The sequence below is a fragment of the Eretmochelys imbricata genome, chromosome 10 (assembly GCF_965152235.1).
Source record: "Eretmochelys imbricata isolate rEreImb1 chromosome 10, rEreImb1.hap1, whole genome shotgun sequence".
NCBI classification, from domain to species: Eukaryota; Metazoa; Chordata; order Testudines; family Cheloniidae; genus Eretmochelys; species Eretmochelys imbricata.
The window spans coordinates 80,538,164-80,826,521 of record NC_135581.1 but is presented as its reverse complement, the minus strand read 5'-3'; the positions used below and the strand labels follow the sequence as shown (position 1 = coordinate 80,826,521).

The following is a 288,358-nucleotide window of genomic DNA, read 5'->3' as shown; positions in this document are numbered from 1 at the left end:
ACTGATTCTTGAGATATTTGGCTATACATGTAAGAGCATTTTCTGCTCTGCCTGGATAGAATCCAGCTTTTGTCAACAAAAATGCAGCTTCACTGGGCTGCAAATGTCTCAATGTTATTTTTTTCATTACTTTATTATCAAGTCTCATACCACAGATGTAATGCAAGAAAAAAAGGGGGAAGATAAACGTGAAACAATTGCAATGGGCCATAACCAATTTACAATGAAATTTAAGATGAACAGTGGAGTATGAGTTTCAAAGCTCAATATAAAACTAGGGGACTGGATGGCTCAGAGGACTGGAATTGTCCCGGAACAAGCAAGAAGTTGCAAGGAAGAGCATGGAAAACTGCAGGACGTTTCCTCTGATTTTAGCTGAAACATTGAGGGAATTGTCTTAGTTTGGGAAGTTATGTTGTAATGCTTCCCAGGGGTACCCAGGTCTGTGAGGCACCTTGCTACCACCTGCCCTTAGTGTGAGGAAGCTTGTCTGTACCTGCTAGACATCTGCTCTCAAACTCCACTGGCCAAGGGAAACGTAAGCGCTCCCCATTAGGTCTACACAGGCCGTTTCTTCTCTACAGGTTAGCAACAGGCCCATTCCAATAGTCTCCCTGTAGCATCCAACCTCTGGTCCACTGGATACTCACAGTATTCCCAGATTCACTGCTTTCCAAAGAAACAGCACAGTCCAACTTATCAGTTCCACTTCAAAACACACAGCATTTAGATAGGTTTATAGTGAAATCAAGTATAAGGCTATTTATCAAAGTGCAGAGATTCAAGTAACAGCAAGTAGAAGTATTGGAAACAAAATGGTTACACATAAAACAAAATCATAACATTCTATAGCCTAGACTTAATTACCTCGATATTCTCATGGCTTGTAGGGTATTGCTTACCCAAAGTCCTTGCAGCGTTTTGCAACTAGACTTGAGACAGACATGCTGACAGCTTATCTCCTAGGTGAAGGACACAGTGCATTCCTTTACCTCCCAAGATATACAAAAGTCTCATCTATTGTCTTTATTCATAAATAGGACACTCCCCCATTCTGTTTTGTTTCTTTCTGTAGATTTTATTTCTTGTAGCTATATCAGCATTTTGACTGGCACTTGACTCAGTCTCCAAATACCCCTCCAGGATGAGGTAGACCATACTTCTGTGTCTGGTTAAATGTGTAAGTGTCTGTTGGCTCCTGCCTCAAAGAAACCTGCCCCAGACATGTCACTTCCTGGTGACCTGCCTTAACTCCAAGACCTTAAGAACACAGTTTTCATTATAGATAGAGAGCTTCTTAAATATTATCCATTTTGCAATGATTATGATGACCAGCAGGCTACTGGCTCTCCCTAGAGACCTCACATGCCACCCTTTTGTGAACTACTATATACACATATATGTACTAGGTACTATGAACTACTCTATCTGACCAAGGGGATCCCTGTAAAATCCCTATACAACCTCTGTATCTTCTGGCACCAGAGATCCCTGGGTCATACTGTGGTCCTGATTCATCATTGCTCAGCACCTTGTGCTGTCATTTAAACCAATGCAAACTCAGTACTATTCTGCCAGGACAGCATTTTATATTCACTTTGCACAGGGAAAAACAACTGTACAAGATGACGGAGAGTCAGGTCCTGTAACAAGTCTTTTCTTCTTTTAAGAGTCTATATTAGCCTTTTCCCCTACAATTCCCCACTGTTGCTGTTATCCATACCGATCCACTGAAAACAATGTTAGGAGCATGAGGGTAGATACAGCGCTGTCAGCCACCAGTATTTTAACCACCATGTTGTCTAGACCTGCTCATAGAGTTAGATGACACACTCTGGTTTAAGTGCCAGCAGCCAGCCCGTGGAAGCTATCTTTAAAAAGCACTGACATTCTCAATTGTTAGGATATTCCTGTTTTAAAAGAATTGCTTTACCCTAAAGAGCACTGCAAATGAAGCTGAGTTACAGTAGCAAGAAGGGTTGATTTCAAACAGCTTATATAAAAGCAGAGCTAATTATACTGTAGTAATTACCTGAAAAGGATATGTATGTTGTTTTTCCACCAGTCAGTACTATTTTTGAACTTTGCTTTGTTCTCCTGGATTGTTGGAGTCATGCTATCGCCAAATGTCCTTCCAATCTCACCATTAATATGCAGCGTCCCAAATACAGCCATTTCCTGACGAAGTTCAGTTGCAGATTCTGCTGGTTTATTCAAAATCTTTCGTGCTTAATTTCACTTCCCTCTTCAGCATATCCTCAGCACCTCACGTTTGGAAAATGTTTGTGTAAATAAAATATTTCTAACAAACATTTTAGTCCAGACTATATAAGATGGTAACTTTGCTACTAGATTCTAGAAATAGCACCCAATGGGGATTTACTCCTGTCTGTCAGAAGATACATTTGTATACCCTTCAATTATGTTCTTCTGTTAATTGCCCCTTTCCTGCCAGCATTTTTCTGGATAATAGAGAGGTCTCACCATCCTCTTCTAATTTCAATGAGAAAAGAATTTTAAACAAGATTAGACAATGCAGAATATCTAGTCATAAGAATCTTGATCAAACTTGCTTGGTATGACCCTGATCCTACCTCCAATAAAATTGCCTCCATGAAGAGCAGGAATAATTGTGATTTATAAGAGTTTTCTTCTCTCTCATTCTCATTTTAGGTATGTGTTATTGATGTCTGTGATTTTTCAGTAGCAGCCAGTAAAAGCAACCAACCAATGAAAGCAAGCACTGCAAACACAGTCATCACAACGCTCCCAAGAGGGGAATGTTGTCCAGTGGCAAGAACAGCGAAGTGGGAGTCAAATCTTTGACTCTTTCCTAATTGTCCCACTGACTCGCTATCCAACTTTGAACAAGGCATGCCTCACATTACTATTTTGTAAAATGGGGATAATCATGTTTATCTCATTGAGATGTTGAGATCAATAATTAACATCTGAAAAATGCTTTGAGGTTCTTGGATGAAAAGTGGTCGAGTTGGAATGCCTGCAACATTCAAATAATTAGCAATAACATGTATTGCATCTAGTGCCTTCATCTTCAAAGTTCTTTACAAATGTTAATGAATTAACAAAGAGAAAAATATCAATAAAGATCATATTTACCCATTAAAATTATTCTCCCAAAGCATAAATAACTACATCTGCCTCCAAGGCAAAAATAATTTAAAGAAAACCTAAATGCCAACTCTAGTATCAAAGTGTAAATCCCCAGTGGCACCATCCATGGAAAATCTACTTTGAACTAAGGATTATTAGTTTATACTTTTAATTAAGATAATTGGACACTGGGCCCAATCCTGCAACCACCTAGATCAGTGGGAGTTTTTATAATTGACTTCAGGGAGAGCAAGATTAGGCTGTCAGTAGGAAAACAAAGAACATCAGGCTGGCCCAGTGGTCTGGTATGTTGGTGCCCTGCACTATAGAGTTTCGTTATATTGAAGTGTGCCAGAATAAGGCTGCTTGCCTGCTAGCCCTCTCCATCAGGGACCCTACCAAAGAGGAGATAACTATTCTCAGGAGCCTGACACAGTGAGCAAAATTGTAAATAAACACATATGCTTGTTGTGTCTATGGAATAACGAATCAGAAAGCTGAGGAAACACTGCATGAGAGACATTCTAGAGCCAACATTCAGACACTGTATTCTTAAAAATTCCCCAGTCTGAGTGTCGAACAAAAGAGGTAAGAAATCATAACGCACAAGACTAACATTAAAACCGTTCTTGTAAAGAGCTGCACATTGCGGGGGATTTTCTTCTGAAATTCCATATTCTAGCTGGCACTAAATGAAATATGCTGTCATTGCAGGAGAACAAAAATCTGTCAATTTACTGAAGAGTTCATAGGAAACTAGACCGTCAAAATGTATGTTCAGCAATTTTAAACCAATACTTAAAGAAGGTGTTTCCTTATATTTTCCCTGCTGTGCCCTTCATCTCTGTCTGAGCCTCCTTACTCATAGATTTCAATTGCCACCTTTAAATAAAAACAGAAAAACTCTGTGGTCATTATTTTCTTTGCTCAGAATTTAACACATTTCTATAGATCTCCTTTACTACAGAGATTACAACATGTCAATGAGATTCCCTATGACCGTGCTCCCTAACATACATTCCAGAATGTAATGGACTATAACAGATTTTATAAAAATCTGTTTTACTCCATATACTGTGCAAGTCATTTTGGGCAGCACATCAGTGTTCAAGAGAAATACTTCCTTTTAGCGTATTCTCAATGATTGGTAATATGAATTTGCCAGAGGTGTCCCCCACAAAACCTAAGCTGCTCTCTAACCTTTTCTGCCTTTCTGTGAAGAAAAGTCATCTGAAAATGCATTTTGTAGTCTAGTCTTGTTAATTTCATATGGTTGTTTCTCCAGAATGGGCTGAAGGCTCTACAAAGACTCAGGGATTAAAATGTCCCAGTTAATCAATTGCACAATGGCAAGCAGGCAAAGCTTCAAGTGTGTTTGGTTTTCGGATAGAAATCACATATTACCTTTGGGAAATACTCCTATTGCTTCTGTTAACCATAGTTTTTGATCTCCTTTTGTTGAACTGGGAGGCAGGAATGAGGTTTTTTGGTTGTTTTTGTTTTTTACATCACATACTCGTGTCACTGTTGCACTAACCTTGCAGTTACTATATATAATGCTACATATTATTACTGAAAGTATTTTACAAACTTTAATTAATCCTCAACATCCCTAGATGGAAGGCAAGGACCCAATTAATTGTATATCATTATTGTCATGGCCCCAAAAGGCTGGCACATTTAAACTTGGGTAATTCCTTGTAGGACAGACATTGTGTGGACTGAAGACAAAACTTCTGTTAATAAATATGCCATTGCTACAGAATGTTTCAGATCGGAATGCATTTTAACAGCACAAACCAGACTTGGATCTCAGGACAAACAGCCAAGAGATCTCTCTCTCATCATGTGCTCTTAGAATAATCTTCTGCCTCTCTTCTAGCTCCACAGTTCCTCTGTTTGCAATCCTCAGCTCCTAACACAAAGGACTCTTTGTCTGTAACTGTGCCCCAAACACATAAGTAGTGTCTGTTCTTGGCCATATGCTTTCAGATGGACTGATGGGATTCCCAGCTATATTTCCACAGTATGCATCCGATGAAGTGAGCTGCAGCTCACGAAAGCTTATGCTCAAATAAATTGGTTAGTCTCTAAGGTGCCACAAGTCCTCCTTTTCTTTTTGTGACTACAGACTAACACGGCTGTTACTCTGAAACCCATCTTAAAAACAGTCGTTCCTCAAACTGACTCAATAGTGCTAGTGCACACTACAGTTAAAACCATGCGAGCAGCATCCCAGGAAACGCAGAGTGGTTAACTCACAGCTCCAGCATGGTTTCCTTGATTAACATAGTTCTAGTAAAAATAAGAATACTCTTGTATATTGCACTTTCCATTGTTAGAGATCAAAGCACTTGAACAATGGTGATCGCAGTGTCATTGTCCCCATTTCACAGAGAGGGAAACTGAGGCAGAGGGGAAGTCGTTTGCCCAAGGTCACCCAGCAGGCCAGGGGCAGAGCTAGTTAATTGAGCCCTGGCTTCCTGAATCCAGTGCTCCAGCCACCAGATAATATTGCCTATCATGTCTCAAACTACCTAGCTGAGTAGATCATAGTGGGATATCCACAATGGTCAGGGAAGCCCTGTTTGAATCAAACTAGCAGTTGAAGTGTTTGAACCCAGCATCCTACTAACATGGTGGACAGAGCTTAAATTCTTAAAATTTGTGCTCCACTGAAGTCAAGCTTGTTCCTCACTCTTGTCAGAGTGCCCTTTGTTTTCCAGCAGAAATGGACGCTGGATTCTGGGATGGCTCCAGGCCCAAATTCTTCCTTATCTTTGATTATTTCTTTCCCCATTTTACCTCACCATACTGCACAATGCAGCTTGGCTCAAAGTAAAGCATGGGATTGGTTTAACCAGTATAGATCTCCAGCTGGTGTCTTCCAACCTACCAAAGTGGAAGGAAGGGAGAAAAAAAATACAAACAGTTAGTAGCCTTCGCTAAATTTTCACTTTGCTATTGGAGGCTCTTTTCATAAATATTTGTATGCTTGTTTTAAAACATTGCAGACATTTGTGAATGATTTCATTTCACCATCACTGCCCAAACTGTTGAACCCGGAGTTGCTGTGGGAGTTTGCAAGTTGAACCTGAGCATTTAGTGGTGCTCCAGATGGGGGGGGATGTGAGGGGAAAGAGTTTCTTATCTGCCAGGCAGCATGTTATCTAAGTCAGCCAGCTGTGCTGGCAGAGAGAGGGCTGGGGGATGGACAATGTTAGTGTAAGTGAAGACACAGCATTCCAGGAGGAGAATGGGCAGAAAAGGGACTTTCCAAACAGTATGTTGCTGTTATCTGTGTCTACAAGCTGCACTGATCATGGGCATGAGGGGAAGAGGGTCTAAGCTGAGCATTGTCACTCCATCCAAAGTCACCAGCAACTCCTGAAACTCCAACAATTTATCACCTTATTTTTAAATGACACAGTCAAAGCAAGCCCAATCCTGCAGTCTCACATAAACCTTCCAATTAAAGTCAATGGGATTGCTCATAGAATTGTAGGACTGGAAGGGACCTCGAGAGATCATCTAGTCCAGTCCCCTACACTCAAGGCAGGACTAAGTTCTAGACCATTCCTGACAGGTGTTTGTCTAACCAGCTCTTAAAAATCTCCAGTGACGGGGATTCCACAACCTAAGTTCCCTCTAAGCTGCACGGCCGCGCAGCTGCCTATTAAGCCCTGCACAGGGGCTCAGGGCTGCGGTGGGGAGAGGAGCCCCTCCCCGCCAGCCCAGCACGGACCTGCCTGACTTGCTGCAGCCAGGGGAGAGAAGCTTCTGCCTTGGCCCAGCCCAGCCCCACCGGAGCTGCCGTGGTGAGGTGCCTCTCCCCAGGCCCCGAGCTGCTGTGGTGAGAGTCCTCCCTCCTGACTGCAGCCTCGGGGCAGCCTGCATCCTAAACCCCACATCCCTGGCCCCTGCTCCAGAGCCCACCCCAACCCTCTGCTCCAGCCCCTCCCACACTCCAAACCCTTTGGCCCCACCCCCACTATATGAATTTTGTTATGTGCACCAAAATTAAGGCAATGCGTCACACATCACCTCCATATTGGTGGACATAACAAAATTCATTCCACACATGGGCATAAAACATGAGAGGGAACACTGTCCACAACCTCCCTGGGCAATTTATTCCAGCACTTAACCACCCTGACAGGAAGTTTTTCCTCCTGTCCAACCTAAACCACCCTTGCTGCAATTTAAGCCCATTGCTTCTTGTCCTGTCCTCAGTGGTGAAGGCAATATGAGACCAGACCTGTGTAAAGAGCTCTGGAACACACTCAAGCATTGGTGTGCTTGACTACCAACACAGGAAGGACCACGTTCAGGTTTCTTTGAAAAGGCAGAAATAGGCGTGCCCCTCACACTCTACAGGTATATCCACCATTGTATGGGGAAGACCCTTCTGCCCCTGCTGAGTCACCAGCGTCCATCAGAAAGGATCCTGTCTGCCAGCTTATCGATTCCACCAACTTAGTCCTTAATGCGCAGCTTCAGCTCCTGAGGAAGGTAGTTCTTCAACAAATGCCAAACCAGCTCCACAGGGTTTGAGTTCTGGAAATGGCTATAGGATGGCAAGTTGATTAAAATCCCCCTAGTCCGTGTTCTAACACACTGCTTTGGAAGAGGGGTCTTTTAGTCTCCATGAATGTTGCAGAATCAACAAGCCTGTTTGCAGTGGGCAAATTTCCCCCCAAAATTCTATCCCAGAGGCTGGTTGGAGCTATAGTGTAGATCAGGCTAATGGCAGCTTGAATCCAATTTTTGTAGAACCAGTTTTGAAGCCAGTATTATATATGCACCACCTTCTTTCAGCTGTTACCATAACTCTGGTGTGTTGCTTCTAACTGTGGTAGATACACAGTTTTCAAAAAGATATGTGATGACAGTGGATCTTATAAATCCTGATCCCTGAAGTGACGTCCCTGTGGCAAAGCAAGGGAGCCACTGAAAGAATTAGGATTTGTCCCCCCCAAGAGCAGAGTTGGGTGAATTCCTCCCTGAAAATGTCTCTTCAATCAAAAGAAAAATGATTTCTTTTGTTTGAAGTGTTCTGGTTTGAAAAAAGTCAGAAACATTTTAAAATGAAAAGTGAACATTTTTTCCAATCAAAAATGGATTTCAAAAACCCCAAATGTCTGTTTTTCAGAGGAAACTATTTGCAGCACGTTTAGAAAAGGAAAAAAAGCCACCATTAAAAATCCCTGCAACAAACAATTGGCACTTTTAGGCTGGTTGCACTCTGGGATTCCTGAACATCCCGTCCCGTGTTCCCCTCTGAGCTCCCTCTAACAACACACACAAATATTCTTGTGGCAATGGTGACACTATGGAGAACACGATCAACCAAATTTTGCCCTCACCAGTATAGATATTACATATCTGTTAATATAAATGGGAGCGTGGTATGTGAATTTGAGGACAGAATTTGGGCCTTTGCCTACTGAACCCCTCTGTGGGAAGAAGGCAATTAGGTAAAATTGACACCATGAAAAGCTAAGGACCAGGAAACAAACAAAAAGAAATCTTTGTTACTCCTGCCACATTCAACACTAATATAATAGTGTCTCATGATATAATGCTTTAGGTCTTGATTTAAGTACCCTATGCCTAACCTCACAGTGTTCAGCACACTATGTTCCACAACAAATGGAAGTGAGTTGTTATCGGTTAATTAGAGTCTGTTCTTTATCAGTTCTGTGCAGTTACAGAACTTACATTTATGTACAGATTCTGCTTTTATTAGAGCCAGTCAACAGTGAAAGTCTAACCAGCACTGGAGCTGTACTACGGCACAGTAAAAGACATAAACCCCGAAGCCTGAGACTCATGCACGGTACAGGGCATATTAACAAATCTCCCTCCATATCATGTACCCTAGAAGAATCTGTGGAGGATGAAATGATGGAGATTATGGCCACATGACCATACTTCTCTTCAACACTCAGTTCTCAATTTTTGCCACCACTGTGCCACACATCATTTGGATGAGTCCTTTCCTTCTAGCGTTTTAGTAAGATGATGGAGGTTCCCCCGTCAGTGAGGTAGCACCATCCATAAAATTAGAAAGAGAAAAGGCCAATGCAGTTGTCCAGTTCATATCCCCACCTACATTTTCAATAATTCCGCAACCCTTCCTCACACTGAGTAGGTTTTACTCACGCAAGCAAGCAGTCCCACTGCAGGATCATGTAAATACAGCCACTAAACTGAAATTTGATCTTTTTATAGTCCCTTTACCTTCTGCTGCAACCTCTTCCATCTTGCCGAGTTGATGACGTGCGATTTCATCCCATTGAAGCTGTAACTCTTTGCTTATCTTATAGGAGGTCTTCCAGCAGCAATGATAACTGGGTGTAACTGATTCAAAAGGCATCCATTGAGCTCAGGCAGGCCACATGGTCCCACAAGAAAATGACAAATGCTATTACTTGGGTTCACAACACCGTCGCAGACACATTCAGAGATTCGGGGTGAAGTCTCATGGACTTTGGGGGGGGGGGGGGAGAGGGAGGGAGACAAGATTTCACACACCATTCACAATCACAATCCTTCATGCTCTCTCTGTACCAGGCCCTTCAGATTTTGTTACAATTTTGGGGCCACAGTCTACTTGTCCAATAGTCCCATTAACTTCCTTGGGACTATCAGTATGAGTAACATGAGACATGTCTGGCCTGACATTCCTTTTCATGAACTTTGTTCTGCTGCTCTTGAGTTAATAGCTGCTCAGAGTTCTTTATGAGGCTCTGGGCTTTTAGCCATTCTCGTTGCTCAGAGCGGCCTTTGCCTATGGACATTATTTTAGCCAACTCCACTGGTTTTTCTAAAACTGAGCTCCAGAAACATCTCAGAATGTGGTTCTGATTTGCCACATCTGTTATTTTTATGTATTGTTTTAGTCCACACAGATTTATAAGAGGTGTTACGTAACTTCGCATTGTGTCACATCATTCAACATATTTCCACAATTAGAAGCCCACATGTACATTCAAGCATGAGCCTGCCCCAGGTTTGTACATCTTTTAGCCCAGCCAGCCTGGGATACAAAGATGAGCTGTGACTGTGGTTTTCCCCCAGGAACTAGACTCATTTACTAATGGCCAAGTGCAACTGTGATATGTGCCTCATGGATCACTTTTGCATTTGTATTAAAAAAAAAAAAACCACAAACACAAACACCCATCTATTGCTTGAATCATGCACTGTTGAACAAGAAACATTTTGCGATGCAGGCACAAGTAGACATTTATCCATGGGATTGAACTCTCTCTTTTATGTACACTAATGAGCTCATGTTACAGAAATATTTTAACATTATAAATATTAATCTTGTGAGAAAAAAATATATTTGCACTCAAAATCTATTTAAGGGATGGTATAAATAATGAACAAGTCCTGTTTTACAGAAATGAACTGTAACATTCTTGTTGGCATTCACTAGTAGCAGCATGTTGTATGGTCGTTCTCATAAGTGTTTTTCATCTTCAGAACGCTGCGCAAACATTAACGAATCAATCCACACAACCCTGTGAGGTAGCTGCAGATATCTAAAGTTTTGCTTATAAATGCAAGAATACATTCACAATCTGGGAAACAAGCTGTGATGAGTCGGAGGCAGTCCAGAGAGCAAGACTGTCTGATCTGAGTGGGAGTTTGGTGCCAAATCTGATGAACTGACATAGCGACTGGCAGAAGAAGTTGATGAATATGGATCCTTCTAAAAGCCTAGCAGTGAAGGGGCTATGGTAAATAGGCTAGATCTCTGAGTAGTGGAGCCCCTGGACCAAGTAAGGAGGGATCTTGAAGAATCAGTGGCAGCGTCTATAAAGAATCCCATGTAGAATGATTGTGGAGAGTTCTGCATGTTCTAGTTTACGATGAAGACAAAGAGAGCTATATTTGCATGTGGTCCGTTTAGCCTTCATGACCAAAATAGGCATTCTGCCTTTTGCAAGAGAGTAGAGGGCCAGACTTGGAGCTCAAAGGTGGTGATCAATAATCCAACCACTGATCAAGGGGACAAACTCTGAAAGGAAGCCAAAAACAAAGACAATAAATGGCCTAATCTGTGACTACATTAGGTAATACGGACTGAGAGAGCGAAAGCCCAAATCAAGAAGACAGGATGGTGCACTGCCTCCAATGCCCCAGGTGAAAGGGTAAGTTGGGCATTCTCACTCATTGTACTAATGTAGGAACAAATGACATGAGTGCAGGAAGAGTCTGTAGAAAACATGGACCTGAATGGAGAGCTCAGAACAGAAGCAATGGAGAGATCTCCTCAGTGAAGCTTCCAGTGCAAAGCATGAGTGTAGAAAAGCAAAGAATGATACAGGAGACCAGTCAACGGGTACACCCATGCTGTAGAATGGAGGGTTTGGGATGCACTGTACGTTGCCTTTGGCAACGAAAGGCCACCTTTTAGATTAGATGGAATCTATTAAACAGATTGCAGCATTCTGGTCTATCTTGCCACCCAGGCAAGGTGGACTATGTGATAGACGGTCACATTACACCAAAAATCACAACAATATTCAGGTTACTCCCAGTCCCAAAGGATAGTCACTTACACCAGGTCAATTGAACTCAGATCTCAAACCAAAGAAAGTTGTAGCCAACCTTGTAATCAGCTAACTAAAGAAAAGAAATGAAAGTTGTTTTCAAGGTTAAAAACAGGAAACACACGCAAATGACTTACAGTCAGATTTAAAAAGATAATATAAGCTTCTATGATAAGCAGCTCTATACCTCATTTAGGGCTGACCCAGGCCAAGCAACATGAGGATCTCTTTATTATGTTTAGGAATCTTTGCCCCTCAGAGTCCAGACAGCAAAAAGATCCTAGTTTCTCTGTGCCATGGATTTTAACCCACCCCCCACCCCAGAATTCAAGATGATGGGATGAGATTATGTGCAGGTTGCCCCTTCCTGGAGGGAGTGGGAAAAGGAAACAACAATGTCTCTGTCCTTTGATGCTACACAATGTCTTGTTTGCCTTCAATGAAGAATCTTGTGTGAAGGACAAGCACTTTGTCTGAATTAATGCTTCTTCTCCTGTTTGGTGACTTACACAATTACAGAGGTTTACAATACAAACACTGAATATAACTTTATACCATGGTTACAGAAGTTTTAAGTGAGATCAGTATATGCAGCATCCTACACTATTCATAAGATCTAGACACCAAACACATTCTTACAACTGTAATATTTATCTTACCTGTGGGTTAGTGTTGTTAAGGCCAGACTGGTTTCCAGCTATGCGCTTTTCAGTGTTCAGTGAGGGCCTGGGCCTTGGCATGAGCTGGCACCTGGTCTGCCTGCATCAAAGGAACAAGCAGCTGAGCTGCTAACTGCAATCGCTCTTTAAAAATCAGCTGTGCTACCAGAGGGGAGAAGGTTAGTAAAGGTCATACCTATATTTTTGAAAAGGGCACTTGAGTGATCTGGGGAATGTAAGACTATTGAGCTTTGCTTCTGTACCCAGTTAACTCATTGAAAAGACCACACAAAACAGAATTATAAAATACCTAGATAGCCATAATATGAGATATGATCTAACCGACATCATGGCTTCTGTGAAAAAAGAAATCATGCCTCACTAATCTAGTCACATTCTTTGAACAGGTCATCAAAATAGTGGGTAAAAACTGGTTGATTTGGATTGTCAAAAAGCCTCTGATAAAGTCCTTAACAAGAGGTTAATCAGGAAACTAAGTAGTCATGGGGTGAGAGAAAGCACTGTCACAGATCAGAAACTGGCTAAGAGGCAGAGAACAAAAGTAGGAATAAGCAATCTGTTTTTCCATGGCAAAAACTTAACAGCAAAGTGCCACAAGGTTCCATTCCAGAATCAGTGTTGATTAATATATTTTTAATTATCTGCAAAATGAGTCATTTATGTTAGAGAGGATACAAATAAGAATGGATAAGATACACTAAATAATGAAGTTAGATTTTCACTCCTTTATAATGCAAAAACAAAGGGACATTAAATGAAATTGAGAGGTGGCAAACTGAAAACTGATAAGAGGAAACTTTTTCACAGAGAACAATTAACCTGTGGAACTCATTGCCACATGATGTAATTGAGGCCAAGAGCTTAACAGACTTGAGGAAAGGATTGGACATTTCTATGGATAATAAAAATATCCAGAATTATAATAGTAAGGATTAAAAGTAACCAAGAGTTTTGGGAGTAGAAACCCTCATGCTTCAGGCATCAGTCAGCCACTAACTAATAGAGGTCAGGAAGAAACCTTCCTTGTAGGCAGGCTATGCCACAGCTGCCTTCCACATATATTATTGCGCCTCCAAAGCAGGTACTGGACACTGTCAGAGACAGGATAACTGACTAGATGGACTGCTGGTCTGGTGAAGTCTGGCAATCCCTTGTTTGAGAAGTACTAACATGGGCACAAGCTTTATAGTGGCCCAGGCCTGTCTTATAAATAAGAAGTAGCTCTTGTTAGCTGAGAAGGTAGTTTCGTTTCATAGAACACGTCTCTTCTTTCCCCCCTCATTTGCTCTTTTTTCCCCTTCCAGCCCCCGTTAAACTAGAGGCCTATCAAAGGACTTTTCTTTACAAGTCTGTGGGGTTGGGGTATTTTAAGTGACTCCCCCCACACCACCCCCATTGCTGGAAAAGAATTCCCAAAGGAGACCATGTTGCTTTGCAACAGGAGACAGTTTGAATTTGATTACATCTTAGTAAGTGAGAGTCTTCTACTGTAAAGCTTAATCTGACTTTCCCCTATACGTGAACCACTGCAATCCCTGGAAGTTTCCAGGCGGGGCACTTCTCTAATGAAAAAAGTCAGGCTTGTTCTCTTAGGTCAAATATCCTGCATACAGTTTCTAATTTGGACCCCTGCTCTGGAAAACTTGATTAGGGCTGTGAAAATGAGTTTTTATTAGGGAGGACAGAGTTATTGCCAAGGGTTATTTTTCAAGGGAGTAGACCTAGTCCCAGCACTGTGCTATTCTGGATGCCCTGGCAATGGTTTATGGCAAATATGCAACCAAAGTCTGGCATGACTCATAATGTTTGCTTTGGATGAGTTGCCATGGGATTACAAACAAAGGGCTTGCTAACTTGGTGCATATATCAGTCCGCCTGGATTTTCTTTAATCTTTTTGCATAGTTTTACACATTCATTTATTGCAAATGTCTCTATTCCAAAAAAAGTCTCAGTACTAAAACACTGAAAGACAACCACTAACCAAATAGGAGCACATTGGATCTGCTCACAGACACAGAGTACTCACCTATGGGTGCCAGGTTTGTATAATTTTTGGTGGTGCCCAGAATGGGTCCAAGCAGAACCATCCCATTCATAGGACAGACCAGAGCAACCACATGAAGCCCCACACTTTGGGGGGGTGGGGGGGGAAACAGGTTCCAGGACAGCTTAAGGAGTTAGCAGGGGCCTGGCACTGGCAGCAGTGAGCAGCCCAGCCCCTGCTCTGCCCCCTTCCTGCCCTCATTCTACCCCAACCCCACCTCTTTCCAGCTTCTGCCCCCTGAGCAACACCAGGAGCTAGCAGGGCAGGACGGAGCGGGGTGAGCCAACTCAATCACTGCTACTAGCACCAGGCTGCCCTGGATCCCACATCCCCCTGAAGCACTGCCCCCCCCCCCAAGCATGGTAAGCCCAAACATTGGTGGAGCTGGGCCCATATTCCTAAATATTGATGGAGCATGGGCACCATGGGCCCATATAACTCACCAACTATGTACTCACCCACTCTTAAAAGTGGAAATAAAACTCCTCAACAGATGCTTTTTCATGGAACTGGTGGTCAGCTCTCTCAGGGGAGTCTAGTTTATGCTGTTTGGTGACCATCTCAAGAGGGTGTGATGGGGTGTCCACTCCCACCCAAGGCAGAGCAAGTTAAGTTAGGTCAATTAACCTTATAGGCTGCACCTGGAGGAGAACCAGGGCTCAATAAAGCCTGATGGAAGATGACATTCAGCTGGGAAGGAGCATATTAGGTCTGCATAAAGGGATAAAGCTGAGACCAGAAGGGAGTTACAGTGGAAGGAGTGTGTGGTTATTTCCTGTGCTGGGTGATAGGTGGTTTGTGTGGGGGTTAGGGAATTTGCCAAGAAGTGAGAGAGAGGATGCCAGTCTACAGTTACTCCCTAGGAGGAGGGAGTATGGGGTGCAGAAAATAGGGAAGGAAGTGGGAAGGAGTCTAGGGAAATATCATGGGATCTGGAAGTGAGCAGATCATAGCTGCTGAACATAAGGTCCTTGGGCTGAAACCCAGAGTAATGGGCAGGCCTCGGTTCCTCTACCAGCCACTGGAAAAGTAGCTCAGGACCTGGCCTTGGATGGAATACTGTCTGGAATAGCATGTGGGCAGCTGATCTCATGGAATTTTAATACCCCAGAGGCGGAGGACTGTACAGTGCCCTGGCCGGAGGGCTGAGTCACAGAGCACTGAGAGTCCCAGGGAGCAAGGGGAGATGTGGTGTGAGTGACTGTCAGAAGGAGGGTCAGATCTGACTGGTGCTAATCCCAAGATGTGGCCACAACGAGGCACCCCACTGGGGAGCAAACTCAGTGACAGGGGCTTTATGTCTACATAGCGAGTAGTCACAGATTAAAATAAGCCAGGAATGTATGGGGGAAATGTGCAACTCTTGGCAGGCTTGTCAGTAAATGTAGTGCTCAGCAAAGGGGATGGACTGACGGTCCTAGGGACTGAAGGCTTCCATTTATCCCAGAGCATAGGCAGGAATGGTGAAAGCTTCCCCACGCTCCCCCATCATTGTATCTCAGCCCTGTCCTAGAGAGACCACCCTGAGGATCAGGATCCTGCTGACAGCCTGCAGGGGCCAGCTAGTGCCAACAAAAACCCAGTTTCCCCATCTACAGCCTCAGCCGAAAGAGACCCCCACCAGAGTGGAGTCACCAGAGAGAGACCTGTGGGATGGGGATTAACGAGACCATTCCTGCCCTCAGACGGTGCAAGGTGCTGGCTGCACAAGCATCCTTCTTGGTGCTACCAGGTGAGCAAACGTTAAGCATCTTCAGCTCAGAGACAACCACCGCTGGAAGAAAGGCACAGCCGAGAGCTGGACTGCAAGTAACAACGCACCAATTAACCTTTTCAAGCAATCTTCTGTCCTCACCACCCAAGATCTGGGCAAGCACCTGTTTGAAGCGGCAGCCCCTAGAACATGGTATGACTGGGGGCAGGTCCTAGCAATTAAAAAAAAAAAATTGCTCCACGGGTTTCTTGTGGCAGGGGAGCTGGGAGTCTGCTTGTATTTTAGCAGTGATAGACCAAAGCAGGGGGGTTAGATCCAGGTTAGGGTTTGATGCTGCGGTTTGGTCCAAGGCTGAATCAGGGTTTGGAGTGAGAATGGACAGTGCGGGGCCTTCTCCAGACTCCCCACTCTGACAGGCTGCTTTGGGGTTGGCTCCCAGCTGGAACCTACTCCTGCCTGTAATCTGTGACCCCTCCCGTCCTCTCCTGTCCCAGCAGCACCCTCCCCCAGCAAAGTCATGCTATTCCCCACCTGCTCTTCTCTGCCCTGTCATGCAGTCTATTGCTGGCTGTCCCCGATTCCCCTCTCAGCCTCCCTGACGTCTGCCACTCTCACACCTACCTAATCCCTTTTCACCCTCCCTCTCAAAATCTGTTGACCCTGCTCTCCCTCCCTGACTCCAAGCCAGGTCTGCCTGGAAATATCAGGGAACCAGACGTTGCCATTTGATTGGTTTCATGCACACAGCAGACATTGCTAAGTGAGAATGTACAGGCCCGTAGGAGGGGAGTGACAATCCGCTCATCATTCAATCCATACGTATCTGGGGGGACCCCTGCAGGCCCCTGTGATTGGCGAGAAATAGGTCTGCAGACAATGAGCAAAGCCTGTTAGATGCATGATTGCGGAATAGACTGTAAACAGAAATACATTCCACATGGCACTCATCCTTTATCGACTGCGTGAGCACAAGCCTGGTCTGGTTTGACAAGCAGAAAGAAGATGCATTTCTCCATTCAGTTTGGGAGGAAAGGCATCTAGTGGCTGACCTGAAAGATACACACAGCCTGCCACCATGGGGCCAGCAGCTGCTCCTTCTTTAAATGCCCCAAATTTACTTTCCAGTGTCATAAACTTGCTGAGGGGAGTCTGAACTTGTTCACTTAGCTTTTCTTTATGCCCAGTGTCTTCACTAGCACAGGAACCATCAGGCTTCTCTTTATAGCTATACTGTAAAGCCCCGAGATGCTCTGATTTCACACCTTATATGGCTATGGCTTTTTTCCAATATTGGTAATTAATGTGTGTCCATCCGTTTGCAATGCAGGATCAAGGTGGCTGTTCAGGGGGAGGGAGGCCTAGCAGTTAGAGCAAGTCAACCCCTTGCCCTAGCCTTTAAAAACAAAAAACAAAAGCTATTTTTAAAGCAAGTGATTTGTTTGGGTACAGAAATGTACCCAATTCCATATGCTGTGCAGTTATATGCATTTACATAGCCAGTTGTGCAATCAAGTCCTTACCTGCCATGAGCCTATCCACACACAGACTTGCACCAATTTTACTAACCCAATGCAAAGATATGTATGGACGCTCTTGTTTCAGTTTAAATGCAGGTTGAGTTGAAACCTACTCCAAATCAGTTTAAGCTAAACTGAAGCAAGGGTGGCCATGTGGCCTTCTGCATAAATTTAACTCAACTGGTTTAAAGCGACAACTTAAATTAAGCCAGTATAACTCTGCATATAGATTAGCCCTACATATACTCAGTCTTCTACGAACCCTAGATGGGTTATATCTTAGGAAGGTCCAAATGCTGAGGGACTAGTCACTGGCATTTCTGCCTGAGTAAGGACCTCAAAACTTGACATAATGATCAATTAACTCAAAAGATTCTTGTACCTCTCTGTCAGAGCTGGAAGCTCTGGTCAAGTTGCCAATTGCTGTTCTCTACACCACATCAGGTTTACTTGAACCCACTGAAGTAAAGGTGAGTCTCAGAATAAAGCTAGCCAGTCTCAAGCTTTCTGGATCACAGTAGTTTTACCTGAGTGCGTGGGACCGGAAGATCTTGTATGGGACCAGCTGTTACAAGTTTCATTAGGAAACTAAACCCAAGCTACACAACTCCATCCGGTGAGAGACAGCAAGTAGTTACACTGCACAGAAAGTTCTGCAGAAATGCTCTGCTGATCTCATTTCTACATTGAAACCCAAAGCTGGCTGAGTTGCATAAAATATTTTCATTTGCAAAAGTTGGCACAGCTAGTTGGAAACTTTAAAGAGGAGGGGAGGAGTGTAGTGGTAGCCATGTTGGTCCCAGGATATTAGAGAGACAAGATGGGTGAGGTAATCTTTTTATTAGACCAACTTCTGTTAGAGAGAGAGAGAGAGAGAGAGACAGACAAATTTTTGAGCCAAGAAGAGCTCTGTGGGGCTCAAAAACTTCTCTTTCATCAACAGAAGTTAGTCCAATAAAATACATTAACTCACCCTGTGTGTGTGGTTCTGTACACCACAGACTGGGCCCACAATTCAAGACATGCAAATCCAAATAGACATGGTTCCAGCTAAACTGGTTTCTAATGTCTACTTAGGCTGTAAGCTCCTTGGGGTTGGGACCATCCTTTTGTTCTGTTCGTACAACACCTAGCACAATGGGATCCTGGTGATGGCTGGGGCTTCTAGCTGCTACTGTCATACAAATAAATAATAAACCCACCACCACCATGTGGCTGCCCTACTGAGGAACATGGTCTCTTATCTTCTGGTCTTCTGTGAAGAGGGTCTAAGTGTCCTACAGTTTGTCCTGCATGTAAGAATAGGGGATTGCTCTTGCTGCACAGAGTATGGGACACGGCCCAGGATTGCTGCCATGCTGAATAAGGGGGGCAATCCCTGCACAACATCCCTGTTCTACTGCAAACTGAATAAACTGTCACAAAACCCACAGCACTTCCTTTTCCTGAGCTGGTTTCCTTTGTTTCTAGTATTAGTCTTGGTTTACACAGAGTGCAAGATATTCAGTGGAGGGAACATGGCTCTGTGTTTGTAAAGCACTGTATAAAAAGAATAGTGACCAATTGCCTTCAGCGGTCAGTGCCACTCCAGGAAATGGGGTCCCTTTGTCCTGCAGACTCAGGGAGAGTGAAACTGGATTATTCTCTCATGGAAAATGCAGCCCTTCAGCCCCAGTATCCTATTCATGTTCAGGCTGAGGCCTTTAGCCACCAGTGGCTTAGTGCCAAGATCACATTCCCCTGCCTGGACACTTACATATAACTCAAGAATCAGAGCACTGTTGAAGTCTATTTTAAAACAGAAACTCCAAATATCTAATCTAGCATTTACTGTATTTGTGACTGTCCAGGCTCCACGTCCTAACCAATCCTCATTACAGCTCCATGCCCTTTGCAAACAAATGAGAAAGTCTTCTTTCTGGCTAACACCACGGTATAATTTTGGCTGACTGAATTTTGCTCTTTCCTCTGCCTTCCCAGAGTGCCACCAAAATCCCATTCTAACAGTTAAATTTTCAAAAGTTCCTGTGTAACTTAGGAACCCAAGATCTACTTTCAAAGTGACTTAGGTGCCTAACTTCCATTGACTTTCACTGAGGCTCCTATGTGCCTAAATCCCATTTTCAAAACCAACTTAGGAGCCTAAGTGACTTTGGGACTCTTGAGCTAGTGTAAAAATTGCTCCAATATCTAATTCCTAAAGTGATTGACAAGTGTTGACTCAGTAACCTGCATCCAAACTGGACAGATCCATTCAGTGACTCAACAAAAGCAAAAATACCAAACAAAAAATGTTTATTATGTTTTTTTTTTTTTAAAGAAAAGTTTTCTTGGGATACTTTTGTCTTTAATCCCTTGGACTTTCCAAAGAATTTGTTTCTTGACGACACAGCAGGTGGGATCTGAAGAATTCCTGTAACAGAAAAGGAGGCTATTAAAATATTTTATTCATACCTCCCTAGCATGCACCTCATATACAAATGTGTCAAATAAATAGTGCTCTAGGGCCTTTGGGTAACTATGGTAGATGCTGTTTGATTTCTTTAGCAAACTTATCAGGCTTCTTCAGTTACTGAGAAGTTATTGGCAAAAGTATAAATTAATTGTTTAACAAGCCCAAAAACATTTGAGCTCTATCTCCTGTTAGTGCAAGCCCCAAAACTAAGCTACATATGCCAGGGAAACCTCCCCCAGCCCATTGAGCAACTGGTCTACCAGCCTTGGGAGGTAGCCAGGGCCTCCTTGGGGCCGGAAGGTAGAACTAAGAACTCTAAGCAGCTTACTGGGAAGGCAAATGCTGATGTGGGCCAGGCCTCCGAGGCCACATCCACATGCCAGCACTGCTCCGGCGTTGCTGCTGTGACGCTGCAGTGCCACAGTGTGGACGCATCCAACATTGATGGAAAGGGCTTTTCCTGCCAACATAGTTAATCCACCTCCCGCAGGAGGTGGTGAAGTTGATGGAAGACTCCTTCCATCAACATAAGCTTTTGTGAGCTACAGCTCACGGAGTGATGCTCAAATAAATTGGTTCGTCTCTAAGGTGCCACAAGTACTCCTTTTCTTCTTGCGAAGACGGACTAACACGGCTGCTCCTCTGAAACCTGTCAGTGTGGGTTAGGATTGGCTTACTAGTCTTACACAGGGCATGCAATTTTCACAGCCCTGAGTGATCTAGCTAGATCAAGCTAGTTTTTACGTGTACCAGCCCTGAGTGCAAAGTTACCTACCAATAATGGTTAGTGGGGTCAGCTGTGGTTAATAATTGCCCCCCGAACATGGCCAGTATCTCGGGCATTCTAAACATGGGGTATGCCTCTGACCCGGTAATAGTACTGAGCTTTCTGTAATCCACACGGACTCTAACTGACCCATCCTCCTTAGGTACCCCTACTACAGGGAATGCTCATGGACCATTTAGCTGTTGGATCCCCCCTAATTCCAGCATATCAGCAATTTCTTACTCTGGGTTGTTTTCCTGGGAACCCTGACGGGTGAGCTTTTAATCGGAGCTTTAGGTCCCATCTCCACCAGGTGGACAGCAAGTGAGGTGCATCCAGCCCTACTGGAAAACACCTGTTGAGGACCCTCGGCTTGCTGTGTCGGGATTCAGTGATCAGAGGCCAGGGCGGGAGGGCTGGTCCCCGTTTCTGCTGTCAGATCGATCTACGGATCCTGTCCTTCATCCTCCCAGTGCCTGCACTAGCTAGAGTCATTCACAGGATACGCTCAGTGCCTGTCGAGCAATTAAACAGCTCCACCACATTGTTCCCCTCGTCAAGCTGAGGATTTGAAAGGGCCCTTCCCAGGCAGCTGGGAGTTTACTCCTTCGCACTGGAAGGAGCGCCAGCACTCGGTCCCCCATACCATATGTCGGGGTGATCAGACCAGATTTCTTGTTTCCCCTGAGCTCTAGCTAAATTCTCTCAGGCAAACCCAGGAGCTCAGTGAGTTTACCCAAACACTCCCCTATGGGCTCTTCTTCAGGAGAGGTTATCCCTTCTTGCATTAGGTCCAGGGAGGCCCTGTGTGCTCCACCCCCAGAGCAGTTCAAAAAGGGAGACTTTGTGGATTCCTAAGGAACCTTCCAGTTGGCAAACAGCAGATCTGGTAAATGTTTATCCCAGTCACTAGGGTGTTGGTCCCCAAAAGCTTTCAACCTTGTTTTAAGTGTTCTATTAAATTGCTCAGCGGGCCCATTTGTGGGGGGTGGGAGGTAGAAAGACAATAGGAAGTGTTGAACCCCCATGTTTCTCCTATAGTCCCTCATGAAGAGCAGACAGGGTCTGACCCCCTGATCAATCAAAACCTCACAGGAAAACCCTACCCAGCTGACCAGGCTAGTAAGGTGCTGGCCACCTTGTGTGCCTCTATAAAAGAGGGAGCCACTGCTCGTGGGCATCGTGTGTTGTAGTCTACCACCACTAGAAAACACTTGTCCCTGTTTGTGGGGTCCTTTAGCAAAGTTACCCAATGTCCACAGTGACCCTCTGAAAGGAAAAGGAGGACTTGTGGCACCTTAGAGACTAACCAATTTATTTGAGCATAAGCTTTCGTGAGCTACAGCTCACTTCATCGGATGCATACTGTGGAAAGTACAGAAGATCTTTTTATACACACAAAGCATGAAAAAAAATGGGTGTTTACCACTACAAAAGGTTCTCTCCCCCACCCCACTCTCCTGCTGGTAATAGCTTATCTAAAGTGACCACTCTCCTTACAATGTGTATGATAATCAAGTTAAAAGGCTTCCTCTATGATGGGAAAGGGATAGGGGCAGCCTTGCCCTATCCCAGCCCTTTCCCATCCTCTGACAGGAATCAGAGGATTTTCTCACGGCCTCAAAATCCTGAGGCCTGTAGACATTCTGGAGTAAGCGCTATATTCCCATGGGTCCTGAGAAGGGTAGAGCAGGGGTCAGGTTTAGTAGCCTAAGACAGTACTTTTATGGTACTACCACTTGTCTCCATGTGCCCAATGGCTCAACTTTCCCAGAGAAGCCTCTCCAAGCCCCTCCTATCAGGGGGCTGCCAGGGGGTCTGCCGCAGCCCTAGGTTTTTCCAGAAAGGGATCATCCAGTTGCTCAAGTCTGAATTCCAAAAAAGGAGCTGGGGGTGGGGGGGTCTCAGCTGAGCCTGGTCACAAGGGCCCACTTCCCCCAGCCGCTATCAGCGGGGACTTCTCTATACAGTCCACGGGAGCAAGCCACCCAGAGTGTTGACATGCTGGGGTGCAGCTAGCACCCTAAAAAGAGCTGTGCAGGCAGCATGTTGAAGTTGTGGCTGAGGCTGGAGCTCAGGCTCTGAAGTGGGCCCAAACAAGGAAGCTGGGGAGCCAATATAGCCAGTGTTTTTATTGACACAAGGCAACACACTGCCCCGTGCTAGAAGGTCAGGTCCAGGTGGCAGTGACCTGCACTCCCAACACCAGAACCTGGTGGTCCAGTCAATAACCCTGACTGTGTCAGATCCCAAAAGGGAATCAGTTAAACACTGGTGGATAGGGAAAAGGCCCACGGATGGAGGGACACAGAGGCCCAAGTAATGCTGGTGTGCCCAAGGTAAGTGGACTCCTTGAGGATCATCCCTGACAGATTGACCCATTCAGAGAATAATGGGACCCCCTTTCTAAGTCCCGCTGGCTCAAGTCCATCTGAAATGGGATGACCATCAGGGGTCTGTGGGTTTTGGGAGTGGACCCCAATGACGTCCCACTGTCTTGCTGGGACATGACCTAGCGTCCTGCACACAGGACACTTTCTCGAAATCAAAAAAACAAACAGCTTCTGCCCTTGGCTGTGACCCTAAACTGCAAGCAGCCAGGCTGCAAAGCAGCTGGGAGGGGCTGCCTGACAGCAAGTGCACAGCTGGGGGCCATGTGGAGCCTAGACACATCTGGACAGCCCACAGGCAGCCTGGAGCTTGCAGAACTCACACGGGCATGCAATAAAGAGCTCGTTTGCCATTTGTAAAAACAAAACATGGTGATTTTCTTCATTCCAAGTTTCCTTTAACTGTATTTTAAAAATATAAATGTTTTTAAATGGACTAATCAAAACAAAAATGTTTCTATTTTATCAAATACAAAAATGTTCCATTTATCTCCTTTAAGCCTTTAGTTCTCCAAAGGAATTCCAAAAAGTTTTGGTTTGACCTGAAATGGATTCTCCTCCCACCCCCATTTTTCAGACTAACCAGTGAACCAAAATAATAATAATAATCCATTAATCACACATCTCTAGTTCTAGGGATGGTGTCTGAGCACCAGCAGCTGAGGACATGGCTCATGTGATCACAAATTAGCAGCAAGGTGAAGTCTTGAGACATTTGCTATTAAGCTGTGAAAGGGTTTGGGAACTCCTGACCTCCAGGCATTAAACTGATACATAAGTTCCCAAGTCAAAAGCTCCTCCAAAACAAACACACCATAGAAAGTTGAAAAGCAATCTAGGAGACCTCCAAAAAGGAGTGTCCAGGAGGGGTATTGGTGATGCTTCTCTGGCTACCCAGGACTGTGAGTGATCTTGTTCCCCCCTTCCTCCAGTGGAGGGAGTTTTGCTCATGGTAACTGGTGGTAGGTCCCCAACACCAGCAGCCTTTCAGGCACTCAAACAGTCTCCTCCAGGCTACGCCAGCCATGTCTTTGCCTTGCTGATTCAGAAGCAGTGCACCTCAGTCCCCTTGAAACAGTCCCCTATGATAACCTGCCCCTGACAAAAAGAAAAGGAGTACTTGTGGCACCTTAGAGACTAACCAATTTATTTGAGCATGAGCTTTCGTGAGCTACAGCTCACTTCATCAGATGCATACCGTGGAAACTGCAGCAGACTTTATATATACACAGAGAATATCAGTTTGGATGAGCTATTACCAGCAGGAGAGTGAGTTTGTGTGTGTATGGGGGTGGGTTTTTGGAGGGGGGTGAGGGAGTGAGAGAACCTGGATTTGTGCAGGAAATGGCCTAACTTCATTATCATGCACATTGTGTAAAGAGTTGTCACTTTGGATGGGCTATCACCAGCAGGAGAGTGAATTTGTGTGGGGGGGTGGAGGGTGAGAAAACCTGGATTTGTGCTGGAAATGGCCTAACCTGAAGATTACTTTAGATAAGCTATTACCAGCAGGACAGTGGGGTGGGAGGAGGTATTGTTTCATATTCTCTGTGTATATATAAAGTCTGCTGCAGTTTCCACGGTATGCATCTGATGAAGTGAGCTGTAGCTCACGAAAGCTCATGCTCAAATAAATTGGTTAGTCTCTAAGGTGCCACAAGTACTCCTTTTCTTTTTGCGAATACAGACTAACACGGCTGTTACTCTGAAACCTGCCCCTGACACTGGCTACTCACAGAAATCCCAGATCCCCTGCCCCAGAGGAGCAGTGTACCCCAGTTTCACCTTAAATCGCCACCCCTGTGTAACATACAGAACTTGTAATAAAACAAGAGAAGGGTTATTTAAAACAGAGCAGAAATTCACCTAAAAATAAGAGTGGTGGAAACAAATAGTTTCCCAACAAAATTAAATGTAAACTAGGGGCTACACTTTCCTAACTGATCAAGTAAGTTTTCCCCCCAAAATTCAGTCTGTTGCAAAGTTGGCTGGATTCACAGGAAACAGAATCTAAACTTCTATGAAGCCACCACAAGACGTTTCCTCAGCAAATGGATCCAGAGTGCATCGCATCGCTCTGCGTTATACTGAAATGGTCTTTTTGCCTTATTCATAGGCAGGGTGACTCCCTGTCTACTGTAATGTTTCAAGGGGGTTTGATTGTTGCAGTTCTCTGGTGATTTTCCATGGCTAGTCTTGGGATCTAGCAAAGCTGGACAATTGAGCCCTGCATTACAACAGCAGCTAACTAGGGATGGGTGACAACTCCCTCCTCCTGGAATGGGCCATCACAGACATCATCCCCTGGTTACTAACTTTTACTCCAAGACCATAAAACATACTTTCAGTAGAATTTCATTATTCCTTAAATATCACTCGTATACACACCTTGCAATGATTGAATCTCGATAAGCCATGAGCTTTCTGTAGATATCTATAATGGGTAACATGAGGTAAGTACCCTGCAAGGCACATTTGGTGTAGCGAGTTTGTCAGGCCTGAGACCAGAGTGGCTTGAAAAGAACCAAGGACCCCTTGCCAAGGGGTCTCTGTCACAGTGTTGTAAATCATTCTACTCACTGCCATAGTATTCACTGGCATCAGGACATCTCTAGTGCCCCAGGTAGCTCACTCCTTTGGCCCTCTAATCAGTGTTTAATTTGTGCCAGGGCTTGCCAGGGCTGAGCCCTGGCTTCTCTAGGTTTGGCAATTCATAGCCCTGACACCTCTAGGCTTGGCCCATCAGTTATGAAAGTAAAAAATTTGCTTAAGCCCCAGCCCCTCTTCCATTACAAATTAAGCACTGCCTGGTCACAATCTAAATTCAATCCTTTTCCAGGGTGACCAGAGTCCAACTGAATCTAAACATCTAAACCAATTGGTCTTCTGCCCCTCTTCAGCTACACCAGCGTTCCTTCTTCCCAGCAGGACCCCAACTACCTCCCCATCCCAAGGGCCCCCAACAGCTTCTCCCAGGGGTCTCCCTGCTTCTTACAGGCCCTATCTCAGCACCTACTCCCTGAAGGTCCTCTTCAGCCTACCTTCACCAGACTCCTCCCAGACAGAGAGAACTCTCTGTCCCCTCCCTGAGGGCATTCTCTTCTCTCCCTGTGTAGGCCTCTCTGAGCCTCCCCCAGCTGAGGTCACTAATAGTAATTGAGCCACCAGATCAGGATCAGCTGGGCATAGCTGCTGCTCACCTTAGAGGGCTAGCCAACCTGTGATGTGTTCTGGGGAAGGCAGGCCTTAGGACTAGTGAGACTGTGGTAAGAGAAGAGAACACAGCCTTAGCACAAGGACACCCAAGTTACCCAGCAATTTGCCAGGAACCTGACGGTTACATCTAATGGAGTAGATCGCCACTGGTCTTTATCCTTAAACTGGAGCTGCTGCCCACAGACCCCTTCAGCATGCAAAGCTAAGTCTTGATCTGAGCAGAGAGAGATCGGTCCAGCTCTGCAAAGGAATTTAGGTCCCTAACTTCCATTGAGAGCACGGGAAGTCTGGAGCCTTAATAGTTTTGTGGGTCCGGGCCCTAGTCCCATTTCGTCTCTTCATTTCATTCATTCCAGGTAGAAAACACTGGGCGAAGCGTTGTGCGCTGCCCCCTCCACGGGCCACCTGCACCCCATGTGAAACACAAGCAGGCCCACTGGGTGCCCCCACATTCAGCCCAGATTAGGCCACCCCGACCCTAACCAAACTATTTCCTTCCTTTCACTAGCTGCTGAAGTGTTGAGGTTGAGCCCCCTGAGTTAAACTCCCAAAAATTTCTCAAAGGTCCTAGGGTGTGGAACTCCCTGTCACTGGAAATCAGGACAGGGCCCAGCTGTGCAGATACACAATGGCCTGAAATCACCAGAGTGATCTGAGGATGCAGAAGGAGCCACAAAAATGATTCAAGGACTGGAGGAAATGCCTTATAGTGAGACTTAAGCGAGCTCAATCCATTTAGCATATCCAAAAGCAAACAGAGAGGACTTTATTTCAGTGTGTGTCCACTGACCTTCATGGGGAGACATGGTATTAAAGGGCTCTCCAGTCTAGCAGAGAAAGGCATAACCACCACCTACTCAAAGCTGAAGCCAGACCAATTCAAATGAGAAATTAGGGCAGAAATTGTTCACAGCCAGGGTGATTAGTTCTTGGAACCAGCTACCAGCAGTGCAAGTAAGTTGGTACAGTCAGGTACGCCATACCATTACGACATTTATTGACGGTACGCCGTACCTGAAAGGCACATTTTCAAGAATGAATTGTAGAGCCCTGCGCGGATACAATTTTATACCCATGGATGGGGACAGCCACAAATGGAAATCTGTATCCACTGAACCCCAGGGCTCTCCCAGGAACTGCAGCGGTGTAAAGAGCAGAACATGGGGCTGCTGCCCCCAGCCCTGTCCCCCCGTGGGGCTGTTCAGACTGCAGCCAGGAGATGCAGATGCGTGGAAGGGCAAGGGGTGGCCGGTACAGCTGTGGGGGAGGAGCTGCTGATGCTGGCTCCTGGGAGTGGTGGCCCCACATTCTGCTCCTTTCACCGCTGCGGTTCCTGGGAGAGCCCTCAGCTCAGCAGATCGTTTTTATCTGCTGATATCCTCATCCTCAGGTACAGGGTTGTATCCATGCAGGGCTCTAGTCAGAGAACTTTTTTGGGGTGGGGGTGGGGAGGGTTGGTACCATACTGGTAAGAGTTAAAATCCACTTGCTCCACTGCCAGCTACTCAGGGGGGTGGTGGATTCTCCAGCTCTTGTATTTGGCTAAAGCATCTCTTCTATGAAGGCATCCAAGTTTCAGGAATTTAGACTAGATGATCTAATAGTCCCTTCTGGCATTAAGACTATGCATCCACTCAGCCCACCTGGCACAGAAACCAGAACAAGAGAAGGGGAGGTGTTTATGTCCTAATCTTGTCAAAGCTCAGTGTGATCTTCACATGTATTAGTGCTGAATTGCTGTGGGGACAGGCACCTTAGAAAGAGGGGTGGGTCCTGGTATTTAAAGGGCATATGCCTGGCCTCTGATCTTGTCACTACCTTGGTGCCTGTGAATAATTGCAGGCATAATTCAAAGCATTTAAATATCCATCGACCTGACTGCACCCACAACAAGCAGTTCAGAGGAGGGTGTCTATTTGATGTTGTCAGCAGTAAGAAGTAAGCTAAAAAGTCGTTTTACAGTTAAAGTCCAAAGCAGTCTCAGCCCTGTCGCTGGGAACAATCACATATACTTCCCACAAACCAACAGCCATGCATGCTATAGAGAAATGGCACTTAAGAAGTCTGGGCAAGACTGGAGGTGCAGTGTTCAGCTCATTGAAATGGTCCACCATTGGCTTAAAAGAACAACTCCATCGCTAAAGCTAACAGGCCTTCTGCTTTCCATAATCTAGACTTCGCCACAGAGTCCAATACAGACACTCCAGGCTGTTTCTGTTTTAATTATTTCAAAACCCTAACTGGCTGTTTATTTTCAGGGACTATTTTCTGCATTCAACTATTTTAAGAGTCAAAAAAAATTGAAGCCTTTCCTTCATTCTGCTGCTAAAGTTTAATTCACTCTAATTATTTCGTATTACATAGACTAGAATAGTTTCATAATTTCTAGTATATTAAGCACTTAATATGTTGTGTCATTTGAAGTCGCATATTAAATTCAGCAAAGTACATTTTAATGAGAGTTAAGTGGTGTGAAAGTATTAATACCACATAATAGTTCATTTTTGAGCTCATATATTTGTTAAGTCTTACCACTATATACAACTACAGTTTAAACAGGTGACTATGTTTATTCTCCGGTCATATCACTTTCAAGAGGGCCTGCTGTGGTGAATGTAGAACGCAGTCCTGTGGAAGAGGTTTGTGAAGGATTCATTGCTGACGGCTGGAAGGTAGAGTTGCTTGAGAAAGCTTAGTTCCAGCCAAGACAATCATGGTGTTTCCGCCTTTTCATTTCTTTCACTCGTGGCCTACTTAGACCAAAAACCTTCAGGCAGCGAGATCTTAATAAAACGTTAGTATTTAGAACTCTCCATCCACTGATCTCACACTGTGCAAAGGTGGTGAAGGATTCTCATCCACCTTTGATTTTGCAGAGGAGATAAGGGAGGCTCAGAGAGATCTGCTGACTTGCCTTAGGCCAGTGGTAGGAACAGACCCAGTTTCTCCCAGCTCCAGACTCAAATCAGTTAGGCCTCAGCTCATGTCTAAGCTGCCTCCCTATAGCATTAGAGCTCACCTCTCCCCAGGATCAGGGCAGGCTGGTATCCGGGTGGAAGACCGCATCCAAGGACACCTCAGTGCTGCAGGAAGTGGTGCTGGTGACTCAGTGGCAGATTTTCCCAGCACAGTGCTGCTGAGCCAAAGCCCCGGCATGGTGCGAGGGGGCAGTGTGCTGATGCAGGTGCTCTCTGCTGCCAGACACATCAAAAGCCAAGGCTTTCGGCATTCAACATCCCAAAGCACTTTTCATGCCCGAGTACGGGTGTCAGCCCCAGCCTTCTGACCCAGCTCCAATTCCGTTAATTACATTCTGCCTAGTGGAGGGCCAGTCCGAAGGACAATAGCCAATGGCTTCCAGGCAAAGCAAGCCCCAGGAGGTCTGAGATGCTCGCTGCCCAGCAAGCCGATCTATCCAGATGCTACAAGGCGGGGGAGGGAGAGAAGGAGGAGATGAAACTCCAGTTGCTCCATCTCTCCCCTCAGGATGAGAGTTCACCTGACTGAGCTCCCTGTCCCCATGCCCGGCCTTTCCCAGTACCAGACTCAGCCCAATTGCTCACCACTTCACTGGAGAGGCAAAGCCCACAGGAATTTCTACAGGCCCAAGGTTGGAGTGACGACCCTGGGTAACCCACACACCTCCTGGGTGTGGTGTTCTGTCCCATCTAGTGGCACCAAGACCGCTTAGAGAGAGATAAGTGAGTCTGCTCTAAAGCTTAGCTAAGAGCCAGTTGGCTTTTAGCTCATGCAGTAGAGGCTCATGCACTAAGCTCCAGAGGTTCCAGGTTCGATCCCACCCACTGATGACAGGGTCTGTCAGCGTCACACCTGCACAGCCCCCAGTGCAAAGTGCCCCAGTGCATAGGGCCACACCTTGAAGGTATGATGCTCCTGCCCCCTCCCCACACCATTCCTGCTCACAGGAAGAGAAATGCTGGCAGCAAAGTGAGGGAGGGAGTCCCTGAGAATCACAGGCTGCAACTTCTCCCTTCAGCACTTAGGCCCTGGAGGGAGGCTCCTTCCAGCATGTGGGGGTCAGAGAAACTTCACACAGGCCCACCCACTGCTTCTAGAAGGCAGGGGAATTGGGGAGGGCCACTGTCACAGGGGCATGAGGGGGCTGCATGTCAAGTAGGCCACCTTCACTGGCCCAGTGCGGCATTGGTACACCCCATCAGACAATCAGCAGGACTCCCTTTTGGATCAAGCAATTACAGTTAGGGGAACAGGGCTCCTGGCAGGGCCCAATAAACACTCTGTCTAGGCTGGAGCCTCCTGGCTGGGGCAAACAATTGCAGCTGGACTTTGAGCCTCTGGGCAGGGTAAAGCCAACAAGTAGTCTACAATCCCTGGGCAGGGCAAAGCAGACAAACAGACATGGTCCCTGAGCCTCCTGGCTAGGGCAGACAATAGCAGTTGGGGATTCAGACGCTCTAGGTAGGGCAGGGCAAATAATCAGTCTATGGCTGTAGCCCCCCGCAATAGCCACATCTAGTGGCAAGTTCCATGGGGGGGTGTTAAGGGAAACCCTGGCCCACCCTACTCCACCAGGTTCTAACCCAGGACCCTATGAAGCCAGGAAATTCCCAGTTAAGCGTTCAAGAATCAGCTTCTGATACATTTCCTGGGTCACTTCCTACCACACAGCCCATCTCGGGCATCTCCTCGGCTGGTAGCAGCTCAGCATCCCACTCAGTGTCTCCGGGATCACCTGGTCATCCGCAGCATGGTCCATCTCTCCCGGTGCCTTTGCAACACATCCTTCCTCCTCCTCAGCCAGCCCAGACTGGCCTGGGCTGCCTCCTTTTACCTGTCCCTTCCACCTGGAGCATGAGCAGCAGGGCTGAGGGGGCGTGGTCTCCTGGGCCCACAGGGATTGGTCAGGCCCCATTGGCCGAGTGTGCGGTTAGCACACCCTGTAAGAGGCACCAACAACTACCTGCAGTTTCATCTCACGCTCACTGCAGCGTTCACAGGGCCACTGCCCAAAGTGCCTGGACTACGGGCCAGAGCAGGGCTACCACCACAGTCCGCCAGCCAGGAATGAGCCAGCCTCCTTGCATTTCACACAGACACGGTGGCTTCACGGACGCAAGATACCTGACCATCAATGCCTGCTGCTGCCCTGCCCCCTCCCTGCCCCCCAAAAACGCAGCTGTTCACACTGCTGGGTTCTCCACACCCACCCCCCAAGCCATGGAAGCAGAAAAGGCCTCCTTGGTGGGGAAGGGTGGGTTCACCAACAGCTTCTGAGCAAATGGCTTAGATAATGGTATTGTCCGAATGCCGAACAAAACTATCCGTAGTACACCAGCAGCATCGGGGCTGGTGAGTACTTGGATGGGAAACCCACTCAGAGAGGAGCTGGTGATGGAGTCGTTAGCTGGAAGTTGTGGCGTTTCCCTGCAGGTCACTAAAGCACAATATTGCCAGCCCCAGCATTCAGAAATCATGACTCAGCCCCCGCCGCCCCCCACCCCCCAGAACCTCAGAACTTTAAAAAAATAATAAGTTTGGGGTTCTTTTTCTTTCCCTTCTGGTTTTTGCGCTTTTCAGCCCCACTCCGGTTACATTTGCAAGTTTCCCTCCACAACCACAAGGGCAAGAAACTTTTTTTTTTTTTAATGAAAGCTGAGATTCTTATCCAGTCACTGGACTCCTAGAACTGGCGCTTGAAGTAAAACATCACTATTTTGCATTTTTATTTAAATCATATTTTGCCAGCTATTACAACACCTTACAAATGCGAAACCCATTTTGAAGGCTTCCAAAGTGCTTCGCAAATCAGGAGGTTCTTTAAAAGCCACTGAAATGTTGCCACCTCTCAGGTGGAGTGCAATAGCTTGTTCAGAGCAAGCACACGGTAACATTGCAAACCATTAAACCAGGGAGATGAAGCATGCATGCCAGATGGTATTAAGCTAAAATTTCAGGGGCAATCTAGGTAGGCAGGACATAATTTCCAAGCTGAACTTGCGTGAGGAGTCTTGAGCTAACACCTCTACTCCTGTGAAAACCGTCATGGGCTCTTTGACCATCAGAAGTGATCAAGGTCTCTGGTTTACAGCACATCTGAAAGCTGGTACCTGTAACAGCGCATTGGTCCCAATACCAGGCTGAGGCAATGGTGTCTTTTACCCTGTGTGCTCATCTCCCCCTGTGCGCAGTGTATATAAACTACTACCTAGTCACCCTTTCAAGCTCCTCAGAGGAGCCGTGATATGAAAGCTTTGGTGCATTTTATTCCCAGAGCAATGTCTACCTGTCCCCCTTCTTACAAGGGCAAAGAATCCCTTCAAATACTTCAGGCCTGATTCTCTGTTGCCCTTACCTTGAGCCTGGCGTCACCTACCCCTGTGACAAATGAGTGTAAAAGGCGACCAGGTAAGATCAAGTGTTTGCACAGATGTAAATGAATACACACGGTACAAGGCAATGGAGAGTCCGGTCCTGATACTGCAGTTTACCTGGACAAAGCAGTTCCCTTTGATATACTGCTCCTTCTTTTGCTGACCCAAGAAATTTTGAAACAGCAACTGCGTCTCCTTCAACCTTCATAATCTCCCATATATAATGGAGACTCTGGATTTTACCTGGCTATTTAGGAGCCAATGAGAAAGCACAGCCTAGAGGTCACAACCGTGTATTTCCATAGATGGGCACTTAATTTGGGATTGCATCCCTGCAGCATTATTGTGGTGCTTCCAGTTAATTTGTACCTCTACTTGAAGGTGAAATAAAGGGAAATAGGCTTATGGAGGCTGGAATAGAAGTCCATTTGGCCATCTGCTGCTCAACCTCATGGCAATTCAGCAGCAACTCCAAAGTTGCCAAACGTTAACTGCCAGGTGTGTCTGCCAAGGAGCAAGGTGCCACAATGGGGGTGCACGGTGATCACCTGGGGCCTATGAAAAGAGAGACAATGAGCTGGAGGAGTATAGGTTGGCAGAAATGAAGCCTATGAGCCACACAATTGCTTTTAAAACTGTCATTTAATTAGGGCTATGGAGATATTGATGGCCCCAAAAGACAAAATGAAGACATGTTTATCACATAACACATCACTCTTTAGCATATAAAATAACACATTTAATATAACGAAGAGAATGGTTAGTATATAAAAATGCTGTATGATTTTAAATGGAATGATATCACATGTCATTTGGGTTGAAATGTGCCTCTGTTATGTGCACTGAAGTCATCACACCAGTAGTGGGACAAACCTGAAAACTCTGGGGTTGGAATTAAAGTGTTTTTGGCTTACAGTGAAATTTAATTTGAAATGCAAATAGTCACTGGCGGCAAATCTGGCACTTTTTTGCCTTCAACCAAAACTGTGCTCTTTGGAAACGTTGTAGGGCTGGTAACAGCTCATTCAAAACCCTGCCTAGTCTCCCCTTCTCCAGAAGAAATAGTCTGACACCTGCATTTTGACATGCCAACGTTGTTTTCTTCCACAATACTAAGACGACTGCAATAGTTGTAAGGTGCAGCCTTGAAATGAGTCTGAGCTTCTTTTGCAGTCAAGCCTTTCTCACAAAGAAGAGGTAAGGCTAATTGCGCTTGTGTATAATAAAAATGGACTAAAGAAGTCGTATGCAACTGGTTTTCCCAGCAACTTTGAATGCCTTGAAATTTGAAGTCTGGGGGTGACAGGACTAGAATTACCTGCCGTTCCTATTTAGCGTCGCACGGTGGCAGCCTTAGGATAAGAAATATATTTATGAACTCCAGTAGGCTCGGGTGGGGGGAGGGAGGGGTGGTTGTTAATAACACCATATTCCCCCTATTAATGTTTCATTTAATTTAATTAGCATCTGAGAAACTAATTAAAATAGATACCAGCTCCCCACAATCAGCAATAAATTGTATCATTATCAATAATTGTGCGCAGAGCAATCATTCAGCTATTCACGCTGGTTTTTAACACGCATGCCACTGCGCCAAGCCGGGCGAGCTCCAGAAGGCGTGTGGCCGCCGGTTCGCGGCCAGGCCTCGCCGACGGTTCCGCTCAAAAGCCTCGCGTCGCCGTCAGGTGCGCGGCTCTTGCTTCAAGTAACGGGGCCCGGGCAAGAAATCCCAAAGCTGGGGCCAGGGGCTTTCCACCCGCTCGGCTCTTTGGCTGAATCAATGAACCCTCAGTCGCGCCCCGATGGAGCAGCGATTCTGGGGGGCAGCGGCCCAGGTCAGCTCCTGCCCCCCCCGCCCCCCCAGGGCAGGGCCACTTTAAAGCGATCTGAGCCAGGCAGACCTGGGAGCGGGGGTTTCAGAAGATAAACTGGGGGCTGGGGGGGGGGAACAGAGAGATCTTATTTGGAACAAGAAACTGACCAAACAAATGCTGCGTATGGCTCCCAGGGTAACAGCCTGGACCTTTTCATAGAGCAATTTCAGGGCGAATTCGGCATCTATTTACCGATGGATACATCATATATACAAACCCAGTTAGTAAGTAACCTACAGCCCTGTTCATCAGGGACGGGGAGGCGCAACGTAGCCCCCAAGATCTGAGCAGCTGATGAAAGGATGCTGGGGTGTCCCACTGAACAAATCCCGCTCCCTCCGTGGGAGCCCGGCCACGTGCAGGGGTGTCCGGGGCCTCGCCAAAAGATTGGCAGCTTGGCCTGGAGATCAGCTGACCAGAGGACCCCCTGCCTGTCATGTTACCCCCCCCCCCCCAGTTGCTTCTATTTAATGTGGCAATGCTGCCCCACTGGCTAGGCCAGGAGAGCCTCCCACATCCTGCCTGGGGCAGGCCAGGGGGCGCCCCCCCCCCACGTGGAGTCCGCCGTCCCTCCTTCATCTGCAGCTGTTTCTGGCTCGGTGCATCCCGGGCTGAACGCAGGTATTCGGGGCGAAGGGGTGCGCCAGCCACTCAGCACCGGAGTCCCCTGGGTGACACCAGCCTAGAAATGCGCCTTAGTGAGTTCCCGGGCGGCTCCACAGAGGAGGAAACTTTGCAAAGAAACGCTTCACCCCCCCGCCCCCATTTACCTCTCCCACCCCCCATGCCCCTTGCAGCGGAACGCTCGGGCCAGGTGAGGCCCGCGACACCCCCAGCTGGCCCATGCGGAGAGAAAGAGGCTCAGGGCCGCTCTGTCTGTCCTCCGGGTCTCACTCCGATTCGGGGAGGGGGGCTGGGAAGGTGCGAGCAGGTGGCAAACGCTGGGCGTTGTTTGGGCCTTTGCACCAAGGGCGGGAGATGCCCCAGCTCCGGGCTGGGAGCGGGCCAAGGAGCCAGCCAACTCCCAGGCAGTCTCGGGCCAGGGTCGGGGGGCTCTAGGAAGCCCGCAAGAGGGCCGGCTCCTGGCCCCCTGGCAGCAGCAGCGGGTCCCGGCCAGAGGAAATGGGGCCTGAACAGCTGATCTCGCCTCCAGCCTCTGCTTTGAGCGGCTGGCTCTGGGGATGGGGGAGCGGCGGCGGTAATGAACCAAAACCGGGGCGCGCCAGAGGCTGCCCGGCTGACTGCCGGGGAGATGGCCCCGGGCTCCTAAGCTGCTGCCGGGACTCCTGCATGTCCCTTCGCCGTCCCCAGCCGGCTGGGGCCGATACCGCGCCTCGGCTCCTCCGGCTGCAGCTGGGGCGGTCAGGCCCTGGGGGCTAATTGAATAAGAGCCTCCTGGTCCCATGGGGGAAGAGCCTTTGCCCCCTGCCCAGGCGGGGGGAGAGAACCTGAGATGGGGGAGGCGGCAGAGGGAGGGGCTGGGTATTTCCCTGGTGCTCTCTCGCTGGGAAGCAGGACGGCCCCCCTCCCAGCCCTGGCTAGCCCGGCAGAGGGAGAGGCAGCGCCGGGTCTCTAGGATTCTGCTCGGAACTGGATTGTGGACACCCTGCTCTGGGCATTGCCCTGGGCCTCCCCCGGTCATCTCTGTTGGGCCCTTTCCCCCGTTTTCGCCAGTAAGGACCGCTACCCGTGCTTGGACGCCGGCCTGAGCTCATTCGGAGTCAGCTCGAGCCAGTCCCTTTCACACTTCGATTGAGCCGAATCGCTTCGAACACAGTTCGGTACCCGACTTCCTCGTCTCCAGGCTGGCCAATAACTCAGCCGCCACCCCGCTGTGCTTAAAGGGTGCTTTTATTAAAGAACAAAAATCGCGTACAGAGGTTTCTCCCCCCACAACAGGGGGGAGGGGTTTTTTATTAATTATTATTATTATTTCTCCTTTCCTTGTGTGTACCGTGAGTCGCAAACCGCCCGATAAAGTGCTGTGACATCCATCATTTACAAGGGATCGTCGAGGGGAAATAAATATACATCATAAATCAATAAAAATTCAACAAATACTGGACCAAGAGAAATCACAGTACATTTATATCCATTGCACATAGCCACTGTTCCCAGTCTAGACGAGGGTTTCAAGAAGTGGACAGACAGGTAGGCATGGAGCGGGGCAGACAGTGAGCAAGGAGAAAGTCTCTGGCAGAATTCCTGGGATCGATTCGATTCACAGCGGACCTCGTCTGTGGGCATTTTGTTTTGCTAATTCGCTTTTGGTCCGTTTACACCTTGGCGGTCAGCTGCCCGGATTCCCAGACTTTATGAGCTGCATTTACACTCCTAGGAACCCTGAGCCCGAGAGCTCCACACAGTCCTTTATTTACACGTGTCTCCTTAGAAATGGCTTGTGGCTGCGTTTTCCCTTTCGCGGCGCAAGGGGCTGCCGGCTATTTACACTCCGAAATCGCATGGCTTTGGCGGGGAGGGCGGGGGGGCTCATTGGGGCAGCAGGGGCGGCTTGAAGGAGCAGTTCCCCGTGCAGTGGCGAGGCGTGAGCATTTTGCAGGAGAAGTGGTGGAGCGCGTCGTGGGCCTCTGCAAAGGGACAGACACAAAGCAAACTCGTTACTCCTGGTCCCCCGCACGCGTTCACACCGGGCTCGGTTCGGATCCCCATCGCCCGGGGGAAGCAGCTAGGCTTCCCCTGACAGCTGTACAATCTAATGTGCATCCTTCTTCAAGGACAATGGTTTGAGGCGATTTCCAGATCTGCCGCCCCCCTGCACACCTGGTTCAACATTTCCCCCTTTTATCGACACGCGTTGGTTTCCCCGTTTGGTTTCAACCCCAAGTGGCCTGCGTTTTATTTCGCATTCGTGTACCCCTTCCCCGCCCCCCCGCGGAAAATGATTTTCCAGGTGGGCATTTCCCCATCTCCTCCCCTGCTTTGGAGAGATACCTTTTAACTTCTGCTGGATGGCGTAGCGAGCTTTCCTCTCCTGGTCCAGTTCGTTACACAAGGTATCTGGGAAGAGGGGGGAAACGGATCAGAGATGTGATGCCTTCAGAGTGAAGGGCATAAATCATCACACAACACAGCCACTTCGAGGTTGAATGAAGCCAGGCTCTGGAGTTCGGGGTTTAAAACCAAACCAACCAAGGAGCGCGCTGGCTTAGGATTGCAGTCTGGCATTGGAAAGCAACGGTGAGAATTGCGCTTTAAGGCAGATGGATACAGTCAAAATTCAAGCAAACTTAGGCATTACTTCCCAGGTAATTTTACGCCTCGGTTTTTAATTTAGAAGCCCTGGAAATTGCTGCGATAAGAAGTTCAATCACTCCTGTGTAATGATGCCTCCGAGCCGTGTGCTGGGCTGGCTGGCAATTCGGGGGCTAATCAGAGTATACAGAAGGATATTCAATAAAAAAAATAATTGTTAAATTACCTCCCATTTACATGTAAATGACTGAGCTCACACGGCAAGCGCCCTACCAGGGCGTCTACGCGCAGGCTCTCACCGGAGTCGGGCCTTACCTCTGACAATTTGTAGCTGCTGAACCATTTCTTCCCTGTACGCCAGCTCCCTCTTCATCTGATCCTGAAAATTATCTGTGCGGATGGCAGGCAGCCGTCAGTGAGAACGGTAACGCAGCTCTCCCCCCTCGGCCCGAGCATGCATCTAGTGGGGAGGTGTAAAGCAGGCCTGCGGGTGGGAGACAGGTCCTACCTTTTCGGATGGGGCTTGCTCAAAATAGTGCGAAGCTACAAGGCCCCAGTGGGACAGGTTAAAGTGGATTTTAAGTCATTTTAAAAACTGGAGTCGTTGATGCGTGAAACGTCGGGCGGGGGTGGGGGGGGGAAGGACGCGGGTACCTTTTAGACTTTGGAATTCCCGTTCTAATTTCTTCCTGAGCTCCACTTGCTCCAGGAGCAGTTTTTGCAACTCGTCTGTGGAAAGAGAAAGAGAACACACACTTTCCATATGGAGAAACGTCGGCGTCTGCTTTAATCGCATTACATTAATCACAGGAGTTAATCACTCCCGGGGAAAAAAATACCTACAGCCAACAGAAAATTATAAACGGGGCGCTCTGCCTGGGAACGAAAGGCACCTGAAATCGGTGGGGTCCATCCTAAGGGACGGGGCTGGGAGCTGCGTCCGTTTTAAGGAGCCCACAAGCACCCTCGAAGACCGGAGGATAAAACCCTGTGACGCTTTCTGTGATAGGAGAGAGGTTGCAAGAACGGCGGGTCGGTGGTTTTAAGGCCAATCTGAATTCAGCATCGAGTCATGAATCATTCCTCGGGATTTCCGATCGCCCGCGTTTGGAACATTTCAGCTCTTCGCGCTGAATCAAGGGGACGCGCCAAACCCCTGCCCATTAAGGACAATGCAAATCACCCCCCTTCCTTCAGCTTCCTCACTGATTTATGGAAAGTGACAACGGAAGGTGGAGGTGAAGTAACTCTCTCAGGCAGCAGCCTGGCCCCCTTTCACGGTTTCTCTAAATGCTGACGGGGTTAGTTGCAGTTTGGGACCCCTGGCCAGGCCTCGACAGCTCTCCAGCCAGCCAAAAGAAAAACGAGCCCTTCTCGGAGAGTTTATGCCCCTTTATTGGCAGACAGGCCACCATCGCTGCGCGCTTGTCTCTACCCGGCCTGTTTCAACGCGCCCAGCATCTCTGCTAGGTGCGCGATTCGATCCGCTTCCACTCCGTTCCAGATTAGGATTCGGTCCTTTGGACAGGACGGAGGAGTAGATCCCATTTACCCAAATCTCTCTAGCTCACTATCCATCTATCCCACTTGTTCAAAACCCAACAGGGAGAGGAAATGGCGTACAAAGCCCACGGTGCCCTTGGGTTGCTCTGGTAGCATTTCCCCGCCTCAGGAGTTTCACACACATTTCTTGGGGCCGCGCCACTCTGCGGCAGAGATGGCATCGTTTCTCCTGGCGAGAAGGCAAAAGCCTGCGCTTTCCAAACCCTTCTGGGTGGATCCCGCCTTCCAAGGTCTTTGTGTAAGAGCTTAAAATCCCAGTTCATTGGATTGCAGGGCCCATTACATACCAAGAACTGAAACTCCAAGTAAAGCCCCAGAGATTCCTCCCCCACCACACACGCACCCGGTCGGGACCTGAGGTTACTGAGCTGACAAAACAGATTGTGGGAGGACGCAGCTGAGAAGCTAATGGAAAAATCCCCCTGCCCCAGGGTCACCAGAGCCCCGGAACCTCACCTCTTGCCAGATTTTCAATGTCTTTTTCAACTAGTTGGGTCCCCATAAAGTCAATGCTGAGACCTTCCTCACCTGCAGTGCAGAACATGCATAGCGTTAGATTGCGTCTAGAGGAGACCTGAGGGGCAGAGAGACAGTGAGAAGCAAGCACTGGTTTGCGTTCATCTCTGGTACTGGCGCGAGGGACTGTGTCGCTCGTGCAAGAGCCAGACTGTCCATAAACAGTGCCCCGGCCCGGGCCAGGAAGTTTACTAACAAGCTGTGAAAGACACAACCGCTAAGTCTTCTAATCGTTGGGCTGGAGATCAGCGAGTCCTGTCCGCATTAAACACAGTTTGACTGTAAGCTCCTTGGAGCAGCGACCTTGTCTTGCTAACTGCGGCACCCCTCAAACCAGTGGAGTATTAAACAATGAAAGTGGGGTGGGGGTTAAAGCTAAAACCGGATCCTACTTCTCATGTGTGTAAGTGACAAAACCCTGAAAGGGAAAAAATCAAGGCCATAGCAACCTAGGAAAAGTGACTTGTAATTCACTGAGTTATTTAAATATTTATTTGCCTAAAGCTGTAGGGGACAGCTTTTTACTGGTGATTTAAACGAGCTCCTTTCAGGGGAGAACAAGTCCTGTCAAAAATATCTATTATTTCGGCGGAAGATAAGGAGCGCAGGAGTTGTGATTTATTGGTCCTTTGCACGCACTCCGGTTTCCACCGCAGTTTTGCGTCTGAAAGGTCACAGACCGGGTTACAAAACAAAAGCCTCCTTTGGAGCAGAAGGGCAATCCTGTGCCCGCCGCTTACCTCTGTCGGTATTTACAGGACTTGGATGCGAGACATTCCTTTGGTCTTGATAGGATTTGCTGGTCTCTAAATCCTCTGCTGTCGAGTGATTGTCGTCTTTATCTTGCTCTTAAAGTTAATAAACCGATTTTCAACCATAAGCAAAGAAAGTATTATCCTAATATATCCTTAATTACATAATTAAGGACAAAGCCCCTATTAAAGCCTTCTAATCCTAATCGCTTTGCAAGTGGACAGGAGTTTGCTCTCCTGGAGGTTTACTGAAAGGTGCCTTCAAGCTCCCCTAGAGCGCACACGCGCTCCTAAACAGGAGGGACCAAGAGAGAGGCTGAACCGAGTTGAAAATAGAGTCAAAAATCACAGGCTTCTCCGTTACAAATTCAGCAGCTGCTTCGAAGTTTTCGCTACCAAACCTTTTGCAAGCGGTGACTCCACCAGATACAGGGAGAGGAAAATACTTGCCTTTGAAGGGCAGTTTACACCCAGCAAACACGTGCCCCTAAATAAATCCGACTTAAAAAAAAAAGCAGTCACCCGAAATGACACCCGAGGTTTGGATTATTTGCACGAAAGACCTTCCCTGAAAACAGCTAAATTTGTTTGAAGGTCCTGCCAAAAATGGAAATGACATGTAAAGATTCATATAGTCTATTAGCAGGCTTGGAATAAGAATTATTCCAAAGGAGGTGGTGATGGGCGGGGGCGTGAGTGTTGTCTCTCTTTTCTCTCCCCCTCCCCCGTTTAAAATTTCAAGCCACCGGAGACAATGGCTAGCAAAGAGGGCAATTTTACCATTTGCCTCGGGGTTGCAAAGGTAAGTGGCTGCGGGCCCCAGTGAAGCAGCGTTCTTCAGAGCCTGCAGATGGTCTTCTCTTTCCTGGGTGTAGACCTTCAAAATAAAGGGAAAAATTAAACGGAATTAGTTGGGCGGGGGGGGGGGTCACACCAGCGAGGATCCCCAGCCAGCCCCAGAAGCCCCGGAGTTCGGGGCACTTACTGCTGCGGGGGGTTGCCAGAGAGTGACTTCCCCGCGGCAGAAGGCGACGATCGTTTTATTAAGCGTAATTATTAGCGCTCCGGAGAAAATTACCCCCATTAAAATCCAACCGCAGAGTACAAGAGCTTTTCAAAGCCTGGAGCCCCCACAGACCCAGCAGACACCTAATTTTAGGCAATTTCCCCCCTAAGCATGAAAGCAATCCTTCTAATCAGGTTAATTAGCTGTGGTTTAATGCGGCTGCATGTAAATTTACAGGTGCGCCGAATAACCCCTTTTAAAATAATAACTGGGGGGGGGGGCTGAATCAAATCCCCCCCCCCCAGATGCGCCCTGGCATTCATAGCGTGCGGGGTTGAATGTCCTGCCGGCTGCGGACAGTGCAGGTCCCCTGCCAGCTTCCCCCCAGAGTCAGGCACGGCTCCTGTGTCTCGGCTAAAGCCACGCAGGCCCCTGGCGATCGGAGCCGTGTCCGCTTCCTCCCACGTCTGCCCCCCTCCCCAGGGCCGGGTCTCCATCACCTGCCCCGACACGGCGTGCTCCCGCCTGCACCGCGGCCAGGCCTGGCCTCTCCCGGGGGCTGGGCCTTGCACCCACGCCCGGGGCTCCAGGGGCCTGTGGGCCCAGCGCCCGAGCTCGGGAAGGGCCCGGCTTGGAGCTGGGGGCCCGGCGGAGCCTCCCACCTCGTAGCCGCCCCTGCTGCCGCTCCTCTGCGGGCTCCCCTCGGGCGGCGGCCGGTTCCCTTCCTCCGACCCCTGCTCCCCGGCTTTCTCCTCGGCCAGAGGCGGCGGCGGCGGCTCCTCCGCCCTGGGCAGCAGCTGCGGCTCCTCCGCCGCCGCCTCCTCCTCCTCCTCCTCGTCCTCGGGGAAGCGGTTGGACTCCACGTCCACCTCGGGCTCGTCGGCCGTGTCGGCGCCGGGCGAGAGGGAGCGGTAGCTGGAGCTGCCCTCGCTGAGGAAGTCCGGGGACAGGTAGCCGGCCGCGCCCCGGCCCGCCCCGCCGTAGGCCTCCCGGGTGCCGTACAGCTTGGCGATGCTCTCCGCGTCCTTCACCACGGGGCGGAAGGCGGAGAGGTAGCTGCCCTTGCGGGGCAGGGGCAGCGGGGGCAGCAGCGCCTCGTCCCCGGACCGCTCCTCCTCGGCGGCCGCCCTGGAGAGGGCGCTGGAGCAGCGCTCGCCGTCCGCCCCGGAGCCCTCCTGCGGGGTGGCGCTGCTGCGCCCGCTGCCCGACGGCTCCGAGCCCTCCAGCTCGCTGTGGCGGCCGCCCAGGCCCGGGGGGTCGGCGGCGGCCGCGGCGGCGGCGGCCGCCACCACCACCGCGGTGGCGGCCGCTTTGGCCTGGCTCTGGGCCGGGTAGGGCGGCACGGGCAGGCTGCCGGCGGCCGGCCAGAACATGGGGAAGGGCGGGTAGACGCCGCCGTCCTTGCCCGCCCCGGCCTGGTGCGGCGGCGGCGGCTGCTGCTGCTGGGGTTGGTGGGGGTGCGGGTGGCCCCAGAACATGCCCGGCGGCAGGGCGCCCCCCTTGCCGGGCTCGCCCCCGCCGGCTCCGCCGAGCGAGTCCTCCTGCTTCTTGGGGCAGAGCCCGAAGGCGGCGGCCGGGAAGCCGTAGGGGTGCGGGAAGAGCGGCGGCGGCAGCTTCTGCAGCATGCCGAAGCCTTTGCTGGGCACCGGGATGACCGGGTAGCTGCGCACCGCGCCGGCCCCGCCGTGCGCCCCGGCCAGGCTCAGCGCGCCGCGCTCCCCGGGCGCCTCCTCTCCGCTGCAGCGCAGGCTCTTGTGCGCCGGGGCCAGGTCGGCTCCGCCGGGCGGCGGCGGGTGCAGGGCGGCCTTGGCGGCCGGGGAGGCGCCGGCGGCGGCCGCCCCGTGCAGGGAGAAGGTCCGCTTGCGGGTGCCGCCGTTGAACATGGCCTTGACATCCTCCCAGGCGTGGCTCAGCTCGTCCGTGGCCGTCTTGTCGCCCAGCTTGAGGTGGCGGCGCCAGGAGTTGAAGTTGGCGGCGTCGGGCTGGGTGTACTTGGAGTCCGGCGTGCGGTGGGAGTGGAAGATGAACTTGTTGGGCGAGAAGTACATGCTGCAGTAGCCGCACTTGATGCACTTGGCCCGGGAGCTGTTGTAGCGGGCCGGGATGAAGCTGCCCCGCGAGCCCCAGGCGCACTCGTGCACCACGTCGAAGGCGAAGTTCTCCGGCAGCTTGGGCGGCTTGTGCTCGCCCAGGAAGGACTTGCAGAGCCGCTCCGCCTCCCGCTTGGTGATCATGCCGCAGCGCCGGGAGGAGATGGGCATGGCCCCGGCCCGCCGCAGGATCTCCAGCTGCACCGGGGTGCACTGCACGCAGGTGATGCCCAGCGCCACCCGCCGGTTGTGGATCTCATTGTAGCTGTAGTTCTTGAGCAGGGTGTTGGAGATCTGCGCCAGGCACAGGCGCTCCTGCCCGTCGATGACCAGGGACACTATGGGCACGCCGTACAGGGAGGTCTCACCCACTTGGTTGGGCTTGAGGGGATTGGAGCCCGAGTAGGGCTGCAGCTCTTGCTTTGAATTCGGGGAGGAGCTTGCGTCTCTCCCCGTTCCCATCTGACTGGCAATCGCCTCCATCCCCCCCAGAACAATCCTGCAACACAAAAACACAACAAAAGGCAGAGATTAGCCACGCACCCCCGCGGCCCTGACTGCTCGGCTCTGGCGTGCAACCCGAACCCTTACTCCTGGGGGAAAGCAGCCAGCCAGGAAGCCAGGCAAACTCCAGCGGCCAACCCTGCCCGGGCACCGGGTGGCCTTTTGTGTCGCAGCCGATCTTCCCCTACCTGGTAAAATTGTCTTAGCAGCCGCACTGCATCCGTCTCTACACCGCGGCAGGGGCATTGCACAGGCAGAAAATCCCCTGGGCGCTGGATGGTACAAGGAGGCGTTTGGAGAGGCTGCCGCTATTCTTTGTGGCTTGAAAGGTTTTGCTGTGTGTTAAGTAAGACCTGTTCCCCCTTATCCTCCCTCCCCCGGTCACCTATTATTCCAGGATCTGTCTGCCGTTCCAGACCCATGCAGACCTGAGAAGGAGGGCCAAAATGTCACTTTAAATCTACCACAATTACTGCATTCCGTGGGCACACGCAGAGGAAGAGAATCTCGAATATAAAATATTAACGATCGACACAATGCACCTCTGTGTGTCGCAAAGGAATCGCTCGGGGTATTTAGTTACAAATGAAAATAGCACAGCCAGAAATGAAAACACAAACCGACCCCGTTTGTTGTCAGATTTCGCCTTTGGATCGCAAGCCTGCCTGGTCACTTGGCCATTTCTGAGCAGAAGTGGGGGGCATTAAACGCAACAGCCCGACATCCCTTCGTGAAGCATTTGGGATTTTTTTGGGGAGGGGGGGTTCCCCTCTTTCCCTCTATTTTTAATCTCCCACGTTTCAGACGCTCGGTTTCTCACTCTAACCTATTCCCTGTTTGTTTGTTTGTTTGTTTGTGTTAAATAGCACCTAGGCTAGGTAAGTGCTGGAGGAAAGGAAAACAGACTTTAATGAGCGCTGCGTGCAATTGTATTTACACATTAGAGAAGCTACTCAGTAAATAACTAGCTAACCTGACTGCTCCACTTTAGATAACCGTGAGGGGATTTACACAAACCGCGGTTTTAAATAAACTCACTGTCTTTCTTAGCCTCCCAGTAATCCTGCGGCGACACGGGGCCACATGCATTTAATCAAAACCACTGCGCTCATGCTTTAAAGGGTTCCCATTTGTCAGCCCGAAAGAGTACCCCAAAACGAGAGAAGATTCAGGAAATGCTCTGCGGCCGAAAGCTGTCGGGTTTCCTCAGCGACTTTGGGCCCCGTGTTATTTTTAAATGCGCTGGACCAACAATTCTACTTGAAACAAGTTGAGCATGCAGGGAAATTCTCCCTTGTCGAATGCCATTGCAGGGGATTAGGAGCGAGGAAGATTACTGACCTGCCCCATAAGGCTCCCAACTCGCCCAGAGAGCAGAAGGAATCGTGAGCCAAGCAAATTAGCTTATCTAAAAGGGATCGCCGCATTAAGCAGCTTTCATTGTAATTACACAAAATAGCTGGAGTAGTGTCCTCCTCGAGATCAGACTAAAACTTCACCCCACCTCTGTCTAAACGCTGCCATGTTCCAGACAAAGGGGCTTCACTGTCTTGGCTGCAGCCAAAATATTCCTAGCTGGGATCCAATATTGGGAACACGTATTTATTTAGATTTATGGGGGGTGGGGTGTGATTTTTTGTTTATTTTTAAGTGACTAATTCAGGACAGCAAGTTATTCACCCCTCACACCAGCACTCACATCCCAACGCCTAATTGGACGTGAAACAGGCAGAATGTGGCCGAATGTCATGGAATTAAAAGGAATTACTTTGAGATCAACAGAAACGAAGGAGGCGCCAGCCAGGGAAGGAGCAGAGAGGCAGGCGGCAGACGGGAAAGCCCGAAATGTCGCTGAGCCACGTATTGTTTCAACGACTCCCAGGGTCTGCTTGGATTTTCGGGTGTCGGGTTCGAAGCAGGGTTGCAAAATAAATTCAAGGAAAGCTGTGGAGTGCGGGCGCAGGTTGGCAGGGAGGGGAAGGGCTTACCTTGTGCGGAGCAATCCCTGGAGCGACGGGCAAGGTCGGAAGCAGTTGTCAAAATAGCCCAGCGCCCCAAAACCAATCCACCCGCAGCTCGCTAGGTTCCGTTCTTGCCAGGCTGCAGCGGCATCCACAACCCAATGAAGGTGCGGAGTTTCATGGGAGCGCCCGGGCTCCTGCCCTCCGCCCGTGTCCTCCCGCGCGGAGATGCAACAAGAAAAGTGACCACATGGCAGGTCCAAGGGAGGATCCTGATCCTTAGCTGAAGACGCTGCACATTGATCCAGTGACAGCTAAAATAATAGGAAGGCACACCCACTTAGCACCCGCGTATTTACATTAACTGCCTTCGGGACCCGGGCGCGCGTCAATCACGGTTGCGCTCCAGTCAATCAAAACGTAGCCCGGGCTGCTTTAAGGGGGGGGGGCACAAAAATTGCTGGGGGGAGGAGAAAGGGGGGGGAGGAAAGGAAAAGCGCTTAGAAAAATCCACGCGATCTGGCAAAGGTAAGCGCTTGGATTTGTCCACCTTTCACCTGCCGCTGGGCCATCTCCCCGCGCTGCAAGCGGAGGGAAACTCGGGCTGGGGGAGGAAGGGGCTAAGAGAAAGGGGAGCCGCGGGGGCGGCCCGTCCTGACACACCTTTCTGTCTTTCTCTCTTTCTCCTGCCCGCCAGCCTTAGAGCGATGGAGGCTGGCCAACGGGCGAGGCGTCAGTCCCGGGGGGTCACCGAGCGGCTCCTCTCTGGGAGCCGCGTCCGCAGGGTGGGCGCCTGCCGTGTGGAGAAGGACTGGAACCAAACCGCTGTGGTTGGAGTTTTATTTTTTTAGCCAAGCTGGGTCCAAAGTTGGCGCGTTGGGAGAGCGGCTGGGGCTGCAAACCCTGAGCACAAAAGCGGTTCAGGAAAGTTTGCAGCCCAGGGTGCATTCGGGGGCACCCTGGGGCTTCCCCCGCCGCCCCACACGGGGTCCGGAGTTAGCCTTACCTCGATTAGCGGGCGCGAGAAGGGCAGGCCAATGTGGCACTCAGCTGCCCAGCAGAGGAACCGCTGGGAGAGGGAGAGAAGCGGCGAAAACCTGGAGGGGCCGGAGCCAGGTGTTTTCTCAGCCTCCCAAAGCAGCCCCGAGAAGCCCCAGCCCGGGCTGGCTGGGGGGCCTGGCGGTGCTCAACGCGGTAACAAACGGGAGCAAAAGGGGAGGGGGGAATCGATGGCTGGAGAAATTGAGGAATTTATTATTTATCACGTTAAGGGGGCATCCAAAGAGGCCTCCGAGAGAGGCCAATCAATTCTTGTTTGAAAGTAAAGACGCCATGAAATGCGACAGAAAGTCATCCCGGCCTCTGGCTAACGATCTCTTCGGCGGGGTAATTAGAAGGCGCAGTAAAAAGGGAAGGCGCTGATTGTTTTTTAAACTTTGCATTCAGAGATAGCCGCAGGCTGGGTCCCCTCCCCAGCCCGCTGCCTGCGAGCCCCGAGGCGAGCCGCCTGCCTCGGCTCCAACCCCCCTCCCTGCGAGCCCGCTGATCTATTTGTGCAATACTCGCCGGTAACGAAATCCTGGTGAGATTAACTATTTATAAGCTGATCAATAACCATCCTTCAGCTCTCTGGGGACCCTGGCAGCTCCCTGGCCTCGCTCAGGAACCGCAGGGATGAGGAGCAGGGAATCTCTGTCTCTAAATCCACCCAGGAGCTCGGCTGTCTGAACCCAGAGAGCCACCGGGAACATCAGCCCCAAAGTCCCCGAAAGAACCATTATTGCTCGCCCAGGACTAACCCGGTCACTCGCCTGCGTGTGGGGGCTCTACGGGCCAGGCACGAAGTCGGGCTGGTGGCGTGACTTGAATGGGGAAAGCTGGACCGTGTTATTCGTTAGTTAAACTCCCCGCAACGGGGCTCCGGGGTACTGGGTCATTCGGGGATTGTGATGAATTAGGCAGAGGGATTTTTTTTTGGGGGGGGGGTAAGGCCATTACTGCGCTACCTGTCCAAAGGAAAACCCCCAGCCTCCGTGTCCAAAACTCCCCCGTAAATCTCAGTCCTCTTTGCGGCTCCTGCACAAATGAGAACTGCTTAAAATCAAACCATCTTAACTAAAGGAAGCGAGTCTCTCCCGGGGCTATCGAACTGGCGGCTGATCCGCTGCGTGGGCCGCTGGGTTTGACGGGGGAGATTTTTAAAAGCGCGCGTTATCGTTTACAAAAATGATCAACCCTAAAAAGGCATTTCCACAACCAAACAACCCCGGCCTTTCCCTGCAGCTCCGCTCCGCTCCTCGGGCTGTTTCTAAAGCATTGTGGCATTAAGTGCTCTTAATGGCCACGTTAATTAAACTGTAATTAATCATACTGTCCGGCCCAAATTTGAGCAATTACACTAATCAAACAGAAGTTAATAACGGGCCTCGAATCGCCCCCAGCTATTACTTTTGTTAAGCAGCCTCCCGTTCAGCTAGAACCGCTTTTGCCCTCCGCCGACATATGTGTTACATATTAAAGCAAGTATTGTTATGAAAATCATATTGCCTGCCTGGGATTTAATGTGTCATTAAACGTATTTGTCCTTGAAAGCAGATTTAGGGCCATAAATCTCTTCCTCGGAATACGAGTCAAGTCCAGCCTTTCAGGGCTGGGGCCGGCCCAGTCCTTTTCAAACACACCAGAATTAATCACAGCTCGGGGGGGCTTTCAAAGCCAGGGAGCTGGGAAGCGGTGGGTGCCCCACCCTGGAGCTTGGGGCACAGGCTCCTGTCCGCATAAAAGTGCCCTTAAAGCAGCCACTTTAAGCCCCTGTCCCCAGCGCTTCCCGCCGTCAGATTGAAATTCCCCGTGTTCGCCCCGCCCGGGTTACCTAGCCCGGCTGGGGGGCGGGTTGGATGCAACATTTACACAGACTCTAGGTAACCCTGCCCCAGCCGCCTTCCCCGCAATAATTACACTCGGCTGCGGTAATTATTCCTCGCCTTTTAATTATTTAAAGCAACCACTGAAGGCTGCGTCGTGCCCAACGATTGCGCCGCGCTGTCGGGGCCGAGGAGCTCGCCGACCCGCGGAAGGGATGGGCCCCGGGCCCCTTGCAAGGGGCCCAGCGCACTCTGGCTGCCGCCTTCATTCCACTTTCCAGGCGTCATTTTAGCGGGGTCCCTTTGCGGCGCAGCCCGCCTGTGAACTCGGCAGCCCGGGCGCGGAGCCCTCTAAACAAATGCGTAGCTAAATATTCATTAGGCGTTATTACTGCACGAGCAAAGCAGGCGGTGCCACCCGGCCTGGCTGCGGCGGACCTGCATGGCCCTTGAAAAGACAAACCCCTTTCGTAAGCCAGAGGGAAGGGTGTTTCTGGAGGCAGATAGCACCCCCCCCACCCCGTGCGCCAGCCTTTAGACGTTATTTTCATAGAGTTTGTAAATGACAAGAGTTACGGGTTCGATATTAATTAGGCGGGACGTTTATTTTTGTGATTTGCTCCCTTCCGAAGCAGTCCGGGTTCGGGCTGGTTTTGGGAGGGGCGCTGAGCGGCACCTTTGCCGGTCGCCGTGTAAACGCGCGGCGAGGAGGCGAAGTATCCCTGTAACTGCTCCGGGGGACGCGCAGGGCACCGCGTTTAACAGCGCCTTTGGCGTCAGAGCGGCCGGGGCTCAGCGGAGTTTCTAGGTGCACCGGAATAGCCCCGTCCCGCGCAAACTCCGCGGGTTCGGGGGGGGGGTCTGGGACGCGCGGCTTCGCCCCGGGCTCCCAGCCCCTGCCAGCCCAGGGAACAGGAGGCGGCGCCAGGCTCAGGTGGCCTCCTCCAATACGAGACCAGCCCCGCTTCTCCTGCCCGGGGCAGGCGGGACCCGTCCGCGGCTCCTGCCCTATAGCCCCCGGGAGGCGGTGGGGCCCGGGGCCCCTGGGCGGGTCAGGCCCTGCTCCCTGCCAGGGGCCGGGCTCAACCCCCAGGACAAGGCCATGCCCAGGGAGCATGGTCCCCTCGCCCGTGGGACCCGGGCCCGCTCCTGTCCACGGGGGCAGAGTTCGGGCTCCCCCGGGAGAGGCGACAGGTGTGGCGAATGCCCCCTATGGCCCCGGCCCCTGCTGGGGCAGCCTCCCCCCCTCGCCCGCCATGCAGGTGGGGTGGTGAGAAGGGGCTGTTTGCTCTGCTGGACGAGCCACACACAGCGGTGTGTAAACACACACACACACTGGGTGGTGCGTACGCATAGACCTTTTCTGAGCGGTGCAAAGAGGTACACACACTAGGTGGTGTGTATCTATCTACCCAGACACGCACACAGGCTGGTGAACCGATCTATACCCCCCGCCCTCTCGGGAGGCTTTTCCCAGCCAGCCCCAGGTAAAACCGCTGCAGGGGCCCTGGCCCCTACGGCGCGCCCCTGCGTTTGGCGGCCCCGGGCCGTGCTGGGGGCGGGGGGAGCAGCCCTGGGTACGTGCCCCCAGCTGGGGGAAACTCTCCGCGGGGCTCCCCAGGGGGGCTCCGGCTGGCAGGGCCCCGGGCTGCTGCGCAAACCCTGCGCCGGCGCCGTGTGAACAGAAGGGAAGGAGGTGGATCGCTCCCGAGGCTGCCCCCAGACACACAGCCCTGCCAGGGCGAGAGAAGGAGGCCGAGTCCGCCTGCTCAGGGCCACCGCTGCCTCCAGCCCCTCGGCTCTTCCTTGTGCCCCAGCGCTGGGCTGGGGGTCGAGCTACAGGCCCTGCCCAGCTGGGGAATTCCGGCAAGGGGCCCTCCCCTGGAGCAAGCCCCTCCCCAAACGCCGGGGGAGCCGCCGGGGAAGTCGGGGCTCAAGGGGGCCGGGCCAGGATCGAACCTGTGACCCGTCGGAGAGGAGCCCGACCTGGTCCAGCTGCCATGGCCGGTTCGCTGAGAGGGCCCGACCAGATCCATTCCCCCCTGGGGTGGCCCCCCTCTCCCCCCAGCCCTGCCCGCACCCTGGCCCCGCGCTTGCAGGGGGCCCCGGGGGGGGGGAACGATTCACCCCGGCAGCGGGGAAAGGGTTCGCGGCCGCCCAGGCCCCACGGGCCTTGTCCCTGACCCCGGAGGAAGCCGGGACCGGTTCCGCGGGGCCGGGGAAAGGTGCCCGGCCTCCCAGCCCGTCCCCGCTTCCTTGCTTCCTTCGCAGGAGCGCCTCGCAAGCCCACATCTTTTAACAGTTGAATTAACTGCAGTTTTTGTCAGTTAATTAGGTTTAATTTACATAATTAGTACAGTATAAAGAGTATTGGGGATAATCAGGAGGTACGTCTCGCTTACTGTGTAAACACGGATTCGGAATTAAAAATCAGCTGTAATTAAGGCGTGTGCGCGCCGGTTTTAATTGTAACGAATTTCTAATTAACGCTCAATGATCACCCAGTGCAAAGAGCTGGAACATTTGAGGGGGCTTTTTAAAAACCCCATTTGTACTTTACTGACTATTTGGCGAGGTGCTGGGCCCGGCAGGCAAACCCCGCAGCCTGCAGCACCGAGCTCCTGTCAGACGTAACCTGCAGGGGACCAGCAGCGGCTGAGCCCGGCTCCTCTGCACACCGGGCCTGCTAATGGGAGTGGGCCCATTACAACCGTCTCTTGGCTTTGATCTAGCGAGTCCATCACAGCCTGGGACTGCACAAGCCAGTCTAAGCTGGATTGTTTTATGATAACCACGGAGTATGTGCAAGGATGAATGAGCTGAAAAGGGGGGTAATCAGTGAGGTGGCAAATGTTGCAGCCCAAACAAAATTACTCAGGATAGTTACATCCAAAGGAGGCTGGGAAGAGCTACAAACGGATTTCACAAACCGGGGTGACCGGGCAACAAAATGGCAGCTGAAATTCAATGTTGATCAATGCAAAGTAATGCAGGGTGGAAAACAATCCCAGCAATGCATACAAGATGATGAGGGTCTAAATTAGCTGTTACCACTCAAGAAAGAAATCTTGGAGTCCTTGTGGATAGTTTTCTGAAAACACCCATTCAGTGTGCAGGGGCAGTCAAAAAAGCTAACCCAGTGTTGGGAATCATTAGGAAAGGGCGAGATAATGAGGCAAAAAATAAGTAAGACCTCTATATAAATCCATGATAGGCCCACACCTTGAATACTGCTTGCAGTTCTGGTTGCCCCATCTGTCTATCTATCCTAGAATTGGAAAAGGTACAGCAATGGGCAACAAAAAATGATTAGGGAACAGCTCCCATATGAGGGGAGAGTTAAAAAGACTGAGACTTTTCATCTTGGAAAAGAGAAGACTAAGGGGGGAATCTGTGCTAGAGGTCTACACAAGTGTGAAAAACCAGGGGTCACCCAATGAAATTAACAGGCAGCAGGTTTAAAACAAACAAAAGGAAGCATTTCTTCACACAAAGCACAGCCAACCTGTGGAACTCATTGCCAGGGGATGTTGTGAAGGTCAAAACTATAAGGGGGTTCAAAAAAGAACTGGATAAGTTCATGGCAATAGGTCTATCAATGGCTATTAGCCAATGTGGTCAGAGAGACAACCCCATGTTCTGGGAGTCCCTAAACCTCTGACTGCCAGAAGGTGGGGGCGGACAACAGGGGCTGGATCGCTGCCTGTTCTGGTCGTTCCCTCTGGGACACCTGGCCTTGGCCGCTGTCAGAGACAGGACACTGGCTATGGACCATTGGTCTGACCCAGAACTGCTCTTCCTATGAATTAGCTTCCTGACATAGGGCCCTCTGAGCCCGGTCTAGGGCCCCTGAGAAGCAGAGGAGAAGAGGCGTCCGCCCGAAAGGGCTACACAATGTCCCGGCGCGGCTGCAGGTCCTTTCACCCCCCCGGCTCGAACTGTTCTCGGGGTACTGGGACAAGGCACCGTGTGCTGCAATACCTGGGTGCCTGCCACCAGGCAGCGCCTGGCTGTAACTGCCCCTCTGGGGGGGCAGCAGAGACCCCCCCGCACGGAGAGCGCCCGGCCCTGGCTTTGCCTTTCCCCTGGCAGCGACACTGGGTTACTGGCCCTGAGGAGCAGGAATCCCCTCAGCCTGGCCAATCCCAGCGAGACTCTCCGGGGGTCGCTACCCTTCGCCCCCATCTCAGGCCTCCTGGCCACCCCCGCGGGGCCGCCCAGACCCCAGAGCCCTGGCAGGAGAAGCAGCTCAGGAGCGGGTCCCAACGCCCAGTGCGGGTGCGAAGGCGGCGACTCTGAATCCCCCCCACCCCTTCTGCGCGCCCAGAGGGGCCGGGGAAGAAGCGCAGCAGCTGCGCGCACAAGGGAAAGCAAAGCCCGGGCGCTAAACACATCAGACGAGGCCAGCGTCCCCATGCTGGGGAGCCTCCTTCTGCCCCGCGCCGCTCGCTGACACAGGCCGGCGGCCCCCGCAGGCAGCCCGGCTGCAGGGGGGACCGGGAACGCGCCGGGCCAGGGGGACGTGGAGACAAATGCGTCGGATTTTGGTGTGCGGGCTTCCTCTCGCCTTCACGGTGTGCAGCTCCCGGCCCAGCCTCCCCGCCCTGGAGCTGTCACCAGCCGCCGTGGGGCAAATGTCTCGGTTCCTGCATGGGAGCAAGGGTGCCAGTCAGCGCGGGGGGGGGGGGCTCCTGACCCTGCCTGTGCAAGCGGGGCGGATGAAAGAAAGATGCAGCTTGGGAAGCAGGAAGGTGGGGGCTTAAAACAGGGTTATTTTTTTGGGGGGGGGGAGAGTGGTTTTGAAATATCCTCCGAGCTTCCAGCGCCCCCCAGATCGCAGGCCGCACGGTCCCCCCCAGACACAGCTCTGCGACGGGGCAGGGCCATTCAAACCGACCTTTGCTTGCTGGCTTTTCCACCCGGGTGAAACTGGCCTACCAGAGCCAGGGCTAGTGCCAGGCTCCCGGGGCTGGCTTCTCTCTCCACCCCACCGCAGGTTCAAGCCCCGAGAGGTTGGGGACCCAGGATCGCTGGCTTAGAACAAGCCAAGGCAGGAACTTAGGGAAACGAACTATGCCGGGCGGCCAGGAGCAAGGCTCGGTTTGGGGGTCAGCCTCCACCAGGGAGGGCCGCTACCTGGCTGCGTCCATTTTAACCTTCCCCCCAAACACACACCGGCCGAGAAAGGCTTCTCTCCGGCTGGTGCAAAGTGGCGTGTGAATTCCCCAGCGCCTGCCCCGGAGTCGCTCACCTTTACTTCTGAAGCAGGCTGGCGACTAATTTTGTAGGTTAAAACTTACAGAGCCGTGTCCTAGGAGGAGAGAAGAAAAGGCCTCCCAGGCCCCTCTCTCCTGGAGGGGCTGGGGGCAGATTGCCCCATAAATCAAGGCGGTCTAATTCAGTGGAAGTTTAATAAACGCCTCCTATTGGAAATGAATGTTCCCCATTTAACAGTTGTATCAGCACCATATAAAACCGTGACCCCCATAAATTTAATTTTAGAGGCAGATCAATCCGGGCTTCTCTCTATCGATCCGCGCCGGCTCGCTACATTGAGATCCTCTTCTGCAGCCATTTTCCGGGGGAAAATAGCATTTCGATTAGACTCTTTATTAGGAAAAGATTGCTCGGAGAGGCCTGAAAATTAAACGGTGACATTTTAATTACTGGACATTGATAAAAGAATCCAGGTAATGGCTGTTTACAGGCTTGGCACACTTTGTCTGACCTGACGTGCTAATCAACTTGGATGGGGTTGGCAAAGGTCAGCGGCTCAGGCAAATAGACTGGAGCGACGCTCCGGGCCCGGGCGAGCCGGGGTCAGGCGTTTTCCAGAGGGGCTGCTCAGAGACAGCGCCCGCCAGCCGGGACCGGGCGAAGGAGCCCCGCTCTCCCCTGGCCCGCCGCAGCCGCCGGACCCCCGGGACGCAGGAGCCGGGCCCCACGCTGGCTCCTGGATTTTACAGCCGGCTCGCCAGGGAAGCCAAGCGCAGCCCCCGCCCCCGCCCATTAACTCCCCTGCTTATTAGTCATCCCCACGTAATAAACCATCACCCCCCCGGCAGCCACCCAGCGCCAGCCTGCATTTCCCCGAAGCCGGCGACGCCTGGAGAAACTGACCGCAGCGCGGCGCGGCGGCTGTTTAATCTCCGGCTCCCCGGGGCCCAGATGGATTTACCGCCCTCGCGGAGCACGACAGAGCTGCTTGCCGGCCCCAGCCACGTCCTTCCCCGAGAAACCTCAGCCCGGCCGCAGGGGACGGGGCGGCAGCCCGCGTAGCGTTCTGCTAAACGCCGGGGCTCCCCACCGGCTCCCAGCCTGCCCCCCTTCTCGCCGCCGAAGACGCCGGGTGGCGGTAAGCGATGTAGCAAAACGAAATTTACGCGCTCCATAGACCAGCCTTTATTGATCAGGGTAAACCAGCGCCTTCGAGACCTCACCCGCCAGCCTGAGCGGAAAGAAGCTAACGGGAGCAATTAAGCCTTGGTTCGCCCCCTGTCTGCGCCGGCGTAGGGGAGAGGCTAAGCGACCAGACTGAAAGGGCAAGAAGCCGACCGAGCTACTGAAAGCAGCCGCGGAGAGCAGGGAGACAAACCTCCCGCCGGGCTCCAAAAGCTTCTGAGCTGCGCCTGAAAGGCAGGCTTGAAAGAGAAGCCTGGGATTTCTCTCCTCCCCTCCGCCCCCCATCCAGGGTAAAAGGACTCTGGATTTCCAGAAAATTTCACTCACCTGCCCCTGGAACGGGCCCAGCTGGTCTCTCTCAGCTCAGCCCGGAGTGTTTGTCTCAACCGCTGAGAAGTTTGTCTCCTTACAGCTTTTAAAAGCCCCCGAACATCCATTTTCCATTAAAAATCTCTTGGGCTCACCAGGTACTTCTAAACCTTGAACTTTCACTGCAGGATTCCCCAGCCAGCTCAGCTGCCATAGGAAGGGGCTGAGGTGAAACAGAAGCGCCTGTCCTAGCCAGTAAGGCTCAATCTATAAATCCTGTCCTCCCTGCACACTTGTAGTTTATGGCTAGCCGCTTTACTGAAGGTAACCCCCCCCCCCCAGTCAGTACAAATCTTCAGCAATTGTAAAGCAAGAGTCCAGCTGAATGTTTCTAGGAATAAAGATGGGGATTGCTTACCCTGGGTGGTTTGTCATTTTAAAAGCACACCACCCTATTTTGGCCCATCCAAAGATTTCCTTCAAAATAATTGTCATAACTAAAGAACTGCCACCGGTTTGTACTTCCTTAGCAGCAGGCCAACACACTGAGCGAATTAAACTCAGAAGAAGAGGCCCCGGGATGAATGAACTCATAGTTTCACATTCTTAGGGGGCAGGGGTAATTGGTCCATAGTTAAAGTTGTGACTGAGTTCCCATTACAGGCCTGATTTGGGCTCCCACTCTGCTATCTGCAGAGACATCTCTGGGCGCAGATAGAATTGCCCTACAATCACTGAAGTGATTCCAAGAAAGGGGTCCGCTTTCCCTACAAATTTGGCTTGGAAACATAGTCTCTGTATTTTTGTTGTTGGTTCTGGTGCCACTTTCTAGCAAAAATATGTCGTCGTCCTCCCCCTGGACTTCCCTAACAGAGCTCTAATGTCCCCCTCGCTGCTAGAGGATAGCTGTCATTTACTAATGTCCCCAAGGAAGGTCAGTGTGGGCCATGTACTCTCATAGGGATGAAATACTAGGCGGGTGCAGGAGCAGTGGCTCAGTCAAGGATGTGTTGAGATTTGCACTTAAGGCAGGCTTAAAAATCCCTTTGTTTCATCCTTTTCTGACTGTGCGTATCCTAGGATGGCAGAAGGACCAGAGACAAGCAGAATGCATGGGGTTTGAGGAATTAGGGGTAGAAGTTAGGATGGGTGGAAAAGGAGACGGTTGGTATGCAGGAGGAATGGGGCACAGAGGCATCTCTGCATGTAGGGCTCAACGCACCGTTGGCTTTCCAAGACACTTAACTTTCTATGAGCAGGGCCTTAACTTCAGCTGAGTGTTTCTGCTGGTATTTTTAGCAAGGAAAGGTCACTCAGCAGGGAACTTCGGACAATCCTCAGAGACTCCCTCCCTCCCTCTCAGGTGGTCCAAGTCTGGCTGTGATGGAGAAAGGCCTGGTGTGGTGGGCTTCGGTTGGAATTTCCTCTTCGTGTTTATTTTAAACCATAGGAATATCGGGAAAATCAAGTCTGGTCTCCTTTGGTTCTGCTAGAGAACTTGCTGGAGGTCTTGGATTGCACCTATGGGGATCTCGCACATCTCCATGGAAGGGGCAAGGATGCTGAGTCATTAACAAAAATACCCCTCCTCCCAAATGTTCATTACTCACTGAAGTTAATAAGTGTTAACAAAAACCAAACTATGAAATGCTCTCCCACACTCAAAGGCTCCACTTCCACTCTTCTGCCTCTCAATGCTGTCATTTGAAACTACTGCAGCCAGGGGGCGTGTCTACACTAGCAACTACTGGGTCTGTACAGTGCAGACTTGGGAGTAATAGTGAAAGCTGCCATGTAGACAGGGTTCAGGCATTCCAGTCACCATGTTTTCTAACCCTGCTCTGACACTATCTGAGCCCTGACTACATGAGTGCTTCCACCATTGCCTATGATCAATGGAGACAAGGCCATTGCTGAGTGTGGACAAGGCCCAAATCCCTAATGTATAAAGCCAAGCAGATTTTGTTTCAAACATTCCAGGTCTCCTTTTCCCATCATAAAGAAGTAAAAGGTCCCAAGATCAATTTCTCTTCCTTTGTGGGTTTACAGGTTACCTCGCCCTGGAGGAAGGCTATGCAACAGCGTTCAGAAAATAGATACTTTAATACCAGACTCAGTTTTCCAGTTTTTTAAACCTCTTAATGTCAGAGACTGCATGCTAAGGCTGAAAAGCTCGGCAGTGACTTTTTTTTAGTGACTGGTCGGTTATTAATGCTAGCACATTATTGGTGGTTACTTGTCACTTAAGAATAAGTGAGCATAGGAACTAGAAGAGGGGCATTTCTCTGGCAGGTGGAGATCCTGCACTTGTGAAACCACGGCTTGGTGTATTTCCCCAATTCTGTTTTCTTTGCCAGTAAACACACGCACAAAGAGCCTTGCAAGCTATTAGTGAGCAAACAAAGAATGACACTTTGCCTTTGGAAAACTGACAGCAGGACAGAGTTTGTTAAGGAATACAAGAAACAAAAGTATTTTCTAATTCTGTACTGCAAATATCAATGCATTTAAGATAAAACTAATGCTGGTTCCCCTCAGAGGATTAGCTCTGACTGGTGATGACTGCAGCTGGTATGAAAAAAACATAACATTTGAAAATCTGATTAAAAAAGAGTAAAAACTTCTACTACTGTCTTTTTTCCTGGAGATAGATAGGTGGAATATATTATATATGTGGAATTAGCTATATTATATAGATGAAATTTTTTCTCTCACTTTCAACTGGTTCTAACAGCAACAAGCTATGGATGGAATGGTATGTTTGGGTTGATATTCTAGGGATATGAGGTATATATACCTGAATGAAACTGATGCAGGTTTTCTGTTGAAATCCTGATTAAGTCATTTGTGGGATAAGCACCTTGATGCCATTTCCTTTTTTCCTATGGTTGTGTGGGAAACCGGTGCACACACGTGCCATAGGAGTTCTCTTAATTCTTTAGATTACTTCTGATGGACTATCTTGGTACCTTCTGAGAAGAGGGATGAACTGCTGGAGGCTGTGATGGTGTCGAACTTGTTCCAAGCGTTTCTGCTTTCAGATGTCTGATCTCTTTTAATTTGGAACTCATGGCACAATCCAGGTTTCATAAAGTTATGGCAGGAATGAAAAGGTGCAGAACTGGAGTCTCAGAACTCCTAGATTTACATGCTTAATGCCATTAAGCCTTAACCCTTAGAATGGGGGTTCTCAAACTGGGGGTCAGGACCCCTCGGGGGTCATGACGTTCTTACATGGGGGGTCAGGAGCTGCCAGCCTCCACCCCAAACCCTGCTTCACCTCCAGCATTTATAATGGCGTTAAATATATTAAAAAGTGTTTTTAATTTATAAGGGGGGGGGGTCACAGTCAGAGGCTTGCTGTGTGAAAAGGGTCACCAGTACAAAAGTTTGAGAATCACTGCCTTAGAACATCCAACATTTTGAGCCCACCTGACAGGGATGAGAGCAGGGAAAGCTAATTGCATGTTCGTCATCTCCTTTTCATAAGAGTGGAGGGAGAGATGAAGTTAAATAGAAGTTTTGAAGGCGTTGCTGCTTTGGGCTAATTTGCTTAGCAGCAGGAATATCAAAGTAATTTCTAATTATGTATTGTGAGAAGTGCCAGAGACTGGATTTCATTCTCAGTTTAACAGAACAAATATAGCAGCAGCCCAAATTTCCCTCAGTGCTGAGAACGTGCCTCGTTCCTTCTGTCTAGGCGAGTTACATGGTGCTGTAGTACCTGAGTGCCTCACCGTGGTTAATGGATATATCTTCACAACAGGAACAGGGAAGCACTGTTCTCCCCCTTTTTACTGACGGGGAACCGAGGCACAGAGACACTCAGGCCTGGTCTACACCTAAGACTTAGAGCAGCCTAACTACATTGCTCAAGGCTGTGAAAAATGTTGCATTCTGAGCGCCATCGTTAGATTGACCTAACACCCGGCATAGATGCTGCTCAGTTGATGGAAGGATTCTTCTGGTGATCTAGCTACTGCCTCTCGCAGAGATCGATTAACTACATCAACAGAAACCCCCCACTCTATTGATGTAGGAAGCATCTACATTAGAGCCCTACAGCTACAGAGGTTGTAGTGTAGACATGGCTTACGTACTTGCCCAGTCTCACAAAGTCTGAGGTAGAGCAGGGAATAGAACCCAGGTCATTGGAGTTCTAGCTAACACCATAACCACTAGGCCATACTTTCTCTGTCGTAATCTAGAGGGCCCATCATTAAGGTGAGAGGGGAATCAAGTCCCTATGCCTATTCAATCCTGGGTATCTCTACAGAGATCAGTTGTGGTGGTACTTTGTGAAGTGGACGTGTCTCTCTGAGGACTTTACTCCTTTCCTATAGGCCACTCCACAGCCACTGGATGGGGACAGCTTTCAGCCACTGCCCAGAGTGGGTCAGACAGGAAGTAGTGTCTCATAAGTGAGTGGTTTCATATACTCTTACCAATTCCTTGCATCGATTTCAGTCCCCCATGTTATTGTAGAAACAATGAATTCAAGGATCTGGAGAGGGAAAGACGACCATGATCCAAAACTTCCACAATTATTGTCAGGTTGATTAAGTATACTCAGAAAGACTGCAAGGCTAATGACAAATCTCAAAGAAACATAACACTATCTGTCAGGGTTAAGGATGAGACTCTTCAAAGTTACATCAGTTAATATCAGAAGTATGAATGTGCAGGTTGAAATCCTCCCCACTCCCAGACGAAAGCAAGAGAAAAAGCCTTGTTTTTACTGACTTTTTAACTAAATCTGAGAGAGACTTTTTATCCAGAGCAAGCTCATGTAAACTGTTGGGAGATAAATAAACGAAAGAGCTGCCTACAGGCTGGTTGGCTTAAAGGAAAGGAATTTGTCTCACTTTAGAAAAGGGACCTGAAGGTATTGGTCACATTGACTCATTCATTGTGCTGTTATCTGCCAGGGAGGTTGTGACACCGGAGCAATTAAGACAAACTTTAGTCTATAAGTTCATGCCTGCAATCTCTATACTTCAAAACAAGATAAATGACACCTCCAAGGAAGGAAACAAAGTATTTTCCAGACTACCTCCAAAGTAACATTTAGGATTTGCAATTGTTCAGCAGAAATTTTTCACTACAAGGGGCTTCATCTATTATTATCCACTTCAGTTCCTTTAGTGACATTTTAGTTTTAACACAAGAAAACGCCAGCTTACATGCTTAATTTATTATAATAAAACACTCCGCGTCCTTCTTTTAAGAGCCTTCTCTATGCATTAATGTGAACGGAGTGTGTGTGTGTGTGTGTTTTTATAACTAGCATTTTAATATAAAGATTGATTAAAGATGAGGCAATCTGTTGTGAAAATGTAAACTGGAACCCTAGTCATAAGAAGCCCACACTATATGTACTGTAATTATTCAGCTTTCCTTTGAGGTAACAGTCAGCTTGATAGCTTTTGTTCTTTAAATAGTAGTAATGAAAAAGTAGGGCATAATATACCATATTTGTACTAGGTCTATAAAAAGACCGACTGCTGCCTGATGTCTACAGAACATTTCATGTAACAATGAACTTTCCCATTTGACAACGGACAGTCATGTGGCAATCTGAGGATACGGCATATTATTGGGGTTGAAAAGATTAGATTATCATTGGTAAATGTTAACAAACATCCAATGCACTGTACACACACAGACCTACGAAAATACATTTCCACCAACCATAGAAATTTACCCCTAGGCAAAGAAAGAAAAAAGCTGCTGGAGAAGTCAGTGGAGTGTGAGGTCAGGCCATTTCCTTTGTACATTTTGACACGTGATGCTGACAATTTGTGATTTAATGGTTATAAAACTTTAACAACGTTTTGAATCTCAGCATCTACTGTCATTTAGTAACTATTGTCAGATCCCCACCAGAGTCTGACAACTCATAATATACTGCAATGTGAAAATTTAAATAGAAAAAAAAATGCTTAAAAAGCTCATGCTCAAATAAATTGGTTAGTCTCTAAGGTGCCACAAGTACTCCTTTTCTTTTTAAAAAGATCAGTGTCTGTCAAAATTATAAAAAATAAAAATAGAATTCTACCAAGCCTATATTATTATGCAAAACTCTGAGGTGCTAAATTTTAATATCTTGTCCACCCAACCCACACAGTGCTGTTGGATCTTGTCAGAAACCCAGGTTGTCAGCTCGCTGTGGCAGGGCCTGTGTTTTCATCACTTTTTTGTATAGCGCCTAACACAGCAGGATCCAGCCTGGGTCTGCTAGGAGCTACTAGGATACTAGAATAACAATATTCAAATGTTGCCGTCTAGGAAAGGGATGAAGAAAGGAAAAGAGGAGTTAATTACCATTTCTGTACATTTTCAGGAATGCCAAGAAATGCTTTTAAAGCAAAATGGCAGGACAGGAGACACCTGAATGGTGCTGAATGCCTCAAGTTTACGTCTATCAGCAAGCAGCTTGTGTGTTGTCAATTACACCAAAGAGTTTATGCCGGATTCCCAGCTTATCCTGTGCTTTACAGGATTTCTACACACCACCAACGCTCATGAAATAGTCTATTTGCTTATATTATTTATTCAAAAGATCTCCCAGTAACCTTATAATACATTAAAGTGGACTAAAGGCAATTTTTTTTTTGGTTTCCCAATTTTTAACCTGTTAGAACAATGCCAATATATCCATGACCAGTCTAATACAAACAAAACACTTCATGTTCATATGTTTGGTAAGAGGGCGACACAAGGCTCTTAGAACTCCTTGGTTTTTCTCCAGCCCGCTAGGGCCCGGTGAGGGATTGTTCAGGACATTTCCCAGTGGTTTGATCAGCCTCCTGTTAAATGTCCCAAGTGATGGGGTGTCCATTACTAGGAGTCAGTGCTGCAAGGGGACTCCACCTCCCTCAGCACAAGACTTCTTCAGGCGCCCACTCCGCCAAAACTTCCTGTCCCAATCAAAACACGCTCCAGCAGGCTCTGCCCTACCTTCCCAGACCACAACACTGACCCTTTCTTCTAGCCCTTGCAAACTCCCTCTCATAGAATCATAGAATATCAGGGTTGGAAGGGACCCCTGAAGGTCATCTAGTCCAACCCCCTGCTCGAAGCAGGACCAATTCCCAGTTAAATCATCCCAGCCAGGGCTTTGTCAAGCCTGACCTTAAAAACTTCCAAGGAAGGAGATTCCACCACCTCCCTAGGCAACGCATTCCAGTGTTTCACCACCCTCTTAGTGAAAAAGTTTTTCCTAATATCCAATCTAAACCTCCCCCACTGCAACTTGAGACCATTACTCCTCGTTCTGTCATCTGCTACCATTGAGAACAGTCTAGAGCCATCCTCTTTGGAACCCCCTTTCAGGTAGTTGAAAGCAGCTATCAAATCCCCCCTCATTCTTCTCTTCTGCAGGCTAAACAATCCCAGCTCCCTCAGCCTCTCCTCATAAGTCATGTGTTCTAGACCCCTAATCATTTTTGTTGCCCTTCGCTGGACTCTCTCCAATTTATCCACATCCTTCTTGTAGTGTGGGGCCCAAATTTCTCTCAATTTCTGGAGAGAGACTGCAGTTGCTGGGTTTGGGGACACTGTTCTGGTGGGGATGGGGCAGAGCGGGCTGGGGTATCAGGAAACGGGGAAGGAGCTGACCTGGGGTGTGGAGAAGACAGTGTTTGGATTATGGCTTGCAACAGGATCTACACCGAGGAATAAACTTTAGGTTAGGATACAATTTCCCAGGGGAGGTGATTGAAGCCTTATGACTTGGGACATTTAAGACTAGAGGGGGCCGATTACTGGAAACCCCGTAGAGATACAGCGTGTTAATCGTATAAAAAACCCTAACAGCTCAAGCTGCCCAGGGATACAAGTATGGTTCCAAGTACCTTCAAAGGCAGGATTTGATCCCATGTCGGAGTTTTTACCCTGCAATAGCCACAAATAAAATCCATGACATTTTCATGGCCCCACTGTTGATAAACTTGTGGTATTTTTATTCTTCCAAGATGACACCTTCACCTGTCATAAGGATGGCGAATGCCAGCTTCGTGTTTTATTAAACAAATACAATTAAACGCCCCCGCCCCCCCGAACACATCCTTGATGTCTGCGGCCAAAGACAGTCTACACTTGCGTAGAAACTTCTTTGTACAGTCAACGTGTCATTTTTACAACAGCAAAAGATTAAGGGTTAAAAAATAGCCTGGAGCCAAGAAATATACAGTACACTCAATAACAAAAAATATATATATACACACTATAGATGCTTTAAGGCCGTGTACAGTTTGACTGAAGACAATTTGAGGACATTAAACCAGTCAGCAACAAAGGAAATGTGTGGAGAAAATGCCCTGAAGTCAGAAAAAGCAGCAGCAAATATCCCGAAAGGTTTTGTTGATGCTTCTAAAAATATTTTTTCTGTGGAATATGCCATCTCTCTTGACAGTGGGACGTGGGGCTGGTTTTCCTTTTGCTAGTCCCGGTTCTCTTTCACTTCACCCCTGTTGTGATTCATTGCTGCTCACTGAGGGCCCTGGTGAGACCGCCTCTCCTCCAGCATCCTGCACACCCACATGGAGACAACTTCAGCATTCCCATCATTGTACTGCATGATGAATGGGTGACCCTGGGAAATGGGAGAGAAACAGATTTAGCTGCACTAGTCGAGTCTCTTTGCTTTTCCAAGTAAACTTTTTTCTTTTAAATTTCCTGAAAAATAAATCAGAATCTTGTTAGTTTCGTAGTTTTGGAAATGTTCCTAGAACAATATAAACACACCATGGGAACAGCTTTTTCCAGTCAAATCTAATAACGAAACACTGCTAATGAATGTCCCATCTTTTCTCCCAGTGTCTGAGTAGGTCTGCATGTAAGCACTGCCTGATTATTTTTCTTTGCTCTTACAGCCTCTCGTCTTGCTGTGGTACAGGATATACATTCTTGTAGTAGGGAGAGAGATTTTTAGTTTATTATTTTTTTAATATTTATACTGTGGGAGTGCCTAGTGGCCTCAGCCAGGTTGGGCCCCATTGTGCTAGGCATGAGTTAAATGAGTCTCTGCCCCAAAGAGCTTATAATCTAAAAGACAAGACTGCCTAGGAAGGAGTACTGCGGAAAGGGATCTGGGGGTCACAGTGGATCATAAGCTAAATATGAATCAACAGCGTAATGCTGTTGCAAAAAAAGCGAACATCATTCTGGGATGTATTAGCGGGAGTGTCATAAGCAAGAAACGAGAAGTCATTCTTCCGCTCTACTCTGTGCTGATTAGGCCTCAACCAGAGTATTGTGTCCAGTTCTGGGCACCACATTTCAGGAAAGATGTGGACAAATTGGAGCGAGTCCAGAGAAGAGCAACAAAAATTAATAAAGGTCTGGAAAACATGACCTATGAGGGAAGATTGAAAATATTGGGTTTGTTTAGTCTGGAGAAGAGAAGACAGATGGGACATGATCACAGTTTTTGGGTACGTAAAAGGTTGTTACAAGGAGGAGGGAGAAGAATTGTTCTTAACCTCTGAGGATAGGACAAGAAGCAATGGGCTTAAATTGCAGCAAGGGAGATTTAGGTTGGACATTAGGAAAAACTTCCTGTCAGGATGGTTAAGCACTGGAGTAAATTGCCTAAGGAGGTTGTGGAATCTCCATCATTGGGGATTTTTAAGAGCAGGTTGGACAAACACCTGTCAGGGACGGTCTAGAGAATACTTAGTCCTGCCTGGAGTGGAGGGGACTGGACTAGATGACCTCTCAGGATCCCCTCCAGTCCTATGATTCTATGATTTACACATGTCCTTGCTCTATAGACATGGAAGGGGTGCCTTAACTCACTGTGTGACCTAGCCCCTGGAACATGCATTAGCTCTGGGTGCTGTGCAAATTCCCTATAAAATCTAAATATAAAATAGTAAGTTTTCATTCTGACTTGGTCATTGAGTCCCAAGTTCTAACACACATGAGAACAAATGCCACTGGACACAAAGGAAGACAGTTTGCAGAACACAATGTATAAGCTGAGGTCTGAACACACATACAATGGATTCAAGTCATTTGGAGGTTGAATGAAGGGGAGCGACCTGTTGCCAAAGGAATGAAAAGCTCATATAAGTATAACAAAGAAAACCCTAAAATATCAACCCCCAGCTTTATCAGAAGCTACTGAAGGGGGTGATGGAAGAACTTACATCCACAGTGCAGTCTAACCTGTGAAGTCGGTAGCTGCTGCAGACACTGAAGAATTGTATCCAGGGGAGCCGCAAATAAACTGCAAGAGCACTTCAGGATGAAAGACAAACGTGGACTAAGGGTTCAGCTGCCAGCCTAGGCTGCTCAGGTCTCAATCCGGTGACATTTCTGGAGGTGGTAGCTAACAATCTTACTGTGCCTCTCAAATGAATACAAATCCACAGAAATCCAGTATCCCACATGCACAAATGAAAGAGAGAATAACTGCCAGACAAAACCACCAAAATGAAAACCTCTGCACTAAATCAATCAAGAGCAGCTCAGTTTTACACCATATTAATCCAAGAAACCTTGAAAACAACAACTGTCTAATCCAGAGATACCTATCATGAAATCTGCAGGGAGTGAGAAGTACTTGTGGAGGCCATCAGTGTACACAGGACAGTGCCAAGCACAGACATGAACAGTTTTGCTTAATGGCAGGAGGCACACTGAGAACAAGAAAGGGTCTAATAGGGTGTTTGGGGAAACCGGGGAGTAACTTGGGCTACGATGGATCATGAGGAAGCCCTGGGATAAACCGTATGCTGCTGATGCTAACAGCACCAGGCAAAAGCAATAAAACACTCCAAAGGTCAGGGCCAACAACGTCAAAAGCTACAAGAATAAAATATGCCCAGTCTCGACAGACAATACGGAGGATAAGCAATATGCTGCTGCTCGTCAGAGCAGTTTCAAGGCTATGAGCCGATCAGAAGCTAGGCTAAACTTAATAAAAGAATGAAATGTGCCGAGAGCCCTTCTGGCAGTTCCCGCGTACCAGCCGCTCCGATCTCAACCACCTTCCCAATGTAACCATTTTGGATGGGACGGAAGCAGCCTCTTTGCTCAAGGAATTGGGCACTTCAGGAAAGTGAGTGACGACACGGAGCACGACAGAACCTGGCCTTGGGGATGGGGACACGGACGGCGATGTCAACAACTAACCCCAGAAGTACGCAAAGCTTGTTTCCCTGAAGTGAATTTTTAGTGCTGGGGAGAGGTGTCCAACTGACAGCCCCGGAGACGGAGCTTCTTTGATCCTATATAGCATGGGCCAGATGCAGATTCGGGCCAGATGCAGAAGAGAAAGAAAACACAGCAGCTCCAGTTAGACCCACCAGCCATCTGGAAACTGCGGCCAACGGGCCACGTTCCAGCAGCTCCACATATTTTCTGGAAACTCAGGCGGGTCCTAGGAAAAAGGGGCAGAAGAACAGCTGGCATGACCCAAGCTCTGACCGTGAAGAGCAGCTCTCCCTACACGGAGTGTGATATTCCCGTTCACAGCTGGTACCAGTCCTCTGGGGACTGTCGGAGGGAGGCAGGAGACATACCAGGAGGAGGGCAGCATGGCTCACCTTGGGCATACTGCCACTTTGCGGTCAGGGTCAGGTCAGGTTCTGCTGAACTCAGGGACCTTTGAACCAGCTTCACATGCTGGCTGAGGAAAATCTATCAGGAGCACAGAGGCCACGGCTGGTGGTGGGGAACAGACAGAGTTCATAGCTCAATCCCCCTGAGTTGTGCACATGGCCAGATACAGGCTCCTAAAGGGTAGGAAGCCAACACCCTGCTGGGCCTGAATTTCTGAGGAGTGTGCTCGCAGTTTGAGCTTTGCTATACGCTTCTGGGGAAAGTGTGAAACAACAGAGCAAGAAGACAGACAAAGACATTGCATAATCAAGCTAATTTCATCAATAGTCAGTGGGAGCCAGCTCTCATTTCCTTCATTCTCAGAGGGCCAATTTCCACAATTAAAATGGCGAGGGCTGAGGCAACATGGTCCACAAACTCCTCAAGAGAAGATGGAGGTGTAATCGGTAAAGGGGAAAGGACATGACTAGCAGGAGCAGGTGGATACAAAAGTGGGACAAGCAGGTAGGGGCCAGGAGAGAGCAAGTGTGCCCACCCTCTAACAATGATCAGATGAGGAGGTAGGAGAACATTAATAAAAGGGAAATGTAAAGTCAATACCCCGCAGGCATGAAAATGCAGCACATTTTGGAACTAGTTAAGAGAGACGTTTACCTGTTCACTTAACAGCATCAACATCAGTTTCTGCAGACTGATACGCTATGCCTTCTTGTCTATATCCCTATACCTAGAGAGACCAGACCTAGCAGGTAGTTTTACCATTGACAACCCTACTCAGGTCACTTTTCATGGCCAAGCTGCTACTGAATCTCAAATAGCTTTATGAATGGTTTCAACAAAGTTATCTCCCATACTCATCAGCTGGCCTAACTTTGCTAGCAAAAACCAGTAGTTAGGAAGGTCTTAGACACAGCCTCCTAGCACAAGGACTATGTCACATAGGCCAAGCACAGTGCTGCTTACAAGGCAATGAATGCCTCTTCTAGATTATACAGCCCAGGTGCACCCTTCTAAGGCATTTTCCCCCATGATTTAACTGCATTCCACAGCAACTATCCCAGGGAAGAATTTTGTCCTTTAGTCTGAATAAACTAGAAGTTGCACTCCCAATGCGAATCACCATTGTAAACCTAACTGTTCATGAAAGTAGTGTCCACACCCTTGTTTTTGTATTTCTTTATTTATCAGGTGCCTACAATATACTGCCTGTTAAAAAGCCTCCAGATTTGTCTTGGAGACTGGCTATCACTTGATGGCAGGTCTGCAGGTTGTGGAGATCAGTTCAAACCTTTCATTACGCTTTCAAGCCATGGCACCGTTGCTAGGCCAAAGGGGAGCACTGCGCATTGGTAGTGGGTGGTCCCACCTATGAAACGTAGGAACCTTCTGTGTCCACGACAGATTGATATTTGAAGGTAAGTGTCTTTAAGGTCGAGGGCGGAGTACCAGTCTCCAGGATCCAGGGAAGGAATGATGGAGGGCAGGGAGACCATGCGGAATTTTAACTTCTTGAGATACTTATTAAGGCTCCGCAGGTAGCCCCCCCTTTGGCCTGTGGGATCAAAAAATAACAGGAGTAAAATCCTTCCCGCCTCAAGTGCAGAGGGACTTCCTCCACAGCTCCCACTCGCAGAAGGCCCTACACCTCCTGAGTGAGCAGATGCTCGTGAGAAAGGTCCCTGAAGAGGGACGGGGGAGCGTGCGAGAGGGAGGGGTAGAAATAAACTGGAGGGTGTTCCCCCCTGCTACCATGCTGAGGACCCACTGGTCTGGTGTTATAGAGGCCCAGGCAGGGAGCAAGGGAGACAGACGATTGGAAAAAACCAGGGGTACTGGATCCAGGACACAGGCTGGAACGTCGCCCTCAAGCATACCCTCAAAATGCCTGCTTACTACCCCGATGGTTGCTGGTAGAGCTCGAGGGAGCTGAGGCGGCTGGCTATTGGCCTTGCTGGCGCTTGTAGCTCCTACCCTTTCTGTGGAAGGGCTCTGCTCAGGATTGGCCCCCGAACCTGTGGGAGTGCTGCAGTTTGAACCGCTTTCTCGCGGGAGCTGGCATGTAGAGGCCCAGTGAGCACAAGGTAGCCCTAGAGTCTTTCCGGCCATGTAACTTGCTGTCTGTCTGTTCTGTGAAGAGCGCCAGGCCATCAAAAGGGAGGTCTTGGATGGACTGCTGGACCTCCACTGACAGGCCCGATGACTGCAGCCAGGATTCATGCCTCATGGAAATGGTCGAAGCCATGGTCCGAGCCACGGAGTCCATCACATCTGAGGCCACTTAGAGGACTGCCCTGGCCACAGCTCTGCCCTCATTCAGAATAGCCAGGAACTCCTGCCTGGGCTCATCTGGCAGCAAGTGTGCAAACTTGGCCATGGACTGCCAGATGTTAAAGTCATAGCTCCCTAGGAGGGCCTGATTGTTGGCCACTCTTAACTGTAGGCTGGTCATTGAATAAAATTTTCTGCCAAAGAGATCGAGCCTCTTCACCTCCTTATTCTTAAGGGTTGATCCTGGTTGGCCCTTCCTATCATGCTCATTGGCTGCCGATACCACCAGTGAGCTAGGAGCAGGGTGTGTATATAGGTATTCAAATCCCTTAGCAGGCACGTAATCCCGTCTCTCCACCTGCTTGGAAATGGGGGGCAGGGAAGAGGGAGTTTGCCACAAGGCTTTGCTCAGCTTTACCACTCCCTCATGGACAGGTAATGCCACTATGGAGGGAGCTGCTGCGCTCAAAATATCAAACAGGGAGTCGGCAGGTTCTGCCAACTCCTCGGCCTCTAACCCCAGGTTCTAAGCCACCCTCTTAAGAAGTTCCTGGGGGGCTTTTATATCATCCTGGGGGACCGTGTGGGAAGGTCCCGCTATCACCTTATCGGGTGAAGAGGATAAGGAGATGTGTGATGGTGGGTCTGCCACCTCCGTGGCCTCTGCCAGGGGAGCCACAGCCAGGACTGGCTGACCCTAAGGACCTTGATCAGACTCTGCTTCCTAGTCCAGGGGCTGGCGGGAGACTATTGCCGACTGTTTCGCAGATGTCCCTGACACTGATCGGTGCCCCTGTGATGGTTGGGGAAAACCCCAGCGGTTCCATAGCTGCCAGGAAGCTGGCCATTGACTTTGGGGACATGTGGGCACTTGTGCTCCTGATGGGAATGTCGATGCTCCCAGTGGGTGGCCCTGCCTGCTGGTAGATCTTCCTTCTCATTTTCTGCACCTGGGGATGCGGAGACAGGTCTGGGGGACCAGGACGGTGCCAATGCTGCCTGTCTACCGGAATCCTGTTGGCCCTCTCCATGGGTCTCTGCCGGTGACCTGTACCAGGAAGACAAATCCCAGTGCCACACCTCTGGTGACCCGGCTATCGACACCTCACGCTTTGAGAGCTGTGCCGCTCCGTGGATTGGGAGCAAGAGGATCGACGTCCCAGTACAGGGGATCGACACTTTGCCCGTGGGGATCCATATTGGCGAGCGGGTGACGGGACTCTGGGGACCAGTGTCTGGACTCTCTGGAGCGGTGCCGTGCGCTTGGAGATCTATCCCGCCACTCCAGGAACCAGTGCCAGGACTCCGGGGACTGGCAATGCACCTCCATAGGTGTGCGCCAGACAGCTGGCGAACGATGCTGGGATCCTAAGGAACGCTGCCTAGAAACTGGGGAACGACACCGGGAACTCCGACAGATAAGATGGTGGCACTGCTCTGGTGAGCGCTGGCGGGGCACTCCTGGGGATTGCTGGAAAGGTCCCAGAGCAGGTTTACCCCTCGAATGGAGCACCTCGCTGGCTGGCATGGGTGGCACTGGAAGGGACAATATGTCCTTAGTGGCCTGAAAGGCCTCTGGTATGGACGGCACTGCCAGGTGCCGAGTACCTCTTCCGCTTCCTGGGGTGGTGGGCAGGTCACAAAGGGTGCTCAACAGCTCAACCGGTGTGGAAGCCTGGCCACCGTTCAGAGGGGAAGAGCTGTCCCATGCAGGTCTTTGCTCTCCTCTGGCTCTCTCCTTCCCGGAGAATGCCCTTTCCTGGCCTCTCTCTGCCGGTACTGGGGATGGGGATTGGTGCCGGTCGGAGGCCAGCGCTGGCGGTGTGCTCTGCACCGAAGCTGCGGTGCTTGGAGTGGAGTCCGATCTGGCCGGCTCCGAGGCAGGTGCCAGGGCCGACTCCATAAGGAGCGCTCTTAGTCGAATGTCCCACTCCTCTTTGGTTTGCGACTTGAAACTCTTACAAATGTGACACTTGTTGCTCATGTGGGTCTCCCCCAAACACTTAAGACAGCTTTGGTGGGGATGACTGACTGGCATAGATTTTTTGCAGCAGTCACAAGGCTTAAAGCCTGGGGACTGGGGCATGCCCCGTCCCTAGGCTGTCCCGCAGAGGACTAACTAACTATTTCTAACTCATATGCTAGGGGAACTAATACACTATTCAAACGTTCTAAGAACTATCTACAAGAGAATTCACAGCTAGGCACAGTTGAGAAGGAAAGCTTGCCACGGCAAGGAGACGTTCCTGCACCATCACTGGCAGTAGGAAGGAACAGAGGGAGGGGGGAGCCGCTGGCGCCCCCTATGCCGGCACATACATGCGCCATTCCAGATGGTGCCAGAGCTGGTCCCCTGTGGATACCACTGAGGGAAAAACTTCTGGCACGTGGCGAGCACACACACCTCCAATGGAATGGACGTGAGCAAGCACTCGAAGAAGAATCATTAAATCACACAAACTGGACTTGCTCTGAGGTTGTGCTCAGAGATGGACGGGAAGGAATATTTGAAATGGCAGGTTCTTGGAGGGCTGGCAGAAAGGCAGCCAAGTGTGCTGGGCTCTTGCAGATGCCATTTTTAAGGAGGGTTGATGTAGGAGCCAAGTGTGTGACTACTGCTGGATGGCCATAAACTGTGTGTAGTTTCAAGTGCTGAGGAAAAGAGCAGCTGCTGTATTCCTAACCGCTGCCATCTGTAAAGGACTTTTTCTCTTAACCAGTTTTTCAAAGTTCGAGTCCTCCTTGCTGAACGCATAGTTCACTACATCCAGGCCAAGTCAGAACTTTTAAATCCACGTTGCTTTTAAGTGAGCAGAGCAGAGTTTTCTCAAGGTGCGAAAATCTCATCTTCCTGCCCGCTCCTCATGGGTGGATAATGGCTAAAATGGCGGAAGGAATTTTCTTCAAACTTCTGAAGCTGCGATTAAACTTCCACCATTTCAGCCTACAAAGGTACTTTGGGGAAAATAAAACAGTGGGAATACTTCACACGTCTATGGCATTTTCTGAGAATCTCAAAGTACTTTACAAACATTAAGTAACTGAATGTTTTCCTGCGAACCAGGGACTCATTCTGCATAGGCCGCAGCACAGCGATTGGCCCAAAGTAAACAGAGTGAAATTCATCCGTGTGCAAAGGGCAAGCACAATGCCTAGGCAGCACTTAAATCCCATTTCCCCTGCAGCGAAGCAGAGGTGAAACAGAACCCAGGTATCCTGGTCCATCCCCTTCTCTACTTATTAGTCAATATTCTCTTTTACACAGAGACTTTAGATTGAGAGTGCCTTCAACTAAAACTGTGGAACTGCTGTAACTGTCTGAAACTGAAGGCCGGATCTCCAGCTGGTGTAATTCCACACCTCAGTTGAGGATCTGCTCCTTAATGACCACAGTGGCTTCAAACCAGAGACTTAAACATGACTCCTGTGTGATTTCAGGTTTCAAATTTAAATTAATCAGTTCAAATAACTTGCTTTCCATGCCTCAGATTTTCAGTGCTTTGCACAAGGGTTCATATTGCAAGCCCTTAATTTAAGGCCTTGGAAATGGTGTGCAGCTGCTATCTGCCCTTTCAATCACTCTTCCTGAGTTTATTCTTCACAATTGCTGCAGAAATAGATGTTCTCCCCAAATATTCCATTATTATCCCTAAACTGCTTACCTCTAGCCATTCTAGACTGTATCCAGCAACCTACACTGGTCAAGGAGCTCTCAACCTTTCATCTGTGCAGATGCATGTGTTCTTCTGTACAGTAATTGGTCAGAAAATGGCCCACTGAGAGAAGAGAATGTGACTAGATTTTTTCGGTGATTTGATTCTAGATCTTTCAGTTACATCTTTTGGTCATAGTGGCTCACAGTTTAAAGCTACGGAAAGTCTAGAGAAAGAGAGGACAACATGTAAGCACACAGATGCGTAAGGCACAGTTCGTACGGATGATGTCTTTTCTTTCAACCCTCCCAGGCTGTTAGAAATACATTTGCTCTGGTTTTGACAATATAAGATCGGAACGGAGGTAAAGGGAGTGTGCATCCCTCTCCCTGTGTTACATGCTGCTTCTAAACAGTGAACATGTCTTGTATACTTGGGCTTTGAATTTTGACCTGAACATTTTCAGAACTATTTAAAAATAACTAATTTTTCCTTCTTGGTTTTTAATTGTGGGGCTAATCAGGGAAGGGCAAGAGACTTGGCTTCTGGCTTCCATTCCCAACTCTGTTGTGTCCACTCCTGTGTGACCTTTGCAAAGTCACTTAACCTTTCTGTGCCTTATGTGTAAAATGGGGATAGTTATTCGGCCCTATCTCACAGGCATGCTGCGACATAGAATTCATTAATGTTTGTAAAACACTTTGAGATCCTTGGATAGAAGGTGCGAGAAAGGGGTGAAGTCTCATTATACACAATTTAACCTAAATCCACCTAACCTGCCTTTTAAACAAGCCAACCACAAACAAAGTAACAAAACACAGGTCAAGGACACAAGTGAGACCTAGCGGGGGAAAAACCAAGAACCCATAGCCAAGGAAGAGCACACACACTGGTGCAATAAAAAAGAAGCTATTAAGCAAAGAGTCAGCTTCTCCCATGAATCTCTTTTATGAGAGACAGGCTCCCTGCAGAGGAAGACATCTCAAATCCGGGATACCCTTGCAGTTAAGCGACTTTCACTGTGCAGTGGAAGCCAGCATGGTAGGCAGGGTTTAAAATATCAGCTGTGATGTGTCTCAGAGACATGGAGGTTGTTCCACATTGCGGGAGCTCAGTGTATTTCGACTGCAGTAGATCAAAGCACTCTACGGAACTTTTAGTGCACCGCAGTAGGGTCCATACAGACACTTAGCGTGTGGTTGGCTAGCTAGAACACAGTAGACTGACACCCATCTTGCCGTGCACTAACTCACCATATAGATCAGCCCTCAAACCCTACATTTTCATGCTCCTTTCCACCCAAAGAGTAACCTTAATTTGAAATGACTGAGCTTTCAATGTTTAGGGTTTTTTTAAACTACAACATTCTATCAGGGATTTTCCGTAAACTGTAGGGATGTTTCTGCCATTAACTCCCTCTTAATTTTATTGGGTGTGGGAATTTCTTCTATTTTGGGCTCTTATACGTTTTTTAATGTCACTTACTGACACTTTTATTTACAGCATAGCCTTGGAAACTCTGCACCGGTGGGTCCAGAGCCTGGAAACTTTATGCTGGTCAGTCCCAGCTGTGCTACCTTCCAGTGAGACAAAAATTGAAGTGCCAGCAAGCCCTCCCAACTTGATCAGATCCACTTTGTCTGGGCTGGGGAGAAAGGGAGGGATGGATTTGAGCCATTGAGAGAGATTCAACTATATATAAACAGTAACACAGTACAATAATCCATCAAAGACAGCCTCTGCCTACTCAGGATCATGCATGGAGTGCAGGTGAAATACAAAATATGTAAAGGTACCTGAATTTAACTAATCAGCCAAAGACACATCAGGGCAAACATTTAAAAGCTCCTAAAAACCCCAGAGGTTACAGAGGCAGCATTCTAATATACTATTAACAATAATCCTTTTATAAAACCACCCTGACACATCTTCAGCATTTTGCTGCTACTCAGCTATCTAACCTCCTGTTTCCTTGTCTTTAGGTATCCAGGGTCCGAAGATGACTAATTCTCATAATCCAAAATGGATGGCCCTGGGATTATCGAGTGAGTCAATTAGGCCCTGATTCAGGAAAGCATTTAAGCATGTACTGACGTCCTATCGGTACCCTGTCCTGAACTGGGGCCTTCAACAGGAGACCATGTTTTTTTAAATTGGGGGTAGAAACTAGGCATGGGTTGAATAAAGTTAAACTCAAAGCTACTAGTTCAGAACTGTAGCTATGGTGCTGGCGGTCTACGTAGTTCTGAGAGCGCTCCAGGCTGTTAGAAAGAGAGGAGTTTCCTTTGTTCCTGTTCACGATCATTTCAAGAAAAACTAAAAACAACCACAGAAAGGACACCAACTATTAAAGAATTCTGGTCACTGTGCATTTCAGCAACAAATAAAAACCACCCGCATCAACAGAAACCACTTTAGCATTGAGCAATATGTTCCAAAAAAACAAACACAACCTGCTGTACTTAAATATTCTGTTATTGGTTTACTTTGTTTTACAAGGTAACACTGAAGAAAATTAAATGTACAGAAGCTTGAAATGTATTTTCAGTTGCAGTGAACAGTTTTGCAGTCACAGGACGACCTGGAGTTATCTGCTTGGGGGCTGTGATGGGGCGGACTGGCCCCGCACTGGGACTGAGAGAGTTAACCATTCCCTGCTGGCAGAGGAAGCCACGCCCCTGAGGCTCTCCTGGGCATGCTCCAACAGGGAGTCAAGTATAAAAGCCTGCAGAGCTCCTCAGTCAGGGCTGGTGGCTGAGGAAGGAGGACGCTCAGCGGAGGCTCCAGCCCAGGAGCAGTGGTGACTCGTAAGGGAGGGAGCCGAGTGGCCAAGAAGTGGGACCAGAGACTGGCAGCTGTGGGAGCGCCGGGAGCTGAAGACCTTGATGCCACAGGGACTGCTACGTTTGGAGAACTGGTAGGAAGTGATCCAGGAAAGGGAAGGGAGTGGTATCTCCCACCACTCTGAGGGCAGCATCTTGCGGTACGATTCCCCGCTGACCCGGGGTGGATCACGCTGTCAATGACAGGGTCAATGACAGGGTGGGCCCGGGCTCCTCTACTGGGGTCACTAAACCCCCCCTTTTTTTATGACGACATAGTTCACCGACCCCTCTCTTACCTCAAAGGAGATAGATGAACTCCGGCCGCTAGGCCAAACTATCCTACGAAGGGAAGAGGACTTAGAGGGACTCTGGCCCTTGGGCCACACTGCTTTAGGAGCGCACTATAGAGACTCCAGCCGCTAGACCGCGCTATCCCACCAGGGAAGAGAGTTTCGGGAGACTCAGGCCATTGGACCATGCTGCTTTAGGAGTGGATAGTAGGGACTCCACCCGCTAGACCACGCTATCCCACCAAGGGAAGAGAGTTTCGGGAGACTCAGGCCATTGGACCATGCTGCTTTAGGAGTGGATAGTAGGGACTCCACCCGCTAGACCGCGCTATCCCACCAAGGGAAGAAGATTTAGAGAGACTCTGGCCATTGGGCCATACAGCCCTGACTACCAGGGAGGTGGCAGAACCAGCGTAGAAGCTGGGAGGCAGGGTTAACCTTGCCCCCCCCGGAATCAAAGGGGTTGACGAGGTACAAAACCCTCCACAGGGGTGTTTGGTAACTCTTTTGCCACAACTGTTCTGTTTATGACACCAGGAAGTCAGCCTTGGTACACTAGTTACAAGGCCTCCATTCTGCAATTGGATTCACATAGAGAAACAGTTGTGCCTGCAAGGTCATGGTCATGTGTCAGAATAGTCTAGGCTATAATTCTCCAGCAACATGATAATATGGGCATAGAACAGAACCTGGTTCATTTGCACTAATGTCTGAGACTACCCACCCATTGGGAATCAGCAAATAAGGGACCAATATAACACCTGCACACCCCTGCAAGGAGAATGCTTTATAAGCATACTTTGTTTATGTATGGTCAATGGTAGATTAGCTAACATTTGTGACACTAGGCATTGTCCAGAGTAATCCTTTCTTAAAGGAAAAATGGGGGTGGGGCAGGGAGTCTTGTACCATGAGACCTTACTGCAACACTGAAGGAACTAATCAAGAGTATGTCCAGTAGGAGGTGCTTGGAGGATGTGGCCCTAAGGTATCATGATACAGTTTCATAATGGGTCTGATCCTGTTCTCACTTCATTATTTTTAGGTTTCTATACACATCCATTAAAAATGAGAACGATCTCCTTACCAATTCTTAAATACGCAACCATAAAATAGACCACTCCTGTAAGCCCCTTTCAACCCGTGATCAATATATCTACAACAGACAAGCAGCAAAATATATACTTAAGAACATATCCCATCAGCACCTTCCCATTTGCCCCCAGCTAAGGAAAATAATTAGACCTTGCATTTGCCAGGGAGTTTTTGCCTCTGATTTAAATTGGGATCAGACTCTGGCCCAATAGGATATAATCTGTGGCAAAGCAACTTAAACATTCAATGGGAAGTTGGATGTTTTTGAGCACAGAGCATTCTGCACTAGAAAAGGTCAGGCAAGGCAGGCCAGGGCTGGCCGGAGAGTGAGTGTCAGCCAGTCTAATTTTCTGTGTCAACTCTGAAAATGAGATAAGCAATGACAAACCAGGATTTTTAAATGAACTTGTCACATCTTATTTTCTTGATAAAGGGTTCATTTTTCTCTGTCCCAAGAGATAGGTTAACTCTTTAAGAGGTAACTACCTATTAGACGGTGCCGTAAATGGTTTACACATCTAAAATGAAAACAAAAGGGCATGGAGAGTCCAAATGCAGAACCTTGACAATTAGAGAGAATTGTCCTTGAAACGTCAATAATTTAGCCTGACCAATTAAACAGCTATTATGCAAGGGGAACAGTTCCATAACTGTATTAATCTTGAAAATTACAGATTTGCTTTCACACGGTTGTCCTCATGTCTGAAAATATCCTTCCTAACACGAACTCCCTTCCTCTGCCCATTACAACAGATTTTAAATTATATTCCTCAGCAGGTTTACAAACAGACTGGTTCTTTCCAAACATGCAGCGCTTTCCCATAAGGTGTTTACATGCTTCACTGTTAAAGGCATGCAGCACACAGGATGGACACTGGCAAGACCGCTACTCCATGGGGATAAAATTAACCCTTTGGAGAGGTCTAGCCTGAAGCCTTTGCACCCTCAAAATAGGGCTCAAGCAGGTCTCAAATGGTGCGTAGGCTTTGTACTGGCCCTCTGCACAAGGATGAATTTCACCCCCTGGACCACCTCCAAACACGTAAGCTAAGACATCGCTGCTGTTGTTATATGTACTGAAGTAGCTCCTAGAGGCCCCAGTCAAGGATGAGGGCTCCACTTTACTACGTGCTAGAGTACACGCATACAACGCAAGGATGGCTGTTGTGTAAATAATCTGTCTTGCCCAGCCAGACACTGTTCCTTTAACTGTCACGCATTGGGGCAGAGACCGTCTTTTTGTTCGTTGTTCGCACACGCTTAGCACAAAGGGGTTCTGGGCCATGGCTTGGTCCAGATATATAACACATAACAAGGATATGAACAGTTTGGTGAAACGTCTTTAACTCCAGAGAACTTAAACCATATAACAGAGAGTATTTACTGTATTACCTTGAACGGTCAAATTATGACAGGGAAGTATTGCATGGATCAAGACATCTGAGTTTACTGCTTTGGGTGGAGAAACTAAAAGATGGCTAATTATCAACAAATGTGAGTTACATTTCCTTCCACATCCTGACATCTTGTGCTAACATCTTTAAAACAGTCTTCCATTCAGAGCGGTACCAGGCACAGACAAATGGGAAGTAAGACATTAATCTAATCCTAATACATAAAAAAAGAATACCTGTTATTCGGGGGATTATGCTTTTATGTTCATGACTGGCTGATAAGAAGCAGAACAGGAATAGCCTGACAAATTAGAAATGGCCATCGAAGGAGCTGTGCACTTCTGCCAGGCATTTGTTGGCAAATAACCAGGACCGGCTCTAGGCACCAGCACAGCAAGTGCATGCTTGGGGGCGGCACATTTCCAGGGGTGGCATTCCGGCCACCCTTTTTTTCCCCCCGGCCCCGCTCAGTCAACCAATGAGCCCCTGCGTGGGGCAGGGCAGTGGGCTCAGAGCAGGGGTCCCAGCCCAGGGACGGTCCCTGCCCTGGCCTCCCGCTGCCGGTGGAGCAGGGCAATGCGGCTCCTCCGCCCCTACCGCAAATCTCACAAGCAGCAGAGGAGCCGGACCTGAGCAGAGCCCGGGATTGGGGCAGGACCCGCTGCCCCGGGCGGCTCGGTGCTGGGAGGACGCCCCGGGTCCGCCCCCCTCCCTGCAGCTGACCCACCCCCCCAGCCCCTCTGTCAGTTACTGTCCCCTCTGTAGGGGTGGGGCCGGGTCTGAGATCGGGCTGGGGGCCCACGGGCGGGATGTACAGCCCCGAGCACCTCACTCCAAACACTGCTATAGCATTACACATTCTTTTAACATTACCAGTATCAGTGGCCTCTGGTGAGCACAGTTTCTCAAAACTGAAATTATTAAAAAAATTATTTGAGGTCCACCAGGTCTCAAAATCGTTTGTCAGGACTCGCATTCATTTCAATTGAAAGTACCATTGCAAAAATTTTAGATTTCACTACATTATTAAAAGACGATGCAAGTATAAAAACCAGAAAAATTCAGTTCATATAAATTCTTTTAATTTATGAAAAACTGGGTGCACCGGAAGACACTAATGTTTTTCATTACAGTGTCTAGTTGAACCCAAATTGTTTGTAATTGTGATTTTGTTAAAATTAAAGGAGTACACTAATAGGAAATTGTTTTATTTCACTAACTACAAATTCTGTTTTCATTTTTAAAAAATTTTAAACAGTCAAAAAAACCCCAAACAAACCAACCTGCAAATTTATGTGTAAAAGCCAAAAAAAAAAAAAAAGGGGGGGGGGGAGATGGTGGCCAAAAATTTTTTTGCTTGGAGCGGCAAAAAACCTAGAGACGGCCCTGCAAATAACCACTGCTGCTATTGTTTACAACAGTGTCACTTCTCTAAAACCCTCTTGCAAGACTGGGCTGGGCTCAGTTTCTTATCAACACACACTGTCAAATTACATATTTTCATTTAAAAGTCTGAATTCAGCATAACAAAAAATATCATAAAAAGATCCCAACTGTTGCACTGGGACACAGACTACGAAGATGACAGCAGTGCCTTTAGACAGCATTTCAAATACAGTTTATTAGTGTGTGAATCGAAAAGGGTATTTTTATTGCATGATATAATGCAATGGGACCGTGGGCGCTCTGCAGAAAGACCTTGCACTCAGAAGTGTAATGAACCCCTAGTCCAAAAAACATTATACTGTACATTAACCTATCATTAATGGCACATTAGGGCTAGGGGCATTGCACGCTTGCTGGTCAGGGCTCCATCAGGACAGTATAGAGAAAACTACACTGTCTTCACAGGGCTTAAAACAAACAGAGAGAATAAATATTACTGATAGCTACAGGCTGCTTTAAAGGAAGTTCACTCCCCACCTAGCATGCAATTTTGATAGCCCATTCTTTTTTTAAAAAGGGAAAGAAAAGACTATGGTGCAGCCGTTTCCTGAGGATTAGAAATGGCATTTAAACCCTTTAAACCAATGAGTGAAAGTCCCCATGAGGCTTCAACAGGGAGATTTCCATGAACAGAACACACAAAAAGCCATAGCATCTTTAAAAACAAACACACAAACAGAATCCTGAAACCCTCTCCTCTTCAGCTCATCCTTTATTCACTTTATAAACTGCCACCTGGTATGTCTGGGGATTCAGTCAGTACCACCTTTTTCTTCACGTATCAGTAAGTGCACTTTGATTTAAACATCACAAAGCCACTATGACATCTGTTATATTCTTCAAATGGTCTTTGACACTCAGGATTTTTCAGTTGTTTCTCCAACCTATGAAGCCCATCCTACCCCAATGACAACCACCCTCAGGCAAAGGCCGACGAGATCAGCCACCCCACAACCCTTTGGCCGGATCCCAAGAAAGCCTGGACAATCCTTCCTTAATCGGCTTGAAGAGTGAGACAGACACTCCTCCAGCAACATCCTATAGCTTAAGGAAACATGCACTGAGCGAAAAGACCATGAGTACAAAGGCCCTAGCTCTTCTTCTGACTGCTGTTAGTATTTCTGTTCCCTTTGTAACGCTCATTATTAATCAACGCCTCAGACCGTAGGGGAGGTAACTACCATTCAGACCTTTTGCAGACAGAGCACCAGAGATTGCACAAGGCACTTCAGACACAGCTGGGAACAGAACTCAGATCTCTAACATAAGTGATGCAAGTCAACTATCCGGGCACATGGCTTTTCAGAAGGTACCTGCAAAATCAGGTGCTTGTGTAACACACATTAACACAGCCTGGCTCTGTGTCACCCTCTAGTGGCAAGGCCACATACAGAAGTTTTGAGTTTGCTACCACCTCCACTGGTAAAGGCTGTTAGATCCTGAGACCCCAGATTCAGTTCCTATGGACAACCCAAACAGGGAAATTGTTCAACTTGGTTGTGACAATGTTCTGCTCTCTCAGCCAGGAGGAGCCACCAGGAATCCTGATGTCTAACATTCTATTGTTGTATCGCAACAGCTGTGTAATTCACTGGCAAAGTGTGTATTTTGTCTTCCTCGATAGGCTGGTCCACACAGATGTTAACAGCATGTTTCCCTCCACCAATGACTTCTGTGGCTGAAGTGGTATAAAGCTGTAAAAGTCATGGGTTCAAACGCTGCTGACGACCCATGTGGACCATGGAGTATATAAATTAGTGCAAAGACTTTGGAGTAATTGTTGGAATTATTTTATGTTGCAAAAATTTGTACTTAGAAGTGAATTTAGATGTTGTGTTAATATCGAACGTGTATGCCTACCCATATTACAATCACACATTCACTTGCAGTGTAGACATATCCTATAGATCTAGATCAGTAGTTTTCAAACTGCAGGTCGCGATCCAGTACTGGGTAGTGGTGGCTCTGGTCAGCATCGCTGACCGGGCTGTTAAAAGTCCCGTCAGCGGTGCTGTCAGGCTAAGGCAGGATAGTCTCTTCCTATTCCGACACCGCGCTGCGCCCCAGAAGCAGCCAGCAGCAGACCCAGCTCCTAGGCGGGGGGGCCACTGGGCTCCACATGCTGCTCCCGCCCCAAGCACTGGCCAATGGGAGCTGCAGGAGGGAGGGGTGGTGCCTGCAGGCGAGAGCCATGCGGAACAGCTTGCGTGCCTCCGCCTAAGAGCTGGACCTGCTGCTGGCTGCTTCTCGGGCGCAGCGCGGTCCGCGATGCCGGGACAGGCAGGAAGCCTGCCTTAACAGCCCCGCTGCACTGCTGGCCAGGAGCTGCCCGAGGTAAGCCCACACCCCAATCCCCTGCCCCAGCCCTGAGCCCCCTCCAAACCCGGAGCCCCTTCCTGTACCCCAAACCCCTCATCCCCAACTCCGGTGGGTTGCGGGCATCAACAACTTTTTTCAACTGGGTTGTCAGAAAAAAAAGTTTGAAAACCACTGCTCTAGATGAACCCCAGTTTGTGTAAGCTTCAAAAAGATCAGCACTTGATTTAACAGACATCCCTTTCCAGAAAGGAAACCTCATTCTTTAAAGAATAACATTAGCACTGATGACACAATGTTAGAGCCTCGCTAATGAGCTCCGGTGCCTTTCATCTATAGGTCACCAGTTTGAATCCAGCCAAGTTTAGTACAGATTAAAAGGGTTCCTCTGTAATGGCTGTTTGGTGATTCCTATACGAGATCAGTTTGGTGTGCCCCACTTCTCAGGTCCTACCTCAGAATCTCAGCACCATGCTGTGCACTAGACTTGGAGCAGGGACTGTGTGTTCACACAGTATTAACACAATGGTGCTCCAATCTCAATTGGGTGCTATAGCAAAAGGCAACGTTAGGTTATGATAAATGTGCGAAAGTTGCCAACACTATAATTGTCACACACTAATTAAGGGGAATGGGAGAGTTCAAAAATCAGGAGAAAAACAACCCCCCCCCTCCACCTACCATCAACCAAAAATAATAATCTTTTGCAAAACAAAGAAACAAACAAAACCTAAGACTTCTTGCCCCATAGCACCTGTAGCCTGTGCTGGCTTGGAGAGTAAATAAGGACTTAAATTTTATTCAGAGCCTTGTATGTATAGGGAGAGTTATAACACGGCACAGATCAGTGGTATTTCCTGGACACATGATAAAGCAGGTACGTGAGCATATCTATAAGCAAAATCAAATGTTAAAGTTTCCATTCTGCTTCTGCATTAGCTTATTTTGAACAGTTAAAAGAACAGCCCCACTGTGAGGATACACTTCCAGGTGTCTGTTAAAATGCTGAATTTGTTTGTCGCATGGCCTCCCTAACATACACTGTAATTAAAATGTTGATTACTAAACGGTTTAAATATATGACAGACAATGCAGTTAAAGCCTACAGTTAGGTCAATATGTGATTTAGATTTGCCATTTATAAACCCTCATTTAAATTTTGCATACATTAATCACTACCATACTTCAATGTTCTGATATCCACCTGACTACACTATTCAAATAAAACTTGCTGCCCCAGGGAAATCCTACTTATTCTTAATTGTTTCGAGGCTTTGATGGGCTTTTAATCTAAGATTAATTTATGCAATTTTAAATAACTCTTCTTATGATTAATAAGCTTGAAAATTAAAAAGAGTCTAAAGCAATTATAATGAGCATTTGGTCATAACCTCATTAGGAGAAGGAGTGAAGGATACAGCTCTGAAATTCTTACAAGACTACAATTTAAGGTTACTTTCAGAGAAGTCAAACATAATCCTTGAAATTGCAAAGGCAGATTAGCCTAGGTCAGTGTCAGAACTATGGTCATCTAGATTACCATACTAATGATTTTATCTCAATGGTGACAGATAAGATGTTGAAAAGAGGTACAAAAAATACTGGCAAATGAACAATGCTGCAAAGTACTTAAGCCCTTGGAGCGGTTTTCCATTATCTGTGTTTAGGTATCACATGGGATTTCAGAAGTGCCCTGGTCATTTTTTGGTATTTGTATCTTTATCTATGAATCAACTTCTTGCAAGGCCGTTTCACTTTTCATATGGTATAATTAAGGTGTCACTAATTTTCCGCTGCCCTACTCTTGTCCAGGCTCCAAACTAGAGAGATTGCTCCAGTTGAGAGAGTTCATCTTTAGACAATGGAACTGCATCAGCACAATGGATGGACCTAAGAGGGAAAACTTCTTACCTGGTAATTCTGCTTTTCAGAAGATCATCATCATGCAGGATGCTCCTCAGTCTCATGTCTCCAGTGAAAATCGTATGAAAACCTCCCCTGGCTCCTAGCATTTTTGATCCTCATCTAGACTGCAAAACCTACCCCACGCGGCAGCAAGTCTCAGAGCCTGGGTCAGCTGACTAGATTCACCCTGCAGGGCTAAAAATAGCAGCACAGATGTTCTCACAGGGGCCGAAGCCTGAGCTCTGAAACCCAGCGAGGGGGTTGGGGGGGAGAAGCCCTCAGAGTCTGGCTCCTGCCCGAGTGGGAATGTTCACACTGCTATTTTTAGCCCCGTAGCGTGAACCCCATAAGCCCAAGTCAATTGACCCAACCTCTGAGACTTGCTGCCGCATGCTTCTTTTTGGCAGGGTATATGGACCAGAGACAGGATTAGGCCACTGCAGAGGCCTCTGAGATTGAGGCAGGGCTAAAAGCACATTGCTCTCCAGCTGACCTATACCTGCCTCAGAGGGTCAACTACAGTGAGTTAAAGGAGTTTCTTGCATGACTTTCTCAAGACAGAAAATCCAGCAGCAAAATCTGTGTATTGATGGTATCTTTGAAGAATGAGTTCATCATCCATTTTGATGGGTGAAAATCTGGTTACTTTCACAAAGGAGAAAAACTTTTATAGTAATGTCGATCTTCTGTTATGCTTTTTAATATACATTATTTACACCTGGTTGACACCTTATTTAAGAATGGATTTAGGCAGCCATTTTTGATACTGCAACAGTATAAATTAGAAAGACCCAACGTTTATTTGGCAACCTGCAGACCATGCTTTCCACAGCAATTGCACTTTGATAATTTGTTGAAACATCAACTGCCTTCAGCATCCCCTTTGGTGCTTAACTAACAAGCCAGGTGTTAATTGCAGGTAATGACATTTTTCCAGGGTTTATTGCTTCTTAAAAGACCAATGCAACAGAACTACAAGGAGATTAATATGCCTACTGTTGATCTGAGCCTTTGCAGCCAGTGCTGAGGCTATAAAGAATAGTATATAGGAAAAAGGAGAGTGGCATGTAATCCCATATAAGGCCCTGATTCAGGAAGCATGCATTGTACTTCAAGCATCTGTCTAACCCCAAGGGAACTACTTAGGTAAGTAAAGTTAGGCATGTGCTTTAGTACGGTCTTGAAGAGGGCCTATATTTTTCTACTGATTTCAGTGAACTTTGGATCAGGTCTTAGAAAGAAAGTCAAAGTCTACTGTTAATAGATATATTTTCATGAAAAAGAGAAAAACACCCCCCCCCCTTTATAATTAGACAGTTTGACTGGATTTAAAAATTCCTTCTGCAATCTTTGCCACCCAAACACTACAGTAGCAAATGCAACATGAGAATCAGAAAACTGACTGGAAACAAAAGTTAAATTAGTCTATTTTCATCTTCCACAGTGAGTGTAATGCAAATAGTAAATAAGTCAGGTCAATGAAGTCAGCTTTTGTCGACCTAACTCTGTAAGCATGGGTGGTGGGTATCACAGGCAGGGGTAGGCTGTGCCTTCCCAAACAGCCTAGCCCGGCCCAGCCCATGCTCTGTCCCCAGGCCAGGCCCCTTCCCGCAGTTCCCAGCACTCTGCCCTGGCTGGCCTGCTTCCCGCAGGGACTCAGAGCGGCTAGCGCTGGGGCCGCACTGCCTGGCGCTGGGGCTGCTCTGGGTTCCTGCAGGAGAGGGGGGCAGAAGAGGAGAGGGAGAGAGGGGCAGAATGGGAGGGGCGGGGCCTGGAGCACAAGGGGAGGGGCCAGGGGCTAGCCTCCCCCAACGGCAAGATCACCGGCCGCCCATGTCTGTAAACGTCTACGCTACAGCATTGCTCCCACCGAGGTAAGTGTCGACCTAATATCTCCACCTCCATGAGAGGCATAGCGTTTAGGTCCATGTAGTTAGGGTGACGCAGTTTAGACCCTGGGTTACTTATGTCACCTGTCAGCACCATGTACAGTTAGCAGTTCGGAGCCCGGCACTGAGAGCCCAAGTTCTCAGCGCCATGCAGCCGGGCTCCCAGCATGGAGTTCCATGCGGAGCTGACAGCCCAGGCTCTCAGCCCCCGACACTGCCCCACTTAAGTCGGCACAAGCGCTTCTGGTGAGGACGCGCACTACCGGCAGAAAGACGGTAGTGTGGACATGAAACACCACAGTCATTACTGCAGTGGCTGTAAGTCGACCTAACATAGGTCGACTTAATTGTGTACTTTAGACCAGGCCAAAGTCTTTCCATTCTAATAATATAGAGTAAAATTAATAAGAAGAAAGAATGTTTTTAAAAACAGATTTCAGAGTAGCAGCCTTGTTAGTCTGTATTTGCAAAAAGAAAAGGAGGACTTGTGACCCCTTAGAGACTAACCAATTTATTTGAGCATAAAAACAGACACACTCTTTAACGTGACACCGTCTCTGTAATGTATATACATATTTGTGAGAGGTATAAAATAACACAAACAAGCATTAAATGACCCAAAGTGAAAACAATGACAAATCATATCCATCTTGTACAATATATGCACAATGTGTAACTCAGATGAATTGAGGTAAAACTGCATATAAATGAGTGTAGTCTTAGAAGACACAGATAGCAATGCTACGAACAAAATATCACCACTAGCTACACAAAATGCAAATTTTCCTTTAAAACCATGCAAGGCCATTGAAATGGCCATTCAGATACTCCTGCGATAACAAATGATCAAGGTCATCAAAACGACTTCCATTTTCAGCCCTGCACTTTCGCAGCACGCTTTTCAAACGAGGCTGCTTACACAAGAAGAAACTCACTCTTTAAAGTTAGCGGGCCAGATCGTCAGTTGGTGTAAACAGACGTCAGTGGAGCTCTGCTAATTTACAGGAGCCGAGGATTTATCTGCACAGTGCCAATTAAATTGTAAATAGGCAGATGCACATTTATGAGACAATGAACTTTTCCGTAGAAGTACTTTGCTATTACTGTCTGGATAAACCTGCACATTCTAGTGCTGAAGCATCTGCCTTCATTGGGAGTTAAAGCAGAGAGTTCTAGAGGAGAGGCACAGCGCTTAAAAAATCATGTTTAATTTAAAAATTAGAAACTGGAGCAGGCTGTGAGCACAGAGGTTGATTGAAACAAAATTTAAATTCCTGTCAAGCCCATTTAAACACAGGGGCCCTTCATAGACAATTAGCTGCTCCCTGTGAATGCTGAATAAACTCGGGCCTGGTCACTGTTAGAAGAGAGTAGGCCTACTGTGAGGACTGGGAAAAAAATTAACTAAAATCAGACTGTATGAAATATTTAGCCTCTCAGTTTATCACAGGGGTTTGAAAGTGTAAACAAGACAAAAATCGATTCCTCGGTGCCCTCAAATCAATCCCCCAAAATGGTTAGGGCATCTGTTTCTTCTAAATTTTGTTTACTCTGGCAGATTTGCCTTAATTGCAGTTGTTTATCTCCCATTGTCCCCGGGGCCCTAATCTCCCGATTACTAATACTTAACACTCATTTCACATCTAAAGCTACTTCTAATCCTCAACAGGTTTCTGGGGCTCTTAAAATTATTGAAACCGTGGAGACAGGAGACACAGCCTCTTTGTGAAAGGAACATTTTCTTATCTACTACCAGCTGGGTCCAATCATCACCAGGGATGGCTACAACAAAGGTGCTAAAAGGCTCTTTCACAATCACTGCTACTCTACAGGGAATTCAGTGGATAAAAAAGAGCTTTGATGGAAAAAATCTGAACAAGAGGGCTATAACAGTCCAGCCAAATAAAGTTACTGTCATAATCAAATGCTGTCAATCACAATGAAAATCCAATTAAAAATGTTTCAGAGCAGCCCTCTTAAGTAGAAAAATAGCCCCTATTTATATGCATTTTTGCACAAATTAAAAAAGTAGTATTAACTGATTTTTTTTCTTTTTTTTTTCTAAACAATTTCAGGCCCTGATCCTGCAACTGGATTTGTGCACAAGAATCTGCTGGCATGCATCCCATTGCAAAATTGGAGTCAAAGCATACAGGTCACCAAAAGTCTTCAGAAAGTCTTCAGAGGCACAGCCCTCTCTTTTGCTTTGTGTATACTGCACTGATAGGCAGCTGTTGTTATTATTTAATATTTACACTGAAGCTGTACCTACGTGCTCCAATCACGATTCAGGCCTCACTGTGGCAAGCACTGCACAGAGATATGAAGATCCACTCTTTTATCCTAAAAGAAAAGGAGTACTTGTGGCACCTTAGAGACTAACCAATTTATTTAAATTGGTTAGTCTCTAAGGTGCCACAAGTACTCCTTTTCTTTTTGCGAATACAGACTAACACGGCTGTTATTCTGAAACCTGTCTTTTATCCTAAAAAGCTTAAAATCTATGCAGTGACTGAGTCCATTTGCAATTCCATTTTTATTTGGATTAAATAAATTATCAGATTAACAAATCAGTGTTGCGTGCCAACCCTGCTGTAGGACTGGCAGAAATGACATGATTTTGAACAGACAAGATGGGGGAGGTAATATCTTTTAGCGGACCAACTTTTACTGATGAGTGAGACAAGCTTTCGAGCTTACAAAGAGACCCAAAGAAGAGACCTGCGTAGCTGAGAGCTTGTCTCTCTCATCCACAGAAATTGGGCCAATAAGAGATATTACCTCATCACTGTCTCTCTCTAATATCCTGGGACCAACACGGCTCCAAGAACACGGCACACATGATTTTGAACAGACATACAGGAAAGACAAAGCATGGGAAACAACAGATATGACTGTTGTTGTAAACTGTGAATTGAAATTCTTCTAAACATAGGGAAAAACAAAAAGTAGTTGACATAAAAAAAAAAAAAACAGACCCCACTACAAACAAACAAACCTTTAATGAAGCCGAATTGATAGATTTGCAATTTCAGTACCAAAATATGAGGCTTCAAATAATTTTGATGGGACTGGAAAAACCGCAGAAAAACTTAGTAAGAATTCCAGTTAGGTCTGGTCTACTTTGAAAATTTAGATGAACCTAGCCACGCTGCTTAGAGGTCTGAAAAAAATTCACACCCCTGAACACCATTGTTAAGATGACATAATCCTGGCTACAGACACAGCTATGTAAATGGAAGAATTCTTCCGCAGACCGAGCTATGGCCACTCAGGGAGGTGGATTACCCACATGGATGGGAAAAACTCTTCCGTCAATGTAGGAAGCATCTATAGCACGGTGGAGCAGCTGTGCTGCTGTAGTTTAGACATAGCCTTATTCTTAAATTCCTGTACAAGACACTTGCCCCTCAAATTAAACAAACTCTCAAGTCCAGTAGATTCTTGGTTGGGAGTTGTCAGATTCATTTTACCACAAACATTCACGGTGTCATTCTTGCTTATTGCCAATTCATTTCTCTTGGTTTCTTAGATTTTTATACACCTTAAAGTCTCATACAAGCTATTTCTTTCCACATTCCATTGAAAAGTACTAGGATATTCTGAAGCTCTAGGGCATGTTAGATTCTCACATTTTCTGCAAAAAGTGACTGGTTATACAAACAATGGGACTGTGGAAGCTACCAAACAAATCTAATGCAGTCATGCTAATAATGCTGGCAAGTTAACATTCCCACAAGCTTAGCTCTTCTAAAATTGCTGGATTCACTGACACTCATGGAATACATTTCTGGATTTTAACAGGTGATTTCTCAAGTGATTAGAAATAAACTATATCCCATGAATAGCGACAGATTTATTTATTTATTTATTGAAGTGGACTAGGGAATTGGTTGGCCTATACAACTACCTGAAATAATACACAGTTCCCCCACTATATGAGCTACACTGATCAATGAAAATGATGACTAATGTACAATGAATGGTTAAAAAAAAGACACTAAAGACAGAGGATGAAATCCTGAAGTTTTGCCATTGACTTAAGAGCCAGGTTTTCATCCAGAACCTCTTGTCCACAAAAGATGAAGCCTGATAGCTTGAAAGTTTCTCATATTTGTGTCAGCTACAATGCCTGGGTCTGTCTCATTTCCTTAGGAAACCCGAAGACAGACCTATCACATCTTAAATATGCTTAGTGTCTACCAGAGTTTCTCCTTGTCATGGTCTGAACTAGGATCATTGTGACAGAGGACAGACTAAATGCTTGCAAACGAAGGCATTCATCAGGAGTTCAAGCATAGACAATTTGACACAGGACAAATCTTCTATGATAGGAGATTCCTGTACTGACTGATTTCCCAGTAAAATAAGTTGTATGTAAGTGGTTAAGAATTGAAAACTCTTGACTCACTGTGATCAGGGAATGGCAGGTAAATTTTATCTATCTGTAATATTCTCTTAAAAAGATTTACTAGACACGTTTGTGGAAAACAAAGCTTGTTTCCCAAGGTTAGACAGCCCTCTGTTCTTTCACAAGTGTTAATGTCATAAAAAAAAAATTACAACTGTCTCAAGCGTTCAGTCAATGCTTCCATTGTTGTATTTCTGTGCAATTAAAGAGCTCAAGTAAAATTACTTGCTGGTGGATTCCTGTTTATAAATACACACAATTGGTTCCTGTTTTGGCTTTTACTCAGAGATGTTTTAACAGGAAAGCCATATACGATTATATTATTTCCTCCCTCAATTTTTAAGGTGCAGTTAAAATCTTCACTGTATGTCACATGCAATAGGCAAATTCAGTGAGCAGAAACCAAGTTCAGAATAATATGTTTATTATTATTACTATTTTATATGGTCCATGCTTTGTATACTTATATTTTCAATCTACTGTATTTGGGGAAATATAAGCAAAGCAGCATCTGTTCCAGGGAGTTCACATTTCGATGACCTTAAGAAAACTTAATAAAATATAGAAACAAATTATCAATCTGAAAATTATTAACTGCACCTAAGGAGACCAGAGAGCCGGTTCTGGTTATTACCCTGAAATTGTGATTGAGGGACTGTTTGTTAAACTTAAGACTGTGATAGGAAAAACATGATTTTCAGTAGTTAATATTTTTCTTTATACAAACTATATAATTTACGATTAATCCCTACTAAGCAATAAAGTAGCAGCAAAAATAAATAAACAAACAAACAAAAATGATCCTAAAATATATATTGCTTGGACTGTTTTTTTTAAAAAAGCTACAAGTGAGAATTTTAACTAAAAGACCAAAACAAAAATTAACATACTTATGTAAAGTTAATTCAATGTAAAAGTTTAAATTGATTTTGCTGCAACGGCTGATCGGCTCCTGGCCAAAAGCTCTGCACCTATCTACCAGACCCTTCTTTGAGAAATCTGAACTCCATCACCATGGATGTGCCCTTTTATGCACCCAAAGTAAAATGCAAAGAAACAACTGCTACCTACATGGCTTTTGGTGTCTCAAATCCCATTCTATTCAGTAAAATCACTTACATTAAAAAATAATCACAGGAGGCATAGCATAATTCCATCGTGCGTTAGTTGTAAACCCGACAAGGAAATTCTACAGTTCTGCTTACACGCTCTGAAAAGTGCATGGAATCTGCAAAACACAAGGCCACCCTTACACCCAAAGAAGAGAAGGGTTTTAAACAATCACTAAGGCAGAATAGGGAATATCATGAAGACAATTTCTGCGCTAGCTTGTTTTCTGAAACTCTCTTTGCCACTGAGCAGCTAGAACAGATAATAACTATTAGTAAATCAAACTCCTGCAATATCCAGCTGTGTCTCACACATTTACATACAGATAGAATGGGTATATGTTTTTAATATGTATGCGATACGTACTTTTACCACAGCTGAAGTGCATGCTACAAAGGAGGAGGAGAATGGGAATGGAATCAGCATGAGATAATAAAGTGGCCTAGATAAAGTATTAGCCAGCGATTGATCTCAAACAGGGGATGCTGCTTCTCTCTGACCTGATTACTTACTATGCATAGATTCCATTAAATAGAGCTTAGAAATGGAAAGCTTCTGAAAAATACCGTAAATGCACAGACAGCATCCTGAGCTAAATCAGTGAGTGAATACATACCCGCATGTACAGTACATGTGTGCGGTTCAAACTGTACCTGCATAACCTCATCCGACTATCTTATTAGATAAACATGTACCCATTCCAGGCAGAGTCAGCCTTGAAACCCTAGATAGATTTATTTTTTAAATGAAAAAAAGCAAGCAAATCCACCATTTTATTAAAACTAGGCTCTCTTTTTCTCCCTTGCACAGAATAATTGTTTGTTAGGGGTATTCCAATATCTTGTGCAGGCTTCTGCTATGTTGAAGCAGCATATTGTGTTTTATTTAATCTGACTCCATGTCTGTATCTGTATATGGACTCACACAACACTCAAAGAAAGAGCATGTTAGAGATAAAAGAACAGCCACAGTAAGAATACCGCTGAGAGTCTCCACTGGTGAATTATGAAGATCATTTTTCTCCTAGGAAGGAAGACTTTTCTCATAGCTCACTAAAATGACTTTTTTTTTCCTCCATGAGAAGTTGGTTAATTTCAAATACTTTAAAATAATTAAATCACTGCATATGTTCCTGTATAAACTGAGAAACTGATGCCATAACTTCAAGGCAAAAAAGTGGGTTTTTTTTTGGTGGGTGGGCCAAAGAAAAGGCACACTCACTGAGCTTAACCATAGGTAGAGCCCTACCAAATTCACAGTCCATTTTGGTCAATTTCACAGTCATAGGACTTTAAAAATCATACATTTCATGATTTCAGCTACTTAAATCTGAAATTTCAGGGTGTTGTCATTGTAGGGGTCCTGACCCAAAAAGGAGTTGTTGGGGGGGGGGGGCGCAAGGTTACTGTAGGGGGGGTTGCGGTGCAGCTACCCTTACTGCTGCGCTGCTGGGGGTGGCGGTGGTGCTGCCTTCCGAGCTGGGCAGCTGGAGAGCGGCCGCTGCTGGCCGGGAGCCCAGCTCTGAAGGCAGAACTGATGCCAGCAGCAGCACAGAAGGAAGGAAGGATGGCGTGGTGTGGTATTGCCACCCTTACTTCTGCGCTGCTGCCTGCAGAGCTGGGCCCTCAGTCAGCAGCCGCCGCTCTCCGGCCACCAGCTCTGAAGGCAGCACAGAATCAAGGGTGGCAATGCTGCAACCCCACAAAAATAACCTTGTGACCCCCCCCTGCAACTCCCTTTTGGGTCAGGACCCCAATTTGAGAAACATTGGTCTCCCCTGTGAAATCTGTATAGTATAGGGTAAAAGCACACAGAAGACCAGATTTCACATGGGGAGACCAGATTTCACAGCCTGGGACGCATTTTTCGTAGCTGTGAATTTGGTAGGGCCCTAACCATAGGGCATTAATTTACGTTAGTTGTTTGTGAGGGAAATTCAGTGTTCGCTTATACAAGAGCATACGTGGTACTGAAGAGTTTGACTTTGTATAGGAATTTCATGCAGCCTCTACTTTGGCTTGACGTTTTCCAAGAAATCTGAAAAATAAAGTGCTCCAGCAACCTGACAAGATAGGTCAAATCCATCCTCGGTGTAACTCCACTGACTTCAACGGAGTTAAACCGGGTTGAATCTGGTATACCAGATATTGTTAGTTGGCTTTTGAAATGCATTTAACAATTTAGGGATCAGAAGAGGATCTCATTTTGCATCCAGACTTTAATTATATGAAATTGGCTGCAAAATGCTGACATCCAGCACAACTAATGTGTATATAGTACAAAATATCAGCTCATATTTTGCTTGGTGCTATGGACGATTACATGTTACTTCTTTCATCCTGGTGAGTACATTTCACCTCAAAACATTTTTGTAGGTTGAAATCCTGGCCCCATTGATGTTAACTGGGTCAAAATTTCACCCATACTCTGTGTATCACTTACCCCACCACTGTGGTGTAACACAAAAACTGTATTAACAGTGCAAACCACCACTACAATTTAGGTGAGGAAGTGAAGATTAGCAACAGACCCTACAATGGGAATTCAGGGAGGCAGAATAATGGGAATTTGGAGAGGCTATCAGGAACCAACACCTCTTCAACTCTAGTGAAAACCGTCACGGGATATTTAATGAGCATATATTGTCAGAACTTTAGGATTGAGGTTTCATATAAAAAGGGTTCACTTTAAAGTCATAACTGAATTAACAGTAGCTTTATGAACCAGGATTATTAAGTACAGTTATGACAGAACAATTTTGTTCTAGTGCTAAACTCATCTTCTCCTAGGAAAGCACCCACTGAACTGCCAGAATTAAGCTACCCATCTGGAGTTCTAGACTATTGGACTGGGTTGGCCCACAACAGAAGGTGAAGCAGCTGCTCTGGTAAGTTCTTGATTGGCACCAAGACATCTCAAGAGGAGCTATGTTAACCACATAGCTTTCCAAACTCCCAAAGCTTAAGTGCATCCGCTCTGTAAATCACAATGCACACAGAACAAGAAAGCAGGAAAGGGAATGGAGTCTTCAGCCTGTTGGTACATTCTTAGGAGATGGCCAATTTACAGGTAGGAAAAAAAGTGCCATTCTCCAATGGAGAACATCCAACAATCTGCAGTCCTAAGAGGAGAACAATGGTAGTATAAAGAGAAAGAAAACAGAACATTGTTTTCAAGAAAAGATACAAAATTTGAAGGTTGCATTGGTAAAAGATTGCATACATGGTATATAAAGGTGGGAGGGTCCCAGGGGCCAGCCAAATGTCTGCGGGTCTGAGTCAGCTGACATGGGAGAGCAGTGGTGTTTAATTGCAGTGTAGATTTATCCAGTAAGGCATTATTGCTTGGCATGATATCTTTGTGATGGTGGTTCTTTTCTCAGTCTTCTTCTGTCAGCATCAAGGAGTTAAAAGCATGCTGGAGCTGGGGAGCCCTAGTTTACAGTGTTTGATACTACAGTGATGAAGTCTATTTATGTACTTAGATAGATAGATAGTATATTATAGGACACTCTTGATTCCTCTGGCTGATAAGAAACATGATGGGGCAACCATACAGCACCCCCAACTGGCAGGATCTCTGGTTGCTATGGTGACATGGGTTCCCACATGCAATAATAACTAGTCAACCTGATTTTGAGGATGGACCATGCAAAACAAGGCAGAAAAGACAATTACAAAAAAAAAAAAAAAGGTCTCAGTGCCCCTAATAGGAGAAAAATTGAGGAAAAAGCAGAGAGATCATGCAAAATTTCTTCCAGTTCTGTTTGGTAGATGCCATTAAATGGAATTATATGGCTTCTTTTGGGATATCCATGCCAGAGCGATGGAAGGTCCCTAAAAGGGGGTGGCCTGGAGCCTGAACTGTGGCCCTTGCACTGTCCCCTTCCCTGAGACCCCACCCCCTCCCACTCCTCTCCGCCCCCTCCCCTCATCACTCATCCATACGGCTGGTGAAAAGCAACGGGGCAATGGCCCCCTCCGTTTTGGTGCCCATGGTCCGTGCATTACTTGAGAACTTTCGAGAGTCACTGCTATATATTCAGTTGTGCATAGAGGGAACCCTCTAGTGCACCACTTTGGACTGGCAGAGGCTCTGCCTTGGAGAATTTCTTTGCACATGGATTATGGTTTAAAGAAGCAATCTGACTCAGGACCAGCAGTTCCCAGCCACATGTATAAAACCTTATGATCACAACATCCAGAATTACTTATCACCATGAGCTTGATTTTCAGAAGCAGTTTTTGGTTTGCCCCCATAAATCATTACAGGCACCAGCTGGGCTTTGTTGATGCAATCAGTTGGTAGCTAAAAGAAAAGGAGTACTAGTGACACCTTAGAGACGAACAAATTTATTTGAGCATAAGCTTTCGTGAGCTACAGCTCACTTCATTGGATGCCTTCAGGGATGCATTCGGCCAATGGGGGCTGCGGGAAGCGGCGTGGGCCGAGGGACGTACTGGCCGCCACTTCCCGCAGCCCCCATTGGCCGGGCACAGCGAACTGCAGCCAGTGGGAGCCGCGATTGGCCAAACCTGCGGAAGCGGCAGGTAAACAAACTGGCCCAGCCCGCCAGGGGCTTTCCTTGAACAAGGGGCGTCCCAAGTTTGGGAAACACTGTACTACAGGATTCACATGATCAGCTGACCTACCATTTGAACCCAACACTCTTTGGATACATCTACACCATAAATGAAGGTGTGATTATAGCCTGGGTAGTTATACCCATGCTGGCTTTAATTTAGCTGGTACGGCAGTGAGGACATGGCAGTGTGGGCTAGCCACCCCAGTACAATCCCAGTGGGGATCCTGGGAACATATTTTGATTGCAGACCTGTGCTAGGGTCTGCCAGTGCTACGCACGTAGCTAGATTAAAGGTAGGTAGCCTACCCACGCAGCAATCACACCTTCATCTGCAGTATAGACATACCCTTTTTGTCTACACCAATAGACTGCAGCATGTTACTCTGCCCCAGAGAGATGTGATTTTTTTTTTGGTGAAACCTTAAAAACCTCCCTGAAAACCGATGCCTTTCTCACAAAGCTACCTTCTCACCAACCCAACCCAAGATACTTCACAGTTATGTGGGGAGTTTGTATACTTCAGGACCAGTGGAAAGAGCCATTATACTGAAGGCAATCTGAAGATTTGGGGTCAAATGCTACTCACTTTATTCTATCAAACAGTCCTAATGACTTCACTTCCTTAATCTTAATGGGATTATTCTCTTGTGTAGGGCAAGAAGGATGTGGTCCTTAATCTCTAAATTTTATGTTATTTTCCCCCCATCTCACTCTCTCTCCTCTGTACCCCTACATCTTTCCTACTTCTATTTTCCCGTCAACAGCCCTCCAAAACTTTGCACTGCGCTAGACTGTCTTTCAGCCCAAAGGCTGGCTGTGACTTGCTCTGGAGAGCGGTCCCTGAGCTGGAGTCAGAGTTTGCTGCAGAACAGCGTGGGGCGGCTCTCAGCCCTGTCAGGCTAAGAGTGGGGAAGCAAGCTGAGTCACAAATTCCATTTTCCGTGTGTGTGTGTGGGGGGGGAAGAGTGTGTGCTGCTCTTTCATTTAACCATCAGGCCAGCTCTGTGTGTAGTGTATTTAACAGCTGTATGTCCATTTCTAATTAAAAGGAAAGCACTACGAGGGGGAAATGTTGAGTACTAAAATATTTTTTCTTTAAAATAGTAAGTTATTTTCCCCAATAGCTACTCTTCTAAAATTATTTTAAAAATACCATTTTAAAAGAGGAACAACATACTCCAGGGCATGTAGTTGTAGAGATATATATTTGCACTTCCCCAGTACGATAGGCACTCACCCTTTGGCCTCATTTTTATGACTCTACACCCTGGAGTGGTGTTATTGCTTACAAGTACATACATATATACTTATGGGTGTACGCGAGATCTGCAGATGTTTTATTTATAAGTGGCAGGCCTTACTGCATCATTGAAACATGCATTTACAAACAGATATAGGTTTTATGAACCCCTATTCCGTTGTTTTAATAGCTAAGCTATCCAGCCATAGCATAATAATGCACAAGGTAAATGTGTCTCCATTTCTAGAACCTGTTCCAAGTTTTCTCAGATGTGACTAACTGCAAGAATTTTCCAACCATCAAAAGTTAATAAAAAAAAAGACAAAATAAGGCTGTGTAAATCCTTGGTAACAAACACACACTGATGCAAAGTGGAGGGGTTTTTGGTGAACTTTAAGGCCCTAATTGAGCAAGGGTGCGCCTAACTTAAGCACGTGAGTAGATCCATTGAAGTTAATATGGTTAAAAATTAGGTACACAGTTAAATGCTTTGTTGAGCAGGGCCTACACTGAGACAAGTCTGAATTCTGAGATATCTGCCTCAAAGGGTAATTTTAGAGGTAAGTCTCTAACTGGAGAACAGCTGCAATGCCCCCAGTTCACAGCATGTAAGTAAGAAAGGAGGTAAGTTACACGTATATTTCGTTATCTTGTTACTGTCGCTTAAAGTTATCCTTAAGTATGCAATGCAAAGAATGAAAAAACATCATCATTTATATAAAACTGCAAAGTACATCTGGCAGTGATAAGCAACATAATATCACTTTAAAGACAGGGAATGGTGTGTGAAACATTAGTAGGAGTGGACTATAATTATTGTTTACTAATGCTAGATACTACCATTATTCTAACAGCTTGTGCATTGTCAAATCAACATTCTGCATTAAACAAATGACCACTTGGGAATTGTTTGGGAACAGCTCTCCTTCTATTACTGCTTGACTAAAAAATGCCATTTACAAGCAAAGAAAACTGCCTCTGAGCCGAGAACAAGACACTGGAAGCCTTTCTGAGGAAAGATACGTACGCACTTGATCCTCTACAGCCAATCTAATTTCATTCTAGAATATAAACGAAAACAGTGACAACAGGAACTTCCTTGAAGGATTTCATTAACAGTGTAATACATTGAACATATCCTCTGTTTTCAATCTTCAGGTTTTGAAAGGTTCTGAGTGGTAAATGATGACAAAGAATGACTGACATTAAATTGTAATCCCTGAACAGGCAAACTGAAAGATCTTTGCATTTAGTTTCAAAACGGTTTGACTGAAATTGATACCTGCATGAAAGTCCCAAGAAAAGATCAGGTGAATTCCTGATTCCATGGGAGTTTTGCCACTGATGTCAATGGAGCCAAGATTCCACCCCCCAAATGCAGTAAACTTGGTAACCTTGGGGTGAAATCCTGGCCCCACACAAGAGAGTGGCAAAACTCCGATTGACTTCAGTGGAGCCAGGATTTCACTCTTGGTTTCTGTGTGGGCTTTGCAAATGTATTTTTGCTGCACAACGTAGAAACAAAGTTTATATTTAACTTTGCAAGTATTGGTGAGAAAAACATATATATTTCAAGATACATTACGGAGTTCCACTTACCATTAAGTCTTCAGGTGCTGGCCTTTCCTTTGGTTGCTTTCTCATGCTATGTATCATAAAAGTGAAATGGTTATATATAAACAACTATTCATTTATTTCACATGCTTAAATACTGAAGACTTCTTCCTTTAACACAGGCAGATCGCCTAGAATTTCAATGTACTTCTTAACTTTATCAAGTACAAACTGAAGACATGACTCCTAATAGTGCCCAAAATGTTAATCAATTTCTCTCTTCTTTTTTCAGCTTTTGATTCCATACAGTGTTGCTGCATCCTTAATAAAACTGTTATGTATTCAACTGCTGATGAGAAGATTCTGTAGAATATGACGGATTTTCTACTTGTCTTGCTGTGTGTGTCTGAGCATTTCAAGCCTGAAATGCGATGGGTCACTTTTATCACTTTTAGAAGGTGGTCAGATCTACCACAAACTTCCAAAGAATGTTCTCTTACCATGTCTAGAACCACTTATTTTCTAAATTAATTTGGGGATCCTTGTTACCGGGGATTCCTTTAAAGATAGTGATCAGTATAAACAAATCAACTGAGAAATCATGGTAAATTTTTTCTTATTTTGACATTATGATATAGCTGGACAGACGTAGAATACACACAGGTGGAAAGTTTAATTTTTAACACTAAACAGCTATAGGGTAGCACGCAGTACCCTCGAGTGTCTCCCTTAATTTTTTCACACTTATTTCCACTGCTCTGCAGGCTGACAGTTCATTACGGAGCATTAAGCGGTTTATAAGATCATGTTTCTCATCCAAATAGTCCTAGTTTTGTGTGCAACAGGTGCAATTAGCTTTTGTAGACGGAGTTTAGCTGCTTGAAGGAGCAGTATAACATGGCACTGAGGTGACCATCAGGAGCTGCCTACTGACTAATTGGATTACGTCCAAACAGCCAGAGTTTATGGTGTAACTGGCATAAAGTCAAAGTCTGATGTGCTCTTCACTTGATGTGCCTAATACTTATCGGAGTCAATTGCTAACATGGTATACAAAGTAATTTTTTTGGACAATAATGCCTCGTGCTAAAGTAAGCTGCATACTGTGCAGGTTAATATTAAATTATATCTAAAAAAAGATAAATATTCTTGTAGTAAATAGGGGCCATAGTACTATTAATGATTCAAAGGACAATTTGCCTTTCTTATAACCACATGTACCTCAAATAATGCACAGATTAGCAAGTAATGCAAGCTGTCTGAATAGTGGGTGGGTAACAGTCCTAATCTGATATTCCAAAGTAGCTGTATCTCTTGGGAAAACCAGGCTATTATCCACCATCATTCAAGTTTCTTGACATCTGTGGAAATTTTAACACAGGTTAACCCTCCTTCTTTCTCAATAACATTTTTTATGCAACATCTAATTAATTTTTTTGGAAGGGATAAGAAGGTGCAGTCTCCTGCACATCAGTTAGTTATGCTGTAAAATCACTGAACATTGGGGCCTGCTGTAAGTTTTAGCCATCGAAAAGGAGGCCTGTAGTATATAAACACAAACTGCGTATTTATTATTTTAATTAACTGATAAATCATACTGTATATTCTTCATTTTCAATACCATTTGCCACACACGATGGGAATCTTGAGAGAGAGAGTTTCTTGGAATGGTTTCATACATAATATATTAAAATATCTGAATATTCATTTTATTTACATAGTTTTTGGCTCATTGGCCCTAATATGTGCTAGAGAACTTGAAATGTCTTAAAGCACAATCTACCACATCGCAGACAGCTATGGGCCTGATCCTCGGTGGGGCTCAGTGCCTTTAACCTCATTGGCTTCACTGGGAAAGCTTCCTTAAATCACTCCTCTCCTAAACACTGCTGCAGGGCCAGATTCTCAGCTGGCATAAACTGGCACAGCTCCATTGATTACACTGACTCCATTGGCCTGCCAATTTACACCAGCTGGCCCAGGCAGTGCATTGTAATAAATGGAAACATCTTAGTCAAAAACATCACATTTATACAAAGTTCAATGTCAGTTATTCTGCCTTCATTTTATTACTTAAATGGCTGCTTCCTTTTCAAATGAGACATTAAAAAAACCCAATAAGCATTTCCTCTCTCATCTTTGTTACAATGAATTGTACTTAGAGCTTTAACCTTTTGTTGCATAGGAAATTTATTCTTTCAACAATATTTTCTCCCCTCTCTCTGAAATTTAAGTGCCTTCCACTGAACTATTCAGTTTGGAAGAAAAAACATACGCCCTATGGTGCACTTTAAAACATGACTCAGAATAAAAATTACTTACTGGAAAGCCAATGAATTAATCAAGGACATTGTTTACCTTTCTAAACATTGAGGCAGCTTTATGAGTAATAATACCAGCAGCTCTGAATAATGAAGTTATAAATATGATTCTCTCTTTCCCCCAACCCTCCCAATTGAATTCTTAAACTAGTCTCTGTGCACAAGAATGCACCCAGATTCATCGCCGTTTATTAAAACAGGAAAAACCCTCTTAAGTACTTTGACGACCCTTCATGTAAATAACGTTCACATAATTTAAACAGTTTGCTCAGCTTTGCTGCCTCATCTGCCCAAGGCCCCCGAGTCCCTCTCGCCTCAGAAAGGATGCAGGGGAAGCCATAAGGTCTCATGGAGCTGCAGAGTTAATGGCATGTATCATTTACATTGAGGGCATGGCATGTTTGCAAACTGAGCTTACCATTGAGTGATGAAGTGTACAAATGGCTCAGAGAACTCCCCAACCGGAAGGACTGGCGATTCCTGGGATTGGTTTGATATTTGGGGGAGGGAGGGAGAAGGGAAGGAAGAAAGAGTCAGAAGTGAGGACAATTTTTAAAAAGGGAAGCAATAAAACATTAAAAACGCAGTATGAAACAATGCCCCATCTCACACAGAGAAATAGAGAAAAAGGTACAAATTCTTCTGAACATGTGTTATAAAACACTGAATTTAAAGTAATGAGTACTACACAACGGGTAGAAACATGTGGAAAGACACCGAGGAGAGGTGAAAAAAGGACAATGATAGCCACAGGGTAGAATGGAAGGTAGGGAAAGTGTAAATGAGAAATTAATGATTATTTAAGTAACACACAAATGGTCTTGTAATTAACAAAGAGCTGTGAAATTATTCTTGTGTTGACCTTTGTTTCTTTCACTGAATTCACTTTTTATTTACACTCATGTTTATTTACACTTATTCATTTCAGAGCTGTCCTACTATGCATAGCTCTTGCTAGATTTAAAAGAAAAATTGTTACAAGAAATAAAAGAAATTATAATGGAAGATTTGCCAGCCTAGCTAAATTAACTACGAAGTATTTATGAAAGCAAATAAATTAAGAGCACAAGCAAAAAATTACACAGAGAGCAAACAACATTACCATTTGCAAAGGAGGGCTTTACGAATTTAGGAGTTTTTCCAAGAACGACAGAGAGCTCCACTGTGTTTATAGTGTAACAGCTCAGGATGTAATGAAATTACACTGCAGAGTACTTGAACAGTGTCATCTCATTAGACCTACAGTTGGAACAAGAGAGCCACATAAAACAGGCAGCTGCAAATGACTCCATTCTCATCTATTCTCATTTGCTATTAAAAATACCTTTCGGCAGCTTTTTTCCTTCCTGACATCCCTACACAAAGTACCCTGCAAAGTATGATACATGCACCTATTTAAATTAACAAAGGAATGACTTATTTTAATCTCACTGTGCTTTGGAGTGCTTTGGCCATTTGGATGAGCAATATATCATTACATACAACCTTCCAGCGCTGCAGGCAAGAAACTCAGAGCGTGCAGCATTTGGTGGGAGCCAAACAATTTCTCTAGCACACAACTGTGTCAAATGCATGCATGTATTCATTATTGAGAATGCGAGGAAATAGCTTTGATGTAGTGGAAAAAAGAAGATGATAAAAGCACCTCTGAAATGTGTGTGTCATTATCAATGGTGGCAGATAGATACAACTGCAGAGCCTCCTATGTGATTAGCAAATATACATATAATTGCTGTGACCAATTATCAGAAAAATGAGATAGGTAATTACAAGACAGAAAATTAACCAGAACTCTTATTAAGGTTTCATTTCCAATTCGAACAATTGGAAACTGCTGGAAAATACAATTAAATCAAAAGTAAACGAAGAGTAAAAGGAGAAGCCAGCATCGCTCTACAATTTTCAAAGAGTTCTATTAAATGTATAGAATGTTTGACCTGCACCTTCGTTCTCGTTGAATTTGTCCAAGAGGAGGGAAAGGTTAGTATTTCTAAAATTAAAAAAAGACATCAGTATAGGAAGGTTTTCACTGGAGAGTAGAAGAAACATAAGGAAACACAGAGCCTTTAAACTTTCCCTAGTTCAGAGAATCACATGCAGAAGTTACTCATATGTAAGATGAAAAATTCAGGGCTGTGCTGAATGGAGACAGGCTGGTGTACATATTTCCATGGTTTTCTGCTGTCCTACCTATACTCAGGTCTGAGTTTAGAAATGGTAACTGTCCCCGCTCCCAAGTGGGATGCGGGGATTAAAACAGAACAAATCCACATAACACACAAAATGCTCACTGGATACATTTCACACAACTCTTTGAAAACTGGAAGTTGGAGCTACCTCTGCAGAGCACTCTGGGGAGCTAGTTCTGCACAGGGACCACCCCTTCATCAGAAGAGAGCACTGCCAATCCCACCAGGGGCACAAGTGAGGAGGATCTAAAATGCTCATCTTCTGAGAACTGCAAATGTGGATCAATTTATGCCAGAGTGGAGGAGGAGGGCAGGCAGCACTTAACACCTATTTGGTAGGTGATAATTTCTGCAATCACAAAGAGGGCAGCACCACAGGATCTGCCTATACCCAGGGCTCTGGAGCGGAGCCCGCGGAGCAGCTCCGGAGCAGTGGAGCTGCAGGTTTTTGCCTGGAGCTGGAGCGGAGCCGGAACACAGCTCCAAAGCCCTGCCTATACCAGAGTGAAACTACATTATGGAAAGTGGAGTGAACATCCACTGAATTGTATGAAGCAATTGGAGACCCTCCCTCTACTTCACTGGAACTAGAGTTCCTGGGTTCCCTGGGTCAGGAATCAACAGAACTATAAGAAACACCACACTAAAAAACTGCAAGGTACTCAGTAACACGACATCATTAATACCTTTGTCCTGAAACTCCCTGTACAGAGCACAGCAAGTAGCCCAAGGCTGCTGTGCTCCAGCCAAGTGAGAAAGGAGGCTTCACCTGGGTGCGAGCAAGGTCAAAGGCAAAGCACAGCCATCCACCATGAGTGGAAATTTCTAACTCACTGCACGCCGGCTCCCTTCTATCTTAGGCACTTATAAGCGAGGCTGCGAGGACATCAATCACAGCAGTTTCCAGGTGATACTCTACTCTCAGAAGTTTAGAATAAAAAGAAGTGGGGGCAGTAGGTGGAGGATAACCTACATGATTCTCAGCATGTAAACTGGGCGCTTAGCTCTAGTCTTTCCATTGAGTTCCATGGGCTTCAGATGCAGTACTTAAGGCTCATTTCTGCTAATGGGCGCAGACACCCTGGCAACCACATGGCAGCACACCTATCAACACTGACTTCTGTCCAGCTCATCACTTTTTATCCTGCTATTATATGAGCAACGCTCCGCCCCCACAACATGCGAGAGCAGGCCCTAACTGAAGTCACTAAGCGATGCCCACCCCTAGGCAGACGGCCAGCAAATTTCACTATGAAAGAATAATATTCCAAGTACATACTGTAATTTAAACCATACTGGTAAAGTGAAGTAGTAGTGATGTTCTGTGAACCATTCTGAAAATGTATGCCATAAGTATTGAAAACTCAACAACCTGGAGTCCAGGGAAGAAAGATGGTGAGTCGTCCAGTTTGCAATGGGGCCAAACAGGAAGTGACATTTGGAAATTATTACTTTAGGCAAGTCAGAGATCACTTTTTTGAGACGAGGTTTATTAAGAATATTAAAATTCTGCTATAGGATTCAATACAGATTCCCACATAAAACTTACTAAGAGCTAAGACCTCATTACAAACTATGATATACAATAGTTTAATGAATTGCCAACCAGCCAACTTGATTATAGCTGTCATTTTATCTTCCCTGGGAAACCAAACAAGCCAAAGTGGTACCTATGCATGGAGAATGAATTGAATTTAAGACATGATATTCTATTCTGTTAACCTGCACATAATTGCACCAAAGACAGCTAATTGCATCAAATTAATACCTTCATTTCACTTCTGAAAATACCTGCTGAAATCTACAAGCATGCAAGAGATAGGCCAGGAGGAAGCACATCTTAGCCTCCATTGGAAAGAGTTGAAAGAACAGACAATCAACCTACCTTCTTCCATAGTAAAACGTTAAAAATTGGCCACTGAGCTTGCTCGCATACACAGAATTTTTGAAATCATAGTAGCTGGAGATGGAACACATACATTAGATTATCATTTCCATCCCATGCACTAATATCAACATTAATATTTTTATTTAGAGAATGAGTTTGTTGTATGTGCTTAGTTACAAATTTAAAAATACTCTGTACATGAAACTACTCCCAATATGTAAAATGCTGCTGTTGTTACCTGCTGAAATTTGAGCAACCACTATGTTGTTACATAAGAAACAAAAAGCCAAACAAAATCTGAGCAAAATAAATACATTTTACGTTGTGTCCTGAAGTTCACTAGACTGGAGCACCGGTGGACTCTCAAGGGTATGAAAATACGATAAAATAAAACAAAGCCTCAGAAATCCCCACCAAGTCTTCATGCTAACTTTTTTTTGCACATTCTGCATAAGAAAATATTGTCACACATGTGGAGTAATATTAGTGAATTGCCCACATGAGATCTAATGGCCAACTTTATTTCATTCTACCAAAGAACAGAGTCTTATTCTATACAAGGCCAAAAGAATGCAGTGTAAAATTTTGCAGAGGATGGGGAAGAGGTACATACTTTTTAAACTCCAAAAAATAACAAAATGGACTCTTTTTTTTTCCAGTAAAATTTGGCACTCTTTGGTCAATATGTCAGGGCTTCAGTCCAGGGGTTCTTCTGTACTTCTATTTGTAAATTACCAACTTCTAAATAGAACGGCTTATTAATGGGAAGATTGATACAACCTTAACACTAGAGCCATAAATACACTGCTGGGAGACCGATGCCAATCAGCTTTAGAACTTTACAAGCCATTTTCTCCTCTGCATCTTGTTTCCAAAAACACCCTACTAGCCCAAGTATCAAAACAACATTTATGTAAGCAAGACCTAACACAGAAAAGGACAATGTTTAAGTCTCGGCAGCTTTTGAAGTGCTTGGTCAGCCTGATTCTCAAAAACAACTGAAATGTGCGTGTACAGTGAGTACAGAGAAGGGCAGCAGGAGGGAAAAAAAAAAAAGTTTGAGTGATGCCTTTGCCTTGTGAATAATGAACAGTTCAGGAAGGTCAACCCATTACAACTGAAACCGTTTAATTATTAATTATGCACAATCTATGAGCAAAAGGACAAGTTCAGAATGTTTAATGTGTGGTAACTCCAACTGGACCCTCTCTTGGCATCGTTATTAGCACTTGTCAGCAAGGTGCTCAGGCATAAAGAAAAAAGCACAGCAGCAGAAAATCTGAGCTGAGGTGGGAGGGCTTTAAACTTCAAACACTGCTCCTGATATTTAATTTATAAAGTGACAACTCTCTGCTATAGAGCTTATCGACTTTCATGGCATTTAGGTAAGTTGCATTATCTAAATGAAGACCTGGGAATATTTACACTTAGAGAATCTCTTTTGAATCCCTCTTCTTTAAAGAGAGAGGGACTGGCTTTGGAGGAATGAACATAGTCTTCAGAATTCAAATGCTCCTTTCCAATCTGTGCATATAGGTTACCAGGTCTGGGTTTTATCCTCATTCACTACACAAACCTAGAGCCTCTCCCATTTCTTCTGGTCTGAGAAGCACTGAGCAACCAGAACTTCAGCAGGTACAGAACCACCACTGAGGATCAGGCCTTAGTCATACAAACCAGCCCCAAAAGCTAAAGAAAGAGGGGAGCAAAAATGTATTTGGCATGCTTATCTCCTTCCTCTGCTGAGGCCACTACATTGGATCCATGATTTTGTGTGTGTGTGTGTGTTTTGGGGTGGGCATGGTCACCTGGAAAGGAACAAATTCAGGGAGCTGCTGCTCTAGGTGGCATGCTCTTCTTGGAAACATTCTCAAGTTAATGACACTCAAAACCAACTTCCAACCTACAACCTCTACTCACCTTCAGGGATGTGCCATAGACCAGCTATGGCAGCGTGGCTACCAAGATGGCTCCAGAAAGGAGGCCAACTGTAGAGCAGTGCAGAGACAAGCCCAAGTTCCCTGCTACCTGAAAGGCAGAGGCCAGATCTGTAGCAAGTCCACTGGCTCTATGCTATTTGGAGGCTTTGCTCAGCTACTAACCCTTCCTCTCTGTGACATTTTGCACAGCTCCAGAGCTACTGCTATTTTATGTAAGTTTTTCCTCTGTGCATGTGTTTGTGCAGAAGGAGATGACATGGCCCTCTGGCTCTATGGCCACGAGAGGAGAGCTAACGTAAGAGAACAAACCAAATCCAAGTTACTGCCTTCTTGGATGCATCCAACGAAGTGGGCATTCACCCACGAAAGCTTATGCTCCAATATGTCTGTTAGTCTATAAGGTGCCACAGGACTCTGCCGCTTTTACAGATCCAGACTAACACAGCTACCCTTCTGATACTTGATCCCTTCTTGGAGTTTTCCCAATATACCCTGGCTCTGAGATTGCAGTCTCCTCTGGACAGAGACTCTTGTATGTTAATGGGGCACATCTACAGTGCTTAATAAATCACTCCTGTGAGCAGAGTTTTGGGATACCAGACCAACCTGAACACGGTTATAGAATTTTTAGGCACTGCTACTGTGTCCTGCTTCTCTTTTACTACTTAGTAACTTTAAAGTGAGCTTTCAAAGAACATATTTATTTTTACACAGTAGCCAACATTTAATTATGAGAAAGACAGCTGTGGGTAAGTACTTAGTCTGATTTTCAGAAGTGCTACATTTTACACTAACCAGAAAAAAACCCTGTGCAATTATGTGTAATAAATGCACTGTAGTTTCAAAGCTACTTAAATGTGACCAATGGACTGAAATATTGACCACGTTCAGCTGTATTCCTAAAAATATGCTACAGACTTCTTACTAAATTTGTTTTAAGATTCCTCAAGGATTCACGTGTAGTCAGATTTCTGAAGAGTAACAAGGTTTGCAGAATACAACAGAGGCTGGAGGAGATTCAGATAGCCAGACTTATAGCATTTCTAGACTGCACGGATTTTACTGCCAACCTGAGCTGGAAGGTGAAAGATGACTACATTTGTACCCTGGGTCAGTCCTTGCTCTTTTCTTAGTGGTAGGTGCCAATTGTGACAAATTATATGTGGGGGCGTTTTGGTGTGAAATTCTGTCTGCTGGGACTGGAGTGTCAGCAGTAAACTCATTTATTTCAGGCTCTCCAGCTGGACTAGAAACAAGGTTGAAAGGCCATTGTTTTATCCACCAAAACACTGAGACTACCCTCAACACTGCAAATCAAGCGAGAACTAGCTGTTCACCAGGATAGCTTTGTCTACTACCCAAGTTCTTGCAGGAGTAGGGTGGGGGAATTATATACATATATAGATACTTGTGTGCATAAATATATATAATCTCACATATAATCACACTCTGGATATTTCAAGTACTCAGTCATTTTTCTCCTGAGGCATTTGCTACTGTAAAATGTTTTCCAGAATTTGGCACAGGCAAGAAAGATGAACAGAGTAACTAACCTTAGGAATTACCTACAATGTATATTATGTCATTTTCTACCTTTTGCCAAGCTTTATATTTGTTAATATGGCTCTCTGAAGGTTTTTTTAATCCCTTGCAGTTAAGTGTATAGGTAGCTGGAAAACAGGTTAATCTTTTAACCGTAACTGTAATTGCTTTCTCTCTAAAAACAAACTTAAGAATTTTTTCTTCTCATTGCCGGTCTCTTGTCGATCATAAGCTACCAGAGCAGAGCAATGTTTTAGGTAGATACACGTATACGCACGCCCCTTTCAAATAGCTAAGGCACAGCAGCATGAAACACAGCCTCTTCCTGTTCACACCAAAGGGACTTCACTTGAAAAACTAAAACCATTTATTGTTGCCTTTTTCCTCTGTATACTCCCAATGCATTTTTATTGCTTTTTCATAAAACACTGCTGCAAATAATCAAGCATGACCATTGACATCCACAAGATTGAGTTTTAGGAACCATTAAATGAGCTCACCCTCTTGGGAAGGTTCTTGCTCAGGTTGGTCTAAAGGTAATTATTCAGCAATTCCTACCTGTGGTTTTACCTTGTTCCTATAGAAGTCTTTGAATCTCATACACTGGTAAGGTCACAGTTTCTGTCTCAATAAAAGTACAATTGGTCTAGGACATAAATTACGATGAACTGTATTATTTATGGATTTTGTATATGTATATATCATGCATACATATGTCATAATTTATATACATATATTCTGATACTTGACTTTCTTCTCTCTTCAGAAACATAACATAAAAGTTTTCAGGATTAAAATATAGAAATCTATGCAAAATCTGTATATTATATTCTGATGGCAACATAGATAGAAACATTCTATAAAAAGATTCATAAAGGAAAAGTCAAGCTGTGCTGAATATTGATCCTATGCAAGCTGTTATTCTATACTATATAATGTAGATTGAAGAATCCAAAAACGAGCATTGGTGCAACATTAAGTTTGAGAAATTAAGCTCTCGAAAGGTTAACGTTTCTCTTGTAACATTAATTTGGTCATGTTGCACGTACTGTATATTTTTACAGATATGCCACAGCAATAAATGAAAGGTTGCATTTGACCAGGAAACCAGGAAAAGCAACTACAACATGGAGTATGTGCTTTATGGGCAAGTTAATTTTGCAGAGGAAGCCTTACATTTTGGAATTTGACGACATTTGAATGTGCGATGTCTGAACACTAACATTGCATTAATGCTCATTTTTGCTTTTAAATTTCTCAGCATTATGAATGAAAAAAAAGAAGATACCCAGAGCTCTTCAGTTTGTGGAGCTTGTAAACTCCTTGAAGCTGATCCAAACTGCAGTCCTGTGAAGCTTAGCTTCTCTGCGGAGGTGGGGTGAGTTAACAAAGAGATTTAAAAAACAGAAGAGAACATTTCTCCAAAAATAATAGAAAAGCTCTCACATGTAAACTTCCAAATTTAAGCTTTCATGACTAAAACTAATAAAACTATTTTTGTCAAACCGGACTGTTTTAAAAGTCCTAATAGCTGCAAAACGTGCAGTGATCACAATGCTGCAATCCCTTACTCACAAAAGCAGTCCGTGCTCCTGTGAATAGTCTCTTTCAAAACAATATCGCAAGTCCGAAGTTTCGAATGTCACTGGTTCTACATTATGCAAACACAAAAAAACTGATTAGAAGAAAGAAAAAATAATTTGCTTCCCTCCTGCCCTGACCGTAACTCAGAACAGCTGAATTTTTTAAAAACAAACAAAATCACCTTTGTGTTGAGACCAGCTATGGAAACTTTCAGCCAAAAAAGAATCGCTTGGAGAAGGCTATTGAAAAAGAAGGGGTTAGACGCTGGAACTCAAGCTTTACTACAAAAAAAGAAAAGGAGGACTTGTGGCACCTTAGAGACTAACCAATTTATTTGAGCATAAGCTTTCGTGAGCTACAGCTCACTTCATCGGATGCATCAAGTGAGCTGTAGCTCACGAAAGCTTATTCTCAAATAAATTGGTTAGTCTCTAAGGTGCCACAAGTCCTCCTGTTCTTTTTGCGAATACAGACTAACACGGCTGTTACTCTGAAAGCTTAACTACAGCGCTTGCTACCACAAATGGTACAGTACAATGAAATCTGGTTTAAGCAATCACCCATGGGACCAGCAACAATTGGTTTCCTAGTAGAGATACTTTAACTAAATAAAAGCCAAACCAAAATAGCCCTGGAGAGCTTGGGGATAATTCAAAGCAGTTGTTTAAGACGGGGACTGCCTACTGGATGTGGTCCATAGCACAAGTTTCATCCGTCTATTCATCTCTGGACATATAACAGACACCCCTAAAGCTGACATGCTGAAAAGCCAAGAGCTGTCAGGTTTAGCCTCCTGGGATTTGCCATATGGATCCAAAAACATCTGTATGTTTTCCTCAAATTCATTTGGCTGGCTGGCTGGAGCATCGTAAGCGTTAACGTTTTTAAACTATTTCATTTCAAATATGTTTGAGGAAATAACTAGACAATGAAGTCTCATGAAGAATTCAAGGTGTGCAGCACAACACAGAAGAGTGTAGCTATAGGTGTGAAGCTTAAGAACAATGCCATTTCTTGTTTTGATCAAACAAGGAGGACACAAGAATGCACTATGACTTCGGCCCCATGTACTCTATGACCAACTGGACCGAAATTCTGTACCCCACAGCACACTGGGTAGTAGACTGGAAATTCAAGGCAGTCTCATTTAAATATTAAACTGAAGGTTTTTAATAAATTAAATATGAAAATGCATAATTACAATCAGTGCAGTGGCCCTTGTGTTATTTATTTTCATACTCATTCTCATTCAATTTATTTTACGCTGTCCACAGTTTTCAATGTGCTACACACTCCTATACAGCCAATGCACAGCCACATCACAAAAGTTGTTAGGAGCGATGCTGGAGGTTTTGGCAGCTGGGCAGAGAACAGCTGGGATTTTGACATCTGTGGAATTTGGGAGGCAGTCTGGTATTGAAAGCAGTGAAATAGCTAAAACTGTAGCTTTTAAATTGTAATCTTTACGTTTAAGAGTCAACCTATTGAGATGAATTGGGGCAGAATACACCTCCAAGAACTACTGCTTCAGACATCCGCAGGCAACGCCGCACTGATTTACATTCATGCTATCTGTGTCTCCAAGTTATATTCACCACCACGATGAGTAGGAATGATTTTTTGAAAAAACGTAACCAGAGATTCAGAAGCGTGATTTTGTGGCCGGGGTGGACTGTACATTAAATTCTGTGGCTGCACAATTGCGGAACAGTGGGCCACAACCAGGACACCTCTCAGGCCGGGCACTGAGCATCTATTTTCAGTAGAACTCCATGCTCATTCATGTTGGTATGCTGCTGGAAAGGCTGCATTCACAGCAACTGATGTGTATCCTTCCCAGGAGGGATTAACCCACACTGCTCAGCGTTCCCATTCAACATTTCTGAGAGTTGCAGATGAACAAAGTTGATTGCTAGAATATCAAATGATACACAGCACTCAAATGGCACCAGTCTGCCTATATCAGTGGCTGTGCCGTTGGATGAACTGATGTTAACGCTATTGTATCCTCACTTTTGGACCATCAAGCATAAGTTCCATCATGGAAGGGAGAAGATGCTATGACAAGGACTGTTGCTTAAATTAGTATGTCCTACTGATAACTGCAACAACAAGGCCATATCATATAAGTGTCCCATTTCATGGCCCTATCAGATAAGTGTCCCATTCATACAATACTCCTCAATAAGCTGCACCAACTAATAATGATAATTCATTAATAATTTGGGCTAGCTAGAAAACAAGAACTCTGTTTCATAAAAAAATCTCAACATTTCCAAATTTGTTTTCTTTCTGAGAGTTTGTCTCTCTCAATTTCGTTTATTGGAGCTGTTCCACTTTGTATAAATAGTTAAATATTGACTGGGCCAGAGAGAGACTGCCTCTCTAGCCAACTGGCTAGGCCTCTCTCACTTGAGATGTGGGAGATCCAGGTTCAAGTCCCTGCTCCAAATCAGGTAGAGTAGGGATTTGAACCTGCATCTCCTACATCGATCTGATTCAGAGTAGGAACTGAACCTGGCTCTCGCACATCTCAAGTGAGTATGCTAACCACTCGGATACTGGTTATTCTGGGGTGGGTGGGTCTGTGCATGTGTGCACACGTGTCTCTTTCTTCCCCACACTCCTGGGTCCTTAGAAACCTTCCTGAAGAGTGTTTTGTTGAAACTGATATATTTGCACAAAAAGTTTCAGTTTTGAATTGACAGTTTGTGACCAGAGGAAAAAAAAAGGGTGAAAAATTCCTGACCACATCTATTAATAATAAAGACATTACAAAGAACTGACAGAACAGTTTACAACTACCTCTCAAATCACTTACTAAACATGTGGAATTTCTGCAGGAAAATGTCAATACTAATTCATGGAAAGAAACAGAAACCACTTCTCTTGATCTGCTATAGTTAAGGAGTCTTATAACTCATTCTTGCTAGATTAAAAAAATTTTCAGTTAAAAAGTCAACTTTACAACAACTTTTCCAGAATTAGCCATGATCCTGAATTTTTCACCATGGGTTAAAAAATGAACGGCATCAAAGATTACATTTTCATGACAACCACAAATATTTTTAAATAAGGGTTTTTCTTATGTCAGGTGTCACCATACATATAGTGTTTGTTAACAATCCAGAATACCTATGTAACACAAGAACGACCTCTTAACAAGTTTGCTCATCAATACATCATATGAATTAACCATAATTATAAATGAACAGAACATTAACTTTTGGATTACTTTCTGTTTTGGTGGAATGGATAATAATAGTTCTAGAGGAATAATGATTGCCAACAGAACAAATGACTTTTAGAAAGAGTCAAGATCTTAATGCTAATTCTGTGTTACCATAGTTAAAAACGATCAAACTGCATTTATTTCAACATATTGCACTTTGAAAGGAGATAACCAGATCTCTTAGCATTGTACCTTGCATTAAAAATAGACCACGATAAGTTTTCTGTTTTCCCTGGATACGTTTCAAAAACTGTAATACTCTTCTCATCGACCACAACATGAGACATCACCATGACTGTTTCTAACCTATCTGTATAATCCCATCAAGCCTCAACTCTATCCATCTGCAGCTTATAAAATATGTTACAGTCATAGTAAAACACGGCACTATCAAAAGCATGTAGGCCTCTATTCTGCAAAGCACTTAAGCATGTGCTTAAAGTGAAAACACATGCTTAAGTTCCATTGCTTAAGTGCTTTGATAAATAAAGATGGACTCAAGCACTTGCTGAAATTGCTTTGCTGTATGTGGGCCTTATATAGTGGAGGGAATTACAAACAAAAACATCTCTGTCAGGAAGAACTATTGGTCTACTCAAAGGCTTTTGAAAAAATATCCTGATCCCTGAATGACATCAGCCCCACCAGCCAGCAGCAATGCCAGCCAGCTCTTCTCCCCAGTAGACAAGCCTGGAGCCAACTCGGGATACCAGGTTTATGACTCCCTCAGGAGCCCATCTACGTGACTAAGTCACATAGAGATGTCAGACTGCAGTTTCATCCCACACTAGGTTCAAGGTCACTGAACAGAAGCTCCAAGGTCATGCGCTTTGACCACCCTAGGCGAGATGGTTGGGCATTGCACTGCCACTGGACACCCACATTAAGGAAAGTTTCTTTAAACAACTCTGTGATAGTCATATTTATAGGGAAAAAAGACCCAGATTACCCTGTTCCACCTAGAAGGGTCACAGTTAGAGAGTCAAGAAAAAGATTCCAGGAGTTTAAACTTGTGACTCATTATCATTCTCTCCTCAGTGGCGAGGAAATACGGCCTACCAGCTCTTTGGAGTCTGAGAATTCCTGTGGAAATCGGGTCCTATCCTCACAGGTCCTAAGGCACCCATATGGAAAGCCTGTTGCTCTCTGCTGTTTCCCTGCCATACCCATGGTAGTGTGACTCATTCAGGAGCGTGTGCTGCGAGTGGTCCACTGCTGTGCACGACCGGTTCCGGGGGAGAGAGAAGCTACAGATCATCACTTCTAGCTGTTATGATCCTCATTAAGCTAGGTGGGGAATTCTGCCTCAATATCTACGGGTTCCTGAGGAAACATGTGCAGAGCAACTGCAGGCTGGAGGGGAGGTGCAGAGCTCTGCTCCCCCCTCCTGTGTGTTTTAGGACTTCTCAGCCCCTATTTCCCCTCTATATACTCTACCACAGAGGGGAGCATTTGGACCAAGATAATCAGTCTTACAACACTAAACATTTCTAATCGCTAATACCCATGTTAGCAAGAACTTACTGAAAACAGCAGCAGCTGTACAATGCCAGATAATAAACAGACGATCTCTCACGAGGTCCTGATGTGGAAAGAGTCATACACATTAGCACAGTAAGTGGGTCCCATTATTGTTCCCCAACACGGGCAAAGAGCTGAGGGAGAGGGAATAGGAGGAGGGGAAATAAAGCAAGTTAAGAATAAAACAAACAAGATTAAAAATGGGTATATTAACACGAGTATACGGGGTGGAGGAGTCTAGAATGTCTAACAAAGCACAAAGAGAAGAGAAATACATCATCTGTTAAGGACAATACTACACATGACCTAGAACACAATAACCCTTACAATAAATGCCCACCAAGATACTCTCCTGGTAAGAGTCAGCACCTCCAAGTGATGCAACCACTAATCTAAACCCTATATATCTTATTAAATGACCCTCTAACAATACAAACCTGCCAAGCAAACACTACAGATCCAATTCACTGAACTATTTCCCATAGGCTGGAAGTGTTCTTGACATGCAACCTCCATTTAGCAACTGAGCGTGATACAAACAAAGTCAGTTGCACTTATAAAACTTAAAATCGAGTTGCATATGGAAATCTAAAATCCTAATATTCCCACATGCTTAACCACTGGCGTAGGAGAATGATGGTTCAGCTGCATATTATGGAACATAAAATAAGTTAAAACAAGAAATACTAGACCACCTCAGTGACTATTTCTCAGTGCCCAGTGATGTTTACGGACCACATCAAGACTCCTGGCCAAAGTGATCGTAAGGTGAGATAGCAACAACTCTGATCTTAGAGAAAAAAATGTGACAGCTGCAAGAAGCTATCAACATATCATGTAGTTCCTTGAGACTTTTTTGTTTTGTTTTTTTTAAATAAGCTCCTTTTCACAGAGCTGATCTTAGATTCAGGGATTGCTATGCTACCAAATCACTAAAGGCAAGTCATCTACAGGTGACATCCCAGGCATAAGTATGGGAATATGTTGCAACTTCTTTGGGACACAGACTTTTTTGCTCCAAGCACTTAGCACAGTGGGGCTCCTAATCAGGGCCTGTAAGTCCGACCTAAATAGTAATAATTAATGCAGGTGCTGGGAAATCTGAAAAGCTCAAAGAACCAGATCAGTGCTAGACGAATGACCTCCCAATGATGTGCTCATACATGTAAGCATGTCCTCACCCTCCAATAAAGCATGTTGATCCTGCAACATATACTTGTCAATGCTGGGAGAATCACCTAAACTTTACACCCAAGCACATTCTGAAATTTTGGGTCAATTCTACCCACTGAAATCCGTATCTTATTTAAATAAGTAGCTTCCTGACAAAAGTATTACCAAATATGCTGCAAGTGACTGCAGTATAAAAGAAACGTCCAACAGTTAACAGAGGTAGCATCTGTAGTTAAAGGAACATTGGGGTAAAAACCAAGTGCCTTGGGCATCAGACTTTAGTGCTTAAATCAAGCTAAGTGAGCACAATATAAACAGTAGGTTAGAATGACTAGGATAGTGCAGTTCGAAGTGACAAAACTGTTCCACCACCACAGTCTGATAGAACATCATTGAAACTCCGCAAGCTTTTAAAAAAAAGTCTTGATGTTTTTGTCAAAGCTTCCTAATCAGCATCATGTATTACATGTAAAAACAGCAACCTAAAAATGAGACAAAATGTACAGGACATGACCTTGAAAGAAGCGATTGCTTCTGTGATTCAAGGAACATCACAGCCCCCCTATCAAAAGTAAACCCTATAGAGGAAAAAAAAATGTTCTCAAGAGGCTGACCGGGTAAGTACCCATACCTCTTTTACATGTGTGTACAAGACTCCGCAATGACCCACACCTCGGTATTTGGAAAACTAAAGGTAGATTTACAAAGGAAGTTTGTCTGTTCAGGAAAATCAAATTAAATTGGTTGAAACACAGCATACAGCTCACATCTAGAATTTCTAAGTCTCAGATTTTGTTTTTTCCCTTTGGCTGAATAAAAACGATCAGACAACAATCAAATTCCCTCGTTTACCTTTCAACTTTGGCCCCTTTTAAAAGGCCTCGTTTGCTGATCTAAACTGTGTTAAGTGTGCTCGATATGAAGCAATGTTCCCACTATAATTTCTATGCTCTGCACCATCTGGCAAAGGAGAGGGTCAATTAACATGACTGGGTTCAGGCTGTAGGGCCTAGATAGCCATAAGGACCAGCCTTTGAGACAGCCTCATTTTGCAAGGATTCAACATTAAGAGTCAGAAAGCAGTATAAAATAGGAGAAGGCCAGTTCATGTTCTACAGCTCCAAGCTGTACAAGGCAACTTGTGCTCTGCGGATGTTGGGCATTGTGCTTCATTAGGAAACAAAATATAAGCTTTCCACTCCATTAGGAATGACTTTAGGAGTGAAAGCACATAAGACGACGACTCACCTCATCAACAATGCACTGCAATAACTGGAGAGGCTGCTATGGAAAGGAGAGAGGGAAAAAGTATTAGCCTATATGCAATATCTTTACAGTGGAGTGGAAAGAAAAAATCATTAATGCAATAAAATATAGCAAGATTAATCAACAGCAGCAAACTCTTATAAAAACATTGATGCTCAGGATGTTCTATTATTTCTAATGGTACCTAATCTAATACAGGCAGTTAAAGGTTTGCATTTTCTTCAAAATGCAATTTGCTAAGTTTAAAACAAGGCATTCAAGCATGCAAAGGAAGCAGCCATCAGGAAAAAGAAAAGTGAATTTTTTTTCTGAACTCATAAAGCTTACCATTAAAGATCCCTGGTTTTTCTGAATCTGAAAAAAGGCAATATGTAATTAGCATGTCATAATCAAAATGACTCACTTGGACACATTATGATCACTGAGAGAAAATTATTGCATCGCTGGTGGCAATTTGTGGGCATGTGTTAACACAATTTACATAATGAAAATACACAAATGTTAATAGCTCGCTTCTCATTTATAGGCGAAAGTCAGCAGAATGTTAATTTCACACAACACTTTTTAGTACCCTCCAGGTTGTATTAGAGTAGGGAGAAAAACCATAATCCATTTCAAAAGGCTGTTTACGATTCAGATATAAATAATGTTTTATATTGCTAGATTGTGAACACTGGGCTTAATGTTGCAATCATTGCTAATGTTATGAAGCTTACTCTTTTTAAATTAAAAACCGATTTATTTAAAATTGAAATTAAATCATAGTCAGAAATTAGAATTTTGGATTACTGCCAGTGTCTGCTCACAATCCCGTTTTTTGTGAAGAAAACTTTAATTATGTGGTTGAAGTATCTGCCTCTACTCAGGAAAGACTTTAATATGCCACTTTTATCTAAGTTTCTTATGTGCTTCAAAACAGTTCTACTTTGACTATAAGTAGTACGATGCCATCTGTAAGCCTGGAGAGTTTGGAGAACTTTGTATTGTTTTTATATTACAAAAGAAAGATTCTTAACCAATGTGTCCAGTCTTTTCTAAATTTCAAATCAGCATTTTGATTGGTGGTTTGTTTACTACTCTAGAGCAGAACAATAGTCAATTTCTTACAAAAAGCTATGGAAAATGTTAGGCCACATTAACAAACATCTTATTACCAAAAGTATTCAAAATTATAATTAATCAAAATAGCTTGTAATACAAACAGCTAAATACAAAATACAAGCAAATATAGTCCAGGTTAATAACACACACAATCTGGAATGAAATCCTTAAGAACCCAAGTATTGTATTTGGTCTGTTAGTCCACACCACCCTCAGCGCGTGTATCGAATAATTACAGTTTTTCACAAACAGGTAAAAAATTGTATGGATCCTTTTGTAATCACAAAGCAAATGGCAAAGAACTGCCTATTTTACAAGGGACTATTTAGTGAAAATGTTGTCTTAGGCTTCAACACATTTTGCTTGGTTTGCCCCTTCCATTTAATATTCTCAGTTGCATAGTGCCACAATGACAAATGTTGTAGCACTGCCATCAGCTTTGGAAGCTCTCCCCCCTGTATCCAGCCAGAGGCGTGATCCTCTAGTCATACGTTACAAGTAGTAAAATGCAATCTAAAAGAGAGAAAGGAGGTTGAAAACAAATACCAAGAATGTAGCAGGTATTACTGTATCCAGATATAGTTCTATGCTTTTAGAAAAAAATGGAAAATATAAATAGGTAGAAGCATCTATTTATATTTTTAATGAGCGATTTGAATCTTTTTTACTTCAGCAAATCAAACTGGTCAATTTAGATTATTGCTCACAGAAGAAAAATATTGAGTGAACATAAAAAAAGGTCCTTTCATACTTGATGTGGCTATTGGATGTTAAAAGACAAAATTAGGCTGATTCGGCTTATTAGATGTAGGATACTTCTGAGTTTCCTCATAAAATGAATCGAAGGTTTAGTTTCCCATCAACATATGCAGAGTGCAAGTCTCATGTACATATGCCCTGGGAAAATACATGTCTAATACAAAAAGGAGCAAACTAAAACAGGATCATAATCAACGTTTTTTAAATTCAACACAGAAATGATCACATCTGATCTCAGAATGGGATTTAAAAACATTTCTAATAAAAGCTTTTAATGCTTCTATAAAAGCAACAGGGAAACACAAATAGGAAAACAACAGAATTCTTTTAAAGATGTTCTAACTGTATACTACGGTAGCAGGCCCAGTTTCTAAGAGAGAGATATAACACATTGTTACCAGATTTTATTACACAGTTTTGATAGCAACATATTATTTGAGATCATCTTCATAAATTTTGCATTAAGGTAGCTGTGCCAGTACCTGGAATTGATTCAAAACACTTAAGACACTCAATTACTTTTTAACACTGTTACCCAACGTAATGACATATTTGCTATTTCACTAGCATTTGATGATGCAACATCTTTGTAATTGATTCATTTTCTCAATTAAATAAAGCTACTGTGCTTTTCTCTATGTGAATGCCACAGAGACTCCTGAGTTAGATGTATTACCTATTTTCTCTGCCTCAGATATATTGCTTGTAAGGCTGCACTATGCTCCTCTGTTAACTCCACTAGAAAATGTAATGGTACAGTCATATTTTTCAAGTTCTGAACAGCGAAGCACTTAGCTATATTTATATTAGGCATATTTTTCACTGTTAAAACTATCTTGTTTACCTTTTCCAAGATCACATTATTGCATAGTCTCTGCAACTATAAAACAAACCCAACCAAAGACAACTTTACAGTCAATGCCTCTACTTTTGCACACAGTTCATGAAAAGTGAAGCATCCAGTTTTATAGCACATTAAAAAGAGTTTTAAAAGTACTCAACATACAATGTTTTATCTTTCTGTTTTCCTTTTTTTGGCCTAACATTCTGTTTTTCATGCACTACCGGGAGACAAAAGTTTTGGGGACACATTAATCCTGACAGAGGCTGCATCTCAGCATATACAGCATGTTATTCATAACTATTTGAATGAAAACTTGAACAATTTGCTTATTAAGTGACCATTTTAAGGGTAAATTGAATATCCTGAGACCACAAACAGGATTCTAATTGCAGCTATTTACCTTTTGTTCATCATGATATAGAAACACATATTATGGTGATGGATGCTACTGAAAACCCTGATAAAGTCAGGCAGCCAAATAAAGTAGGTAGATTAAAACAGTATTATGTTTAGATTCCTGAATTATCCAATCATTTTAATCTGAGCGGTATCAGAGTTTAAACCTTTTGCCAGTAATATGCTTTCACGGTGAGCTGAGTAGAGGTATGTGTATTTCAATGCAGATGCATGACCTGCTCACATGGTCATCTCTGCGAGACCCTGTAGATCATAAGGTTTTATAAGTATTTCCTTTGTAGCTGGAATTCTGTGAATTTGGAGAATTCTTAACAGATCTTGGATATTTCTAAAATTATATTTTCTTTATTATCTTGAAGCAGCATTTGTTACATGACAGTTAATAATGAAAGGAAGAGAGAGAACTATGACACTAAATTTACCTAAAATAAAATAAATCCACAGTATGTTCCTCAGTTTATGGAAAAACTCACTGGTAGTTGGATAAGCTACTCTATAAATGGCTTTCTCCAAATGTCATTTTTTAGGCTGGTTACAAATGCAAAAGTTTTCCTCATGCCTCATCTACTATTTAATAAATGCCTCTGGTTACAAAAAGCAACTTTTGACAGACCATCAGGTTATATATCTGTCGCCATGGAGATACAGTTGATGGGAAGTGGCTGAGAGGACCTCTACCAGTCCCTTTCACATTATATTCACAAGCACAATCAGAAAACTCAAATGAATCCACCCTCTGTAACTTGGAGAAGTCACTGGCTACAGCTTTCATTTTTTCTTTTACTCTCTGGAATTAGTACTTGCCTTGCAGCTCTTGTTTGAGAGATTTGTGGGTGACCTGGTCAGAGCTTCCCATATCAGTTAACAAATTTACTCTTCACATATATACTGCTTTTTAAGACAATGGATTTTTTAAATAGAAAAAGGTAAATGCTAACAAATCAGACAGTTACATAAGTATGACATTTATTTTCATAATTGCTGCAGATATGGATTCTAACAGTGCACTTGGCTTGTTTTTAAACTTTAAAGATGTTTGCTATTTTCTTTAAGACTAAACTTTTTGGACCAGAAGCAACAAAAAATATTGGCTCCATATTGACAAATGACACTCACTCTCTCTGCCTCAATATATACGGAAAAAGGAGTTTTCTTTCTGCACTCAATCTCTACTATGTTTCCTTTTTCTCTTCTTCACCAGTCTTGCAAGTTATTCTTAACCCCAATTCAGGACGCCTGCAGGACCTCTCAGAAAAATTCCTAGGTGGAATTTTGAAAAGTATTGAAAGTCAATAGGACTTGTGCTCTTAAGTCAAGTTAGGCACTTCTGAAAATCCTGAAATCAATCAATCCTGTCATTAATTCTGCAATTTACAAACTCCAACCTCCAAGCCAGGGAATGGAGGACAGAATACGGGGAGCTCCACTGAAAGAATTGTTCTGAAAAGCCTTGAAAACAAAAAGATTGCTTCCCAATAACCTTAATATTAAATACAGTCTTAAAGAGTTATAGAATTCTTGTCTTCCCAGAGCTGTGCAAACATATATAAACTATACACAGGGATTATTTCATTCACCACCGGCCTGCATCCACCTCACACAGGAATCAATTTACTAGAGTACAGTAACACAATCCACTAGTCTAGAATAGGATGTGGGGGGGAAAAAACAAATATAGTTGAAATGGCAGAAGGAATTTAGGAGTCAGTAGTGACTATCCATGTTGGAATACACCCAGACACTAGAATGAACACCACTGCTTTTGTGGCAAGGGATTATGGGATTTTTAATGGTCACAAATGAGGAGGATCTTTTTTATGTGAAAGATGGCGGTTTTAGGAGAATGGCATGCACACCCTGTTATAAGAGTAGTATTAGGTACACACAGATTAAACCTGTCACACCACATGTGTAATGGGTATAATACAGGGTAGAGTGAACAGTTCATGCAGAATAGGCACAACATAGGAGGCGATTTGCCAATTATTGTTTAACATCAGCTCATGTCCATGAAAGTTCAGTGAATGTCAGTACTACAGAAATGGAGACTATGCAAGAACCTAGACAGATTTAATCACTCCTCTGATATCAGTCCACGGGATTCCCCCAAACTTTCTTGTGCACCAGTGGCTTGATGCAGCCTCACACTGTGTATGGGGTCTGGTGCCCTGTCTCTAGGGTCTTTTGCAGAGGTGCTTCACAGCCAGTCACCCATCTTCACTCCTCTGGAGTGCTCCTCTAGGCACAGCGATTGCCCACAAGTAAGCAACTAGAGTGGGGGGACCCCATCCCCTTTCTCCATTTCCAGCCACCTGCTAGACTAAATGGTAGGGACAAGGCTGACTATTAGCTACACACTATGGGGTGCACTAGTAAACCTGCCACTTATCGTAGAGGCAGAAAGAATGTATTTCCTGTCTCCCATTGCTATTGAGGCAGGGACAGGCTGCTTCCCAGCCCCCACCCCAGAACTTGGAGATGTCATGGGGAACTATGGTTCATGAAAATTTCTGGCACACGTCCCTTAGCAAGAATTTTTAAAGAATCTGTAAACTTGGGGGTCATGCTCTATGACTGGAGAATTGCGAATATAGTTTCTATTTTAAAGAAAGGGGAAAAAAGTGATCTGGGAAACTACAGGTCGGTTAGTTTGACCTCAATTGTACGCAAGGTCTTGGAACAAATTTTGCAAGAGAAAGTAGTTAAGGACATAGAGGTGAATGGTAACTGGGATAAAATACAACATGATTTTACAAAAGTAGATTGTGCCAAACCAACGTGGTCTTCTTTCGGAAGATAACTGATTTTTAGACAAAGGAAATGCAGTAGATCTAATCTACCTGGATGTCAGTAAGGCATCTGATACAATTCCACAGGGGAAGTTATTAGTTAAATTGGAGAAGATGGGGATTAATATGAGAACTGAAAGGTTAATAAGGAAGTGGTTAAAGGGGAGACTACAATGGGTCATACTGAAAGGTGAACTGTCAGGCTGGAGGGAGGTTACTAGTGGAGTCCCTCAAGGACTGATCTTGGGACCAATCTTCTTTCACATTTTTATTGCTGACCTTGGCACAAAAAGTGCGTGCACGCTAATAAAATTTGCGGATGACACAAAGTTGGAAGGTATTGCCAATACGGAGGAAGACTGGAATATCATACAAGAAGGTTTGGATGACCTTGTAAACTGGAGTAATAGAAATGGGATGAAATTTAATAGTGTAAAGTCGTGCACTTAGGAACTAAACAAGAATTTTTGCTGTAAACTGCAGATGTATCAGTTGGAAGCGACAGAGGAGAAAAACCCGGGTGTACTGGTTGATCACAGGATGACTATGAATGGGATGCAGCTGTGAAAAAGGCTAATGCAGTCCTAGGATGCAGAGACAGGGAAGTGTTAGTACCATTACACAAGGCACTGGTGAGACCTCATCTGGAATACTGTGTGCAGTTCTGGTCTCCCATGTTTAAGATGAATTCAAACTGGAACAGGTGCAGAGAAGGGCTCCTAGGATCATCCAAGGAATGGAAAACCTACCTTATGAGAGGAGACTGAAAGAGCCTGGCTCTTTCAGTCTAACCAAAAGAAGGCCAAAGGGAGATCTGATTGCTCTCTATAAATATATCAGAGAGAGAAATACCAGGGAGGGAGAGGAGTTATTTAAGTTAAGCGCCAACATGGATGCAAGAACAAATGGATATAAATTGGCCATCAACAAGTTTAGGCAAAGATTTTTAAGCCAGTGAGAAGAGTGAAGTTCTGGAACAGCCTTCCAAGAGGAGCAGTGGGGCCAAGAAACCTAACTGGCTTCAAGACTGAGCTTGATAGGTTTACAGAGGGGATTGTATGATGGGACTTCCTACAATGGCAGGTGGCTCACCGGCGACTGCCAGTAGCAGCAATTAGAATACAGTTTGTGGTCTCAGCAGGACACTAGATGGGGAGGGCTCTGAGTTACTACAGAGAATTATTTCCCAGGTCTCTGACTGGTGGGTCTTGCCTATGTGCTTAGGGTCTAACTGATCACCATATCTGGGGTCGGGAAGGAATTTTCCCTCAGGTCAGATTGGCAGAGACTCTGGGGCTTTTTTGCCTTCCTCTGCTGCATGGGGCATGGATCACTTGCAGATTTAAATGAGTGTAAATGGTGAATTCTCTGTAACTTGAAGTCTTTAAACCATGATTTAAGGACTTCAGTAATTCAGCTAGAGATTAGGAGTGAATTACAGGAGTGAGTGGGTGAGGTTCTGCGGCCTGCAATGTACAGGACGTCAGACTAGAATCACTAGATGGTCTTGATGGTCCCTTCTGACCTTAAAGTCTATAAGTCATAGCAGGCAGCCCCCAAATAAGGAAAAAGATGTGGGAGTGGCCACCCTCATGATCTACAAAAGTTGAAGGAGGGATGGAATACCAGTCCCCATCCTCAGGTCACCAACCTCCTCACCCAAAATAATGATGATGGATGATGTTAACAGCAATAATAATATTGTGCATAAGGCATCAGCCATTTAAGAGGAACTATGACCCTTATCCATTAAACACAAAGGTCACACAGCCTGACGGGAGTTGGCTCTCATGAGTACCACAGTTCTGTAGGGTTGGCACTTTGGTGAACTTGTTCTGTGGGACAAATGTGTTCCTTGTGATGTTGAAGTAATTCAATAAATAGTGATTTATGCTAGGAATGTTGGGAAACATTGGGAGTTTAGGTCTATGCATTCTGATGGTCTATGCTGTCCCAATTTTATTAGAAACTTCCTCAAAATTTTATTTTAATCCAAGGAAACATGCTTTTGTTTGGATCTAAATATTGCTCTACGCTTTTGGTAACCTAAACTCTGCAGAATAGTGATACTGCATGAGAACAAGGTAGTGGAATCAATTTGGGACAAAAGTAAAAATAATTAACCTATTTTCATTGTACAAGATGCAGGAAGGAAGGAAAGAAAGGCAAATGGTTGGAAAAAATTAGGCAACATCCATCTGGTATGGTGGCCCATCTAGGAAAAACTGGACTCTTTCCAGTGATTCACACCGTCTATACTACTGAAATATTGAATACAATCCTGAGGTTGCTTGAACAGGAGTAATCCAGAGAGAAGCACAATCTGGGTATCTGATAGTATGACTAGGAGTCCGTCAACTTTATAAAATTTATTTTTAAACTTGAGATCGGCTTAAAATTAACCATATTTTCCTAATTAAACCTGTGAATAAAGTTAGAGGGTTTGAAATGAACAGACATATTCTGGCCAAGTTCCGAGGAACACTCTGCTCCGTGCCACTTATTTTATCATCATGGACATAGTTGTCCTCCTTAATGATCTGAGTGAAGTGTTCCATAGAAATCGCAGACTAACAAGGGTGATAGAAAGTGAGCCTACCTAGCCACCCTAAATTCAGCAAAATCATTCACTAACATCCTGGGCCTTTGGTCCAGAATCTCTCTCTCTTAACCCATTTTAAGTAATTATCATACAATGCCCAAGGACAAGATTATCACTTCCACTATATGCTCATACAGGAAAGACTGGGAACATCTGACACTCTTTAGTCCCTTACACAGACTACCTGCATTACCAGCCTAATGCGTGAGGGGGAAAACAGGCTCTTTGGGGATGTTACTTCCCTTCTGCCCAAGTATGCAGGCCTTGTCTCCTGCTGCTTCTCAAGGAGCTGGGCAGCAGAGTGGAGCTGGCAAAGGAAGGGCAAGTAATATGACAATGACATGATGGGTTCAGAGTTACAACTCCTTCCTGGGACATCACAGCTTTGTCTATAGTAGACAAATAGGTAATATAGAGCAAAGAGAAAAGGAGTACTTGTGGCATCTTAGAGACTAACCAATTTATTTGAGCATGAGCTTTCGTGAGCTACAGCTCACTTCATCGGATGCATACCGTGGAAACTGCAGAAGACATTATATACACAGAGACCATGAAACAATACCTCCTCCCACCCCACTCTCCTGCTGGTAATAGCTTATCTAAAGTGATCATCAAGTTGGGCCATTTCCAGCACAAATCCGGGTTTTCTCACCCTCCGCCGCCCCTCCCCCCAAAACTCACTCTCCTGCTGGTAATAGCCCATCCAAAGTGACCACTCTCTTTACAATGTGTATGATAATCAAGGTGGGCCATTTCCAGCACAAATCCAGGTTTTCTCACCCCCCCACCCCCTCCAAAAACCACACACACAAACTCACTCTCCTGCTGGTAATAGCTTATCCAAAGTGACTACTCTCCTCACAATGTGATGAAAATCAAGGTGGGCCATTTCCAGCACAAATACAGGTTTTCTCACACCCCCCCCATTTTTTTTTTTTTTTCAAAAAAACACACACACAAAAACTCACTCTCCACTTTGGATGATCACTTTAGATAAACTATTACCAGCAGGAGAGTGGGGTGGGAGGAGGTATTGTTTCATGGTCTCTGTGTATATAATGTCTTCTGCAGTTTCCACGGTATGCATCCGATGAAGTGAGCTGTAGCTCACGAAAGCTCATGCTCAAATAAATTGGTTAGTCTCTAAGGTGCCAAAAGTACTCCTTTTCTTTTTGCGAATACAGACTAACACGGCTGTTACTCTGAAACCTGTCATAGAGCAAAGAGGTGCTCCATATGCAGACACTTGCTTCTGTACATTTCAAAGCCTGTAACGTTGTTCCCAGATTTAATTAAATGGGCTAGAATCAATGCCTCACTCTAGTCCCAAATAACCGGGACCACACAGAAGGCTGGAAAAAGACGTTAGTTTCAGTAAACCCAATACATTTTGATATTTTGTAAATGGCTATATGGAAAAAATCCAACTCATTTCCTATTTATCGGTTACTGTTTATGCCAGTTCATCCATAGAGGCTGCAAGCAGAGTTCAAATGATCACAGCAAATAAGATGTCATCTACGACTAGGCCGCCACACCTCCTGCATGAAGTCCATGTCTCACCTATGGACCCAAAAACGTCTGTGTGCTGAGACCAAGTTCAGGATCTATCAAACTTGTGTAATGCTTGTACTGCTGTACAGGTCAGAAACCCAGATTGTCTTACAGGCAGGCTAGGCGTAGCGAGAGGCGCTGCATACATACACCATTCATTTTTGTGCAAAATCCCATAATGTCACAGATATCTGGTCTTCCTCCAGTCGCTCATTACACATTCAAAAGTGGTGTTGCATGCTCTTTGGCTGTGCTGCCAGATTGAACAAAAAAACTCCAGCACATTGTGCTCTTAACCTCTTCATTCAATGCGAAAAGGAATGCATGCCTTGATCTCACCTGGCTTTGCCCTTGGGACCACCCCAGAAAATTTGGGAACTTCGCTGTACAATACCTGGTACAATGCTATTAACTGTGGTTGCTCTGGTTGATGCAGTGATCCTCAGTAGACTACAGGCATTTGCTTACTTGCCTTTATGCCAGTGAAAGTTTGACCTGCAATTTTATGAGTTCTAATTCAAATACTTAGTTATTTAAATAACAGGCTTTATTCATGGTGATGCACTTACATTCACTGGTAACAGTGAAAGAAGGATCATTTCCTCTAGTACCAGCCCATGCAAAGGATGCTCACACATTTCTAAAGATGCCCTGAAATAAATTTAAATATCTCCTTTCTTTTTCATGTTGTCCCCTGATAAGGAACTTATTCTTTATGGCAAATGCTGCCTCTTTTGAGGCTCTTGCTTGCTTTATGTAATCACAAATGTCCCAAAAGGGTTAACCCTGCATTCAGAGGTCAGGATACTGACCTCACGTAATAACAAAAGTCATGTTACTTAAAGGCAACTTTCTCATTCAAATGACAAAAAACTCAGAGAGGTTAAGTTCCAGAGTCAAAGCTCCTAACCACAGAATGACTCAGGTCCTGACCCTGAAAACATTATGAAGGTGCTTATCTTTATGCTTTGAAATAGTTCCACGAAAGTCAACGTGACCAGTCATTTATGTAAAGCTGATGTCAGTGAGATTACATATGTGCTTTAAGGTAAGCACATGCATAGGTGTTTGCAGGATCAAGGCTTTCAATACTTCTGGAAAAGCCAGGGAATAACTTTGTGCAGTAAAAGTAATCTGCAATAGATATAGAATGCAACACTGGAATCCCATTCCCAAAGCTGGTAAAATGAGAAAAGTAGCAGAATTCATGGTTTTAAATGGTTGCTTATAAGCATTATAGTTAAAAAGGAATAACATTAAATATCACAAATTAACAATCCATCCAGATAAATATGTTGTAGATTAGGGTCTATCTTTTCCCAATTTCAAATCAGGATGTTTTAATCAAAGATATTTACTATTATTAATTTTCTCATATCGATAAGCAAGTAAGATATATAGCATATTTGATACTTTCAGCAGTTTCCTACTAACTCATGGAAAACACATGCTAACCAACAGTAGTTCTATACTTTCACACGAGAAAAAAATCTGTAGTGAAATTAACACTCTATCCTAACTATGCAATGTATTCCCAAAAGCTAAATCTATTTTAGCTATGAATTTATGATTTCTGGTTGATGTAAAAAAAAAATCTAGGTAGATTAGGTAATGATACGTGTAGTGAAACCTACATTATGAAATCAGTCTAGATCTTAAAATAGAAGATTACAGCGAACATTTTCTATAAAGTTAATATGGAAAACATCACTATTTTGTCATTAGCATTTAAACAGTGTTTAATGTCTTTTAAATGGTTCAATATTATGATGCAAGTGGAAGATAACAGATTTCATTCTTACCGGGAAACATGCTTTAACCAACCTTCAGTTTATTCTTACAAAATAAATGAATGCTTAAATGATGTTTCTGTCAACTGAAAAAACCCAACAGTAAAATAGCTACTTTATGGGCCAAACTAAACTAATTTTTTTTCCTTGACAACCTGCTCACATCTAAATGAAACTAGGCCAAATTTGGTCTATAGTATGAATTACATATAAAAAAAGAAGCTCAGACCATGCTAATATAGGGATCAGAAATCAGTAACTTCAATTAAAACCACAAAATTATTAGGCAAACTTTAAGATACAGCAAATAAATTAATTTGTTTTAAATGCAAGTGGTTAGATAAGTAGCTTTTTGACCTACAATTAAACCTCACTAGCTGAAAACACAGCGAGGGAAGAATTTGCTCAAGCAAGGCCAAAACCCAAATCTTATTTAAAAATGGCTTTGGTATAATCCAAAAGCATTTGTAAAATCTAGTCATATTGACATGGGGGGCCAGATCCTTAGATGCTGTAATCAGCATAGCTGAACCTCAATGGACCCACACTGATTTATTCCAGCTGAGGGTCTGGCCTACAATGTGTAGCCTACACGCACAGAAGTATGGTAAGAGCACAAATCTTTCATTAAAAGCAAGCAAAAAAAGGGAGGATCTCTTTCACTAACAGCGTTTTTGACTTTTGTACTTTCTTAGAAAAGGAACCAATGGCAAGACTACAGTGAACGTATACTCCGGCTCTAAAATTTTCTATTATCCACTTATGTTTTCCTTGCAGTGGGATTTAAGAATGCCTCTTCATTGAGACAAGTAATATGTCATCATTTTGTTGAGCTAACAGGCCTGACAGTCTTGTCTCTTTGAGTTAAGGACAATACAGCTCCGTTTCTCATATTGTTGGGAAAATCAAGGTAGAAAAGGCTGGCAGGAAAAAAAAAAAAAAAAAAGGAGTTAGCCAACTGGCAGTAAGTTCTTTAGCAATTCTGCCACCTTTTTATTTTTAAACCAGAGATTAATTTATTTTGCCACAAAATTGTCTCATTACCAAAAAGAACCCAAAATAAGATCTTTCTTACTTCACTGTATTGTATAATAACTTATTTGAATGCATGCCTTTTGTATTTTAACAAGCATCTGTTCTATTCACCATTTCTCTTGTCTTTTTGATCTTTTTTCTACTTATCGTGTTCTTTATTTGAAACAGATTTTTAACAGATAATCTTGATCGTTACAACAATATCTTGCTTGCATTTTATTCAAATAATTCTTAAAAACAGCTTAAAAAGCCGTTTGGAATAACATCAAGCTTGCCATCAATCAAATGAAAAAATTCCGCTGGCGGTTGTATAAACATCAGATCAACTCTGATGTCTTCAAGGATTTCAGAGTGAACCATAAAAAACTCCATTAACTTCTGACAAAGAATGCAAATTAATCACAACATGGGGTGAAATGAAATTAAAGGCTCTTTTCTAATCAATGACAAGGCAGGATGAAATATTTGTTACTCTCTCGCTCTGCACTCAGGCTGCCTATATATTTGCACTTTCCTTCCAAAGACCCAAATGGAAGGTGTGAGCACAGATTCACCCACAGTTGCTGTTTATCCCTCCCCACCCCCAGAGCTATCTGCTTACAAGTCGCTGAGATCCACAAAACACACTAATCATCTGAATCTCAGGTGCATCCAATTTGTTATTCACACTCTCCCATGCCAGTGAAAAGCCTGGCGCAGACAGATGCACCAGGAACCTTAAATGACAGTTTTGGCCTCCGGAAGTGCGATCACTACAGCAAAATCTAGTACAGCCTCCAGGTGAAATGTCTGGAGCTCCATATGGAGCAGGGAAAATTAACAACAAGATGAAAATCGCTGCAGCAGCAGGGAGTCTGAATTTTTTGAAAAAAAAAATGAAATTTAAAGATGAAGAAAGAGAAGTAATAAATTAATGGGGTGTGAAAACATTCAAAGCTTTACAATACCAGGGGCACTATTTGCTCAGAATTTTTTTTTTGGAGGAAGGAAGGGGGCAGACATGACGGGGAGGAAGGGCCTTCTTTTCTTTTCTTTTTTTTTTAAACTGCAGGTCATTTTGAAGTAATTTATTAACTAAGGTCTGGAACTGTAGCCAAAGGAAGGAAACGTTTTTACACATACAAAAGTACTTTAAAATAATTTGTTGTAATCTACACTTTTCAGTAGTTTATTACATCCCTAGCTATTGAGTGTTCCCTGTTTCCTTAGAATGTTTCCCTAATGGATGTATCATCCTTTTAATACACAGCATCACCATAAAGTGGTGTGAATAGAAGCTGAGAATATTTACCAGGCGATTCTTTTCATTTCTCCTAAATTGCATTATCATTAAACAACCAATTGCCCCCTATCATGTTTTTATTTAATCTACTGAATTTGGATCTCCATGATTAACTCTACGTCTCTCAGTTTCTTCAGACTCTGCAAATCTGTAGTTTCAACTTTAAATTTAATTAAATAATAAAGTGAAAATGCTGTAAAGTTCCATGGCCTCTTAGTTTTCTACAATTCCTTCTACACAGACACATAAATTGCCCCTCTAATCACATTAAATTACTGTTAAACTTTTAAAAGAAATCTAAAACTTAGTTACCCCTGAGCCATCTTCAGTTATCTAAAATGCTGACACTATACACTAAGTACTGCATTTGATAGAAGGGATTTTGATTTCATTTTTAAATGTTTACATATGAAGGGATTTTGATTCTAAAGAGTCTGTTTTCCCTCTCTGTGTGTGCACAATTCCCATTAGCGTTAATAGAGTTATGCAAACACATCAGGGGAAGAATATACCCTTAAGTGTTTATGTTTATGTCGAGAGAAAATCCTATGAGCGTCATAGTCTACTTCTTCCAAAAGGAATTTTACATTACAGCGAACAAGTAACAGCGCATCACAATAATGTGTCTGGAAAAAACATTAAGCAATTCAGAAAGTTACTGGATTTTCATTAACTAGTTTGCTTGTCTGAAGTTTTTGTAATAGGAGGGTCTGCTCTAGTTAGTAATGTATTTCATGTTTTTTGTACGTATAAAATTACACCTCTGAAAGATAACTACAAACACAAACCATAATATATACTACTTATTCAGAACACAATCCTCTGAACGCTTATGCACACGGACGACTTTTCTGACACGAGTAGTTGCCTAAGCATGAGCAGGATAGAGTCCTAAATGGAAACATAAGATGACTAAATAATGTTCATGTGACAACTAAGCCAATCTTTGTAATCTGAATGCTCATAAAGCACTCTGAAAGTGGAAAGTGCTAAATACTATCATTAAAACATTCCAACAGAGGCATGAAAATCCATCCTTACTCTTGCTGGCATATTGGTAAGAGATAAGAGGGAAAGTTAACCTCCTTTCTGCATTTCTTGACTATGGTCAGTTTCCATATAATCATAAATCTTACATTATATGGAAAAAATAAGCTAATTTATTTGTTTTTTTGTTTTAAAGAGGAGGAGAAGAGTAACAATTCATTCACGTATAATTGTAAAAATACATTAATTTGTCCGAGAACAGGGATGATTCTGTATACATATTTAAGTAACAGCTCCAGGCTATTTAGAGACAAATTCTGCAAACACTTATACATGTAAAACCGCACTGAACTGAGTAGGACCTATTCAAGTAAGTGTTTGTAGGATTGGGCCCTTACAGTGATGAAAATATATCTATTCAGGCAGTTAAAAAAAAATACACAATACTCACTCACCAGACCACAATGCATCTTTGGGGCTATTATGATCAACCATGAAAATACATATTTAAGATGCATTCTATTTATATTAAAAATACTTATGGAAAATAGTTGCTTTTACTTACCAGTCATATTTCAGAGTCTCACTGTCTCAGATATTTTATATGTTAAAAAAACTATCATTTTTTAAAAATGCCATTTTTAATTAGAAGAGCAAAAAGCATCTTAAATTGCTCATCATGTGTTTTGCTCCTAATATGAAAATATATTGACAGAGATTTTGAAAATATAGAATCAGCAGACATAATAAAATTTCAACGCATACACAGCCTAAAAAAACCCCCCAATGCTTCCATGATGAAAGTTGCAACCCACAGTCAATTTTTTATGTAGTTATGTACCACTATCTATAATAGATACATTGATACTTTCTGAACTAACGCGATGTGACTATTACTGAGACAAGGTGGGTGAGGTAATATCTTTTATTGGACTACAGTGATGCGACTCTGTAACTCTAAAAATGATGCTTTGCATAAGTACCTCTTTTTTGGATTTTCTCTCAGAGGAGAGGGTTAGTTGAAAAATATAGATAAAAACTCTATGTTGTGCTTAAACATTGAAAACTATTTCTTTCAATCAGCAAATACTTTTATTCACAGCAGGTAAAAAACGGAAAGACTGGAATATTTCTATGTATGTCCATGAAAGTGTCAGGAGAATTTGCTTAAAACAGTTTACAAAAACAGGAAAGAGAATGAGTCCTATCCTATTATTCAATAACCATGTTCATGAGGCATCTGCAGAATCTAACCATGCATAAATTAGTATGTGTAATACAACAGTTATTTGCATAACAATAGCAAGTTAATAGATGCTTAAAGAGCATAAACCAACACCACCTTTAAATCAAACATGCCTCCAGGCACTCGGGTCTGTACAGACCAAAATACTTAGAAAACAGTGATCATAAAACATATCAAACCATAAAAAAAATTCAAATAATTAATTGTATCCCCTGAACTTTTCCACTTGCTTTCCCCCAGAAAGAGGAATAATTTTAAAAATGGTACCACAGCTTTTTACTTTGGATTTTGTCATTCATCTTGCAAGAATATTTTAGAGTTCAGAACTATCTGAATTGGCCATTATTTTTGGAGACTCATGATTTTTAGGAATAAGCATACAGGTAAAAGCCAAATTCTCCACAGATGGCACTTTTCAAAAACACTCAGAACGGATCTTATTCTGCCCTCCCTGAAGTTCATGGGAGTTTTACCATGGACTTCAATGGGAGCAGAATCAGGCCAATGCAGAGTTTGAAAATTGCACCTGGTATGTAAAATATTGGCATTTTATTAGACCCTATTAAGTGAGAACATTAGGAAAAAAAACAAACCAAATATGTCATCCCACATCATATTTTTAATTCCTGAGGGTCTTAAACCATTTTGACAAAATTCATAATCCGAATTAAAAATTAAAAGAAAGAGGAGCTACCTCTATCTTATTATCAGAGTATTATCACAGTAATTAAAAAATCCTTTAATCTCACAATAAAACAAACCTCATCCTCATCATAATCTCTTCCATCCTCCCAAGGGAAAAAAGAAATAGCATTTGAAAAGAAAAAAAAAACGAAAAAAAAACAACAGAGATATACTTCTAAATGACTCCTTAAAGATATCACTTTTCAATTTAACAGGACAGATTTATTTGTATGTGGCTCAAATGTTCACAGTTGCTCTCTGCACCTTCATACATAGGAATGAATGTCACAGTGGCAAGCAGCAGTAATGAACAATCTTACCTGAGGATATGGAAACCTCCCAAGAGCAAGCTGGGAAAGAAAATAATATTTGTCTAGTTATATAGATTTGCATGGTGGGCATATTTTCTTAAAGAGAGAAAAGTTCTTATCTCTCACTATTGTACAAATTGTAAAAAATATATGTGAGCAAAAATAATCCTGAGAACACAGTAAGAGCTGTATTTAGAATGGAGTTATTCACAACAATTTATGCTTCGTTTACAAACAAAATTAAGGCTTTGTTATAAAGTATGCACACTTTTCATTTTGACTTAGTCAACAAAAACATGTCTAAACCTCCAGGTACCATGTGCCATGTCCCAGTTTTCTATGAGCTCCTTAAATGAAACCATCGAGTCTCAGTAGTGAGGCAAATGACACTGAACTTTACTAATTATATCTGCAATGCATGGGTATCCACACAGCTTTCACTAAATTCCCTAAATCCTGGTTTACACACTGGGTTCAGGGTAAAATGTGGGTTGGATCAGAGGTCAGTCTCCTCCTTGGTTGTTTCAAAGTCTTTGGCCAGGAACTTTGGGGGAAGGGAGAGAGCATGGAATCCACAACATCACACACTGTATTTTCTTTAATTCTATTTTAGGTTATATACAAAATAGAGTTGACATATTGCCAAAAATTGTTTTTAAATGGTAATTAATATATTACTACAGCACCTGCTAATGCGGGTACAGAGTAAGGTCGATTATTTCCAAGATAGATTCCTATTTTGTCTCTGGTTGGTATCTCAGCCTTACAGTACTTTTGTTAAACCACACTTTTTCAAAAAGTCATTTTGGTCATTTTTAAGTGATCAGACAAGATGGGATCTGTAATAACCAGCAGCTGTTCTTCTTGTGCCACTGACTCACCATATAACCATGGGCAAGATACTAGAGCTTTTTAGTTCACACATAAAGGCCAAAACCGGCAGTCCATTGCCTCTACTCAGGCAAATACCTCATGAGGGGACAACACGAGCTGTGCCTAAGCATATCACAGGGTCTGACACAAAACAGGTATAATACAAGCATTGTTGAGAGGCTTAATTAGGTCCGTAAAACTTGAAATGCTCAGGGGAAAAAGCACTGTAGAAGCAATATTACCAATTCTGAGCAGACAAGGTCTTGAGGCATTTGTGTAAAAGGCAAATGTGACAGGCCACAAAAAAGGAAAGTGAGCTTTTTTTGTGATCGAGAGAGAGAGAAACTTTGCTGCATTTAGTTATGATCAATAATGAATTTCTACAGACACGCAAAGATAATGAGTAGGGGCCTACCAAGTTCAAGGCCATGAAAAATGCATCATGGACCGTGAAATGTGGTCTCCCCCCTTGAAATCTGTGTAATATAGGGTAAAAGTACACAAAAGACCAGATTTCATGGAGGAGACCACAGTTTCTCAAATTGGGTGTCCTGACCCAAAAGGCAGTTGCAGGGGGGTCGCAAGGTTATCTGGGGGGGGGGGGGGTCACGGTATTGCCACCCTTACTTCTGCACTGCCTTCAGAGCTGGGCAGCCGGAGAGCAGCGGCTGTTGACCGGGTGCCCACTCTGCAGGCAGCAGTGCAGAAGTAAGGGTGGCAATACCGTGCCAGGCCATCCTTCCTTCCTTCCGCGCTGCTGCTGGCAGCGGCTCTGCCTTCAGAGCTGGGCTCCCGGCCAGCAGCCGCCACTCTCCAGCTGCCCCGCTCTGAAAGCGGCGCAGAAGTAAGGGTGGCAATATCACAACCCCCTCAATAACCTTGCACACCCCCACAACTCCTTTTTGGGTCAGGACCCCTATAATTATAACACTGTGAACGTTCAGATTTAAATAGCTGAAATCATGAAATTTACAATTTTAAAAATCCTACGACCATGAAATTGACCAAAATGGACCGTGAATTTGGTAGGGCTCTAATCATGAGCTATAAAAGGGCTACTAACTATGTACAGTAACTTTTTTGTACATGTATTTATTACGTATGTTATGAGAGTTGCACATGGTAATCTCCATGTGTCATGGGAAGATTCACTCCAATCTCTTCTATAACCATATCAGTGGGAGTTTGCATAGTGATTGAGGAGGAGCTGTTATAGTTCATCATATCAGTAAGTGTTGTTTAAGCCTCCCTACTAACACTGACATGACAAGACATGGGTGGCTCAGAAAAACAGTGGGCTATTGTGTCATTCATCATTCTCAGACTCTCATTCAGATTTGGTTTTAAACCGCAAAGGAAATTACCTCTCCAAAAATTAATGCTAAGGGCTTGATTTAAAAATCACAAAAGTGAGGAAATGAAAAATTAAGACCTCCACTGAGCCCTTCATTCACCATAGGAAAAGGGATTGTAGCAACCATAATATGTATCATTCCACCCGCGCCTCACTAAAATCCCTCCTACAAACTCACTTCTGCCATGTAGCCCCCAACACTAACCCGTACTATAAACTGTGCTAACTTCACACCAGAGGTGCAATATGGCAAAGAACCCTCCACCCTGTCCTCACCACCCTCTAAAGAGAAGAGATCTAAGCTAATGTCTTCCTCTGGGTCTCTTCTGTGTCTGTCTTTCTGTAAATTCTTTGGGGTACAAAACTGTCTTAATTTTTATTTCTGGATGCAGCACTGAGCTCAATGCTGCTGCTTAACAAAATACACTCATCATCAACAGCTACAACAAGCAAAGGAAAATAAATGAGGTGAAGGCAGGAGGCTATATCTCTTTATGTCATTTCTGTCTCCCTCACGGCCTTGAGCCTTCCTGGCTGGTCAAACCTGGTGAGGCAAGGCCCATTGTGAAGAACACAAGTACCTTCTCTCCTTAGAGCTGAGTGTATCACTCAGTGACATGATTAACTGCTGCAGGCCTAAGGACTGCGTATTACAGTTGGGCTAGCATAGAAACCTGCAAGTTTTAGGCACAATGGAGTGAGTGTAAGAGAAAGGAATCCTGAATGTTCTTACTTTTGTGGGTTTAATTATTACCATTACATATTATATTAACACAAACACACAAAACTATATCATCTCATGACACAGCAGGAGGAAACTCAGGGCTGAGTTCTGTAGTCCTTACTCGGTACTTACATGGGCAAAACCCTCACTGACTTCAATCATGACTCCAAACTCTTCATTCGAGTCCCAGCTGCCAATCCCTTTCCCTAATCACTAACTCTAATGGGAGTTTTACCTACATGAGGACTGCGGGATCCGTCCCTAAATGTAGCAGAATAATTGTGGAACTAATTTTCTGTCAAACAAATAAAAAGAGGTAAAGGAGCTTTGAAAAGACATGAGTACATGAAGAATCAGTTCTTCAGAGGCTATAATCAATTAACAAAACAAAACAAAAAACCCTAAACAAAACAGATTTCCTCAGGTAAAGAACTTCACTGACAACTGCAAAACAATATAACAACAAAGCAGAATGTGACAATCCTGCACCTCCTAGAACCATTATTGTGTTGATCTAGTCAGAGGGCTTTTCCCCCCCTAAGATTGTCAAGGTATTATAAATTAAGAAACTTACCAAAGAGTATGTAATCTTCCCTGAAATAGCCTGCAGATATGTCACTGTACTAAATGTGTTTCAGATTTAATGAAGCTTTAATGTCCTTTTTAATTTTGCCTGTTTCTATATCACCAGGGGTCGAGCAAGGCAATCAGCACTCAAGAGGGTGGTTTGGTTTAAAACTAGGAAAAACTCATTTGCTTATGAGTTGCACTGTATTTTCTTAATTAAATTTACTGAGTAAAATGGTTTAAGTTCAGCCAACCAATGACCTCTGGATGTAAATTTAGATTTATAAACAGGGTAACAGTTAAAGTAACGGGAAAAAACAACCAAAAAAAACAAACAAATTAGAGCTATACCAATAGGAGTTTTGTACCCTTTCTCTTCTTTACTAAAGTCATTTAAACATAAGCCACATAAGCCCAGTGAAAAATGCAAAAGATACCAAGTACAGAAGCAGAGGTAATCTATCAAAAATTGTCTCCCATCCTCTACTTTCACACGAGGGAATTCAGGAAGGGTTTCATTTAAAAAAAAAAAATTCCTACTGGGTTTAAAACAAAACATTTTAAATCTGAACACTTAGGGTCAGGAAAGTGTTGAGTATTGTACATGGGCTTTGATATCATGGAGAGAGAGAGGAATGCTCAAACTCTATGGGCCTGATTCTCATTTGGAAGTATAAAGGTTCTTTAAAAAGTCAGTGTAAATTATATTGCCAGAGTGGTACAAAAGGGCTTTAGTATAAATGAGAATTAGACCTTGAAAGGATCTACCGGCCAGGAATTTGTTTTTAAACAATGCTATTCTACTGTTGTACTGTGAAACAACCACATGTTTCAGTCCCACTGCTTAATGATCTTCCACTACCCACATGCTGCTTACAAGTGTCAGAAAGCATCACATTTTATTTACATAGAAAAGTAGCATCCTAGAAAAATGTAAAATTTTAATCTTGCACTGCTATTAACCAAGGTTCTGGCCTTGCAAACTATTTAGTACTCCTGTGAGTAGTTCTTACACGAGTACTCCCATTGAGTTTCACAGAACTACTTGTGGGAACAATGGTTGCAGGATCAAGTTCTAAGTTAATAACTGATAATGTTACATATCAATAATCTCAAATGTCTAACTTATAATAGTTATAATACCTTGAGATCCTGGGATGATCAGCACCATACATGTTGTAAAATGTTTTACAATATCCAGGGGAAGATTTTCAAAAGCAGAAAAGGGTGTTATGCACTCTACTCTCATTGAAAGTCAGTAACAGTTGGATGCCTAGACCCCACAAGTGCTTTTGAAAATCTCTCCTGCCTAAGGTTTATAAAGCTTTTTTTTTCTTAAATACATAGAAAAACTGATCCAGTGAGAGCTTAAAGGACTTATCAAAGTCACCCAATAGACTCATCAGTTCTAGCGAACAAATATCTTGCTCTAACCACTACACAAAGTTGCTTCTTTCAAAAGTTAGGAATTGACACTTGATTAACAAGCTTACAAAGGGATGTGTTGCTAGTAAGAATTATTACTGTCATTGAGCAAGCGTGGAAGAACAATTTGCATCCTGTTCAGAAAGTACCAAAGAAGGAAGTTCAGAACATTTTTTTAGGACACTCAAGTTACAAAGTCTTCTACTTAGATTATTGTCTATGCTGTGCAAGTTGTTTTTAATTTACAGTTATACTGAAAAGCATGGGATGTTTTATTCTTAATTTAGACACATTCCATGTTTCTCAGCATAACTGCAAATTGAAAATAAGCACTTACAATATTGCTAGTGATCTAGCTGAAGGAGGACTTTATCGTCTGAAATGTTCTAAAATTTGTTCTTAATTACCTTGTGCACATTTTACACAATTAAATTTCCATCTAAGGATTTTGCATTTAGATTGTGCACTGCAGTTAAAGCCTCATTTTATGGAAAAGCAGCCTCCACTTCGGAACATTCAGACACAGGAAACTTTAAAAATCAGATTTAACTACTGGATTACATAAAATTCCCTAGGTGAGATTCCATTCCAAGACCAATTTATACATTCCTAGATAGATGGCTTAAAATCATCTGAATCTCTTCCAGTGAGGACCTTAATAAATATTAAATACCTCAAAAACTACTCTAAGATTTTTCTCTCTCTCTCATATCAATTTCACTGTCCTCTTATTGCACAGTAAAAAAAAAAAAAAATCCGAAGGATATAACAGCAATTTACCAGTGTTAAAGTGCTTCTGAGGTTAAACTGACAACAAAGAAGAACAGAAACACAAAGCATCTTGAAGTAGGGTTTCAATTAAATGTGCAGGATTTAGTAATGCAGGACAAAGAAAAAGAGTTACAAATTAATTTAATTTTCTGCGTACAGTTTGCAGGTGCACTCCAAAGTGTCTGGGGCTTAAGAACAAAGCCTTGAAAGGCCTCAGAGTAAGGAAAGCTTCAATTTTTAATGTATAACGCCATTAGTTGATAACTTGTGGAATCTGCGACCCCTGCGGAGGGGCATAAGTGCGAGTAACAGAGACTGATGAAGTGACATATTTGTTCATGTCTAGAACTATGAGGAAGAAGCTTATTACTAACACCATCAGCCCCAACAGAAATATGCCCTAATAACCTTTGAGACATTTCCTGGTTCAACATCTCTCTCTATAAAATATATTAAAAAGCCAAACTTAATTCACTTTAATTAAGGATAATTAGTTTCACTTTTGCTTTTTTAAAACATGAACTATAGAAAATGAATTGCAAATGAAAGATCACCTCTAAATTCCATATTTCTTCCAATCTGCAGATCCTCAGAATTATATCTGATTTTATATATAAGGTTCTGCAAAGGTGCTGATTCAGAACAGTGTTACTTCTTATCCTTCTATGTCTCATCTACAGAAATTATTGTTCTCCTTTATCCTTAAGGCTACACATACCTCAGTCCCCAATCCTGTAAACATGTGCACAACTCACATGGGTAGTCCATAGAAGTCCATGAGACCGCTCATGTGAATAAAATTACATGGGTAAAATTACTCATCTGCCAGGTGGGTGTTTTAACCATGGCAACACAGGGTCATTCCCATTCTCTCTGGTGCAAAGACTATTTAAGCATTGATCCACAGTGGAACCGTCTTTTGGCCAGAGAGACAGAAAGGGAATAACCCCATAGTCCAGTGACTAGGGCACCCACCTAGGAGATGGGAGACCCATGGTCCAGTTTTCCTGCTCCATCCACTCTTCCATTATTGATCCACAGCGCAACCGCTTCAACAAGAAAGTTTGAGGGGCCCCCACATCAGAATATCCCCTATCTCAGTGGTTAGAGCACTCTCCTGAGAGGTGGGAGACTCCTGGTTCAAATCCCTTCTCCCCCTCTGGGGGAGGAGGAACTGAACATGAGTCTCCCACACCCCTGGCAAGTGCTCTGGGCTGAAAGGTCTAAGGTAGGCAGCCAGCACCATCACGTAAGGGACCTGGTTCGGTAGGCATACTCAGAGACTGCCTACCAGAGCGGGTGCCACACACAACATAGGCAGACCCCAAGCACAATGTGGGGCTCAGATGCCAGTTAGGCATCAGTGTGCATGCTCAGACGCAGGAACACAAGCACTCAGGGAACGTTTACTCTGAAAAATGTGGGCGCCAAGGAAGTTTAGACACCTATTGGGGGAGTTTTGTGGATTGCAGTGAAACCAAAACCTGGGACTTAGGCAGCTAAACCCCAGAGGTTTAGGTCTTAAGTACCTTTGTAGATCTCACTAAGTGCTTAAGATTTTAAAATGTACTAGTCACAGGGACATAAAGCACAACTCTATACCACAGCAATTAATTAACAGCTTATAAGATATTAACAAGAATACAACACACGCTCCACTCTCATTCAAAACCTTTTGGCCCAGATTTCGAAGTCGGTTATGCTGGCACAAATCCATTGAAGTAATGGTGCTGCTCTGGATTTACATCAGCGTGAAGATCAGATTTTGGCTCACTGCATCCTCCATAGCAGACCTCCTCACTGCATCCTCCATAGTAATAACAACACAGCAAGGCAAACACAGCTGATAAATATCTCCAATATTTTGTTATTTTTAAAACTGAAGATTGGTTATCACAGCTGGTATTTCTATGAAGAGAAGGCCACATTAATATATATTTTATATATTACATATAGACACACACAGTGCTATTCCCATCTATCTATTCAGGGACCTAATTGTTTTATTTATTTCACTTCTACAAAGCTTGCCCACTGTGGCTTAGCGTTGAATGCTGAAAAACATGATACATTGAGGTCTCAACCTGGGCAAACTGTACCTAAACTTACACTTTATTGCAGCTTAGTTCACAATCTTCACCTAATATAGGGTTACATCCCAGTGCAGCAAGCGGATAAATCATCCTAGAATATTACTCTGGCTAAGTTTAGCTGTGAGTGGAGCATATGTGCTTCCAAGTCACTGAAGCAAAGGCCCATAAAATACACTAATTACTGGAAGTTATGGTCACTGAGTGATTGATAGCGCTCTGCAAGGCAACTTCCCCATTTTCAGCTATTCTGACGGGCCTCAACCGCCACAGAGCAATTATTAATTCATGACCCAACCCTCAGGCACTGATACCTTTACTTCTAATTCTGCTACTACAAAACTACTGTTATGGCTGGACACCGTCTTTCTTCATCCTGATGGCTGGGTAAAGATGATAAAAGTGGAACCTGTGTCGACTGGTGTTGTTTAGATACACTACCCAAAAACAGCATAGAAAAATAGACAATTTTTTGTTCTAGATGCCAGTTTCTAAAATGTTTTGCTTTGCACAAATCTAATAAAATATGCCTAAACAATGTATTTTGCAGAATTAAGAACAAATTTACTTTAAGTTATTATGAGGCAAATCCTGCTCATCTTACCCATAACTAGTCCCCATGACTTCATATGGACTACTTGCATGAGAAAGGCAATAAATGATCGCCTGTTGTATGAGCAAGATACCCTAATACCATTCTTTAACACAGTCGTTCTCAACCAGGGGTACGTGTACCCCTGGGGGGTACTCAGAGGTCTTCCAGGGGTACATCAACTCATCTTGATATTTGCATACTTTTACAACAGGCTACATAGATAGCACTAACGAAGACAGTACAAACTAAAATTTTATAGGCAACGATTTGTTTATACTGCTCTGTATACTATACACTGAAATGTAGGTACAATATTTATATTCCAATTAATTTATTTTATAATTATATGGTAAAAATGAGAAAGTAAGCACTTTTTCAGTAACAGTGTGCTGTGACACTTTTGTATTTTTATGTCTGATTTTGTAAGTTTTTAAGTGAGGTGAAACTTGGGGGTACACAAGACAAATCAGACTCTTGAAAGAGGTACAGTAGTCTGGAAAGATAGAGAGACACTGCTTTTAAAATAACTTGAGAAAGCTCATTTAAAAAAAAAGGAGATGTACCATTTCTTTTTGAGTTGCCTGCGTAGACAGTTCCTACTGGATGGGTGACTGCTTCTCAAAAACATCACTGCAACTATTAACAGTCAGGTCAAAAACTCAGGATCCAATTCCGCTCTCAGTTACAATGTGAAAAGAAAAAACAAAAAGTGGTATGGAAACTGAATTACCCTCTCACCCCTAGAGCTGGTCCCATTAAGTTAAGGTCCTGGCACATAGGCGAGGTAATGCTGGGAACCCTGCACTGCCAAAGACCAGGCTGTATCTCTTCTGTGGGCAAACAGAGAATTTCAGTCTCCTGGGTTTTTTTATCCAGCATTTTTCAGAAGCACTAAATTCACTTCAAAATATTTTTTTAAAACCTCCAGCTCTGTGTATATTATCATTATTATGGAGTGATTTGCAGCTACTAAAGTAACAATCCATCACATTCAAGCATTACTGGGTACTTGGGTAGTTGGTTATAGAAGTAACGGTGATCTTTATTAGTTTAAAGGGATGCAGTAAGAAAAAAAGTTAAAGCAATTTAAAACACATCATACTGTATCTACTGAAATGTGCTCAGATCCATCTAATGTGTTCAATTAATTTAACAATTACTCGCTTCCTCAATGTAAGAGTTAAGAAATAATACTCTTGTAACATGTTTATTTACTGCTGACCTGGTGTCTTCCGGTAGCAGGTTGTCTAAATGACTACAGCGATAACAGCCGGCACCGGCCTGATCCATACTCTCCAGTTTAAATCTTTATTTCTTTTTTAGAGGACTCTAATAAAACTCATTTTGGTTGTAACAATGGGTTGGGCTGCAAATTGAGAGACCAGGCCTCAGCGCAGAGGCAAATTATTCCAAAATTAAATTGAATTTGCTTTTGATAGAATTTAGAACACTGTGAATTTTCTTTAGACAGTTTGTGTACATTTCTTTTTGACACTCTGAATTTACAGGCCTGAGATAAGAAGATAAGAACAGCCACACTGGGTCAGACCAATGGTCCATCTAGCCCAGGATCCTGTCTTCCCTCAGCAGCCAATGCCAGGCATTTCAGAAGGAATGGACAAAATAGGCAATTATTTAGTGATCCATGCCCTGTGCCGCTCCCAGCTTCTGGTAGTCAGAGGCTAGCGATGCCCAGAGCATGGGGCTGCATCCCTGACCATCTTGGCTAATAGCCATCCTCCATGAACTTACCTTATCTAATTTTTTTTTAACCCAGTTGTACTTTTGGCCTTCACAACATCCACTGAAACAAGTTCTGCAGGTTGACGGTGCGTTTTGTGAAGAAATACTTCCTTTTGTTCGCTTTTAACTTGCTGCCTATTAACTTCATCAGGCGACCCCTAGTTCTTGTCTTATGTAAAAAGATAAGTAAAACTTCCCTATTCCTCCAAACCATTCATGATTTTATAGACCTCTATCATATCCCACCTTCGTGGTCAGTTTTCCAAGCTGAAAAGTCCCAGGTTAAGCCTCTTCAGTATTTTCTTTCATAATACAGAAAATGTGTAGGTAGTTTTCATAATTTTTTTTTAAACTGGATTCCATGTTCATAATGATCTGCATTATATGGATACAATGCAGAATTCCAGAAAGTTGCAGGGACAGTACATATTGTGACAAAGTTCCTTTACCTTGGTGGGTCTTGCGCTTATTGGCGGATTTGCTCGCCTCAAAAATTGACGGCAGCCCTCAGTTTGGCCGTTTTAGTGAACCCACAGTCCAGGTCAACTTCTCCTGTGTCTGACCAGGAATAGGGAGGTTTGGGAGGAACCTGGGCCTGCCCTCTACTCCGGGTTCCAGCCCAGAGCCCTGTGGAATGCAGCTGTCTAGAGTGCCTCCTGGAACAGCTGTGTGACAGCTACAACTCCCTGGGCTACTTCCCCATGGCATCCTCCCAACACCTTCTTTATCCTCACCATAGGATCTTTCTCCTGGTGTCTGATAATGCTTGTACTCCTCAATCCTCCAACAGTCCACATTCTCACTCTCAGCTCCTAGCACTTCTTGCTCCCAGCTCCTCACACGCGCACCACAAACTGAAGTGAGCTCCTTTTTAAACCCAGGTGCCCTGATTAGCCTGCCTTAATTGATTCTAGCAGCTTCTTGATTGGCTACAAGTGTTCTAATCAGCCTGTCTGTCTTAATTGTTTCCAGAAGGTTCCTGATTGTTCTGGAACCTTCCTTGTAACCTTACCCAGGGACAAGGGACCTGCTTAACCTGGGGCTAATATATCTGCCTTCTATCACTTTCCTGTAGCCATCTGGCCCGACCCTGTCACGATATTAAGATTTACATACACTCTACCCTTGAAGTAGGGCAGGAAGACATAAGCATGTAACACTTCTACTTCAAGCTCCACCCTATCACCTAACTTTTTGGTGCAATTTAGCATGTGGGTTATCTACAAATCCAGAAGTGATCAAGGCTCTGGTTATACAACGTCCATTGTCCACCTATCTCCAATGGCCTGTTAGAATAGTTGTTATGCATAAGAATGCTCTTGCTGCCTTCCCTAGGGCTACATTCACAGGATCAAGTGGTGAAGAATTCTCTGTCGTGGTCTGTGGCTTTGGAACTTGCTTCTCCTGATGGGATTATCTAAGTCTGCATTTGGGGACTTTTAGAATGTGGTTTTAATTTGTCTTAAGTGCAGGGTTTTCAGTTACGTGACTTTTGCTGTTCAATGGGCAAAGAGAACATTTATGGGTTACTAGTTTAGGGCGACAGTAAGTCCTTTAAAAATGTGTTGTAATGGGGTCCAGATACCATGGTGATGGACAGCTAAGAAATCCTGGTAATCAAGTAAATCTTAAGTGCTCTAGAAATTTGTGTCTGGATTTTGCACATTAGGATTGGCATGTGGATTTGCATGTCAATGTGTTTAAGACTCTCACAAGAAATGCAGCCCAAAGCTTCACATTGCAACACACTCTTGGGACATGTTGCAAGTGTCAGAAAAACCACTATGGTTCTAGAATCAACATAACAGAACCTGCAGTGTAACCCCAGAGGATATAAACAGCTGCCAGGAGGCTTTCAGGTCTCTTCCCCTCTCCCATTATAAAATATATATTTACTATAAAAAAAGAAGCATGAACTGTACAATAACTTAAAATTCTGTCACAAATTCTCAAAAGTCAGGACATTTCCAGTAAAGACTGCCTCTCTATCCTAAACATCTCCTGTTTGGCCCGCTATTTTGATATACCTGGTATGTAAAATCACGTATGATTCTGAGGCCCTTGCTTTACACAGGGCTGAAATGTAATTCTCATTTGCCTTTTAAGCTTGACCTTGCCATCATCATAAGTGCCTATTTTAATTAATGTTCTTGCTGCTTCTGCTCTGTGCAGCCTTTTGACACCACAGATCATTCCATGCTCCTGGATTGCTTCCAGGAGTCATGCAGACATTCACGCTTACCTCTTGTCACAATTCTGCACCTATCAAACTGCTCTCACTCAGTCTCCAGTGGCGGCTCTAATTCCACACCAAGACCCAGCTGTAAGGTATTCCACAAGCTTCAATTCTCAGTCCTCCCCTCTCTTCTACCTACTCATGATAAAATTGACCCTTGTGCAAAGGTACCACTTAGATCTTCAAAACAGGGTTGAAGTAGGATTTAAGTGGTGCTGGCCCTTTACCCAGGGATGAATTTGACTCATAATACCAGCTAAGAATCCAGCTCATAATCTCTAATGTAACCTTAACCACTTCTACATTGACAATATTCAACTGAACACACATTTCGAATTCTTTACACAGATTACTCCTTGTCAACTCCCTCGCCGTGTTCTGACTATGCACACTTGTGACTTTGTGTCAGCTTCCTACATCTCAAAGATAGAAGTGTTCCTCTTGCTCAAAAGGGAGTATCCTCAATCAGAACTTCATTCTCTTCTAGCACCTGTGCAGACTCACACCTTCTATTTGCCTCTGCTACTTAGAAGCTTGGTATTATCCTTGACCCTAAAGTCTCATCTTTCCACATTTACATCTGCAATCTCCCTGTCACCACCTCTGTGTTATTTGCCCAAGTACTGTATGCTCAAGAGTCAGTATAAAAAATCCCTCACCATTGCCTGAACGCTGCATGTTAAGTAATTTTAGTTTATTTATCTGGAAAAACATGCATGTGTGCCTGAAATATATATATGCTGCACACACATGCACTGGAGAGTTAATGCTCAATTAGGGTGTCTATGTATTGAGGTACATGCATAATTACCGAAAACACAAAATAACCTAATAATCTGCAACATCTCTTAAAACTCCATGTTAACTTGACCGCCACACACAATTACTAAGTCCCTCAAGCTCTAGTAAATACACAAATAAAAGAACACAGACACAAATTACTGTAGATGATCAAAGGAAGGTTCTATTTCACAGGATTGCAAACCATATTTTTATCATTATTACTGATGTGCAAGAGCATCTCTTTCCTGTATGGGATAACATTGATAAGCTTTGCAGGAGAAGTGATTTTTTTAAGGTGGGGCTAGAAAGAAAAAGACAGAAAGAAATGCTGCTTTCGTGAACCAAGAATGGAAGAGTGTTGAGACTGAAGGATACAAAGGAAGATGTGAAATGGGAAGCACACCTTTAGAGTATATGGAAAGTCAAATCACCCACGTTCAATTCCCAGCTCCAACTCTCACTCACTCTATAGCTTTGACAAATCATTTCACCTTTTTGTGCCTCAGTTTATTATGATAAACAATTAACACTTGTTTTTGTATATACAATATAGGCCCTAATCCACAAACTGGATCTGCTAACATGGACCGCTGTGCCTGTGTGTTGCCCCAATCAATAGGTTCTATGCTCATGAATCTGATTACAAGATCAGGATTTATAATTTTAAATTATTCGGGTCAGTGACCTAGTTATTTTACACATCTGTAAGGTGCCCAGTACACTGTTGGCATTACACAATCAAATAATGATGCTAATAAAAAGTGCCCCATCTGTAAAATAGGGTCAATAATACTTACCTACCTCGGAGGAGCATTTGGGTATTAGTTAACAGTTTGTACAGTGTCTTGTAAATATTAAGTCAAATATAAGTACTAGGTATTATATGCAGAAAAATCAAGTTTTAGAAACAAAAACCTCAGCTTCCACGTATTTCCCCTTAAACTTATTAATTACTGCATATTACGGACTAATACACTGCAAAGCACGCCTTCAAGTCTTTTTGCATTGTAACACAACTAAAAAGCATCTTAAGACAAGAGTGCTCATTATTAAAAAACAACAAAATATGTTGTTTTATTTTCAACTTTATTGATGTTTTATTTTTGTTAGGTAGCGCTAATGTTCCCTTTCAGACAGTAACCCTGTAAACTAGGCTTGGAATTGTATTAATTAGAGATTAAAAAGAGCTATTAGATCATTCAAACTATCCTTCTCCATGTGCCAGGCACAGTTCTCTGAAAAACACTGACTGCAAACTGCACTTCAATTTACCCCAAGCTGCCTGGAATACATTTTATGACTGAGTTATAAACCCCAGAAAAACAGTGTTTATAATGAAAGTGCTGAAACAGTCTTCAGTGTAGTGACAGCAACGCCACTGGTTTAAATTGAACTTGTTTTGTCAACCAAAAAGCACTGAAATAAAACTACAGCTAAAAACCTCATGAAAACGTACAAACTATTTGCTATGAAATATCTGAAAAGAGGTTTATGGATAACACCCCGAATTAATGCACCTTTTTAAAAGAAAAAAATACAAACGCCACAAAAATAGCAAATGATGTTTCCTTTCCTCTGGAAAGAGAGAGACCGATCCTGTGAGATGCTAACTGCTCTCAACCACATTTATTTCAATGGGAATTGAGGGTGGTCGGCATCTAACAAGATGGAGCTCATCAAGGTTAACTTGTTCCATTTGCCTACTCTTTAACCTTAGCCAGCAGACTTCTTGGTCAGCGCTCTTAAACTTTAAAAGTAACCAGTTTCTCATTACCCACAGCACTGTAGCAAAGAAATTTAATGTATTTTTGAGGTTTAGATTAAATAAAATTAGAAGATTGTAACAACTGAGTTGAATCATCACACATCAAACCAGATCTCGGTATCTTGGTCCAATATATTATTTCTTGTCAATCAATGTGCTCTAACTGCTAGAGTGCTGGCATAAGAGTTTGGATATTTAAAAAAAAAAGTGAGTTGAGACAATTTTAAAATCCTAGAATAAACTCTAACTGCCCTCTCTGCTTTATCAGCCGGAGCCTGGAATACTGTACCACCAATCCCCATGTCAACAGACAGTGTTACTTTAATGACAGTGACCTTGCGTGGCTCTTTGAGCTTCTTCTTCACCTTTCTTGAGACATTTTTCTAAGCCACTGTCCTTGCTCTCATCATTTAACACATCACTCAAATCATTCCAATAAAACAGCGATCATGTTGAAGAGAGGTCTCAGAGGACCAGATGACATACCAATTAACAAAGAACACAGAGCCAAATTGTTCTGTGCATCTGACACACTGAAGGAGAGAAGAGCAGTTTGAAAAGGCTTGCGGGAAAAGAGCAAATATAGACCCAAAATGTCCCCCTAATATTGGCTGATATGATATAAAAATCAGTATTACAAAGAGAAGCTGTAAATTGGCTTCTAATAATCCTTGACACAAAATCACAGGTTAAATAAAATTCAGTATCTAAGGCCTTGTCTACAATGCCACTTCACAGCGCTGAAACTTTCTCACTCAGAGGTGTGAAAAAACGCCCCCCTGAGCAATGCAAGTTTCAGAGTGGCAGTGTAGGACAGTGCACCAGCGCTCAGAACCACGCTCCCAGTGCTGGTAGCTATTCCCCTCGTAGGGGTGTGTTTTTTACAGCACTGGGAGAGCTGTGAATACACAGCCATGGTAAGGCGCTGCCACAGAAGTGCTTTAATGTTGGTAGTGAAGACATAGCGTTAGTCTACCAAGAAATTATTCAGATTTTAGAGCCTGTCGGTGCTGTTATGAGCTGGGTGAAACCTTGCTATGGGTTGACTTAAAACCCCATCGAGAACAGTTGGTGTGAGCTAACCCTTCAATTAACATAACTGGAAGCACAAGCCCCCCACGTGAACCTGCTCAGGAGCTTTTGGCGGAGTATTGTTTTGGGTAGGGGGTACGTGTGTGTGGGAACAGAAAATACACACAAACTGAGGTCAGACTGAAGGAGCAGACGAAAGCATGATGGTTGACCCTGCAAGAAACCTGGGAAAAGGTTTTGGGGTCAGGGATGAAGATTAAAAGAGTGCTCTTGGTACTGTGAGAAAAATAAGCGGTTTCCTGCTAACTGATTCCCTCTGTGTACAGAAACACAAGACTTTGTACATTCTTTGTAAATAAACTGAACTGCATCAAAGAAATACCTATCACTAATATCTACTCCCAACTGGAACACCCAGGGCCTGACACTTTGACTAGTTGCTCGGGTTGAAAAGGGGCAACCCTGGACTCTTGTCCATGGGCACACATCACTGTATATCCTTCGCACTCAGTGAATGACCTGGTAAATACACGCTATGGATGATTTACATCAGAACAGAACTGAACCAAAAGTCTACCCTGGTCAAATATGAATGCATTACAATTTCACTTTAGCCCCCCATTGACTAAACTCACTTACAGAGACTGCGGTGTGGTGACATGAATACATTTTGTATTTCTCCCAAAATTCTGAGAGCGCTCCAGTGATGTAACCATTGACAATATTGGCTTCCAACTGCAGTAAATGAATTAACAGCACTGCATCCCTTGTGACCCATTAGCGTATATCATTATTGTATATTCAGAGTTAGTTTTAATCAGTCTTGGAAAAAAGATTGACAAGATTTGAATGCAATAATTCAAGTTAAACTAGCAACCCATGATGCCCGTATTTTCAACCTGGTTAAGTTTAATCATGTATTTGGCAACCAATATATATATATTTAATGAGGTAACATATGAATGTCTTGGTTAACTTCCAGTTCTCTATGGGTCAAATTCACCCAGATACAGAGGGCCAGCACAAAGACTGTTTCCCATTTAAGCTCTTTCTTGTGCTGGACTTCAGCACAAGTCTATACACCACTGGCCATCTGTACAGGAGGGAATTTCACTCTAAATTAACATTATTTGACATCTACCAAAAGAGAATGGAATGACTGTAGGATTCAATTGTCTCTTCATTTGCATGTGAAAGAGTATACAAAGCCAGGACAAATCTTTCTGAGAAGGCCCAAGCATATCTTTGGTAGAAATTTTTTCTAGACACTTAGATGGCAAACAATGTAATCCTTTTGGAAGTATATGACAACCTGGAGGTGTTGCTGATTCCCACAGAGGCTAGGAGTTTGAGATGACAGGCGGAAAGAAAGAAGACAAAAGCAATGATATGGTGCCAATGATACAAGATAGGCAAAGAATACCAGGGATCTAACTAATGGTCTCTTGCCTTATATTACCCACAGGCCTGTGTGCCCCTTAAAAAGCATTGTATGCACACTTAAGTATGAGTATGACCTTTAGTTCGATTTTGTTAGATGATCACTCTGGGATACAAATGTAGGGTCTTCCAAACTTTTGCTTGTTTTACTCTTCCCGCATTCCTACTTAGCCTATATTAAAATGGGACACATTATTTATACTAAGGTTGCCATCACTGTTGCTCCATGGGTGAGCCATTAGAAGTTCCTTTCATATGCTGTGGTCATATTGTCATCAGATAGTTCTCCCCACAAACTACTAATATATTTTTAAATATTCTAAGGTAGTAGAAAAGCATAAAAACAGTCACACCTGATCTCTACCAGCCTCCAATCAAGAGTCTTGGGTGAGCCCAAACACAATGACTAATTCTGAAATAAGATCAGTCACCTTTCCCTTTTTCCTGGCTCAGGCCAAGCTGATTTCACTGGTCAGTTGCTCCTCAAATGATTGGCAGTTCTAGTTATCCTAAGCACTCAAGCTCCTCCGTTGTTTTCTACAACATAGGATGCCCACCTTTGTAAAGGACTAGGAGATTTATGTTTGAAGAACCTCAGATTTGTTCTAAGCAGAAATACCAGACTGCTTACACTTTCACTGGATCAGAAGTTACCTTACTGTAAATGAAAATTACCAATATCACACTTGTAGAACGTACCTGTACCTCCCATTACAATATTTCTACCTGACCACATTCTACTTGCACAGCTTTGTTTCAATGAGACACTTCTAGGTGTGAAACAATGAACATACACAAAAAGTTGATCTTTTGGTGACTACCCAATACTAAACACTATAGTTAATCAAATGGCGAGAAATCCATCCCATCTGGCACAAAGCCACAATTATCAGGCTGTCTGCAAGGAACTCCATTGCAGTTCAGGGATGGCATTTATCCAGCTCAGCCTCTGGATCTCCACAGCCCTATGATGGCCCACCCTTAGTGGGTGAATCTGCACTGGCCTTTTCAGACCGGGTATAGAACAACCCCACCCCAGTGGCATGCAGGGAGTGTAGAGATGTCCTCCCAACCCCACTCCACGTACCCTGATCCCCCCTCTCACTGCACAGCCCTACCAAAGGGCTTAATTGGTGCATACCGGCTTTCCTCACCTACATGGATTTGACCCGCTGAGAACAAATCCATTCTAGATACAGCGAAGAAACTTAGCAATGGCTAAGCTTATATACACAAATGGAACTTTGTTGTATAATAGGGAATATGTAAAAATAATTTGAATCTTAGATTTAGTTCAGTTCTTTCAATGTGCCTATAAGAACACGTATATATGTTTACATACCTCCATGAAGGAAATCCCTAAACTCCATACATCGGAATGAATCCCGTATTGTTCCCCTGAAATTCGTTCAGGCTGAAAGAAAGGAGGGGAAAAAATCTTGTTGAGCCTAGACAAGCAAACATGCATATCCCTCTCTTGAAGGTTAGCCCTGAACAAATAAATCAGCTCAGAATTTTGCAGGAATCTTAAAATTCAATTTGTCTAATCTGGAAAATAATGAAGATAGACTCACAGATATTAAGGTCAGAAGGGACCATTATGATCATCTAGTCTGACCTCCTGCACAATGCAGGCCACAGAATCCTACCCACCCACTCCTGCAGTAAACCTCTCACCTGTGTCTGAGCTACTGAAGTCCTCAAATCATGGTTTAAAGACTTCAAGGTGCAGAGAATCCTCCAGCAAGTGACCCGTGCCCATGCTGCAGAGGAAGGCGAAAAACCCCCAGGGCCTCTTCCAATCTGCCCTGGAGGAAAATGCCTTCCTGACCCCAAATATGGCAATCAGCTGAACCCTGAGCATGTGGGCAAGATTCACCAGCCAGATACCCAGGAAAGAATTCTCTGTAGTAACTCAGATCCCACCCCATCTAACATCCTGAGTTCAGGAGCAGGATTACCCCTACTGGTTTACCTTGATAGCTTTGTTTTCTGCCAATAAGTAAATTGAGGTAAACCCACATTTCTTAATCTAGGACAGACTTATTTATCACCTTTACTTAGGCAAAGCTGTCTAGTCAAACATACTAGGTTAGTCATAAATATGACACACTTTATTTTTACCTGGGTTCTGCAGCTGGGCCAGGAGCTCTGTCCTGCTCAGACATACCATCCTACATGGCCATGTATCTCGTAAACTTAGTCCAGGCACAGATGCATTAGCCATCTTATTTCGCAAGAAAACCAGCAATGTGCAGCTGCACAACAAAGCATCACAACAGGTTCTAAGACTCCATCAATGGAACGGATTTACTTCTAGTCCAGAGTGAGAGGTAAGGTACACCATGAACAAAAATATTGAGTAAAGGAATTGAATAGGGGCATGAGGAGAAACTGTTGAATTGGAATTCATTTGCAAATTGGATACAATTAACTTAGGCTTGAATAGAGACTGGGAGTGGCTAAGTCATTATGCAAGGTAACCTATTTCCCCTTGTTTTTTCCTACCCCCCCCCCCAAGACATTCTTGTTAAACCCTGGATTTGTGCTGGAAATGGCCCACCTTGATTATCATGCACATTGTAAGGAGAGTGGTCACTTTAGATAAGCTATTACCAGCAGGAGAGTGGGTTTGTGTGTTGGGGTGGGGTGGGGGTGGGGGTTTGGGAAATCCTGGATTTGTGCTGGAAATGGCCCAACTTGATTATCATACACATTGTAAGGAGAGTGATCACTTTAGATAAGCTATTACCAGCAGGAGAGTGGGGTGGGGGAGGTATTTTTTCATGCTTTGTGTGTATAAAAAGATCTTCTACACTTTCCACAGTATGCATCCGATGAAGTGAGCTGTAGCTCACGAAAGCTTATGCTCAAATAAATTGGTTAGTCTCTAAAGTGCCACAAGTACTCCTTTTCTTTTTGCGAATACAGACTAACACGGCTGTTACTCTGAAACCTGTAATTAAACCAAGGTTACTTTAACAATTAGCAAGCTAATCCTTTAAAAGGAAATCACATGCTTAGCAATTTTCTTTTAAAACTCTTCAATTAATATATTAAACAATAAACAAGATTTCACTCAAAACTATTAACAGCCCATTTACAGAAATACAAGAACACTGTAAAATGAAACAGCTAGTTTTTATCTGAAAGCTACAATTCAAGCTTTCCAAGGTCAAGTACAGTGTGAAATGCAACAATAAAAGGCTCCATGAGACTTCTCTCCCCGCTGTGCTATTAATTCACCTGTCTAGCTAACTACCTACAAACCACTGGCTGTATTTCTAGTCTCTAATAATCTAGAGACCTTTCCAGAAAACACATTCCCAAATTAGTGCCAGTCCAACGTGTTTGGGGATGTTTACTCTGCACTGCTAATCCCAGGTTGAGGGCTTTTATCACAGCATGAATGTTAAGTAAAGAAACACAGAGCTGTCTCCGTTATCTTTATGGATCACCATTCTAAATAGCTTTCCAGAATTACCATGCCAAAAAAGGCAGCTGGTGTCAGTCAGAATGCTTAGGTTATACTGAGCTACATACTTACATAAAATAAGAATCTTATTACTGTGGCCACCAAGACAATCATTCATAAATACAGTTATCCGAGGACAGGTTTACATGAGAAAGTTTTCTGGTATGATTATGTGGGTTGGGGTGTGATCTTTTAATGGTATTTTTATACAGGCAAAAGCCATAGCATAGACACAGTTATACTGGCCAAAAAGTGCTTTAGCCACTGTCATAAAAATAAAGGGAAGGGTAACCACCTTTCTGTATACAGTGCTGTAAAATCTCTCCTGGCCAGAGGCAAAACCCTTTCACCTGTAAAGGGTTAAGAAGCTAAGATAACCTGGCTGGCACCTGACCCAAAATGACCAATGAGGGGACAAGATACTTTCAAACCTGGGCCGGGGGGACAAAGGGTTTGTCTGTCTGTGTGATGCTTTTGCCGGGAACAGATCAGGAATGCAGCCTTACAACTCCTGTTAAGTTAGTAAGTAATCTAGCTAGAAAATGCATTAGATTTTCTTTTGTTGAATGGCTGGTAAAATACGCTGTGCTGGAGGGAAGGTATATTCCTGTTTTTGTGTCTTTTTGTGACTTAATGTTTTGCCTAGAGGGATTCTCTCTGTTTTGAATCTGATTACCCTGTAAGGTATTTACCATCCTGATTTTACAGAGGTGATTCTTTTACCTTTTCTTTAATTAAAATTCTTCTTTTAAGAACCTGATTGATTTTAAATTGTTCTTAAGATCCAAGGGTTTGGGTCTGTGTTCACCTGTACCAATTGGTGAGCATTCTTATCAAGCCTTCCCCAGGAAAGGGGGTGTAGGGCTTGGGGGGATATTTTGGGGGAAGACATCTCCAAGTGGGCTCTTTCCCTGTTCTTTGTTTAAAACGCTTGGTGGTGGCAGCTTACGGTTCAAGGACAAGGCAAAGTTTGTACCTTGGGGAAGTTTTTAACCTAAGCTGGTAAGAATAAGCTTAGGGGGTCTTTCATGCAGGTCCCCACATCTGTACCCTAGAGTTCAGAGTGGGGGACGAACCTTGACATGGTTTTAGAGGTGGGATAATTTTGAGCCAGAAGCACAGCAGGATTTTAAAAGGGTTTGTAAAAGGTGATTGCAGCTGTAGATTCTGTCTCTCTGCCTAGGGGACAGAGCAGCAGGCATAACAAAAGGATTTTTCTGTAGGCTGAGAACAGCTATCAGAGAAAACAGGTATCAGGTTACAGCACAGCAAAATTTTACAAGCCAGTTTTTTTTTTGTTTTCTTTCTAACTCTCGGGTGCAAAGTTAGTTAAAAACAGAGAGGTTAGAATGACAGAAAGCAATACCTAACAGAAACTGGAATTAGCCAGATTTGAGGCTGAGGAAAGACAAAAGGAACATGAAAGATGGGTAAAACTCAGACAGATGGAGATTGAGGCACAAGCGGCCAAAGAAAAAGAAATGGAGGCTGCCCACAGGAGAGCTATGGAGGCAAAGGAAAGAAATGGAGGAGAGGGAAAAAGAGAGGAAGCATGCTGACGAGGAGAAGGAAAAAGAATCACCTCTGTAAAATCAGGATGGTAAATACCTTACAGGGTAATCAGATTCAAAACAGAGAGAATCCCTCTAGGCAAAACATTAAGTCACAAAAAGACACAAAAACAGGAATACACATTCCCTCCAGCACAGCGTATTTTACCAGCCATTAAACAAAAGAAAATCTAATGCATTTTCTAGCTAGATTACTTACTAACTTAACAGGAGTTGTAAGGCTGCATTCCTGATCTGTTCCCGGCAAAAGCATCACACAGACAGACAAACCCTTTGTCCCCCTGGCCCAGGTTTGAAAGTATCTTGTCCCCTCATTGGTCATTTTGGGTCAGGTGCCAGCCAGGTTATCTTAGCTTCTTAACCCTTTACAGGTAAAAGAGTTTTGCCTCTGGCCAGGAGGGCTTTTATAGCACTGTATACAGAAAGGTGGTTACCTTTCCCTTTATTTTTATGACAGCCACTATAACCTATTTAGTTCAGGGCACAAGTTATAAGCTACACTGGCAAAATGGCAAAGGGGACTATTTGCCGGTAGAAGCTGTCTTTACGCTAGCAGGGTTTGCCAGCATAGCTATACTAGCGTGGCTATACAGGTACACCTTTTCTAGTACAGACTAGACCCTAGCCTTCAGTTAGCAGCTAAATCAGACAGCTAGTTCAATCTGGCCATTTTTATATTATTTACTTTTTTTTTTATAACAGGGAAGGCTTTAAGGTAGTAAAATAATTTATATTTAGAAATACATGGCGTGTAGTGGCAAACAAGTAGGCAGGCCTTTAAACAGAAATGCTATATCCTCTGTTCCAGTACGGAAAAAATATAGAAAATAAGCTGAAAATAAAAACTGAAAGGTACATGCAGTAAAAACAAAATGTGAAATACGAAGATGAATCCTGAGCAAGGGGAGCAGGAAACGCTGTGTGTCTTGGAAATTACTAGAGGTGATCAACATTTTTTCATCAAAGCTCTTTTACAAAATATTTTCCCACCTCCCAAACCAAAGCTTCTCACACAAAATTTATTTTGGTTGAAAGTTTTCATGTTTCAACGACGACAACAAAATCACAGAACAAAATATTTTTGTATGTTTGTTCTGATGGCAAAAATCCCACTCTTACTTTTTTACTTGCTGGTCTCTTCTTTTTCCCCCACTGGAAAATAGGTCATGATTGGGAGTGAAGAGTGAATAATCTGAGTGAAAGTGTCCCCCCAAACCTCCAAAAATGTTTAAAAATGTGAATTTTGAAAAAAAATTCAAAACATGTTTAAAAAATTTTTATTGAAAAATTAAAAGTTTTGTATGAAATAAAAAAAAGTTCATTTCTTTTGAAAAATTTTAATGTAACATACTTACCTACTTTAATCACCTCTAGAATTTACCCTTCCAATACAGACAGCCAAATCAAACTTCTTGGTTTGGGTATTTGTCCATGTAGTCATGCAATTGAAAGCTAGGTTAGCTAAAAAGCTCCATGCAGGTTTCATAAGGCAGTTCTCATTTGACTACCATTTACCATACAATTGAAACACTCTTATGATCCAAGGGAAGACAAAAACACTAAACAATTCTGCCATTCTTGATATCTTGAGGTAGCGTTTCTGAGCCACTTTCAGACTTGGAGAGAATGTGGCCTGCCACAAGACAAGTGGTGCATCACTCATGATTACCTGTGATGGACATCTTGCAGTTGGATACCTAAAGCAGAGGTGTTTCTCCTCAACCATAATGGATATTACAGAGGCAGAAAGTTAGCTAACGAGAAAAATCTACTCTAATAAATGATGGGGGGGCTGGGGCACATGACTTACGAGAGGGGCTGAGGGAACTGGGCTTACTTAGTCTGAGGAAGAGAAGAGTCGGGGGGGACTTGATAGCAACCTTCAACTACTTGAAGTGGGGGTCCAAAGAGGATGGAGGTAGGCTGTTCTCAGTGGTGGCAGATGACAGAACAAGGAGCAATGGTCTCAAGTTGCAGTGGGTGAGGTCTGGGTTGGATATTAGGAAAAACTATTTCACTAGGAGGGTGGTGAAGCACTGGAATGGGTTACCTAGGGAGGTGGTGGAATCTCCTTCCTTAGAGGTTTTTAAGACCCGGCTTGACAAAGCCCTGGCTGGGATGATTTAGTTGGGGTTCATCCTGCTTTGAGCAGGGGGTCGGACTAGATGACCTCCTGAGGTCTCTTCCAACCCTAATCTTCTATGATTTTATAATAAATGCAAACTAACAAAGGAAATGAGAACATCTTAAATAAGAATAATAGTATATTTAAATAGAACAAATAAATAAAGTATAGTTATTTAAATGGAATAATTTAACAATACCCTCGGAAGCAGTGTCTGTTAGAGTTATTTTAAGATCTACAGACTAGTAGCTCAGCAACACAAGAGGCACTCCTTTAACCATCAGGATACAAGAACTGAGACTCAGAGACTATGAATCCATGTATACATCTTACAACTTTCATTTTCTAGGTCTATCTCTTAATGCTACTTTATAACTGTTGCAGGTCCTCAGTGCAATGGCCAGAGCAGTAGTGTCCTTAGTGGGAAACATCTAGGGTGCACCTTGTCCATCTAAATCAAGGTAAAAAGTGTAACCCTGCATGCAGTCTGGGAAAAAGGCTGTGGTTAGCTACATATTAGGTACCTTTGCCTATTTTTTTCTGGTCTAGATACCCTTCTACTTAGCAGTTGAAGAGGAGTTTGGGCACTTTCATTAAACATTCCAGATCTACATGCTAGATGTAAAATTAGGTTTCAGAGTAGCAGCCGTGTTAGTCTGTATTCACAAAAAGAAAAGGAGGACTTGTGGCACCTTAGAGACTAACCAATTTATTTGAGCATGAGCTTTCGTGAGCTACAGCTCACTTCATAGGATGCATTCAGTGGAAAATACAGTGGGGAGATTTATATACACAGAGAACATGAAACAATGGGTGTTACCATACACACTGTAACCAGAGTGATCACTTAAGGTGAGCTATTAGCAGCAGGAGGCCGGGGGGGGAGGGGGAGGAAGCCTTTTGTAGTGATAATCAAGGTGGGCCATTTCCAGCTGTTGACAAGAACATCTGGGGAACAGTTGGGGGGTGGGGGGGAATAAACATGGGGAAATAGTTTCACTTTGTGTAATGATCCATTCACTCCCAGTCTTTATTCAAGCCTAAGTTAATTGTATCCAGTTTTCAAATTAATTCCAATTCAGCAGTCTCTCCTTGGAGTCTGTTTTTGAAGTTTTTTTGTTGAAGAATTGCCACTTTTAGGTCTGTAATCGAGTGACCAAAGAGATTGAAGTGTTCTCCAACTGGTTTTTGAATGTTATAATTCTTGATGTCTGATTTGTGTCCATTTATTCTTTTACGTAGAGACTGTCCAGTTTGACCAATGTACATGGCAGAGGGGCATTGCTGGCACATGATGGCATATATCACATTGGAAGATTTGCAGGCGAACGAGCCTCTCATAGTGTGGCTGATGTGATTAGGCCCTATGATGGTGTCCCCTGAATGTGGACACAGTTGGCAACAGACTTTGTTGCAGGGATAGGTTCCTGGGTTAGTGATTCTGTTGTGTGATATGTGGTTGCTGGTGAGTATTTGCTTCAGGTTGGGGGGCTGTCTGTAAGCAAAGACTGGCCTGTCTCCTGAGGTCTCTCAGAGTGATGCGTCGTCCTTCAGGATAGGTTGTAGATCTTTGATGATGCGTTGGAGAGGTTTTAGTTGGGGGCTGAAGGTGATGGCTAGTGGCGTTCTGTTATTTTCTTTGTTGGGCCTGTCCTGTAGTAGGTGACTTCTGGGCACTGCATTAAACTACTGGTGTATCTTTCTTAGAATCATTGAGCTTCGACAGTGCAAAAACTGTGGTCATGAGAGTTCAAAATTCACGGAATTATGCTATATACTGCGCAGTATATGCAAATTTTCTAATACATAAAATAGATGGTGAGTTTTTAAAGACATGGCATGGTTCATATCTGTCCAGAAATCAAACTTCTTCAAACAATCCATGTCTGCGTTATGTATATAATTATTAATTATATACACATATCCTGTATTTTTGTATTTTATACATATGTTTCAATTGAATGACCAATTTTCAAGTACTGATTTATTTTGAGAGAGAGAGAGATTGATTTTGTGCCAGTAACCAAGAAGAGAACCTCTGGTACCAAAATAGGACTACAAAACAAACCTGTGTGTGTCTGTGTGCGCGAATGCATGCAGATGCATGTGCGTGTGTGTGTTGTAAATTCCTTGGAGCAGAGTCCATGTTTTCTATCATGTATGTGAAGCAGGTGCACAAAATAGTTACATCTGCCCATCTACTTCCACGTTTCCAGCTGTCATGTAACACTGCTTTGTTTTGCAGTCATATTTTCGCACCAAAGCGTCTGTTCTTGCACGCTGGTACAAAACACAAGCAATTTTATATTATCTTTTGGAGACTAAGGTATAAATTTGATGACTGGCAAAAACTCACTGAAGAAGCAAAGCAATTTTAATACATGATATCCGATCAAATATTTTATAGTTTGACTCTTCTCATTTTCAATTAACAGATGGACGCATCACATTCATCCATAAACAATAAGAAAAAAGCAATTTCTTTAACGTACACATGGGAAGGAGAACTGTAATCTGGATTTGTTCATTAAACGAATAATACAATTTAATTATCAGAGCTATTTAAAGCCACTCTAAGAATAAGCGCTGAGTTAGAGAAGTGGAGTCATTTGAAGGTTTTTTTTGTAATCACAGTATTTCCGTTTTTTTTAGAGATTGGAGCTGTAGCAATCAGCAGGCCTGGATATCAAAAGTGATACATTTGACGTATTTTACATTTTCCCCACACCTAATATTCTGATCACACAGTGTGGTTTAAGGCTTGTTAGGATGGTGACATGATTGTTTCAGAGGCTGAATGATGTGCACCTCTTGGCTAGAAAAACACTTAGCAAATAAATGGACTCCCTGCTTGTTATCTGCTAACAAGTACATAAGAAAAAAATATATATATAAGAGCAATTAAAGGTCACAAATTTCTCCTCCTCCCTCCCATCTTCTGGAGTTTGAAAGGCATTTTGGACTACAGTATTGTTTGCAGATTGTCCTTTACCAAATGTAGTATCTATTTTTCTCATTTATTTTTAGATACAAGAGCCATGGGTTTTTTTGCCAAAACTACATTTTAAACACTAGACAATGACTCCACTTAATTTTACATTCTCATCTGAAGTATTGAAGTTTTCATACTCCACAAAATGGGTACATGAAACCATTCGTATGAACCTTGGCAAAGACAAATGTGTGGTAGCTTTTGCTGTATTCTCTCAATATTATTTATGCCACCACTTTATTTATTTAATTTTAAACCAAGTGTTTCCAATGGGACTAGTGCACTTGCCACTTAACAGGTATGGTAAAATGGTAGAATCCAATCTGTCAAACCTATGACAGAAGTCCCCAGAAAGAGATATTGTAAAAGTTTGTTAATCTGATTTAATAGGAATGGAAATATATATATTATTCTGTAGACAGAACATACAAGTAATCTCATCATGGCAAGCAAAATTTCTTGGTTAAGTAATAGATGAAACGTACTGATTAAATGGATAAACATTGCATGGAAGTGACAAACACTAAAAATATGCAAGTTAATAGTCTAATGGTATAATACTTTCTGTGTTGTCTAGTGATTTCCTGTATGACAAAAACAATGTATGTCATTGGGGTTAACTAAGGTGGGGGCTCCAACTTTGCACTTTCACCCGAACACATTTTGCAAACATTTTCAAACTGAACTATGAATAGATCTGATAGAAAGTGTTTTAGGCAAGCAAAGCACTTAAGCACATGTTTAGATTCACTGAAGTCAATGAGACTTAAGTACTTGCTTAAATGTTTGCTAAAGTAAAGCCTCAGAACAGTGGTTTTCAAACTGTGAGCAACAATGGACCATGGGTGATCCGCCAAGCACATGCTGGCTACTCCTGGAGAGCTAGCTGTTTATATTGTATTGGCTCTCCTCTTTGTTCCAAGCTGTTACATTGCATTTGAGACAACTATAAATACATTAAAGAAATACTTTCCCAATATTACTTTTCCTTATCAGCAATTGCTGTAGCTGTTACAGAGATGCTGTGTGATCACAAGTAGGAGGGGAGTTAGTCTGTGTGGTGGTGAATGGGAGCAGTTTCCATGGGACATACTCTATTAAGATGCAGATAGGAAGAAATCAGAGAAAACCCCTGATCTAAAAATATATCCTTCATCATACAGAACAAAGCAGCATACGCAGACTTCTTTTGAAATGTTATTTCTGCATAAATTTACTTACCGCCATATAAGCATTTGTTCCAACATACGTCTTGGCTATAGAATTCACCAGCTATCAGACAAAACAGTCTGTTAGAACAATATAAAGATAATGTGGAAATAAAATGGGCAATTATTCCTCATTTAACCTACAATAATCATTTCTATAAATCAACTAAAAATTATGTAAAAGGGAACAAATTTATCTACAAAGGCATTAAAAATGATTAAATCTGTCTTTTCTTTTGAGTGTGAGTTCCAATTTAAAACAAGCACTGCATTACAGTTTATAGCAGATAACCTTAAACAATTCCGTTAAACAGGATGCTTATAGCTTTAGTACCCCCAAAGTAGTCTGATATAAAAAGTCAATTTGAAGTAGGATTGAACACACTCATTTTTCAGTCAGCTGGCTCAAGATGTGAATAAAGCCACATTCATTACTAGAACGCAATGAGCACTAAATACGCTGGAGGGACAACAGACTTTGACAACTTATAATACAACGCTGACCTTCTCTTTGGTCCTCATGTTTGGCTGAGAGAAAAGGTGGCTGCAATTCAAATCAACATCACAGCAAGCTCATGGGTCACTATCACTGAGGTTCTCCAGGGAGGCCCAAAATGGAAATTAATTAAAATTTGTGCTGCACATTGTAAAGGCCCAACACTATTGTTGCTACCAATATTAATTTTTATTGTGGGCCAGTTGGGCTCCCCAGACACATCTCCCACTCTGCCCTCTCTTTTGTCTGGCCAAAACGCTTTCATATCGAAGCTGCATATCAATGAAGTTTGCTATTCGTAAGTAGTAATTACAATATCAGCAGTTTTTACTGTCATTAAACAATGAACAATCATATTCTGATGAAGGAAAGTCGCTTGGAGATTACAAATGAATAACACTCTCCCAGCAGAGGAGAGTTTGCTGCGGGCCTGTTTGTCTTGTAGCCAGGTGATTTCTATTTTAGAAAAAAGAGCAGGCAAATAGCCAAGGGAGGGGATACCTGTGTGCTAACCCCAAAGTCGCACAGCTTCACCTGTCCTCGTGTGTTCACCAGCATATTAGAGGGTTTCACATCTGTTAAAGAGGGACAAAAGAGGGCTTTCAAATAAATTATTCTGGGTATGCAATTTTTATATAAAGACATATATGCATCTAGTCATGACAGGTTTTTAATAGCAAATATTTCAAACAGACATTTTAAATTCAATCTCTTTGATCTGTAACACTCTCTAGCATTGCACTACTTCCTCACCGAGGTTGGATTCCAATAATTTAAACGTACATTCTATTCTAACCCTCTTATAAACCTTATATTAATCTTCTTGTAATCGTCTCTGTTCAACTGCTTGGATTTCAAGTAGTGGTAACAAGATTTAAAAAAAAAAAATATTACACACACACACAGACTATTATTACACACACATACATATTATACACCCCCCACACATAAAATGGGCATACTCATACACACTGACATAAATATATACACATCAAATACACTCGCAGAATCTAGCCCCAATTCTGCAGCCAGATCCAAACAAGGTGGACCTATGTGCCTGCACAGAGCCCTACTGAAGTCAACGTGGCTCTCTACCTGCATGGATCCTATTACACTCCTCCCATGATCTCAGTGCTGTCACATAAATGAACCACCACAATCCTATCAAAATGGACTGCTAATCCCACTCTAACAAATAAATACACCAATGATCATCATAAAATAAGACCCCCTCAGTGCGGAGATTATAATGTTGACACTCTGTGACATGAAATAGAAGTAGGTAAGATTATGTTGCATACTGTATATTCTATCTGTAGATAGACTTCTAATTGTTTCCTGTAACTGATCAAAAGTAGTGCAGATCTTTCCCTTCCAGGGATGCTGGCCAGAATACATGATAAAGAGCTTGATGCAGCTCTGACCAACAATTTGCAGAGATTAGAGTATGGTGGACGGGTCTAATGACTGCTTTCTCATGGCATTATGAATTGAAAGTAATAGCTTGTGTCTTTGCCTTCTTTAAAAGTGAACAGTAGTTGTGTGCAGATGGATGAAAACCAACTATGAGAGAACCTAATTTTGTTTATCATTAACTTTGGCTTTGTTTGGCAGATGTTTTCTGGGTATCACAGGAGCTTGCTTAATTTGTCTTTGTAATGTAAAGTATAGAACTTCAATTAACAAGATGATTAAATGCTCAGATGTCTGGGGCAAAAAGAAAGCTCATTTTCTTAAAAGGGTGGGCTCCTTCAATAATTTGGTCATGTCCTCCGTGTTCCAAGATCATAGTAATACAATGAGTGTATTTGTAATCTCTCCTCCTGATACCAAAACACAAAATCACCATCATGTATCTCCATCACGTCACAGCTTCAAGGACACAGAGTCTATTTCACATAACCCTTATTTCCACTGTATAGATTCAGTTTGCCTGTAACACTCTTAATGATTTCTCACCAACCTCACCAGTAGGTGAGACAAAAGACTGATTTAAAACTATCCATGCAGTCGGAAGAACCTCAGTGCTCTTTCAACCAACATTTTAAAATACATTATTTTCTAATACAAATTTTGGGAAGACTCAAGTATTGTCTGTTTGTAGCAATCTATTAAACTGTAAACAGCTCTCTACTGCTGGGTGACCATTCTCAATTTAAGTAGGCCTGGAGTGTCACCAGCATGTCTCCATTATGAATGTCTAAGAAGAAGAGTACAGCAGCCATAGGCTGCACAATAATCCTATTCATTATGTTTAATTGTCTTCTGAAAATGTGTCAGCAGATACATCTACCTAGTTATTACGTCTGCATTGCATTCTAATGAGCTAAACAGCAGGTACAATTAAATATGCAAAATATGCTGACATTTTGCATTACAAATTAATCTGTTTACAGCAGGAATGCATTTAAAGGAAAATTGCAGTGAAACATGAAGTCCCTACATCTAATTGCAGAGTAAAGCCAATGGCTCCAAAACAGTTGTAGATATTTTAAAAAGGATAATTAACAATAAAACAAGCACAGTAACTATCTTGACAAGGTCAGACTGAATTCTTGGGAGAGGTCCCTAGTTCAGAGTCTGTGAGCAATATGGTGTACAGATGATTGTAACTGGCCAGCCAGCCACCTGTTACTGATGCACCTTAAGTTCACAATACTCCTTTCCCCACTTTCCTCATATCTGACACCTGCACAATACAACCTGAGAGAAGGGACACAGAGCAGCAGCTGGGAGGATGTGTGAGATATCCAAGAGTCATGCTAGGGAAAGTGTGGTCCACATGATTACGTGAGGATCTAAGAGTTCTGGAGGCTCTCAGGTCATTAGTGTCTCAATCTAACCGCATATTTTTACCAAACACAGTACAGCCTTGGGAGCCAGAGCCAAGGTTCCACCCCGTCCACACCGTGCTTCATTCATCTGCGTGAGAGTAGGATGTAGGGTGCTGCACAGTCCATTTCCCCCTTCCATGTTGCTACCTGTGATGTGGCCCTACAGAATGTTAAATATTAACAGCTGTAATTAAGCACTTGACCCTGAAGTCTTTCTGCTGGTAAAACTCAAAAAATCAGGGATTTGTCTGTCTCGGTGCTGAACAATCATGCCCTAAGTAGGTTAAAGACTGTTGTAGTCAAACTAGACAACTATTTCCCTTCAAAGTGGTTATTTTAAGACTACAATAAATGGAATATTTAGACAAATAATTGCCATTAAGCTCACTGGCCCAGAGATCTCCCAGGAACAAAAAGGGGATAATCATGGGAGAGAATTTCATTTAATGAGGTATCACATATTCGAAATGGGAGAGGGGGGAACTCACACAATCAGTAAATTATTCTTTTTATTTTTTAAACCACTTCAGTTCATAGGTTAACATTTGTTTTTAGAAAAACAAATGTGCATAAATAATGTTATCCTGCACCATCTGCTTGTCATTAATATTACGGTTTAGAAGTGGAAGAATTTAAACAATAGCCAAAAGGGGTCCTAAGAACATAAGAACAGCCACACTGGGTCAGACCAATGGACCATCATCTAGCCTAGATCCTGTCTTCCGACAGTGGCCAATGCCAGGTGCCCCAGAGGGAATGAACAGAACAGGTAATCATCAAGTGATCCATCCCGTCACCCATTCCCAGCTGCTGGCTAACAGAGGCAAGGGATGCCATTGATGGGCCTATCCTCCAGGAACTTATCTAGTTCTTTTTTGAACCCTGTTATAGTCCCATCTCTAGTGCTTGCTTAATACATATGATTTGTACGAAGCATCATTATGGAGGATGAAGACGTTCTATTTATGCTGCAGCTACCTAAGCTGTTTCACCTTTCTGTAGACAAATGAGACACACGTGCTCTTACTTACCAGTTAACAGAACTGTCAGGGGGTCAGGAATCTGAATACTGAACATTTAGTCATCTTATTCAAAAGTAAATTAGTATTAAATCAAAAGTAGATTAATTATTTTGAATAAAATGGATCTGTAAAAAACAGTATCTTGTCTTTTATTGCCTTTGACAAATACAATACTCTAAAGGAAGATGAGCAGTGCAAACACACTTTTTAGCTATGGACAGCTCTGAGTACATTACTTATAACAACAATGAAGCAGATGAAACAAAAATATTCTTTCTGCGCTGACCTTAGCCTACTTCATTCAGAGACCATGTTTTTTTCCTAAACTTGAGTGGCATGTGAGCGTGCATATTGATACTTGATATATCTGTTAGGCATCAGTGTACATGGTGAAAGAGCCATTTAATTGATCTAAGCTAGCAAAAGAAAAAACCGCACATTATCCAACATGCACATGATCCTAAACTGGGTAGTAGCCTCTATTCTACAAGTCTTGCTGGTTTTTTTGGCAATGTCGAGCCAAAATTCATGTAACTGCTGGACGATGCAGTCTGTCATTATGCATAGTGTTAGTGCTCTGCACTAGTGACAGGGACTGGCAACCAACATTTAGGGTTTGGTGTTATTCAGTTTCCAAATGTAGGTAAGGAACTAAACAAATTTTTATTTTAATATTTGTTATGAATAACTGTACATATTGCCTGGAAAGGGTGAGCTCTGGAGTCAGGATACACTTCGCTTGCCCCTGGAGACTTGGTACGCACGCACACACAGTCTCTAGGCTCATATATCCAGAAAGTGGAAGATTGAGTTCAGATCTAAACTTGTAAAGTCAGATTTTACTGCCCAATTTATTTACATGTGCTATTTGCTAAAATGTTGCACCATTAGATGTATCTACTGGTAAATTGAGGCACAAGCAAGTTAAGAAACTTGTGCACACTCATTCTGAGTCAGTAGGAGAATCAGAAACAAAAACCAGGAATCTTATTACTGGTCTCCTCTTTTTACCACTGCAGTATTCTGGGTAAGACTTTCAAATGGACTTAAGTCCCATTTTCAAAAGTTGCTAAGTCACTTAGGCACCGCTGAAAATTTTATCTAATGTATCCAGATTAAGGATTTGGAATGAGTGCTCAAATTGGAAGGTCTTGCTCACCTTCTAGATAACATTATAATACTACAGTAGAAGGGATATAGCAATCAGACATATATGTTGTCTGTACAGATAAAAACACATACATGAAATATATATACACAAAAACATACTCTTGTAATATTTTATTGTGTGCACTTCTCCTTAATGAGCATGCTTTATCAGAGAAAAAAGAAATACCATTTGGATATAATGTATACGCATTATACTTTATTCTTGAACTTAGCGGACTTGGCTTCCTCTTTCTGCAAACTTTGACTTTGTGCAAAATTAGACCAGTTTGATTGCTAATTCTGTGTTAAAGCTAAGTTCATTTCTCATTACCCTTCCATTTCTATTCTTTATCCTGAGGGGAAGACAGAGCAGTTATCGTTGGGCCATTCTCACATCTTCCAAAGCAGTGGTATAGGTGTTAATCTTTTGTTTACGTTTGATGTGGGTAAGGACGACTATGACTACAGCTTTAGGTTTATTAATATGCAGAACTACCACCTCATTAATCACAAGGTATGTTTTGAAGTTAAGCTGCAATATTTGTTGAAATGTCTGATCTGGAATAAAAGACTTTCTCCTTATTTGTTTCCTTTGCTTTTATCCACCCTCTAGTCAGAAACTGCCATGTTTGCTGCACTGTATTATACAACTTTTTCACGAGGACCACTTCTCCACCTTGATTATCACCACTGTGGAATTTTTTGACTCCTTAGTCCATAAGAGCTTTCTATGCAGTACTTTTTACACATAATAGCAAAGAAGTCAAGGTTACATTTTCTTCCATTTGCCTAATGCATTAAATCCTATATATAGCTACACATGACCAGTGAAAAATAAATATGCATTTTGATTTGCACTTCATTACTCTGTGAGCATCTGCACAGACATAGGACGCCCACATGCACGTACGTGTTTATTTAAAACCAAAGTCCCTTGAGCGAACACTGCTGGACCCTGTGATGTTACTTAGCCTCCCATGTGATGTTTTATAGCTTAGTTTTCAGTTTGAGCAAACTAGGAACAGGTGTAGCACAGAAAAAACAAACTGAGAAGTTAGGATTGCAAATCTGATTAACAATAACAAGAGCTGAAAATTCACAAATTCTAAGAACCGGGCTGGAATTTTATTATTTCTATTGCACCTCGAAGCCAGGGTTCCATTTCCTGAGCACATACAAACATATCAACAAAGAGATGGGCCCTGCCCAAAAGAGTTTACAATGTGAATTCAAAGTTCCTGTTTAAAGCAGAAATTCTGAATTTAGACTACTCATTTCTCCCCAAGTTGATACTTTCTCTTATTCGCCTTTTAATCACAAATAATGTCTGCTATTGTATCCTCCAACTGTGCACCAGGACTGAGTGAGCAGATGGGTTAAATTAAGCAGTATTGTTAGCAACATTAAGATCTGTAGCTGTTACTTTCAGACACTTTGGTACCCTTATAAATGCAGAGTTTTCTTCTTCTTTGCCAAAATACTTACTTAACCCTTTCCTTGTTCTCTAACAGGTATATCCTCAGCATCTGCCATAGTTTGGCAAGTGATTCTCTGTTTTTGAAAGAGCTGGTACATATGGATCAATTTAGCCATATCATCTACATTACTAAGAAAATCTAAAAGTCACAAATAGGTGAAAATTTAAAAGAAGCAAAAATTTACTTGAGGAATAAGGATAGGGCTTTATACTGAGAATGGTTTCAACTTTGCTTACGTAGATTTTAAAAGTTACACTTCTTTGTCCTTTAAAATAGTAGTGTAGGGGTAATGAGCCAAATATTTATGTGCCTAAAGATGCAGGTGAGTACCTAGTCAGATGATCAAAAGTGCCTAATTAGGTTAGGTTTCTAACTCCTATTGAATTCAATGGGAGTTAAGTGCCTAACTTGCTTAGGCACTTCTGAAAATCCCACTAGGCACCTATCTGTATCTTTAGGCACCTAAATACTTCGGAAAATCTGGTTCGGTCTGTCTACCTTTTTGTTTGGGTTGGGGAGAAACAGAGAGAAGAGGAAGGCAATAAAAATCCACAACCAGAGAATGTGAAAGGCTACTGAGTAAAATTAATCCCTGGCATAACTCCACTGATGTCAGCAGCATCACAGGGCTTAGTGTGGCCCACTGTCTTTGTAAAAAGCTGCACTGAACCAGAAAGTATGATATTCACTTAGAAAACAAAAGAACAAATCTGTCACTCACCTCTGTGTAAAATCTTTAAACTCCATAAATAGGTAAGGCCTTTAACAACCTGCATACAAGAGAAACAATACATAATAAAAATTTCTAATGGGGAACTATACGCATTTCAGTTGGATTTTATTCTTAACGATTTGGGTTGCAAGTGCAAGAAGCAAGATTGAAAAATAGGTCTATTCCAGTTTACCCCATGTTTTTATGGTTGTTTTAGCTGCATTGTCCAGTAGTCACCCTGAATATCAAGTCCAACTTTATCTCTTGGTTTATTAAGAATACTTTCATTAATTCCTGAGTGTTATTAATTTCACATGAAGAAGTTCATTACAGTTTTAGCTGAAATAAATATGGGTAATGTCTAAAATAGACAGCTTAGTCTTCAGAGAATATATTTAGGGGCCAAATTTGGTCCAAATAGCAAATGTAGATCTTTCCCCAATCTTGTAAATCAAGTTCTGTTTGTTTATTTGTTTGTTTTAAAGTAAGAGGATGAAAATTTTCCCCAGACAACTATTCTAAGCAGAGGACTGAGTGCATGCCCTGACTGTGGATTTAACCCACTTGCAATTGTATTCCTTTTGGGGCAATTATCTCTTTCCGTTAAAGTAACATGCAGCATTTTTTACTGTAAAAGGCCATTTTCAGGCCTATGCATTTCCAAAGTTGCTCCAGCTATTTTAAGGAGAGATATCAGTGGTTCGAACTATTAACAATACATCATCAACAAATAAGCTTATTTTCTGTTCATTTGTCTCCACTCCCACAACTTGACATTGGTTAAAGCTTATTGAGCAAAAACCTACATGTAAATGGCATAAAAATGGTGGTAGAATACGTAGCCTTGCTTTGTCTTCCTTTTTAAATTAAAGTTGTTGGCACATGATATTAACATTCTACAACATTGAGTGTCTATAATATAAACTTCATGTCAGTTTTAGAAATTAGAATCAAATCCTCTCGAGACGAAAACCTGCTGTGGAAGACCCTGTGCAAGGGCTCAGTCTTGCAAGGTGGTGAGTAGAGCGGAGTCTGATTTGAACCCAAACACGTTTTTTCAATATTTTTGTCAAATCAGAAAACTCAAAAAATAAAAAACCCTGAGCCAACTCAAGACCTTTTGGCTGACTTGAAGCAACTCTCTCACCCCCACCCCGTTTTTCAATTTGGCTTTACTCAAACATTTTCTGAGATATGACATGAGTTTCAATCAACATTCCATAGGGCATTGTGCATACACCAAGCCTATATTCCTCAAACTGACACCTCACGATGCTTCCATACATGGAATATTTACATATCTTTATTTCAAATCTAGCAGCAAGATAACCATTAGTTCTGAGATGCACCAAGCATTACCATTTATTTTCTATCCTATTTCTTTCTTTCCTAGGATTACATTCAGAATAGTCTATGACTATACAGACTGTATACAGACTATATGACTGTTCAATCAACGGCACAGGAACGCAATCCCGTACTACAGGTTACCTAGAAATAGGCTCTTCTCCCTAGTTTTTGTAAAGCTATCCCAATAAATAACAAAGTAATTAAAACCCCCCAAATAACGTAACTTCTTGCCTTCTGCCACCACCAAGGTTTTTTCCTGATCTGCTTTTTCCAGCAGCCCGAGATCTATAAGATCATCTAATAAATCTGATTCTAGTTTTGCACACCCCTTCTCCAGAACATTTCTGCTGTGTCAGCCAATTATTTTTATTGCAAAATTTTTCCTACAAAATTTGCTGTCGACAATGACATTCCACTCATTTTCCTGACTGAGGTAGGTCTTTTTGTCCAGTACATTCCTGAACAACAGGCCATTTTAGATGGACTGGAAAGTGACAGGAGTTCCTCATGCAGAAGAATGAAAATTCTTTTTGGCAATTAAGGAGGTTGAAATAAAATTAAATTGTTTCTGTTAAAGTGAATGACTTAAACTTTACAAAAGTCAAAATTGTTACATGGCATGTAAAGGCATAAGATTATATTAATTTTCAGTCTTCCTATTGGATTAGAAGATCGTTCTGAAATCTCATTCATTCAGTAAGCAAAATAATGTAAGTGGAACCTGAACCTCTTTTGTATACTGAATAATGATTTTGGATCCTTACTAAATTGCTCTAGTCTAGATGGCACCTTCCGAGTGCTAAACTTGCATCCCTAGTTCCAAGTGCCTCATGGCCTCAGATGGTAATTACCATCACAAAGAGCCTTAATCATAGTCCATATATCCCCCTCAGTGTGGCCTTGTTCACTTTAGCCTTTCAAAAAGCAAAACAGTAGAATTCTATTTACACATTGTTTCAAAAATTGCTAGAATTATAGCAATACTAAAAAAAATAAGGAATGGCATTTCAGTCATTCTTTCACTTCCCCAACAAAAATAGTTTTGGATACAGTAAGCTATTCTCTTCATTAAACATATATTCAGACAATTTAAAACCTTGAAAAATACCTTAAACAAGTTCCATAATGAATTTTGAACATTTATCATGTACAGGAATAAAGCAAACATTTGCTAGGGAAAATAATCAACAGCTGTGAGTTATTATACATCTCTTTATTAAAGCACACACACCACATAAGTGGTTATAAAAAGCTTGCTATTAAACAAACGATCACATTCAGATTATCTGTGCAACAGAGTACATGAAAATTCAAGGAGTTTTTTTATGTAAGCTATGTTTGAAAGCTACAGAATAAAGAAAATGAGCATAAATTATTGTCATTCATTGAAACACTAAAACATACATTAAAGGAGATGCCCTTTTCCTATTAAGGATGAACATTTTGATTATTAAGCATTATTCTAAAAAGATGCCAGCATAGAGTATCTTTTGATTGAACATCTAGGAGGTATTATTGGTATTCAGTAAAGTAGGTTTTGCAACAATGACTTGACAAAGCCTTGACACAAAAAGTACTTCTACCTGCTGTCAATCACTCACTCTCTTGACAGTTCAAGTGCACATCCATTCAGGGAGAACTTCAATCAACATTAGCACTAAAAATACAGTGCACAATGTCACTAATTCAGAAATGGAAGTGGAGATAAATGTGTGAAGTGGCAAGCAAAGGTAGAATAGTATCAACCACAGAGATGCCTGAAAGCATACACACTGTAGTAGAAAATTGTTTAGCAAGATGGAGTAAGCCTTCCTCTTTCAGGGTTCTCATATTTTCTTTTTCCCATGGAAAAACCACTAGCCATTCACTAAATAAAGTGAATAATACAGTAAACAGAAAAAGGTTCCCTTCTCATCAAGGCTGCGTTGGGCAGAATGATCCAGAATTTTGTGATGGCATCAGAGACAGCTCTCTCCTCCCGAGGCTCACTTCTGGCAGCTTCCGCCATTCTCTCTCACTGCTTTCCTTCAACTAAACACCATCGGTCTTCTCTATGAGACTCCTCTCTTTCTCTGAGTCTTTATTCGGATTCCTCCCACTACCCTGCCCCTTCTCCGCCACTCTCTCATCCACAGTAAATAACTAAAACTGAAAAAAGTCCAGTATTTGACAAGGCAGAACTTCTTTAGGAAAGAAAAGAATGGACTTGATAATGGACTCTTGCGGGATCAACTTGAGTCAAAGGAGTCTGGTGCTCCTCACTTCTCCCTGAACAGCGTAACATGATGTTTGGATGGTTGGGCGGCAGTAACAATGAAAGGAAACTGTAGACGGTATACAGAACAGTGCCAATAATCTTTTTACTTAATCTGTATATAAGTGCAAGGGTTTGGTATTTTCCAGTCTATTTCCCAGCGGACAAGTGTCCACACCAGAAAGGGTACCACTGCAACTGGCCTCAACTGGTAATACTTGGCAGTCTCAGCAGACTTATTCTCTCAGCCGTAGAGATGATTGTGCCAAGTCGGGGATTAGTCACATCGGAAGGAGACAGTATGTGTAAGGCTACACAGTTGCTACCCTAATGCACCTGTATTATGGATACCTATTAAGTATTTCTACCAAATACATCACTGTGATATCTGTGACCCTTACAAGAAAATAAGTTCCTATCCCTTCCCTTCTTACTCTGGCTCTGGATAGCACCTTTGACCCTGTGGAGCACGGGTGCCATGGAAGGTCCTGGTTCCCAAGAGACAATCCCCCAGTAGATTAAGACATGCACTTGAACGTGACTCACGTTCAATGGAGCGAGCAGAGCACAGGGGTAACATTCTTTTCTAATGGTAAAAAGAACAGGAGGACTTGTGGCACCTTAGAGACTAACCAATTTATTTGAGCATAAGCTTTTGTGAGCTACAGCTCACTTCATCGGATGCATACTGTGGAAAGTGTAGAAGATCTTTTTATACACACTAATCATGAAAAAATGGGTGTTTATCACTACAAAAGGTTTTCTCTCCCCCCACCCCACTCTCCTGCTGGTAACAGCTTATGTAAAGTGATCACTCTCCTTGCTTAGCAGACAGGCTACCGTGTCCTAGACTAGTTGGAGTTATTTCCAGGTGTATGGTGCGTCTGTCTGGAACCTTCCCTGGGCACTAAATTCACTCAAGATTTTTTTAAAAGAATAAATGCATGTCCCATCACGGCAGAACGGGTATAGCAAAGCCCAGGACTCAGGGCTTGTCTATGCTTAAAATGCTACAGCGACACCACTGCAGCTGTGCTACTGTAGTGCTTCAGTGTAGACACGACCGACGCCGAAGGGAGGGATTTTCCCATCGGCACCGGTAATCCACCTCCCCCAGAGGCAGCAGCTACATCAGTGGAAGAATTGGTCCATTGACCCAGCTCTGTCTACTTGGAGACTTAAGTCAGCTTAACTACACCACTCATGGGTGTGTATTTTTCATACCCCTGACCGACGTAATTAAACCAATCTAATTTTCTAGGGTAGACTAGGCCTTAGCCTTGATTGATGCAGTAAAGATCTACATACTGTGTTGGGTGCTCTTGGAAAGATTTCACTTAAGAAGAATCATTTACTAATTTTGAAAAAGCTTTTAATTAACTGAAGTGCACATCATGTGCATTTTTGTGCAGACTCTACAGCCTACTGAAATTGTCGGCTCTCAGGATTATAAAGGATAAATGCCCTGTGCATATAGTGCATGGAAGATGGAAAGAAGATTTATTGATTGAAAAAAAGCTCATGCTTCTCTCAGTACAGGAGTCTTAGATTTCGTTTAAGTAAAATATATAATCTTGGGACATTTGTGTATTGTCCTGTCCCAATCTCTAGCCCTTGCTTTTCCATTTCCCTCTCATGACATGGACAGGGATGTAAATACCAAGCTAGCAATCCCTGGGACCTTTGGACAACAACAGTAAACTCTCTGGGGCAAGGATGGTGAGCCTGTGTGTGCACGCGTGGGCATATTCAGTGACTGTACAATGGGGTCCTGGGACTCTAGGTGCTACCGTAATTCAAATAATACACAACAACAAGCGCCAGGGGCACTTTCAGGATACACGGCAGCAAAGAAGTTACTCAGCATGCAAGAGCTTTTGTTTCCCTCTCTCTGACTGTTCTCAAGCAAATGCAGAGAACTAGCAAGGGGGCAGAGATAGCTTCCAAACTCCACCCTCACTGCAGGATGTGTCTGTTGTGGCTTATGAGTAAGGAAATGTGATCAAACTGCTTCTTTGAATCTGCCTGTTCATTTGTCCACCTTCTATCCCACCACCAGTCCATGCAGTGACCATAGTGCAGGCAGGTGTAGGATCAACACATGTCAGGTGTCAACCATCTGAGGTGAGTAGCAGGGAGTGTTTGCCAACAACAACAGATTTGGTAAGAGGTCAGGCTGAACAATGAGCAGATCTGAAGCTACTTAGACAAAATGTCATCGGAAAAGGATGTTCATTATTCTGGGCAGAGAACAGAGAGAAAGCAGAGCTGTGAATTACAATGAACAGAGACTAAATAGCTGCCTGTGTTGGATTAAAGGATTTAAATTATCATCTTGATGTATAATGAATGTGAAAACCCAGCACTTAATTAAATGGCACATGATAGAATAACTTTGTTATGCTTTAAATTGCTTAAGTTATCAAAGTATTTCTTAGATTTAGCAATTGTTTAGCAGTATCCCTCACCCCCATGATGTTTGCCAAGATGTTCAATTAGCCTCGGTTCAGGCTTTGAAAGCAGATTATAGAATAAAAAAGTGACTCCATATTTTGCAAACACCATTACCAAAATCAAGGGAACAATGCTCTTGTACTCACTATCATGATGAAGCCCTCAGACGCTGCTGAGACACGCTGATGTGCTAGAGGGGGTTCTCAGGAGCCCCTTGTCAAAATTCTGCCACCAAACTGAAGGGAGGTTGGGGCTGATATCCCTGCCTAGGACAGGGTTCAGTCCCCACTCCCTTGGGATTAGAGCTAAATCACCCCTACTAGAGATGACTTGTGTGAAGGATCACAGAAATGGGTTGGGAATGCAACATGCCCCATAGGCATGTTTTTACCGGACTTTCTCTTCCAGGAGAGCAACTACAGTCTCCTGCTTGTTGCTTTAGGAAACAGATCAACAGTGGGGAAAAACTGTACTGTACAAGCGGTTTAACATACGATGCCACTGCACCTTGAGAACAGGCGTATGCAGCAGAACAAAGCAAGCCTTTGTTCGTTCCCATCAGGTTTAGTCACAACTTCCTGGCCCAAGGAGCAGATCTAAATGATTCACCTGCCTTTGTGCATAGAGAGGACCAGAAGAGCTGAAACACACAAGTCAGTCAGCAGCAGTTCAGCAGATGCACAAGACCAGCCACCATAATACGTCACTACGGTCCCATTGTCACATGGTCTTACTGCTGCTTATCAAGGCCGTAACAGTGCACAGAAAGGATGGGAACAACTACAATGGCCCAATGAGAGGACACCTGATACAATCAAATCTAAGACTGGATACGCACATGACACAACCATCAAAGACAAAAATACTTACAGCTACTGCTATTCTTCCTAGTACATGCTCTGGAATTTTTCTGTAAACATCCAAAGAACCACCTGTTGGGACAGACAGACAAAGTGTGATTAGTTAATATAAAATCAAATACTACCCTAGATTTAAAGGTTTTCTAGCCCTTTGGTTATTAATAAAAATGCCATAAACAACATAACAGTAATAGTGTCAGAAGTAACTGACCTTAAATAACATTCATTCTCTGAACAACCATAGGAGACAGAGCTCTCAACATCTCTTTTCTTCCCATGTTTGCAAAGATATTACTAACGTCTTTTCAGAATACATCCATATCGCAGGACAGAAAGCAAAAAACAGACTTTATTCTAGAGAACTGAACAAGGTTTGGTGCACCTTAATTTACTGCTTAGTAATCTAAAGACTTCAGAAGAATTACAACAGATTACGAAGTCAAAATCATCATTTACACCTGGTCACAAAAAGCCACGTACAACTAATGCTATCAAAAGCTATTGGTATCTAGCACAGTGAAACGTGCCCCTGAAATCAACCTTCCCCTGCAGATCAAACACATAAGGATTGACTGCACCTCAAAGTCACAACTCTGAACTAAGGGATGTCTGGAGATGCAACAGAGAGCTTCTAGGCACACAGAGAAAGCTTCTGCTAGTATATTCCTTTATTTACTACCTGCCCACAACTCAGTATGGCCAGCCACTATATGTGGAGAAGATGGAGAACACTGGTTCCTAATGGGATGCCAGGCATCCCCAGAAGACTAGGAAGGACAGTTTCCACTTGCCTATCTTTTATTAGATTATTTATTCTGGAGATTCATGCCCAATTAATGAAAAAACCCATTTAAAAATTATAAAGTTTGTTCAGAAAAACAAATTTAAAATTGAGGATGTAAAATAGATGAACAACATATAGGTGAGCCAGCTCTGATTTCCTGGCTTGTGAAGGCATAAATCAAAACATAAAACAGATGCAAAGAGGGATTTTCAGATTTGCTAGGTACTGCTTCCATCAAAGACAATGTGGTTTTACCAAAGAATCCAGCTTGAGCAGAGTTAGGCCAACACTGCGAAATTTTGAAAATCCCACACTTTCACTTGTTTATGGTTGAATTAAAAATCATAAAAGACATTCTGTAATGCAGGAGTCCAGAGAATAATCACAGGATTCTTAATCCATTCTGGACTCCTGTTCCATTTTTCACCTGTTAGTCGTGTGAGTAATAGTTACTCCAAAGAGCTGCTCCAGTTTCTTCATGTTCTCCATCTTTGGAAATACAGTATTTGTGCTGGTCTTCACTAACACTGCTCTATCTCATTTCCTTAAGGAGATAAGGTGGGTGAGGTAATATCTTGAATTCCACAGAGTGTATAAGCTAGAAAGCTTGTCTCTGTCACCAACAGAAGTTGGTCCAACAAAAGATATTACCTCACCCACCTCGTCTTGCTAATATCCTGGGACCAACACGGCCATAACATTGTTTTCTTAAAATCATTTCTATTTATGTGTTAAGTTTTGTTTTTAAATGTAGAGTGTCTATGTTCAAGGCATGAGACTGGACTTAAATTTTTAAAGTGAATTTAGCTGGGCTCTTACACAGTGTGATGAAAGGTAGCACAGCCTCACATGTCTATTCAACACTATAGAAGGTCAAGTGTCAGGACAGCCAGGTGACCAGCCTGGCTTGAGCTGGAGCAGGGGAAGGAGCAGTCTGTCAGAACTACCAGATAGCAGGGAGCATCCCCAACAGGGTGTCAACATTGAGCAGACTGCAGTGGCTGCTTTCATTAGGAACCTGTATACCTGCCTTGGTTAGACCCTTGCTTGTGGATTGGCTGATATCTCACAGGTAATTATCTCAAATGACACATCAGGCTCAGAGCACTCATCACAGAAAGGGAAGGCTGCTCACAGGCTCAGGTCATTCTTATTCATGTTCATGAGTCTACTGAGCAGTGTACATTTACCGCTGCAAAAAAATAGTCTATTCTCACACATCAGCAGCCAAGTCTTGTGCTTAAAAAGTGAATAGTTTGACTATAGACAGTGCAGTGGAAGAAAACAAAGCACACTGATCTTAGAATATCCAAACATTTTTGTTGTGCAAAGCACACAGTGGACAAAAATTGTGGTCAATGTTCAAAACTGGGAGCCTAAAGTTAGGCTTCTAAATCCACATGTAGGCACCTAAACAAACAGGGCCTGATCTTTAAAGGTGCTGAGAACCTGCAGCTTCCATTAACTTCAATTAAATTTGTGGGTACTCTGCACTTCCAAAGAGAAGACAGAGATAATAAAAACAATCCAACAATGTATTTCACCATCTTTATTTAGTAAAATAGCATTTTTATTACAGATGTAAAAGTGAAACGGCAAATAAGCCTCGTTTTATGTTCCCATTGATTTTGAAGATCAATTGGCATGTGCCAGGATGAGCCAGGTCAAGCAGTTCAAGCTCTGCACTTCAGTATTTGTAAACCACGATTCACGTAGTTTTCTTTGCTTTCAAGTCCATAAGAGGAGAACCAATACTACTGTGTGTGTGTTTTTACTCTGCATCCCCTTAATACATAAGTATCCCCAAACATACAGATGCAAAATATCGAGCTAACCTTAGAACTCCATCTGTGATTAGCTATTCCACAAAAGAAGTATTTATTCACACAGCCATCCATGGAATTCACTGCCATAGGACACTTTTGAGACACAGTTCAATGGGATTTTTTAAAGAGGAGACTGGATACACACAAGTCTTTATACACAACTATTCCAAGACAGGAAGGCTTGTCAAAAATGGTTACTAGGGGTTAAAAAGTGTCATGCTTAAGGGCTATTCACTTGCAGGGGTTAGGAGGTAAATGTTTCCATCTTCACCTGCAGCCATAAGAAAGTTTTGAACAAAAGTTTTGACAAGGTCTCATTATGTGAGTTTTGCTCTTCCTTTATATTATTGTTTACAGATCATTGCCAGAGGGAGTGTACACTGCATTAGATGGACCAGAGTTCTTTTCCAACATGATTCCAAGTAACTTTCGCATGGTCAGCAAATACCAGTGTTGTGCAACATTATGAAAGATGCACATCTTAAAGGGTTAACTGTTCTTATACAAGAATTCAGAATGGCGAACATTTACAAATAGGTACTTCTGTCACTTTTTAATTGCATTTGAATTTCCCTGCTCACTTATAGACCCTGATCTTCAGACTGTAAGTAGATGCACATTGTAGCATTTCCAAATATTTCCCTACTTGGAATGCCCACCACATGACATGCACATTTAAATACCAATTTGTACACAAGTTTCCAGCAGCCTGTTCTCAACCCCAGAGTACATTAATGAGAACACAAATATTGAAAATCAAACCCATTGGGCAATGTTTGTACAGTACAAGAACATCAATGAACTTCACATCTGGGTTTTGTTGAATGAATATATATATATATATATATATATATATATATAAACTTAGCATTTACAGAGGATCAGAGCTACAACTCATCTATGAAAATGGGTTGCTATGAACTTCAGAATAGCAAAGGGAAGCGCAAAAAGAATGATCATATCTAGACTTTAAAACAGATTATTGTAATGAGCAGAAATCTATAAAAAACTCTGAAAGACTTTATTTGCGATCCTCAATGGAAGAAAGAAAAGAAGGTAGCCAACAATGGTCGTTGACACACATCTGTTTTATGTAAACTTCCTATGAGAGAGCCATCTTTGCATGACTATTTATATTATAAATTACTTGCAAGACTTCTATTTCTTCATATCCAGCTCAACTGCACCTTTGTAAAAAAAACCTAGCTATGCCAGAAAATGCTGGCTCATGAGAAATTCATAGAGCGTCATGGATTATTGCTTCAGTGATGTAATGACAACATAAAACTAAGACTAGAATGCTGGAAAATGTTTGAGTTTTCATGCACCAGACACTGGAAGACTGTATCTGTCATGCAAGAGAGACTCCCAGACTTGATAGACAGAGGATAGCAATGATTATAAATCGCTTTAATAAGATTACTTTGCTTGTTGAAAGTGCCTTTTATCCAAGGATCTCAAAGCACAAAATTTCAAGGTAAAAGTGCTAATAAATCCAGAATGACATTGGAACCAGATCACAGGGTACGGAGTACTATAGGCCTAAAAGAGATTCAGACTGGAAAAAATAAGGGTACACTCCAAAGGAAACTGAGTGCAGCAGAGCTAAACAGCTGTGTTGGAAAATAATTCGTTATCTTGCAATTAAGAACCAATTTTCATGGAAAACTCACAGGACATTGGGTTAATAGATTTCTTTAAAAGAAAATCTGTTTTGGCTATTGAAACATTAAAAGAAAAGAACAGCTGTTTTGTCAGTGAAGACAGATTGCATGGAAGAATCAAATATCAAAACACAGATTAAACTAGCACTTATTTCTGTTCTATTTAAATTTTCAATAAAAGCAAATGAAATTACATTCAGAAAAATATTCTACATAATGAAATATTTAATGTAAAGTGGTAATTCTAACATCCTTTTTAAAATGATCATATTCTCCAGTACATTGGAAGTATAGATCTTTAAATGTTTTTTTACAATTAAGAGTACACAAAATAGTCAACTCACCATCCATGAACTCTGTACATAGTGAAATTCTGTTTTCTACAAAAAAAGCGCCATAAAATCCTATGATATAAGATGAGTCACACTGTAAAAAGAAAAAAGAACCCTATTCAAAAAAGCCTCTGCATAAAGACTACAGACAAATGTAATTAAAAGTAAGTGTTATAAAAAGAATACCTTATAAAGGATTTCTAATTCCGACATAATCTGCTTTTGGAGTTCCAGTGTAATATCTAAAGGTATGAGCTAAAAATATAAACATTAGAAACATTATCTGTTCTGAAATAAAATACAAGTAAATTATATTGAATTAAAATCAACAGCATATATTGATAGTCTGTATGTGAAAGAGAACGTGGGAGCCAGTAATGGGAGCGAAAGGAAACTGGAGGCCAAAGGACAGAATTAATTACTTGTAAAAGCTAGTCACAGGTTAAACTGACTATAGAACCTACTTCGGCCACACACATTCCCTAAGGAATAAGAGGAATAATTTACCCTAACAGTATAAGGCAGCACCACCTAGCACAGTGGTTCTCAAACTTTTGTATTGGTGACGCCTTTCACACAGGAAGCCTCTGAGTGCGACCCCCCTTATAAATTAAAAACAAATTTTTTTATATTAAACACTATTATAAATACTGGAGGCGAAGCAGGGTTTGGGGGTGGAGGTTGACAGCTCATGACCCCCATGTAATAACCTCATGACCTCTAATTTGAAAACCCTTGGCCTAATACTTTGCACTTATAAAGGCATCTTTAACTCAAGGATACTACAGCACTTTTACATATATTTAACCACACCTGAAAGATGCGATCCTCATTTTACAGACAGGGAAGCTGGAGCAAAGAAAGACAGCGTCAATCAAGTCTGTGGTAGGTGCATAGACAGAGCTCAGGTCAACTGATTTCCAGCCCTGGCGTGAGCACTTTTCAACTGTGGCTGGCCATGAAACACCGAGAACTCTGGACCCTGATAAACTTTGCAGAATGTAGCCAAGACACTTTACACATTCTAAGCAAGTCCTGTAGCATTTAAGCGAATTCTCCAGCACAAGTCAGAGTGGATACTACTGTAGGAGTGTATGCGCCTCATGAACATGAGGCCCAAGTATTTTGAATAAGTGGCGTATGTCAGGGGCCGTGCATGTGTCCTGTGCCTTCTTGTGCTCCAGTACAAAGGATAAGGAGCAATGACTCTCCCCCAGGTCCTTCACAATTTAAAGACCATGTTGCTGAGGACTCCAAAAAGCAGGGATGGAGGACAGGTCGTGGGATCTGCACTGACTACAACATCTCAAAGAACCATAGTTACCATTGTCTCCAAGTATGTGTCAGTATGGATCCCACTGTATAGGACTGGCAAACAGTACTCCCTCTGGACGGTGAGAATGAGGAGAGCTGCATTAGTCAGCTAGCAATTGAAGAACAGCTCTCTCCAATCTGGCATCAGTACTAACCATCACGACAAGGGTGTAAAGTTTAACAAATATCAATGGCTTGCTCCATATTGCTGCTTTGCAAATCTCAGATACTTGTACATTTCTGAAGCAGGCCAAAGACACTATATATGCCCTGGTGGAGCGTGCCATGATGCCTGGAGAGAGAGGCTCGCCAGCTAACTGATAACAGGAGATGCAACGACTGATCCACTTAGAGATTTTCGCTGATGAGATGGTTTGTCTTTTCAACCAGCCAGATATAGCAAAAAAAAAAAAAAAAAAAAAACCAAGAGGAGAAAGATTAAACATTTTGGTCTTGTGATAACAGAGCAAGAAATGTCCAAAGTAGCTTCTTCTCTTCTGGCATTGAATGGGGCTGTAGGAAGAAAATGGGTAAGTAACTGACTACTTCAGGTGAAGCTCCAAGATGACCTTAGGGATGAATTTAGTGTGTGGTCTCAGAACCATCTTGTCCCTGTGAAAGCTACGGAGGGAGGTCTGGCCATAATGGCCTGGAGCTTGCAGACCCTCCACACTGAGGTGATGACAACCAGAAAGACTGTCATAAGGGTAAAGTGACGAATCAAACAATCCAATAACGGCTCAAACAGAGACTCCATAAATGTTAGGAGGACAATGTTGAGATTCCAGGTCTCTAACAGCTGGTCTCTAACAGCTGGGTAAGTAAGCAGGAAGTCCTTAAGGAATCTCAGTACTGTTGGATGTGAGAAGATGAGTATGACTGTATTGGAGCTGGCATTCCAAAATAGCTGCAAGATGGAAACACTAAGTGCAAATGCAGCTTGTTTCAAGTGCAGCTTGTAGTTGAGGATCCAGAGTTTCAGAGCCTCTGCTGGCTCCAGATTACGTTGGAGTGATCATATGGAGATTCATTTCCATTTGAAGGAGTGGATCTTTAATAAATGGCTTCTTGCTCTGCATGAGGATTTCTTGAATTTGTTGAGAACAATCTGTCAGCAGTGTTCAATCAGCCAACATCCACACCGTCAGGTGCATGGTTTGAGTACAATATCTGGCAGTGGTTCTGAGATATTACATCCAGGCAGAATGGGAGATGGATGGGAGGCTGAATAAACATGGGCAAGAGATCAGAGCCAAAACTGCCTCAGGCAGAAGGGAGCTCTTCGGATCAACTGTCTGACTTTTAATTTCACCCTGGAGAACAGGGGAGTCACGGGAGAGATGTATAGGAGGCCCGGTGATCACCATTGCAGGAAGATGTCTGGCAAAAAACACAGGTTCATGCCTCCTCTGGAACAGAAGTATGGGCACTTGTGAATGTCTTCAGAGGCAAACAGTTCTATCATGGGAATACCCCACTGGCAAAATATGGGCGCTGCGATGGACATCTGCAGTCACCACTTGTGGTTGGTTACCATATGCTGGCTTGAAAAATCTGTCAGGTTGTTGCTGGTTCCTAGAAGAATTAGAGCCAATAGGGTTAGCCCCTGGAGAGGACACCAAGTGCATAGTCTAATGGCTTTTCGGCATGAAGGGGAAAAGCAAGTGCCTCCTTGCTTGTATATACAGCATATTAAGGACGTGTTGGCTGTCCAGTTCTACGACAATGCAGGCCACTGGATGACCCTCAGCTCCAGGACATTCAGATGCAGCTTCAAATCATCCTGAGACCACGTCCCCTGCATCTGCAGATGATCCAGATGGGCACCCTAACCTGATCCAGATGGGCACCCTAACCTGTCTCTGAAGTGTCTGTGATGAGTATTATCATCAGGGAGTGGGATCAAGAAGGAAAGCCCTTCCTGGATATACTCTGGGTCCAACCACCAAGTGTGGTCCTGCAGGACCTGGGGCAACATCCCAGACAAAAAAATTTCTATCTTTGATTCACTGAAAATGCTGAAAAAAACCCAACTGGTTTCAGTTTGACACAAATCAATTTTTTTTTTTATTTTTCAGAACTGCCAACAAACCGAAAAAACAGTTATTCATCCAACTCTAGTTGGTGTTGCTTCTCTACCCATGTTTCAGTGTTATATTATAGGCTGGCATCTGCCTCATGGCCAGGTCCAACAGTTCCCCATTTATGAGGACGATGATTCTGGCTGCCCCAGGAGCTGTCAAACTATCGAAAGGCTTATAAGCTTTCTCTCATATGTGATAGGAAGTCTCTATTGTCTGAATCTTAGCAATTCTCAGAAGGAGTTCTTAGAATGACTGGAAGTCACCTGGCACCAGATATAGTGCCAAAGACATGGCCTCATTGGGCAATGAGGATGATTGGTCCTTTGGTGGCAAAAGAGGATTCTGTTGTAGTTGTTCTGCCGCTGGGTATTTTTTTCCCTTGGAAGCCTGGCATAGGTGGTCTGTCCAGAGAAGCTGATGGAGAGAATGATCTCTCCCTCTTCCTTGAATGTCATGTGGACCAGCTCCTAGAGGTCTGGGATGGTAAACCCCAATAAGTAGACCAAGCTGGATGAGCAAGCATCTTAGAGAGGTAATTAAGAAAAAGCAGAAAGCATATAGGGAGTGGAAGAAGGGAGGGATCAGTAAGGCAAGCTACCTTATTGAGGTCAGAATATGTAGGGATAAAGTGAGACAGGCTAAAAGTCAAGTAGAGTTGGACCTTGCAAAGGGAATTAAAACCAATAGTAAAAGGTTCTATAGTCATATAAATAGGAAGAAAACAAAGAAAGAAGAAGTGGGACCGCTAAAAACTGAGGATGGAGTGGAGGTCAAGGATAATCTAGGCATGGCCCAATATCTAAACAAATACTTTGCCTCAGTCTTTAATAAGACTAAAGAGGATCTTAGGGATAATGGTAGCATGATAAATGGGAATGAGGATATGGAGGTAGACATCACCATATCTGAGGTAGAAGCGAAACTTAAACAGCTTAATGGGACTAAATCGGGGGGCCCAGATAATCTTCATCCAAGAATATTAAAAGAATTGGCACAAGAAATTGCAAGCCCATTAGCAAGAATTTTTAATGAATCTGTAAACTCAGGGGTTGTACCGTATGATTGGAGGATTGCTAACATAGTTCCTATTTTTAAGAAAGGGAAAAAAAGTGATCCAAGTAATTATAGGCCTGTTAGTTTGACATCTGTAGTATGCAAGGTCTTGGAAAAAATTTTGAAGGAGAAGGTAGTTAAGGACATTGAAGTCAATGGTAAATGGGACAAAATACAACATGGTTTTACAAAAGGTAGATCGTGCCAAACCAACCTGATCTCCTTCTTTGAGAAAGTAACAGATTTTTTAGATAAAGGAAACGCAGTGGATCTAATTTACTTAGATTTTAGTAAGGCGTTTGATACGGTGCCACATGGGGAATTATTAGTTAAATTGGATAAGATGGGCATCAATAGGAATATTGAAAGGTGGATAGGGAATTGGTTAAAGGGGAGACTACAACGGGTCCTACTGAAAGGTGAACTGTCAAGTTGGAGGGAGGTTACCAGTGGAGTTCCTCAGGGATCGGTTTTGGGACCAATCTTATTTAATCTTTTTATTACTGACCTGGGCACAAAAAGTGGGAGTGTGCTACTAAAGTTTGCAGATGATACAAAGCTGGGAGGTATTGCTAATTTAGAGAAGGACAGGGATACCCTACAGGAGGATCTGGATGACCTTGTAAACTGGAGTAATAGGAATAGGATGAAATTTAATAGTGAGAAGTGTAAGGTCATGCATTTAGGGATTAATAACAAGAATTTTAGTTATAAGCTAGGGACGCATCAACTAGAAGTAACAGAGGAGGAAAAGGACCTTGGAGTATTGGTTGATCATAGGATGACTATGAGCTGCCAATGTGATATGGCTGTGAAAAAAGCTAATGTCGTCTTGGGATGCATCAGGAGAGGTATTTCCAGTAGGGATAAGGAGGTTTTAGTACCGTTATATAAGGCACTGGTGAGACCTCACCTGGAGTACTGTGTGCAGTTCTGGTCTCCCATGTTTAAGAAGGATGAATTCAAACTGGAACAGGTACAGAGAAGGGCTACTAGGATGATCCGAGGAATGGAAAACTTGTCTTATGAAAGGAGACTCAGGGAGCTTGGCTTGTTTAGCCTAACTAAAAGAAGGCTGAGGGGAGATATGATTGCTCTCTATAAATATATCAGAGGGATAAATACCAGAGAGGGAGAGGAATTATTTAAACTCAGTACCAATGTGGACACAAGAACAAATGGATATAAACTGGCCACTAGGAAATTTAGATTAGAAATTAGACGAAGGTTTCTAACCATCAGAGGAGTGAAGTTTTGGAATAGCCTTCCGAGGGAAGTAGTGGGGGCAAAAGATCTATCTTGCTTTAAGATTAAACTCGATAAGTTTATGGAGGAGATGGTATGATGGGATAACATGGTTTTGGTAATTAAATATTCATGGTAAATAGGCCCAATGGCCTGTGATGGGTTTTAGATGGGGTAAGATCCAAGTTACCTGGGAAAGAATTTTCTGTAGTATCTGGCTGATGAATCTTGCCCATATGCTCAGGGTTTAGCTGATCGCCATATTTGGGGTCGGGAAGGAATTTTCCTCCAGGGCAGATTGGAAGAGGCCCTGGAGGTTTTTCGCCTTCCTCTGTAGCATGGGGCACGGGTCACTTGCTGGAGGATTCTCTGCTCCTTGAGGTCTTTAAACTACAATTTGAGGACTTCAATAGCACAGATATAGGTGTGAGGTTTTTTTTGTAGGAGTGGTGGGTGAAATTCTGTGGCCTGCGTTGTGCAGGAGGTCAGACTAGATGATCATAATGGTCCCTTCTGACCTAAATATCTATGAATCTATGAATCTATGAATCTAAGTCCAAAAGGGACATAGTGGCATGCCAGATGATCGGCATTGGTCAGTCCAAAGCTGTTCCTGACAAAATGACCGCTGAGCCCTGTCAGGAGAGCAGACAGGCCTTCCTGTGAGGTTGGCCACAGATCTCAGAGGAGAGAATTCTCTGCTTAAAAGCGGAAGGAAGATATGTGCTGGAGACAGAGAGATTGAGTAGACCTCTTCTAAGGGCAGCACCGAGACATGCGTCACACTCTGTACCAGAGTTTTTACTAATGGGCTGGGTCAGTGCCCAAGGAGTCCTCCTCTGTGTTACAAGCTGCTCATCACCAGCCCTCAACACCATCTGGGCACGGTAGTTTTATCCTTAGGTGGTCAGTCTTTGTGGGAAGACGCTGGAGTTCTGCCTGGAACGCCTACCTCTGTATTTGGAGCAACCGCTCTCACGCCAGAATAAAGTACTGGAGGTGTCCACGGCACTGGTGGAGTCAGCTTTGGTGCCAGAGGCACCTGTGCCATTGCCAGTTCTTGTCTCGATGCTGTGCTGATCTTTAGGGTTGCGTACTAAAACTGGCTTGTTCACTATCAGCACTCTGGAGCTAGTTTCCTCAGGACCTGAAGAAACCTTTGAATATTGCTTCAGGAGACGAAGCTTCAGCCACAGGTCTCACAACTGATGCACTCTTGGGGAGAATGAAAGGCACTGTATATGCTCAGTGAATGTGACACTCCTAAGCAGAAAGAGCACTGCTATTCCCATCTTTCAGTGAAATTAGTCCATTGCAGAAGGGGCAGGGCTCAAAACCCGCAGGTTTCAAATCTGTCACATTGAGTGGGACTGTACAGCAGGTATGACCCGTGAACATTCAGTCCAGATGGGTCGATATCATTCACAGAAGTCATATGTCAATGGATCAGAAGAGTCGTGGGGGTTTTATTGAAGAATTTGAGAAATTTAGCCAAATCTAGGAACTAGTGGGTCAGACACTCACCAGCTTCCTTCTCGCAACCATAGGGGGTAAGAGGGAACCAAAGGAGGTACATGGCTGACCCACCCTTTACACCTTTGATTAGGAGCGTAAGGATGCACAGCCCCAAACGACAAGGCTATTTAAAAGACTAACTTGTGCATGTGTGTACCTACAGTGGAATCCACACTGACACATATTCCAAGAACAATATGAATTTACATCATGTGCCAAGCTCATGTCTGGAGTAACAGCCTAGTAGGTGTAAAATTTAAAGCTTCCCTGGCTCTTGCAAGTTCATGGAGAACTTCATTCTTGGGCAGTTTTGGAACTAGGTTTGGTCAGGAATTTAAGTAAAATCATGAACATCTGAATTAAGTTTAGCGCTGAAGGTATATGAGAACGATTGAATATAGCAGATGTTAACACAACCAGTATGTCTCCCTGACTCCCGCATTTAAAGACCATCTATAAATTCAAGTAATACCTTGGAAATTCTGAATAAGCAGCAAAAGCTAAGGAGTGCCTTTATGGCTCTCCATTTTCAAACAATGCAGTCAGCATCTATGAAAGGGAGGCACTGAAAGGCATAACCATTTATGACCCATGTGGGCCCAGCCAGGTTGAAGATTTGCCACACTACTTACTATTTTGTAACTTTTATTGTCTTTGGAGAAATAAATAGCTATCTTCAATCTTGGCACCATTGGTTCAAAAATTAGAAGGTTTGTTATGTAACATGAATAGGTCCGTTATATAGGTAATTGCTCTATTTGCCTTAGTGGTGGCAAAAACAAGGAAAGAATTGCATGAAGTTAATTTTCTTTATGGCCTAAACGGGTCAACTTAGTCTCAGCTTTTGTAATTTTATGTTGTTTATTATTTTATGTGGTGTTTTAAACGTGTCATTTGAATTTAGCAGAAGAGTTGAACCTGATATTTTATCTTTTGTATTGTGATGACTTAAATATTTGAGCTAGTTTTGTTGAGCGTTATGGTTAATTACTAAGATGCTACACTAATACATTTGAAATTGATTGACACTAAATGCATGTTATCCTTAGTCTTACTTTCCCCATCCATATGCTATCTTAGAGTTAGAACTATAGAGCAAAAGCAGTACTTTTGCAGAATTAAGAGAACACAAATTATGTGTTGCATATACTGCTGATGAAACAAAATAAAGAGAGAGACCATTTCCAAACATACATTTTACAGTATTGATGTCCGTCTAAAAGAAAAAAGCATAGTTTCTATCAAGAGTTTGCTTTAGGGTTGTTTGTAAAAGCTCTCACTAAACTAAATTGTAACTGTAATATAGGGCTGCCAAGAAACATTTAACACACTTCTCTAGATCAATAGTCATTTGCCAGCAATATTCACTTACATTTTTCAGTCTGAAAAACTTAAAATAATTTGCTGGAACACTATAGCAGTTTTACCCATTAACATATTAATTTAATTTAATCCTACTTCAAAATATAAAGATTAATTTTCTTTTATTACATACCATGGACAATAAAAAGTCTCTGCTCTCTTCACTAAAGCTTTCACTGACCTAAGCACTGACTAGTTAGCGTGGTTGGTGTCAAATACAGCACCAGTATCCAATCACCCAGGACCTGGCATGAAGAAAGGTCTCCCATTGTTTTGAATTAAATTATAATTACACACAGACTCTGCATTCTAATGTTAAAGATGACCTGCAAAAGGATAACCCTACAACTTCTGTATGTGCTTCATCCCCATGTACTCTAAATAAATAAATGATGAATGGGGAACCTAAAAGAAAAAAGTGACAAAGTTACATGCCAACTCTGCTTTGACAGTCCAGAATGTATTGCCAGGAAGCCCCAGATTAGGCAGCCAATACATAGGAGCCACAGTAAATGTTGCATTTTCCACATTATTAGAGAGACCACTGCTAACTGTATCCAAACACATATAACTGGCTCTATTGACCAGCAGGGTTCCACTGTGTCTGAGCTGGAGCTAGTTGGCATGACTTTAGAAAAAATTAAAGAGGCCCATATGTTTCACGCTAATTTGTCATCTGAATAACCCCATGCTATTTAGGGCTTTCAGCACTAATTGGGCCAAAAGTGTGTGTGTGGGGGGAAGGCTGCATGTCCTCCCCTAAATCTGAACATAGAATCAGAATCACAGATAATTAGGGTTGGGAGAGACCTCAACTAAATCATCCCAGCCAGGGCTTTGTCAAGCCAGGCCTTAAAAACTCTAAGAATGGAGATTCCACCACCTCCCTAGGGAACCCATTCCAGTGCTTCACCATCCTCCTAGTGAAATAGTAAAGGAGTACATGTGGCACCTTAGAGACTAACAAATTTATTTGAGCAAATAAATTTGTTAGTCTCTAAGGTGCCACAAGTACTCCTTTTCTTTTTGCGGATACAGACTAACATGGCTGCTACTCTGAAACCTAGTGAAATAGTGTTTCCTAATATCCAACCTAGACCTCCCCCACTGCAACTTGAAACCATTGCTCCTTGTTCTGTCATCTGCCACCACTGAGAACAGCCGAGCTCCATCCTCTTGGGAACCTCCCTTCAGGTAGCTGAAGGCTGCTATCAAATCCCCCCTCATTCTTCTCCTCTACAGACTAAATAAGCCCAGTTCCCCCAGCCTCTCCTCTTAAATCATGTGCCCGAGCCCCCAAATCATTTTTGTTGCCCTCCACTGGACTCTCTCCAATTTGTCCACATCCTTTCTGTAGTGGGGGGCCGAAAATTGGATGTAATACTCCAGATGTGGCCTCACCAGTGCTGAATGGAGGAGAATAATCACTTCCCTCGATCTGCTGGCAATGCTCCTACTAATGCAGCCCAATATACCATTAGGCTTCTTGGCAACAAGGGCACACTGTTGACTCATATCCAGCTTCTCATCCACTGTAATCCCCAGGTCCTTTTCTGCAGAACTGCTGCTTAGCCAGTCGGTCCCCAGCCCATAGCAGTGCATGGGATTGTTCCATCCTAAGTGCAGGACTCTGCACTTGTCCTTTTTGAACCTCATCAGATTTCTTTTGGCCCAATCCTCCAATTTATCTAGGTCCCTCTGGACCCTATCCCTATCCTCCAGAGCAACTAACTCTCCCCCAGCTTAGTGTCATCCCCGAACTTGCTGAGGCTGCAATCCATCCCATCATCCAGATCATTAATGAAGATGTTGAACAAAAACTGGCCCCAGGATCGACCCCTAGGGCACTCCGCTTGATACCGGCTGCCAAATAGACATGGAGCCGTTGGTCACTACCCATTGAGCCCGACGATCTAGCCAGCTTTCTATCCACCTTATAGTCCATTCATCCAAACCATACTTTTTTAACTTGCTGGCAAGAATACTGTGGGAGACCGTATCAAAAGCTTTGCTAAAGTCAAGGTGTATCACGTCCACCGCCTTCCCCATATCCACAGAGCCAGTTATCTCATCATAGAAGGCAATCAGGTTGGTCAGGCATGACTTGCCCTTGGTGAATCCATGCTGACCGTTCCTGATCACCTTCCTCTCCTCCAAGTGCTTCAAAATGGATTCCTTGAGGACCTGCTCCATGATTTTTCCAGGGACTGAGGTGAGACTGACTGGTCTGTAGTTCCCCGGATTCTCCTCCTTCCCTTTTAAAAAGATGGGCACTCTATTTGCCTTTTTCCAATCATCTGGGACCTCCCCCGATCGCCACGAGTTTTCAAAGATAATGGCCAATGGCTCTGCAATCACATCAGCCAACTCCCTCAGCACCCTTGGATGCATTAGATCTGGACTTATGCATGTCCAGCTTTTCTAAACAGTCCTTAACCTGTTCTTTCACCACTGAGGGCTGCTCACCTCCTCCCCATACTGTGCTGCCCAGTGCAGCAGTCTGGGAGCTGACCTTGTCTGTGAAGACCGAGGCAAAAAAAGCATTGAGTACTTCAGCTTTTTCCACATCATCTGTCACTAGGTTGCCTCCCTCATTCAGTAAGGGTCCCACACTTTCCTGGACCCCCTTCTTGTTGCTAACATACCTGCAGAAACCCTTCTTGTTACCCTTCACATCCCTTGCTTGCTGCAACTCCAATTGTGCTTTGGCCTTCCTGATTATACCCCTGCATACTCGAGCAATATCATTATGCCCCTCCATAGTAATCTGTCCAAATTTCCACTTCTTGTAAGCTTTCTTTTTTTGTTTAAGCCCACCGAAGATTTCTTTGTTAAGCCAAGCTGGTCGCCTGCCATATTTACTATTCTTTCTGCACATCGGGATGGTTTGTTCCTGCGCCCTCAATTAGTCTTCTTGAAAATATAGCCAGCTCTCCTGGACTCCTTTCCCCCGCAATTAGCCTCCAGGGGATCCTGCCCATTAGTTCCGTGAGGGAATCAAAGTCTGCTTTTCTGAAGTCCAGGGTCTGTATTCTGCTCCTATCCTTTCTTCCTTTTGTCAGGATCCTGATCTCGACCATCTAATGCTTTCTCTTTGTCTTTGCTCATGCTCCTTTTGTGCATAGTTTCCTTGCCACAACTGGGTTTTGTTTGCAGATAGCAAATTTTAAGGTGGAAGAGGTCTATGTGGGATGGGACACTGCTTAATACACCAAGAGGACATAACTTCCCACGCCCATTACTACTGACACACAGGCAATAAATAAGGATCTGGCAACACCCTTCACAACTGCAATGTATGTGGCTTGAATGTGCTGAAAGAAAATGAAATTTAAACTCTGCACACAGCAAATAAACCTTGCAGCATCTTTGAAAGGACTGGTGTGGCAAAGAAAGGAAAAATTGTGTCCTGCTCCTGGACATTTTGAGAGCAGAAAGAGAGGTTAAATTCTTCAAGTATAAATTAACTCGCTGTGAATTTACTAAGCACCGTTCAGCACATATAGAAGCAGAACAGTTCAACTGATTTCAAGGAAACAGTTGCGGGTCAATCCTTAACATATGGCACGGTTGGAAATTTCCTGGGGAAAACCAGTTTAGGACAGGTCGCTGGTAAATACCAGCTTAAACCTAGTTTAAACTGGGAAACTGGGAAAAATAATTGCATCAGCATCTAGCATCATCACCAAGCACAGAAAGCATCTTTTCAACTTTTGGATACATCCATTCAAACTTGAGGAATTGGCTTGGTCTATCCACTATATCAAGTTGGCCCTCTGCTGCAGAATGCTGCATGGCCAAACAGACTTGGACTGGTAACCGCAACTGCATGCTTCTGACTGCTTAATGCTTCACGCATACTACTCTCCATTATTGTCATTTTCCTATAATCAAGTGTTTTCAACTTTTTTCAATATATAATATTGAAAACTAAAATGAGTCATGACATGTATATCTTCTTGAGAAAATATCAAACAAAAATGTATACAAACATCCCAATATTCAGTATTATAATTACATATATTAATATTATGCCCACTGCAGTTTTAACTTTTATTCGTACAACCCTAAATTATTACACAAATTTACTGCCATATGTAACCACAAATTGAATAAGTAACTAAAACGAAGTGTAATGTGGTATGCATTAACAAAACAGCTTTTAACACAGAAAACGCCTTAAGCTGGGACTAACTTTTCCCAAGGCAGAAAATAACATGATTTAACATCATGCCATTCCTGACAAATGGGGAAAAAACTCAGGTGCTAATTGCAACTATCTACCTTCTAGAAAAGCCAAAGCCAGAGTGGGAATGGTGGATCAGAAGTGTCTGACCCAACTGAGGCTTTTCCAAAATTAGGAGAGATGATGATCCACAACTGGAGATACAGAGGAGAGTTCTGGGAAGGAGGCATTTTATTAAATGACATACCTATGGTGCCTAACAGTGGAGTATCTGAGCAGCTCATAAGCATTAATAAATTCTGCCTCATGCTACTCCATGGTTAGGAAAGTAGCAGTATTCCCATTTTACAGATGAGAAACTGAGGCACAGAAGGGCTCTATGAACACACACACAGCGAAAGGAACTGGAACACTGAATTCAGGGAGAAAGAACCAGGAAACAAATAAGAGGGAGCAATAAGCAGGAAGGCAACACACACACACACACACAACCCCTCACTCTACCTGAAGCCTGTCTACACTAGTTTTACAGCCCTGCAGCCCAAGCTGGCTAACACGGGCCAGCCACAGGTGTTGAATTGGAGTGTAGACATACCCTAAGGTAACACAGCTACTCTGCATTGAACCTAGATCTCTTGTCTACCAATCTTGGACCCTGAACGACAACACACTCCTTCCCTCCTGATGGAATGACAGAATGCCACAGTAAGGACAGTAGTATTAAGAATATCAACTCCTTTGCTTAAAATAAAGCAACCTATAAACATGCTAAGCAGCGTAAAACATATGAGAATTTGACTACTTAAGATTTCAAACAGGAAGGGTTAAATCTAAAAGAGAAATACCTGTGCACATTTCCTCTGCTCTCCTCTACACCTCCAGGACAAATAAGGATGAGTTGTCAAGTTAAATACAAGCAGTCAAGTGACTGAATTATAATTTACTCTGTGCTCAATTTAAATTAGTGTGAGGCTATTAAAATATCCAGTATAAATACGGCAATTCATCACAAGCTGTCATGGATGACTTCATCTATTTGCTGGAGTGGCATACGTTCCACTAAAGGGAACGAGAGTAAAATCACAGGTCAAATTAAGCTGCTATTCTGTTTTAATTCACTTATTTAATCTGTGGCGACATAATTGTCTTTTACAGTATGTACAACTCAAAGGAAATTTGGGAGTATTATAGTCAGGATACAAATGATTAATCAAATGGTCCATTTAAATGCTAGTTTAAGAGCAGCAAAAACTAAAACAGCTGAAGAATGGCAATCAGCCACAATACACACAATGCTAGGATTTTTCATCCGCTCTTAGATGGATTTTTCCCCCAATTAGAAAATAAGTAATATTAGGAAATCTATTAAATCCTCCATGCATTATCTAGCTGAAAAGTTTTTATGGCAGACTCAGTGTAGAGAGCTTCAGTCTGCAACATGTATTTTGTTTCTGCTCAGTCTACTTGCAATTTTCAAGACTAAATACCAGTACAAAGCACCCAATCAACAGGATTTACAAGTGTTAACCTGGGTTGCCAAATCATTATGTAATATTTACATTTAATAGAAATATACTCATGTAAGAATAACTTTACCCATTTGTAGCCCTTTCAATTCACAGAGAACACAGTGTCCTCTAATATTCGTCTGCTTTACACTGATCAATCCTCAACATTCTTATCAGGACAAAGGTCTTAATACCCTCATTTTTTAGATGGGGAAACTGAGTCAGAGGTAAGTGACTTGCTTAAGGTGACAGAGCAAATTAGTGACAAAACGGGGACAGAGATGCAGTTTCCTGATTCCTACTGTTGCGACCATGATGTTATAAACACATGACAATACGCATGTCCCGCAATGCAATTTTTGAAAGGGCACAGAATAAGTACATTTTAATTAATACTGATATGGACAATCAAAGCAGTGACATTTAGCAATCAAAATCCAGGCTAACAAACCCACAAGATACTAACTAACCCTTGGGGACTGGTCGACTCCTTAGGGCCTCCTTAGAAGGAAACAACAAGGTAAGGTTTTTTTGGAGGGAAAGGTTTTCTTGCAAATGAAAGGCGGGGGATCAGTCTCTCTTGCATGTAGTTAATCTTGACAAGCCCCTCCTTCCTCCAAGACCTGTGCCCTCACTTCCTCCACCACCTCCTGCAGATTATTTCCAACTGTTCCCACAGTGGGATGGTGGCAACATACTTCAGGAGATGAGGCTGTGGTGAAAGAAGCCGGAGTAACTTCGTGCCAGGGCTGGCATGGAGGGAGGCTCCTCCGTATATGGCTTGGAAGAGCTCTCTCTCAAGGGAGCAGAGGGAGCAGGAGCATGGAAAGAGACAGGGCTCCCATCCAGTGAGAGATGGGGGCAGTGTTCAACAGGCAAAGATTTTAGCCTTCAAAAGAGAAATCGTCTTGGGGAAGAACATTTTCGGCCCCACATTTAAAAAAAAAAAAAGTCTTTTCCTGTTAAAATTCTTATTCAGAATTACTTACAATAAACAAACAAGGGATCATTTTGTAGGACTATGGTGAGTTCTTGTCTTCTCCATTTGATTGTCATGGGTTTTGTCAACGACAAACACAATACATGAAAATGTTAAAAAAAAAAAAAAAAGGCTTCTTCAGTGTGCATGTGCAAAATTTGTTGAGTTCATCTCCTCTCTGAGTTCCATGTCCTGGGCTCTCTTTCAGAGAGTCATTAGACTTCAAACGTTTCCTGCATTCAGAGAGCCAGTTGAGAAAGGGAGTCAGCAGCAAACATTTGCTTCTCTCAAATGCACCGGAATTTCCAATGAGTCAAATCAAAATACATAATTATGAATTTCATCTATTTTATGTGAAATACAAAAGGATTTTATCTGCCCCAAAGAAAAAGTCAGAGGCACAGCTGGAAAATTTTATTAAAATATACATGATTGAAAGCACAGAAAAACAGGGCCCAATCCTTGAAGCCCTCAATGCATGGAACACACACTGAAGTCAGCGAGCATTCCGGATATAGAGGTCTCATGGCACAGGCCAGTAACCAGAAGCTCCATTTACTTCAATTCACACAAACAAACTGTGGCAATGTTGCTTTCAGAAGCTAGGCTGCAAGTACACCCTCCACCCAGCAAAATAAAATTTAACACAACTCAGTGACAGAAAAAACATTGGTTAGATATAGGATGGGAGAAAAGAGAGTCCTAATGAAAACCTTAAAAATTATCTCATAAATTAATTAAACTTTTTCTTTTTTTAGTTACCTATTTAAGTTACCAAACCATAACAAACACTAAAAGGAAAATGTTTTCCTGAACTCTGTGGACTGTTTTAAGTTTCAGTGGTATCACAAAAAACCTATGTTTAGACCTTGGTTGATAAGTAAAGGAGGAACTTATTTTCAAATATTTTGTTTTAAAATATTAAATTGTATTTGTTATTCAACTCTACATATGCTGACTTGGTGCAGTGGAATCAGAAATAGTTTTCATTATTTGCTAACACACCTTTCAGTCAAACTTCAGTATGGATTGTCACTTATCTTAATAAATAATAATAATTCAATAGTAACTTTCAGTAGAGGTTCTAAAAATATTGACATAGAAAAATCCACACAGTTGGATACAAACAATAAAAGGAAAATTTAGGGAAGACTATGAAGAAAATTTTCAGAACAGCAAGATCTCTTAGAAAGCAGAATAATCTCCCAAGGGAAATAATCATCTCACAAAGCACATGAGAATATACTCTATGGAGTGCTTCTGCATCAGCAGAGGAACAGATAGGATGACCTAGATGACCTTTCTACCACTTATTTCTGTAATTCTAGGATTCAGGTGGTAAAGCAGAATCACAGCCAACTGGTTTTTATCCCCATGGTACACACCACAGCTATTCTCAGGATTACCCACTTAACCTAAATGGGGGTGGGGGGGCAAATGTAGCGAGCCTGAAGCACAATGCAGAATAATCCCCCTGCTACCACTCTGTGAAACCAGGTCATCTGGGAGCTCTGTGGTCATTCTGATTTGTTAGATTATGCAAGGCGATTTCCCTACGTAAGTACTGTGGCTTTTTAATGCAGTGAAGCAAATTAAGGTCTGATAATTATAAAAGGGCGAGGAAAGAAACCAAAGTCAAGATTAAAAACAAAACAAAAAACAGAAAATTACTACAATATCTTACCTTTACTGCCAGTATTTTGCCACTAGGGACATGATATGCTCTGCATGAGGGAAAAAATTAAACAACTTGAGATCCCGCAAAATAACCTTTATACATATATGCAACCTGTATATAATTAATTTCACATAAAAATGAATTAGTGAAAACACACTTTTACTGGAAAACAGTTTCCATATACTATTTCCAAACAGCAAAAGTATTTCAAGGCATTTATGTCTAAAAACAACTGATCAGAAAAATGAATGTATGCACAATAAAACTTTTTTGATGATCCAGCAGTTTCCACATTATGTTTCTGCATGTTTTGTAGACAGGCACATATATAAGGGAATTTTATACTGCATAGTAATGTGGATATGGATATGAACTGACTTACCTTCATAGTTTCTTACAAAGTAATGCAAATATACTGTAAACCCTTGTGATGGGGCACCTGCCCCACACTAGGCTCTAAGGGTTAATAGAGCCTTGAGGGGCTGTGCAGGAGGCAGTCAATCAGAGAGAGGCTGAGAGAAGCAGTCAATCAGGGCCAGGCTGGCCCATATAAGAAGGCCTGCAGAGCAGAGCTGCTTCAGTCATGCCCTGGAGCCTGAGGAGGGCAGCAAGCACTCCAGACAGAGCAGTGCTGCAGACAGAGACCCCCCAGGAAAAGGTACTGAGAGGTTGGAGGGGACGCAGCATGTGGCTGCCATCTATAGGGTCCCTGGGTCAGTACCCAGAGTAGTGGGCAGACCCGGGTTCCGCCCCTCCTCTACTGAGAAAGTGGCCAGACAATTGGCTGCAGAAGCCACTGAGAAAAGTGGCTGGACAGTGGACTGTGATACTGTCTCCCAAAAGGGGGGAGCACAGAGCGTGGCATAGCCAGAGGGCTGTGTCACAAAGATGACGTCGCGATCCTGGGAGTGACGTGGGTCCCTGCAGCAGAAGTGACGGTGGCAAGTCGTCACCAGAAGAGGGCGCACTGGCTAGCAGAGCTGATTCAAGGGACATTCAGCAGGGGGTGCTGCAGTTGTGAGTTGCACCCCATCACAACCCTATGCATATTCTTCATATAAAATGAGCATTGTAGCACAAACTAATCCTCTCTAATCTTGCAGATATTTTGAGAGTTAAGACAAAGGGGCACCCAACTATATCAATTAAAATGAAAAACCCAGTGGTGATTGATTGTTCTTAGAAATCAAAAGACTAACCAGAATACGAGTTAGTGAAATCAACATTCTATAGTATAGAAATACACGTTCTATAGTCTATAGTATGATTAATATCTGTATTATAACAATGCATCTACACCTTAATGTCTACGTGTACTTGAAATGATTTTGCACAGTAATCCAAGAGCAGTTTGTGTCAATTTGTCTCACAGAATATTTATAATTGGCTGTTGTAAAATGAATATAATCCTAACTTTATTGTTCTAAGAAACTAAAGAAGTATGAGCAAAAAATTCTACATATAAATTTTGAATATAAACACAACCATTAAAGCTTTTTTTTCTTCAGTAATTTTACTGTCTAGTACTGGTTTATTGTACTATGTACAATATTGTCATATATGTGGCATTAACTTTAATGAATTACAATATCTTAGCACTATATACCACTAGTAATTATCACTGAAGAAACTTCAATAGTTTTGTTCCCATGCAAAATTATTCATAGTACAGGACAAGAATATAATTTACTCTTATATTTTTAATTGTATAATTTCTGTTAATGGCTTGGGAGCTTAAAAAGCTCATTTTAAAATATCTTAAATCAACAATTTATGGGATAATATTGATAAATATGTGAATGGCATAAACTTATAAGGACTGACAATATTTTACATAGTATGCATCGAAATCAGTATTATTTTAATGTCAGTTTAAGGTGCAGAACACAGGATTGGCAGGTGAAGCTATAATAGAGAGACTGACAGTTGAATGCATAATAAATGAGTCAGGTGGAGTAAAAACTATTCTGTAACTATGAATGAACCAACAGTGGCAAAACATTTTGACTTTAAGATCAGCAGAAATGATAAGAAAATGAACAGGCTGAGATAGCATGCTTAACGTCTGTTAGTTTAATATGTACCGTGCTGGACAGTTTGGCAACTTAATTAGCTTGTCAAGAAAGCTGATCTTTTTTCCATAAGAGAGGTCTCCTGTTTCCAAGTGAATTAAAAGGGAAGACTTGATTATTTAATTATGATGCGCACTAATTCATCCGTGGAAGTTTGGGTTAAATTTCCAGCAAAGGACAGATACCTGGTTTGGTTTACAGAGCATTGACAGTACCAATTTAACATTTAATTATCATTGAGAACTGGACCACAAAGGAGACACCATGCCCAGGGGTACAGTGTGTCCCTTGACTTTGCAAATGGCATGCTACCTGGGTGAAAGGGAATTTGTTTACTTCAGACTGATATGCCATCTCAATTGTCTTGACCTTCCTCAACACAATAACTGTAAAGTGATTAATGAAGTCTGAATAGGAGCTTTGGTTACACCAAAAGACAATGGTATACCTTGACAGTGTTTTAATTAACAGCTAAGACTTCAAATTAGTCTGCATTTGCTACAGTAATTACCTGTTCCAGTGAGTGTGTGGAGGAAATATTTTTGTTAGATATTAGATAGAACAGCAACCAGGAATTAACCAATCTGGCTAGTGTCAGCATAGATAACATATGAAGATTTAGTACCCTTAGGAAGCTGCAGAATCATACCCTAAAAAGCCCATAGAATAATGTGCTGACCCTGAAAGTTTGTTTTTTCTTTACACTTGTTAAATGTACCCACCACCCAATCTATGGGTAAATATGCAGAGATTAAAGTATTGTTGTTTATAAATAATATACAGCACCATTCCAGGAGACAGCTCTTTACACATCTTACTGTCACCCAAAAGATAAAGGTTTGAGTAAAAGATCCCACTGTGCTAGAATGTGACATGTGGGACTAAGTAAGGTAGCAAGTTCAATGTAGTACACTCTCATAAAGACACACTAATGGCCCAATCCTGCAAGGTGCTAAGAGTTGATGGTGTTCCGCACTTGGCAGGACCTGGTCTCGGGTCAGCAGAGATACTTCAATGGAATATCTTCCATGGAAGAGATTTAAATTAAGTAAAACAAAGGCAACGGCTGTTGTTTAATAGGGACAGTTCTGATACAAATTCTGATGGTTGAGGATGCATCTGAACAATGTGAAAGAGCTAATTTAACTAGATGTTATGTGAAAGTGTGAAATTCTAAGATCTGTAATAATTTGCTAAATAAAAATAAATATATAGAAGAGCAGGAAAAAAATAATATGCAATGAATAATAGATTTTATTCCATATCAGATTTTATGTAGCGCAGACAGACACTTTTTAGTTGGCTTTTGCTCTTAGGGCAAATTTTCGCTATAGTAAAATATCCGTGCAGCTCCCATTGACTTCAGTAAGAATAGCTTATGCAGAATCTATGGCAGAATGTGGCTCACAGTGAGGACAGCTGCTTAAGCAATACAGAAGGCTGTCCACCAGTGTCAAGAGGATTCTACGCTAAGTGGAACTGCAGAGCAGTGTATTACTAAAGACTGTCTCCCTTTTTAATATATTATGCATCAGGAAGCCTCATATAATGAATCACAGGCTTCCTCTAAACTACAGCAGGTCAAAAAAATTTCAGTGACTAGAGATTTTTGCCAAAAGATGCATTTGGGGGGCTCTGAAACTATTAGCAAATTTGTGTGGAATTTGACAAATACTGTAGTTTTGGCAAAAAAAGAAAAAAAAAGCGATACAACAAAAAAACCCTTATTTTTTAAAATTTTTGTTTTATGCTGAAATGTTTCATTTCAACCAATTCAAAAATTTTGTTTTGGGTTTCCATTACAAAATGGCATTTCATTTTCAACTTTGGCCAATTTAAAAAACAAAACACAGAAAAGGGCAAATCAAAACAAAACACCAAAAAATGTTTTGAGTTGACCTAAAATGTTTTGGTTGATTCGAAATGAAATTATTCACTCAGCTCTACTTGTTATCTCTCAGTGTAACTGAGGCCGGATATTAGTTTGTTTACCTTCACTTTTGACTTGTGTTCCTCATATTTTTCTAACTGCATTTTGTTTGCACGGCTCAATACACTGGCACTAACTTAATACCAAAGAACTTCTATATGCTCATCTCCTCTAAGACTGTGGTAAATCAGTCCTTACCAACCAAAGGAAATAAATCCAAAACACTGCACCACGCAGAATAACCCAGGGAAACTACATTTTGAATTTAGAAGAGTTCACACCTTACAGAAACCAGCCATGGAAGAGCAAGTCCATTTCTCTATTTTGTGTGTTCAGGCTTTATTTTTGCTCTGCAAATGAACCGCTGCAAAAGCTATAACCCAGATGATTGGGAAAAGACAGCTATAAATCATTTATTGTTAAGGAAAAATTGAACAGGCAGCATTACATCAAGTTAGCCAAGTTCTGCAACAAGAAGTTTAAAAGGCAATTTCAAACGATGCAAATGTAAACTATTCATAAATCTGAAAGTTATCAAAGTCGTTTCAATTTACAACTGCACAGATCCTTTTAATTTCTCCCCATTTCTGTACGTTATTTACACTGTGCATGTGTAATTAATACCATGTAATGCACTGTTCATATTTTCCTCTCATCAGAGGCATTACCTAACAATCACAGTGGCAAACTGAAAAATTTTTGTGTTTCCCTCTTTCAGTTATATTATTAGAAGCCTGATCCAGCTCCCACTGAAGTTAGTGAGAGTCTTTCCATTGCTTTAGAAGTATTACAGGTAAGATCCTACATGCTTAAAAAAATAAAACACTCATTTTATTCTATCAACCTGACAACACATTTACAGAGAACATTATGCTGCACTGACTAAATTTTTCCAACAGCAAAAACAAAACACAAAAAAACCCACCTATAATATCTGCTAGGATTTTAGTTAGAAAATTCTACAGAAATCAAACAACTTTTAGAATATTCTAACACCATCAAATCCCAGTTTTCTTGACCAAGATTTCAGCTCTTTCATAAACTGCAATTCCAAAATCCTGAAGCAGGCATAAAACAATGCAGCTTGCTTCTCTACAAAAGAAAAAGGACACTAAACTTTCTAAACTACTACATGCCACAAGGGGCCACAGCAATGGTTCCCTCAACCCACCCAGCAATATTGTTAACCTATCCAACTATACTCTCAGCTCAGCAGAAGCGGCTGTCCTATCTCGGGGCCTCTCCTTCTGCCCGTCCACCCCCATGAACATGATACAGTTCTGTGGTGACCTAGAATCCTATTTTCGACGTCTCCGACTCAAGGAATATTTCCAACATACCTCTGAACAACATACTAATCCACAGAGACCTCCCTACCAACACTACAAAAAGAAGGATTCTAGGTGGACTCCTCCTGAAGGTCGAAACAGCAGACTGGACCTCTACATAGAGTGCTTCCGCCGACGTGCACGGGCTGAAATTGTGGAAAAGCAGCATCACTTGCCCCATAACCTCAGCCGTGCGGAACACAATGCCATCCACAGCCTCAGAAACAACTCTGACATCATAATCAAAAAGGCTGACAAAGGAGGTGCTGTTGCCATCATGAATAGGTTGGAATATGAACAAGAGGCTGCTCGGCAGCTCTCCAACACCACTTTCTATAAGCCATTACCCTCTGATCCCACTGAGAGTTACCAAAAGAAACTACAGCATTTGCTCAAGAAACTCCCTGAAAAAGCACAAGATCAAATCTGCACAGACACACCCCTGGAACCCGGACCTGGGATATTCTATCTACTACCCAAGATCCATAAACCTGGAAATCCTGGGCGCCCCATCATCTCAGGCATTGGCACCCTGACAGCAGGATTGTCTGGCTATGTAGACTCCCTCCTCAGGCCCTACGCTACCAGCACTCCCAGCTACCTTCGAGACACCACTGACTTCCTGAGGAAACTACAATCCATCGGTGATCTTCCTGATAACACCATCCTGGCCACTATGGATGTAGAAGCCCTCTACACCAACATTCCACACAAAGATGGACTACAGGCCGTCAAGAACACTATCCCCGATAATGTCACGGCTAACCTGGTGGCTGAACTTTGAGACTTTGTCCTTACCCATAACTATGTTACATTTGGGGACAATGTATACCTTCAGATCAGCGGCACTGCTATGGGTACCCACATGGCCCCACAGTATGCCAACATTTTTATGGCTGATTTAGAACAACGCTTCCTCAGCTCTCGTCCCCTAATGCCCCTACTCTACTTGCGCTATATAGATGACATCTTCATCATCCAGACCCACGGAAAAGAAGCCCTTGAGGAATTCCACTATGATTTCAACAATTTCCATCCCACCATCAACCTCAGCCTGGTACAGTCCACACAAGAGATCCACTTCCTGGACACTACAGTGCTAATAAATGATGGTCACATAAACACCACCCTATACCGGAAACCTACTGACCACTATTCCTACCTACATGCCTCCAGCTTTCTCCCTGACCACACCACATGATCCATCGTCTACAGCCAAGCTCTGCGATACAACCGCATTTGCTCCAACCCCTCAGACAGAGACAAACACCTACAAGATCTCTATCAAGCATTCTTACAACTACAATACCCACCTGCAGAAGTGCAGAAACAGATTGATAGAGCCAGAAGAGTTCCCAGAAGTCACCTACTACAGGACAGGCCTAACAAAGAAAATAACAGAACGCCACTAGCCGCCACCTTCAGCCCCCAACTAAAACCCCTCCAACGCATTATTAAGGATCTACAACCTATCCTGAAGGATGACCCAACACTCTCACAAATCTTGGGAGACAGGTCAGTCCTTGCCTTCAGACCCCCCCAACCTGAAGCAAATACTCACCAGCAACCACATACCACACAACAGAACCACTAACCCAGGAACCTATCCTTGCAACAAAGCCCGTTGCCAACTGTGCCCACATATCTATTCAGGGGACACCATCATAGGGCCTAATCACATCAGCCACACTATCAGAGGCTCATTCACCTGCACATCCACCAATGTGATATATGCCATCATGTGCCAGCAATGCCCCTCTGCCATGTACATTGGTCAAACTGGACAGTCTCTAGGTAAAAGAATAAATGGACACAAATCAGATGTCAAGAATTATAACATTCATAAACCAGTCGGAGAACTCTTCAATCTCTCTCGTCAAGCGATTACAGACATGAAAGTTGCTATATTACAACAAAAAAACTTCAAATCGAGAAACTGTTGAATTGGAATTAATTTGCAAATTGGATACAATTAACTTAGGCTTGAATAGAGACTGGGAGTGGCTAAGTCATTATGCAAGGTAACCTATTTCCCCTTGTTTTTTCCTACCCCCCCCGCCCAAGACATTCTTGTTAAACTTGGATTTGTGCTGGAAATGGCGCACCTTGAGTATCATACACATTGTAAGGAGAGTGGTCACTTTAGATAAGCTATTACCAGCAGGAGAGTGGGTTTGTGAGTGTGTGTGGGGGGGGGGGTGAGAAAACCTGGATTTGTGCTGGAAATGGCCCAACTTGATTATCACACACATTGTAAGGAGAGTGGTCACTTTAGATAAGCTATTACCAGCAGGAGAGTGGGGTGGGGGGAGGTATTTTTTCATGCTTTGTGTGTATAAAAAGATCTTCTACACTTTCCACAGTATGCATCCGATGAAGTGAGCTGTAGCTCACGAAAGCTTATGCTCAAATAAATTGGTTAGTCTCTAAGGTGCCACAAGTCCTCCTTTTCTTTTAGCTAAGGAGGTATTTCAGAGACAGTTTTGTTAAAGTAGTACAACTGGTCAATTTTTGTTCTAGCTGAGGAATATTTTAGGTGAAACATGTTAATGAGATAAATACACAGTTCAGATATTCACATTTGGGGACCAACCCTGTAAGATGCTGCAGTCCTTTCAAATTCATTGAAGTCAATGCTCTAGATTTTCATTAACTGAAGTGGACTCTTGCAGTTAACATATGGCACTAATGTCTTCAGAGGGTGAGCTGAAAGGTAATGGGTTTGAAAAGTATGCCCAAGCCACAGAATACCATATAAAAGACCACAGAAGAATTCACACTAAAGCAATGACTGATACTGCTTAGAAGTTGAAAACACTATGTAAAGAACACGATTATTTTAATGGCATCTAAGAGTGCATTTCTAATGCAGACAGAGGACAAGATCCATGCTCCCAGGAGCTTGCTACAAACTAATATTTGACATGACGCAACTAGGTGAAGGGGATAATGCCACAATAGGGAAGGGCAGGAGAAGCAGCAGCATCGATGAGATTAATCCATTACTCAATGAAATGTCGAGTTTAAAAATAACCCAAAACTTATATTTGATTAAATCAAATGGCTGGAATAAATAAGTAGATGACTTATCAGTAGGGTTCTTATAAGCCTCACAGAAGAAATGAGTCTTCAGGAGGGATGCAGAAGAGACAGTAGTAGCTTTGCAGCCCAGCTCAGAAAGGACATTTTATGAATAAGAGGTGGCATGATAGGATAGCAATGTTAGTGGGAGAAGCGGACAAATAGATCAACGAAGCTGGCACAAAGATATGATGAAGAAGAGTTATGCAGGACCTTCACCCCTGCCCTGGTGTACTGTACTAGAAACCATGGGAGAATTCAAAACAAAGTGATGTGTGGGATTGCCTAGCAACTGAAAATCTAGATGAAAGAAATGGCTGACATTTCCGTTTTGGGACGCTCTATTGGTGAAAAAGTGTGCGATTCAGAGAGGATCGCTGAAAGCAACAATACACTATGTAAGCACAGGAAAGACCAACTCCTGCAGATTTTGGAACATATCCACTGCAGAAGGGAAATTTAAATCTTGGTTCACATTTCCATCAGCATTCATTATTTTAAGCCCTCTACTATTACAGTGAACAGCTTCTAAGCAAGACTGGAACAGTTGTGTCAAATATTTTATTAACCTTGGCTCTTAACCATGTCCCTAGACACTGAAAGCCCTGAAGGGCCCAATGCAAGCCAAGTCCTTCAACATAACTTTGTCTCCTCTACTTCAAAAATCAAAAGCTCACCCAGGGAGCCTTACTAAGGCAGTATGCCCAAGTCTGTGGGGAGAGGCTAGTTATTCTGGGTAAAGAAGGAAAGATGGTCAAACAATGTCCTCCAGCTAACATCAGAGACATTCTGATCAACTTTGGAGGGTGGTGTGTGTATCCTTTCTCCCCCAGAAGCAAAAATATAATGTGGACATTGAGGGGATTTTGGGGGAAGAATTCCAGATGACGCCTCACAAAATCAAAATAAAACTAAAGAGCAATTTTGTACAGGAAAGAATACAAGGAAATAAAGAGCTGAGATTCAACAGTAACATATGAATTTATATTACATATGAAAAACTCTTTTTTTCCCCGTCTCTGTCTTCTGCTGCCTGCTTAGTTATGCCTGAAGGACTCTAAACCACAGAAAAATAAAGGGAGAAACTAATGATGGTTTAGGCTGACTCTTATTCATAAAATAATCTAGAGTTTATCAGATCTTTTCTGATAAAGATACAAAAATTCCATACATTTAATGGAGACATCAAATTTCTGCAGCACTTCACACCTCAAAAGTTTAAAAAGCTATTTAACAGACCAAAAAGAACAAGACACAAACTTAAAAATAAATATGTCTCAAAAGTGAAATGAAATGTTTTTTTGTTTGGTTGTCTTGGGTGTTCTTAAGCTTGCCATGCCCTAAGATAATAGTTCTATGTTCCTCTTGCAAAAGTTAGGGGTTTGTTAATACCTAAAAGCAGAGCTAAGCGATGTTTTCCTTACAGTGTTTTAAGGGTTTGTGATATCATTTATTTTAGGAAAAGCAAAGAACTCTGAACTTGGTTCCTGGCACATGAGAAAGAGAGGAAACAATTTTCAGTTTGTTTATGATTTAGGGATGCGCACATTAGAAGCACATAGATTAGATATATTAAGTTTCTTAAAACTTTTAGCATATATGTAACTAAAAACCATAATTGTTCACCTTTAATCTAGTATAATCAAATTATTTAAAAAACTTAACACTTATCTGCAACTTAAATATTACCTCACTCACAGAACTGAAGATTTATTACTGTTATATCCACAGTGTTAGGGATGGGGCAACTAATGCACACAAGGTTAAATGACTTGGGCAGTATCACAGAAGGACTCAGTATCTGAGCCAGGATTCGAATTCAGGAATTCCTGCTTCCCATTCCTGAATTCTGCCCAGCAAACTACTTTTCTATTTTTCCCCATCAATAATGCAAACTAAGCAATAAGGTATTCACTGTATAAGACTGAACCAATTCAAGGACAAGCCATGGCCTGCCTATTATACTAATGAGTCATTCCCTACCCCTTGCTATACACATAACTGACGTCTGCAAAACTGACAGAATGATGTAATGCTACAGTGTAAATTCATTAATGACGTGGCCACTAAGCACTAGGTAAATGGTGCTCTCCGCTTGCACAGGCTCCTGAAAGAATCTCCTGGGTAATCACATGTATACAATCAGTCGTCTTAGCGTATGTGCAGTGTGCCTCAGGTGGCTCATGACCCGGATTCACCACCAAATTTGGTCTGCTGGTTGGATCATTAGCTTCCCTGACCCGGGCCGGGTACTGACAAGGAGTGCGACATGAACGATGATCCTTCTAATAGCTGACAAGACAACACAGTTCCTGTGAACAAAACATGGTACTTCCTTTAGGAACCCTGGCAAATGAGGACTGTTGGTTTAAGAATTTCTTGCCACATAATATACGTCAGGGATGCCTATGAAAACAGTAGACACAATTATTTTTTTAAATTACTTGTAGAATCCTACCAGTTCCTAGTTTTTTCCCCAAATGAATAGACTTTATAAGAACATAAGAATGGCCTTACTGGGTAAGACCAAAGGTCCATCTAGCCCAGGATCCTGGCTTTTGACAGTGGCCAGTGCCAGGTGCCCCAGATGGAATGAACAGAATAGGTAATCATCAAGTGATCCAACCCCTGTCGCCCATTCCCAGCTTCTGGCAAACAGAGGCTAGGGACACCATTCCTGCCCATCCTGGCTAATAGCCATTGATGGACCGATCCTCCATGAATTTATCTAGTTCTTTTTTGAACCCTGTTATGGTCTTGGCCTTCACAACATCCTCTGGCAAGGAGTTCCAAGGTTGACTGTGCGTTGTGTGAAGAAATACTTCCTTTTGTTTGTTTTAAACCTGATGCCTATTAATTTCATTTGGTGACCCCCAGTTCTTGTGTTTACTCCTTCTCATAACAACACTTCCTTATCTACTTTGTCTACACCAGTCAAGATTTTATAGTCCTCAATCATATCTCCCCTTAGCCGTCTCTTTTCCAAGCTGAAAAGGCCCAGTCTTATTAATCTCTCCTCATATGGAAGCCGTTCCATACCCCTAATAATTTTTGTTGCCCTTTTCTGAACCTTTTCCAATTCCAATATTTCTTTTTTGAGATGGGGCAACCACATATGCACACAGTATTCAAGATGTGGGTGTACCATGGATTTATATAGAGGCAACATGATATTTTCTGTCCTATTTTCTATCCCTTTCTTAATTATTCCCAGTATTCTGTTAGCTTTTTTGACTAGCGCTGCATATTGAGTGGATGTTTTCAGAGAACTATCCACAATGACTCCAGGATCTTTCTTGAGTGGTAACAGATAATTTAGACCCCATCATTTTATATGTATAGTTAGGATTATGCTTTCCAGTGTGCATTACTTTGCATTTACCAACATTAAAGTTCATCTGCCATTTTGTTGCCCAGTCTCCCAGTTTTGAGAGATCCTTTTGTAGCTCTTTGCAGTCTGCCCGGGTCTTAACTATCTTTAAGCATTTTGTATCATCTGCAAATTTTGCCACCTCACTGTTTACCCCTTTTTCCACATCATTTATGAGTATGTTGAATAGGACTTGTCCCAGAACAGACCCCTGGGGGACACCACTATTTACCTCTCTCCATTCTGAAAACTGACCATTTATACCTACCCTTTGTTTCCTGTCTTTTTAACCTTGAATTCAGGCATGCTACCGGTACTGCAGCCAGTAACAAAAGTACAGCGTCCAATTTCATATGGGAAATCCTTTCTGCTAGGACACAGTAAATCTACTTCCTTAATAAAAGCAAATATAGCTATAACAATTCCAAAACCACGTAAGTATTCTTTTTCTTGAAAAAGTATTTACTGTGACAAAACCCAGATGGAAATTGTGATTTTTTTCATTGGCAAGTATTAGAATGGTTAACTAAATGATACTATATTTTCTCCTTAAAACTGGAATGGGTCCTCCAACATTGCAGTGTTCTTGTTTCATAGGTTCCACTGACTATGCCAAAAATAAGTTTTCTAAGGGAAAAAGAGTTTGGGAGTGCGGGAAATTGTTCCTTCAAGATTTTAAGCTTGACTAGAGAGACAGGATATATAAAAATCTTTGATTCACTAGGTTCTCCTTTCCAAATCAACAAGAGACAGATTCTGTCCTTAGATGTGCACGTCTCTCCCAACGTAGTCACATGCATTTGCTCGTAAAATAGAATATAATGCAAACATTTTTTTCTTATCCTGATGTTCAGGACATCTGAAAAGTAAACTTTCCAGGTCATCTCCTATGTGTGCACACATCTGTCTTTCTCCTGCCCTCCTTCCACCTCACCATTTGTCCCCTGGATACTTGTTCAAGAGAAAGGCATTCTTCCACTCAACAAAGGCTATACACACTGTTCAGCCTTACCCAGATCTGTATCAGCCCACCTAAGGAACAGCGCTGATGGGCTCCAAAGAGAAAACAGTGTGAACCTCCTTGACAAAGAATCACAACACAGGCTTTCAGAAGGACAGGAATGGTGAAGACCTTCAAAACTCAGGTATTTAAGACCCAATGGAAGACCCATGCCTACAGGAGCATCTGGTTTCTTATTCTGAATGTAAATGTTTACACACTAAGCAGCAGTTCATTTGGTAGCAAGCATCATCAGCAAACAGTTCTTCATACACAAGAACTCTGAAGAGAGTCAAACAGATTGAATATTTTCTTATCCTATGAGAAATAACCTAGAGCAAAACAATTCTGTCACAGCATTGTGTAAGATGAATAAAATAAGTGTTGCACATTGTAGAATGACATGTCGGTCACCAGCTGCAAACTACATGCGGCAAATCACCCACAGATTTGGTTTACTGCTTTTGTGCGTGTGCGGATTTACCACTGTGTTTCATGCTAATGGTCAGACTTTAGGAGTTTTAACGATAGCGTTGTCACCTTCTAAAATGACCATCTAAAAAATAGATTCAAATTGTTTCTACAAAATAAACACTTTGACAGTTGTTGCTGCCTTCTGTAATAGACAAACACATTAGCCTGGCTCTCTGGCTGTTAAAACAGGAAATACAAAGTGAACAGCAGTTGTAAAAAGAAGCTTTTATGGGGACTCTGCTAGTTCAAAAAGCAATCTATGCCAATCTTCCTTCTGTCTAAAATCCTATTACAAATGCTTGAATAGTGATTGCAAAATGATTTGTTGTTAAACTACAGAACCAAAAAAATGCTTGTATCTAAAATCTAAACTCTTCAAAAGAGTAAAACAAACACCAGAAACAGTACCAAGTGAATGTACAATACTTGAGTTCACATATGGAGAAGGAGGGTGAGGGCCAGTGTACATGCATATGAGATTAAGTGGATCCCCACCTCATTTATCCAAGCAACATCTGTACAGCTGTCATTTCCATTTATTACCACTTTCCTTAATCCTCCTTTCTCCCCTCCCCACACACACAGCCAAAGACCAAAAGTCTGGAAGTCATCCTTTACACAAATTGCTTTCCCTTCCTCACCTCTCTTGTCCATTCCTATCACCACAGCCACAAAAGGATCTTGATCCTGCAAAGAGATCTGCATGGACAAAGAGACTGATCCATAAATTCCCTTTGTGGGGTTGATCCCATAAGTCCACACCTTGACATGGCCTCTGGTCAAATACATGTTCATGCCCTAATCACAGAGTGAGAACTATTTAAGGAGCATAGTAGTTTTGTACAATAATTCCTAGACCTAGAAAAGATAACCATAAGGCAAACAAACAAAATTATTCTCGCATTCCCTACAGCAGCTGGAATTGGTGATTCCATTTAATCTCTGCTCAATTTCACACAAAATTTAGATTAAAAATTTAATTCAGACTAGTTTTACATTGATTTTTTTAAAAAAAACTTCTTGTAAGTACATTTGAGATGATCCTGGCTATTCTCCCCACTTGCCAGCTTTAGGCCCTTGTGAAATCTTTGCTTTTGTATCTTGCTTTCTCAAAAGCGGTATCCGCAAAAAATCTGAGTGCCAAAGTTTAAAGGTCCATAATATCAAAATGTTTCTGGAATGTAGCCAGAAGATAGTTTTATATCAAGTTCAAATATCACTGGTTAATCTTAATATTCCAGAATAACCACTGAACATTCCCCCCTCAGGAACTTCAGGGGAAAGAAATGGAAAGCCAGCATCCTGCTATTAATGACATTACTGTTGACTTTTCTGTTCCACTCACTGTTCTTTACAGAAAATTCGAAGTGAGAATAAGGTCACAGGTTAAAACACGATGCCAGTAAATTCTCACAACATATGGTTCTAACACAACTTACATCAAGTGGACATTCTACTGTGCACATATCAGATTGCACACGTTTTATAAACAAAAGAATTATAAAAAGTAATCTCAACTAAAGGACAGCCCCTATCTATCACTTTGGCATCACTCATAGCCTTGGCTCAAGAAAGTCCCACAACTGATCTAGTAAGCAGACTGTTACTTCTAACCACTAGAATGCTGCTCCCTTTAAGGCAACAGAAGCTGCTGAGAAAACTTACATTGGGTTTACACAACGCCTAATAAAAGCAACTTAAGTTTCTATTCGCTTAATCTTCTAGAGGGTATACAATGTAAACAAAACAACTTTAATTTAAGAAACATCCCATTTCTAATTAAAGGGCCAGAGGCAGCTGGTTGGATAACTTTTAATCAGTTTCAATAACCTATTGATTGGTATACTGAAGCTTAAAAAAATTAAAAGTAGAAGATGATTGGGGAATTGTCCCATCTCAGAACAATAGTAGAGCCCTCTGTAAATAACTCCTCTTTTAACCATCAGCTAAATGAACATTTCAATACCACAGTACAAAGTCTTCTGCAAAATTACTTTAACTAACAAGCAGAAATTTATCAGCTTCAGCCAAAATCAATGCTGAAATCAATTTGAACACTGGTTGTGTCTAAAGGGGCTCATTGGCAATTTAGGGAAATTACACCATGTAAATGCCTGTGCTTTAATTGAACAGTTTCATCAACTAGGCTGTGATTGCTGTCCGTTCATTTATTTACTTTCACTGCAACTACCATTCTGCAAAGGAATGTTTTTTGTCAGACTTGAAGGAGGCACTTTATCTTCATTTTATGCACTTTTGTGCATAACAGATTTTATGAGGCAGGCAAGCAATGCTAGGGTCAAACAAACAAAGGAACAGCAATCGCTGGTCAGTCTTGTTTAAACTGTAAGGATAAGAAGAATAACATTGTGTGGGGCATTTGTAATTTACTTCATCTGTTATTGTTACAGTGGTTTTTAGCATTACTAAAAATAGGGTGTAAAATAGCCACAAGAAATGTAAAAATAAAGCAGAACGGGTAAGGATAGAAAGGAAGCATGTTTAGTGGCTATAATACAAGATTAAGGGATCTGGTTTCTAGGCCTACCAATGCCATAGGCTTGCTGTAGGACATTGAACAAACCATTTAATCACTCTGTGCCTAAATTTTCCATACTGTGAATTTCTGACTATATTTCCCTTCCTCACAGCATTATTCTGTGAGGATTAATTCATGAACATTTGTAAAGTGCTTTGAGATCCTCAGATGGAGATTGCTACAGAAGGGCAATTTATAATGGCTTTATTCAGACAGACAAACAAACAGCAATAGATAGAAATAGAATGAAACGGACAATGATGGTGAAAAAACCTCATGACAAACAATGGGGAGAGGTGGAATCACTACTCAGACTTAGAGTCTGGCCAACACCATCATTTAAGTTGGAAGAGGATACTGGAAGAAGTTACTGGTTCTGAAGAACACGTCTGCACTCTAGACTCCCTTCACAACGATACATTCATCACTGTCTTTGATCAAAGAAATACTTTGAGATAAGCAAGAAAACAGCAAAACCCTGCAGAGCCCAAATTGCATAAAGAAACAGCAAAAATCTCAAATATTCTTGTGACGGGTTCCTCCTGGAACTGGGGGTACCACTAAGCCCACCTGACTTGCCAGCCTGGACTCCTTTTACACTATACTGTGATGACAGGCCCTCAAGCCCCCTCCAGCACACACATAGGTAGGGACACATCCAGCTGCAGCTACACACAGATGCTGATATCAGCTCTGAATGGGAAGGCTCAGCTAAGGCACCTCACAGTTCCTAAGGCATGCACTCCCTTTTGGAGTACAAACTCAAAATTATACCATCTTGCGCTACACAGGGAACTGTACAGCATAAGCTCATGAAATTCGCCCCCTCCCTCAATGTAGAGGAAGATATGCAATAGCTTTCTGCCCCCAGTTATGATTTCTACACACTGGTTTTAGACAAAAGTAAGTTTACTAACCACAACAGATAGATTTTAAGTGATTATAAGGGCTAGCAAACAGATCAAAGCAGATTACCTAGCAAATAAACAAAAACGTAATCTAAGCTTAATATACTAAAGAGATTGGATATGAGTAGCAAATTCTCACCCTAATTGTTGTTTTAGGCAGTTTGCAGAAATTCTTGAGGGCAAGCTACACTTGCTTGCAGCTTAAAACCCCAGGCATTTCTTTCACAGGCTAGAAATCCCTCTAGCCTGGGTTCAGCCCATCTCCCCTAGTCCAGTCTTTGTTCCTCTGGTGTTTCCAGCGATGTTCTTGGGCGGGAAGTCAGTGAAGAACCATGATGATGTCACTTCCTGCCTTAAATAGCTTTTGAATATGGTGGGAACCCTTTGTCTCCCCTCTTGGTTGCCATGCCTGGTCAGTGGAAAAACACTGGTATTCCAAGATGGGAGTCCAGTACCAGATGACTTGATCACATGCCCCTGTAGGGACACAGCAGCCATGACTCTGAGGTTGTTTGTAGCATCCTCAGAAAGGCTCCCCGGTGGGAGATTAACATCTTCTAAGATCTCTTGTTTTCCCTAATGGCCCTTCCCAGCCAGCCATCTAGACTGATTGCATTCTGCCTAGTGGGTGTTCCCCAGGTGTAAACACATTTGTAGTAGATGCATAGACAATATTCCTAACTTCAGATACCAAAATGATACATACATACAAATAGGAGAATCAAATTCAGTAAATCAGAACCTTTTCAATGATACCTTACATGACCTCTCTTGCATAAAATACATCATAGTTATACCATAATCATATCATAACATTACTATGAAGAATATGGGGCGTAATGCCACAATTCTGTCACCACTCTGGCTTCTGGAGGTTGGATAACCTCCGTCTCCTTTACCCTAGAAGTGAGCTTCCCCTCTCACCCTACAGAGGATTACACTCAAATAGCACAGTTTGTACATGCTGCTTTCAGAAGGGAAATACTTGATCAAGACGACAACCTTCCAGATGTTTTGCCATGCGTTGTGTGTAATGTGACAAAGACCTATCCCAAGGGTGGTTGTGATACAGAATATACAAATGGACATATACTCAAGTTAGCACACAACTCAAGTGAATAGCAAAATTGCTCAAGTGAATTGCTGATGCAAACTGAAAATACACACTGTCCACAAATAAATATTAAACCTCCACATTTATATTCATTTTCTGCAGCAACACCAGTTTTCTGGCCTGCGGATCAACCACCTCTCTCCAGACCCTCCACATAATTATGCAAACAATAATGAAATTGTCTGATTTAACAAAATTTTGAGTGATATGATGACCAATAAATTTTACTCACAGATTTTAGATAACTTTACTGTACAATTTATTATGGTTTACCAATCTAGAAGAATCTCGTAGATTCATACACCATACACAATACATATTTTTAATACTCCGAACATTTTAAAACACTATACTGACTGTAACCTAAGGGAATTCTAATTTTATTTGAACATTTGACATTTCTTTACCTGCATTTAAAAAGCTGAAATGAAAAAAATATGAAATTAAAAATATGCTGTATGATTTTGTTTCAGCATCTAGTAGGAGAACTGTGAAACTTGAGAGAGTGCCATGCAGGTGAAAAATATTACAAAACAATTATTTGCCAGCGGCAAATCCCATTTCTATATAATATTTACATTTAAATACATACTTATACAGTATTTTGGTTCTCAATAATTTAGTGCAGCTATTGCTCAGACTCCGCAGCAGAGTTTACGCATAACATTGTGAATCAAAATGTTAACATAATATTTCACTAAAGTAAGGAAGCAGTCTTACAAAAACATGGCCTCTCAGAGCTCTGGAACCTATGATAGAGGTAAAAAACGTAGCAGAAAGACAAACACTTTAAATGCCTTTTGGACTTTCCAGTGAATTATTTTTCAAAAAAGCAATTTAAGTAAATACCCTAGATGCAGTAGTATACAAATATTTTCTTCTGCTGTGCAGCAGCCAAGAGCCTGTACTCTCCATCATATCAACTTTTATAAAATAACTGAGGAAAAATTAGAAAGACTGTTATAAAACTGGAAAGTTAATAAATCCACCACCACAACTATATCAGACCCAATTCTGCACCCTCAACTCTCACTGAAATCAATGGCAGCTGAGGGTACAAAAGACCTCACAGAACTGCGCCTAAAATTAGTGAATACAAAGAGCAAATCCAAGTGGCTTAATGATGAAAACAGACTAGAATGGTGGAAGGATTATTATTTATTTTGAACTTCCAAATAACTTTTCAACAAGCTTTATTCAAAGTAAGGAGCGTACTCCCAACAAAGTACCGGAGCTACATACTATATGCATTCAAAAAAAGCAAGAACACTTAATTGTGTTTGCAGTCATTGAACTCTGTAGCTGCTTATCATTCCTTAATTAAGAAAACAGTGCATCAAAAAGCAGTAGAAAATAATTTTAAAAGGAAGTCAAGCAATTATAAAATCCCTTTTCTTTAAAGAGAAGAAAAAACATTCAGATTCAGCAAGTTCTTACTAGAAATATTGCTATAAAGTATTGATTTTTGCCAGACTCAATTGACTGAAAAGTTGTTTGTATAGCAATATTGGCCAAGCCAATACACTGGAACAATTTTGCTACACACAGTAACCAAGTGCATTTCTGAAGTATAATTATACTATCATAAAAATAAAGCCAAGATACCCCTTCTCCAAGCAGTAAAATAGTGGAGGCTATAAAAAACCTAAATAAATGAACTATATATATTTTCTAATGAAACACAGTGTCTTCCAAAGAGAACGAAAACACCTCCTCTCTCTTCCCTTAAGCCAAGGTTAGCATGAAAAGTGATCAATACTTCAATCTCAATAAACTACTTCAATAATAGTTAATTCACATGGAAACAGAGGCTGAAAATTTCTGCTCAGCAACCTGCGACATGCTATCTTGTTTGCTGAATGCTGATAATATATCATTGCCATAATGGATACGACTTAGTATGAAGTTATAGAAAGACAAAAATTAAACAAGGAAAAGATACCTACACATACCCGCTCATTCTTTACATTCAAATCAATACCATGTATGCTACCTTCTGAAACAAACCTATCGTATGGAATGCTGGTAGACTGAGAGAGTTAAACATTTGTAATTAATTTTATCTGACAAATGCTCATTGATCTACTGGAATCAAATACATGTGAGTTGCTATCCATTACTGGAGTGCAATCCAGCCACCTGTACATATTACATTTTGCAATTTCTTATTGGCTCATACAACATGTATGCTTCTTTGGCAAGGAAGAACCAATTCCCACTACAGAAAGGCAAATGCTCTAATACAAGAAAGTTTTACTGATTTTATATGGAACACATCACAGGACCATAATCAAACACCCCAAAAAATATATCCAAACAACATCAATATTCATTTCTACCAATTTTCATGACTTCGAAATTCTATCAAAATTTTTAGTTTTGAAAAACGTAGGCCAGCTTTACATCAAACTGTATAAAGACGCAAAGTTCACTCTGCTGACTTCTTATAACAGCAGTCGCTAGTAACTCTCCCCAGAATGAAAGAGTAAGTGGGGACATCTAGGAGCAAACACAGGGAGATCCTACAGAAATGGATATCTTAGCAACAGTTGGGCTTGGAGAGGAAATTTGGGCTGAGGTTTATGCTCTGTTATTATTTGGGTGTATGGTAAAACCAAACCTTAGGAATGGTAAGTCTGATCTCAAGACGGCATGGGTAGACTTTCTCTGGAGCAGGATGGAACATTGCCGGCTTATGAGAAAAAAATCAACTAGCTACTACAGTGGGCATTTTTTATATTTTAAAACACACAAACAAAAGACAATGAAAAAAGGAAAACAAAAAAAGAATGTTCTCCTAGGCTCAGAGGAGGTTTCAAATTTTTCCACCAAAAAAACATCATTCCTTGGAAAGCCAGTTTATATCAAATCAAGATATCCAAAAACCCTTACAAGACAGACACTGGCATCATCACAGCCCACCCAAGAACTATCATGCAGAGGAGCTGCCAGAAGTGCCACGCCTCCCCTTTCATGCCATTTTTGCTTTATCTGTCCATTCGTGACCTAGAAGAATAGAGAACATCAAAGGCATGCCAGGCAGAACTGACGCTGCCTAGTGTTTTATCCAAGTTTCCTATATGGATTCTATGGAACATGTGTTGTACATGTGGCAATATTATACAAATATCTGACATGTATATAAAAGCTTCCACCCCCAGGGATGTCACAATACTTTATAAACTACATACACACATTGTGCCTAAAATGCAGCCATCCCTTAGGAGCAGGGCAGCAGCTAAGTACACCATTAGGTCCTGATGCAAAGCCCATTAGTATCAAGTTCAGTGGGCTACGGATCAAGCTTTAGTTATGCTAACACCTCATAGCAGTTCCCGCTCCCACCCCACCCCTTTCACCCTCTCTTCTTTCTACTTTTCCATCACTGCTTTCCGTTCTCCACACTTTATTTAGCCTCTCTCCTTCCCCACTGATGCCAACCATGTTTCTTCCATCACTATCTTCTGCCTTCTCTTAGAGGGGCAGTAGTAGGATTTCAGTCTCTTTAATCAACTCCATAACACACTTTGTCAGGTGATGCACAAACAGCGTGGGTGTGAAGGCCATAGCACAACCAAGGTATATGTATAACATACATACAAGGCGTCTGTGTGTGACAAGCGCACCCCATGTTCTATGTTAAGGATGCAGAAGCAAGAGAGACACAGACACGTCTGTATTTCTGAAACAGTGTTAAGCAAATATGGTGAGATCAGCAGGCCTACATACTTTTTGCGAATACAGACTAACACGGCTGTTACTCTGATACTTGGTTAACAAGGCCATGTGCCAAAGTGTCCTTTTGCAATTATGTACTGTGCAACAATCCTGCCAATTTGTACTAGACAATCATGCTGAGGCTCCAATCAGATCTTAGAGAATGACGACAATGGTAAATCTTTTATCCTGCACAAGGCTAAGAATAGTGCCTGCTGACAATATCCCCTTGCTTGCGCCTTATTAGATCCACTTCCTCCAATAAGGTGATCTAATATTGGGAAACAATGAGAAATGTGGTTTTAATGAGTGGAACTTGCATACTAAGATTTTCCTTTTTAAAATGGTCCTCCATGCCCTCCACAAGCAACAAAACATGAGTTCTCCTTCACTATGTCTGGTCCTGACCTTGAAGTTCCAATCTCCCCACACACCCTTCATCCATTCTCTCTCTAAGAACAATCCTCGCTCCAGAACGGTTTGTGCACTCATCCTCCAGTTGAGAAAGAAGAAAAGCAACTCTCTCCAAAGAAGCAGCAGCCGTAGATTGATCTGTAAAGTGCATCAATCCACGATCTCTCCCCAATATAAAGAGAAAAAGCATATCACTACTACAAAACATATGTTTGAAATGTGCGGGTCTAGAGAATAAGTAATATCCAGAAGACAAATAAGAGAACATGATAGAAGGTCTTTGTACCACCTTCTATGCACTAGGTTGACTTGATTTTGGAAATCTGTTAAGATTCATAACAAATCTGGATTTTCTCTGATAATGACTCCAAAACGCATTTTTATTAAAATTCATGTTAGGAGACAGAAAGCAGGAGCTTAGCAAAGTTGGCAGCCAATTAAAAAATAAAATAAATATGTTGTGGTTTTAAAAACTTTTTTTAAAAACGTTAATATCAAAGTTAAAATGTGTAAGGCATAAACAAGATCAAAATGGGATGCCATGTTTCTGTATATGGTAAATAGCTCTCTGGAGGAAACCTTTATTACTCCCTCAGGGCTTTCTTACAAAGTATGGATTTTTTAATTCCTAGCGGAATATTTTTCATACACCACTGCAGACTATTAAGTACCAGATATTACATTATGTAGTTTAAACTTTGCACTACGTATGAGAAAGACTTTCCCGTTGAGAAAACTATTTCTTTGCTATTATAATCTTTACAATATTAAAATTAAAACTGGCTTCAGGGTATAAGCATCACTACCAAAATTTGGGGGAGTTTATAACTTAACATATTCATCAGTCTGAGTATGGAGTTTCTTACAGGAGAGGGAAGTGGATACAACAGAAATGGGGGAGGGTTACTAATTTTGTAGTGCTGCAGAAAAGCAGAGCAATGGTATCATAACAGCTTTGCATCCAATTGGTGTCACTGCAAGCAATGAACTAGCAACGGGTATGGTAAGCAAGCAAGAACAACAGTATTAAAAAGAGGGAAGGAAAAATGCATTATGCTTCAGGCCAGTTAAACTTGCACTTGTGGACCATTAACTTGTCACCCAGGAGTGATTCAACTCTAAATATGAAGAAGATAATAAAAACACACCAGTCCTCATAGCACCTAGAAACCAATATTTCGAAAGATCTGGAAGGCAAATGTGAAAAAGAGAATTCCTAGAAAAGCCTAAATTACATATATTGTATTTTAAGGTCTTTTATCATATGTCAGCAAAGGCCATCCACCATCATACTGCACACCTGAGGGAGAAAGATTTGCTAAATTTTCTTTTCAAGAAGTTTAAGCGAAATGCAACACTCACTTGTAGACTGTGCCTCCATTGCCATGACCGAGGACATCTCGATATTGTATGTCTTGTTCATTCATCTCCACAAGAAAGAAAGAAAAACAAGAAAGATGTCATGCTGTGGATGGAAATGTCAAGGAAAAGCAACTCTAGGCCATAAACAACAAGCAGTCTGGGTCATTTCAAGTTCAGCTGCAAGAACGAGAAGATCAATACAACATTTGCTGTCCAATTTATAAAAGACGATACCAAGGGACAAAGTGATGGAAAGTTTAATGACAATTTGTTTGCCTGGGTCATTTCATTAAAGTTTGATAAAAGGTGTCAAAATGGAATGATATAACATAGCTCAAGAGGGTCAGGTCACAGATACTGATAGGAAAGGGGTCTCCAGCACTGCACATAACCAAAGCCAAAGTTGTGAGGGGGAGGAAGCAAACCAGCCAACATTGTCATCTTAAATATGGCCAGAAAAGTTTACTTGGGTCCATTTACAGTTCAGTGTAGAATCAGCATAATTGATACTAATTGGATGATATGTCTGTATCGATAGAATTGCTACAGTTTACATACAAATGCTTAATTAAGGCTACAATCCTGCAACAAATAAAAATTTGGTTTTAATTGGTGCTGAGCACACACAATTTTCCTTGAGTTACACAATAAATTGCTACCTTGGATGCTTAGTGCTCCCAAAGACAAGTTTCCAGACAGGGTGGTGGGAAGTCAGAGCCTGTGAACACCCCCGAAGCCACATGGAGCTTTAGGGTCTGCTCTCCCGACACCAGGAAATTTCATGCGTTGTGAACATGGGAATTTTGGTTCTTTTATATTGTATAAAAGCTTAGTTCAGTTTTGTTTGTTGACTTACTGGATCAGATTGAAAACCAGGAACCCCACTTCTCCTATACAAAAGTGAATATTACACTGGACATCCTAAATAAGGCAATTTAGTATTCAAAAGCACCAAAGCCATTTTTGACAATAGTGTATGTCTATTTTAAAACAACTCTTTCAATTATGATAAATTTTGGACCACAGTAATGTCTCCTAAACTAAGATAGGGATGCTAAATTGATGAACAGTAATAGAAAGTAATCAAGATTGGATAGTTTCAGATTTTAAATTATATTGTTAGCAATCTACCACAAAATCTTAAAAAAAGACTCATTTCTTGGATTATTTATATTCTGTTTGACACCAAATTATTAATTTTGTGCAAGTTGTTCCAGCTACTAAAAAACTTCCTGCTAATTTTATGGTGAGATTTTCAAAAACACCTGAGTAACTCAGAAGCACAAATCCCACCAAAAATCAAATGGGACTTGTGCTCTTACATTGCATAACAGGGTGTTTTGCTCTATGTGGGCTGGAGTGCCTGAGGCTAAGTCAACCTTGATTAAAGAATGGGCTGCACCTGAGAAGAATCAGGTGATTCCTGTGTAAAAGAAGCCAGGTTTAAGTAGGGATAAAGCTCAGCTGGGGAAAGAGCTGGAGGGAGGTTCCTATAAAGGTTGGAAGTTCAGAGCAGGAAGGGGCAGTGAAAGGGGAGAAGCCCAGGAAACTGCCACTATATCTGTAGTGACTGCAGGGAGCAAGAAGGCTCCTGCAGGAGGGGAGAAGGTCTCCAGGCTGGGAGGCCTGGCAGAGACCCTGATCAAACAGGAGGGAGGCTGAGGAATAGCCCCCGGGAGGGTAGAAGGTTCTGTTTTTGAGGTAAGACATTTTTGGGGGAATTTTTAATTTGGACAACTGTGACCCCATAGAGGGTGGACTAAAGACTGTGACCTAGCCAGAAGGCTGAGTCATTGACAGAGACATCACCACAGTGCCAGAGTGACCATCAGTACGGGGCACTAGCCTGGTGAGAGCGGTTATGCCATGCCTGGCCACAAGGGGGCACACAGTGGTGAGTGGACCTCAGTTACTTGTCGCTTCAGCGCTTTTGAAAATCCCACTCCAAAAGCCTTATTCTACACCATTGAAGATAGGAGCAGAGTTGGGCCTTAAGTGCTACATGCAATAAAAACCTCTAAAATGTCAACTTTCAGCAAGTTTCAACAGCAAAAAATTGAGTTTTTAATTGATTAAAAATAATCTGTTTTTGAATCACTAACAGTGAAGCTTTAAATATTTTGTTCTGCTCTTCAACCAACCGAAGAAAATCCAGTACTCGCTTATCAAAGGAAATATTTATTCTCCTATATATTTCCAAGGTTGACACTTGTGAGATCTGAGATAACTGGAAGTACATTGAAGCAGAAGTTACGTCCACATAAATTGTCTATTTGCAGTTAAGTCTGCACCACAAATCTTCAAGATATATAAAGATTAGTACCCAAAGGCCAATTAAGTATTAAAACTAAGGCTGAAAACTCTGATAATTATATTTCACCAAAAAGTGCAACCCAAGAGGAAAAAATTGCAAGGAATTCTCCCCTCTTAAAATATTGCATCGGCACCTCACACAGGGTGAGATACTAGGCACAGGGTGAGATACTAGATACATCTTTAGACTCTATTGTAAACAACAGATCTGTGAGAAACACAGAAAACCTAGATAGCCATAACTAACTATATATTAGCTCTTCTGGGAGGTTTTTTTTCCCCGTGTAATTATGCAAGCGTATTTTGTAAGAAACAGCAAAGGGTTATTTTATACCAATGTTTTCCCTTTTCTTCTGCATTTGGCTAACTGGTAAAAAGTGAATAATCTTAGCCATATCTTTGCTGTGATGTTACACCACTTTCACTCTGCATGCCTTTCACTGCCACTCTGGTACCATTCCTTGACAGTTACGCACAAAGGATCAGCGCAGAACTGATGGTGAAATAGATATTGGGGTGGAGCAAATATACACCAGAAAACCTTACAGACATAAAGCTTGATTTATTGAAACAAATAAAGATGTCAAAAAATACCTAGTGAGTTATGTATTTTACTGGGAAAACTGAATCCTCAATCACAAAATGATAACATAAAAACAATGACTCCACAGCAAGGCCTGGAATATTAAACTTTCAAAGCCAAACTTGATTGGATGCCGATATTAACAGAATTAATGAAAAAGTGAAAACAGATTTCAATTATGGGTCAGCAAACAAAACACTCTTTGTTTATACCTGCTGTCTCTGAAAGACTCAGTGTCTATTCTCTTGTAAATCATTAAAAGCAAAATGCTCAATTAATCCTTATTTTATATGTAAAGCTCTGACAGAAGCAAAGTCCTATAGCTGTACCTTTGCTTTACAAATCGAAGTAGTAATGGTTTCAGAAAGCAGTCACACTCTGTGAGCAGACAATTGAAGAGATTTAGTAAATCCCACTTTATAGAGCGGAGACTAATCGGAAAACACAAGCCAGTCAAATGTTTCTTATGAACTGTTGACACTATATCAATGCTGAATCAATTGGTGGCATTTACTCTGAGTGACAGAAAAGAAATAAATATTTATATCACATAACCTATATCAATGAACCTAGGCAGAAAGCTATTTCTAACCTGCCAATATTTGATTATCTTGAAGAATCATGTCCCCTTCTTTTAATGATTAATATGAATTTCTTATTAAACCTAAGTGGAGGCTAGTGGAAAGGAATATCATCATTAATGCTTGAAAACATAAACCACACAAAAAACTATGTTAAACTAATGCTAAGTGTGACAAACTCCAAAATGAAAGGAAAGTCAAAGTTAAAACAAAAATCTGTCCCAGTTTATATAGTTGTGCCTAATTACTGAATAACAAAAGGTATGCAATATAATAGAGAGCATTTCCTCTTTGGAGATTTACAGTCTAGTCCCTTATCACAGCATGGTGAATTAAGGGTAGCATTAAAACACTAATTCTGAATTTATTTTCTTTGATGGGCATAAGTCAAATCTTTACTATCACTAATAGATTTTAGCTATTTTATTTCCTTACATAGGAGAATTTTTAAAATAGGTAACCTTTAACTTTTTAAAATCCAGCTGTGCAAAATGCCTTTATTTCTATTTCTTTCAACAAGTCAAAATGTCAGATTCAGGTTATTCGCCCATTCATGATTATGTGATCTTATTCATGTTCACTTATTCCATTTTCTAAAAATTATTCCCAAATGGCGCTCTCTTATATTATGGATTAGTATTTGCCAAATTTCACTAAAAAGCTCAAAAGCATGTTTTTGGTACTCATATAATTTAAAGTTATCTGTTTGGCTATTTTATAAATATTTTAAAATTATAAACAGACCTTCCTGGCAAGAATCAATTTGTTCATATATGGCTTTGTATTAGGAACGCTGACAAGCTTAAAAATATATTCCAAGCTGTATTCAAAGGATTCAGTGCCAAATAAGCAAGGCTGCAGTGCTGATGCTGTTAGAATCACCTTTTAAAGAGGCACTCTCATTTATTAGATCACCGTGTTACAGGTGATACTGAAGGACAAGCATGAAGACCAGCCTTTATCTTCTTGACACGTTCAACTACAACTACTTGATTCATGAAATGCCAATGAGACTTGGAGAGGTCACTGTGTGAAGGCACTGAATACGGATCTGAGATAATTAAGATTTCAGCCTTCGAAACATGGAGGGGAAGTGAACAACAGTTAAGAAAATCAATAAGAGTCTTTTATTTGCGGTGACACAGATGTCTCAGTCAATACAGCCTAATAGGCAAGCTTGATGGCAATGGACAAGTGCCTGCCTCCAAGGCTATCAAAGAGGGTTCACTATGACAAACATTAAAACTTATTTATGTTGCTACTGAAGAATTCGGTATTCTTTTAGGTAGCTTAATTTAGCAGTGTATATTTAAAGTCATTATACAACTTTGGATCTATCTATTTGAATCAAAACTGGTGAGAAATGTTTGCCCGAAAGGGTCCATTGGTCCATCAATTGAAAGCGTAAACTATTTAGGTCTGGATATCAGGATCTGAATGCCTGGAGCAGAAAAGAGTAGGTGATAAGGAAGTCTTCCACAACTTTACTCTGATAATGCAGCATATGATGCAGCTCCAAACAATATAAGAAGGAATTTTCTCTCTTGCCACTTGCAAAAGCCTGCTAAATATTTATGTGCCTACTGCCCTGAAAATACAAAGGTCATTCTAGCAACTGAGCAGCTGATTCAGTTACTCAAAGCTGATTAACTTTCTTCCCCTAAATTGTGGCTGCAGTGCAACATGTGTGTGAGGTGCTTAAATTTATTCGGAGCTAAATCTGATTCTCACCTTTTGAGAAATGGGAAGCAAATTGCTATGGCAATCAAAGTAAATCAAGACACATAACTCATCCATATGATGAAGGTTTTCATGGTCTCTCCACCTCAGTTTTAGAAAGGGAACATTACAACTAAATGAGCAGTAAGCATCTCTCCACTTATATGTAGTATGCCAATCACTGTGGTATATAGGCAGTAACAAGTCATACATGTACCCAAGTCTGAATTTTAATGCACCTACCTGGCCATTAGCTAATATTTTCTTCAGTTCTGCAGAAGACTTCTTTAAGCTGAAAAATACAAAACAATTGTTTTCCATGACTACAGTTTCAGTCTATGAAATTGAGTTAAAACCGTATCCCCCAACAAAACAGCACCTTTGCTTATGGTTAGGCATGCTGAATATGTTTTACTTTATGCAACACAGACCGAGCCTGATATTTCTCAAACAGCATAAGCCAAAAGTCCAGAAAGAATGAAAATTCAAGATTATCAAGATTTATTTCACTTTTACAAAGCAGTTTAGATAACGACAGACATTTGACCATCCTACTCTTCAAAATACAGCCTAACATTTGTCAATAAAACAAAGCTACCCTCGCCAGCAAATGTTTTATAAAAAAGTACCAAAAAACACAAGGTTTTACTTCAGTTTTCCTTGGCTGCATGGCTCAGTTCAAAACCCAGTAAGGTCTCATCTCTAGATACCTTAAAATGTACACAGTATGAATTATATCTCTGTTTACCAATACATTAAGCTATAAAGGCAGATTCAGTAATTTATAAATGTAGGCCTGTGTTACTCAACCACAATGTGTTACAATGAGATGGTTAATATACTTTATAAAAACAACAAGGAGTCTGGTGGCACCTTAAAGACTAACAGATTTATTTGGGCATAAACTTTCGTGGGTAAAACACCACTTCTTCAGATGCAATATACTTTATGTATGAGGAACTGACCTCCTCAGCAGAGATCACTGGGCCAAACTGACCACTGGCATAAGCTGGCACAACTGCACTGATGTCAAAGGAGCTGAAACAGCTTAAACCATTGATGAATTCAGCCCATAATGTTTACTGTAGACTGCTGTATTTTTATAAATCCTACTCATTTTAAAGTCCATCTTCAACAGAGTACAGCAGATAAGATGACTTGTTCTTAGCAGAAACAGACTCAGGGCTTGTCTACACTGGCAATTTACAGCACTGCAACCCTCTGGTTCCAGGGTGTGAAAAAACATCCACCTGAGTGGAGCAAGTTTCAGCGCTGTAAAGTGCCAGTGTAGACAGTGCACCTCTATGCCCCTCGTGGAGGTGGCTTTAGCATTGCCAGTGTAGACTAGCCCTCAGACTTGAAAGGTACATCTTCATTTTTTAAGGTGTTGGGATTCCAAAACTGGATCTGTATTTCACAGCCAGCCCCTTCGTTATAATAGATCAAGCACCACAACTAAACATCTCTGAACTTGTGCAGCCCCAGAATTTAGGGAGGTTCAGATAAATTTACAAGAAAAATATGGTCCAAACCCAAATGTATTCTAATGAAAAAAGCCACTGTATACCCACTGAAGACAACAGGGTTGCATGGAGGGCAAAATTTAATCATTTAACTAGGGAAAAAAATGTATAAATTAAAAGCAAAACACTTAAGAGGAAGGATAGTCTTGGGGTTAGGGCAAGACTTAAGGTTAGACTGGGACTCAGGAGATTAGGTTTCAATTCCTGGCTCTGACACGAACTTCTTTTGGGCAAATCACTAAATTTCTCGGTGTCTCACTTCCTCATTTGCAAAATGGGGAAAACATCCTTCCTGTGTCTGTTTTATTTATTGACACTGTAAGCTCTTCAGGACAGGGACTGTCTTCTTATGTGTATGAACAATGGGGCCCCAACGTTGGTTGGAGTCTCTTGGCACCACTGTAATATAAATAAAGTACTACCAAAACTCCAGAAAGCCTGAGGAAGTCACAATTCATTTTTATCCTTCCTCTTGATTCCATCACCAATCTAGCATGGGAAGTGCCCTGAAAGTGGTTATGATAAATTCGTTGGAGAAATCTTTGTTGTATTTCACCATAAAATATAAGTCAAAATATTTTAAAACACCACAGATGATATAGTGGAACCTGCACCTGAAGGTTCTAAAATATATATTTTGTGCAGTCACAGAAACTTGGAGATGTCAGGGCAAGTTTTAGAAAATACAAATAAAAAAATTAAGAACAATATTGGTACCATTTCACTCTGAGCCGTAAACTTAAATTCTTAATTGAAGCTCTTAGCTTTTGGAAACTTGACTACATGAAATAAATGAAATAGCAATGAACAAGTACCAGCATGATGCATAGCATGACGCCTTTCCAGAGAGCACGCTCATTTTATTAGAATATACAAGAAGTTCAGATTATATATATGCAATGATTGGTCTGTCAAAAACTAAGTAAAATATGGACTACCATGGAGGGCTAAAGAGATAAAACTTCTGACTGGATTACAATTATTTTTTAATACTTGAAAGTAAGTATAAAAGTGGTGCTTTGTCTGTGGTAAAAATTCAAGTATATGGTCAAGATTTTCATCCTTAGGTGTTTAAAGTAAGGTCCCTAAATCCATACTTAGCACCTAAACAAAACTAGATGGATTTTCTGAGAACCTCCAACACCCACAGATTTTATGAGAACAGCAGGTGCTCAGAACCCAGTTTAATATACGTGTCTTACACAGCCTAATTGGAAAGTGTTTGCCAGAATCTAATTAACCCACCCTCTACATGCATAGGTGCTGGAACTAGGGGTGTTGGGGATGCTACCACACACCCTGGCTTGAAGTGGTTTCCATTATACACAGGGTTTACAGTTTGGTTAAATGGCTCTCCGCACCCCCACTATAAAAATTGTTCCAGCACCCCTGTCTGTGTGTGTAGAAAGAAGAAATTTTATTTCCACTTCAATTTGTTTTTATAGCCTCTCCCTTTTTCAACACAATTGTCTCATGTACCAGCCATCTTGGATTAGTTATAGTCAGACATTACACTTCTAGTGGGATATTCACAACTAACTGCTGCAGTTGTATTTGTGTTTTTGGTAACTGAATACTATTTTGCAAAAGTGAAATATGCATTGCTATAATTGATTCCAAGGTAATTTCCTCTCCCAAAATATCAAGGCGTCCCCCTGTTTTCCTGACAACCTGATCTCCTCATCCTCCCACACAACATACAGCCTAGACAACAGTACCACTAGAAATATCCTCTCAGGCAGATTAGTGAACTTTAAAAAAAAAAAAAACAACCAAACACAATAATATAATCTTGAAAGGTGCATGTGTCTGATCATAGATCACTACTAACAGGAACAGTGAAAACAGAGACTTCATATTTGGTGGCTTTGTTCTTCAATAGGCCTTTTGTTCCCAGACTACTTTAAAGAAAGATTAAGTTTTCCAAGGAAACACAAGTTGATCTTGTCATCTCTCAGGACTAACAATTTGTGAACATGAAACAAAGAGAGACTTTCAATTACTTCAAAAACACAACTCCTAGTGCAAAAGGTTTTGGAAACGGAATGGCAATTAACCAAGACAAGATGACGCAATCTTCTAGAAGACTCGTTTTCAGTGCACTTTGAGAACCATCTCAGAGTACATGGCATACTGAAAACTACTGAATGCTAAGGAGAGGAAGAGTATTTACTTAGCTTAGTGTACAACGTAGGCTAGTGAAAACAGTAAATATTTTCTTCTAAAGGACGTGGATCGCATCTTCACAATTGTGATACTCAGCATATGTCACTGAGTTACTGCAACCACGATTTCTCCAAAGCAGACTTGCCTAAAGTGCTTGATTTCTCTTTTGTCAAGGTCTCTAACGGTGCTCACTGACAGGGGCACCTTAAGTGGTTTTGGGGCTTGCAGAGTCTGGCTACATACTGTATCATGATCTTTGCGTTGTCTCCAATGTTGTAACGTACTTCTGCTCTCCCCAGAGGATAACTAGGTGGCACCACAAATATCAAGAAAATAGGACTGCAATATTAGCAGGTACCAACAGAAGACTGCTTCCACTCAAGTGTGAACAGGTCGTATCTTAACATGCTTGTATTGCTCTTTGTCAACTTGTTTAAAAGAGGGTTTTTAAAAAGAAAAGGGGACACATTTGGTGCAGGGCTATGTAGAAAGGGCACTATAAAATGTATAAATTTCAATTAAAATACTGAGCCTTTGAATTACAAGGCTGTACTGTGGTGCAGTAGAAGCTACTTTCCAATATTAAACAGTTCTCTCATTCACAGGCAATAAGATGTAATATTAAATCCATAGCTAGAATTTTGAAAGAAATCTAAGGGAGTTAGACAGCCAAATCGCATTGCATTTTGGTGGTATCTGGGAGTTTAATACCCTTAGAATCCTTCCAAAATCCCAGCTCATGCTAGCAAGGTTATTAAATTGAGCATCAAACCTAACAGGACCAAATTTTTCAGCAAAACCACTTTGAATTAGATATCCAGTGAATGACTAAGCCTGCTAAATAACTAAAACTTCTGGCTCAACCATATACAGTATGTCAATGTCATATGAAGGATGAAGCCATCTGAAATATCCCATAAAGGCACAGTTCTATCGGCAGAAAATAGGTTTACTGAACACCTGTAATAGGAGTGTAACAAGTTCTACAGGGCAGGTTACATTATTTTTTCTTTCCCATTGTGCTCCTTCGCTCCCAAAAATCATACTGATGAAGTTATCTGACATTTCAAGTTTGATACCATTAATTACTATGCACCAATCAGTTCTCATGTTCCATTTTGTTTTAATAAAAAACATCCACATCCACTATTGACTCTTACCTATTGCTTGGAAGGGAATCCGAGACTGCTGAGCTGCTATTATTAGCAGACCCTGCTCGTGTATTTACCTGCAGGCAGGGAAAGAATCTCTATCAGTCGTTTGCGTTCAGAGGACACCATTCTAATTAACCTGTAATTTGCCATGAATTTCTCATTTCACTATGAAGGTTAATTAGCTTGTTGCTAGGCATACCCATCATTGAGGTCTTGTCTGTATGTAGGTTAGGATACTATATAACTGATGGGTTTCAGTATACTATTTCCTTACATTTTAAATCCTTAATTAAATAATACAGAAAAATAGAAATACGCAGTAAGACTGCCATTTTATTCCCTTTAAGACATGCATTAAGAGATAAACAATAATTTTATACAAATTATCCGATAGTTTCCTGCAATTCAGAATGGAGAACATATGTATGATTACAGTAGAAAGTTAGTAAGTATATATGAATGAATTGAATAAATGTCCCGAAAGGATTTCATTGCAACTTGGTTGTGTGCTTGACAGGTTATATAAATTAATTAAATCAAATGAATATGGTGTTTCTCCCTTCAAAAGACCTCTTTGCAAATTGGTACTAATAGCAGAGTTAATATGTAAGAAGATTATTAACAAAGGGAAGAAACAAAACACATTTCAGTTTTTAATACAACTGTATACAACACTCAGATATTGCAGCCAATACGAAGCAGATGAATCTTTGTCCCACACTCATAAAAAAAAAATCTGCTTGTCAGAACTCAAAAAAGTGCAGTTTTATTTGACATTTCAATAAGTGGAACACAGCATTACAAATCCATCTAACTTTACTGAAACAATTATTGAAATTCGTACCTTCAGGCCATGTATGTTGCGTTTCCCAGGAGGCTTGCAGGCTGAAACAGTAATTGACTAAATTGTAGAACACATCAGGGCCATTTACAAATTTGCTCAAAATGAATCTTTTAAAAAGAAATGAGGGTGACACCAAAATTAGCAGCGAGAAATGATTGAAAAGTGCCGCCTAAGACCCAGAGCGGGAACTGTGAGGCAGGATTTTTAACTTGCAGGGACTGAGCATTTATAAATGCTAAGAGCTTTTTGACATTGTCTAATATAAATTAAAATTTCTGCTTAAAACACATCAAAATCAAGATAACTGGGCTAAAATGATTAGATTCATTTCTTAATTCAAATGCCTTCAATATCTTCTTTTGCTTACCTACATGATGTACTGAAGTTAACTAAATTCTTTTAGAGAGACTTTGTTTTAGTTATGTTGACAAACAGGCCACTGTGTGTTTTAATGTGGGAAAACCTGGTTGGGGAACAAAGTTCAAAGACCAAGGAAGCAGACGATTGAATGCATTAAATATAGAATAAAAGATGATGCATTATTTGTTTACACGCAAATCCTGACATCTTTTTATGATGTCTAGCTTTAAAGATGAAGTCCTACTTGGGAAAAGTTATTTTCTTAAAGCCTCTTAAACAATATATTACCACGGTTTTTCCATTCAGTGGATGTGCCTTTGTCAAATGTTAAAACCACACAGGCTTCTAGCTACATGTTACAGACAATTCCCATTTTAAAACTACAGTGCTCTACAAATTGTACGTTAAAGGGCCTGTCAATTTTGATTGATTGTCTGGGAAGGGATGAATTTGATTTTTCTCTCAGATGCACATGTATTTCGCTCCATTTTTTGACAGCAGGAAACAGTGCTATTTATTAGTCAAAAGGACACAGATGATAGTTATTAAACACATCAGCTAGGCCAGGCTGTGTGCATTAGAAATTACCATTATATTCTTAAAGAAGCTAAATATTATTTCACCCAGGATTGGGGAGGAGGGAAATGGATAAATTTTTAGAGTAAATTTAAAGTTTACCAACCAATTTAGTTTACATTTCTTCAGAAATGGAAATATGGAAATTAACATTTTGAACAAACAATAAAAGACATGTCAAATGTCATTTGCCCTGATGCCTGAAACACCATGCTTTGGTAACAAAATTCATAGTGTTTGAATAAGAAGCGCACTGTCCATAAACACTGTAATAAGTTATTTGTTTACTATGAATTAAAGAATGGATAGTATTTAATTAAAATATTTTTCTCCTGAGCTACCACTGTAAGCAGAATTAAGACAACTGTTGTGAAAGGTTGAAGCATTCTTCAAAGAAACCCTTTATCTAGGTTTTTGCTGAAGAAGTGATCGGACCTTAAAACACAAAAATATATAATCAGTGGGGAGTATGGAAAATATAAGCTTTCAGAGCGGTTAAAAAAATACAAAAAAGAGTCACCCACTGGCAAAACAAATATATATTTTTGATGGGTTTGAAAAAAATCTGGCAATTATTATTTATATAGCATTTTACATCATAGGTAAAATATACTAAATACAAATTTGTTACCCTCAAGAGCTTATAATATGTAACAGGTGCAGCACAGTTAAGGCAACAATGCATGGCACATAGACATCAGTGCTGGCTGGTTTCATGGAACAGGCTGGTTTTCAGAAACGATTTTATTACAGAGTAGCACTGGAGAGCCTTCCTCAAAAAGGTTAAAATGATGTCAGGAAACGAGACGAGGGGCTTGTATGTATAGGATCTAGTGCGGACAGTGAGGTAGGGAGGAGTGGAACTGTGAAGAATTTTGAAAGAAAAAGAGAAGCTCAAATTACATGCAGAAAAGGTAGATGACACTAGGAAGACTCAAAAAGCAGTGGGAAGGGAGACATGGCCAAAATGACAAGAAAGGAAAGTGTTTTTGTTAGGACAGTTTTGGACAGATGGAAGAGAAGAGCCTGGGCTAGAGCACTGGTTGGAAAAAAAAGAGGGGAACGGGCACTTGTTCAGCTACTGTAGAGGAAGAAGCAGCAGGACTTAGTGGGAGCTTGGATGTGAGAGAGGCAGAAAAATTAGTCAGAGATGACAGCAAGGTTACCAGCATAGCAACAGGGAGAACAGAGGGGTTAACAGAGAAACTTTGGGAGGAAGGAGAAGAAACTCGGCTTTGGACTGGCTCAGCCTGAGGTGGTGGCAAGCCATCTAAGAGGAGATGGCATGACTGGACAAAGGGTGAAAGATCACAAGTGGAAATGGAGATCGGCAAGTCGTCAGCCCAGAGGTGATAACTGAATCCAAAAGATCAAAGAACATTGCCCAAAAAAGGCATACATGGAAGAGAGAAGAGGCACTCCCATGGAGAGGGACAGCAGGAACCACAAGGCAGGTAGTGAAGGAATGGTCCAAAAGGCAAACTTATAGAACATAAAGTCTGATTATTTGTAACCTCCGTGTGGCCCTTTGGGGACTCAGCCGTGAAAGGTACTGAACAACTTCCAAGCAACAACCACTGATTTCAAAGTGAAATGACAATACTCAGCCCTTTTGAGCTGTTCAGCCCCTTGAAGACTCAGCTGCCAAAGTAGCATATACTCTGGCCACATGAGATTTCAATATTTTCTCTTTTGCAATTGGACATCACAAAATATGCAACAAGGGGCTCTTGAACCTTCTTCACACAACTCCAAACAAGGGGATGTGTCATGAGTGCTCTAATTTCCCAAGATATTAAATAGGCCTGTGGTCTTGTTCAGGGAACGTATGTGCGCATGTGTACGTACACACTAGATCAGGGGTCGGCAACCGATGGCATGCGTGCCAAAGACGGCACACGAGCCGATTTTTAATGGCACACTGCTGCCTGCCGAGTCCCAGCCGCCGGCCCCGCTCAGCCCGCTGCCGAACCCAGGCCGGGACCTCAGCAGGCAGCAGCGAGCCATTAAGAATCCTGCCCCCCCCCAGGGGCAGGGTGAAGAAGCTTGGTTCCGACGGCTGCTGCTGCAGAGCAGACAAGCTCCCCTCTCCCCCGCCTCTTCCCCCAGTGTGCAGGGTCCTGCCCTTCCTCCTCCCCCGCCTCTTCCCCCAGCATGTGGGGTCCTGCCCCTCCTCCTCTCCCTCCCTGCCGCTGATCGGCTGATAGCCCTTGCGAGGGAGGGGGAGAAGCGAGCGTGCTCACTGCTCTGGGGAGGAGGCAGAGAAGAGGTGGGGACAGGGCCATGGGAGTGGGGGGGAAATCAGGGCACATCCCCTCCAGCCCCCTGCCATCAGCTGCTCAGGGCAGGGGGCTGGAAGCACCCCCACGACCCCACAGCCCCAGCCTTCTGCCCTGACCCCTGCACCCCCCCCACACCCTCCCAGCCCTCTGTCCTGACCCCTGCACCCCCCTCACACACACGCCCAGCCTCCTGCCCTGACCCCTGCAGCCCCTCACACACACCCAGCCCTGGCTCCTGCACCCCCCTCACATGCCCCCAGGCCTCTGCCCTGACTCCTGCACCCTCCACACACCCTCCCAGCCCTCTGCCCTGACCCCTGCACCCCCCTCACACACATCCAGCCCTGGCTCCTGCACCCTCCTCACACACCCCCAGCCCCCTACCCTGACTCCTGCACCCCCACACATACCTAGCCCGCCCACACCGCATGTCCTGACTCTTGCACCCCCCACATTCCCACCCCCACCCCAAGCACCAAACGGGAGCTCCTGCACACACACCCCCCACATTCCCACCTGCACCCGTCGCACCAAATGGGAGCTGCCTAGGTAAGCACTCCACCCCCAAACCTCCTGCCCCAACCCTGAGCCCCCCGTCCCTCCTCATTCTAGCTCCTGGCCAGACCCTGCACCCCAACCCCCAGCCTGCTCCTTCACCCCCAGCCCTGTTCTCAGCACACTCCCCCCCTCAGCTCAGTGCAGAGAGAGGAAGAGAATGGGCTAGAACCAGGGAGAAGGTAGGTACCCACTCTATGTGGGCAGGGCTGGGATCACAGACCAGCAGCGGGCTGAGCGGGGCCGGCAGCCGGGAACCTGGGTGGCAGGAGCCGGCGGACAGAACCCCAGACTGGCAGTGGGCTGAGTGGCAGCGGACTGAGCCACTCTGCCCGCTGCTGGTCTGGGGTCCCGGCCACCGGCCCCGCTCAGCTCGCTGCTGGTCTGGGGTTCTGGCTGCTGGTCTGGGGTTCTGGCTGCCGGCGTAAGATCAGCATTTTAATTTAATTTTAAATGAAGCTTCTTAAACATTTTGAAAACCTTGTTTCCTTTACATACGACAATAGTTTAGTTATATAATATATAGACTTATAGAGAGAGACCTTCTGAAAAATGTTAAAATATATTACTGGCACGCGAAACCTTAAATTAAAGTGAATAAATGAAGACTCGGCACACCACTTCTGAAAGGTTGCAGACCCCTGCACGAGATACTACACTACCCTGATACCTCATTACAATGTGTGAATGCAAATGCAGCTATAAACAGGCAAGAGTGAGTGAATGTGTGTGTGTTTATGTACTACACACATACACACTTCCTTCTTTACAGCTGCATTTGTACTCAGAAAACCCACTATAACAGCGAGGAATTAATCTAGTGATGCATGAGCTCTTTCCATGGCTAGAATTTACAAGAATCCCTCTGCTATTTCAGCCCCTGCTAGACTGAGATGCAAAAGTCTCAATATTTCTCCTTTAAGCATCTTCCCATAGCAGCTCACTAACCTACCACCAGAGACAGCCTCCTTTTGAGACCTTAATAGCATGTGTTAGAAAGGCCTGTTGGTTAGCTGCCCAATTAAAACTTCAGAGAGTTATAAGTAATGAAAGTCTAGAATATTTAATTGGGAACTCATAGTATGATTATTTGTATAGTATCAGTTAACAGAGAAGATTTTAATTCTTAATTATTTCAATTAATTTATTGCTGGGAGATTTACTTGGAGAATTTAAACCTTATCCATTTCATCAATTAAGAACCACAGATGCAGAGACTAGATACTGAGAACATTTGAATTAGAAGGGTTAAGTAATATGCTATTCTTTTTAACCATTACCTGAGTTCTCAGAGAAAAGTACATATCCAAAATCCAAATAGTTGCCTATGATTTTGTTTTGGACCTAGTAAATCTTATTTTAATAGCAACCCAGCACAAAAGCATGTGATTAAGTCTTCTGAATTCAGGAGAGCACTTGAGCACATACTAAGTGTTGTGCTGATCAGAGATACTTTCTTCAATCAGTGCCTACATAACTGGGTATTTTCTGTGTATAAAACTCCATTATTTTGATTCTGTCACCAACTGCCAACAGCTCAACAAGGGTCATAAGAAGCAACCAGAACCTGAGTTATTCAACTGCTTTGGCTTTGAATAGACACAAACTATTCCACCACCAAATTTTTTTTTTAAATGTACGTAAATATGTACTATGCAAACTAAACTTGTCAGTTTAATTTACTCCAGTAAATAAGCTATTTTATGTGCAATAACTAGTTTTCACTACAATCCTGACAATACTTAATTATTTTATCTAAATTAAGAGGTAAACTTCATATTATGTGCATTTAAACCTTCTGAAAACATAACTGTTGATGAAACATCTTACTGATATAATCATTGCTAATTAGAAGTTGTTAAGCATTACCTCTTGGATATATCTGCAAAGGTTCTATTAACTGTCCATTTACTTGCTGTTCCATTACAGTGGTATAATACTGCAAAGAGATTACAGAGATTATTCAATAACATATGAATAGTAGTAATCGTGTTATAGGTTGTTGAATTCATGGTATTTTTTAGGGTTTAAAAAATTGCAGTTACACGTATCAGCCTCCAAAATACATTCCCACTGTTTGTACTGTCCACACAACAAAACAACTATGAAAGAACATTAAGCAAAGGGTAATGATAATCAGTAATACATTGACTCCAGGGGAGCGGTCTACTACTGTACCATAGGACCATCACAGGTTCAGGCTTATCTGACGTCTACATCATCATCAAATAAAGAGAACATTAACAAAATGTGCAGCAGTAAGTAAACTGGGAGTAATTGTGAAAATTGGTTAGGAGACAGAAATAATACAAAGGAACCAAGACAGATTAGAAACAAACAAACAAAACACAATGAAATTAAACCTGGAAATATACCAACTACAGTATTTGTGGAAAAATAATTCAAGACAGAAAGAGCAAATGGGGAAGAGAAACCTGGGAAGTAGTCATTCTGAATGAGACCAATGGATGACAATGGACAGACAATTGAAAGTTAGCCATGAATTGCCAATATGATATGAAACAGTAAATGCGGCTTTGGGCTGCATAACCAAAGGTATCACTCCACACAAATCAGAGAGGTAATATGGTCCCTGTGCGTGGGGCTCCAGAGCAGCGGCACTTACAACATAACGTCCACAGCTCTTAGCATTTAATTACCAGAAAGACATTGTCAAGTTAGGCGGACCTCAGACCACAGCCCCTGACTTTGTAGTGGCTGGAGTGAGCAGTTGATGAGACAGCTATCATATATACATAAATACAAGTTTGGCAAAGAGATGACAACAAGGCTACATAACAGTCTGTAAATATTTGAAGGCCATGAACACCAAGCATGGAAGGGAAATAGCATGGTAGGAGAAGAGTTACTGAGTAATGGGTGAAAAATAAGGAAAGGGGACATTTAGGCTGGAGATCTGGGAATATCTCTTTGCCTTTAGAAAAAATGTCCCCTGGGAAATGTCGGAAGCTCCATTACATGGGACACTGAAGAACAACACTAGACAAAACACCGGAACATGTACTTTAAGAAACAATCCTGCTATGGCAAGGAGATTGACCTCACTGGTTTTTGCCAATGCATCTCTCTGACTATGGGAAGTGTTGAGAATTCAAAGCACAGTATGAAGCATGTTCCAACTGCAACTTACCTATCTTAAGAACAAAAATGTTGACTGTGAGTCAGATCTTCAGCCAGTGTAAGTCAGCATAGCTCCACTGACTTTGTTGCTCATTTTCACCACCTGAGGGTCTGGCCCGAAGATTTTAGAAGGATAGTGTTCTCAGATGAATATTTTATGATGCTGTTACCTATGCTGACACTACTTAACCTAAACAGAGAATACTGTATATCTGTATGGTGTCAGGTATCAGTGTTCTGATCATACCAATGACTTACCATAAAACAAACTTTTTTGACGTTTACATAATGCAAATCAACGTAAGGATTCGTTTATTAATTGTTATGTAAATAGTTTTCTTTCATCTTGTTATGGAATGCCATCAAATTAAGTATATAAAGGGAGCAACTACATGAATATAGTGAGCACAGGCTGTAAGGTCACTAAGATTGCTTTAGTGCACAATACATGCTTTCGTTGCGTAAAATCATACATGCCTTCACAAAACTGAATTCTGGAAGCTTCAAGTCTTCTAGCTTCACCTTCAGACACCGATTTCTTTACAGCTGATTACAAACTTAGTCCTGATCTCAGTGTGGCTCTGAGTGAACACAAAAGTCAGCATGTGCAGACCCACTTGAAGGATTGGGGCCCTATTTCAATGTTCCTTTACAGTTCTAAGATTCTAACCTGCTAAGAAAGAGAAGGCATTTGCTATCTCCACATTTCTCTCCTATGAGAATGGACAGGAAAAACACTCCTCCTGTAAAGTGTTAATAGGGGAGAAAACTATTGAAGGTGTTGGGTCGTTAGCCCCATCCATGCATGATATAAAAGCATGTTTGAAGGGCCATCTGGGTCAAGATTACTGTACACTTCTCTTAAATAATCCCGCTACACATGCTCCCACTGTGCTTATACAGAGTAAAGTTATTAATTGCAAAAATATACAATTTTAAAATGATCAAGAGATCTTTGCAGGAAGAAAGGGAACTATCCCTGTAGACTTATTTTATATCACGGGGTAATGAATAACAAGTTAAGATCTTTGCCCACCCCCGACCCTCCCCCAAAAGGCAGCTAGCATCTAAGAGCCATGGGGCTATAAAAGATTGCTCTGCTTTCTAGCAGACCAAAGCTGCAAAGAAAATGTGTTTCCTTACTTTTAGTAATATGCCAGGACCCCAAGACATATACATATAGTATAAGCACATACTACATACTCTCTGGAATAATAAACTAAACCAAATGTTCAAGAGACTACGCTTCTTTAGAAAAAAATAGTAATGTGGCCTTCTCCATTACTCAGTGATGACAAGTAAATGAAATATCAATCATGTCAGCTGTCAACCTTTTCGGACAGCAATAACTGTTAACAAGTAGTCTGGAAAAATTCTCCGAAAATGATTTGTCCTCCACATACGAGTATTTCAGTTTCCATGGAAAATTAAGATGCCAGTGGCTATTTGGAACATTGTTCAGGTACTTTTAAATGGAAAATTTGCCAGTTATTGATCCAGAGCATGTACCCCTTGCTTCCAGAAGGCTGCAAGCAACTTTCCAATCAGTGGCTGTCAAAAAAATTACTGCCTTTTTATACTGATACAAGACAACAGTGGTAGTGTAGATCCACTGCAACTTAATATCTTTCTTTAATTAACTGCTATGTATAATAAGAAAATAATTTCAATTACCATCTTACAATATTTCCATAAATATAATGCAAACTCTCTTTGTGTATTACAAAGCAAATTAATTACAGAGCTGATTGAAAACTGTGCTGATGGTCAAGTTCACAAACAAATAACCTCAATGATAAAAGGGTTATAACAGATACAAAGCAACTTTTCCTACCACAAAACCTTGCATGCATGGAAGGGACCTGTATTCTCATTTCATTATTTAATCTGAATTATAAAATAATTCACTCACTTTCCTTTTCCAAAACCTTTAGTGTGTTGACGGCAAAATGAACCATGTCAGTGTTCTTGGAAAGACGTTAGCAGCTTCCCAACCCTACAAACATTTGCTACCAGGCCCAGCCACTACCATGAGTGCCTTAGAATGTATGCTATAACAGAGCTATTCTCTGCAGTCCATTCTCCCAGCATGCAACTTACAAGAACTCTCAAAATTTCAGTATTTTAGGGTAGCTAAATCTTACCTACATCATTTGGTAATCAGCCCCAGTGATGATGATGGCCAGCAGCCCCTTTAACCATCAGTTTTTTTGTTTTTAAGGGATTTTTTGCTTTGGTTGTTTGTTTTCGTTTTATTGCATTATTTTTTGAGAAAAAGGTAGCACGCCCTGCAAAAAGATTATCCCCAACTCTGCCGGCAAGGCAGATGGATGTCCACAGAGTTATAACAACCTCACTTCCAGGAACAAGAACAAGTAATTTTATTGTCTCCACTATTTTCTTTAAGATTATGGCAGATTCATTCCCACTCTTGGAGACTAAAAAGCTCCAGGATGTTTTTATAAGCCACCAAACAACAGACAGACCGCTAGAACGTGAAACCATCATGTGCATCACTGAAACAGCCAACTGTTGTAAAACATCAGAGACAAAACAGGTAGAAACAAAATGGCTCAGACTGGAACAAGATTATTTATAGGCATCCCATAAATCTTAAGGCATTTGGGAGGGCAAAAGAATTGGGCACTTACAATTGCTAACATGCTGAAATTTCAGCAATAGGCCTGGATTCATGCCAAAATGATGAACCTGCAAAGTAGTGATTTGTAAAACTGTGCTGGAAAAAAATGCAAGTATCCTTATCGTATCACGTCAATAAACCCAGAAATACAACAAGGAGTCTGTTGGCACCTTAAAGACTAACAGATTTATTTGGGCATAAGCTTTCATGGGTAAAAAACCCACTTCTTCAGATGCCACAGATGACACAGACTAACACGGCTACCCCCGATACTTGACACTAATAAACCCAGAGATTTCTTGAGGATTATCAGTGAATAGATTGGTTATAGACAGATATCATGGGAAAGTATCATTATTGAGCCAGTAGAATAATAAAGAAAAAGCTGTAGAATCCAAAAATTTTACCCCACTGCGGATAAAATTCTTTTAATATCAGACTTGCAATAAGATAGTCTGGTCTCTTCAGAATGCAAAGGCAAGTGAGGGAAGGTTGTGTGGGAAAAAGGTTTAATTCATCATCTCCTTAGAAGATCTGAACCTTACAAATAGGTGAATTGGCATCTGGAACCTGAAGTTCTTTTACTCTCCTGGCTTAAGTCACTGACATTAAGAATAACATCTCACAGTGAAACTGGAGCACTTGGTATTCAGTAATAGAAGGAATGCTTAACAAGGAACACTACATAGAAGTTCCCAGAAGTAATCTCCTCAGATATCAAAAGATCATGGCCTAGCAAAGAAAGCCTTCTGCATGTTACTAAAACGAACTGGGCAATGAATGCTTATGTATGAAGTCTGTAACCCACACAGAGACAGGCACAGGAACATGACTTATGCTGACAAGTCTTCCATCATATGTTCTAGTCTAATTCCTTACAATTGTAATTAGAAATGACTGAAGTGATTTTCAAAAACTGTTATGATGATTTTAAGGCATTTTGATCTCGAGCAAGACTCCGAGGGAACACAGTGCAGAATACTGGGTAAACCACTTTTGTAGTGCTGAAACCATACTGGCTTGCTAATTCCCTGTGGCACTTGGAACTACAGCCAGCTGTCTTCAATCTGATAATACTTGAAAACTCCAGTGTCATCAGACATTGAGGATCAAAGCTACAATGCAAGTGCAACTGTCAAGGTTCCTCCCCCACTCTGAACTCTAGGGTACAGATGTGGGGACCTGTATGAAAAACCTCCTAAGCTTATCTTTACCAGCTTAGGTCAAAATTTCCCCAAGGTACAAAATATTCCACCCTTTGTCCTTGGATTGGCCACTACCACCACCAAACTAATACTGGTTACTGGGGAAGAGCTGTTTGGACGCGTCTTTCCCCCCAAAATACTTCCCAAAACCTTGCACCCCACCTTCCTGGACAAGGTTTGGTAAAAAGCCTCACCAATTTGCCTAGGTGACTACAGACCCAGACCCTTGGATCTTAAGAACAATGAACAATCCTCCCAACACTTGCACCCCCCCTTTCCTGGGAAATGTTGGACAAAAAGCCTCACCAATTTGCATAGGTGACCACAGACCCAAACCCTTGGATCTGAGAACAATGAAAAAGCATTCAGTTTTCTTACAAGAAGACTTTTAATAAAAATAGAAGTAAATAGAAATAAAGAAATCCCCCCTGTAAAATCAGGATGGTAGATATCTTACAGGGTAATTAGATTCAAAAACATAGAGAACCCCTCTAGGCAAAACCTTAAGTTACAAAAAAGATACATAGACAGATATAGTTATTCTATTCAGCACAATTCTTTTCTCAGCCATTTAAAGAAATCATAATCTAACACATACCTAGCTAAATTACTTACTAAAAGCTCTAAGACTCCATTCCTGGTCTATCCCCAGCAGAAACCAGCATATAGACAGACACACAGACCCTTTGTTTCTCTCCCTCCTCCCAGCTTTTGAAAGTATCTTGTCTCCTCATTGGTCATTTTGGTCAGGTGCCAGCGAGGTTACCTTTAGCTTCTTAACCCTTTACAAGTGAGAGGAGCTTTCCCCTGGCCAGGAGGGATTTCAAAGGGGTTTACCCTTCCCTTTATATTTATGACACGCCCCCCAAATCTCAGCTAGGGTGAAACACTGGCTGGGATTTCTTCCTGGAGCTCTAGGAAAAACAGAGTTAATAAGACACATGCATTTCTAAATATACTACCAAGTACATAAAGACTAACAATATTTTCCACATCTCAAGGACAATTTTAACCAGTTGATTCTGGGAAACTTTCACGGGAGAGTGCATCAGCCACTTTGTTAGAAGCTCCTGAGATGTGCTGGATGTCGAAATCAAAATCTTGGAGAGCTAAACTCCACCGAAGAAGTTTTTTGTTAGTTTCCTTGAAGGTGTGAAGCCACTTCAGTGCAGCATGGTCGGTTTGCAGGTGGAAACGCCGTCCCCAAACATATGGGCGTAGCTTTTCCAGAGCGTAGACAATGGCGTAACATTCTTTTTCAGTGACTGACCAGTTGCTTTCCCTCTCAGACAGTTTTTTGCTGAGAAACACTACAGGGTGGAATTCTTGATCAGGTCCTTTCTGCATTAAAACTGCTCCCACACCACGCTCGGACGCATCTGTGGTTACTAGGAACGGTTTGTCAAAGTCTGGGGCCCTTAGTACAGGGTCAGACATGAGTGTCGCTTTAAGCTTGTTAAAGGCCTTCTGACACTTTTCGGTCCACTGAATGGCATTTGTCTGTTTCTTTTTGGTTAGGTCTGTCAGTGGGGCGGCGATTTGGCTGTAGTGCGGTACAAACCGTCTGTAATAACCGGCCAAGCCTAAGAAGGATTGAACCAGTTTCTTTGACTTTGGGACAGGCCACTTTTGGATAGCATCTACTTTGGCCTGTAGGGGGCTGATAGTTCCTTGACCCACCTGGTGTCCAAGGTAAGTCACTCTGTTTAGGCCTATTTGACACTTCTTAGCCTTAACAGTTAGTCCTGCCTCCCTTATGCGCTCAAGGACTTTTTGTAGATGTTCCAGGTGGTCTGCTCAGGAATCCGAAAATATGGCCACATCGTCAAGATAGGCGACTGCATATTCTCCTAATCCTGCCAGGAGACCATCTACAAGTCTTTGGAAAGTGGCGGGTGCATTTCGCAGCCCGAAAGGGAGTACATTAAATTCATACAGCCCGAGATGTGTGGTGAAGGCTGACCTTTCCTTGGCAGATTCATCTAGCGGTACCTGCCAGTACCCCTTGGTTAAGTCCAAGGTAGAGATGAACTGGGCCCATCCCAGTTTCTCTAATAGTTCATCTGTGCGTGGCATTGGATAGTTGTCTGGGCGAGTTACAGCATTTAGCTTACGGTAGTCCATGCAAAAACGTATTTCCCCATCTGGTTTGGGAACTAGAACCACTGGAGATGCCCATGCACTTTCAGAGGGGCGGATTACACCCATCTGTAACATATCCTGGATCTCCCGTTCTATAGCAATTTTAGCTTGAGGAGACACCCGGTAAGGTTGGACCCTAATTGGGTGAGCATTACCTGTGTCAATAGAGTGGTATGCCCATTCAGTCAGTCCTGGGGTGGCTGAGAACGCTGGCGCGTAGCTAGTGCACAGCTCCTGGATCTGCTGTCGCTGCATACGCCCAAGGGTCATGGAGAGGTTCACCTCTTCCACACCACCACCACATTTCCCTTCGTAGTAGACACCTTCGGGCCACTCAGCGTCGTCTCCTCCCTGGGCTGTAAACTGACAAACCTTTAATTCTCTGGAATAAAAGGGCTTTAGAGAATTAATATGGTACACCTTAGGCTTTCGGTTGGAGGTGGGGAATGCTATGAGATAATTAACAGCTCCCAGGCGCTCCTGGACCGTGAATGGCCCTTCCCACGATGCTTCCATTTTATGGGCCTGGAGCGCCTTTAAGATCATGCCCTGGTCCCCTACTTTGAAGGAACGCTCTCTGGCATGTTTATCATACCAGGCTTTTTGCTCTTTTTGAGCATCCTGTAAGTTTTGTTTAGCAAGGGCTAAAGAGGTTCGGAGGGTGTTTTGTAGGTTGGTTACAAAGTCCAGAATGTTAGTTCCTGGAGAAGGTGTAAATCCCTCCCATTGCTGCTTCACCAACTGCAATGGCCCCTTAACCTCACGGCCATATACAAGTTCAAATGGGGAAAACCCTAAACTGGGGTGTGGTACAGCTCTGTAGGCAAAAAGCAACTGCTGCAACACTAGGTCCCAATCATTGGAGTGCTCATTTACGAATTTACGTATCATGGCCCCCAAAGTTCCATTAAACTTCTCCACCATGCCATTTGTTTGATGGTGGTAAGGAGTGGCAACCAAGTGATTTACCCCATGAGCTTCCCAAAGGTTTTCCATAGTTCCTGCCAGGAAATTAGTCCCTGCATCTGTGAGGATGTCGGAGGGCCAACCTACCCTGGCAAAAATGTCTGCTAGTGCCTGGCACACACTTTTAGCCCTGGTGTTGCTTAGAGCTACTGCTTCCGGCCATCGGGTGGCAAAATCCATGAAAGTCAGTATGTACTGCTTTCCTCTGGCTGTCTTTTTCGGAAAAGGACCCAGAATATCCACAGCTACTCGCTGAAATGGAACTTCAATGATGGGGAGTGGCTGGAGAGGGGCTTTGACCTGGTCTTGGGGTTTTCCCACTCTTTGGCACACCTCACAAGACTGGACATAGGTAGAAACATCCTTGCCCATTCCCTCCCAGTGGAATGACCCCCCCAAATGGTCTTTGGTCCTGTTCACCCCAGCATGGCCACTAGGGTGATCATGGGCTAAGCTCAAGAGCTTGGCCCGGTATTTAGTTGGAACTACCAACTGTCTCTGAGGATACCAGTCTTCCTGGTGTCCCCCAGAAAGAGTTTCCTTGTATAAAAGTCCTATTTCTACAACAAACCTGGATCGATTAGAAGAGCTGAGAGGCGGTGGGTTGCTCCGTGCCGCCGTCCAAGCTCTCTGGAGGCTTTCATCTGCTTCCTGTTCGGTCTGGAACTGTTCCCTTGATGCTGGAGACATCAGTTCCTCATTGGATTGTGGACCTAGGCTTGGTTCCTCTGGAAGCGATATAGGGGATGGAGCTGTTTCTGTTGACTATGAACTGCTCTCCGCTGGTGCACTATGTTGGGATTCAGGCTCCGGCTGAGCCTCTTGTGTAGGGTTATCGGCTGCTGCCAGTTCAGGGTCGGTGGGGCCCTCTGGTGTTGCAAGTACTGGATTCAGTGCTGACAATGGGTCTGGTGTTGGTTGTTCGGCTGGTTCCGGTTCTGGGACTGGTTCCGTCTGGGTCTCTGGGACTGGATCCACTACTGCTGTTGCAGACATTGGCCTGGGGTCCGGGTCCATCACCTCTGACCAGGTCCTGATAGAAGTTTCCGGAACAGAGCTAGGCCTCATGGCTTGTCTAGCCTGGCTGCGGGTGACCGTTCCCACCCTCTTGGCCTGCTTCACATGATTGGCCAAGTCTTCCCCCAACAGCATGGGGATGGGATAATCATCATAGACTGCAAAAGTCCACATTCCTGACCAGCCCTTGTACTGGACAGGCAACCTGGCTGTAGGCAAATCAAAAGAGTTGGACTTGAAGGGTTGAATCGTCACTTGGATCTCTGGGTTGATTAAACTGGGGTCCACTAAGGAAGCTGACACTTGTGCTCCGGTGTCCCTCCACGCGGTGACCTTCTTCCCGCCCACACTCACAGTTTCCCTCCGCTCCAAGGGTATCTGGGAGGTATCTGGGCCTGTGGACCTCTGGTGTGATTCCAGTGCAATGAACTGTAATCTGTTGGGGTTCTTGGGGCAGTTGGCCTTTACATGCCCCAGCTCGTTACATTTAAAACATCGTCCAGCTGACGGGTCACTGGGGCGAGGAGGGTTGCTGGAGAACGGGGTGGTGGGACGATAAGGGGTCTGGAGGGTTCTTTGGGAGGTAGGTGGGGCTTTGGGCGGCCCCCGGTAATAGGGTGGGGTCTGGGGTTGTCCCTTCTGGTCTCCGCTCCAACTGCGACCAGTTTTCTTCTTCTCTGCCACCTCCACCCATCTGGCTCCAATCTCTCCTGCCTCGATTACAGTTTTGGGCTTCCCATCTAGGATGTATCTTTCTATGTCCTCAGGAACACCCTCTAAGAATTGTTCCATTTGCATTAGGAAGGGCACATCTATTGGAGATTCAACACTTGCTCCTGATATCCAGGCATCCCAATGTTTCACAATGTGGTAGGCATGTCGGGTAAATGACACGTCTGGTTTCCACCTTAGGGCTCTGAACCTCCGACGAGAATGCTTGGGTGTTTTCCCCATTCTGACTCTCGCCTTGGAATTAAACAGTTCATACTCGTTCATGTGTTCTCTAGGCATTTCAGCCGCCACCTCAGCTAAGGGTCCACTGAGCTGTGGCCTCAGCTCTACCATGTATTGGTCGGTAGAGATGCTGTACCCAAGGCAGGCCCTTTCGAAGTTTTCTAAGAAGGCCTCAGTATCATCACCTGCCTTGTAGGTGGGGAACTTTCTGGGATGGGAAGTGGTACCTGGAGAAGGATTGCTAGGGTTTGTTGGTATATTCTGCTGAGCCTTTATCTTCTCCACCTCCTCCACATGCTTCCTCTCTTTTTCCTTCTCCTCCTCCACATGCTTCCTTGCCTCCATTTCCCTCTTGTGGGCAGCCTCCTGTGCCTCCTTCTCCAGCCGCATGAGTTCTATCTGTCTTTCATGTTCCCTTTGTTTTTCCTCAGCCTGAAATTTGGCTAATTCCAGCTGTAGTCGAGCTGCGGATTTTGTCATTCTAACCTCTCTGTTTTTAACTAACTTTACACCCGAGGTTTAGAAATAAACAAACAAAACTTGGCTGTAAAATTTTGCTGTGCTGGAATAGAATACCTATTCTCTGATAGTGATTGTCAGCCTACAGAAAAAGACAATTCCCTTGTCTCTGCTCAGGGCCCAAATCAAAGCAAAAAACCTCCAACTACTTGGAAACCTGCTTACCCAGCCCAAAGAAAAAGCAAATGGGTAGAACACACACCCCCTATTTACTTTTAGGAAAAAAAAAAAACTCTGGGTTGGAAGACTGTGAATTTCCCTGCAGGAGTTAAGTACCCTGCCTCCAGGCAAAGAAAACCTGGGGGGAGGGATAGCTCAGTGGTTTGAGCATTGGCCTGCTAAACCCAGGGTTGTGAGTTCAATCCTTGAGGGGGACATTTAGGTATCTGGTGCAAAAATTGGGGATTGGTCCTGCTTTGAGCAGGGGGTTGGACTAGATGATCTCCTGAGGTCCCTTCAAACCCTGATATTCTATTCTATGATTCTAATTCACAAAGATAATCCCCTTTTGTCTCTGCTTGGCCACAAAGCAGAGAAAAAACAAGCTGCTTTCAGTTTCAGCTGCTTTCTGGACTTCCTTTCCAAAGGAAAAAAAAATTTCCTTTTTAAAATTTGTATTTCTAGTTCAAAAAATCTCAACTGGATCTCAAAATGATTTCAGGTTAATCCCACCACTATGCCACCATGTCAAGGTTCCTCCCCCACTCTGAACTCTAGGGTACAGATGTGGGGACCTGCATGAAAAGCCTCCTAAGCTTATCTTTACCAGCTTAGGTCAAAACTTCCCCAAGGTACAAAATATTCCACCCTTTGTCCTTGGATTGGCCGCTACCACCACCAAACTAATACTGGTTACTGGGGAAGAGCTGTTTGGACGCGTCTTTCCCCCCAAAATACTTCCCAAAAACCTTGCACCTCACCTTCCTGGACAAGGTTTGGTAAAAAGCCTCACCAATTTGCCTAGGTGACTACAGACCCAGACCCTTGGATCTTAAGAACAATGAACAATCCTCCCAACACTTGCACCCCCCCTTTCCTGGGAAATGTTGGACAAAAAGCCTCACCAATTTGCATAGGTGACCACAGACTCAAACCCTTGGATCTGAGAACAATGAAAAAGCATTCAGTTTTCTTACAAGAAGACTTTTAATAAAAATAGAAGTAAATAGAAATAAAGAAATCCCCCCTGTAAAATCAGGATGGTAGATATCTTACAGGGTAATTAGATTCAAAAGCATAGAGAACCCCTCTAGGCAAAACCTTAAGTTACAAAAAAGATACACAGACAGAAATAGTTATTCTATTCAGCACAATTCTTTTCTCAGCCATTTAAAGAAATCATAATCTAACACATACCTAGCTAGATTACTTACTAAAAGCTCTAAGACTCCATTCCTGGTCTATCCCCGGCAGAAACCAGTATATAGACAGACACACAGACCCTTTGTTTCTCTCCCTCCTCCCAGCTTTTGAAAGTATCTTGTCTCCTCATTGGTCATTTTGGTCAGGTGCCAGTGAGGTTACCTTTAGCTTCTTAACCCTTTACAGGTGAGAGGAGCTTTCCCCTGGCCAGGAGGGATTTCAAAGGGGTTTACTCTTCCCTTTATATTTATGACAGCAACAACACTACCCATGTAACAAGTTTCTTACTTCTACTGTATTGAAATATCTCTAGATAAATTAGGATGAACAATGTCTATGCTATCTATTCATCACTCTACATGCAACTCCTAATGCTGTGCTATATTCTCATTGGCTTGCACTCAGCAAGAAACACAGATTAAAAAAATCAGGGTTTTGATCAGTGTTGAAAAACTAAACTGAAAGGGAGAGAGACATTCTTTCCTCAAGCTTCTTGGAGAATATTACAAATCAATAGAGGAAAAGGCCATTTTAAATTACAATGGCTATATCAAAAGAATGCTTAACACAGTCCTTCATTTAATTAGCAACGATCAGAATATGTAGGTTTGCAATATTTTTCTTACAATAAAAAACATTTCATATTTTAATTACAAATTTACAGAGTGTTCATCAGGCAGTCACATCAGAGAAAAAGCTTTAGTTCCACTGGTGTCCTAAAAGTATCTTGAAAGAAACACTATGAAAACAGGTTGTTGATTGACACACATTCATAAAACAGCTGTCACAGCAGCATTTTCAACATCATTTGGCTGCAGAACTCCTTCAGTACAAGTCTCTGTGGCAACAAAATGACTACATTTTTTTACAGGACAATTTATTACAATTTTGGTTTTCTTCTCACTGTCCCTTAAAAATACACAGCGTGAACAAAATGCTCAAAAACACAGAATGGTCCCATTGTAGCTTAGTATCTTGCACACTTATCTACATAATAACTTCTGTGACAAAATTCTTATGCACTAGATATCCTTCATGTCACATGCAGCACATAAATGTGCACCATTAAGAGCCCGGGGTTGCTCAGCAATTTAAATAATTGATAAGATTTCAGTTATAAAAAGGAAACATTTTCAGTTTTAATACAAAATTTCTTTATGCCCCTGATAAAAAGGCATGATGATTTTGAAACATTGCCAGAAAACATTCAGATGTCAACAAATACTAGGATATTTCCACTTTAGTTTAAGCCTAAGGAGCTGACATTCTCAAGCTTTGTTATACACGTTTGGTCTAGGAAAAAAATAAACATGACCTTCTCCACCATTAAACCCAAGTGTAAAAATGTTTGCTGTATTCCAGTCCTCCATTTATTTCTGTCTAAATATATAAAAGTTATGTTTCTCTGTCTGCCCTCCCCCAAACCACTTCACTAAGCTGACATCACACACACCTCAATGATCAGCTATGCCATTCAAAGGACAGTAGCAGAGAGAAAAGAGGGGAAGGAAATAAGAGATGAAGAAGAGGGACTCCATGTCATTTTACCCATGAGCACAATACTGAGAAGTTTTGTGAAAGATAAAAAGTGAAATCATTCTAGTTTTCACTCTATTTATGAAACAGAAGGCGCCTCTTTCCCACAAAAGGAGAATGTCACCATCTGCTAATGGCAAGAGACAAGGCAGATGATATAATTTCTCACCCTTGAATCTGGTCATAGAAGGAGCAGGGAACCAAGCAGGGCTGCAAGATTACCACTCTGGGGTTCACAGTGAAAAAGCAATAAACCCTAATTAAGAGATTCCTACTTTAGGTATTAATTTAGATGGAACATATGGGCCAAAGATGTTAATACAACTCAGTCACTGTCCAACCTTAAACAGTGTTAAACAAGGTTCAGGGTGTGGTATACAGAGACCTGAGCCTGCTTAGTACCATGGCGAATGCATCATTAAACATCTTTTTAAGCTTTTATTAATGATAAAGAAAAAAAGGAAAAATAGTTAAAATGTTTGAAATGTAAAGTATTAAATAGGGGTTTCATTCATTTTAATAACATCCCTTGTTCCCTCTCCTTTTAGCTGGAGAGAGTTTTCAGAAGGAAAATGTCTTTGTTTGACAGTCTCTCAGATAGTATCTAAGTCAGTAATAACTGCCCTTTTGGGGAAAAGAGAAGACGTTAGTTGAGATAAGCATTATTATATGTTATTCTGGCATCTTATGACCTTTTACGTACTTTTTACAGCTGAGCTCACAATTAGTGTAAATTTGTCAGCCCCATTACACACTGAAGTATCCACAAATGTTGTCACATTATACGAAAAGAATAACCCCCAAACCTCCTGCAGTAGTAGTAACAATGAAACAATGTGTTATTATGGGAACACACATGATCATTTCTTTCACTTTATCAAAGAGACACACTGGAAGTTTCAAATAATCAGGACATTTGATTAGCTGAACATTTCTAGATGTGCTTATTTAGTCCTACATTAAATTGTAAGGTGTGTGACTAGAGATCAGAGACTAAACATGCAGTTTTTCAACTCAGCAGCATGTGTATCCGGTAACTGTACTTTTAAAAGTACTAAGTAATTACCTACATAAAATATTTGCACTAGATCTTTGTATCAAATCACTAACATGTCCCAGCTCTGTGATTATATCAGGCATACATACTTAGAACTCTCATCAACCAATCAGATTCCTCCTACAAAGTAAATTTTGCTGTCTTTGCAATCCACAGAAGTTCTGGATAAGGAGGGTCTACAGAATCAGCTCTTTAAAAATTTTTCCTTTTTCAATTTTTGCTACTATATGTTCAAAAACAAGTAAAAACATCCAAACATTCTGCCTATCACCTGCTGGAAATGATGGATCAGGCCTTTAGCCATTTTATTACTACACACGAGTCCGCATCTATCCACACACATACACACACTTATATGAAAAGATGTGGATTCATGCACACACACACACAATGCCTTACAAAACAGCCAGTCACAAAATCCAGTCTAAGACTACATATAGGTACCTTATGTCTTTCATTCAAACTCACACTAAATGTTTGTTTATTTTAAAACCTTCAGCAAAGATAATATACTTACCTACTAACAATTTTACAGTAGCAAACTGAAAGACATCTCCTAATTGGAGTTGCAGCTAGCAAGGGATGTGAAGGGTAACAAGAAGGGTTTCTACAGGTATGTTAGCAACAAGAAGGCGGTCCGGTAAAGTGTGGGACCCTTACTGAATGGGGGAGGCAACTTAGTGACAGACGATGTGGAAAAAGCTGAAGTACTCAATGCTTTTTTTGCCTCAGTCTTCACAGACAAGATCAGCTCCCAGACTGCTGCACTGGGCAGCACAGTATGGGGAGGAGGTGAGCAGGTTAAGGACTATTTAGAAAAGCTGGACATGCACAAGTCCATGGGGCTGGATCTAATGCATCCGAGAGTGCTGAGGGAGTTGGCTGATGTGATTGCAGAGCCATTGGCCATTATCTTTGAACACTTGCGGCGATCCCCTCTATTGGGCAATGGTGAGGCCACATCTGTAGTATTGCATCCAGTTTTGGGCCCCCCACTACAGAAGGGATGTGGAAAAATTTGAAAGAGTCCAGCGGAGGGCAACAAAAATGATTTGGGGGCTGAGGCACATGACTTATGAGGAGAGGCTGAGGGAATTGGGCTTATTTAGTCTGCAGAAGAGAAGAGTGAGGGAGGATTTGACAGTAGCCTTCAACTACCTGAAGGGGGGGTTCCAAAGAGGATGGTCTCAAGTTGCAGTGGGGGAGGTCTAGTTTGGATATTAGGAAAAACTATTTCACTAGGAGGGTGGTGAAGCACTGGAATGGGTTACCTATGGAGGTGATGGAATCTCCTTCCTGAGAGGTTTTTAAGACCCAGCTTGACAAAGCCCTGGCTGGGATGATTTAGTTGGTGTTGGTCCTGCTTTGAGAAGGGGGTTGGACTAGATGACCTCCTGAGATCTCTTCCAACCCTAATTTTCTATATTTCTATGCTTTGGGAGAAATAGTTGACACCTAAAATAAGCCTTGATAACAAAACAGCACCCGGTATATTTCTGATGACAAATTCTAAACTAAGCTAACGCATTATAACCCACACAAAAAGCATCTGTAGTCAGATGACTGGTACTTCAATGGCTGTACAGTAGTTAATTTTGAAACACTCGAAGTTAAGAAATAAACAGAAAACAAAAAAAATCTTTTTTGGCCAAAAAGTGGATTTTAGCACTTAATATCCATCTTAAAAGAAAAGATCCATAAAACTATTGGTTATTTTCCTGTTCATCCATTTCATTTCAAAGCAAGTGTTAAATGGAAATTTTCACTTAAATTTACAACAAGAAAGATAAATGTAGCTAAAAATGAGTTAAAATAATTGTGATTCAATAAGTTACTGGTTTTGCTTTTAGGATTTTTTGTACATATAAATACATCAGAAATACATCTTTAAATCTTCTGTGCATATTGAGCCTGCAGCTACAATGTAACTCTTCTGTTAGGAGGGGTGAAATAGTCTCCAGATGAAAGTAGATTCGGAAAATTTTTTAGAGCCCAGGGGTTCATTTTTAATGAGCCGTTACTTTAAGTACTGCATAAAAAATACAAGAAATTGATAGTCCATTTAGTCTGCACTATACCTAATGCAAAAGTCATTAAGATGCATTATTCCTAATGTTCATCATATGATCAGTAAGTGTACAACTCTTTTTAAAAATGTCAAGCATGCCCACAACTCCATGTGATTTTCAAAAAACAAAAAACAAAAAAACAAAACAAAACAAAAAACCCAAAAAAAACAAAAAAAAAACCAAAAACCCACCACCTCCGCATAATACAGGAATACATTATGATTATTTTTGTTTATTTTTAACACTTCAATACAAGCAGAATAATAGATAAAATTACAGGAAAATTGAAAAGCATGAAAAACATTCGCCACTTGTTACAATATACCTACATAGGATAGCATGGCTTTCATTTCTTCATCACTTCTAACAGTAATCCGATCACCGTCCTCATCTTCATCTGATAAAAAAGTATTACATTCATTAAGTGAAAAGCCATTTACAGTTTTTAATAAATCAATTATGCCTGTTTACTCTACCTGAACAACGGAACTTCTACAAACAAATGAAAATAAACAGAACGAGCAAGCCAATTACACAAAAAACCCAGAACCTTGAAATGACTGTTGACATCATCACCGTCTGGGGCCTATAGACATGTGGTGTGGAAGAAACAAGTGAGGAAAACAAGACCAAGCAGCTGAAAGACTTGAGATGCAAGAGCACAAAAGGATGACAACAGAACATTCTCTAACCGCATATACCAAAGTAATCCCAAATGCACATAAACAGAGGCTATAATTACATTTTAAGAGCAGGGACAAGAACAAAGCACTCGAAACTTTGCTCTCACAATTTACGATGCTAGCAGAACCTCCCTGTGGAATTCCAGTCTATGCACAGTATATTACTCCTTATGCAAATCCATTAAGTCATTCTAGTGACACTGTAAACTCGGAGTGAAGATTGAGTGGTTTCTTAATGGGTCTAGGTCTCCCAAGATGGAATTAAGTGTATTCAGTTTTGTTGAAAGAAAAAACATAATACCAAAAACTCGATCTGTTTTCTTACCACTCCATCCTTCTTATTCTATAATATTCTGTCCTTACATGAATTCTTTCCTGTCATGCTCATCTGCCCCCTGTCATGCTGCTTCCTCCCGATATCCGTCAGGAAGCATAGGTTTCTATCACACCTAATAAAAACAGTAGCTTTACCTTTAAAAAAAATTAAAGGAACACATGATCATTCATTTGTATGTCTATATATACACACATCAGTTTAGACTAGTGCCAAACTTAGTGTGCACGCACGTTTGTCTGGGAGGATTTGTGCACAGTACAACTGTGGGAGAAGAGAGTGAGTGGTTCACGAATAGTGCAATGTAATCACACCTCTGTAATAAGAGCTATGGTACAGACATGCATACACACAGAACTGCATACCTTGTGACATAAGGAAAGATGCTGCTGTAGTATTGGACGCAGAGGAAAGAACAAGAAGATTCAGAAAGGCTTATGTAAAGAGAGGGATTTTAAAATATATATATTTTAAATTAGGATCTAACATTGGAATAAGTTTTCCAAAGGCATAAGGCAGGATTCTGATCTCCATTAACTATTGTGAGGTACTCAGACACCCTTGTGATGCGAGACGCACAAGTAATCAGATAGACAGATCAGAACCCCACTCTCAATCTGTAGCAATATATAATTTTTTACTGATTTACCTTTTGCTTGATTTGTTTCCCATCTTTGCCTGCCATGATTTAACACTGCTCTTTCTTTCTGAAGTTTGTACAATTAGGACACTATATTCCTTTAACATTTACGTTTCCCCAGATTTGGAAATTGGATTTTCCTTTTACTACACCTACGGTATGACTCAGCGGTGTGATTCCCCTGCTCATATCTATTTGAGGTAGTACAAGCATAAATAGCAGAGCTGCAGTATTATGGATAGTGGCAGCAAAGGCATGGCTGAGCTCTGCTGAGTACGTACAAACCCACCTGAAACCAGTGGGTTTGTATCATGGGGATGCTGCTATACAGACCTGGTCTACACTAGGACTTTAGGTCGAATTTAGCAGCGTTAAATCGATGTAAACCTGCACCCGTCCACACGATGAAGCCCTTCATTTCGACTTAAAGGGCTCTTAAAATCGATTTCCTTACTCCACCCCTGACAAGTGGATTAGCGCTTAAATCGGCCTTGCCGGGTCGAATTTGGGGTACTGTGGACACAATTTGACGGTATTGGCCTCCGGGAGCTATCCCAGAGTGCTCCATTGTGACCGCTCTGGACAGCGCTCTCAACTCAGATGCACTGGCCAGGTAGACAGGAAAAGAACAGCGAACTCTTGAATCTCATTTCCTGTTTGGCCAGCGTGGCAAGCTGCAGGTGACCATGCAGAGCTCATCAGCAGAGGTGACCATGATGGAATCCCAGAATCGCAAAAGAGCTCCAGCATGGACTGAACGGGAGGTACAGCATCTGATTGCTGTATGGGGAGAGGAATCCATGCTATCAGAACTCCGTTCCAGTTTTCAAAATGCCAAAACCTTTGTCAAAATCTCCCAGGGCATGAAGGACAGAGGCCATAACAGGGACCCGAAGCAGTGCCGCGTGAAACTTAAGGAACTGAGGCAAGCCTACCAGAAAATCAGAGAGGCGAACGGCCGCTCCGGGTCAGAGCCCCAAACATGCCGCTTCTATGATGAGCTGCATGCCATTTTAGGGGGTTCAGCCACCACTACCCCAGCCGTGTTGTTTGACTCCTTCAATGGAGATGGAGGCAACACAGAAGCAGGTTTTGGGGACGAAGAAGATGATGATGATGAGGTTGTAGATAGCTCACAGCAAGCAAGGGGAGAAACCGGTTTTCCCAACAGCCAGGACCTGTTTCTCACCCTGGACCTGGAGCCAGTACCCCCCGAACCCACCCAAAGCTGCCTCCTGGACCCGGCAGGTGGAGAAGGGACCTCCGGTGAGTGTACCTTTTAAAATACTATACATGGTTTAAAAGCAAGCATGTGAAAGGATTAATTTGCCCTGGCATTCGCGGCTCTCCTGGATGTACTCCCAAAGCCTTTGCAAAAGGTTTCTGGGGAGGGCAGCCTTATTGTGTCCTCCATGGTAGGACACTTTACCACTCCAGGCCAGTAAAACTTACTCGGGAATCATTGTACAACAAAGCATTGCAGTGTATGTTTGCTGGCGTTCAAACAACATTTGTTCTTTATCTCTCTGTGTTATCCTCAGGAGAGTGAGATATCATTCATGGTCACCTGGTTGAAATAGGGTGCTTTTCTTCAGGGGACACTCAGAGGTGCCCGTTCCTGCTGGGCTGTTTGCCTGTGGCTGAACAGAAATGTTCCCCGATGTTAGCCACGGGGAGGGGGGAGGGTTGAGGGGGTAGCCACGCAGTGGGGGGAGGCAAAATGCGACCTTGTAACGAAAGCACATGTGCTATGTATGTAATGTTAACAGCAAGGTTTACCCTGAAAGAGTGTAGCCACTGTTTTATAAAATGTGTCTTTTTAAATACCGCTGTCCCTTTTTTTTTCTCCACCAGCTGCATGTATTTCAATGATCACAGGATCTTCTCCTTCCCAGAGGCTAATGAAGATTAGAAAGAAAAAAAAAACGCACTCGTGATGAAATGTTCTCTGAGCTCATGCTGTCCTCCCACACTGACAGAGCACAGACGAATGCGTGGAGGCAAATAATGTCAGAGTGCAGGAAAGCATAAAATGACCGGGAGGAGAGGTGGCGGGCTGAAGAGAGTAAGTGGCGGGCTGAAGAGAGTAAGTGGTGGGCTGAAGACAGGGCTGAAACTCAAATGTGGCGGTAGCGTGATGAGAGGAGGCAGGATTCAATGCTGAGGCTGCTGGAGGACCAAACCAGTATGCTCCAGTGTATGGTTGAGCTGCAGCAAAGGCAGCTGGAGCACAGACTGCCACTACAGCCCCTATGTAACCAACCACCCTCCTCCCCAAGTTCCATAGCCTCCTCACCCAGATGCCCAAGAATGCGGTGGGGGGGCCTCCGGCCAACCAGCCACTCCACCACAGAGGATTGCCCAAAAAACAGAAGGCTGGCATTCAATAAATTTTAAAGTTGTAAACTTTTAAAGTGCTGTGTGGCATTTTCCTTCCCTCCTCCACCACCCCTCCTGGGCTACCTTGGTAGTCATCCCCCTATTTGTGTGATGAATGAATAAAGAATGCATGAATGTGAAGCAACAATGACTTTATTGCCCCTGCAAGCAGTGATCGAAGGGAGGAAGGGAGGGTGGTTAGCTTACAGGGAAGTAGAGTGAACCAAGGGGCGGGGGGTTTCATCCAGGAGAAACCAACAGAACTTTCACATCGTAGGCCTGGCCAGTCATGAAACTGGTTTTCAAAGCTTCTCTGATGTGTACCGCGCCCTCCTGTGCTCTTCTAACCACCCTGGTGTCTGGCTGCGTGTAACCAGCAGCCAGGCGATTTGCCTCAACCTCCCACCCTGCCATAAACGTCTCCCCCTTACTCTCACAGATATTGTGGAGGGCACAGCAAGCAGTAATAACAGTGGGAATATTGGTTTCGCTGAGATCTAAGCGAGTCAGTAAACTGCGCCAGCGCGCCTTTAAATGTCCAAATGCACATTCTACCACCATTCTGCACTTGCTCAGCCTGTAGTTGAACAGCTCCTGACTACTGTCCAGGCTGCCTGTGTACGGCTTCATGAGCCATGGCATTAAGGGGTAGGCTGGGTCCCCAAGGATAACTATAGGCATTTCAACATCCCCAACGGTTATTTTCTGGTCTGGGAATAAAGTCCCTTCCTGCAGCTTTTGAAACAGACCAGAGTTCCTGAAGATGCGAGCGTCATGTACCTTTGCCGGCCATCCCACGTTAATGTTGGTGAAACGTCCCTTGTGATCCACCAGAACTTGCAGCACTATTGAAAAGTACCCCTTGCAGTTTATGTACTCGGCGGCTTGGTGCTCCGGTGCCAAGATAGGGATATGGGTTCCGTCTATGGCCCCACCACAGTTAGGGAATCCCATTGCAGCAAAGCCATCCACTATGACCTGCACATTTCCCAGGGTCACTACCCTTGATATCAGCAGATCTTTGATTGCGTGGGATACTTGCATCACAGCAGCCCCCACAGTAGATTTGCCCACTCCAAATTGATTCCCAACTGACCGGTAGCTGTCTGGCATTGCAAGCTTCCACAGGGCTATCGCCACTCGCTTCTCAACTGTGAGGGCCGCTCTCATCTTGGTATTCATGCGCTTCAGAGCAGGGGAAAGCAAGTCACAAAGTTCCACGAAAGTGCCCTTACGCATGCGAAAGTTTCACAGCCATTGGGAATCATCCCAGACCTGCAACACTATGCAGTCCCACCAGTCTGTGCTTGTTTCCCGAGCCCAGAATCGGCGTTCCACAGCATGAACCTGCCCCATTAGCACCATGATGCATGCATTGGCAGGGCCCATGCTTTCAGAGAAATCTGTGTCCATGTCCTGATCACTCACGTGACCGTGCTGACGTCGCCTCCTCACCCGGTATCGCTCTGCCAGGTTCTGGTGCTGCATATACTGCTGGATAATGCGTGTGGTGTTTAATGTGCTCCTAATTGCCAAAGTGAGCTGAGCAGTCTCCATGCTTGCCTTGGTATGGCGTCCACACAGAAAAAAGGCGCGGAACGCGCGGAACGATTGTCTGCCGTTGCTCTGATGGAGGGAGGGGCGACTGATGACATGGCTTATAGGGAATTAAAATCAACAAAGGGGGTGGCTTTACATCAAGGAGTATTTCAGGCAGGACTTCACGGAGGGTTCCAATAAGAAATGGTGCACCTAAGTAATTGTTCTTATTGGAACAAGCAGGTTGGTCTAGCCTGTGACTGATACATGGCTAGATTTACCTCGCTGCACCTTCTCTGTGAGTGACTGCAGTGTGACCTAGAGGAATGAGTCACCTAGACGGGGGAGAGGGGGAAGCAAATGAGTACAAAACAAATCTGGTCTATTTCTTGTTTTGATCCACTCCATCTATCTTTTACATCTTTGGCTGGCAGCAGACAGTGCAGAAGGACTGCAAGCCATCCACATCTCACGGCTGCTCGGCAGAAGATGGTACAATAGGACTGCTAGCCATCCTCATCTCTGTGAGATAGCTACCCAAAGTGCAAAGCTCCGGAAGTCGACGCTTGCCTTGGTACTGTGGAAGCACTCCGCCAAGTTAATGCACTTAATGCACTTAGAGCATTTTCTGTGGGGACACACACACTCGAATATATAAAACCGATTTCTAAAAAAACGACTTCTATAAATTCGACCTAATTTTGTAGTGTAGACATACCCTTAGACTCATGCTAACTCAGCAAACATATGCGGACACGAGCAGGGGAATTATACACCTAGCTCATAGCACAGATAGAGCCTCGGACACAGTGGTCTTTCTAAACTGCTTTCCATAAGACATTTAAATTTTTAAGCACAAAAATGTGGCAGTGTTAAATGCATGTATATTTGTAGGCTGGGGCGGGGGGAGAGTGAGGGGAAATCAACCACACGTGTTTTTGGGCTGGGATTTTCAAAGAGACCTATGCACCCAATTCTCATTGGAAGCCTATGGGAGATGGATGTCTGACTCGCTTAAGTCCCTTTTTAAAAAAAAATCACAGCCTTTGCACAGAACATCACACAAAATGTGTGAATATTTCCCTGGATGAAAATTAACCTCTACTCATAATTACACACATTAGTTCAGCAACAGATCTAAATTAGTTGGGCAAAGGAAGATGTTCATTCTTTTTTGAAAAATCTAGCAGAAAACTCCAAAGCAATAATGAAAAAGAGCAAAAAGAGCTCAGAGGGGAAGAAATAACAGTGTGGAAGTATGTCACTGAAAATACTTAGAGAGCTAGAGTTTATAAATCTACCAGAGTGGAATCACAAGACACTGGAAAGATGGCTTTGAATGGAGAAGTGGATGGCACAGTTACCTTGTGTAATAGTCTTGAGGACACATGGAAATTTAACTAGTAAGTTGCCAGGCTGCTAAAAATGTTCTCTAGACTTACCAACCTGTATCGAGTCAAGAATGATGAAAAGACTTGGAAGAGTTAGTGAGTTGAAACTGAATGTTTCCTTGCCTGAAAGCATATAAGAGACAGAAAAAGGAAGAGATGTTTGTAAAACTACAACTTGGCTGAAAACAAACTTGCTCTAGCATGAGAATCAGAAACACTGAAGAAAGCTGTCGTTAGAATAGTGACCACAATGAAAGCACTGTAAGCAGAGAGGGGATCAGAAGTAAAAGTAGATGAGCAAAAAATATATTTAAAAGACAGAGAAAGACCAGAGTTGTTAAACAAGTCAGGCTCAAGGGGGGAAAAAACTGACGCTAGAAACACGCAAGGGTGTAGCTGATGAACTCTCACAGCCCACTGGAAGAACATCCTCAGATCACCAGGTCACACAGGATTAGATTCAAATGATATGAAAATAGCTCCAGAGTACTCAGAACTGTGAAAACTCCTTACAGTTACATGAAGAATACAGGAAAGATACAAACGTACTGATGAAAGAAGATATTAAAAGGACAATTTTTTCTTAATCAGAGACTACATTTCTCATGTTAAATGCAGAGATTCTTTTGCCATCCTACCAAAAAATATAACTGGGTATAGCCTCCAAACTGGCTATAGATGATGCACTGATTCAGAGAGAAGAATTTCAAGCTTGTCTACTTGCCTAGAGCACAACAATCTGATTTTCCAGCACATTAGGGAAGCAAAAGTAGAACCAAAAAGCCTATGTACTGGCTGGATTTTGCTAATGTCACTTAAAATGGAGGAAAAAATCCTAGCAAGATACCAAATAGAGTGCAGCAGATGGTAAACAAATATTATGAAGCAATCTTTGCAAAATCTGCAGTGTGTCACAAATACACAAAATGGCAGAGTTTGGATAAAAGGATCATAACAGGCCATATGTTGTTAGTCATTTTATTTGTAGCATCGTGTAATACAATGGTGAAATCCACATAAAGGTCCAATGGTAGAAGAAGCACAGCCCCAGGTAGAGGCTGCAATGGATGACACAGTGTAGATAACAACAACTAAACAAACAGTAGTGGAGACTATACTAGCCGGCAATTATCCATGACTGGAAAGTAAACAAACAGGTGAGAAGGACATTTATACCAGTAAAATCTAGGCATTTGATATGGATAGAGTAACCAGGAAACCAAGCATCAACATACATAACATATTTTAGATGCCAGTTAAATGGCAGGGGAAATAGTTTTGTGCAGATGTAAATGACAGACTAGAGACATGAACTGAAAGCACAGCAGCAGATGTGTATTTCCAGGAAAGTTCTACACATGGTACCATTAATATGGGCTACTGCTGAGATTGCAGGGACTCTTACTGGTGCATGAAGTTCAAACAAAGCTAATCTGTGATATGGGAAATAGGTAACACAAATCAACAAATCATAAAAGAAATGGTAAGGTCTAGAGCCTGGTTTTGCTCAGGTCCCTATAGCAAGTCTTAGGTCTTACAATGGGGAAGGGTACATGTCCCAGGCTCAGGGGAAATGGACATTTACAAACACAGTACTTATCCACAGGATACGTTTTTTAGTTGAAAACAAACATGTGGCGTAAAAGCAACAAAAGCACTCGAAGGCTCACAAAACAATTATTTCCTTTAATTTTCTATGCCCATGATTATCTCTCAAGCACAATACAACCAAGTACTCTGCACCTTACCTTCTATCATATATACTCTCTCACTTCCAGCATCAATACACAGCATGCAGATTCACAAACCAGATGCAACATCCCATGGCTCTTTTTGTAAACCCATCTCTACCAGGGCAAACCTTTTGGAGAAAATTGGTGGAACCTTTCCTCTAGCACAGACCCATGATAATTAAAATATTAGAAAGGAGCACTAGAAAGCCTATAAGCCTATGCACTCTTAAATAGACCACTGATCTTATTGCCTGAGGCAGAGAAGTTTGACTGCCCTTCACAAATTATTCTTCTTGAAAACAATGCCATGGGAACCAAAAATGATAAAAAGAGTGAAAAGTTACAAAAAGAAAGAAGGAAAGAAAATAAGCAAGTCAGTATCAGTCCCAAATCTGCATTAATGGAGTAAATGAGAGCTTTCTACAGACTTCAATTACGGTAGGATCTTGGCCTACTTATAGAGCCCTGTGAACTTTTTATTTTTTGCAATTTTTCGTTTTTTAAAAATTTCTTATTATGTTTTATCCACTATAAATGTTTTTACTTATTACATTTACATTAATAAAATACCTCAAATGACCCATATAAAAAACCCCACGTATAAACTATGAAAAAAAAAACAGTTTATTTAGACTACACCATTTTATTAAGCGTTATTACACGGTACTAAAAGGTTTTAGGAATTAAAAGTAAGTATAGAACAATACCCCTTAAATATTCCCCATGCCCTCTTCAGCCCCCATGTCACAGCCTCCCCATTAGTGCAAAAGATCCATCCCCTAGCCCCCTTTACATACTCCCCTTCTGAAACCAAGGCCCTTGGGGAGGGTGACAGGTCCTGTCCCCAGGGGGTGGCAGGCCCTGGAAGGGATGTTGTGACCTCGAATACGGGATCATAGTATGGCTCAGGTTTGGCCCAGCCATTCCTCCATCATCATAACAAAGAAAAGAAAAAGGAAGAATGTAGATAAGTTGGCCAACATCTCTAACTTGTACAGGAGGGAAGGAAAACTAATGACTTGGCAGCTCATGAGCATCCTTCTAATGGGAAGAAAGTGCTACCTCCTCCCACGGAGCAGTCTTTGTTCTTTACAGCTGGGAAAACACAGACTCCAGCCCTCCGATTGTCAGAGAAACCTATTTAAAACAAAACCAAACCTTTCCCTGTTATTGTGGAGGAGTGTGGCCCTCGACACCTGTGCTACAACTGTCAAATCCAGCCTTATGAACACGGGATATCATCTTCCTAGATCCAAAGAAACAGCTGATCTCAAGGTAATAGAGGCAGTCACCCCATAACACTACATGCACTGTATCTGACTGTCATGTTATGACACTTATCTTCACCTATGAGAAAAGAGATCATCTCCTCATACAAGAGCATAAGTAGGATAAGATCTCGGCAATCATTATTCTTCTCCTGCCTCAACAGCCTGCAGCGGATGTAGTATGCAGAAAACTCCTTTCCCAGGCAAAACCAAGGGTTCATCCTCCATAATATGATCAGTCTCCACTAAATTAAAAAGGAAAAGTCCCAAATCTAGTTGAGCCGGGGTTTCAATGCAGCAATTGCTATGCTCCCATGCCTGGTATTATTCTACATTCTGTACCATATTTCTTTTAAAAGCTGCACTTTGCAGCTCTTTTGTTTTTTAAAGCGAGAATTAAATTTTCAAATTACAATCCTAGATCTACAGGTACTTTATTCTTTTCATTTAATTCAAGCCATATAATTGCAGTGAGGAGTCAGAGCATGATAAGGTCATGTTGGTAATTAAAGCTATATTGTAGAGATATGCTCACTCAAGATGTAATTAAATAATAAAATATTACTTAGCTCGGTATCATCATTAAACTTGCATTAATGTATAAATATTTAACTGTAACATATAATGAACATAAACATTATTTACTTAAAAAATGACAACTGCATAATGTGAGCAGAGGAGCCCATACCAGACATACTGCAGACAGAAGTTAAATAAGTTGTACTTACATTCAAATGCTGTTGTCGTTGCATCAGGCAAAACCTGTCCAATGACATCCTAAACAATGACATAGGACAGAATAAGCCATATTTCTAACTAGAAGTGCTTGAGACATTTCAGCATACATTAAACTTAACGGTTCCTCTATTACAGAGAAGAGAGTCTTTAAACCCCTCTCCCCCAAACTTTTAGCATACGATTCAAAGCTGTTTCAATCAGTCTCCACCTTCCTCCCCCCTATGCCCCCTGGAGGGCAGAACAGTATTTAAATCACTTGATCATAACTTCAGAACAAATATTCCATTTTAATTTTTCTTGCAATGTAAAGAGTTTATTTTGTCCTTAGGGTACAAAAAATGCATGTGGAACTCTTCAAGGCAAGTGATATAAATGGAGGTTTATAAATCATTTCTGTACTTGAGAAGGAGCGCTCTCTCTTTCTACCCCAAACCATCCCGACTGTTGGGGAGAGAGTGGTTCATTACTTTATAACTTGCTCAGCTTCTGTTTTCTGGTCCTTCTCCCCAACCATAAGTAGCTTTTGTGCCTACCTCTGCTGCCCACATGGATCTGAACAGGGGTGCTGGAACAATTTTTATAATGGGGGTGCTGAGAGCCATTGAACCAAACCGTACACCCTGTATATGATGGAAACCACTTGAAGTCAGGGGGTGCAACAGCACCCCCAGCACCGGCATCTATGGATCTGAACGGCAGATGGGACAATAACTAAAATCTTGTTGATTTCACTCTGCTACTGCACAGGAAAGCTTTGAAGGATAGGGATGCATTAGTGATGCCTGCTGCAGGCTCACCAGAAAGCTCTGGTTTACATTTGGAAGATTCTCTCTGCAACCATATGTGCTATAAAGTTTTTAGTACTATTCTTTTATTTTAATTGAAGTTTAAATCCTGCATAAATACATGAGTGGATTCATAGTTGGTCTGAAATAAAAAAAATGCACTGGTTGTCCAGTAAGAAATGAGGCCAAAGTATCAAAGAAGTGTAAATATTTCTCATCTACACACTGGGCAGCGTGTTTTATTTAAAAAAGGTTTTTTTTGCCCTTGCCTGAACTACTTCCACAACAATGATCTTCTAAGGACAGAATCAAACTGCATATACCAGAAGGCTCAGAAATGTAGAATTTCTGTGTATGTTACACATTTCTGTCCCAAATGGTGCATTTTTGTGTCTAATATTTTAAACACATTTTCTATGCTACAGTATAACTTTTTTTTTTTTTTTTTCAGATCAAAAACTGCCTTGGGTATTGCAAAGTTACTCAAAATTCAGTGGAAGATCAATTCATGCAGGCCTTCTCGTCTGCGTGTTGTCATCAGTCAACAGTGAGTTTGCAATATGTCATGTGGGGTATGGCATACATGCATAGCGTGATTTTTCCTGCCTGCTGTCTGATTTCTCATGTCATGCAAGCTTTTCACTGACATTGTCACAAACAGGTCACGAATAAATGAATAACGTTATTTATTGCAAATAAATGTTATACACCTTGGAGTGCTCAGCATCTCACATGATGGGACCCTCAGTAATAAATATTGAACACCTTGGAGTGCTCAGCATCTCACATGATGGGACCCTCAGTAATAAATGTTATACACCTTGGAGTGCTCAGCATCTCACATGATTGGACCCTCAGTAATCACGGTCCCATTATTTTTCTTTTTTCCCTCTGAATAAAACTAAGAAATGAAACGGGAGATGCAATATTTAAAATGGGATAATTAATATAATGAAAAAGCAGCAAATATATCAGTAAAGAGTTAACTGGGCCAAATTATAGATATATAACTATTTCTTGCTTTTTTATTTTAGATGTGTTAAAATAAATTACCTTTATATACTACAGTTTAAACAACAGACAGAGGATGTGCAACACAGATGACAATGATTCCGTGGAAACTTTGCACAGTCAAAAAATCACAAAAATTTAGGCAACACAAAACTCAGTGTGGTGTTAAGAGAATTCTTTGTGTTTAATTATTTCTAGAGAACAGTAGATGTTCTACAGAAAACTTAAGAAGATATAATCCCTCTCTGCAAGAGCTTACAGTCTAACTGTACAAATTCAGTACAAAGAACTAAGATCTTGTCTGCACACAAAACTTGCAGTGGTTTAACTAAAATTGGTTTTTAAATCGAGATACTTAAACCCTGCAGAGACAAATTTCAATTGAACCAATATACAAATATATTTTAGTTAAACCATCACAAGCTTTGGGTGTCTACCAGCAGCATATATGTGAGGAGAGGATGTGTGGGCTCTGAGAAAGGACCATATCTGAGGGCTCAAAGAACTCCAACTCAGACTCTAGACTCCCAAAATAATGATTTACCATCACTCTCAGGTTACTAGCCTGCTTTATATTTTCACCTTAAAGTTCAATGATTCGAAAAAAAAACCCCTGAAAAATCTAAATCCATTAATTTAAGATCTGTAAAAGTGAACTAGATCACAAACCTGTCTCATAGTGAATTATTGGTAAGGTATCTTTACTCTGCTTAGTGTCCCACCTTGCTATTAAGTCAATGCACCAGATGAAACACCAAACTTTAAAACATGAATTCATAAAATTGATCTGGGGTTAAGAATCTTTTCACCTGATGTGTAGGAACCCTTACACTCTAACATTTTGGAGCTCTTTCATTGACCCAAACTCACGATATCCTAACTTTCAGCAGTGATGTTGGAATGGAGAATCCCCACAACTCACAAACAATAAAATCCTATAAATTTTGCAGACAAATGTTCAAGTAATCAGTGTATAGAACAACAGGTGTTTTATCCAACAAAACATAAGGCCATTAACAATGAAGAGAAAAGTCAGATAATGGTAGACTAAACAAGAAATCTGTCAAAACTGTTCTGTTGAGGATTGTAAAACAATTTGTATCTGTAAGGAAAGAAAACTGAACATTTAAAACCTATTGCTTGTAGCAGGGTTTGCCTGGCTGTTAGATACCAGCGGTCTCATTCTCCTTACACTTAAACCAGCTTTTACATCAGTTTTCAGAGTAACAGCCGTGTTAGTCTGTATTCGCAAAAAGAAAAGGAGTACTTGTGGGACCTTAGAGACTAACCAATTTATTTGAGCATAAGCTTTTGTGAGCTACAGCTCACTTCATAGGTGTAATTACACTACATCAGTGTAATTCTATGGAATTCTCATCAGTGTAAGTGAGAGAAATATAAGACCTGCTCCTTAAGGTGTTCAGACTCCATGGTGATGGGACAGCATGTGAATCTAGACAGATTAATGAAAAAATCAGTGCACTGTAATCCACTTAGTAGTGAAAAATCTTTAAATAAATCTGTTTACTGATAACTTCAAAGTTTGCAAAACTGATATACACAGAAAATCACTTGCAGTGGTGTTCCAAACAGTAGCACTTAGATCCCAGTTCAGCAAGGTGTTTAAGTATGAGTCTAATTTTAAACATGTGAGTAGTCCCAATTCTGTGGGACTACTTAGTGCTGAAAGATAGGCACATACTTATCTTTCTGAATTAAGGCTTTCATGATTATTTAATTTTTTAAACAAACATATCTGTACCATTCCGCCAATTATCAGTGCTCTTCCAAGATGCAATCCTTAAGCAGGAATATAACAACTGAATATTAAACTTAATGGGGGCATGGATTAGTGTGTAGAACAGCACACTAGGCATTAGGACTCAGATTTTTAAAGATATTAAGGTGTTGCTATGCTCAGCATTGCAATGCCAAACTGATTCAGGAGCTTAAATCCCATTTTCAAAAAGGAATTTAGGTATTAAGGAGACAGCTTTGGATTTCAAAGAGTAAAGAAGTTAAATTTAGAAAAAAAATCACTTTATTTCAAAAAAATAAAGATCCTGCAGCACCCTGTGTTCAATAACCTGATACACTGTGTTCTGATTTGTGTTGCTTCTACAAATTTTTAACCTCCTTAGGGTACGAACCTAGTCTTAATCTGTTTTGTACCATACCCAGCACATTCACAATGCGCATTAAATTAATAGTTTTCTGATTTTCAGAGATGCTGAGCATCTGCTGCTCCTGCTTACTTCATCTGGAGTTTTGCATGCTCAGCACCTCTGAGAAAGAGACCCTATAAATGTTATTGTTATTACTTTTCAAGGTGTCCACCTGACCACTTAATTTCAGCTCATTAAGGGCTTGTTTACACATAAAAGTTGTACCACTTTAATAATACCGGTATATCTAAAGCGATACAACCTCTGTAGTGCGAACATAATTATACTTTATAAAAGTGCTTACATAATGTATTCCAGGATGAGAAGGTGAATAAGTGATACAGATATAAGGCATCTTTAGACTTGTATAACTGTATCCATTTTAGGGATTTTTCTGGTGTCACACAAACTGGTTAAAAAAAAATCATACCCCTAAAAGGAAAAAGTTATATTTGTGTTGACTAATATATGCTGACTAGCATATATCTCATTAATAATATCTATTGTCTGCACCATCTATATATATTAATATGCATTAAGCACTGATACTGGTAAGCACGAATACCGTAACAGTGACATAGCCTAAAACTTATGCTAAGTTTCCCATAGCATCTTGCATTTGCTGAAGTAAGCATTTGGCACAAGCAGATAGGAAACTTGTCAAAATCAAGATACATTCCTTCTACGTCTTAGTACAAGCTAGTGAATTACCTTCACGGACCAGTAGCTGAAATAGTAGTATCCAAAACAAAAATAAGAAAGGAACAGAACAAGAAGTTAGGGGCCAGAACAAACGGATAGGCTGGATTTTAGTGACATGTAAAGAAATGTGTAACTTGTAAAATCATACAAATAATACCAGCTGAAATGTGTAACTTGGGGAGCACACCTTCTGCATAAGGTGAATGAAACACTGCTGCACAGAAATGCTCTTCGGAGACTGGTATCGTATAGAATCTTTTTCGTGTACCATATTAATAAACCTGACAGACACTGGTTATTTGGTCTCTTGAATATTTTTTATAATCAAATAACAAACCAAAGTGTGAACAAACAATTGACTATACAATTTATTGACAATCAGTAAAACTTCCAAGTGTACACCAGGCCACAGAAAGCCCGAACCTGGAAAATACCTATCCCGCCCCACTTAGGTTCAACAGTGTGTCTGTTTACAAACTGGTTTAAGTTATAGTAAGTTGACTAAAGAGACATTTAAAGTTACTGTAAATATTGTTGGATGCAGTCTTATTGTAGCCATGTAGTTCCAGGATATTAGAGAGACAAGGTGGATGCAATATGATAAATATTGTCTAATTAATCAGTGTTTCCATTTGTCACATCCCACATGCCCTGAGTAAGGCAGCTTCTAGATCAATGTTCCTCCCACTGAGACGTAAAATCCCTTTACATTAGTAAAGAATCTTTTAGCTACTGCTCCCAACCTCATCACCCAAATTTTCCTATGCACAGTCAGGGGAAGGATAAAGAATCTGCATCTACAGTGCAACCCTGCTTGCTGACGCTAAGGGGCTGTTATGCTTTAGTGCAGTGGTTTTCAACCTTAATTCATTTGCAGACCCCTAAACAATTTCAAATGGTGATGTGGACCCCTTTGGAAATCTTAGCCATAGTTTGCAGACCCCGAGGGGCCTGTGGACCGCAGGTTGAAAACCACTGCTTTAGCGCCCTGGAGGATGGGAAAGGCGTGAACAATTCCTGGGTCCCACTCCAAGCTGAGCATCCCTGTGGGAGGAGAGACAGGAGGGAACTTTGGGAAGCTGGCCCAGGCACCCCAGGGAGGCTTGGGAAGAAGCTGGGGACCTGGGGGAGCTTGAGGAGGGGAGGAAGATGGGTGCCATGAGGGAGGTGTGAAGGAGGGAAGAAGCTGGGCACCCCCAGGGGAGGATAAGGGAAGGGGAAGCTGGGCATCCCAAGGGGGAGAAGGAGAGAGGGGGAAAGCCAAACACCGTATGGTGGGGAGGGGAGAAGAGAAGGAGGAGGAGAAGGGAAGAAGCCGGGCACCCCGAAGGGGTGGGGAGGGGAAAGGAAAGGCGGGCACCCCGGGGGGGGGGGGGGGAGAAGGGGCATCCCGAGAAGGGGAGGAAGGAGGGGAGATGCCGGGCACCTCGAGGAGAGGAGGAGATGGGAGCCCAGCACCCCGGGGGTGGGGGGGGGAAGATGAAGGGGGAGGGAGAAGCCGGGTGCCCCGATGGGAGGGGGAGACAGGAGCCCAGCACCCCAGGGTGGGGGGGGAGATGAAGGGGGAGGGAGAAGCCGGGCACCCCGAGGGAAGGGGGAGATGGGAGCCCAGCACCCCGGGGTGGGGGGGGAGATGAAGGGGGAGGGAGAAGCCGGGTGCCCAGCACCCCGGGGTGGGGGAGAGATGAAGGGGGAGGAAGAAGCCGGGTGCCCCGAGGGGAGGGGGAGACGGGAGCCCAGCACCCCGGGGTGGGGGGGAGATGAAGGGGGAGGGAGAAGCCGGGTGCCCCGAGGGGAGGGGGAGACGGGAGCCCAGCACCCCAGGGTGGGGGGGAGATGAAGGGGGAGGGGAGAAGCCGGGCGCCCCGAGGGGAGGAGGAGACGGGACCCCAGCGCCCCGGGGTGGGGGGGGGGAGATGAAGGGGGAGGGAGAAGCCGGGTGCCCCGAGGGGAGGAGGAGACGGGACCCCAGCGCCCCGGGGTGGGGGGGGAGATGAAGGGGGAGGGAGAAGCCGGGTGCCCCGAGGGGAGGGGGAGACGGGAGCCCAGCACCCCAGGGTGGGGGGGGGAGATGAAGGGGGAGGGAGAAGCCGGGCGCCCCGAGGGGAGGAGGAGACGGGACCCCAGCGCCCCGGGGGGTGGGGGGGGACGAAGGGGGAGGGGAGAAGCCGGGCGCCCCGAGCAGGGCGGACTCACCAGCACGTCCCTGAAGAGCAGCTGCGGTGCGGGGTGGACGGTCCAGTCCACGGCGCCGCCGTCCGGGATGGTGATGCGGATGACGAGCGGCGGGCTCTCCATGGCGCGGGGCGGGCCGCCGCCGGGTACGAGCATCCCCCCGCGGCGGCGGCGGCTCACATGCTGGGGGCCCGCAGCCCGGCCCGGGAGCGGCACTCGCCGGGGTCGATGCGCCGCTGGCCGGAGCTGCCGCTTCCCCTCCGCGAGCGGCGGCCCGGCCTGCACCGGAACCAAACCGCGGGAGCCGGAAAAGCGGGGAGGCGGCGCCAGGCTCGGGAGGGGCGGCCCAGAGCCCTCCCCACGGCGCCCCCTCGGCCCCGGGCTGCCCCGAGACCCCCCCCCCACTGCGCCCCTCGACCCCGGGCTGCTCAGAGTCCCCTCCCCACGGCGCCCCTCAGGCCTCCCCACGGCGCCCCTCGGACCCGGACTGCCCCGAGACCCCCCCTCGGCGCCCCTCAGACCTCCCCACGGCGCCCCTCGGCCCCGGACTGCCCCGAGACCCCCCCCCCCACTGCGCCTCTGGCCTCCCCACTGCGCCCCTCGGCCCCGGGACCCCTCCCCACGGCGCCTCTCAGACCTCCCCACGGCGCCCCTCGGCCCCGGACTGCCCCGAGACCCCCCCACACTGCGCCTCTCAGGCCTCCCCACTGCGCCCCTCGGCCCCGGGACCCCTCCCCACGGCGCCCCTCAGGCCTCCCCACTGCGCCCCTCGGCCCCGGGACCCCTCCCCACTGCGCCCCTCGGCCCCGGGACCCCTCCCCACGGCGCCCCTCAGGCCTCCCCACTGCGCCCCTCGGACCCGGACTGCCCCAAGACACCCCCCCACAGTGCCCCTCAGGCCTCCCCACTGCGCCCCTCGGCCCCGGGCTGCCCCGAGACCCCCCCCCCACAGTGCCCCTCGACCCCGGGCTGCTCAGAGTCCCCTCCCCACTGCGCCCCTCAGCCCTCCCCACTGCGCCCCTCGGCCCCGAGACCCCCCCCCCACTGCGCCCCGAGACCTCGGGCTGCTCAGAGTCCCCTCCCCACTGCGCCCCTCAACCCCCCCCCCACTGCGCCCCTCGGCCTCGAGACCCCCCCCACTGCGCCCTTCGACCCCGGACTGCCCGAGCCCCCTCCGCACTGCGCCCCTCGGCCCCGGACTGCCCAGAGCCCCCTCCCCACTGCACCCCTCGGCCCCGGGCGGCCCAGAGCCCCCTCCCCACTCGGCCCCGAGCCCCCTCCCCACTGCACCCCTCGGCCCCGGGCTGCCCAGAGCCCCCTCCCCACCTCGGCCCCAGGACGGCCCAGAGCCCCATCCCCCCTGCGCCCCTCGGCCCCGGGGCAGCCAGGCCCCCTCCCCCTCTAGTGCCCCCCTCTGCCCAGGGGCTGCTAGACAATCTTCTCTGCCTACACCCCACAGACACCCCACACCCTAGGGCTACTCCTCAGCCCCTGGGTCCCGGCTCCCCTCCAGATCCTGATTCTCCTTCCCCTGTACCCCTAGACACTCCCTTGGTCCCCAGGGGCTGTCCCGACCTGGAGTTCCCGCCTCACCCACCCTGCCCCACATGGTCCCATTCCCCCAGGCCCGGCCCCCCCAGCACAGATGTCGTCTGGTGGCTTCCTCCGTCTCAGCCCCACATGTGAGAGTCCTTGATCTTTGCCCCTCACTAATTCAGAGTTTAGAACATTCCCAAAGGTTTTCTTGTACCCCAGTATTGCCAAACCCAAATGGCCAAGGGTCATGTGTCAGCCCCCAACATCATGAGATGTTTATAAAAGGTGTATGAGTGGTTAACTCATCTTCTGCTTTTTAAACTCTCCATGCCCATCCACACATTTTGTGTGACAATTACAATGTTGTCAACTCTTACACATTTATAGTGAGTAAGGCAATTTTTTGCTCCCTGCTGCCAGAACTCTCACTAGTACAAACACATAGTAAGAGACAGTTATAGTCTAGAACAAAGCACACTAGTGAGTTCGTGACCTGGGAACTGGGACTCCACACACTAATCTCATATAGGAGCTATCTATCGTCCATGAGTTAGGAAGACTTATTAATTCCTGATGAGCTGAGCTCAGGATTCAAACTGGTAACCTGCAAGTAAAAGGCAAAATAGCTCATCAGCAATAACCAGAGACATCTAATCAGTACAACATCTAACATTACATCTTGGAGAGTGAAACTTGCTTTGAGGAAAGATGAATTTTGTTAAATCAAGGTTTGACCATTTTGAAGCTTACCTAGGCAAGATCATCCACTCTTTGCATGCACCAGCATATTTTCCCACAAACACTTCAGACTCAATCACATTCTCAGGATATGTCTATACTGCAAAAATAGCATGTTCCTAACTCAAGTTAGCTAATCTGCATTAGCCAACTTGGGGTAAAACAGCAATGAATGAAGACACAACAATTTGGCTTTTAATTGATGTTAGAACCTTGAGTTAAAACTGATAGGCAGCCTGGGGTTGTACTCGAGCTGCAAACCTGAGTTAAAAATCGAGTTGCTGTGTCTTCACTGCTATTTTAACCCAAGTTGGCTAATGCGGGTTACCTAAACCAAGTTAAGGACTTACCTTTTTTTCAGTGTAGCCATACTCTTAGTCTCCCACGTGCTGTTTTAAGAGGGGCAGACTTCATAAAAATGCAAAAGTAAAAACATATTAATGAAATATAAATACCTTTTGCAATATAAAATCATTTCAACAGTTACCTCAGGGTACATAAGCTTTTATACATACATATTTTTTATCCCCTCATAAATTATCAACAGGATTGGATTTCACAACCTTGAAACTTGGGGCAACTGGTACAGAGGAAAGCACGCTGTTATCCTCTGTGAGGAGACATACCACCCACACTGCCAGTGAGTTACAATACAACTATTTGTGAGACATTACTACTCTCGGTATGAGATTTTGGGTTTCCCCTCTTGGCTGCAGGAGCAGATCGTGGATCTAGAAGTTAAAGGCAGCACAGCCAAATGTATCAGTGCCCCTATTTGAGTAGTCTTTGGGGAATGAATCTGGGACCTCTGCAAAAAGCATGAGCCTCAAGCACTTGAGCTCAAAGAATCTTAATATGGAAGGTATTAATATGGAAGGTAGGAGCAGCAACAGTCATAAGACTGCAGCTGCATAAAGCTGCAATGTCCCTCTTTTTCTACAAACAATAACAAAACCCAGTCACCAGTCATCACACATCACATTCAACTATACCAAAAAAATCTTATGCACAACACATCTCTGCTCATTTCTCATTGGGTTGATGATACAAGGCTGTCCACCCTGCAGAACCGTGAGCACAACCCTCACCCATTGATTTTGGTGGGAGCTGTGCATGAAGAACAACTGTATGTTGTCTTCTATAACCTGATCACATCCATTAATGTTAGTTATTCATTACAAGTGACAAGCTGGACAATTTGACTTACATGTTCAATAAGAATAATGATGCCAACTATATTCAATTTAATTTCTAAAACAGTCTTCATCTTAGGGTGACCAGACAACAAGGGTGAAAGATGGAGTGGGGGGTAATAGGCACCTTTATAAAACAAATCCCTGAATATCATGACTGTTCCTATAAAATCAGGACATCTGGTCACCATACTCCAACTCCCCCTTATTAGGATTTGATGTTGTCTGGGCTTTCTTAAAAAAAATAATCTTTGAATGGTCATTAGCAGAGATAAATGATCTCTCTGTTCAATAACTTTATAATTTAACTGCTACAGTAGAAATTTAATATAGTCCCATGTCAAGAATATCCCAGGAACTGCTATTTCCCACATGAACTTCATTTCTGTTAAAATGAACCTTTTACCTGAAGTCCCCGTGTACCTTTCAATAATGATTCATCTTCTATTAAGTTTTAAAGACTAGGATACCAAATCATAGAATTACTATGGGCTTATGATTATTTTTCAAATATACTTTTTATTCATAGGGCTTCAGGGAAAACCAACTCAATTTACCAAATTTGCATCAACATTATATAGCTTTTCCAGAGCTAATCGCAACCTCAATCCCCCATTCTGATTTGTGTTGATGCAACTGTAATCAAACTTCAGCTTTTTATCTCACCTAGTAAAGCACATCAAGCATTTATATCTTGCAGTAGAGATTTCTCAGAAACCCCGCATTCACTGGGAACTTAAGTTCTAAATATACCAAAATTTGATAAAATAATGGAGATCTATTCTTTCACACTTTCAGTGATATTATCCTGCAGAATTTTTGCTATGGCAGAATTAGTGGTTTTCATTTGTTTGTATTTTTGCCCAGACCAGATAAGAAATGTTCCCTCTTCATGTATCAGGAATGCAGAGACTTCTTGTTCTATATTTTGAGAGATTCCCAAAGACCAATGAATGTGTTTTCCCTCTATATTAATCTTTTCTTAAAGACTGTTTTCAGCACAGAAAAATTTGTAAACAGAGAATGGAATAATAAAGTATTCAGATGTCATGTTGTCAACAAGGAATATGCATGTAATCAATTCCCTTTGTAATAATTTGTCCATATGTATAGTGTACTCCCCCTCTACAGAACATTTAAGCAACATTATATTTGAAAAACTTCTACTACTAAAGTTCTGTGCTGCTATAAAAGGAATATCTAGCATAGTGATTCTCAATCTTTTCCATACCATGAACACGTTACAACAAAAAAAATTGACCCCTGCCTCTCCCCTTTTCCATATATCCATAGAGAAAGGGGGAGGAGGGGTTGGATTGTGATCCTACTGGATCTGTTTGTTACCATGGTGTATAAACCCAAAATCTAGCAGCTTCCTTGTCCCCCAGCCAACAGTGGAATATGTGAGATGAATCTCTGTAGGGGCTCAAGCAAGTGCCTGTGCTTAAGGCCAGTGCAGGCAATAAAAATGATGCTTAGCACTTACATAGTCTTTTCCTCAAAATGCATTTCCTCTATATGTGCACATTCATCTTCAAAGTGCTACCCCTATGTTAATCTTCAGAACATTCTTGTTGTAAGTATTATTCAGTGGAAATTGAGGCAGAGAACTTGCCCTAGGCCACAAAGGAAGTCGGAGTCAGTGCTGAACCTAAGATTAGAAAACAGAATTCTTTGTATCCAGCCCTGTGTTCAGATCGCTGGATAAGAGGGAACCTCAGAAATCAAATTTATGAAGAAAACTAGAGGGGAAAGTAGTTGGGAGTCAGAAAGTGCTAAATTTTCATTCTGGTTCTGTGTGCCTCTGGGCAAATTATTTCACCTCTGCTGCAATTTTCCCCAACTTTAAGACAGGAATAATGGTACATATTTACTACCTTACAGGAGCATGGAGATTAAAGTTATTTGCCACATTAAATGTTTAAAAAAAATGTAGGCCTAGAATACCACGCATACATCACATCTGATTAGAGAGAGCCTGAGAGCCGAAGTTCAGATTCAAATAGATCAGTGATTCTCATGCTGTGGATCGCGACCCTGCTTTGATGTGGTAACCAGGGCAGAGAGCCCCTGCCAAGAGCTCCTCTCCCCCAACCCAGAGGGGGACTGAAGCCCTGAGCTGGGCTCAAGGTAGGGGGTCACAATTTTTTCTAGTTGGCGGAGGTTCACAATTTTTTTAAAGTCCAAATGGGGTTGCGAACACAAAAAGTTTGAGAAACACTGAAATAGATAAGCCACAAAGTCCAGAATTTTACCTCTGGCTAGGACCAATATTTGATTCTAAAGAGGACAAAAAACATCTATAATGTGGGGGGGGGGGGGGGGAAGAGCTCCTTGCTTCCTGCAAGAAATGGCTCATTTTTCCAGTGACATATATTTTCATGGCTATGTTTCTTTCTGATTTAAAGAGGTAGGTGAACGTGTGAGAAACATTTCTGCATGGATAAATAGCAACCTAAAGTTACACTGGGGTGAAATTCACTCCTCCCTTCCCACATTCCAAAAATCAGACTGTGTGTGGTGAACTGAAAGCATTAGTGAAGGAATTCACTCAGCCATACAGGTAGGACTGGAGAGTCCAGGACTTATGTGCCTACTCTTCCACACTATGGGCTTCCCCTGTACCAGCCTAGTGACAGCCAGGGTACAGATCCTCTAAAACGCATGCAGGGCTTGCAGAGTTACCTCTATATGCCTTTGCCATTACCCCTTGTAACTCTTTTGCACTGGTTTAAAGCATGCAGAAGGTTTGCACAGACCTTCTGCACCTTGGTCAATTTTACAATTATCACTGGAACAGGCAGAGTAAGTGGAAAATTTCAAATGATTTCAGTTCAGTGGGACCAGAATTGGGCCCCAAATGGAACTTTTAAACCTGTTTCTTCCTCAGGGTACAGTGTATTTGGAATTTTTTATATATATATAAACTTTAGGGAAATGATCCTCTTGATTTAGGCTAGGTAATGAAATGTTTAAGTCTTGTTTTAAATAATGTCCATATTTTAAAAATAAGAACAAACATACAATCAAAATATTTTATGCTTAATAAAATTAATATTATTCCAATGCTACATATGCTGCACAATTACTGAAAAATTACAGAATGAACATTACAAATAAAAGTGATCAAAAATAAGCCTATACAGTGTTAATGTTACTGTACCTTACCAGACCAGCTTCAGGGGCTGCATAATTGTTTCTGCCAACCTATAAATTTTTGAGTAACAACAAAATCATTGTGATTTTTCTTACTAAATAATTCATACATTACAAAGCATGTATGTAACAAGGCCCATGAATCACTAAGCATATAATGATCATATCTAATGGCATTTCTTCTTATAAAAGTAATTCCAATAGATTTATATATCTGAATTTACTACAACACATTGACTTTATAACGTATATAATTTTATCCCCCCCCAAGAAATAAAGAGTTCTTTAGGAAGTGTTGTGTTTTTAAATTTGCATTTTAAAACTGAAAGAATTCCTTGATCAGACTACTTGTGTAAAGAACTGCTTTGCATCATGTTTTACAGATTGATTTTATTGGGATTATTAATATCACTGAAAGTAATAAATTGGGTTTTATAATGAACTAGTACAGTGCTCATAAACTGTGCTTAAAGTGATGCAATCGTTTTAAAAATAACTTTTAGCCATACATATTCTACCTTACCAAACCAACAGCAACTAATAATGATTCCAGACTGGCTGATTTTATAATTTATAATATCATTTCAAAATTTTAATAGCTTCACCAAAATTTTAAATGCTGAATAGATACACATTTGTGTTCCATGCAACAATTTCTTCATTCAGACTTTGCTTATCTGCATGGTTTATAATTTGAACATGAACAAAAATCATGGATTTTACTCAACTTCTTAGCAGACATTTAATAGCTATTTACTATACAAAGACTTAATATTTTATAAACTATACCACAGTGCATTGACTGGTATTAGCATAAATAATTAAGACTAAACAACACTTGTCTAAGAAGCAATGTACATTTTATGATGAATTATCCTAACTTATTTAAGCTGCATTTTTTCCACAAACTAATTCACAAGGGTCAATAATTTGCAATGAGTATCCTAATCATTAATGAAAATTAGTGAGGTTGTACTATACACATTACAGATTTTATTTAAGGAATTTTTTTATCCCTAAATTAATATATCATTACGGTCTGTCAAAGTCCACTTTGCTGTAGTTATCAAGTGGATTTAAACTGAATGAAAATGCCCAAAAGGTGTGTACAGCTAAGTACTTCCATACAAATGTATGGTTTGAGAAACACACAGATTTTAGATCGAGTTCTATTACCTTATGTTTCTGTAACCAGCAAAATTATAGGGGAAGATTAAAGCATGTTACAGTAAACAATTTACCATAAATGGCCAAGTAAAATAATGTAGGAACCCAAGGAGAATAAGCCAAGTTGGTTCAAGACAGGTCCACAAGCAAGAAATCTAAGTAAGCCGGGGGATACAATATAGCTGCATGTGGGTTTTGTTAAATTTGGTCTTTTAAATGGCTTGCTCTTTTTCATATTTAGAGGCAGCCTGGCCTAGAGAACTAAGCAAGTGACTGGCTGCAGCTAGGGACTACTGATTTCTAATTGTGGCGTTGCTACTAACTCTCTGTGGGCTTGTCATCATTAGTTTTATTTATTTATTTTTATTTTATCTTCAAGTTCTTCGTTTCATATAGCTTAAGGCCAGAAGGGACCATTAGATCATTTAGTCTGACCTCCTGCAATGCCACAGGCTGTTAAATTTCACCCATTTACCACTGTATTGAGTCCCATAATTCACGTGTGCCTAACACAGAACTTGCATTTAGCTAAAGCATATCTTCTAGAAAGGCATCCTGTCTTGGTTTGAGGGCATCAAGAGATGGAGAATCCCCTACTTCCCTCAGTAGTTTGTTCCTATGGTTACAAATGTATGCCTTATTTCCAATTTGAAATTTTTCTGGCTAAATCCAGGTAAAAGTTAGGCGGTCCCTAGAGTAAACCAGAAATGATTGTAGCCTGGAATAAATGTTTTGGATTGTCCTGAGGAGTCTTCACAAACATGTTAGCTAAACTACCTCAATATAATCAATTAATTTAGAGGTAAAAAAACAAAACCAAACACTACGTGACATTGGGGAAAATCAACACACTTGTGTTGATTTTCCCCTCTGTAAAATGGGGATATTTACTCACTTTATGGGGGTGTTGTGAAAGTTAGCTAGTTAATGTCTGTAAAATAAGTGCAAAGTATTATTATGAACATGGCTGTTTTTACAGGTAATCTTTTTATGCAGCTGATCTATGCTTTTTTTTAGTTTGGCAGACTTTGAACATGCCAAATAGTTCTGATCAGTTTTATGTTATTGAAAGGTTTAAGATTAACTGTCTGTGTCACAATGTAGCAGCACTTACTTGTCAGTACACAAAAGATTAATTTCAGCTTTCAGTTCCCTTGCTGTCCCAGAGTGCTTTTGCAAAGGGAATGGCTATAACAGAGCCAGAACCAGAAGAATGTTTGAAACAAGTTAGGGTGCCCTACCCAAGTTAGGGAAACTTACGTTGTTCATGTTGTCCTGAAAGGAAGGAAAGCAGCAGAATACGGACCCTGGACTTCAGAAAAGCAGACTTTGACTCCCTCTGGGAACTGATGGGCAGGATCCCCTGGGAGAATAACATGAGGGGGAAAGGAGTCCAGGAGAGCTGCCTATATTTTAAAGAATCCTTATTGTGGTTACAGGGACAAACCATCCCGATGTGTAGAAGGAAGAGTAAATATGGCAGGCGACCAGCTTGGCTTAACAGTGAAATCCTTGCTGATCTTAAACACAAAAAAGAGGCTTACAAGAAGTGGAAGATTGGACAAATGACCAGGGATGAGTATAAAAATATTGCTCGGGCATGTAGGAGTGAAATCAGGAAGGCTAAATCACACCTGGAGTTGCAGCTAGCGAGAGATGTTAAGAGTAACAAGAAGGGTTTCTTCAGGTATGTTGGCAACAAGAAGAAAGCCAAGGGAAGTGTGGGCCCCTTACTGAATGAGGGCGGTAACCTAGTGACAGAGGATGTGGAAAAAGCTAATGTACTCAATGCTTTTTTTGCCTCTGTCTTCACGAACAAGGTCAGCTCCCAGCCTACTGCACTGGGCAGCACAGCATGGGGAGGAGGTGGCCAGCCCTCTGTGAAGAAAGAAGTGGTTCGGGACTATTTAGAAAAGCTGGACATGCAGAAGTCCATGGGGCCAGATGCACTGTATCCGAGAATTGGCGGATGTGATTGCAGAGCCATTGGCCATTATCTTTGAAAACTCATGGCGATCAGGGGAAGTCCTGGAAGACTGGAAAAAGGCTAATGTAGCGCCAATCTTTAAAAAAGGAAAGGAGGAGGATCCTGGGAACTACAGGCCAGTCAGCCTCACCTCAGTCCCTGGAAAAATCATGGAGCATGTCCTCAAGGAATCAATTCTGAAGCACTTAGACAAGAGGAAAGTGATCAGGAACAGTCAGCATGGATTCACCAAGGGCAGTCATGCCTGACTAATCTAATTGCCTTCTATGATGAGATAACTGGTTCTGTGGATGAAGGGAAAGCAGTGGATGTGTTATTCCTTGACTTTAGCAAAGCTTTTGACACGGTCTCCCACAGTATTCTTGTCAGCAAGTTAAAGAAGTATGGGCTGGATGGATGCACTACAAAGTGGGTAGAAAGTTGGCTAGATTGTCGGGCTCAACGGGTAGTGATCAATGGCTCCATGTCTAGTTGACAGCCAGTATCTAGCGGAATGCCCCAAGGGTCGGTCCTGGGGCCGGTTTTGTTCAATATCTTCATTAATGATCTGGAGGATGGTGTGGATTGCACCCTCAGCAAGTTTGCGGATGACACTAAACTGGGAGGAGTGGTAGATACGCTGGAGGATAGGGATAGGATATAGAGGGACCTAGACAAATTGGAGGATTGGGCCAAAAGAAATCTGATGAGGTTCAACAAGGACAAGTGCAGAGTCCTGCACTTAGGACGGAAGAATCCCATGCACCGCTACAGACTAGGGACCGAATGGCTCGGCAGCAGTTCTGCAGAAAAGGACCTAGGGGTTACAGTGGACGAGAAGCTGGATATGAGTCAACAGTGTGTCCTTGTTGCCAAGAAGGCCAATGGCATTTTGGGATGTATAAGTAGGGGCATTGCCAGCAGATCGAGGGACGTGATCGTTCCCCTCTATTCGACATTGGTGAGGCCTCATCTGGAGTACTGTGTCCAGTTTTGGGCCCCACACTACAAGAAGGATGTGGAAAAATTGGAGAGAGTCCAGCGAAGGACAACAAAAATGATTAGGGGTCTGAAACACATGACTTACGAGGATTGCTAAAGGAGTTGGCGGATGTGATTGAAGAGCCATTGGCCATTATCTTTGAAAACTCATGGCGATAGGGGGAGATCCCGGACGACTGGAAAAAGGCTAATGTAGTGCCCATCTTTAAAAAAGGGAAGGAGGAGGATCTGGGGAATAAGTTACCTAGGGAGGTGGTGGAATCCCCTTCCTTAGAAGTTTTTAAGGTCAGGCTTGACAAAGCCCTGGCTGGGATGATTTAGTTGGGGATTGGTCCTGCTCTGGGCAGGAGGTTGGACTAGATGACCACCAGAGGTCCCTTCCAACTCTGATATTCTATGATTCTATGTCTAAGGGCTTGTCTACACTGCAAAGTTGTCGACAAAACTTTTGTCTTTCATGGGTACTTAAAAAAGCCCCCCCGCAAAAGACAAAAGTTTTGCCAACACACGTGGCAGAATACTCTGCTGCCGACAAAGCTAACGCTGCTCGCGGGGCTGAAAGTATATTGTCAGCAAAAGTGCCGACAAAGTACCGATAAAGAGCGCTTACACATGCTGACTTTTAACGACAAGGCTGTGTCGACACAGCCTTGTTGCTAAAAGCTGCATGGTGTAGACAAGCCCTAACTCTTTTTGCTAGTGTTACTTTGGCCCAGTCCACAATAATGAAATTTGCACTACATCAATGTAGCTGCACCAGTGTAAACCCATAATATAGACACACTGGACCAATGCAAAACGGAGCTTATTTCAGTATACTGCCACATTAAGCACCGGTGTAAGTTCCGCTTTGGACCTCTACATTAGGGATTTGCACCTTTGTAGCTACTTTTGATGTACTTACACCAGTGGAAGTTTCCTTAACATGGCAAGAGCCTATGTTTGACTTGTGTTTAAAAAGATTCTCTTGCATTTAATGGACTTTACAGCTTGTTGCTATATTTTGTTTCTGCTCATCCATTCCATCAGCTTACACTGCCTTTTTAGGAACTTGTTAAAGGGACATTTAATTACCATTGTGCGTCAGTCCCCCATCTGTAAAATGGGAAATAGTCTTTTCCTACCTCACAGGAGTGTTGTGAGGAAAAAATGTATTAATGATTGAGGCACCAAGATACTATGGTAATGAGGTCAGATAAGTACTTAGATTTTTTTAATCACTTCTGCTAAAATTTTTCAATCTACTGTTGTTACAACTAACACCCAAGATTATCGTACTGAAAGATGAGAAAAATCTCTCTTAGTTTGTTTACTTTGTGATTTTAACAGTGTTCTAAATATAGTCTGTTCCACTGTGTTTTTTATATAGTAAGTACAGGCCGACTCCAACTCCCATTGCAGTCAATAAGAGTTGGATTAGGCCCTTCGTTTTGCTTGCAGCTGGTGTGAGTTTTTCCATTTCAGCAATGAGGGAAGAACAAAATATTTTCAAGGAAGTAGAAAATGTTATTAATTGCCTACAAAATTAGCAAGGAGATGTAGGGGCAGGTGCAACATACAAACTTGTTAACATTTTATTTACAAAAAATGATGGATTTCAAATGGATAATGTCTCTAACTGACAGCCTGCAGGTTACAGATAGCCTTAGATCCAGCAGTAAAAGGAGCTGCCATCAGATACAGAAACTGATCTTTATATACAGTTAGATGCCTAGAAGATTAGAAGTTTGCTTTACTGGATATTTAGCTAAGAAGTTTCCATTAAAACAAATACACAAAACATCTAAGGTTTAGCAATTTGGATTAGTAAACAGTACTCCAAGGAATATAGTCTCTGTTAATAATACCTCTTATTTGTGGGAAATCTCGAGTGAAACAAATTTGTCAAACACACAAAAGGTATAAAAGTGAAATATAGTAATTAAGACTTGCGCTTTATTGATCGTGTGGTTTACGTAATTTTTCATTACTAACATAAGATTTAATAAGTATAAGTAGTTAAAGATTCTGACTTGGCACTAGTCATTAGCATGTAATTGAACTAGTAAAAAAGATCAGTTAAACCTATGTTGATTACCACCTTATCTTTGAAAGGCAATTAAGGACCTCAATCATTGCAACAAGATTTGATTGTGCAGCCTTTATTGGACATTGATCTTTCAGCAAAGTGCAGTTACATTTTCCATTAATTTACAGTAACACAGTTTAACTCTGATACCCTAGACTGTTGACCCAGGTAAGATGTAATGCTAAGCACTCATTTAGGTTAAGATGCCCCCAGTAGTCATTACTGTTTAAAAGGCTAGTGCTGAAAAAAGTAGCTACCTGATCTATTGGGTTTAGAGTAAGGTTTCAGTTATCTGCATTAGTTGTTAAGTGAGGTGAAACAAAGCTCCTTTCTTCTTATGTCATCTCACTCATTTAAACATCATCCTTGTAGTCAGTGAAGAGATAATTAAAGCAAGAGTTACAAGGCAGACTGTACTTTGTTTCAAATGAGAACAGAGCAGACCAAGTCAGCAGAAAGTTGAAGGGTAATTTTGTACTTTAATCATCTGTGACAAAGTATTGATATATAAACATATGTATGTGCGTACATATATAATTTAGTAGGTACAAAAGGAGCCTGTCAATTAAAAATAGTCACATAAAAAAAAAAAAAAAAAGGAGGACTTGTGGCACCTTAGAGACTAACACATTTATTTGAGCATAAGCTTTCGTGAGCGACAACTCACTTCATCGAATGCATTCAGTGGCTGAATGCATCCGATGAAGTGAGCTGTAGCTCACGAAAGCTTATGCTCAAATAAATGCGTTAGTCTCTAAGGTGCCACAAGTACTCCTTTTCTTTTTGCGAATACAGACTAACACGGCTGCTACTCTGAAACCTGTCACATAAAAAAGTAAAGCATCTCCACTTGCTCCCTAATCAAAAAATAATTAACCAAAGATTAAGTCAAACCCTAGCCAGATCCACATAAAAAAGGCCTCCCTACAAACTACTGCTACATGCCTTTCTAACAGCAACTTAGGATCTTCTAATACCCCCAAACTGCAAACTAACAAATGGAGGTCACTCACTCTTATTAAGAAGG

General features: G+C 42.8%; 2 protein-coding genes across 7 annotated transcripts; both read right to left on the bottom strand.

The window, feature by feature from the left end:
* Positions 1 to 37,181: 37,181 nt before the first annotated feature.
* SKOR1 (SKI family transcriptional corepressor 1) lies at positions 37,182 to 44,314 on the bottom strand. Its single transcript, XM_077828976.1, has 8 exons — positions 42,404 to 44,314; positions 41,516 to 41,612; positions 40,724 to 40,831; positions 39,924 to 39,995; positions 38,559 to 38,633; positions 38,220 to 38,294; positions 37,644 to 37,709; positions 37,182 to 37,279 (listed from the first exon to the last, which is right to left on the bottom strand). Exons 1-8 carry the CDS (start codon positions 44,312 to 44,314, stop codon positions 37,182 to 37,184), a joined length of 2,502 nt encoding a protein of 833 aa, XP_077685102.1.
* Positions 44,315 to 64,246: 19,932 nt separating this feature from the next.
* MAP2K5 (mitogen-activated protein kinase kinase 5) lies at positions 64,247 to 274,773 on the bottom strand. 6 transcript variants are annotated; one of them, XM_077827514.1, is made up of 22 exons: positions 274,527 to 274,773; positions 267,658 to 267,706; positions 257,292 to 257,359; positions 240,223 to 240,292; positions 234,581 to 234,621; positions 233,743 to 233,810; positions 229,137 to 229,185; positions 223,698 to 223,762; positions 200,395 to 200,434; positions 183,651 to 183,719; positions 183,477 to 183,558; positions 178,869 to 178,930; positions 171,950 to 171,998; positions 165,247 to 165,320; positions 164,263 to 164,313; positions 154,221 to 154,292; positions 135,490 to 135,519; positions 118,407 to 118,433; positions 118,062 to 118,097; positions 102,163 to 102,224; positions 99,469 to 99,514; positions 64,247 to 64,467 (listed from the first exon to the last, which is right to left on the bottom strand). In XM_077827514.1, the coding sequence occupies exons 1-22, from the start codon at positions 274,659 to 274,661 to the stop codon at positions 64,363 to 64,365; spliced, it is 1,350 nt and encodes a 449-aa protein (XP_077683640.1). In that variant the 5' UTR covers positions 274,662 to 274,773; the 3' UTR covers positions 64,247 to 64,362. The 6 variants fall into 6 exon arrangements, with proteins under 6 accessions (XP_077683640.1, XP_077683642.1, XP_077683643.1 ...); XM_077827516.1 differs by having other exon boundaries at positions 165,280 to 165,320; XM_077827515.1 differs by lacking the exon at positions 64,247 to 64,467 and adding an exon at positions 98,797 to 98,930.
* Positions 274,774 to 288,358: the final 13,585 nt, after the last annotated feature.

What these genes read in the sequence shown, in the direction of transcription:
- SKOR1 (XM_077828976.1), bottom strand. Translation starts at nt 44,314, where the DNA reads ATGGAGGCGATTGCCAGTCAGATGGGAACGGGGAGAGACGCAAGCTCC. An exon ending in GCAGCAGGGGCGGCTACGAG is followed by an intron (nt 41,613 to 42,403) that starts GTGGGAGGCTCC and finishes TTTATTTTGAAG; the next exon opens with GTCTACACCCAGGAAAGAGA. An exon ending in TTGCAACCCCGAGGCAAATG is followed by an intron (nt 40,832 to 41,515) that starts GTAAAATTGCCC and finishes ATTAACTTTAAG; the next exon opens with AGCAAGATAAAGACGACAAT.
- MAP2K5 (XM_077827514.1), bottom strand. Translation starts at nt 274,661, where the DNA reads ATGCTCGTACCCGGCGGCGGCCCGCCCCGCGCCATGGAGAGCCCGCCG. An exon ending in GCAAAATACTGGCAGTAAAG is followed by an intron (nt 183,720 to 200,394) that starts GTAAGATATTGT and finishes TTATATTTTTAG; the next exon opens with CTCATACCTTTAGATATTAC. An exon ending in AATTAGAAATCCTTTATAAG is followed by an intron (nt 183,559 to 183,650) that starts GTATTCTTTTTA and finishes TTCTTTTTACAG; the next exon opens with TGTGACTCATCTTATATCAT.